The 288,358-nt window shown below is 40.8% G+C and overlaps 2 protein-coding genes and 1 pseudogene across 3 annotated transcripts; 2 read left to right on the forward strand and 1 right to left on the reverse strand.

Annotated features, from left to right (window-relative positions):
• The first annotated feature begins 10,897 nt into the window (after window positions 1–10,897).
• ACTR2 (actin related protein 2) lies at window positions 10,898–42,586 on the forward strand. The gene is made up of 9 exons (XM_016159841.2): window positions 10,898–11,070; window positions 17,383–17,493; window positions 22,902–23,117; window positions 26,135–26,207; window positions 29,125–29,261; window positions 30,638–30,787; window positions 33,166–33,311; window positions 36,758–36,890; window positions 39,922–42,586. The coding sequence occupies exons 1-9, from the start codon at window positions 11,023–11,025 to the stop codon at window positions 40,090–40,092; spliced, it is 1,185 nt and encodes a 394-aa protein (XP_016015327.1). The 5' UTR covers window positions 10,898–11,022; the 3' UTR covers window positions 40,093–42,586.
• Window positions 42,587–72,556: 29,970 nt separating this feature from the next.
• Window positions 72,557–177,208, reverse strand: SPRED2 (sprouty related EVH1 domain containing 2). 2 transcript variants are annotated; one of them, XM_016159827.2, is made up of 7 exons: window positions 177,045–177,208; window positions 176,468–176,590; window positions 103,107–103,284; window positions 95,259–95,427; window positions 93,073–93,137; window positions 77,845–77,994; window positions 72,557–75,776 (listed from the first exon to the last, which is right to left on the reverse strand). In XM_016159827.2, the coding sequence occupies exons 2-7, from the start codon at window positions 176,491–176,493 to the stop codon at window positions 75,111–75,113; spliced, it is 1,254 nt and encodes a 417-aa protein (XP_016015313.1). In that variant the 5' UTR covers window positions 176,494–176,590; window positions 177,045–177,208; the 3' UTR covers window positions 72,557–75,110. The 2 variants fall into 2 exon arrangements, with proteins under 2 accessions (XP_016015313.1, XP_016015312.1); XM_016159826.2 differs by lacking the exon at window positions 177,045–177,208 and having other exon boundaries at window positions 176,468–177,038.
• A 49,880-nt stretch (window positions 177,209–227,088) lies between these two features.
• LOC118605693 lies at window positions 227,089–227,204 on the forward strand (annotated as a pseudogene).
• The last annotated feature ends 61,154 nt before the right edge of the window (window positions 227,205–288,358 follow it).

Consider the following 288,358-nt stretch of genomic DNA (forward strand, 5'->3'; position numbering starts at 1 on the left):
GCCAAAGCAAGAGGCTGAGCCTATGCTTAATATTATTAGGTTTTATTTCAATTTCCCTGAACACATAGTTTTGTTTTAGACTTGTTTATTAGACTTCAAGGCCTGAAACAGATTGTGACAAAAGCTCATGCTGTTCCACACTTTGTTGTTGGGGGATTTAGCCAGAAATATCTCCCTTTTTAAGTTTTTATCAGAGATTTAAATCAATCACTGCCCCCACAAGCATAGTGTTTCTTTTCTTTTCAATAGCGAATTATTAACATGGTATTTTAATCACAATGTTGATGTAACAGAATATGTTATTTCAGTTAAAGATACGTAAAATCTGAATTTAATAAAATTTCATGCATTTTATCTAGATAATTTAAAATGATTTTTAAATTGAAATTTTGCTGTTTCGATCATTTTATTTCAGTGATGACAGATCACTCAGAAGCTCGTCACACATACTTTCCCTGCCTAAATCAAGTGAAAAGAGAAATTCAAACCTACTTGTTTATTTAAAATACTATTTAGGGGCACTTGACCCTTATTAAAAAGTCATCTGTTTATAGTCTGATTCTGAGAGCAATGACAGCCTCAGGCAACAATATGAATGAACGAATTTCACAAACAAAATGTTGAACAGAAGAAACTATACAAAAGAGTATATACTGTAATGATTCCATTTATATAAAGACAAAAATGGGCAAAATTAATCTATGTTGTTAGAAGCTGAACAATGTTTTCTTTTGGGGTAGAGAGGTGAGGCAGTGCTTTAGGGGAGGTGTGGGAGCATCTTCTGAGGTGCTTGTAATATTGTAATTCTTGACTTGGGTGTTGTTACAATCTGTGTTCACTTAAGTCTTGAGCTATGAAAGTACAATTTGTGTGCTTTTCTGCATGTGAATTATACCTCAAAATTTATTTTAAATTTTATACACATTTTTTAAATAATAATTTTTAATTACATGGTAAATACATGAAAACATTCCTTGTGTTAAAAAAAACCTGGAATATTTTAGTTAAGTTCTTTTTATCTCTTTCAAATCTTGTGCTTTCCCAAAAGGGTATCAATTTATCCTGTTTACATATATTTACATAACTAAGTAAGGACATATAGAAAATATATAGTATCATTGTGTGTATTTTAAGTCCCGTGTTCCTTTTAAAACTGTCTCCATTAATAGACTTTCTATTATTTCTTTCAATAATATAGGATATCAGTAATATCTTTCTCTAAGAAACCTCTAATAATCTTCACTAAAATGACATTATAAAATAAGCCCTATAGACATAAGTTTTATCATATATATGTAATATTAGGTATATGTTTACTTTTATACATGTTATATATGATATAATTTTATAGATCTATAATTTTTACATGAAGAAGTGGAATTACTGAGTCATCTAGTAACTCTCTTTGTTTAACCTTTTGAGGAACTGCCAACCTGCTTTGTAAAGCAGCTGTATCATCTTACATTCCCACCAGAATGTATGAGGGTTCCAATTTCTCTTCATCCTCATCAGGACTTATTATCTTGTTTTTTCGAATATAGCCATCCTAGTGAGTATGAAATGGTTTTGATTTGCATTTAACTGATGATTTCCTTGAAGCTAATGATGCTAAGCTTTTTGTGTGTGTGTTCACTTGCCATTTGCATATCTTCTTTGGATAAATGTCTATTCAGATCCTTTTCCCATTTTTAAATTAGGTTGCCCTTATCAAATTTTAAGAATTCTCCATATGTGATAAATACAAATCCTGTATCATATATAGGATTTGCAGATATTTTCTCCTATTCTATGCGTTATCTTTTTACTCATTTGGTGGTGTCTTTTGTAGCATGAGTGTTTTCAATTTTGGTGAAATTCAATTTATCTATTTTTTCTTTTGTTGCTAGGCTTTTGTGTCATATTTAAGAAACCATTACCTAATCCAAAGTCATGAAGACTTACCCCTATGTTTTCTTCTAAGGGATTTGCTCTTACCAGTACTAATTCAGCTGCACACAGCGGGCACCAGGGACTTACAGGGGGACATTGTCGGAGTGAGGGCCAAGGCAAGATTTACTATGTACAGAAGTGCTGGCAGTACCCATTGTTCCTTGTTGAGCCCTTCCCCCTCCTTATGCATGGACACAGCGCCACCACAGCCCAGACAACATCAAACTGGATAACAGAGGTCGCTCCACCCGGAGGATTCCCTGAAACTCTGCCTCCTCCAACTCAGGCCCCACCCAAGCCACATCGAGGTGTGTCCTCAGTGAGTCAGGTGCTCCTTGCTGAGCAGCACCTACACTCACACTGGAGGCAGTGGCCTTGGTTTCTGATGTGGCCTTTTGAGGCAACTATAAACACAGTATCTGTGGATTACTTGCTGAATCTTAACAGGTGGTCCTGGAGGGGCAGAGGCTTGGGCTAAATTTGGCCTGCAGCTGAACCCCTCTCAGGACTGTGCCACTGGACACCTACTTCATAAATCCACGCTAATAAATCAGAGAGACTTAGGAGCTTTGCTTAGTACATAAAAACAGACACGGAAAGGCAGCCAAAATGGGAAGACAAAGAAGCAGAAAACAAATGACAGAGCAGAACAGAGATCCAAAAATAATGGAGTCAAGTAATCTAACAGATGCAGAGTTCAAAACACTGTATAAAGATGCGCAATGAACTTTTGGGAAGTGTAGATAAATTCAGTGAGAACTTCAACAAAGAGATAAAAAACATAAAAATGAGAAATGGAAATTATAAAAGGGAACAAGTCTGAAATGAAGAACACATCATCTGAGATGAGAAGTATATTAAATGGAATAAACAAAGAAATAAACAAAGTGAATGAAGAAGAGGATCAAATGACCTGTCTAGAGGATGAAAAAACCAAGGACACTCAATCAGAATGGCAAGAAAAAGACGCCAAGACTATAAAAATAATTTAAGGAGCATATGGGACACTATTAAAGGTCAAAATATACATCTCAATGGTGTATCTGAAGAAAAGCAAGATGTCGAACAGCTATTTGAAGAAGTAATGGTGGAAAACTTCCCTAACCTGGTGAAAGAAATAGATATACAACCCCAGGAAGCTTAGAGAACCCCAAAAACCAGAGATCCAAAGAGGCCCACATCAAGACACATCATAATTAAAATGCCAAAGGTTAAAAAACAAAGAAAAAACATCTTAAAAGCAGCAAGAGAAAAGCAGAGAGTTACTTACAAGGGAACGCCCATAAGACTAGTAGCTGATTTCTCAGAAGAAACTATTCAGGACAGAAGACCCAGGATCTACAACCAAGAATACTTTATCCAGCAAAGCTATCATTTAGAGTAGAAGGACAGATAAAGAGCTTCTCAGACAAAAATAAGCTAAAGGAATTTATCATCATCAAGCCAGTATTATAGGAAATGTTGGAGGGACTTTTTAAAGAAGAAAAAACATGTATCAAAAACAGAAATAAAGGATGGTAATAACTATATTCCTATCAATTAGTACTTCAAATGGAAAAGAATTAAGTGCTCTAACTAAAAGATAGAATGGATGAATAGACAAGAAAACAAGACCCTTACAAATGCTGCCTATGAGAGACTCACTTCAGTTAAAAGACACACACAGACTAAAAGAGGAAGGAGATGGCAAAAGATGGAAAAAGTATTTAAATCAGACAGAGAAAGATAAACACTATATGATTTCAATTATTTGTGGAATCTAAGAAATAGAAAGAACAAACTAATCAAAAATTGACTCACAAATATAGTGGACAATTTGGTGACGGCCAGAGGGGAGAGGGATTGGGGTCTGTGAGAACAGGGCAAAGGGTTAAAGAAATACAAATTAGTAGTTGATGTATGGTCATGGGGATGGGGAGCGATAGTTTTATGAACTATGTAGATGTTTAACCAACGTACTGTATACTCAAAACTAATTAAAATAAATAAATTTTAAAAAAGAGTTTTGCTCTTAGGTTTAAATCTTTGATCCATTTTGAGTTAGTTTTTGATCTGGTAAAATGGGGAGAGGGAAAATTAACCTTTGAATGAGGCATATTGCAACTAAAATGACAACTAAAATTATAGCTGATACACACTTAAATGCCTATGAGATTTGTTTTTAAATTTTAAACATCATTTAACTAACTTAGTTCCAAAGCTATAATTCTTCTATACAGCTGCAGCAGCTAACTAGGTCAAAATCTATTAGCTTTGGAAATGAGAAATTGTGGGCCAGGCAAACTGTACTTGATTGTTTTCTGGTCCAATCAGACAATAATCATTGATGGCTGCTTAAACTATTAAGTGACAAGTTCATGGGGAACTCTGTAAGAGATCATCCAATAAAACCAAATCCACTGAATAATCTTAACATCACTAAACATGAGACACCCAGACATTATATTCCTTCAAATGTGTTAAATAAGACATATATATTACTGCTATGAAAAACTTTTGCCAAAATAATTGAACCTAAATCTAATCAAGCTTCTAGATCTAACTACAGGCTTACGAAAAATATAGAGGCTAGAGAAACAAGAAAAACAACACTTTGTAGATACAGTTTGTTCAGAATGTGGGAAATTCTAGAGGAGAAACAATAGTTTATTTTTAAAAATGGTACAAAAAGAGTAGTGTTATAGACTAAAACTATCTTAAGGGACATATTGACCAAATGCAATATGTGGACCTTGTTTAGATCCTGATTGAAATATAACAACTATAAGAGGACATTTTCGAGACAATTGGGGAATACTAAACATAGAGTATTAGGAAAAAAACAGAATTTATTAATTTTGTTGGCTGGAATAATGGTATCGTGATTATGTTTTTAAAATCTTTTAGAAGCACATACAGAAGTATTTAAAGGAGGAAGGGTACGATAACCTAAGATTTGCTTTAAAATCTCGAGCAAACAAGAACGGCAACAAAATTGTCTGAAGGGAAATAGATGAAAGAAAAACAGCAGAAAGCTGATGGCCACTAAAGTTAGGTAATGGGTTCCTGGGGTTTATTTTGCTATACTTTTATCTGTGTTTGAATATTTCCACAATAAAAATTAAAAATAGCAGGTAGAATATTACATTAAAAATAATCTAAGACTATTAAAGTATAAGACACACATAAATTCTTCAGAATTATTTTCCTCTAATCCTGAGGTATACTTATGTATACAGGGAATTTAAAAGCAAGCAAGAAGATAAATGAAGTTAAGAAATCGAATAGTAAAACGTTTCATTTAACAGTATTTATTCTCTTTCCAAACCCAAACATAGATATCAAATCACAAATCACAGATCCCTGCTTTTTTTTTCTTTTTTGCATAGCAATTGTACTCATCCTAGGCTAGATCTAAATCAGGATAATACCAATATTTATAGTATTGCAATATTTTCACTGAACATGGATTGAGTAGTATTGATATCAATGCAATGTTAACTTTATATTATCAGAAACAAAGAATATCCATGTAATACATCCTATCTATAGTACCATCAAATGTCATAAAATTATTTATAATTGTCATTTAAAATTTAATTAACCATGAGGAAATAATCATACAAATCAAGAATATATATGGGACATTTCTATAGCCAAATCATTTGAACAAAAAGTCAATGTCATGAAGAAAAAAAGATAGGAAGACTATTCTAGATTAAGAGATTAAAGAGGCATAACAACAAAAACAATATGTGGAAAAACAGCTATAAACACTTTGCAGTTTTTAGAGGAAAAACAGCTATAAACACTTTAGGAACACCTGAGGAAATATGAATATGTACTGGATATTAGGTGATATGGAATTATTGCTACTTTTTCTTAGATATGATAATGATATTATGGTTTTGTAAGACATTGCACTTATTCTCAGAATAAGCATGATAAAGGATTTAGGAGTGAAGTAACACAATGTCCGAAACACAAATGGATTAACTTGCTTCCAATGAACTTGATTTAACACTGCTAATGTAAACATTTATCTTAACAACATAAATGAGAATAACTTGGAAATGTTTAGATAATTGACAAGATAGAGAAGTACGTTTCAGGGATAAACATGAATCTTTTGACTTAGTGTCTTTTTAAAGAAAATAACTAAATAAATTATATGGATGTCCTCTTTCTGAATCTTTCAGGTACAGAATAAGACATACTATATGTGGTAGCACTATTGGTTTCTAAAATGAGTGAGCATCTTTAGAGTAAATCAAAGTTCTACTCAAAACATTCCCAAGGTGCCATTTTTTCATTAACTGAGAGACTGCAGATACTAACAACTGCATTTTAATTTAATTCGAGAAAATCTTTCTTACCTGTAAGTTTTGGAGAAAAAAAAATTTAATTATTTTTGTTATTTTACTTCAGTTACTAGTAGGCACTGTTTTTCTTCTCAGCTCAAGTGTAATACATAGCTATGAAGAGGGGTGCATTTTTTTTGGGCGGGGCGGTATTTTTACAGGCATAACCTCACTCCACTATCATGAAAACATATTGACCTTTTCCATTCAAGCACAGAGGCTAAATCAGGTTTAAGTGAAATGCTAGCATCTCCCTAGGAGACATCCCCCACTGGGATACCAATTGTGACTTTAGGTTTTCATGACAGATCTGGAAGTTTCCAAAAATCCTGAGGAAACAGAGCTTAGGCTTTAGAATCGGGCACACGTGTACCTAATTCCAGTTCTGATACATGATAGGTAAATTTGAGCAAGTAACTTAATTTTTAAAACAACATTGTTGAAGTTATAAGATATAACACACATGTATCAAATGTACAGTTTTATGATTTTTAGTAAATTTATACAGTTGTGCAACCATCATCAAAATCCAGTTTTGGAACATCATCCCATAAAGTACTTTCATGCCTGGCTCCCAGCCCCAGCAATCACCGATCTGCTTTCTGTATCTATAAATTTGCTTTTTTCCCAAAAATTTCATATAAATTGAATCATACAATACGCAGTCTTTTGTACCTGGTATAAATTTTTTAGGTTCATTCATGTTATAGCATGTATTGTTTCTTTTTTATTGCAAATACTATTCCATTACATGGATACATCACATAGTTTACTTATTCACTAATTGATGGACATTTGGAATGTTTCCGCTTTTAGCCTATTACAAATAATACTGCTATGAATATTTGTGCACACGTCTGTGGATATATGTTTTCATTTCTCTTGGGTATATAACTAGGAATGGAATTGCTAGGTATGATAATATTATGTTTAACTTTTTGAAAAACTGCCCAACTGTTTTTCAAAGTGGCTGCATCATTGTACATTCCCATCAGCAAAATATCAGAGTTCCAGTTTCTCCATATCTTTGTCAACATGTGTTATTTTGTCTTTTTGATTATGGCCATTCCAACGAGTATCGAGTGGTATCTTATTATGGTTTTAATTTGAATTTCTCTAATGATTAATGATGTTGAGCATCTTTTCATGTGCTATTTGCCATTCATAAATCTCCTTTGGTAAATGTCTATTTAAATATTTTGCCTACTTTAAAATTAGATATTTGCTCTTAATTTATTATGGATACAAGTCCTTCATTAGATATATGATTTACAAATATTTTCTCCTAGTCTGTAGTTCATCTTTTTGTTTTCTTAATACATGAATGAAAAGTATTAAAATTTAATTTTAAAAAGTTTTAAATTTCTATCGAGTCCAATTTATCAGCTTTTTTTCTTTTATGGATCAGGATTATGGTGTCATATCTAAGCAATCATTGCTTAACTTAATATCAAAAGATTTTTCTCCTGTGTTCTTCTGGAATTTAGAGAGTTTTAGCTCTTTTACATTTAGGTGTATAGTACTCGCTTTGGCAGCACATATACTAAAATTGGAACAGTTAGCTCTATCATACATTTGTATCAATTTTTGTGTATGGTGTGAGGTTAGTGTCAAAGTTCCTTTTTCCCACCCACGTGGATGTCCAATTGTCCCATCACTATTAGTTAAAAAGAATGCCCCTTCTCCATTGAATTGTTTTAGCACATTTGTTGAAAATCAATTGACCATAAATCTAAGAGTTTATTTCTGCTCTAACTAATCCGTTCCATTGATCTGTATGTCTATCCTTGCGCCAATACCACATTGTCTTCATCACTGTAGCTTTATAATAAGTCTTGAAATTAGGTAGTCGAAGCTCATTGCCTTTGTTTTTCTTTTTCAAAAGTGTTTTGGCTATTCTGGTCCTTTGCATTTCCATATAAATTTTAGGATCCAATGTCAATTTCTAAAAAAAAAAAAAAGCTTGCTGGGATTTTGATAGCAATTACATTGAACATGTAGATCAATTCAAAGAGAATTATCATTTTAACAATGAGTATTCAGTCCATGATCATGGTGTGTTTATTTATCTAGATCTTTGATTTCTCTCACAATGTTTTGCAGTTTTCAGCATATAGGTCTTGAATTACTCTATTAATTTACTCATATTTTCTGATGCCTTTGTGAATGGAATTATTGTCCTAATTTTATTTTCAAATTGTTCACTGATAGCATATATAAATATATCGTTTTTTTATGTAGATCTCAAACCTTATGACCTTGCTAGACTTAATTTTTTAAAGCTACCATTTTCTTGTGTGTAAAATGGAGATATTTGCCTAGCAAGGTTTTCGTGTGGAATGATATATATGTCATCTGAACGGAAAGCTAGAAATGAAGCCCCCCTCAAAAAATTCAATCACCTGAGTGTGGGGTCACAATATATTGAGGAAAGTGAAATAACCAGAATGTGCTTGGTATAAAACGCAGGAGAGAGTCACTAATAGTATTATATCCGAATTTGCATAATCAGGGGATTTTGTGGCATTTTCATTAGTATAATTAGTTAATAAGATGTTTGTTGATATTTTCTATCATCTGTATGTATAGTTTTATAATAAGAAAACAAAATACTATTTCTTAAAAAATAAAAATTAGTAATAAATTTAATTTCATAAAGAGGAAAAGTAAAAGAACATAGAAATGCTGGAGTTCAATTTGCTGAGTCCAATTAAATGTAGTTCCAGGAAAATTGCACAGTGCTGGGCACTGGGGCCACAAAAGTAAGATGTATAATTTAAGAACTAATGCACTGTTTAGAATGAGGTATCTCAATGACGATGGAAGCACATGTAGGGAAGACCTATTCCCCTGAGGCCACCTATCCATCTTAACCTTTCAAACTTCCAACTACAACTGTGGTAGCTTTACTTTGATCTACTTTATATATTGGGAGTCCCATATAAGATTAAAATTGAATGAGGTATTCTATGTTTTTATAAAGGTTTGAAAACCACCAGTCTAATAAAAGAACGAAGCAAAAACTGAGAGGTGGTCTAGTATTATAATATTGGATGGAGGGGAGAGGGTTCATGATCCAAGTTTTATTCTAATCATGTACATGTATAGCCATGAGAAAGGCACAATTCTAGTTCTCGCCTCTCAGAAATGATGGCATTTTTTTCTAGATGAATTTTAATATCATTCATTTAATGTTTGTTGTGTATAATAAGCACAATGTTACTCATATATCTGTGGTAAATTAATAGCAAATAAAGAGAGTAAAAAGCATCTTGAGGGTTATCAGCGAAGTTTTTACAGATGTGAAACTGAGTCTTAGAGCATGAGTAGATTTCTCCCCATTGATTAAAAAGAAAAAAGGTAGGGACATTAAAGATAGAGAGAACTAGATGTTTAAAAGGATGGAACAAATAAATAGTGAAACTACTAGAATGAAGAAATAAAATGGAGTAGCTATGGTCAAGCTGCTAAATTATTAACATTGAGTAGGCTGAGGCATGAGGAAATGATTCTATTCTTACCTTAACTAGCCTGGGGACTTACACTTTTAAATTCTTCAGTTGTGTGCCAATGCCCGGATGTACATTAATTCCATTGATAACCATCTGAACAAACTCAGGAAAGAATGTTCCATTATCTAGACCACTAGACACTTAGAAGATTACCATCTTGGATGAACCCAGAGGCTAAGTATGCATGACTGTTCTCAAAAATGTACTTTTTACTATCACAACTCTCAGCTTTTCTTTCTCCTTTGGAACACTCTTAACTTCTTGTGTTTTCAGTTTGCAAACCTTAAGATCCTAGAGTAATTCATTTACTTCTATCCAAAGCCTCCTGACTCTTTTGAGAGCTAGGGTTGACAACGACCACTGAAGGGACTCTTACTCCACCCACATAATTTTATCCCCAAGACCCACAAAAGTAGAGGTTATTGTGCCCAAAAGGTATGCCCAAATCACAAAACTCTTGAATGTCAGGGCTAGATTTGAAAGTGGGGTCGTCCGATTTCAAAGTCAAAGCTCTGGATTCAAATAGGTGCATACAATGAAGAGGTGTGATGCAACATAGGCAAAGTGTTGGGATGGAATTGGAGGTATTTGTATAGATGCATCATTTCAAATACGTGTGTGTGTTCATTCCACTTTCGATCCCTGAAAGTACCTAGAAGCAAGAGCACCCTAAGTTATGCTCAATGGTGAGATGCGTGGGGATTTCCAGGTTTGCTCCCCCTTCCGGTTAGCTTCTCCGCCACATTCCTCTGCCATCTCGCGACAAAACGGATGTCCTGCCTGCACCTTCTCTTTTAAAAGGTAAACTGCACCCTCAAATCCTGCGATGCTTTAGGGAGAAGAAGGCAGCGCCCACCAGGTTTACTGCCATAAATGCGCCGCGAAGAGCCAGAAACTAGACGCAGCACCCGAGTGGGGGGGTGACCGTGAGGGCGGAGCTGGAGCCGGAGCCGGAGCTGAGGGCGGAGCTGGAGCCGGAGCCGAAGCTGAGGGCGGGGCGTCAGCGCTCCTCCGTTTTTTATTGGAGACCACCGCTGCCAGTCTCGGCCTCCTTCCCATACCTACCTTTCCGGCTCAGGCCGTCAGTGAAATTGCGGGCGGCGGCGGGTGGTGACTTCCGGGCGGGGGAAGAGAGTTGAGCGCTAGGAGGGGCTGTGAAGGGAGAGGAGGAAGAGGAAAGGGCCGGGCGGTGGCGGCTGTAGGTTGTTCGGCGGCAGCGGCGGCTCTCTTCCGTGCGGACGATGGACAGCCAAGGCAGGAAGGTGGTGGTGTGCGACAACGGCACCGGGGTAAGCGCCCGCTGGGGAGGCCACAATGGCCATAGGCCCGGGTGGGGATGTGCGGAAGACGCGCGGGCCCCCCGGTCTGGGGCTTTACCTCTGGGCCCTCGGGCCGCCGGGGCGCAGGAGCCCGGTGCAGTCCTTTCCGCCTCCGCGGACGTGGGGAGTGAGCGGGCGGAGTCCAGCCTGTTCTCCCCGAGCCTGCCACCCCCTCAGCCCCGGGTCAGGGCGGCGGCGAGGCCAGCAGTGGATGGGGATGTCGCCTGCTGCCCGGCAGGGGCGGGCTTCGCGCCCTTGGCAGGGCAATTTGGCGAAAGGGTCCAGGGGGTAAAACACCGGATTTGTGTGTTCGAAAAGGGCTCCAATTCCCAGGAGTGCCAGTGTTTAAAAAAGGAGAAAGACCGAGAGGCCTTCCTCTTCCTGTATAGATACCGAACGGCAGGCAGGAAACGGCTTTAAAGAAAAAAAGGGAAGTGCTGTCAATGCAAGCTTCAGACCTTTCACAGTTTTGAGGGTTTTTTGTTTGTTTGTTTGTTTGTTTGTCTGTTTGTTTGAGGGGAGGGGAGGACCGATAGGCAACGCTTCATTTATACTTTCTGTTCTTCATGCTGGGAATTTGGCCTAGGTACAGCCCCTGGAAACCAGCGTGTTCCATTGAATGATCTTGGGTGTTCCATTGAATGATCTTGGGACATCTAGACCTCTTAATGCCCAGGTGTTAATTCTGACTTTGGGAGAAGTTAATCAATTTAGGCACCCCTCCCCTTTTTTCCTTAGGTGCAGATTACAAATAATTGTTAGTCTTTAAGAGTCTAAAATGCAAATAGTCGTACAAATCTAAGTAAGACCCTGATTTAGAAATTTGAAAGTTATTTCTTTCAAGTGCCCCCTCCTTTTAAAAAATGTATTTTGGGCCACCAAATCAGCAAAGCAAAAGACAAATGTTCCGTAGTGATCATTTTCTTCTACATTACAGTGATGTCTAACCATTTTGGAGTGGCATATTTTGTGACTTTTCTCCTCCTTCCATAACATGAATTAAAGCAAATTTTACTTTAAAACACTTCAGAAATGGAATTATTGAGAGGAGAAAAGAGTTAATGTTTACTGCCATAATACTTCCCTCGACTGGATTTGTTACAGACTTTTACAAGCAATAATTGTACTAGCTTTATAATTGGACTTGAGTAATAAGAGTGTAATGTAATGAGACATCCATGCAAAATGGGATACTCAAAAGAGGCAGATCTACTGCTATGGAACATGTCTAAGATTTACTCTTAAACTTTTAAAAATGATTCATTTATATTTGTGTTTTTTATTAAATATATTTATACATCCACAAACTTGTATGTGTATATGAAAGTTTTGGAGGGATACATAATAATGTGGATAGCAGTTACCTGTGAGAGTAGGGATAACAAAGTCATAGTGAGGGAGGATGACTTTGTCTCTTCCAAATTATTGGGAAAATGTCCTTTGTTTTTTAACAAAATATGTATTGTTAAACTATCTTTAAAGAAACTATAAACATTTGTTACTTTTAAAGTTAAAACTTAAAGGTGCTTTTAAAAAGATATTAGTCTTGGATTGATCTCTAAAGAAATTTAAACCTTAAAAATGGAATTTAAAATATTTTGTTGTGTGAATATGTTAGATATTCTCTTTAGATATCTGAGCCAGTTATATTTTAATGGATTCCTCCTTTTCGAATGGTAATGAACCCTGTATTTGTAATGAGTTTTGTGATATTCAGTTAGGATAAGAATGTTAACCCTGAGCACATTTTTGTGTTGTTATTTTATTAGTTTAGCTATTAGAAACCTGATTGTATATTATTGATTAGTCTTATTCTACTTCAATCTTGTTCCTTAAGACAGAAGGTCAGTTACTATGACAAATAAGAAAAGTGTAGTTGGTTCAAACAAAAATTTATGTATTTGGTGTTACATTTCTAATTTTTAAATTTTATTCAGATTTTGTATAGACAAAATCGACTTCAAATGAAGAAGCAGCTCTGATATAATACGTAGTCAGGAATACTGTGATATTTCTGAAAATTTAGAGGATTAGGAACCACTTAGATTCTATATTCTGTTTCATAATCATCTTCATTTTATTTAGGTACTTGAAGGTATGATTCCTTTACAATTAAATATTAAACAAGATATTCAAATTTAATTTCTAGAAACATGAGAATAGTTGTTACCTAAAGCGACTTGCCTCTTACACATTTTAAGTTTTACAATCATAGGCAATTTGAGAAGTTGATAATTTTTTTAACTCCCCCAGCAGGCCCTAAGTTGAGTGCTCTAAGAGTAGCTGAGTTCTTATGATCACACACACAGATGTTGGTTCTGCACCTCTTCCTCACAAACCCCCAACTAGACCAGTGTCTCATTAGGACAGCCTAGAGGAGGAAAATTCCAATAATGTATTTGCTTCATCCCTAATAGCTAACTGTTCAAACCTACCAACCAAAAATAGAGTGACTGAACATGGTCAGGTAGGTGAAAATCTGAAGATCTGCTTAGGTTTAGGTGCCTTTCAAGAGTTCTGCCCAGGCGCCTGATGTATATTCTTTTACCAAACTTGATTGATTTCATCAGCAATGAGCACCAACAATGAAGACAGCAGCCTGCAGTGTGACTGGTACAGTTTTTAGGGTCTTGTGATACAAAGTAGCATATAGTGCCAGGATAATTATATTTTATTTTTATTTATAATTCATGATTATGGCCTGCTTTATCAGGCTCATGCTAATAATATGTTGCATATAGGAGTGTTTGGAATAGAAATAAGCCAAAAACAAACTTGGTTTTACCCTGCAAAATGCTTTTGAATAAATATTTTGATGGTGTAAGATCATAATAATCACTGTGCAATTAATGTATCAGTACCTTCCAATAAAATTAATAAAGGAAAAATGTAAATACAGTATGTCCAAGTGAAGCTTTATATGTTTATTTTTGAGAGGAGATAGGTACTTTTAGAGCTAATGTAGACAGACTTTTTCTTTATTTTTGCTTGAAAGAACATTATGCTGTTCCTGTTCTTACCATTTGATGACTCAGTGGGAAGTAAGGGAGCTAGTTTAAACCACAGTGCTATGAAGAGGAAACTATATATGGTAAAATCTATTTCTTAAACACAGCCTTATTGTACACCATTAGAGAACTAAGTTGCCAAGTCTTAAAATTATTGGGGTGGGGGAGGAATTTCAAAGATTAAAATGATACCAGATGAGCAGTTTAGGAAAGAATATTTTCTTTGTATTTTATCACATCATGGTTTGGATTTTTTAAAATACTCTCTTTGCAAGAAAGGAAATGCCAGATTATCTATTATATTATTATAATATTATTGAGAAATAGGTTATTTTAATTATATTCTTGTTATTATAGCTATTAATGCTTTCACATTTGAAATAATGTGAAATAGTGCAGTTATTGCCATTTTGACCAAATATCTAATACCCTGTAGGAGTGCTAATAACACTGGATTACAATGCCAGCAAATCCTTCCAGTAAACTACTAAAACAGAATAAATAATTTCGTTAGCAAGTAAATGATAGCTTTAATTAGAATTAAAAGCAAATTTCTCTCTTTTTGTAAAGCACAGGAATACTAGGTTTACAATTGTTTCCGTAGTTTTGAGGTGGGAGGGGTCTCAGGTTTTCTCTTCTTACCTCAGGCACTTGGCAAATATTTTGTTCCTTAAAATACATTTATACATGAATTTTAAGATATGAACGACCCATCGGAACAATTAGAATCATAAAACATTGTGTGATATAATTTACAGATTTGTCATGTTATATGTTTCTGAATGTGTGGCTCAGAATGAGGGGGGAGGCATGTTAACCTTCCCCGCCTCCTCTCTGCTCTAGGACTTGACTTTTGCCCATCCCAGACTCTCCCTCCCACCTTAAACTTCTATTATAATTTCTCAAATTATATGTTTACATTTAGTATGCTGAAAACGACCCTTATAAACTTATCAATTCTTTTTTCAGTCATTCTGTAATTTTTCTTAACAGTTATACTCATATAAGTGAGCACTTTTAGCCTGAAGTAGCGACAATTTGGACCCATATAGTGTCCATATCTATTCATGACTTTGAGGTAAATTCGGAGAACTTAATAGCCACACGATATTTACTTTATATATATGAAATTAATGTGTAAATTATGACTAATGCTGATATTAGGCTCATGACCGTGATAGATTTTATTTATGTAGAAAAGGTCAGTATGGTTGGGATAATAATGAGATTCTCCACCCTTCCGTACCATTTCAGTTCTTATCAAGTGAACTGCATTTTGGCTTTAAGAACAAAAGAGTGCTTATGATTTAGAAGAGAAGAGTGAAAGGATTTTTCGCTTTTCATTTGAATATACTAGAAAATACTAGGCATATATTCTGTGATAATTGACTCTCTCAATCTTTCTGGGTCACATTGATAAATATTTTGAGAAGACATTGTAGAAAAATGAGCCAGCGTTTCTGAATTTTGTCTAACACCCTTTAACGTTGGGAGGTAGATTATAGTTCTTCATTATCAACCACTATTCAGATGGAGAGTTAGGTATGAGCAAATCGGTTATTATTGCATATGCCATCCTATCACATTAAATTCTGCCTTGAAAGGTAACCCAGTAAGAACTGTGTTTTAGTTTTGGAAATGGGTAGCTATACCTGAAAAATACCCAGTTCTTGATAGGTCAATGGTAAAGTGACCAGGACTAGGTTTTTTGGGTTTGGAAGAAAACATATCTGAATAATATGTTTTATGTAGGTTCGAAAATGTAAGCTTTAACTGAGAGGATAGGAATCCAGGTGGTATTGGGAATGTGAAACTTCCTAATTTCAGACAGATTTTTCATGAAAGTAGCTTTAATCTGCTTAGTCATGACTAACATTTTAAAAGCTCTATTTATAAAAGACTTGAAATTCACTTGAAATTATGGATAGCAGAATGTTCTAGGCTATTTATAATTAAATGTGGTTCATCAGCAGAATAAAAATTTTATGATTTAGTGGGTTAGTCAAAAGTCAGTGAATTTAAGATTGTTGCTAAATTTTACCACCATCAAACAAAACAACTCCTTGTACATAGTAGCTTTTTAGCGCTCTGTCAAGGGGTGGGTTAATAGTTTCTGCCCACATTTGTGTTATTACTGTCACAGGTCACATTCAGTTACTGTTTTCTCCTTTATTCTTCTAAGAGAATGTATGGTGCCTGGAGCCATGAACATCAGACTTATTCTCAATATTAAACATTCTCTATATTAAAACAATTAGAGTATAAGACTCTGAAATCAACAGCAAAACTTCCAATATTTATGGATCAGTTATTTAATATGCATTTACTATGTGCTAGACACTGTTCTAGGCACTTGGGATTCATCAGTAGACACAAAAATCCTTGCACAATGGGGCCGACATTGAATAAAGACTTGTTAAAGTGGAGGAGGGGAGATTGATTCCTTTCTTATATAGCTTCCTCCTCCCACTCTGAAATTTTTAATTGCCTTTTCCTTGCAATATCTGCTCTTAAAAATAAGACTAAACAGTCTATTTTACTGACATAGAAATTTAAAAAACCCTTGGTTCTATTTTTGGTTTTACTGTAGTTAAATTTCCTAGTATATCAGTTTTGTTAATCACAAAATGGAAGTAACAGAATCAGTGATATGCCTTCATTGGAGAAGTACACTATCTGAATATAAAATTATATTATCTGATATTACTAAATACGTTTATCTAAAAGTGTAAATAGTTGAAAATGCCTAATAAGTGTTTATTTTAATATGATGCTAGTCCAGATGCCCCTTGATTTTTGCCATTTGGAAAATGAGGTTCCTTAAGTGAATTGCCAGAGATGAATGAAAGTTTGCTTTAGCATTAAAGTTTTAGTTCTGTTTATTTTCTAACATTCCTTTTTAAAAAATACTTAGCATTTGTTGAGTGAATTTGTCTATTCCTCAAATACTTCTTGTGTGGCAGGATCTCTTTCGAGCATTGTGCTTCAGCGTAAACTGCTCAGCTTAGCTCCCTGCTCTCCTTTCCCTGCAGTGAGGGTACTTAGGCATTTAACTAAGCAGTTAACGAGTAAATAAACATGAACTCTGGCAGTAGGCAATGTCATAAAAGAAAAAAAAGGAGATATGATAGGTTGATGACTACTTTGGGTAATTTGAAAGCACTGAAAGTTTAAAATATTGTATAAATGCAAAGCAGTATTTTTCAGATCTTTTTTTTTTATATGGATACAATAAATACCTTGATACTAACTCACTTTTATTATTGTCTTTCAGTTTGTGAAGTGTGGATATGCAGGCTCTAACTTTCCAGAACACATCTTCCCAGCTTTGGTTGGAAGACCTATTATCAGATCAACCACCAAAGTGGGAAACATTGAAATCAAGGTAATATTTTATTTATTGATAAATGAGGATCAAAACCCATGAGAGGTTCTTTGAATTAAGTAATTTTAAAATAAGATGCCATAAAAAGCAAAGAAGGGCATAATTTCTTATATTTTTAATTTATAACAATACCTGAAGAAAGGCACAAAAACTGAAGTTAATTTCGTCTGACTTTAAGTACGGCTTGATGCCATTGCTCTGAATAGAGTAAAATACTTAATAAGACTTTTATATGAAAGCGAATGCTGTATTAATGACTTGAAGTCCTGTTACATAATATATTTTTTAAAAGAAATAAGCCTGGCATTTTTATGTTTTTCAGTTCCATATATTTGTCATTACGTATGTTAGTGTTCCTCTGAGACCTTAGACTTTTCCTTTCCTTGTCCTCATGGGCCAATCTCCTACTTTTTTATACAGCTAGTCAGGAAAACACAAGATATAATCTTATTGCTTCCTCTTTCCACTAATGCAATAACTTATTTCCATAATGTATGGGAGGAAGCTGTGCAAGTCTGTATTTGGCCTTGCATTATTTCTCTTACCCATAAAGAGAGAGAAAGAAAGGTTGTCATTGCCTATTCTCTATACTTAACATGAGGCACTCAGCGTTAAGGATAGATTTTTCTCCCATATTAAAGGGATTGGAAATCAAGTGGGAGTTCTGATATCGTAGAAGAAAAAAGAAACAGAACAAGAACTGTGGTCACCAATTGACTTAAATTCTTCAGGTGGCCTTGGGATCAGGTTATACAAAATGCTGTAGAGTTTAGGGGCTCTTTAACTGAATTATTTATGAACAAGCTAGCATTGTCGGTCCTAGCTGGATGGTCTTTGGTGAGACTTGAGAGAACTCTTAGATTATGAGTCATTGGAAATATGAGTTAAGGTATGAACCTCTTTGGGATGTTTAAGCTCTCTAGGAAGGTGGTAATAGGTAGAGATTTGCTACGACGTAGCTCTCTGCTTTTGGGATTAAAGAGTTGAGTTGCACAATGAATAAATACAAATTGAAATTTAGGTTCTATGTTAATTTTTGAAAGACTTAAAAAAGTGAAGTCTGGCCTCTGTTATGTTACAAACAAATGAGACCCAAAATATCAGAGTGTTTTTATTTTAGGGTCTTTTGGGAAATTTACGGGATTCCTTATTCTCTTTTTGTGGACTTTCATTCTGATTGAATTCAATCTTAAATGAACTTTGATTTAAAATTTAGTTAATAATAGTGATCAGGATAAATTTTTAATGGAGTCAGAAGTGTTTTTATTCAGTATCAGGCTTTTAAAGAAGAATGGCTTTATATACTTTATGGATATTAACATTTATGGATATTAATATCACATACAGCCATTTTTAGTCTCCAACACAGGCACGAATGATTACATATCTTTTAACTCTCACTTTCTTTTCAAGGCCAAGTAATAGAAGATGAAACTAAGCCAGTATACTAATGAGTTGCTTTTACTAAGCACTTCCCCAGTAGCATTGCTTGTATTGGTTTGTTGTTCTGTGTTCTGTAGGCTCAGTTCTGTTCAGTCTGCCTAATCCCTTAAGTCTTCAAGTTAAATTATTCTTCCAGTAGAAAACAGTAAAAGAGACCTGTGTCAAATATAACTTGACTGCTAAGGCTTAGAAAAACAATACTAAACTTAGCCTCTGCTTACCCAGCTAGATCTTTCCTGTTATCATTTATTTTCCTTAATTAAGGTTCTTAAATTCAGAAATGAATTAAAGAAACTTGATTTTTTGAAATTCCTATGCCTGGTAGATTGACTTATACCTTTTGTGTCTTGTTAGTAAAATATGGTGATAGACTAAAAAACTGGAAATTAAAATTGTTTAATGAGTTAACTTTTATTCAGGATTAATAACTGTCCATGTTAATTTGGCCCTAATTATTAACTCCATAAAATATAGTAGTACTGCATCTGACCTCGACCTAATTTGTCTCTATTGCTTATATGTTTAAAAATTTCAGTGAGGATTTTATTTAGGCCTTTTCTGACTCTTACTTCTACCTTCTCTCTCTTCACCTTTCTTGACCTGTTGAAGTAGAATAACAAAAAGATGGTAAGTGAGGTTACACACATGCTCTCTGTTTGTTTTCCACTTTTGCTTGGTGGGACAGTAGTTGTTGTTTTGTGTCCCTTTAGTATTGGGGAGGGGGGTAATTTCATATTTTAATTTTTAGTACTTTGATTTTTAACCTCTTTCATTGCTTCAGTTTGGTAGCAACTAATTAAGTCTGATACTTTCATGATTGCATACAATGGACCAAACTAGAACTGATACTAACATAGTTTTGAATTGTTTTCCTTGTGTTTTTCATAGATGAATGTTATAATTAAAATGGAATGCGGTGTGTATAATAGGAGAAACCAAGTGGCTTAGTATAGGATTTATGTGATCCAGAAAATTGAGGTGAAGGTGCTACTTTTAGATAAATTCACTTTATTGGCCCATGTTAAATTTAACATTGCCTATCATAGCCTTATGTATATTTGCATCCAGTACAGTATCACGTTTTTAATATAAAACTTTAATATGCAGATGAAATACAGATGGTAAAGGGAGGATTTCCTATACCATCCTTATTATTGAGCAGATTTTACAACATTATCTGAGGATAAATAAGAAAAACTGGAAAGTCTTGTAGGACTTTTCCATAAATAACAGATTTTAACTCCCTAAATAAATGTCATTGTGTGGCACGTTTTTCTTTTGAACTAGAAGCTTACAGGGTGCATCTCAGACAATTCACTCTTATTATATTTTTCAGTGATAGTCTTAAGTGCTAGGTTTTTTCAAGTTTGTATTTTTGTGTGTGTGTTATTTATTTGTAAGCAGTTTAACAAAGATGAATATCAGGCATTTCTAATTTAACCAGTAACAATAACTTTGTGGAGTTTTCTTTTAAATAAATGAAGACATTTAAAAGTGGAAATTCCTTTGTTTATCCTAAATAAAAGATCATGCCTTTGTCTTAAAATCCTAAGGCAGTTTTAAGAAGAGAGTGCACTTGCACAGAACAATGTAGGTTTAATTTAACATATTTTTATGGAATTTCCTTTTAGGAATTTAATTATGATTTTAAAGTGTGTTTGCTCTATTTTCCAGTTTGAGATAACAGTGTTTAAAATTATTCTTGGCACATACAATCTATACTGCTTACTTTTCTTAAAATATAAATGCCTTTGAAACAGCAACTCAGAACAGTTACTGTAATTTTTCATTCTTTCAGGTAATAGGTGATGGTTTAGGCTTGAGGTCCAGTGATGAGACGGGTGCTAGAAATCTAAGGCCTGATCTGATTGCTTATAACTTAGTTCTGAGGTACATAAAGCTCTTAGCATTTTTGGTTTTTAGAAGTCAGAATGTTCTAAGAAAGATGATATGTTTTAGGATTTTTTAAATTAAAATTTTAGATACAGATGGATTTAAGTAGCTTGAGATACACAAATTTTGCACTAACCTAATAAGTTAACACTTGTTTTCTTCCATTTTAAATATTCTCTTTGTTCAGAGGGATGGTAAGATACTCAATGCCAGACATTTTTTTCAGTTGGTCCTTTATAGTATGTATGTCCTAGACGTAGATACATGAGGCTTTTGTTTTTAGTTTAGTCAGACATCTCTAAGCCCCAATTCTTGCATGGAATAAAAAGTAAATATCCTGATGAAATTTGTTGAAATATATTTATGAATGTATATTGATTATATAAACCATCTAATCATCTAATCTATTACCTTGTACAACACAAAGAAAGATATATTCTAGAGGAAAGTAAGTAATAAAGCTGTGTATTAAAGTATATTTGTTAGTTGCCAAACTAATATATGCACTTGAAGTATAGCTATCCCCTTAAGCATTTTATTGAGACGTATCTACAATATACATCAAAGTTGAAAGAATTTTACAGTAAAACCCATCACATAGATTCTGACATTTTAATATTTACTATTCTGATATGTCACATATCTATCCATCAGTCTATCTTGTTTTTCGATGTATTTCAAAGTATCAGTATGCTTTTCCCTAAATAATTCACTGTATGCATGTCATTAACTAAAGTTCACAGACATAGATTTTGAGTTTTGCATTTTCCTTTCAGATAATTCTAAACAGTTAATATTTAAAATATTTGAGTATTAGTTATGGTAAATTAACTATAAAAAATTAGTTGCAACACAAGTTTTAGAGAATATTTTTAGCATCTGCTTTAACTTTGTTTTTCCTTTTTTGTTGTTGCTTCAGTGGATTTGCAGAAATCTGGTTCTTTTTTTAATAAGTCTTCACCTTGGTTTTACCTCTGATTGTTTTTTAAAAATTGTTACCTTTAAAAGTTTTCAACTCATATATATTGAAACCTCTGTTTTAAGACATTAATTTTGCTGTTTCTTTTAATTTTCCCATGTTTTAAACTGAAGGTATTGTGGCAGATAGTTTTTTCTGATGCTAGTTTTTAAAAATTCATCTGTTAACATAGAAATTAGGATTATTTAATATCTTGACTACATGATTTCTAAAGTTTAAATTCTAGGACATAATTAGCCTTATATATACAAAATTTGACTTTTCAAATGTAGGTCATCTTAAATATGCTCTCATTGGAGACGAGACTTGTGAGTATTCTGCTTCATGTGTAGTAGCATAGTTTTCAAGTCTTACACTTTAAGATAAAAATGTTGCTCATAAGATAATCTTACAGAATTGTTTCCCTGAGTCTTAATTTTTTGCATCTCTACAAATTTTTGTTCATTTTGGCGAGCTATATGTAGAAACTTAATTTCAGTTCTAATTCGGACATAGGTAGGTAGAGGTTTGTGAAATTTACAAGTTATATCGCACATATATGCATTATTGTAGAGCAATAAAAAATTCTATTTTTTTGCTTCTTTCGTCATGCTTTCATTTGCTTCTTTCATTATAATACTTACACCTGTCATTTTGATATTTACTACAAAGAAATGTGCTGCATGCATTGAGCCTTTTTCCACAAGTTTTTTTTCCCTGATGTGCTATTTCACATACCACAGGCTTTATTTTTTGAACATTTGAGCAAAAGAAACAGATGAAACCTCATACAAAACCCTCCAAAATATGAAAATGTGGGGTTTATTTGTGCTAATGCTCTTCTTTTGGAAACATGTATTAAAGGTAAGGTCAGTTTATTGATTTAAACCACATTGTACATAAAAATGTATTATTCATGATTAAACTTTGTGAGGCCTTGTTCTTGAAAGAAAAAATTTATTAACTTGTAGAATGAAGAACTTTTATCTGAAAGTACCATAAAGATTAAAATTAATTATTCCCAAATTTTCTGAAATATGGGAATATAATTTTCTAAAGGTATTTTATGCAAAAATTTGACTGGTCTAAAGCTTTGAATATTATAATTTTCTAGGATCTTATGGTTGGTGATGAGGCAAGTGAATTACGCTCAATGCTAGAAGTTAACTACCCTATGGAAAATGGCATAGTACGAAATTGGGATGACATGAAACACCTGTGGGACTATACATTTGGACCAGAGAAACTTAACATAGATACCAGAAATTGTAAAATCTTACTCACAGAGCCTCCTATGAACCCAACCAAAAACAGAGAGAAAATCGTAGAGGTAAGTTTTTAGATGGGATGTGCATATATGTGTTTCTGCCTTTTTTTCCTTTCTTTTATTTTACATTGTTGTTAAGGAAAAAGGGAATACAAAAAATTGTTTTCCCTCCAGTCCTATTTACTGAGCACCTAACTATATGCTAATCATTATTTATAAGTAGGTTATATCAGTATAGGAAATAAAATCCTGCTGCCATGAAGCTTACATTCTAGCAGGAAAAAAAAACAGACCAAAAAAAATGACTTAATTGAATGGTTAGAAGAAAATAGATGGTAAAGGGGAAAAAAAAGAGAAGGTTGAGGGGAGTGGAGAGTGGCTGAGGTTGCATTTGTACTCAGGGTGTGGCACTAGCCATCTGCGAAGGTGATGTTTAGACAAAGACAAAGCAAGGGAGTTAGCCCAGATATTTGAAGGAAGAGCATTCCAGGCAGAGAGGAGGCAGTGTCAGGGTCTCAAAATGAGTACAAGCCTGGCATGTTAAAGAGTCAAAAGGAAGCCAGAGTGAGAAATCAGCAGGAGATGAGGTTAAAGAAGTTAACAGGGCCAGATTATCTATAGGGTCTTGTAGGCTCTTACAGGAAATTGAACTTCCAATACAAAGAAGGGCTATTACAGGGAAGGGACATGCTCAGATTTAGGTTTCTGTGGTTTCTGTGTTGATAGTAAATCATAAAGAGGAAAGGATAGAACAGAGACCAATTTGGAGACTTTTTCTGCTATCTAGACAGAATATAATTATGGTTAAGATTAGGGGTAATAGCAGTGGAAATAATGAGAAGTGGCTAGATTGTGGATCTATTTTGAAGAATTTTCTGATGCATTTAGCTATGGGTAATGGAGAGTCAAGGGTGTCAGGATGACTCCAGAGATTTTGATTTGAGCAACTGCAGGATGGGTTGGTTACCATCCAAAATTGGTGGGAAAAGACTATGATAAGTAGAACAGATTGTGGGGGATGTAGATTAGGAGTTCAGTTGTGGACGTGTTAGGTCCTCATTAGACATCTAAGCAAAAATGTCATGTATATAGTTAATATACAAAATTAAGTTAAAGAGAAAAGTTTGAGACTGGGGATATAAACTTGATAGTCATCAGGATATAGGCAATATGACTCAGTAAAGAAGTAAAAGTGGGCAATGATGAGAAGGCTAGGGACCTGGGAGATAAGAGGAGCTATAGAAAGGAGACTGAAAAGGTTAATGAGGTAAGCAATTACAGAGAGCAAGAAGTCTACATTCTTAATCATCTAGATAAGTAACTTTTCATGGTTGTCTTTCATTTTGTTATATATGGTACAAACTTTAATACCTTTGTATTTTAGAAGGTTACTAGTTACGGCTTACTATAAGTATTTTGTTTTATTCTGTGACTATGTTTAGATCTTGATGGAAATTTTGGAAGGGGTTTGGAAGAGATTGTTGTTAGACAATGTTCTTAAAGTCTGGATTAAAACTCAATTTTTATATTAAGTGTTTTAAAAAATTGAGGTTATGGTTTTAGGTACAGAAATCTATATCATTCCTTATGGTTTGTATTGTATTTCTTTTTCTTCCTAGCCACCCCTAAAACTGAAAATGGGCTTGATTGTATTAGTTCATATTTCAAGTTTATTTTACACTTTCTGAGTTATATATAACCACTAATACCTTGTGATAAGTAGTCATTTATAATTGCCTTTTTAGCAACACCTTACAAAATCATAGTATAGAGATATTTTGCATTAAACCAAAAGATTCCTACACATGGAAACCTCTTTAGGAAAGCAGCATGGTGTCAGAATGAAAACCAAGTTTTCTTTCAGATAAAAAGTTGGGGAGATGACATTATATATACCTGGATGCTTCTTCTACTAACTATATGACCAGGACACGTAATTTTTTTTAACGTTCAAAAGACAAGAATTGGTCTCACTATGTTCTAAGGTCTGACTTTAATACTCTTTTTTACATGTGAATGCAAATTTGGCTGTGACTAATAATGCCCTACTTTAATCTCATTCAGAACGTTGTTTTAGAATTACAAATACTTATTAATGTTCTTATGAGTAAAAACAGATTCTAACAGATTTTCAAGTTGATAAATTCAAATACAACATCACTCTTCCATTTTCGTCCCTGTGGTGGGGGGGAAATGAAGGATGATGGAGTAGAATACTAGTTAGAGTAGCTAATTTTTAATTGATGAGTATATGTTTCAGAGTTGTAAATTTTAAATTCTCTGTAATTCTCATTGTGGTCACTTGTAAAATTTCAACATATCTTATATTCAGAGCAGTAATCAGCCTTGCCGGTGAAGGAGTGCTCACTATAGATAACAGAAAAAATCCCACAGGATGTCACTAGCCAACCTAGACTACAGGGAATGAGCATGGTCATGACCAGAGAGGGCACTAGGAAACTCTTCCCCCCAACCTAGTTCAGCTGGGAGGGGAGGGGAGCTGTGGCCTTGTCTCAAGTAGGGATGGCAGGCTTAGCAGCCAAGGTGTTCTATACCTGCCAACATTCAGGAATTGCTGCATTTTTGTCTTCCTGACCTACTATTTTACTACTACGACTTTTTTTTTTTTTAATTGTTAGAGATAGAGCTACAGTCTTGGCCCAAATTGGGGGAGAGGGATGGGAAGGTCAGCAGTTAAACGATGTCTGTAGTTTGTCTTTGAATTAAAAATTATTTCTCTTAAGGCAGTGGTCCCCAACCTTTTTAGCACCAGGGACCTACGTGCCTATGAAAGGCTTGTTCAAATGCAGAGAGCTGTTTTTCATTCTAATTAGCCATTAACTAAAACACTCAAATCTTTGTAGCCACTTATGGATTGCTTGGGGACTCAATATCTATCCAAAAATCTGTCCCTGAAATTGGAGATCTGTGACACAGGAGTTTAATAGCAGTAAGGAGAGCTGAAGAGAGTGGAGGATTGTTTTAGGTCTCTTGATTTTATTTTGAGCAAAAAGCATATAAATATTTAGAATATTAACTTCTAAATACTAATATTTTTTTCTTTCTTTTTGCATTTTCAGGTAATGTTTGAAACTTACCAGTTTTCTGGTGTGTACGTAGCCATCCAGGCAGTTCTGACTTTGTATGCTCAAGGTAAGTGAAGCTTAACTTTTAAAATAGTCAGTTCAGCAAACATTTATTAAATATGGTTTATGTCAAAGGACTTTACTAAGTTGTAAATTCCAGAAAAACATGGTATTTATATATTTATTCAGATATTTTCACCATTTCTAAAATTTGTCAAATACATACTTCTTACTTCCTAATTAAAAGGAGATTTCTCAGTTTTTAAAAAAGTAGTAGTTTCCCTCTTTTAGGCTATTTTGAAGTAAAATTTTTATGCAGTGGAAAATGGAAGTTGTCCTCAGAATTGGCAGAGTTTAAAAAAAAAAAAGATCCAAAAAGGTTAGTATAAAATTATGTTTGTCAAGTGCATTATCATTACAAAGAAGAAGGTAGACATTTTGGGGAGTACCTTTCTAATTTTTGAGGTATAGATTTAATGGAGGGGGCTACTATGTTTTCTTGGTACCACCATTAGTAACCGCCATCCTGTCTGTTGGGAATAAAATATTGGCCAAGTTGGGGAGAGCTCTTTATAGTCTAATAGTCTTATCGAGAACTTGTGGGGCTGTCCGATAAGTACCACAGAGTGTTAGACACTTGAACTGTAAAGATGACCTCAAGTCTACTGGGAAGAAGATACAGAAACAGATCATTTTGATTCAGCACATCAGAGGTTTATGAAGAGCGTCACACACCTGAACTAAGTCTCAAGCCTTAGTACTTAAGCAGTATGTGTGGCATAGTACTTAGAAAACAAACTTTAATATTAAAATGATCCATCTGATTCTACACATGGATTATTAAAAATCACCTTGTAAAAAATATATGTTGGGTTTTTGAACTGTCTTTAGTACTGCATATACATACTTAGAAAATACTTAGGGGGACTAATTTTTAGAGAAGCTTTGTTCATTCAAGTGTGGCATATGCCTTGGTGTAGAGGATATGGCAGTACATAAACTAGATGTGGTCTCCTTGCCCTTTAATGATTAGTCCAGCTATGGGTGATTTTTCCTTTGAAAAAAGAATCGAAAATCACTTGTTACTTTATAAGAAGTGCTTGTTTGCCTGTAAGCAATTTTTCATTAAAAAAAAATTTTTTTTTTTTTCAGAATTTATTTTAGAAAATACTTTGGAAAAAAAAGATGTAAAATTTTTTAATCTAAGCTTTGAAATTAATGATAATAGTTCCATTTAGGAAGAGAGGATGGGACAGTTCTGCCGAACTGTGAATTTTTGTTTGAATTGTGTTCAAATAAAATTGATCATATCAGCTTTTTCTACCAATATTTATAAATTTATTTGCCTCCGGCAAGAGGTACCCTCTCTTGATTCCTGATACTCAGTTGTTGAATCCTTAATTTGAGAAATTAATAGTCCAGTAATATTAATCAAAAGCAATCAAGCCAAAGTAATATTCTCCTGAACAAGGTTTCTGAAGCTACCAGTTAAAACAGGAAAAGCAGGAAGAAGCATTCAGAGCCATGGAAGGTCTTTGAATTAGAGAAATGACATGGTGATTTTGGAAGTGTGTCTGGCTGCGTGGTACAGATAGGATTGAGTGAAATAGATGGAATTAGAGGATTCGGGCTTGCAATTAGAATGGTCAGGGAAGGTAAAAAAAAAAAAGGTAAAAACTGGATTGAACCTTAAAGAATCTGTAGGAATTGAAGTGGAAAAAATAGATAATACAGTGACAAAAGGGTCAAGTATGTACAGGGAAAGGCCAGTATATAAGCTGGTGGGAGTGGTAGAAAATGAATTGAGTTTGGGTGGGAAGGGATGTTTGGAAAATAAATGCTTTAATTGATATTACTGGGAGTATTTTCAAATTGATGGGGAGTCCTCTTTTTTTTTTTTTTTTTTTTTTTTTGCAATGGAAAGTCTTGTCCGAAGGAATACAACATTAAAAGGCAATGTATGATTTTTATTGACGCTTACAGCATCAATCAGGGAAAGACACATCAACTTCAGAGGAGGTGGTTTGAATAAATGCATAAAAAGACAAATTACAGTTATTCTATAGTGCATGCAAGTTTGTATTAATAGAAAGAGGGAAAGGGTATATTCAGGGATGAGAAGATAATAAAATAATGCTTAAGCAAGTATAGATAATATAATTCTGATTAAAATTTTTTTTGGTTAAAAGCATTCCATTAGAAAATATCAGTTAAAGTTTTTTCGTTTGGGTTTGTTGTTGTTGTTTTACTGCTTGAATTAACCTTGGTGCAAAAGGCAAAACACTAACTTTTGCAGTTATTTGTATTTTTAAATAGCGCATATTGGAAATAAAGCAGGTTCTTTGTTCTTTTATTATAATAATTAATGTCAATTAGTTACTATATTCGATTGACATTGTCTTCTCGTTTCTGGTAAATAATCGAGGTGATTCTTTAGCTAGCCAAGATTAATTGTTCCCAGATTTCAAGCTGCCTACTATCAACAGGAAGTTTTCTAAAATAAAGTTTCAAATATGATATATGACAAAAATAATAAAGAACTAGATTATTTCAACAGGTTCACTATCAAGTTGTATAATACTTACCTTTCACAATGGTTTTCATAAGAGTTACCCATGATGTGTTAGAAAATTTTACTTTAAGGGAATTCAGAGATCGAGATTGAATTGGAAAGAAAAATAATTACACTGAGCTTTAAGAACATGTTGGTTTTTAGTCCTAGATCTCAGGGTCTGTTTCTTCTCTTCTTCTGAGGTAGCACATGATTGACCAAAAGTCTCACAAGAGACATGTGAGAGAACACCTGACTTCGGTGTCTATTCAATAGAAACACACTGCAAAATAAACAAATATAGAAGAAATGCTGGCTTCTAGACCATTCTGACTGGTGAAGTTTCTAGCTTGGTTTCTGTACTAAATGAAAATTGCTGGCTCTGATTTTTCTGATTTGGCTTTCCATTTAAAATCTCATGGTTCTTATACAGGTTTATTGACTGGAGTAGTGGTGGATTCTGGAGATGGTGTAACTCATATTTGCCCAGTGTATGAAGGCTTTTCTCTTCCTCACCTTACCAGGAGACTGGATATTGCTGGCAGGGATATTACCAGATATCTTATCAAGGTAAGCAAAAGAAAATGCCATAGAAATTAGATTTGGTAATTTGTGTTTACTGGCTTAACACAGAATAGAATGTATCATCTCAGGATTCTAGCAATTCTTCTGTACTGAGAAATGACCCCATATCCCATTATTCATCTAAAAATCCATTTGAGATTTACTTGCATGATCTCTATCTAGTATATTAATGAGAATTTGTTATTTTATTACATAATTATATTTGCTGTTCCCAAAGAAGAGGTAGAGAAATATTTCTTGTCATTACCAACAAAAAACCATGGTATTTGATTACCAGGGCCCAGATTTACCTGACTTTATTTAGCAGTTTTTGTGGAATACATCCAATTTTCACTGTTTACTATTTTCAAATGAACTATTATTAGTTATAATTTTCTTTAAAACACTGGTGAAGAAAGTATACGCAGCCACTATTTGGAGGTATGTGTATTTTTTTAATGTTAAAATAAGTTCAATGTATTGTCTACCAGAATTCTGTAGTTCGTATATCTCCTCTGGATCAGTGACACTCAACCAGGGACAATGCTGCCTTTTAGGGACATTTTGTAATATCTGGAGATATTTTTTTGGATGTTACAACTACAAGAATGCTACTTAACATCCTACAGTGAACAGCCCCCACAAAGAATTATAAGGTCCAAAATGTCACTGGTGCTGCTTTTGAGAACTCTGTTGGTAGGGTATGTCTATTCAACAAATTGAGTTGCATTAAGTCTTCACCTTGACATTGAGTTCCTTTAGTCTCATTTAGAGTAATAGTGAAATTAATTTAATTAGAGTTGTGATACACTTATTCTAGGCCAAAATTCTGTCTTAAAGTAACTATTAAAGGAATTTCTGATTATGTTCTTCAGAACATAAATACAGAGATTAGGGGATTTATTTTTTAGAGTTTTTACATGAAAAATTCAGTTGTGTTTATGATGGATAATTTTTTATTTTTCCTATCAGAAGACTTAGGAATATCATGAATATAGCACTGATTAAGCAAATTTCAGATTACAGGAGTCCAATACTAAAATAATATTTACAGGCTTTTGATTATTTATCAAAACTATCTAAACATTAATACTTAAATAGTACTCTTTAATACTCAAATAGTACTCTTGTTTTTCTAGCTTGTTCTACCCATTTATTTTTCATGAACTGTTAGTTCTGTAACTCTCTGAAACTTCTCTGTGAAACTGAAATATAAAACCCTTCGATGGCAAAGTACTGTCTCTGTTCCTGAAATATTTACTAAGACCTAAGAATCCACTGTCTATTTGTTATTGATTTGACATATCAGTGAACAATAGTAGCTTTGGCAGAGTTGGAGCCATTCAGATTAATTGTGAATTTACTGTTATTTTTTGAATCAGCTTCTTCTGTTGCGAGGATATGCCTTCAACCATTCTGCTGATTTTGAAACAGTTCGCATGATTAAAGAAAAATTGTGTTATGTGGGCTATAATATTGAGCAAGAGCAGAAACTGGCCTTAGAAACCACAGTATTAGTTGAATCTTACACAGTAAGTATTTCCAGTGTATGCGGTTTTAAAATTGGCAACCATGCAAGAATCATAAATTGCCTTTCTGCCTTACGATATAATTAGTTATGAGATGTTATTTTGAGATTCTAGTATCTGGAATTAAATTTTCAACATGTGTTTAATAGAATGTAAATATATATTTTGAAAATATTAAAATGGGGGTTACATTGTCAAATAAGTTTGAGAGTCAATTTTGCTTTACTGCAGGACTTCTCAGAGCCTTTGATGTGCATGACTATAAAGAGTATAGTATACCTGTTTCTCAACCTTATTTAACTACAGGAGTCAACATTTCATGGGACTGGTAGTGTTTTAAGAAATACCTTAGGAAGTGGTCATCATAGAGTAGTAGTGCTTTAAATATTCAGTAGGTGGCAGTCTTTCCTGACAGAGATGTCAGAAGACACATGTTAATGTAAAATTGTAGCTAATGAGGCTTGGAACCTTGTTATCGCTTACAACAAGGGAATTGGTCTACCTTAATTTTTAATATACTGCCATCTTAAGTCTATCATATTCATCTGGGTATTAAGTAGCTTCAGATCTTATCTTTGATCTAGTTACTACTCAAATTACATTGAATAATAGGTAGTAAAAGTAAGTATTCTTAAACCATTTGATTCATGTAAGCTCTGCATATCACAAATATGTGAGAAATAGTCATTTTAAAAATAATTACAAATTTTTATAAGTTATATTGTTTTATTTTTCAAAGATACTGATCCAAAGAGTCAATAATACAGTATTTTGCAATGTAACGATCTCCAGATTTGCCCTGGGGATTTTTTCCTGAAGCTTCTTGACACTTCCTCTAGATTTATAATTTTTCATATACCTGACTTGTTCTGAAGAAAGTAACATGTGGCAAAGGATGAGGGAACTAGAACTATAAGACATGTTTTATTAATGTCCTCCTTTCTGAGAGAATTTGAAGTAGGTTACAAAATTATATACAGCAATAGGAAGAAATCACAAACTGATGAGTAAGTGAAGAGAGATGAGGGATAAGGACAGATAAAGGGTAGGATAATATTTGATACAAAGGAATGAGAACCATGGTCGTAACAGTTCCTAAGGGTAGGTAGTTCCTAGGGTAGGTGGCCCCAATGTGGCCAAGTAGCCAGAGCATCAAGAGAAGTCACACCATCAGAGAGGCTGGAAGTGTGAGGTGCAGAGATTTTGCTAAAACTCACCAGACAGTTTTATTTTTTTAAAGGTAAATGTTCAGATCAGTATCTTTTTAAAAAATTTTTTTTTATTTTTTAAGAAATTTGATACAATTTATAAAAACAATTCCAGAGTTTTTGAAAAATATTGCTTTGTACATACCTTTGTAAACAGTTGACAGCAAACATGAAGTAAATGTTTTAAAGAACTTGTTTTGTGGGACTTTTGTCATATTGGAAGGTCGATTTTGGAATCTAAATATTATTATGATAAATAAATATACTGTTAGAAATGTTAATGTAAAACTAATTCTGGTATCTCATATAGAAATGTGTCCCATGCCAGCATGTATAAGTGTGCTCGTTACTTAGTTCAGTACAGCGAATTATGTGGTAGTTTAAAAGAGGGAGTTTTTCCTTAACACTTTCATTTAATTAAATATAAATATGATGTGACTTAAGAGTTTTCTGCACAGGGTCATATGGTAATGATATCTGAGCTGTTGTTTAAATCGTATTTGCTTAATTTAAAACTGTATTTATCTGTTATTTAAAATTTAATGGGACCTACTGAGTAGGATACAACAGAATTGCCTAATAAAAATAGTCTAGATCAGTGTTCCTTAAACTTTTTTTATCATAAAACATTTTTCAGATTGAATGATTTTATAGAAGTTTCACACGTGATGTAAAGAGTTTTGATGGCAAAATAATAAAGTTTCACAGAGTAATTGGTGAAAGAAATTATTTAAAATTTTTGATTGAATGTGTTTATGCTACATGGTAAAACTATCCATGAAATCACTAATATTTGTTAAAACAATAAGATAAGCAGCATTACCACCAGCAGTAATTCAGATGTAATCGTTGATCAGTGCTGCCTGTTTATGCTTGGCTGCACACATCAATGGAACATCAAGCTTTTATACATTAGTGAGCTCTCCAAGAAAGTCCCTATATTTTGGGTCATGGCATACCATTTTTAAAAGCAGAACAGAGTATGATAATGAAAACAATTACCAAGATTTATTTTACTCTTTTTTCTTTTTTTCAAAAATGTATTTTGAGAGAAATATGTTACTGATAATGATTTTGATTATAGAATAGATGTGTTTAAAAGTACTGTGTTCTAGAAAATGCCATAAATTTTTCAAATCTTTTACGGACTAATACCTTTTTCTTGGTCGCTAGCTCCCAGATGGCCGCATCATCAAAGTTGGAGGAGAGAGATTTGAAGCCCCAGAAGCTTTATTTCAGCCTCACTTGATCAACGTTGAGGGCGTGGGTGTTGCTGAATTGCTTTTTAACACAATCCAGGCCGCTGACATTGATACCAGGTATGTTAGAAATGGTGGTTTCAAAGTTTATTTATCATAAATAGATGAAATATGAATAGTTAGAATGACCAAGTTGTCTATTGTCTCACTCATGTTTTTGAATAGATAAGGCAAAATAATGTTGATGGGGTGGCACTGGATGTTCAACATATCATTGTGTCCCAAAAGCCACTTTAAACTTTTATTCTGAAACAATTTAAAACTTAAAGTTGCTAGTATAATAAAGAGAACTTGCATATACTCCTTATCTAGTTTCCCATTTTACTAATTTTAATGTTCTATGTTTTTGCTTTATCCTTTTTTTTCCAGCTATTTGAGTGTAGGTTGAGTGCATAAATCCTCCTTATTCTTTAATATTTACTTTGTACTTCCTAAAAATGAAGATAATCTTCTTTATAGCTACAACACAGTTATCAATATCAAGTTCAGGAGATTGTTTACCGATACATACTTTTATCTACCATCGTATTTCAGTTTCGTTCACTGTCCTAATAACGTCTTTTATGTGGTTATTTGTTCTCTCCAGTAAAGAGTCAAAATCCAGGATCATATGTCATGTTTAGTTGGCACGTCTGGCATGTCTCTTAGCCACCTTTTGTCTGCTGCCGTTCTTAGTCTCCATGACATCAATATATTTGTAGAGTGCGAGCCAATTATTTTAGGAAGTTTTTCACAATTTGGGTTTGAATGATTCTCATGATTAGATTCAGGTTATACATTTTTGGCTAAAACACATCTGTGGTATGTCCTCAGCGTCTCACATCCAGAGGTGATGTCTGTCTGTTCCTTATTGGTAATGTTAGCGTTAAGTTTCCTGTTTGCTTCACTGCATAGTTCTTCTATTTTTTCCTTTCCTAATTTGTAAGTAATTCGTGGGAAAATACTGAGGCAACGAAAGTCCCCTGACCCTCATCAAACCCTGCCCCCATCCATTTTAGCATCTACTGATGATTCTTGCCTAAATCCATTTTTATTGTGATGGTCGCAAAAATGCAATTTTCTAATTCTGTCACTTCTTTTATGTTGTTTATCTTGTTTATTATCAATGTGGATTCATGTTTATCTTGTTTATTATCAACGTGGATTCATGATTTTTTTTCCAGTGGATTATAATTTATTACCATATTTATTTTAAATGCTCTAAATTCCTGATATGGCCAATATGAGCTCCCTCAAGCATGAAGGAAATATCTGTATCCTTTTATGTATCTCCATCTTTTTGTTTTTTGAATAGGTAGAACATTAACAGTATAGTCAAAACTACATTAGAAAGCATACTTAGAAGCATTACCCTCCCTCTCTTTGTCTTCCACCCTCGTCCTCCCTCTTTATAGGTAAATGGTCTTACTAGTTTCAGGTTTATCCTTTCTGTGGTTCTTACTTCCTCTTACACAAAAGTTAATATAATATACTATAAAAACTCTTTTGCACTTTGGGTTTTGATTTTTTTGTTCGTGTTTTGTTGTTGTTGTTGTTGTTTTGCTTAATATATCCTGAACAATCCCATTCCATTTCCTAAGGATTGTCCTCATTCTTTTTTCCAGTTATATTCTTTTTTTCAGTGTATACATATCATGGTTTATTCAGTGAATCTAGTTATTTAGATAGATCTCAATGTTTGTGTTGACAAATACTGCTGCAATTAATAACCTTATGCATGCTGTATTTTTGTATTATTGGGCATGAATATTCTGAAAATATTTTTAGAGAGGGAGTTTTTCTGTTGAAGGATAAATGCATCTAGTTAGGTTATTGCTCCATTCCCCTCTAATGAGGTTACACATTTCTCAATGCCCCCCAATAATATGTGAGGACACCTGTGTCCCCACAGCTTAACAGAGTTTGTCAACTTTTTTACTTTTATGACAGTCTGATGAGTGAGAAATATCTCAATGTAGTTTTAATTTGCATCTCTTTCAAGAGCGAAGTTGAACATTTTTCTATGTTTAGGACCATTTTTATATCTTTCTGGTCATAGCTTTTATATCTTTCTGGTCATAGACCAGTTCATAGCTTTTGCCTGTTCTATAGAATTTTTATAATTTTTTTCCCTCAATTTTTAAAAGTTCTTTTTATACTAGCTCTGTGTTATCTGGTACAGATATTTTCTTCCAATTTACCATTTGTCTCTTGCTTATGGTATTTTTAGCCATACAAAAATATGTTTTTATTTAGTTGTACAGAAATACTTATGTAGTCTTTTTTATTACATATAGAGTTTCGTCATAATCAGAAAGTCCTCCTCTACACCCAGGTTGTCAAAGAATTCACTCAGAAGCATTTTGTAAAGCAAACTTGTTTGGTTAACCCTGAATTTAAATACCCGGCTAATTTTTTTCAGTGGCTGGGGAACAGGATAATAATGGAAATTAATAAAAGTAGCAATAGGCTTATTACAAGGTATAAATCTAATGAAAGATGATCAAAAATCTTATCTAGACTTCATAATTATGGTAAATTTTCATAATAGGAATGAGAGAGATGTTTTTTTTCTTCGATTCAATAATAAATAATAGCAAATAATTTTTAAAATTCCATTCCTGTTGGAGGTGATTAAAGTTTTGGCAAGTTCAGTGCTCTCTGCATAGACTTGACATTGGAAAGCAGCACAGCTCACATTTTGTTTGTTCTACATATTGAAAGCATACATGTAAATACAGGCTCGTGGGTACTTATCACATATAACCATATTTCAACTGCTTGGCTTATGCTACACTCAACGTGCATACTTCTGCAATTAACCACACTGTTCTTCCAGAAGCTAGGCTTACAGGAGCCTGAGCCATTGAGAATCTGGAAGTAAAAACCTGGAGGCCAGTTTGAATTAGGCCAAAATGGATGTGACTTAGCTCCTAAACTTTACTGTGAGAGAAGTTCTTCAAACCCTCACTCAGACTATATTACTTTTACTGCATATGCAGTTATTTTAGATATGATTGTCTGGTATAAGAAAAGCATGTGTAAGGAAGGAAGAGAACTGCTATAAGAAGCAAATACATCAGTCTAACGAGAAGTAATAGCAAAAGCTTCCAGGCCAAGGAACAAAAGGGAAAATTACAAAAGGCAAATGGAAAAATTGAAACAAACTGGAATCAAAGTACAATATGGTTAATTAGAGTAAACAAACATATCTTGGGGGCTACCGGGAAGCAATGTGATGACACAGTCCAAACACTAGAAGTTTGTAGCGTAAACTGTGGTCATTATTAAAAGACGCAATTACATTTGCAAGAAAGTGTGTCATGTGCTTTAGAAATATTTTTATCAAAATTATAACATTTTATATGTAAAGAGGGTTTGGTATTAAATAATGATAGTAATCACAAACGTTGAGCCTGGTGATTTACATGTAAAATTTTATTTAATTCCCCCCAGTAACCCCTTGAAGCTGACATAAATAACAGGAAGTCTGAAACTCCAAATGAATACCTATTGTGTCTTTCTAGATCTGAATTCTATAAGCACATTGTCCTTTCCGGAGGGTCTACTATGTACCCTGGGCTGCCGTCACGGTTGGAACGAGAACTTAAGCAGCTTTACTTAGAACGAGTTTTAAAGGGAGATGTGGAAAAACTTTCTGTAAGTATTAATCAACCGGTTTCCAACTGTTAACATACTTTTAAAACCTTATAAGCTAGCTTGAGAATCTTGACAACCACCAGAGGGCGCAAGAAGTCTTCCTGAACAAATTCCTAATGTATTTTATAGTCAAGTACAGCCTTCAAGAGATAAGAAAAGGTAAATGATTCAAGGTAAATAAATAGCTCTGTTCCAAAATGGTCAGACTGTGTGGTTATCTCTGCATTCATTGGATGGAGACAACTAGGTCCAGGGCTAAACATTCTGGCTCATCTGTAACAAACAGCCTAAAATTTTGGTACCTCTAGGAGCATGGGAAGGAACCTGCTACAGTATAGAGGGATAAATGCCCCACTTGGGGGTGGAGTTTTGTTTGTTTGTTTGTTTTTTAACTTATTTTTAGATATGTAATCAGCTTTTAGCGCTACTCTTAGACTGTCTCATATTTCTGATTCTAGGTTCTTTTCTGACTTTTTTGCATATATCTTATTTCCCCAATCAAATTGTAAAACATCATGTCTCTAATTCTTTTGTATCCCCGTTAACGATCATAACTTTTGAAAAGACTTTAAGTGATAGTTGTTGACGTGTAGAATTGAAAGAAAATTTTAAGCTAGCATGTAATAGTTGATGGTTGTTTGACATGGATTTTTTTTCTCCTACAAACTGGACTATGTGATATGTACTATATGCATTCAACCAAGAGTCATTTAATTCCAAATTAATCTCTGAGCTTTTTCTCACTGACTTTGATTAACTGTTTTGATAGTGAGATAACATATTACAGAGGACTGAACATATTAGAGACATTAATGTTACATCTCACGTGTGACTTAAATTGTTGAAATATGATTGAGTATGGATATATACATTAAATAAATTAATACTGAAAAGGAAGCATGTTGTCTAAGTACTTGGCTCGTTTGATTTTTATTGAGTTATACATATATTTAAAATCAGTTTCAGGTGGTCATTTAGTACTCAGGTATTTCTTGAACTCTTGGGTGCCAAATACTGGTCTAGGTGCTGGGACAAACAAAACAGCAGTGAACAGAAACCAAACCCTGCTTTTAGTTATGAAGGATACTTTGTCAGTAGTAATAAGCACCGTGAAGAGAGGTAAAGTGAGGTGGGGTAGAAGGTGGTGGTGGTTGGGGAAGTGCTGGGCTCCTTCGTGTTGTGTGGTCAGGGAAGGCCTCTCTAATGAGAAAACTTTTGAGCAGAGACCTCAGTGGAGTGAGGAGGAGAGAAAGGGAGTGAGCTAGCCATGTCACTGGGGGAAGAACCTTCTAGGCAGAAACAGCAAGTACAGAGGTCCAGAGTTGCTGGGAGCCCAGGTGCGGCTGGAGCAGAGTAAGCACTGGAGGGAGAATGCTGGGAAGGGAGGTCAGAACGGCAGGGCACAGGTCTTGTTCAGCCACAGTAAAGAGTTCGGCTTCACTTGTAGTGAAACAAAGCCTTGCAAGGATTTTGAGCAGACAAATGACAGGATCTGACTTGTTTTTAAAGGATCATTAAGTCTGGTATGGTGAATAGACTGTTGGGGGTGAGGGAGAAGAAAGGTGGATGTAGAAAGATGCATTCTGAGGGGAGGGAGGATGTGGTAGAGGCTTATAAAATAGAGGAGGGAAATGGTTGTGTTGGAGAGTGGAAGAAAGAGAAGAGACCCTGGGATTGCCAGGTAGCACTGAAGGGCTCAATTGAGGCGATAAAGTAAGATGCTGAGTTTCTCTCCTCTAGTGTTCAGTTGCTTTGAGGGCACATGCAAATAGAGAGTTGATCACCTGAGTTGGAGTTTTGCCAAGTGAGAGGGAGAGGACAGAGTCACTAAGGATAATGTCATGAAATGATGGAGAGAGCACACACACAAACGTGCAACAAGAGCAGGTATGACAATAACCTCAGGATCTATAGGTGACTTGAGCAGAGAGTAGAGGATGGAAAATAGCCTGATAGGAGTTTTAGAGGGGCTGTGGAGTTGTGAGGAGGGAGAAGCCTCAATGAAGACTAAGAGTTCCTGTTACCAAACCTTCAGAGTTAGGAAGGTACTGAGAGAGAGAGAAACAAAAACCAGCCGAGAAAGCTGCAAGGGCAGCAATGTCTTCGGGGGCTGGCCAGGCCTCCCTGAGAACACTGTGGCCAAATGATAGACCTGTGCCCAAGCTGGCTGTTTTGTAAGTACAGTTTTATTGGAACACAGCGAGGACCATTCTTTTACATGAAGTTACCTACTGTCACATATTGCCCGAGGTACCAGAGAGACCTGCAAAGGCCTAAGTATTTACTATCTGGCCCTTTATAGAAAAAGTTTGCCTGGCCCTAGCCTAAGAGCAAAACAGTAATTCAGAAAATTAAAACAGTCTGTTAACCTCCGAATTGATTAGTAAGTTACTAGTGTCTTTTTATGTCATATATTATCAGATCCTACAGTTCATTTATGTGACATAAAGACGGTTTAGTATGACAGTTACTTCGCGCCTCTTTGCAGGATTTTTGACACTGTAAATAAAACTGCTACATCATTTTAATGTTTCTTTTTCAGGTGTTGACTGACCATACAGACTGTTAGACAATGCTGGCTAGAGAGTATAAAACTTTTCCCACTTGTCTCTGTTTATTGTGTTCACTTTTTCCAATATTTCCATGATTTATTTTGATGATATTTGGTCTTTTTGATTTTGAGACTATTTCACTTGAAATTGATATAGTACAAAGTGAGCTTTGCTTATAAGAACTTAAATTTTACTGTGTTCCTTGGGACTGCAGTCATAGCAGTGTTGGGTACTAATAATAATGATGGGGGGACAGGTGTAAATCAGGTGTGTGCAGAGCACACTGGGGATGGATGTGTGATAGCCTAGCTATGAACTTTGGGCAAATTACAGAATGTCTCTGTACCTCAGATACCAAATCCTGCTATCCCACTTAAATCACAGGGCTTTGGGGAGAATTCAAGAGAACATACAGGTCATTTTTATAAAGCAGAAACTACTGTGCACATGTCACATTTTATCATCTCTTTCTCCTTCAGAAATTTAAAATCCGCATCGAAGACCCACCCCGCAGAAAGCACATGGTCTTCCTGGGTGGTGCAGTTCTAGCAGATATCATGAAAGACAAAGACAACTTCTGGATGACTCGACAAGAATACCAAGAAAAGGGTGTCCGTGTGCTGGAGAAACTTGGTGTAACTGTTCGATAAACTCCAAAGCTTGTACCCATCAAATCCCTAACGCTTTCTTTTCTTCTTTATTGCCAATCTTTGAACTCATTCAACTCCAGGACCTGCAAGAGGCTTCTCTGTGCCCTTTGACTGAAAAGATTGAGTTTTATTCTGGTGTCTTGGGAACCTTTAAATTTTTTGTTTAAGTGGGTAAATGTGACCGTTTAATTCAACTTCCTTACAAACACAACGAGAGGGCAAAGGGTCCCTGTCTGCTGCTTTGTTTCTTCAAGTAGGCATTTAGGTCATTCCTGTAGGCTTCGTATTTTCACTTTTCTGCTCGGATGCTGCTAGTTTTAGCACACTAGGTGGTATACCTTTATTAGCATAAGAAAAAAAAACTTTTTAACAGGAGCTTTTACGCATTATTGGGATTGGGACGGTAAAGGATGGGTGGGCAGCTGCAGAACCCTTTATGGCATTTCCTCTGTAGTGTGGCGCTTTCAGCAATTACTGGTACAGATTTAAGTACCTTAAAAGCTCTCTGGTATTAACATTTTAGGGAAATGTTAGGCTCTGAACTAAAGTGTTTTGGGTGGCTTTTTGCGTTGGGGTGAGGGGAGGTCTTTCGATTTTGAGTTTTTGATTTTTGAGCTTTTCTGCTCTGGGGTACTTAAGATGAACTTTATTTACAGTACTTGATTTTGGCAGGTTTCCTTCTACTTTTGGTCTACCTGGAACTGTTTCCATATGATATAAAAAACAAGGATAGTATTCCATTACCATGTGGCTTAGGGATTTGTTTTTTCAACCATGTTATCTGGGACTGGACTGCCTAGAATGGAAAAGTAACATTTAAAAAATGCATTTGGAAATCAAATTATAGATAAAAATGTGCTTAAGAGCTGATATTTTTTAAGTGCTTTTTTTTATACCAGAAGCATTAAGGTAACCCAGTGCCAAGTACCATTCTTGTAGATTACCCTTTTATGTATGACCACTGCTTACTTAATAAAAACAAGTACATACATAAAATTACTGGCGGTAGGTTGTAATTGTTGGGTAAGAAATATCATTGAAATATGGGACTTGTTGCCAGTTGGGTAATATTCATTAGTTTTTTTGTTCATTTGTTTTGATTTGAAACCCGGAAGTGGAGTAAAATTTGACTATTGAGAATGTTGGCCAAAAAAAAAAAAAAAAATCAAGATTTAAATTTGTATCTGTACTAAAAAAATTAATCATAACTAAATCTCAGTCATCTTATACTTGAAAGAAGTGTTGTCGGTAATTTGTAAATGTTAGCAGACTTTCCTGCCTGTGTCACAAAAATCATATTTATGAATCTTGTCGGAATTGTTTAGTATTTGAAAAATAACAAGTTGTACTCAAGCTTGAATCCTTTATAAATTTGAAAAATAAAGTAATAAATTGTATCATGCTAAGTACAAAATAGATTCTGGAAAAAAAAATGTTTTGGTTTTTTTTTTTTTCATTTCAAAACGTTCTTTAAAAGGAGAAGCGTTTTTGTAACTGAAATTGGAGAAATTGTTGGAAATTGTTTGCTTTCAAGTCTCTTCTGTGAGAAAAACCTAAAAATCAGTTTATATGAAACAAGCAGCAAAAGTAGGTTATGTTCAATTATGCAGCTTCTATTAATATTAAGTATTCTCTGTTTTACCTCAGTTTGAACAAATCAAAAGTTTGTGTGCATGCTGGACATGCTTCAGGACATGTGAATAGCGTGTGAATAACATCTAGATTTTAGGCACATGAGTGTCAGAGTCACTTTAGAATACAAAGTGACCTAAAACGTGTTCTTAAAAACCCCCCAACCTTTTGAGCACTGCACTTGCTAAAGGATATAAATGTAGGACCAGTACCTGCTAGCTGTTCATTTCAGGTAAATGGATTGACTCTTGGCCTTTGGTCATGATTCTAAAATATGGGGGTAGAAAACAGCAAAGAGTGGGATGGGCTCTTAAATAAAACAATGAAAGAGCATCTATCATTTGTCCCTTGAATGTGGAATTTGATTTTAATTTCATGATCTAGTAGCAAACGTGACATTAAAAGGGTATATTTATAGTATAATTTTAAAATTGCATTTTATAATTTTCCTATCCCAAGGTGAAATAATGCATTCAGTAATTTGGGGGTAGGGGAAGTATTGTGTTTAATTGGAGTTTTCTGGTTTGCATCCCTTAATTTTTTTTTGTTAATTTTAAAAGAGATCCTCATTTTCAGCTCTTGAAAACTTACTTAAATTTCCATAATGATTAAAATTTTTTCCTTTTAAAATTAGAATTGCCAGTGCTTTTATCTTTGAGAAGGATTTCTTAGAAATAGGTCCAACATTTAAACATTTTTCTTTAAAACGTGGTATTGGATGTTAATTTTACACAGTTCTGAGTACTGTTAACAATATCTGGAAAGTATTGAGAGATCATGAGAAAGTTAAACATTCTGAAATTTAACATGAGTACACTTCTTTTTAATTCCAAGAAAATAAAACCAGATTTTTCAAAGTAAATTTGAATTTTGTTTTTGTTTTCCTCTTAATAGTCGATCTCTTTGGTTTCATTTTCTTGCTAATGCAAGATGCATCAACAACTTTATGCTGGTTTTTAGGCCAAGTTCAGATCAGTGTTCTATTTTTTGACTCCCCCACCCCCCCCCAAAAAATACCCTCTTTATTTTTGGTATAGTTTTAAATACATTTAAAAAAAAAATAAAAGCAAATTACAGCTACAGCTCTATTAGAGATTTCTTTCCTGAAAAAGACTGTTTAGTTTCCCAGAAGATACACAGTGGCTTTCACAGGAGTATGAATGGTAGATAGACCTGTATGCAATATGCCTCTTTTCAAGGATATTTAAGCTCATCTGCAGACTTTTAGGCAATTATCTTTAATAGAACAACTAAAGAAGAATGAAAATTTCTTAACTGTTCCTTTCTTTTATGCTCGCCTTTGAGGATGGGGGCTGGGGAGTAAACTTGAGTGTTTTTGTTTTTCCTTCAGGAAGTTGGATGCTTGAACCTCATTGCTCCCTTCACGGCCAAATCCCACAGGCCTCCTGAGGTTCACCTCTGATGTCTTTTATTTAGTCTTCTCTTATTTGCCAGAAGTATAGGGTGACAGCTCCCTCCATATGTTACAGAGTAAGAAAATACTGGGAATTGCATAAAGTGGCATTGTGGGTGGAATGAAAGTTTTAATATTTTTCCTTTATCCACGAACTTTGACTGTGGTACAATCGAGTGCATTTATTAGATGTACTCATTTTAAAACCATCAAAGAAAGTATCCAACTAAAGTGAACCATTGAAGATTGATTTTAGCTCAGTATTTAATATGCTATCTAATCTTGGACTAATTAGCCAGCTGCCCACAGTACCTGGGGTATTTATAGGCGCATTTTTTCCTCCACCTCAAATTCTGTGATCTATTAAAAGATTGAAAATGCTACACCGAAGGTAAGTGGAGGAGGTGGGGGGAGCGACCTGGGAAAGCATATTCGTACCTATTACAAGTATCCCAATTTATATTATGTATAGATGTAAATATCTGAATAAGGGGAATCCATATGATTTCTGTCCTGGGCAGAAGAGAGTTTCTGTCCTGTCCCATATCCGCATTTAGTTCCTTCCACCCACTGGAGAAAAGTTGGAAAGGACTCAGCAAATAATTCCCTTGAACTAGAAGAATTAGTATTTTAACTATATTTGTGTTGACCATTTGAAAGGTTTGAGTTTGGAAACAGCAGAAACCAATCATAAGAATAATACAGTATAGTTTTCAAGTCCAAGGTAGACTCCTGAGAATGGTTCCTTTTGCCACTAGCATCAAGTTGAACTTACACCTGGCAGACCCTTTTTCAGCAAGATTAGTGAAAAGAAAACTTGTGAGCTCCTTTGCCCTTCCTTGAATAGCTGCTCGAAAAAGGGGGCCCCAACTCTCAAGAATAAGAATTCTATGCATACAAAAGATTATTATAAATATTTGAATTTTAATGTATTTTATATTTTGATATATTTGAGATTAATATCAAATAAAGGTGTACATTTTAAGTAAGTTATGAAATTCTGAAATTAAGACCAGCCACAATATTAATCTGTTAAATGAGTATTTTGACATGCAGGGGTTGGGATATATTTTAGACATAAAATATGCACAAGAAAATTGGAAGGCCTGTCTTACTTTAGGAAATCGAATCCAAAGATTTCCTGAGTGAGAATTTACTAACTGCTCTTATATTTTCATATTTCATGCCGACTTAGTATTTGAAGAGTAAAAAATTTGGGCCTTAACTGAGTGAGGCTCAAATGTCAAAAATAAGTTGATAATATATGACTATTTGATTTGAAACCTTCAATCTACCTACAAGTGTGTGTGTGTGTTTTCTTAGATCTACATTTGAAGGCTTCTGGCATTACATTTAAGAACTATTGAAAATGTAGGTTTGGAACCTGAAACTATGATGACTAAGTACAAGTCAAAGGACCTTGAAATTAGGGCATTTTGCTTGTTTTGTTTTTACTTAATGGTTTAGGTGGAATTTAAATGTTAAGTATCCTATAGGAAATGATGTGGCTAGAGTATAATTACCTAAATTTTTTGCTGCTTACGAGAGATCCACTTTTAAATTAAATGCATGGGGGTGACATTGGTTAATAAAATTATATAGGTTTCGAGAGTACAGTTCTATAATATGTCATCTGCATGTTGCATTGAGTACTCTAAAGTTTTTAAATAGATCATTTGCCCCTCAGTGTCTTTTTCAGTGTGAAGTCAGAATCACATGCAATGTTTTAAAAGTGCAGCTTACTGAGTCCTGTGCTGGACCTACAGAGTCTGACTCTCGGGCCTTAGGGTTTGCCTGTTTTCCAGCTGCGCTGAGGGCTCTGACCGCACCAAAGGTCTGGGTCCCCTGGTTCTTAGCGGGACAAGAAGGTTCAAAAGTATGACCACTCACCGGACCCACACATGTGTGCCCTTACCCTGCTTCTCCGAATACTCGTGGAGCTTTTAGCAAACAGGTTCAGATATGCAATGGGAACAAGCCTTGGAAACCAACTATGAGAAGTGTTGGTTGGCCAGTGTGCTCACCTCTACTCCACCCAAAACAAATCCTCAGTTCAGATGGATGATAATATCCTTAAAATGCAATATGTTCTAGAAAGGTTAAAACACCATCAGTCATTTATACATTTGTGAACTAAGAAAATCCAATGACTCAAACTGACACCTAGGGAAGATTAGCAGCTCTGAATGAAAGGAAGGTCTGCAAGTGTGACTTAAGAAGTCCATTGGGGAAAACAGACTAGAGGAAAAGTAGAGACGTTATTAGGGCAAGGTTACTTTTTAGAGACTTGTGTAGATGGGAGTTGGGTACTGGAAGTGGTTGCATAATCAAAGCAAACTGCTAATTTCAAAATCATTTTTAGAGATGTTTGCTCCTCACTTCTGACTTGCCTGGTTCCCAGCTCCCTGGGCTCCAGCTAGTACAGCTACAGTTCAGCCGCTGGATGGATTAAAGTGATTAGTCTGGCCAAGGAACCCACCTACCAGATGTAGCTTTACTTCTGAGAGGAAATACCTGTATTTCAAGTTCCGTGCAACTGACATACAAATGAACTTTTGGATGCAATGTAGAGACCACCTATATATTTTTCTTTCAGGTTTTTTTTTTTTTTTTTTTTTTTTTTTTTTTTTTAGTATAAATTCAGTTTACTCTGAAATTTGGAAGTCTGTGGAATTGTTAAAAATTTTAGTTGATAGAAGAGAGAAAAGCTTCACCCTGCATTTTTTCAGACATGGATAAGGATAAGGAGAGAGGAGGGCATGCTGCCAATATATATTTAAAATTAAGTGGCTGCAGGTAGGTACTTGAACAAGAAAAGTAACCGGCTGCAGGTGAGTATATGATCGAAATGAGAAAAACGAAGTAACCAGCTGCAGAGTAAGGAGGTAGTTAGCATTTCAGGGCAGGATTCCTCTCTAGGAAGGAGTTTGACGGATCTTCTGGGTGAGTAGGAAATAACTTTTATCTCCTGAACCTAAATCTACAGCCCATATAAGTAAGCTTTAGAATTATCTCTGGAGCAGGTGTAGTTGATGGTGGATGCATTTTCTTGCCGTTCGTTTGCCTGTATATCTCATTTCTACTGTTTTTACTGTGAAAGCTTAACTTTTCCGTTTCACTAGAGCACACAGCAAATATCCTTCAGCCCTTTAAGCACTGCACTACCTCTGTCGGCACTGTTAGTTGATATCGGTTATCAGATGTTTAGAAGACTTGTTTGCTCTGAATGTCCTGAAATTTCTTATGACTTAAAAACTGACTGAAAAAAATCTAACGGTGCCATAAAATAGAATGTTGTTCATAATGTAGGTTTTTTGGATATCAGCGTTTGCTATTTGCCTTTTCTCAAACACAGATGGAGGTGGTACTAGGAAAACTATCTTCTGACAGCTACTATTCTTTTAAAATGGTGTGACAGTTTTATGTTTACTTCTTTGGTCTTGGTTAATTCTACCAATCTCAGAAAAGAGTTGGCTGAAAGTGATCTTTTTTCCATTTGATATAACTCTTACGCTTTTTTTTTCTACTCATACCATTCAAAAGAAGCTAAAATTTGTGGCGTAAGCCAACAAAAATCCTCTTAGGTGCTTTAAAAACAATAAGGCTTCCTTGAGCTTTCTAAATGAAAGTTTTCTTTGTTTTGTTGCACTTGTGGGTCTTTTGAACATGTGAGGGAAAGGTTTATGTAATGAAATTCCCATGTTTTAAGAGTCTAAAGAGGTTTGGATTTCTGGCACTGGCTCCCACTCCCAACCCCACCATCCAATCATTGAGACTAGAGAACTTTCGAATATGTCCCAGATCATAAAAACTTGCTGTTCCCAAGTTCTCTGAAATGATAGCATAAAATGAGATACTAAAGAGCACCTTCAACTCTTAGAGGGCAAGATTTGCTTTGAGGTGACCTAAACCAAAGGGTAGCTCACTCCACTCTGATTTTATGCAAAAGCTGTGACCGAAGATAAAACTTTTCCCACTTAATTTCTGTACAGTTACTTTCAAGAATACATCCTGTTTTCTTCAGGCTCGGGCTTGTCTGCTAAAATAGTTAGTTGTGAGACAGGGAATGAATTGCATCTGCAAAGGCAGGACAAGTTTGGGAGAAGAGATAACCCCCCTCGCTTGACTCGCAGCTGCCCACCCCGCAAGGAGCAGAGCTTGCCAAGAATATCCACACTGATTTATGGAGGAGAAATGAGGAAGCCATCTACCCCCAGATATCCTGGATTTGTGACAATATTGCTGTAAACTATTTCCATTTAGACCACGAGAGAATTCTGAATCTCCCAGGTGTTCCCTCTCGCCCACCTTCACTCCCTTCCTCTCCTAGCGTTTCCAGGAGCCTCAGGCTAGGGGTTCTCAAACTTTGAGGTGCCTAAGAATCTCGTGGGAAGCTAATTAAAGTGTGGATACCTGGCTCCACTCCAGAAATTGAGGTGACACTCACGGGCTCTCTTGCACTTGGAAAAACATCAATCAGAAACAGGCAAATGTGTACATAATTAGGCTACAGACTAAATGATAAAAAGCTGAGTTTATTTTTCCAAAGGTTTCACTTAATTGGGGCTCCAGGTGGTCATCTGCCCACTCTCCCATCTTCTCCCCCCCCTTTTCTCTCCTTTTCCTTTCCCTCTCCTTAAATTGAGCCAACAGGAGTCATCAGGCCCTACATTAATTACAAGGAGTCATATGGACAGCGGTAACCACAACGATGACACAACAGAAAGCTGCGTTGGTCACTATTTATTGAGCACACGCTAAGTACCAGGCACCGTACCGTAAGCACCTTCCTAACATTCTCATATAATTCAAGTAGGAGTTATTGTCTTCACTTTAGAGAGAGAGAGAACAGACTGCAAAGGTAAGGTAACCCGAGCAAGGACTCAGAGCTAGGAAGTTGTAGAGGCAGAGTCGAACTCAAACCTCTCTCCGGCTCTACAACCTTACTCAGCCTTTGCTTCCACACCCTGCAGTGGTTCTGTGAGACGGTCATCTGATTCCAGTCTGTCTGTCTGTCTCTCGCAGAGCCTTCATCTTGACTCCACCCCTCACTCAGAGGCTTTGGGAAAAGCACTAGCCTTTTGTGTGCCTTAATTTAACTCTGGCAGATGAGTAGAGTGCCCCTAGCATGGAGTGGCTGACGTCCCAAGTGCCATTAGAGAAGAGCTTTGATATGAAGTACCTCCCAAGAGCTTGCTCTTCTGTTTATAGCAAACCTTTCCCAGGAAGAAAATTAAGTGGAAGCTCTGGGAATGAACAAATGAATGGCCTGTTGGCCACAGGCATTTAAATACGGAAGAGATTGTCACATTTTAGGATTTATCAAGTCTGAACTTTTTTGCCTAGCAGGTGTTCATTCTGGTCCCAAGGCTCTCAATTTAGATCAGAACTTGACAAATGACTCAATGGAGTTTTCAAAATCTCCACTCAGAACAGGAAGGCAAGAAATGGAAAGAATGTCAGTTATTAAGGTTGCAGTGGCCCTGGAGTCCAAATGGACCTTGGAAAGAACACTTGGGGAGGGAAAACACTTGAATGGCTTAAATCTGCTAAGAACTTGCCCTGCGTGGAATGCTCCGAGAGTGGCCAGGGTGGGAGCAAGTTCTCAAAGCGACTGTGATCAATGGGGGCAAACTAATGGCCGGCTGCAGAGGCCGAAACGTGTAAAAGGGCGTTGCTTTCTGGAAGATAGAAACTCTTGGCCCTATGCAGAGCAGCTGTGTCATTTAAGCAGCAGCTAAGTTCCTGATCTGAATTCAAGGATGTTTCCCAGGTCTCCACGCCCGGGAATAGCAGTGGCTGTTGTTTAAGATGGTCATTATTGCTCACATCCCGCTCTAGCCAGGAGCAGAGGGAGGAGCCTGGATCTGGGTCCCCTGTCGCTGCTGCAGGAGGACACAATTAGTGGTTAGCCTATCTCTAAAAGCCCTGGGGAGCAACGAGTAGGAAGGAAGGAAGTCGCGTAGGATAAACAAAACAAAGCAAAACCAAAAGAAGCCACAGAAAGTACTTCAGATGTGCAAGAATCTGTAATTCACATACTCATGGGGTAGTTGAGGGTTAGGACCTGGAGTGTTTTCACATGAAATGGGGATACCAAGAAAAAAGTCATTGGGTGGGTGTAGAGCCTGCCTCGGTCTAAAGAGGTCTTGGAAACATTCTTCTTATGTTTCTGGATGTTTATACACATCAAGACCGATACGTAAATTGTTTAAAAATATATCTAGCAGGTTTTACTGTAAGGTCATTCACATTGCCAATTTGCCTTTAGATTTCTGTGATAGAATTAAATAGTTTATGATTTTGTTGAAAATAATTCATCGCTTAAAAAAATGGTTTGAAAGAAATGAAGTTGCCTCTGGCAAACACTGTTTTAGAGTGAAAGGGCTGGCACCAGGTGACCTTCACAATTCACTGCTTTTATAATATTAAAAGATTCATAGGGATCAATACTATGTGCCCCACTTCAGAGATGGGGTTTTTTCAACATCTTAATGGCCCTTTCAATGGAACCGAACAAACACCTCTGAAAAGTAGGAGTGGTGGGCATTTTAACAGGCTGCTAAATTATCTCAATATCAAGTAGGCCAAGGATTACAAAGCCAGTTGGTATGCTGCCGTTGGAAGTGTCGGCCTTGTGCAGCTGTTCTGGTGAGGGGCTTGAGGGCTGGTTCGCAGGGGAGCCAAAGTTTTTGCAAGTTTTGTACATGTAAATGTGTTACATGAATTTGAAGATGATTTGTCAAGTTGAACTTGACAGTGAACCAAAAAAAAAAAAAACCAAAAAACCCCCCAAAATAACAAAACAACTCACGCCAGTGCTTCAGTTTGTGCAAAATAAGTATATTTTGAAATTTCATATGTATTAAATTTGTAGGAAACAAACCTGTGTTATAATCGTTTGACCAATAATGTTTACGTGTAAGGCCGGGGTCCCACTGTTTAAAAATCTCAAGCTGCATTTCCTAAATGAAATGGTGACAGGGGTGAAGAACATTCTTTATATAGAGTGGGCCTCAAAATTGGTCTGAAACCGGTGACATTTAAAATCACCCGTATTTGCATTAAAGTATCTGAGTTTTGAATTTGAAGAGGTTAAGGATTCTATGGGGTTCTAACCTGGATGAGAGCAGGCATGGGGTAATATATTTCTCCAAGGGAATTCTGTGAAACTCAAGCCCCAGAAAAGACACTTTAGAACCCAAGTGTACTCTGTGGTCCAGAGTCAGGGAAATGCTGCATAAATGTTCCTTGTAGCATTTTAAAGTCTCAGAGCTGTCCCTCAGGGAGGAAACCAAGTGGACTTTATCCAGTGCGAAGTCTCTCTTATTGCCGCCTTCCCCTCCCTCCCTCTATCCGGCCACCCACCACCTACTAATACTATGCAAAGCACATTCTGGAAAACCCTGGTCCTAGCCGGTGGCATGGACACACTAGCTGTGGCCAATTCCCACTTTTCTGTGCCCCTTTTCCTGATATGTAAACAATGGGTGTCAAGGTGATTAAAATAGTTGATTACTCACAGTGTCTTTTTCACTTTAGAACTAAGACTTAAGGGTTTTATAGATTTTTTTTTTTTTTTTTTGATATTAAGAGTAAGCCTTAGAATGCCAGGACTACAGCAGACGAGACGGTGACTACAAGGCAAACACAGTACACTAACAAACACAAAGAAAACCTAGAAACTAGGGATCCCCTCTGGTTTGACTGCTCCCATTGGTGCTGTATTAGTGGACGTTGGTCTTTGTGCTTGTGGCCACCAAGAATCTTTTGAACTCTCATCCCATCTTTAGGGGTTTCTCTACATTGTAAGGGCTGCCTCCCTGAGACAGAAGTCACTAAATCGCCCTCTCAGTCTTTCTTGCAGCGAAGCCTTTCCTGGCCAGGGGGCAGCAGAGGCCTGGGCTTTCGGGTGTAGGTGAGCAGGGCACCTGGTATCCAGGGCCCAGTGTCTGAGGTGTGGGCAGCAGAGGCTAGGTCCAGAAGAAGAGGTGGCAGGAGGCCTAGTTCTTGCGTGGACGGCCTCCAACTGGACCCTGTCCTTCCTAGTGCTTCTGTGAGCTTCCAGGCATCCCTTAGTCATTTCTGTTTAAATCATCCAGGGCAGGCTATGCTGCTTGCAGCTAAGTGCCTGACTAACATAGGTTCCTCCTGCCAAAAATGGCTAGGATGCAGTTCTGTCTTAATGAAACTGGCGGTTAGCAAGGAAGGACACTGGAAGTAGTTCCAAATGTCTCATTCAGTGATATAGTATATGTTTATTCTCTTAGATACCTGGGGTAAGAGCTGTATACCACACATAGCAGAGGCTGGCTCAATATTTGTCAAATTGAAGACAACTTTCTTGTTCAAGTGACAGGCCCCACTCAGTCCCCTCCATTTGGTAGAGTGAGAATCTGACTTCAGATTTTCATGGGAGCCGAAGATCAGAAGAAGAGCAGAAAACGTACTCAGCCATATCCTGGTGAGTTATTGTTTTCACTCAATGTGGTAAGAACACTAAAATCCTAAATAAAAATTTCAGGAAATATGGAAGAATTTATAAATAATTATGACAAGGCAAATTTGCAGTAGGGTTTTTCCCCACTTCTTAGAGAAACTGGGGGTAGAGTGGGAAGTGGGGTTGGAGAAGGATGAGAACTTTTTTGCGCCTTCTCTGAAATCAAGAAGTGTTAAAAACCAAGAAAGCCACACTGAAAAGTATTTTCCTTGATGTCAGGAAACTGTGGAATTATTTAACCAAATAAAAACAGATTTTTAATTCACTATCTGTTATGGGCTTAGCCCTCTGCTGGCTGCTATAAGGAAAATTGCAGTAATATTTACTTTTTCCGAACCACTTAAGAGTAGCTTGAGACATCCATGCCCCCTTATCTCTCCTGTCTCAGTGTGTCTTTCCTAAGAACAGGATATTCACATACATAGTCACAGTGCAGTTATCAAATTCAGAAGTTTAATACTGTTACAATAATTTTTCTGTTCTATGCTCCACATTCCAAGTTTGTCAACTGGCCCAATAGGGCCTCAAAGCATTTTTCCCAGCAGAGTGCAGAATCAAATCCAGCACCTCATATGACAGCTAGATGTCACACCTCTTTTGCTTTCTTTACTCTGGAGCAGTCCTCAGCCTTTCTTTTATGACATTGAAATGTTTGGAAAAACAGAGGTCAGTTATCTCATAAAATGTTCTGTAATTTGGGCTCCTCAGATGTTTCCTCTTGACCAGGTTCAGGTTATGTAGTGTCGGTCACGAGGCGTCAGTGATGCTGGGTGATGGCCATGTGCTTTAATTCATTTTGATCACCTGGTCAATGTGTGGTCAGGCTTCTCCACTGCCTAGTTACACTTTCTTCTTTCAACTAATGAGCAACCTACAGGGCCATAGAACCTGGCTTTTAAGGGACTGGGACATACCTCGTTAATGGAGGAGGCTGCAGAAGGCAGTGGTGAGAGCTGGCTTGAGTCTCAACTGTGCCATTCACCAGTCGTGTGACATTGGGCAAGATACCCAACCTCTCAGATCCACCTTTCCTCATCTGTAAAGTGGGATAATTCTCTTCCAGTGTTGTCGAGAGGATAAAGAAATACACAAGGTGCTGGGCGCATATGAGGCATTCCATAAATGTTAGGGCATTTCTCTTCTTCCACCTTTTCAAAGTTACTTTGAGGATAGTGTTCTGTTGATCTTATATTGTTTCCAATGCTATGAAGGGGCATTAAGGACAAGCAAGTCAACCAAAGCAACACTTATGGAAAGAGGCAGCAAAAACCAGGTGTATGATAGAGGCCCAGCGGGAAAGTGGCGTTCTCACTGGAAATGCCAGGAGCAGCCGGGGAAGTAGCAACACCACAGCCATCTTGAGGTCCATGGTCATGTTCAGCCTGAGAGTCAGCCTTAGGGAACATGACCATTGGGACACAGATCCTAACACTGGCCGGGACTCTAGGACTCCAGCGTTGTCATGCCAAGGACCTGGGGGTTTCCCCCTCCCCCGACCAGGGATACAGGGCAGGATCTGTTCTGCTGCCAGCCACTTGTGTGTCCCCGGGGAAAACTACCCATCTTCTCCATTTCCCCAACTGAAGAATGAGGGGTTTTGACCAAATCTGTAGCTCTCAGTCCAGGCTGGTCATTAGAATCAGTAGGGGAATTTTAAGAACATGCCACTTCCTAGGCCCATCCCCAGATGAATTAAATCGGAATCCAGACATTGGAATGTTTCAGAACTTCCCCAGGTGATTCTAATGTAAGTCAAATTTGAGAATCACAGGCCTAAACTATCCTAAATGTTCTTCCTAGCCTTATGTTTTATGAGTCCATGAATGGAATATTCTAAGGAACTAAATTTTCTGATGAACTTAGAATTCACTTCCAGAAATGTCTTCTTATTTCTATTCCTATTTTTGAAAACATTTCTAAAGTAAATAAGTCAAGATAATCTTGAAGGTCCTTTCAACCTTAATGTTTCTATGGCCACATGAGAAGGATATTCTGAGGAACTGGGGTTTTCTGGTAAATTAAGAATTTCACCAAAATTTATTTTTCATTTTTATTCCTATTTTGGAAAACCTCTGTATTGTACAATTTCCTATCTAGGGATAAAGGGACAGTAACTTCATAATATTAAGCCACAACATACCCTTTCTCTAGCCAGGGCAGACATTACTAATTGATGGTGGTACTGACCTGTGACTCTCCTTTAAAATCTTTCTCAATCCTAGTCAGCCATGACCAATCAATCAACACTTGAAATGAAACCTGTTTTCCATTCTGGCTATGGTGAATTTAGCTTGATATTTCTTTCATAATAGGGTGTCTTTCAGGGCCTCAACGGCAAAACTCTAAACAGCTCTTCATCTACCCCAACGTCAAGTGCATAGGACTATAGAACAAGGGGTGCGTTGAGTCTGGATAAACTTTTGGTATAAATGCATATAAATTTTTATGAAAGTACATTTTGCTGCCATTTACTTCTTTGACTTAACTTGAATACAGAGAAGCCAGTTCTGAGGACATAGTAAGGCAGAAGAGCCAGAGTTCCAATCCCGATTTTGCCAATAATGAGTTGGTCACTTTGGACAGGTTACCCAAATTCCCCTCTTCATGGCTCAGTTTTCTTCTCTATAAAATGTGGCTAGTAATACTATCTACCTAGTAGGGATTTTGTGAAGTTTGAATGAAATAACAGACAAACGTCCAGGGTTTGACACACAGGAACTCTCACCAAGTGCTACCTATTTACCTGGTTTATATCATTAATTAAAGGTTTTATTAAGTGAGCATAAATTCAAATGGCAAAGAAGTGTTAGAGGTGGTAGAGATAATAGAAATAGCTATGTGGTGCTGTGCTAGTGGGAGGGACTTATGAATCTGTCCATCTAAAGCGGGTGTTGTCAGTGTGGTGTTAGTGGCAGCTGCCCACATCTGGGGTGTGTTCATGTCCATCCAGGGAACTCAACAGGAGCTGTGGTGCCCCAGAAGGGGCATTTTGGAAATTGATGAGTGTGGTTTGGGGTTGACACCCCCACTGGCGTTTGGGGACAGAAAGAAAGCTAGGTGTCCTGCAATGTTTGGGATTGTCCCATACAACAAAGAATCGTCTCATGTCCCACATGACTTTTGAATGTTCCCCCAGATTAAACTCACATTTATGAATGTCAATCAGCAATACTGAGAACATAATAATTCTGAAAATAAGTTCTAAGAAGTTACCCCAAAAGCCTGGTAATTTAGAAGACTATTCCATAGAGAGAAACTTAAACGAAAAGATCTTGTCTGAAAATTAGTGATTTACTCATGTAGTGCAGGTTGCTGGCCCTAGGCGTTGAATGTCTTACTAAAGATTTTCCTGAAAAGGGTTTCAATGCGGTAGGGCAGTGACTGTGCATTGAAACCAACTGAACATATGTAAAAGATCTGAGATTTCTTTGAATAGATCTTGAACCAAATATAAATTAGCAGACTCATGAAATGCAAAGATCTCAGTGAATTTTATTCTCCACCACTTGGCCTCTTTCAGTCTATCTCCTCCCGGATACAGCCCCAAGTTCTTTTAGAGTACTTTAAGTGCTCTTATCACGAGGGCATTATCCCAGTTCATAAAGTAGGGAACATCCCTGAAGCCATACCTATAAATAAGTCCCAGCTCATTTAGGACTTTGGCTCTGTAGCTTGTCTTAGTATACAATCTCTATTTTAATTATGGTTATTTCCTTTCTCTCATATACAGATAAGTGTTTTCTGCTATTAGTCTAACACTAGCTTTTATCTTAATGTCCATCCTCACCCTTTCATTTTTCTGTTCTTGTCTAAACAGCTTCTGATCTTGTTGCTCCTCTTAAACCTGGACGCTTTCATTGTCAGTAGGTGCGGGCAGCTGGCTGCTTCATTCTATCCTACAGTGCAATCGTGCTTGAGCGTTTATATTTTGAAATACATGTTACTTGATGATACATTATCATCTTTTTATTTTTTCTTTGTTAGAGGAGTGGTTCTCAATCGTGGGCGGTAGCGGGGAACGGTGGCAGGAACGCTTGACGATATCCGGAGACATTTCTGGTGGTCATGTCTGGGCGCGGTGCTGCTGGCACGCAGAGGGTGGAGGTCTGAGATGCCGCCACAAGAGTTACGTGGCCCCATGTCAGTAGTTCTGAGGTTAAAAAATCCCATGTTAGAGTTATTTTTAATTTTTTAAAAATGGTATAGATAGCTTATACAATCTGTGAATTCTATTTGAGATATTAAAGAGAGTTTACAGAATATCTATAATACCAACAAGCAATAAACCACCGGCATAAAGCAGAATAACTGGAAGTAGCGTGGGAAGACATTGCATCCCCCGCTTCCATCTTAGCCCTTGAACTAATTATGTAAATAGAGAATGACTTTAGAGAAGTTTTCTGTCCCTTAATCTCATGTGGAAGACAAAGGTCAAATGTGGAGCTGTGGCATATCTAAACCACTGAGCATCCATCTTTCCAGCTGTATTTCTCAAACTCCTGTCACCAAGTATCCTCATTTCAAGTAATACTTGTTCAGCACCAGTGAATTCAATCTTCTCCCATCTCCGTTGAAGGTGAGTTTTTAGGTTAACACTCAGGAGGGTCTAAGTCACGCATAGGATTTGGAAGAGACACTTCCTTTCAGTCAGCACCCAGCTCTGGTCTCCATCACAGTCTCCAACCCAGAGGAACACAGCTGCAAGAAGGCAACAGGCCTTCCTCCCTGTGCCGCAAATAGCCTGAGAAAAGGGTCTTAGAATTATTTAAAGCCGTGGCACTTAGTGTGGCTAGTGTGTGAGAGAAGTGAGTTTGTATACAGTACCATTTAGCACATTCCTTCGCAGGATGCATTAGGAAGGCTTCACTCCAAATAGCGTTAAACAAATGGAATGGAACATTCCAGAGTCTGCAAAACAACACAGGGGCGAGCTAAGTTGGGAGGAGATTCTTCTCCCTGGTGCAGTAACTCGGCAGCACTGGACCCCAGCTGCACCGTTTATCATGCTGAGTGGCCTTGGACACAGCCTCATTCTTCACCCTGATAAACGCCTTCCCCATAAAAAGGATACGCAGCACCTAGCAGATTTCTGGCACACAAGACATGAAAGATGCATCATGAGCTGCTTTTGCTTAGTAAATCCACTCAAGACTGCAGAGTATAGGAGAAAGACCAGCCCCACTCACGTCAGAACTGGAGCTTGCTTTAAAGGAGTTACATCCACAGCAGCTTGGTTAGCAATGGGAAAAGGTTCGCAGGCAATATGCCCATCCTGAAGTTTGAGCCACCTAGGGCCTAGCTACTCAACTAGGGACCAGCTCTGGACCCTCAAACCATCTTAATAGGTACCCCTTGGTCATTACGAATGCTTGCTTTGTGCTGGATTATATATGCATGATCTAATTTTATTTTAACGATAATCCAAAATACAGGTGCTGTTGTTCTTTATAGGGGACAAGGAAAGTGAGGCCCAGGAGAGCAAAGGGACTTGCTCAGGCTCATGGTGGCAGGGGCCCTGGGGCCAAGGCAGAAGGGAGCACAGGCATGCATGGCTCTTACCTACTGCTTTTGCACTTGGGTAGGCCTCATCCCTTCCTTCTAGAGAAATCACTGCCAAAAGCGACTCACACACCTGTGGGAGGGGAGGCTTTGTGAGTCAGCTAGCCTTTCTTGGGGACTCCTAGCTCACAGGGCCTCATGCTGGCTCCTGCTTTCAGCCCAATGCCGGGCCCCCCAAGCCTTGGCGCCCGGCTACCACATCTGCTTGGTGGAGAAGTGGGTGGGGCCCAAAGAGCAGATTTATTGTGTCTCCAGCGCCTTGGGCTTCATCCCAGCCTCACAGAATTGGAGCCATGACAAGGATAAATGTGTTTGGCTCTGGCCTCAGTCCCTGAGGATTTATTTAGCACCTGCAGTAATAAAATAACACTGCTGCAGCGTGCAAGGCCATGCGCGGGCAAGCTGGAAGATGCAGAGGAGGCGTAGACGCTTGCTTGCTAGCCGCTTGCAATCTAGTTATTGAAAAGAAAGGGTTCCAGAGGATCTCTGAGACGGAGCAAGGTGGGGCACCTCTGAGATGAGGAACCCAAGAGGTTGAGTGCTCTGAGGTCACACAGAGAGGAGCCAAAGGACCACTGCAAATTCTGTGACACATGAGCTCTTTTTTTTCTTCTTAAACACATGTGGAACAATAAAATTTAAAAATAAAACTAAGCAAAAAAAAAACAAAAAGGAAAAAAACACCTCAAATCCCCCTGCCCAGAGATAGCCACCACTCCCCTTGCAGAGGACACTTCCCAGCTCTCTCTCTGTGCAGATGTACTTCCATGTGTCCACTGCGTGTGTCATTATATTACGGAGGTGGATCATGCACATACTGTTCAGGAAACGTGTCTCCTTTGCAATGCTCCTCATGAAAGGGTTCCCCAGTGCAGGAAAGAGAGGGTGCTTCCAGGAGGTTCTTCTCCCCTGCAGGCAGCCATGGGCTCCAGGAGGGAGGGAGCCCTCCCCTAAGGGCCTAGGCGAAGGTGCCACCCAGAGGGTAAAGGAGGAGCTTGGTGAGACGAGTGTGGTGGGACTTGGAGATGCTGAGGGGAGCCTGTTCTGGTCTGTAGCAGTGCGGTGGAGGCAGAATGTGGAAAGGGATGTCCATGGGGGCTTCCAGTAGAGATGGATGGAGCTGGCCAGTGTGACGTTGTAGAAAGGAGAGGCCCATCTCTGGGCGCTTTAGGTCAGTGGTCCCCTACCTTTTTGGCACCAGGGACCGGTGCTCCTTTGAGAATCTAACGCCTAATATGAGGTGGAGCTGAGGCGGCGATGGCTGCAAATACAGATGAAACTTGGCTTGCTCATCCACCTGCCGCTTGCCTCCTGCTGTGTGGCCCGGTTCCTAATAGGCCACGGACAGGTACCAGTTTGTGGCCTGGTGGTTGGGGACCCCTGCTCTAGGGGACCAAAGCACCTGACTTCCCCACAGCTTCCCACACACTTTAGAAGGCTCTTCAGCTGGGAAAAAAAGCATGAAATCAGTGTTTTCCAAACCATGACCCAAGGAATACCAATTCCAGAAAAGCATTCTCCAGCAAAAAGGTTAAAAAACATTTGAGAAAGTCACTCTATAGTCACAATGCACAGGAGGTCTTAACCCAGGTTTCCCAACGTGTTTTCTCAGAATGGTTCTTATCATCTGGAATTTCCCTCTTGCCCTGAGTTCAGTGATGTTGGGGAAGATGCAACAGTCACTGGGCTGAGAGTCTCCTCACCAAGGCGGCTTCTTTACGACCAGCGGGAAGCCCCTCGCCAGGCAGGTGCCAGGCACTCACAGCCTCCACAGGGCCCTAGAAAGGCGGAAGTCAGTGCTCTCAAGGTCTTCTCCAGCTCTAACTTTCTATTTCTGTTTCTGAAATTCATGCCAGTTGAATCTCACTTGAGAGAATTTCCAGGGAATGTGGTAGCCTAGGCAGTCAAATTTGTTGGTTCAATTCACTCATTTACTCAAGAAATATTTCTTGAGTTCCTACAATGTGCCAGATACTCTTCTTGGTACTGGGGTTCAGGAGTAAATATGAAAAAGATTTTTTTCCCTCTCATTTCTCTAATGAGGAAACAAGACTATAAGCAAATAACTGTATCATATGTCATCTAAGGGCTATGAGGAGAAATAAAGTAGCATAAGCAAAACGTGTGGGATAGGGAGATTGAGATGGGATGCAATTTTTGATAAAGTGAACTGGGAAGGCTTTTCTAAAGAGATGACATTTGAGCAGAGACCTGAAGGAAGGCAGGATGAAGCTCTGCAGAGATCTTAGCACAGAGCGTTTCGGGTGGCGAGAACAGCACGTGCAAAGGGCCTGCGGCAGGAACATGTTCGAGGGAACAAAAAGGCCAGTGTGGCTTATGGGAGTAAGAGGGGGAGATTATTGAGAGATGAGGTCAAAAAGATAGTGAAGGCCAGATCTTGTAGGACTGTGAGGGTCACTGTAAGAACTTTGGATTTTAATCAGAGCTAGACAGGAAGCCACTGGAAGGGCTGAGCAGGGGAGTGACATGTGATACAAGGGAGAATTTCTGCTTTCTAATGAGGGCGAGCAGTTTTCTAAATGGTAAGAACCCACTCTTTGCCTTTGAAAATAAGGCAACTTAGGAAAATCGAGTTTCCATTTCATAACTGAAGTTCTTACAAGACCTCAGGATTGGTCGTTCATTATTTACTTACTGAGCATCTACTGTGCCAGGTTCTGTGCTGGCACCAGGGATACAAATGTAGCAGTTGTGACTTTCACTTCCCGACTTTCGATACAAAAAACTCCCCACACTTTGTCCCTCTGATGGAATAGGGCTCCAAGCTTCCACTTGCCAGGGTGGCAAGGAGTTCATCTCAGTCATGTTTTAGGAGGCGATGTCCTTCCTTTCCTCTAAGGTTCCATATGAATTCAGTAACTCACAGCTGCCTGGGAGGAGGGTCTCTGGTTTCCAGTGTCATGGGTGCTACCAAGATGTGCATGGTCCAAGCATGGTAGTCTTTTCATAGGCGAGCAGCTCCATTCCCCTGCACCAACCAGAGCTTCCAAGGTCCTTCCCTTGGTTCCAGGATCACAGTTCCTAACAACTCAGTCTCCCTGGTATCTATTATCAGCAATCAGGTCATTAACGGATGTTGCATGGATGCTTAAGGCATAGCCACTTTTCCTTAAACCTTTGATAAATTTTGGTCTAACACACAAGAAAAACAGTGTTCATTGTGGTTGGTAAGGCTGGGCTCGGAGCAGTGGGATAGAGTCTAGAGATGTTTTCTTTATAAGGGATGAGCCAGAGGAGGCTACACAACCCATGTTCTTAAGTTGTTTTAGTTCAGTTTCTAATATGATTAATACAAAATTATTCACTCATTTTCAGTTTTGTGTAACAAGAAAAGGTGTACAACAGGCTGCTTCCATTCTTGTGAAAAATGCTAAATTTATTATGACCGTAGAACAGAAACAGCTCTATTTTTTTTTTTTTTTTTTTTGGAGGTTGAACTTTTGGGATCATCTAACCGATAAACCTGGTTTGGTCCTTTAGCCTTTTCAAGCTACTTGACCTCTCCAAGCCTCCTCTCTCTGTTTTGTAGTCCAGAGAATATAGTCCACTAGGAATAATAACCAATTGAATTTCATTTTTATTCTTATATTCTCCACCTTGCTCGTTCTCTAGTTACTCAAGGGAAATTTCTCTCTCCTTCTCTCTACTTTCTTCACTCTCTGCTCCTCCTTTCCCCGCTTTTTATTCATTTACCAGTTTATTATACGGGACACGATTAAGATATATATGAACAAGCAGCCAGATGAAAAACCCAGCGAGGTTTGGAGAGTCCCAAGGGTGGGAGTGGGCCCGGCATGTGCCACGTCCCCCGCATGTGGGTGCACTCACCAACTCAGAAGCTCCGGGTTTTATTTATTTATTTATTTTCCCAATCACTGAAAACTCTGGGTGATGGGAATCAGGCTGGGTAGGACAGCGCAGGGCCCCACAACCATGTCTGGACATCCCACTCTTTCTGGGAGGCCCCCTGGTCCCCTCTGTTCAGGAGGCAGGAGTGCCTCAGCAACCTGCTCACCCGGAGGTTTGTCTCCTCCTGTGGACAACGTTCAGGGTGGATGTCAGCTGGCAGCAGTCCTGCAGCGGTAACGAAGTTTAGGAAGTGCTTAGCTGAAAAGGGCATGGACCAGGTAATTGAATTGGTGTCAGACACATAATGGCTTCAAGAATTGTTTTCTCTCTCGCTTGGTAAGAAGAGCCCTTTCCTTCACATCCTCCGTAAAAGCTCAAGGAGAAAAGGATATTCACTCGGCTACATGTTAGCCGTGACTATCAAGTAGGAGTTTTGGGAAACCGTATTGAGAAGCGCACTTTTTAAGGAGGCTTTGGGGACTGTTAAGAGCAGGCTGGGCAGGGTACAGGAAGAGGCTACGAATGAGTGTTTTCCACAAGATGCTGCCAGGTGATAAAATATTAAAATCAATACCAACACTCTCTCTTCAAGGATCAGTCTTAATGATTCTGTCAAATATCTGGGCCCTGTGGTCAAATGGACAGTGAGCTTTGGGCTTCAACAAAAATAGCTTAATGGGTGCCATGAATGGATGCCAAGAATGCTTAATGGGTGCCGGGCCCTGTGCTAAACTCTGACACATTGTCTCATTTAATCCGCCCAACAATCCCAGGAGGGAGGCTCCATTATTATCTCCGTTTTACAGATGAAGAAACTGAGGCTTGCTCACGATCACAGTTATGTCGGCAGGAAATCTAGGAGTGGGATTCCAAGGCAGTAGTACTTCCTTTCTTTGCCTCTCTGATAAAAACTTAAAGGGAAACAATACCCACTCCCGTGTGGTAAAAGAGAGTGCAAAAGAGTTCACAGTGAAAACAAACTATTCCGCCAGACTCCAGTCCGGGTGCAGCCACCATTACCGTTTTTTTCTATTGCTGTCCGACGATACCGAATGCACGCCACACTGTCTGCACCTCGCTTCCTTCATTTACTACGTCTTAGAAGCCTTTAGAGCCAGGACAAAGAGAGCTTTTTAATGGCTGCATAGTGGTTCATAGTATGGATATATAGGAACTTAACCACTCCTTCCTTAGGGATATTTAGGACTTTCTAGATTTTTTTTTAACCTTTGTAGATTTTTGTCATCAGTAACAATGTTGCAATAAGCATCCTCAGGCAAATGGCTCTGCAAATGTGTGTGAGCAACACTGTGCCTTCAATCACAAAAACAAGGTGACGTCCTGGGACAGTTGGGTTCACTCACTAGGTTTCTGGCTCAGAGGTTGCAGTTCTATCATCTCCAGGGTGGGCATGGCTCCCAGAGGGCCATGCATGTTCTTGGCTTTGGGACATCTCATGCACACAACACTTCAGGTTTGGTAGCAAGACTCCAGCAGCACCCGGTGCCCCGGGGACGTATCTGACTGAAAACCAGAATGTGGACAGCAGAGGTTCCTCTCTCTAGCCACCATCTCATCACACCCTGCTTGGGGCAGTCAGGAACTGTAAAGCTCATCTGTTAAGCCTGCTGCCCCAGGCAGGTGGAGGCCCATCATGTCTGGCTCACCTAAGGAGGCCTGGGCTGAACTCCAGAGAGATGGAGCAGCTTGCTCAAGGTCACTCAAGAGACAGACGGTGGGGAGGGGGCTTCCGTCTCCTTGCATACTCCTCTCTCTCCTCTTGGCTAGAGAAGATCTGCTCAACAGAGCTTTGTCTTTTCTAAGGCTTGAGAAGATTACGAAGGCAATTCTGGGCCCGGGGGAGAGGATGCAGGATTGATTAGGGATTCCTGCCCGGAGCAAAGGGGTCAGGGTCATCCCCTCGGCCCCTTTTTGCCTTCCCTGCACTAGAGTGAAGCTGGCTTTTTGAAGTTGATGTTTCTTATGTAAGCTTCTGCTCTTTGTACCAGTCAGGACAGTCTTTGGCTTTAACAAACCCAGAATGAAATTGGCATAATACCAAGATTTATTTTTTCCTCATTCATCAATCTCTGACTCAGGCCATTCCCCATGTCGGCGTTCTCCTTCAGTGACTCAGTGACCCGATCTGCTTTCGGCTTGTGGCTTGTCCCAATGGGCGGCCTTCGTGATTGCCCTTGGGGAGGGGTGTAGTGCTGGGGAGGGGAGGGGAGCACGAGGGGGGGAATCGCACTCTCATTCTTGGATGCTTAAGTCATTTCCAGTCACAGTCCGCTGGCCGGAACTAGGCAGGTGGCCACACAGAATCGCAAGGGCCTGGGCAACGTGAGGGGGGAACGTGTCGTGTGGATAATCCCAAGTAGTGTCTCTGCCAAGCCCACAGGCTAGTGAGGCCAGGTGACTATGAGATGCGTTAAGCTGGGCAATGACCACAGGCCTGTGGGGGCTGTTGTTACTAATAATAGATTTGGGGACCAATATTAGCTTTTAGGTGCTACTCAGTTGCTAATTCATCTGTGGTGGGCTTTTATTTTTCTTAGCCATCTTATTGTTGAAAAAAAAACACAGAAAACCCCCACACAACAATTGTAGAGTTTAACCCTAGTAAATTATTATAAGGCAAACGCTCTTGAAACGGCCTCCCAAGGCAAGAAACAGGACTTATCTGTAGAGCTAATTGTTTCAATTTTTGGACTCAGAGTTCTATTTTGCCAAACTTGAGTCTAATGGAGCTTTGAAAAACTGAAGTTTTGGATTTCAGAGGTCTAATGCCCCCACTTTTCTACGAAGGGCTGTCTAATCTAGACAGTGAGCTTGCAATATGCCTGTGATGGAGGGAGCGAGGCAGTCCTCCCGTCTCACAGTGAATGTTAGGGAAGGAATGTGGGGTGCCTTGGGCAGGCCAGCCAGAAGCCAGGGGGAGCGCTGCCAGACTCTCCCCGTGTGCCCTCACTGTGCACTTGGTCCCTGGGTCAGCCTGCTTCTTGTGGTCCCGGTGCTCCAGGGAACACATCTGCCCAGAGAGGCCACCACACCCACCATGCGGCCCCTCCTTCAGGCCAAACTACAGCCTCGGGTCAGCCTGACCCTGGGGACTCCCAGCTCTGGGCAGAAGCCCCATCACCCCCTGCCAAGGTATGTGTCAGCCTCAGAGCAACACACCATTTTTTTGGAACTTGCAAAGGCAGAATCCTAGAAAGACTGTGTGTTCCTGGCCACCAGCCGTCCAACTTTGGCGGTGCTCGCCCCACCCCTGGGAGCCTGACACACCTGTTGGGAGACAGCACTGGGCGGGGCTCTCCCCTCTAGTCTGTCCACCCATGTTTCAAGGCTCAAATCAGACTCGGGAAAGCATGGCTTTTCTACCCTCCCCACATGCTGGTTCCCCTGCACCCAGGAAGCAGCTGACTAGTTCTTGATAGAAAAATGAGACTCTTCATAGTCAGGTGAGAGAAGAGGAAGCACACACCATGCTACCCGAATCTAGCCCAGACGTGACCCTTTCTGGGGCAGGGGCGAGGAACTTGGGCCTTCTCGCTCTCTCTCCAGAGCATTTGGAACAAACTCCCAAAATACCAGAGGCTGAGTACAAACCTCCTTTGCTGTCATCAAGAGGAATGATGAATCATGCAAAACAGGCAATTTCTCTCGTCCCAAAATACTGCATATATACTTACATTTAGTGTCATTTTACATGGCCAAGGTATTTTTGAAAAAATTCTTTTCTCTCTCTCTCTTTTTCTAAACCAAAAACACCAGCTGTAAAACCCACTGCTTCCTTCCTTGCCAAGTCTGCAGCGGTAGGAGGTGGCGGCGGCAGACAGCAGGGCCCCCTGTGCTCTGAGTCAGGCCTCCCTCTCTGTGGCTCATTGCCTGCAAAACAAACTTAAACGCTGGTGAATGGCACTTAGGGGCCCGCAAGCATGCAGGGAGGCCTGAAATATTTGCAGAGGCACATACTGTGTACGCAGAATGAAAGGCCACTATGTAAATATCGGGGCATCTGGGCCCCGGCAGGGTGAGGCAATTTCAAAGTGGCTTCTGCTTGTCGCATCAGGCCAGTGAGAGGAAGCAAAGACATTCATTCAACAGCGGCATAGAGGAACCACACCGCAACTTCCTGCACCCAGACTCAGAACGGGATCTTGGCCCTGGGTCTCATGTTTCTCCTTCTGGCCCTTTCTCCTTTGCTGCACAGGATGGTTTTGTGATGGCCTACAATGTCAGCTTTCAGGGCTGTGCAGGCATGATCAATTTTCTCTTTTGACAGGGAAAGGCTTTTTTTGGAAGACACTCAAGAGGCAACCATAGTTACTAATGGAGTATGGCAAGCATAGGACAGAGGTAGTTATTACCTAGGCTCAACAAAAGAAAAAATGTGGGATGGTTTTTGCATCAAGCCACAAATATTTATTTGACAAAATAGTCTGAGAGAAGAGATATGAAGAGAACTGGCTAAAATAATATAAAGTAACCCCAAAAGAGGAGAGTCAGAGCCCAGGACTCCCAGGTGAGAGCAGAAGCAGACCGGACACACCTGACACCCCTTATGCATTCCCTAAGATTCCCAGACAAGTCTCACATAGATGTGAAACTTGGCAACAGCTTTATGGCCAAAAAGATAAGGCCATCAGCCAAAATCCTGGGAGAATTTTCACAAACCACATTGTCCACTGGGATGCATTTAGAACATTCTTAGATTTTATGCCATTTGTGTTGCCTCCCACCCCACCCCTGCCGAGCCAGAACAGGACAGACAGCACCCCCCGGAAGGAAGGAAATGGTTTTGTTGTACTTGGTCCATTTGTCAGCAATGATCTTCCACCTGGACAGGCAGGAATAATATTCTAGGTGAGACAGTTTCATCTTCCTTTCCTACCTCTCTCCAAAGCAACAAAGACTGCAATTCCCAGCATACAGCACACTGAGAGGAAGGATGGCTGAAGGTGTGCTGTGCATCATCTTCAGATGTTTAATTGCTAGAGGAAGTATCAACCGTAGTAGGAGAGGGAACGTTGCTGGGAGTGGCTGCCCCAACCCAAAGTCTGCAAACTACATTTGATTCCCAGCCTAATCAGAGATCCCAAGAGCTGAGCAGGAGCAGCCACAAGCTGATACCCCAGATAATGTTCACCAGGCAAGAATATCTGAGCTAAGCAGACTCAGCTCCATGAGAGTAAGCTGCCAGCACCCAAGTGAGAGGCTAAGGACACTGGATTTACCTTGTCTGATGGCCAAGGCTGAGCCTGGATAGAGGACTCTCCATTCGATGGAAAAATACCAACAAAGGGCCAATGAAAGGATAGCAGAGCCTCAAGGGAAGAAAACTGCAAGAATATAGGGCCTCAGTGGAACTGGCTCAAGGAGGAGCCAGAAGGAAAACACAGGCTGACAGAAGAGGTACAAAGAGAGCTAGTTAGAATAAGAAAATATAAAGTAACCTAAAAAGAGAAGAGCCAGAGTCAAAGCTGCCTTTGAAGAGAATAAGAGCAAGATTGACTAAGAAACAGCCTGTTAATCAAAGAGAGGAAGAGGCCACAAACTTTTTGTTCTCAGGATCCCTTTATACTCTTAAAACTTATTGAGGACCCCAAAGAGCTTTAGTTCAAGCAGGTTATAGCTATCGATATGCTTGTATCAGAAATTGAAACAAATTTAAAATAAAAAATTCATTTAAAAGTAATGAACCCTTTGCATGTTAACATAACGTTTTTAATAAAAAGTATTTTCCAAATAAAAAAATTAAAAGATTTTGCCAATCTCTTTAATGTCCGCCTAATAGAAGATAGTTGTATTCTGATACCTGCTTTTTTTTTTTTTTTTTTTTGATATAATTGACATATTAGTTTCAGGTACAACATAATGATTAGATATTTGGATATCTTGCAAAATGATCGCCACAGGAAGTCTAGTTAATGTCTATCACCACACAGTTCCAAATTATTTTTCTTATGATGAGATATTCTAAGATCTATTTATTCTCTTAGCACCTTTCAAGTATACTACAGTATTATTAAGCAGAGTGCCCACGTGCTGTATTATATCCTCAGGACTTATTTTATAACTAGAAGTTTGCGGCTTTTGACCACTTCAGCCATTTTGCCTAGCCCCCACCCCTGCATCTGCCAACCATCAATGTGCTCTCTGTATCTATGACCTTGTTCTTTTTAGGTTCCATATAAGTGAGATCATATGGTATTTGTCTTTCTCTGCCTGACTTATTTCACTTAGCATAATGCCCTTGTGATCCATCCATGTCGTTGCAAATAGCAGGATTTCCTTTTTTCTCGTTCCTGAAATTCCACTGTACATATACATATCCCACAATTTCTTTACCCATTCATCCACTGATGAACACTTAGGTTGCTTCTATGTCTTACTTATTATAAATAGTGTTGTAATGAACATTGGGATGCATATATCTTTTAGAGTTAGTGTTATGCCAAGATGTGAAATTGCTACATCATATAGTAGTCCTATTTTTAATTTTCTGAGGATCCTCCATCCTGCTTTCCATAGTGGCTGCACCAGTTTACATTTCCATCCACAGTGCACAATGGTTCCCTTTTCTCTACATCCTCACCAATATTTGTTATTTCTTGCCCTTGGACAATAGTCGTTCTAACAGGTGTGATGTGACATTGCATTTTGGTTTTAGGTTTGTATTTTCTTGATCAGTGATTTCAAGCACCTTGTCATGTACCTATTGGCCACCTGTATGTCATCTTTTAAAAAAGCCTATTCATCCTCTGCCCATGTTTAAATTGGATTGTTTTTGTTACTGAGTTGTATGAGTTATTTATATGTTTTGGATATTAACCCCTTATCAGGGGTTACCTTTATCAGATATAAGATTTGCAAATATTTCTTCCCATTCAGTGGGTTGCCTCTTCATTTTGTTGATGTTTTCCTTTGCTGTGCAGAAGCGTTTTAGTTTGATGCAGCCCCATTTTTTTTTGTTGTTGCCTTTGCTTTTGGTGTCAAATCCAAAAAATCATCACTAAGACCAATGTCAAGGAGCTTACTGCTAATTTTCTTCTAGAAGTGTAAGGGTTTCAGATCTTACATTCAAGTATTTCATCTATTTTCATTTTTGTGTGTGGCCTAAGATGGTGGTCCAGTTTTATTCATTTGTGTGTCTTCTTCTTTTGCATCTGTCCAGTTTTCCTATACCATTTATAGAAGAGACTGTCCTTACCCTACTGTATATTCTTTGTTGTAAATTAATCGATCATAGATATGTGGGTTTACTTCTGGGTTCTCCATTGTGTTCCATTGATTTACTTGTTTTTAAGCCAATTCCAGGCTGTTCTGATTACGATAGCATTGTAATATAGTTTGAAATCAGAAAGTGTGATGCTTCCAGCTTTGTTCTTCTTTGCAAATGTTTTTTTGGCTATTCAGGATCTTTTGTGGTTCCACACAAATTTTAGATTATTCTATTTCTGTGAAAAATGTCATTGGAATTTGGTGAAGATCGCACTGAATTTATCGATTGCTTTGGGTAGTATGGCCATTTTAACAATATTAATTCTTCCAATCCATGAGCACAAAATATTTTTCTATTTGTGTCAATTTCTATAATCAGCATCTTATAGTTTTCATTGTATAGGCCTTCCACCTCTTTGGGTAAATTTATTCCTAGGTACTTTTTTCTTTTTGATATAATCGTAAATGATATTGTATTCTTAATTTCTCTGTTTGTCAATAGTGTAGATTATGTATTGATTTTTGTATCCTGCAACTCTACTGAATTTTTTTATTCTAACTTTTTTTTTGGAGGGGGTGGAGTCTTTAGTTTTCTATATATTTCATGTGATCTGGAAATAGTGTTTTGCATCTTCCTTTCCAAATCATATGCCTTTTATTTCTTGCCTAGTTGTTCTGGCTAGGACTTCTTTGCTTTGTTGATTAAACAGGGTGAGTGGGCATCTTTGCTTTGTTCCTGATTTTAGAGGAAAAATTTTCAGCTTTTCCCCACTGAATATGATGTTAACAGTGGACTTGTCATGTATGGCTTTTATTTTTTTGAGTAATGTTCCCTCTATACTCACTTTCTTGAGAATTTTTTTTTGTGTGTGTTTATCCTTCATTTTGTTAACATGGTGAATGACACCGATTTGTGCATGTTGAGCCATGCTTGCATCTCTGGAATAAATCATACTTGATTATGGTGTATGGTCCTTTTAATGTATCATCGAATTTGGTTTGCTAATATTTTATTGAAGTTTTGCATCTATGTTCATAGGGATGTTGGCCTATAATTTTCTTGTGGTGAGCTTGTCTGATTCTAGTATCAGTGTAATGTTGGTCTAGAATAATAAGTTTGGAAGTGTCCTCCTATTTTTGGTAAGAGTTTGAGAAATGTTTAGTAGAATTCACCAGTGAAGCCATAAGGACTTTGGTTTGCTGGGAGGTTTTTTGATTACTGATTCAGTCTTTTTACTTATAAGTCTGTTCAGATTTTCCCCTTTCTTCTTGATAAGTTATGTTTCTAGGAATTTATCCATTTCTTATAGGTTATTCAATTTGTTGGCACATAATTGTTCATGGTACTTTCACGATCCTTTGTATTTCTATGGTATCAATTGTAACATCTTTCATTTCTGATTTTGAGTCTTGGTGGTGAGTGTAGTTAAAGGTTTGTATATTTTATCTTTTCAAAAACCCAGCTATTAGTTTCATTGATCTTTATTGCCTTTTTGTTTTATTTGTTTCTTCTCTGATTTTTCTCCCCTTTCTTACACTAATTTGGGGTTGGTTTTATTCTTTGTCTAGTTTCTTGAGGTATAAAATTAGGTTGTTCATTTGAGATTTTATTTTTAGGCAAGGCAACCCTTGGTTGACCACACAGATTCCAAGGACCTTGTCAGCTTACAATCCATCATCATCATCATCATCATCATTATTATTATTATTATTATACCTATGGGACCTGGTCTTTCTAGGTGGTTTCCCATCCAAGTACTAACCGGGCCCGACCTTGCTTAGCTTCCGAGATCAGATGGGATTGGGCTTGTTCAGGGCATCATGGCCTAAGATGAGATCTTATTTCCTAATGTAGATATTTATCTCTATGAACTTAGAACTGTTTTTGCTACATCCCATAAGTTTTGGTATATTTCCATTTTCATTTATCGCAAAGTATTTTTTTTCTTCTTTGATCCATTGGTTGTGCAGTAGCATGTTGTTTAATATCCACATATTTGCTAATGTTCGTTTTCTTCTGATTTCTAGTTTCATACTCCTGTGGTTAGGAAACATGGTTTGATACTTCTATTTCCTTATATTTATTAAGACTTGTTTTGTGGCCTAACACATGACCTATCCTGGAAAATGTTCCATGTGTGCTTGACAAGAATATGTATTCTGTTGCTTTTGGATGGAATATTCTATATGTCTGTTAAGTCCGTCTAATGTGTCACTTAAGGCCACTATTTCCTTACTGATTTCCTCTCTGGATGACCTACCCATCAATGAAAGTGGGGCATTGAAATCCCCTGTTATTGTACTATTTCTCTCTAGGTGTTTGCTTTATATATTTAGGCGTCTCCATTGGGTGCATAATTATTTACTAGTGTTATATTATTCTCCTGGATTGATGCCTCCTCTGTCATTATGTAATGCCTTATCTCTTACTGGCTCCCGAGGACTCCAGCCCGCTTAGTGCATTTCTACAGCTCTCACTTGGGCCCTTAACGTATCTGGGAGGGTCAGCAAGGAATCCAAACCCAACTTAGAATTTAAAAGCGGTTAAGAAAAAGAAATCTCAACATATAGGTTATAGAGGCCTAAAAACTTATAATATGTCCACAATGGCTTCGGCCTCCTGTGCTTTAAGAGGTTGTCCTCGGAGGGAGGGATTAGTGGTTTGGAAGGACTTCCTGTGTACTGCAGTCTAACTACAGCTCATCATTTAACCTTTGCATTGTGTTGAGGGTAGGTGTTGTTCCACTCGTTATCCCTGAGAAAACTGAGGCTCAAAAAGATGGTCATTTGCTCAAGGGCAGACTGTCTAGTGACTTTGACCGAAGTAACGTTTGTCTATTCCCCCTTCCTTATCTGTTAATGTGGACATACAGCATCTACTCTGCAGAGGGTTAAAGGAGATGACGTGTGTAGTATGCCCAGCTGCTGGCTGAGCACGCAGGGCACCAAGGACGACGAGCTGTTCCTGAGGGGCCTGAAAGAACAGGGCTGACAGGGTAAAGCTCTTGACTGGTGTCTGCTCTTCAAGTTCTAAAACAGGGAGGGAGGCAAGTTATCAGTTTGAGGCCCAATAAGAACCTGGGCTCGGCAGTCACTGGAATTCAGGCCTGGTTCAGTCTTTGCCTCACATGACTGCATGTCATGTCACCTTAGTTAGTTTCTCTTTCTAAGCTTCAGTTCAACTGTAAACACAGAGTGGGAGGGATGTACCTATAGGGCCTTGAAGGTCCAAGGAGGTTTTATGGTTCTTTTCCCACGGCAGCTCTAGAGGTACCTTCCGAGTTCTCTTCTCTCTCTTTTTTTAAAAAATCAGAACAACTTAATCGAGATTGTCATCACAAATAAATGTATACACATTGTTTTGGCAAATATTGAATTCACAAATTCTATTTCAGAGCAATCCTATTATTCCTTTACTATAAATCTTGAAAAAATGTTTTACATTTGGTGTTTCTACTCCTCCATATTTACTGTTCACCCTACCATAATCTGGTTATTCACCCTCCTAATGAAACAGTTTTCATTAAGTTCTCTAGTAACCTCTTACCAATCCTTATGGCTTGTTTCTCCTCACGTTCTAACTTCCAGTATCTTCTGCTTTTCACCTTTGCCAGTGGCTTGGCAGTCGTTTCTTTGTGGAGGAGTTAAAATTAAGGTGAGGAACCCTTTTACACTTCTCTTTTTTAAAGGCTCAGTTCTCTAGAAAAGGAGTCGAAAATTTCCTCTCTGACTCTTAAGACCCCACATTTTATTTCCTCAGATGATTGTCACTGTACCTTTTTAGTATCCAGAGAACTCGTTTGGAAGACAAAGTGGGCCAAACGCCACTGAAATAGAACTGCTCTGAGGAGACCAAGGGTCTTGCAGTTTTAACAATTGTTTTGTGAGAAACTGTCTTCCAGATTCCACAAATACACACCCGAGGTTCAGCAGGAATTGGTGGAAAACAACTTGGAGGAAGTACAGCTGTTCCCTCAGAGAAGCACACACGGGGCAGCCAGGCCTAGGAAGAGGGGGTGTTCCCCTGGCGGTGACATACAGCATTCCTTTCACTTGAAGCATCTGAGCCGGAGGAGCTGCAGTCTCCCCTTGGGAATATGACATAACCATAGGCGGGAAGGGCCTCACAAAAACAGACCAGCGTCCACACATCCTTCTCCAAAGGAAACCCCTTCCCATCCTGTGTGTAAGAACTCCCATGTCTGAGGAGGCCCAAATTGGCCACCCCGTCTCCAGCCAGACAAATAGCCTGAAGTCAGCAATCTGATAGGATGTGTTTATATTTACATGGTACATTTTAAAGCAATGGCTACATTGGTCATACATATTAGAAACCATAAAAAAAAGTTAAGAACTAAAATGTACATCATACACTTGTATATATATTTTTTACACAGAGGTAAAAAGGGTTATAAAAAAATTAATACAACAGGGTGTTTAGTATACAGGTAAAGAATGAATTATGCTTCAGGCACTTTAATTTGTTAATGAGAGCAAACAGCTTAGGGGGGAGGGGGAAGCTTCCGAACAGACAATCTTTTGGTTAATGTTTTGTTACCACAGATACAAAAATAAAATCTGAATAATTTCTCTCAAATGATTGACGTCAGTATGGCAAAGCTGACTGGGAAAATACTGCACACTGTTCAGCTGCAGTGTAGCAATTAGAGACGTATTTACATAAATGTCCCCATGGCTGTCCCTGTGCCCTTAACCGCTGCCTTCACAAACCAAAAAGTATACGTGGAGCAAGATTCACTAGCATAACTCTCAAAGGGTAGAAAAGCACAAGGGGTGAAGGAAGATAGAAACAACTAAATACAGACAACAAACAAAAAGCAGCTGGAATATGTGTATTCTTATTGAAATAAATAGGGACACTTGAACTGAGGTCTAACAAAACATACATTAGTGTTGTGCTTTGTAGAGAGGAGACCTTGAGAAGGACCCTGAAGTAAAGCCTCAGGGTTGGGGTGGGGATGGGGGAAGATGGTCTCTCAACAACGCTGGGAGGCTGGATGAGGTTTTCTAGATGTTCTCCAAGGAGGGAGGCTGTCCTTTTTTCCCCCATCATCACATTGACAGCTCTCTGCTCTTTTTGCAGACCGCAAGGCCCAAACCAGTCACCCAACAAGTAAAAACGTTTACCAACAGGCTCTTAAGCACAGTGGGTATTTACACCAATGATCTGACTAAAGAAATGCGATGGGCTCTGAGACGAGCTGAAAACATTCCCATGAAGGTAAGCGTGGCTAGCATTTTCCCAATACGATTGGCAGACTGAAAAAAAGTCCCTTTCCTTGAAGACTGATGTCCTGTGTGCAATAAAGAAGGAATCGGGGAAGTGGGGAGAGAGGGATTAGGCCATGCCCCCAGCTGGCAGTTACCAGAGGATGATCACAGCAGGAAGAACAGCCAGTGTTGACAAGCCTGCCCTCTACGTTCTCCACGACGTTCTGATTGTACTATGCTAGGTACAGGTAACCACTCTTCACTTTCTTCTTTCTGCCCTAAAGATTTGGCTATTCCTTGCAACAGATTAGAAAAATATTCTTTTCCAGCTAATAGGAAGCCTCCTACGTGGCAAGGCGACAGGTAGACCCAGTCTGCTGACTTAGCCATCTGTGCACACAAAATGGCAAGTCTGGGTTTGGAGTTGCAGGAGAAAGACACTTAGGCATTGGAAGGGTTTATACATATGGCCTTGTTTTTCCCCAAGTATAAATGAAGAATCTGTTGATGTGAAATTGAATTTAAGATGAAAACACAAACCCACGAACAAAATGCAACCCACCACTCCAAATTTATGACATTTAAAACTTCCCCTGGTTAATAGAAAATAGCCAGTGTGTGTCGGGGAAGCTCCTGGTTTTATTTACCACACCTGTAGTGTTTCTCAACTAGAACTTGTTTGGAGATCACCGTAAAGAGAATATTTGGTTTGCAGAACAATGAGCAAAATTTCTTCATTAGCGTTTTCTTCCAATATTGCTAAATTTTTAGAAGTGGTGGAGACACAATTTTAAAAAATTCTACCTTAGGGGGTAACTGGAGAGGCTCAGAGAAACCTGAAATCCCCTTTCTAGCCCTGGCCCGAGAGAATGTGATGCAGTTTAAAGAATTTTCCTGATTCTCACAAGTTAATCTGAAGTTAAGGCTCAATTCTCAGTCATTTTACCAGTGCGTATTTTGCATTGTGAATAACTGACAGATTGGGAAGGGGGGAGGGCAGAAAATGATAATGGGCTCAAGATAGAAATTGTAGCTTACAAGGGAAATTTGGCTTTAGAAAAGTTAAAGCGATCTTGTTTCGTGGTAGAAGTTTGTTAACTAGCTCACCTCCTATATATAATAATTGCAGGTTACAATACTTCTGGTTGGGTTTCATCATTCTGACATCACATTTCTGCAGGAACCCAATGGTGCTGAGCAACAGGTAAGCTGAACCAAGAGAAATAGTCTTCTATGCTCTTGGGAAAACCAATTACAAAACCCACCAAAATCAGCAGTTCCGAGTGCAGGTGCCTTTGAACTGGAAGAGGTGGGGAGGAAAGGCAGGAAATCAACACAGGTATAAGACAGTTAGCTTGATTACAGATTGTTAATAATACACGAGAGTCTAGGCGGAGGTTCCTTTCTTGAGAACACTGTGCGTGTGTGGATGGATGGGTGGCCGGGGGAGTGCAGAGTCCACCAAGCAGGCTGCCCAGGCTGGAAGGGCGCTTCCAGGTCCCAGGGGGCAGGGGGGAAGATGAGAGTGTAGAAGACAAGTTCCCTGTGGCTGTGGCTGGAGGAGGGTAAGGGAGGGACACGGAGTCACACGGCCGCTTTGTGCTTCCCCCCGCAGCACCTGCACATCACCCCACAGTGGTAGCAGGCCCGAAGGGGCAGGTAACAGCACATACAGGGGGCCAAGAAAGACAAGGCAATAAGAGCCATCCACCGGAGGCAAAACTTCTCGTCGCTAGTGTCGCACGAGCACGGGTCTGTATAGTCGCCCTCGGGGTCCGACATACAGTGATAGAGCATGCTGTCCGCACACCACATACAGCTCACCCGGCGGATGCAAGTTCTCACGGCGTCGGGGGCGTCCTGGCAGCGGCCCCTCCGGTTCTCCTCGTGGTTGAACATGTCCCTGCAGTACTCACACCGGGAGCGCTCTCCGTTCTCCTTCCCCCGCCGGGACTTGCTCCGCGAGGGCTGGGTCTTGATCACACCGCCCCCGCGCCCTTTGGGGTCCTCGCCGAAGCCAAAGTCCGAGGAGTCCACGTAGGGGTAGTTGTAGTCGTGCTTGGGGACCTCGCCCTTGGCGAAGCGCACGTAGGAGTCTGCGTCCTCCGAGGGGTCCAGGTGCTTGCCCCTCACGGGCGCGTGCCGGTAGTCCTCGTAGCCCGTCATCCAGATCTTCTCCCGGGGGTTGATGCGCACGATCTCCTCGTCGTCGTCCGGGAAGCTCACCTGACGGTAGGGCCTTGGCATTGGCTGCCCGAGAGAAAGGAGACAGTATTTTACAGCAATGGGGTGGGGGGGGGGGCGGCGGCGGAGGGGGGATCCAATATGCACCTTTTGCCTTGACAGAGGCATTTTTTGAAGAAACTGATCCATCCTCTAAGTACTGAATATCCTGTGAGTCAAAGATATATTTCAAATAGTCCCCATTCATTCCTGGGTCAGGAAATCCATTTAATGGGCCGAGACCAGCTTTCCCCCTCTTTTTAAGTATTACTATTTATGTGGGGAAAGTGTGTACACTGTAAGACTATAGAGTCTGAATTTTCAGAAGCTGGACACACCCAGAGCAAGAAGGCAGAGGTCTCCCCTGGGACACTCCCCATCTCCCTTTCACTTACCGCCCAGCACTTAGGGTGATGGTGACCAATAGCTAGATTTCTCACAGATTAGTTTTGCCTGGTTTTGTACAGTACATTCTCTTTTGCAAGACAACTTTTTTTTTTCCCCTTAGTGAAATAGACCAACACTGGAGTCCACCGCATGTTATCAGGGTAAATACTTTTCATTATGTGTATACAGTGTGTGTCCTGGGTCACAATATAAAATGCATTTCTCACTGTGGATCATGTTCAAAAAAGCAAAAGGAGATACAAGGAACTATAGGGCACACAAGAACCTTGTAATCTGGGTGCAAAGACAAGACACCCAGATGAGAAAAGGGTAAAGTGCAGGTCCCCGAGGCCAACTGCCTGGGTTCAAGTCCTGCCAGGATCTCACCGATTTTGAGTGGCAGAGCTGGAATCCGACCGAGGCAGGCCAGCCAAAGAGCTAACCCTTCTGGCCTTAGACCCCAAACTGCATTCTCCATTAGGGTGAAGAGTCATCTCTGCAGGCAGCTCCTCTATAATTCACAACAGTGCCTCGTCCAGAGTGGCAGGTGTGCTAAATCAGTAGTTCCCAACTAGATTCAGGTAAGCTGGCTTCACACAGGACATCTTGGTTGTGGTAGAGATTTTCTACCTTAGAAATCTTTTAGGAATGAAAGCTTTTTAAGGGGAGAAGATAATGGCTCTGAGTGAACCCAGTGGAGTCAAATCTGGGTTGTGGAATTTAGCAAGTTACCAAGCATCAGACTCAGTTTCCCCAACTATCAGACTGTTGTGAGAACAAAGAATCTATGTAGTGTGTCAACAAGGAGCCTGTCACACAGGATGTGTTTGATACTTGTTGCCATTATCATCGTTACAGTAGTTAGAGAACTTTTACCCGGTAACTAGATTTACCCTTCACTTCCCACCAGACTGTGAACACCCTGAGGGCAGAGGCCAAATCTCACACACTTGGCCTTAATTCCCATCAGATTCTTGACATCAGAATTTCCTAGACTTTGGAAAATCACAATCCTACAAACAAATCTTGGAAGCTGGCACAGGCTTTGCTAACTTTCTTTTTGCAAAGTAAGGAGAATCAAAGACATGTCCCATCTATTGCCACCATAATGTGATTTTTAAAAAGAACATGTCTAATGCCAAAATATTAGGAAGCAATAAATAACTTTTAATAAAAAGTCATATAAATCTAACTCTGTGTTAACCATGCTCCTTTTTTCTTTTCAAAGCAGACTAACGGCCACATCACCCTACACGGGCATGAGTCCATGGCCCACAGTTTGGGAACCTGCTCTGCAAAACAGCCGCTTGGTAAATATTTGTTGAATTACTGAATTCCAGACTCCAGCTACATCTCCCCGAGCGAGCCTGGGCCTGCAGCCCGAGATTGCACGGTGCACGCGCCCTGTGCTTTCCCCCAAAGCCAGAGGAACACGGGAGGCATGACAGCACCCCACGAGCAGACTTGCATCTGAATCTTGTTCCACTAGGGACGCTATCTAAGCCTCAGCTTCCTCATCTATAAACTGGGCCAAGGACCTGCCCTGTGTGGCAGTTTGAGAGAATTAAAATGAGATAAAGCACAAGGTGTCTGGCACACAGAAGACTCTGAGTCAGGGTGAGCCGCCTGCACCACCTCCCATGCGAGATGGCACAAAGTGGAACGGAGGAGGCCTGGGCTCGGGGAGGGGAAGGAGACTGCCACTCACCTGTTCGAGGTGATAGTGGTCCGCAGAGTATGAGTCGTGGAGGTGGCCCAGGGTATAAATCCTCCGGGGCTCACAGGCTGTGGGAGAGGAGATTGTCCGAGTAGGTTGTTCCCTCTTCTGCGAGGAATTAGAAGAACTGTCTGTAGCTGTCTGTTTAGAGAGAGGTAACCGAGAGTTAATTAAAAAAATAAAAATAAAAACCAAACCCACACACCAAACCCTAACATGTGTCTATCCCCACTTGTGGCATCTTGCTGGACTTCCCGAAATCTTGAGTTTATCCTTGGCTGTGGAGGGTGGGAGGACCCCCAAAGGGCAAGATTGTCTACACATGATGTGGCCGGCTCAATAGGCAGGGAAACCCAGGGCCCAGCCCCTAAAAAGTTGGGTTTTCTCAAATGTGGGAGCAGCAACCAGGTTCTGGCTCACTACACCAGGCTTCCCGCTGTGTATCCCAGTTTGATCAAGTATGGTTGCCCCATTTGTAACCCTGGTTGTGAGGTACTCTGGCAAGCAAGCAGGGGAGATGTAAACAGGCAAAAACGAAACCCAAATGTTTGTATGTGGGGCCAATCCTGGCCTGAGAAAGACTCAGATAAAGATACCTTGGGGGTTGTTGTGGGTACTTGCTTTTCCAAGAAGAAATCTTTGGGTTGGAAGCAAATTTAGGATTTTACTTTATTTAATGAAGCAAGATGTACGACAGCACAGAGGGATGAAGGTCAACATCTGTGGGGGTGAGTACAGAACTGTTTTCCCAGTAGGGACACGTTCAGATTGGGGCCTCCATGACAGTGGCTTTTGGAAGGTGATCAGATATTGGGATGGACTGTAGCCAGAGCACAGGGGGCCCCACCACCTCCTAATATACCTACCACCTAGGTGCTTAATGTTTCCGCAGAAAACTCAATGAAAAGGGACACAAACACTCCTCCCGCACCCCCCTTTCCACAAACACAAAAGGCTTTGTTAAATGCAGCTGGCAACCATCTTTAAAACCTGGGCCCCTTACACTCCCCACCCCACCTTCCATCTCCACAGAGTCGCGACCCTCCATTCCCTCAACACATGAAAAGGTTTTTCTTGTTTCTAGGTATCTTATTTCTGGCAAATATGCGGAACTGCTGCTTGGCCGTTGCTTCTCACTTATATTCCTCTTATCTCACTTGCTTATTTATCTCTTGATTTTATGTCTTTTGTTAGTGCCATATGTCCTCTTGGGGGCCAGGCAAGGTTAAAACAAAGACTTATAAAAGCTATTTTTACCTCCTTCCCGTTTATAAAGTAATAAATGCTCAGAAAAGTGGTACTACAAGTATTTAGGAAAAAGAAAAGACACCATTGTGCAACACAACTATTGTTAATTTTTAAAACCTGGTGGACATGTGCAACTTCCCTTTGGGGACCGGACCTCTCCTGGATTTTTCTCTGGTTCAAGTGATGTGGGCTGATACCTGCTTCCAATCCTGCAACCACAGTGACTAATTCAGGTATGGACATATGGTCCTCTCAAGCAATATGAATTTTTGACAGGTAGAAAAGATTTTTTTTAAGGTGCTGTCTTTATCTCTGAAGTTAAGATCAAAGGGTCCCATAAGCCTGGAATCCTGGTGAAGGCACAGGGAAAGAACCTCCTGAAGATGAAGTGAAGTAAAACCAAGAAAAGAAGGTCCCCGCAGACGCCATACATTTCTGAATGTAGCCTGAACTCTGATCCACTCTAGGAAAGGATGTTTCAATGACCTGAGCCAGTTCCCTTCGGTAACCACTGAGATGTGTTGGGTTCATCACTTGGGTGCACTTTTCCCTCACTCTCGATCCCTTCCGGTGGCAGCGGTTCCACCGCATCACATTCCTGGCCTCTCTCTGGCCTTCACTCACCTCCACGAGTGGAGTGGAACTAGGCATGCAGTCTGCTACTTTACTCCTCTGCCTCTTGAAAGCCACCCAAAAGGCAAATAGCACATGCCGGCAACCATTCTCGGAACTGTGAAGTCCGCCTGGGGGTCAAGGGCCTGCCCCACCGTGGGGAGGCTGCAGCACTCCAGCGCCCCTGTGCCCGGCGGGCCAGGTCCTGGGATGTCGTCCACTGCCCACGGATGTAAGCCAAGACCACAGAGGGTCTCCTAACTTTTTTTTTCTCTTGGTTCAGAACTCGGATAGGGAAGAATTACTATTTACCCCTTAAATCCCAGTAACTAAGAGACTGAACTGATGCACAAGAATTTTTACTTTTTTCCAAATTCTACCTGTCCTCCAACTCTTACCCACTCCTTCCTTTTGTCCCTCTTTACCAAATGGTGGTTGTTGATCAGACAAAACAACAAACGCAAGAACTCTTAATAGTCTCCTGTGAGTATAGAGGATGTGCCAGGCCTCGGCTACAGGTGAGCATGGGTGCAAGTAAAATACTGTCTCCACTTTACACACAAGAAAATGTGGCAGGCACCTTCTGCAGAGCCGGGATAGAACGCAGCCCCTGGCCACCAAGCCCAGTGGGATTTCAACACCCCACATGCTGCTTCTCTGGTCAGGCGAGCCCATTCCAATGCCCACTCTGGAGGTGTTTTGTTGAGATCAACACAACTTTTCCAAGAAGGTACACCCTGCTTGACACAAAAGATGAGGAGACTGTGTCTCACAATACAAAGGTTTCTAAAGATCTCAATACTTTCTGAATAAGCAAGTAAGGGCCCTTGTGTGATTCAAACCTCAAGGGTTAAATTTTTATTCAACACCCACATGACGATTGTCTTTGAGGTTAGAAGCTACCCTGTGTACACCTGAAACTAATAAAATTGTCAACTAATTGAAAAAAAAAAGCTACCCTTGTGTGGAACATGGTAAGAAGCACTCATTTAATTATCAGAAACCAGTGAACACATCGTGGTCACCTCTGTGTTAGTCAGTTGTTCACCCTAATCCATCTCATGTCCGGGGTAAACAACGTGTAGAAAGTCGTTCTAAGAAATGCGGCATATACAGCTTGCCTAGTATTTCCGAACCAATCAAACAACATCCTCTGATGCACCCATCCAACCTCCCCAGCCCCGAACAGCCTTTCCATTGCACAGAGTCAAGTGCAAAGCTTCCTGGACATTGTCAGAGAATGTGAGACTGAGAAAAGCCTCTTAAGATCTCCAAAACTGATGGATTTGCACAAAGAAGAAAGCCAGAAAACTTTGAGGTGTGCCTACGGTACCTGGCCTCCTGCATGTCTGGCCCAGACCAGAGCCTTCCCTGCCAAACTGCTTTGTGTTGGTTTAGAATCTGGAAAGAACATGCAAGAGGCTCCACTGGAAGCGGAGGCTTATTTCAGATCTGTGCTTTCAGACAAATCTTGCAAAGTGGTGGTAAGTGTAACCTATAAACAAAAGGGCTATACATACTATCAGGGCATCTCCAAGAACAAAGAGGGGAAACACTTCCTACTCACGTTTACCTCTGACCGGCTCTCCCTAACTCTGCTCTTGGTTTCCACACAAGCTGGAGAAAAGCAGCCCCTGAGTTGTGCGTGCAAGCGCACACCCATTCAAACAAGGTTCGTGAACATCTCTCTGTTACTTGTGTGCACAAGCTAAAGACACCTACCAATCTGACAGTTTCACTTTCAATTTGGAAAGACTCTGGCTGTGTTTTAAACTCACCTTGCTCTCCAGAAGGTGTCTTAGAATTGGTGCAGGTTTGAACTAAAGAACAAAAGAAGTCTTCTGCAGCTACTCTGTGTTTGGGGACCTGAGGCTCCTAAGAGGGGTGACTTGGCAACAGGCTTCCCCGTGTCTGGAAAGAGCAGTCAGAGTGAGACTTCAGTGCTGCCCACCGGGGACAGCAAGGCTGGGCACTGCCATCAACTTGTGGGTGGTCTCCGGCTGTGTGATGCAGTAAGCGCAAATGTACCCTTCAAAACTTGCTTCTGGGTTTGGGTTTGACTGATGTAAAATCAGTGGCCCACAATTAAAAAGAAGTCTACGAAGTTTGCAACCTATTATGAGGCACTGAACAGCAAATGCAGTGGAGTATTGTAATGTTAAATAACAGGGTCTCAGTTCAGGCCAACTATTTGACTCATTCTCTACTAATTATAAGTTGTGTGATTGTGATTGTGGTCAACTTGACCTCTAACTCCAGTTTTCACATCTGCAAAATGGAGCTAAAATCATCCTCAGGGTTACTGCATAAATGAGATTAAATGGTCCCATTTTCCAAACTGTTACTGCTGATTACAGAAAAGGTACTGATTCTGTTGATCTTGTATCTGGTTGCCTTAAATCATTATAAAAGTTCAAATATTTTTTTATCCACTGACTCTGGATTTTTCTAAGTATATCATACTACTCACAAGAGATAGTCTGGTCTCTTTTCCAATATTTATACCTTCTTTTTCTCGTTGCGATTTTTGCCAGGGCTTCCAGCAAGACGTGAAAAAACAGAAATGATGATGGTGGCCTTGCTTGAGCTTGACCTTAATGGAACTTCTAATGCTTCTCTATCAGAATATATTTCTAGATAGCTGCAGTGATTATAAAGTAAAATTCCAAAAAGTTTCCTTGTATTCTAGATTGAGAAGGGTTTTTACCAAAAGCAATCAGATGTCACCAGATTTTTTTTTATATCTATTGACATAATTAGTCTTTTACCTTTGTTTTATTAATGTATGAATCAAATAGTTATCTTTTCCAATATAAAACACCTCTGCATGCCTAAGAGATACTCTAATGGGCTTTCATTAAATTTGGTTTACAAATATTTGATGTATTTTGTTAATATTTTACTTAGAAATGGTGCACGTAGATTCATCAGTGAGTCTGACTTCTGTTTTTCTCTACCTGAGCTGTCCTTGCCTAGTTTCACAGTGGGGTCAGACTAGTCTTGGATACTGAGCTAGGCAGCTTTCCACCTTTTTCTAAACTTTGGAACAATATAACATGGAGGCTGTGTTTCTCCACCTAATAAGCTTGGTCTCTCTGTGAGGAACAGACCTTTGATGACATTTTCAAATTTCTATGGTTACTGTAAAACTTCACATGACTGGTAACAAGCTCTGTGTGACCTGGCCCTAAAGCCCTCTAACAGGGAAGTAAGCTGAGTCAAGGCCTTGATAGGGAAGAAGAAGGTGAGGGAGGGGAGGTGGAAGCAAGAATCAGAGTGTACTGAGATGAAAGAGTGGGCACTGCCGACCTTAGAAACACAAAACAGGGCCTCCACCGGCCTGACCAAATCCATTCTGGTAGTACAAACACCCGTCCCTTCCCTGAAGGGTATTTGGGTTTGGGCTGGGGCTTTATGGGATGTGGGTACAGACACAGAAGGTGACGTGGGCGGGGGGACAAAGCCAGGTGGCCTTCCTGAGGAGGGGCATTCTAGATGACTGGGCAACCCAGACCAAGGCCCACAGGAAGAAAAACAGAGGCCCAGGTTCACCAGTGAACATCTGATAAACGTCTTCAAAAAGAGTAAGCTGCTAATGGTTGGGCTCTTCAGGCATAAGTTGTACTTCAGTATTCAGATATTGCCTAAAATTCTCCAGAATTTAACAAGTGAGAAGAAAACCAAAGAGTTTCAAGAGTTGATACTTTTCCTTGGAACAACTGACTCTAGTGTTGATATCTTGACAGTAAATCAAATTCTGAAGTACAGAAGACACGGGACCGAGGCTGTCTGGTTTGGTTAGGAATTGGTCTGAATGGAGAAATGAGATTGAAAGATGGATGCCTAATGCTACACCTGTGGCTGGCTCTTTCCGACTGTATGGGCATGTTTTGTAAACCATGCTTTCTTACTCTTGGAAACTTGACTATTCTTCCCTCTGTCCTACAGAAGTTCCTTGAGTTTACCTGGAGTTCTTGAAAAAGCACATGCATCTGTCCACATGCTCTAGGGCTGGGAATGAGCCTTCTCCACTTGGACAGCCAACCTCTTTGACTAAGAGAAGCTCAAAGAAGGAGGGAAAGAACCACGAGGCCAGACCAGCTGAGGAGACGGTTTGCTTAAATTAAGTTACCCATCCTGGAATGAAATCCTGGCTTCAGACCAAGGACTTTTTGGTGCATTCAGGGTGGGTCAGACTAAGCATGTCGAAGTGAAACAAATGTTTTTAGGATTTATATGCACCCCTTCAACTCCCCTGGGTTTTCCTGCTAAATCTTTTGTTTTCCCGCTAAATCTTTTGTTTTCCCAAAAGGAGGTGGGGTAGAGAACAAAGGTGGCAGCAGCTGGCAGACAGTGGCTATAGGAAAGAAAGGTGCCCAGGGCTGTTTTCAAGGACACTTGGAACTATGAAGGGACACTGGGTTTACAGTTTTCTGGAGTAGGACTCTTACCGGGTATATTGGTGAGACTATAAGAAGGCGGACAACTGTTAATTTTCTCCCTTTCAGGATGGAGACTAAAGGAACGAACCCCACCTCCAGAGGTGCAAGCAAACAAATACAGTCAGTTCATCATCCCTGTGTCCCAGGAACACACGAGCTGATAGAAGCAAGCACACAGTGCTCGGAGCCAAGCCCACTCAGCAGCCCGTTCAGGAGGACAGCAGGCCTACGTGTTTTCAGTAAGGCACAGGAAATAAAGAAGCCCGACCACATCATCCAGGAATCACACAGCACTGATAATCAAAAATAGCTCTAGATAGAAAGAATGGAAAACCCTGATGCCAGGCTCAGCCACATGTTTTAGACAAGCTGTTTAACTTCTTTGGACCTCAGTTTCCACTTGTGAAAAATAAGGGGGATGCACTAGATAATCTCCAAGGTCTGTCTGAGCTCTAACAATTTTACGTGTAATCCTTCTTTCCTCCTCCTAAGAATATTACAGGTCAAAGGGGTTTGACTAAGACTCTTGCTTTTTTATGATTCAATAGTCACAGGATGTATGTAAAAAATGCCTCAATACATACATACATACACACATACATACATACATACTAAATAAAGCCATTACCATACTCCCTCCAAAAACAACGACAACCAAAAAAACCCCCCCAAATCCCACAAGATTAATTCAGACGATTAAGTAGAATTTCTGTCCTGTGTAGATGCTGCTGCTATTTTGAGTTTTTGAAGATGGCTTACTAGTAGTTATGACCACAATTTGTATTATTTTTACTGCAGTCTACCACCAAAATAGATCTCAACAGCTGATGCAACCAAAGTAATATTCAATATTCTTCCTATCGCCAAGCTCCCCATTTTATTATTTTTAAAAAGTATGCACACACGCAGGCACTATATATAAATATATGTCATTTCTCTCTACCTCAGGCTGGAAGACTAGCCTGATCATATAAAATTCTGGGCTGCTGCTGCCTCCCAGGAGACAGTAATTGGATGGTTGAGCACCTCAAAGGCTCCTAGCTGAGTTGGTTTGAATGAACTGCTGTTTCTAACTCTTCAACAAAGCACACCTTTCCCTCAGTATCTATTAGACCTATTGGCCTGTGGTCAATCCTTTTTCCTTTGGTAAACAGGAAGTTGTCACCCATTGTTTCAACATGTCTTTGCTAACAGGTAGCACCAGCTGACTTGTCTTAAGGGCCTACATTGGTTCCAGGTTTCAAAGAGGCAAGCAGAGCAGGAAATCAGCCAGGCACCCACTCTTTTATGGCCCCAGCTAATAGGCAGTTTGGGTCTGAGAGGCAGCTTCTGGGCAGAAAGAGATAACTTTGTCCTACACTCTAAGGCATCACCTTCTCCGAGACCCTGAGGATAAACTGGGCATTCTTATGTTGAGAGAAAACAAAAACGAAATTCCCACACATGAAAAAAAATGTATGTTTCTAATTTTGGAAGTTAGATGAAATTTTGATATGAAAAGAAAGGATCCTGATAAGCCCACAGCTTAGCTTCACTGGAAGGGCTGAGGGTTGGGAGCAGGTAGGCCGGGTTTCGGGTAACACCGAACGTGTACTCTATATGAATTAGTAAAATGGAAATAATAGTATCCTACTAGCTACAGCTTAAAAAGATGAGGTATGTATAAATGAAGAAAGACATTGAGTGGGAGGGTAAGTAGAATGCCTTTCTTTGGCCTTCCTGAAATTGAGAGCATTTCAAAGCTTTTGTATAAGCCTTAGACAATTTAATTGCTTTAATTTAGCCACTGTTAAGGTACTGAATGTAGAATAAAAAGATCCTCCTCTTACTATGTAATGTGAGCTTGATAACTGTCATTTAGAAGATAAAGCATCTCCCATCCATCTTCTGAGACCTTCCATGCCACCCACGCAGTGCTGGGTCTCAGCCAGCAGCAGTTATGGGACACTACTCCCTGGTCAACCACAAGCATAAGGCTGCCCCTCCCAAGACTTTTTTGCCTTTCTTAATAAACCACCACAGATCAGTTTCATTAGTTAAACTTTACAGAATTTACACTTTCAACCAATTTCCCCTTTACTCACCCCCCCCACTTCACCCCACTTTATCCCAATCCCTTAATTCCAACAGGAGAGACAACAAAAACATTTTTGATCAGCTGATCTTCTAAAGGGAGAGTGGGGCTTTCACAAAGCAACTGGGGACCCTCCTACCTCCATTGAAGAGATGGCTGAGGTTTTAAACCAATGTCCTAGTTGAAAAGTCCACCACTTAAGGTGTTTCTTTTGTAATAAAGGGATTCTGGTATATTTGATATGTAAAATTTACTAAAACATACTGAATAAATATTTCCTTTTCTTAAGGCTCTCTGAAAGGCAACAAGCAGATTTGGGGTTTACATTCTGGGTGAACAGCGTGGAACCAAGCACAAGTCACTTCACCTCTCTGAGCCTTGGCGATCTTATCAGCAGAAATGCAGCGCCGATATGCACCTCAGTGTGGCTGAGGACCAAATTGAGTAAAATATGAGAGATGCAGGGCAGTGTCAGGGGCCACTCCACACCCCAGCTCCTTTCCTTCCCCTCCCTTGGGCCAGCAAATAAACTCGAAGGGAATATGTTCACCCTGAGAAGGCTTTGTGTTCAAAGGATCAATGATCACAGCTTACTAATTAATGGCAGATCCCAGTTTATAATCCAGGTCTCTCCCTCACTTCCAAACTCCATGACCCCAGGGGTCACACACTACTTTAGCTTTTGCAAACTCTTTCTTAGAAAGTCAATAAACAAACCTCATCTTATTAAAAAACTGGTAGACATGCATTCTCTTTTAATGTTTGTTGGAAATGGATTAGGTGGAAAACTCTCCAAAAATTGAAAAATTTTGTGGTATTCTGCACTCTTCTGCTTCTATATAACTGAGATCTTCAATATTGACAAAATTCAATGAATTTTTTTTCCTATTTAATCAAGAATGAAAATAAGTACAACTTGTAAAAATACTCAAAAGCTCATCTAGGACAAAAATTGCTTTGGTTTCAAGCACTTGCTCTAGCCATGCTTTAGAAAGCACCTGGGGTGGGTGGGAGGGGTCGGAGGTGTCAGTAACAACTGCTCTGAAGAGCCAGAAAGTAATAAAACACAGCTTGTAATAAACAGGATATTAAGGGTTTGAGCGTAGGGCAAGAGGAAAGACCAAGATTTCCAGTCTGGGTGAAACATGGCTAGAAGCTGCCGATGCTATAAAAGACATGACATTTTTTCCCATGTGAAGGAAGAGTGCCTACCTAAAGAAATAAAATATAATGGAACAAAGAAAACATAACCCCAAAACCAGTCTTTTCAACTGAGTTCTGGGAGAGAATTCAGAACCAAACAAAATGTTGTGACTGACTCTTCTCAGTTCTGCAAAGGACGGTACACAGTACCATTTCAAGTGCACAGGAGAGAAGTCGACTCATTATATTATAAGGAAAGATACCTTAAGGTGCAAGGGCTTAATTGGGAATAACTGATTGAGAAAGGCTGCCCAAATCCAGAAACAACCCTTAGATGGTAGTATAAACCTAGAAGGTGGGGGGAAAAAGTCAAAACCTTGTACATGTAGGATAGGCCTTCCTAAGGTCAAGTTTGGAGGTGCTGGGAGACCTCCAGGCTGTAACACTTGCTGAGGAGGCTCCAAGTCCATCACATGAAGGGGCCACACGGTCACACAGTCATCCTTTTACCTCTCCCCTTTCCAACTTGGGTCCAAGAGCACCTTACAATGTAACTCATATTTAGTGGCTGTTTAAAACATAGAACAGCTGAAATACCATAAATATAATTATTCATCAGAGGAAGAGAAAAATAAGCAGCAGTGAACTAGAAAGGTTGGGAGTGTTCACTGCTCCTCCACTATGAACTAGCTTTGTGATCTTAGGCAAGTCACCTGTCTGAGTTGATAAGAACTCGAAATCCCTTCCAATCCCAAGATCTATCATCGTAAGGAGTTGCTTTGTTTAGAGCTATCCTTGTCACCTAATGAGGCAAATAAATGTCCTGCTAATTCCTGTAAGTTACCCTACCTTTAATGTGCCATTATTTTCACAGTGAACATACTGCTTCCTAACACGAGGCAGAGAAAACAGTGGGAAGAAGAGCACCTAGAGCACTCTGTTGCTTTTCTTTAATCCCTTTAAATGCCCAGATGGGGGAATCGGGATAGCTGTAACTAAGCTGTCTCTCTCCATTCCTTCTCCCTTGACTCCTCATCCCCCTTCTGAGAATCCACCCGCCATTCTTTTTTTTTTTTTAATCAGTACATGTGCATATATCACTTAATACCTCAAATAGTCTCACCCTCCAGAGAAATAAATACATTTTCAACTCTTGTGGCTCTTCTTGTATTTCTCTCCAGTTTTTCAATCCCATATGTTTCTAGTATTTCCTGATTTGCAGATTTAGATATTTAAGGAGCTCTTATTATGGAAGATGAAGATCTGGCTATTTTATACACCTTCAAGTATCTTTCTATAAAGCAAATATTTCCCTAATCCCCCAGCTTTAGAGCCAGAATCCAGCCACTCAGCACAATGACAGCTGAAGCACCAACACTTGACCAGAGTCTAGGTTAGCCCGCTCCAGAAGTATGTATACACTGCAGCTGCATTCTCCCAAGATCACATTAAAATTATCCTTGTTTGTCTACGAAGATGCTAATAACAGTTTAAAATGATTTTAGAATTCTGTAGTCAAAAATAAACCACTGGGTTTAAATGGATCAAACCCTATAAAATAGGAATTTGGAAAATTATTTATTAAATGACTATAAAACCCAGATTCTCTTGAGTTCTATAACAGTTCATTTTCTCTACTCACTCTCTCCCCCCCAAAACCCTCTTCCTTGCAGGTTCTAAACCTTTTGGCCTCAGAGTCCTTACCTACAGGGACCTAGGAGGAAGTCAGTTCTAAGTTAGGGAGCAAAGCAGCTCAGCTTATCCACAGAGCTAAACCGTTCATATCTCATGTTTACATGGGCCTCCTCCACAAAGACAAAAGCACAACAGAGGGAACAGACTTGAGGTTCTTTCTATTCAGTCCTCTCAAGTCTCCTCTCCTCGGAAGTGAAAGAAATGAAAAGCTGTCCACCAGAGCCACCGAGAGTACGCTCTTAGCAATTTACAGAATGCTAATCTTTTTGTTGTTTTATATTCTTTGTATTACTCATCTTATAAATTTATACCAAATGGTTCAGGAATTCCCTCATACATCCATATTTAATGCTGGGCACACCCTTGCCACCTAGGTATTTGTGTTCACCTGCATCAATCATCAGAAGTGAGGTCTCCCATGGAGTAGGGAGCCATGAAAGGATTGGGCTGCGAGGGAGAAAGTTGATGGGAGGGCGAGAAGCATGAGCTGCCAAAAGCTTACAATGGGTAATAATGCTAGGAGCTCAGCTCCTAGTTATAGATTGAGCACAAAACACAGCTAGAAAAAGATAACACGAAGCTACTGAGAATCCCTCAAAATCTCCCACTTTTAAATGGTCCCGCAATAAAGCAAATTAATAAAATGTGACGACCTATGATTTTACACAGTACAGTAATCTTAACGCCGTTGACAGGTTCTGCAACTTTAAGCAAAACGACAGATAGTAAAACCGATTTTAACACAGGCTAATCGATATCCACAAGAGTTAAGTTCCTACAGCATCTCATCAATGTTATAATGAAATGCCACTATTTGAGGACCTGCCGTTACCTGGGGTTCAGATCACCCATTTATCGAACATTTATAGAGCAAAGCTTTATAGGGTTGCAGAGACTATAATAATAATAACTTGCTTCTAAATGGATAAAGATTCATTCATTCAGCAAATAAAATGTGAAAGCCAGAAAGGGAAAGGCTTTCAAGTGGTGAGAGGAAGAAATAACAACAGAGTGCTATAGAATTTTAAACAAGAGGGAACAATCAATTGATCAAGGGAGGAATATCAGAACACATGAATGGAAAAGCAAGCAGCTCAGACTAAGAAAGTCAGCAGAAGAGTTGCTAACCAGGACTCTCGGGTGGTGGTTCTGGCAGGAAAGATGGGGACCCATACCAGGCTGGTGGTAGTGAAATGGAAAGAAGCACAGGGACATGATGGAAACAAGTGTTGGCAACTGGCAACAGATGTATGGGCAGGGCAGGTGTGTATGCATGTGCACGCTAAGCAGGACATTCATCCTACTCTGAGGAAGTGCAACGTGGTTTTACCATCCTGAGAAGTCAGGTGGACAAGCTGGTTTGCGGGATAACCATAAGGGCTGGGAAGCGTTAGTAAGTCTATGCTCAGTGAGTACCTAACCAGATAACCACTCCACGGGGAGTTGGGAGTACACGTTCCTCTACTTCATTCCTCAATGTAGAATGTACACCAATATATTGTCCACAATGTCCTGTTTGGCCCCAGCCCCAGTAGCTGTAACAGAAGATACGCTCCTGATTCTCCAAGTTACACCCCTACAGGGGTTCCCATACATGTGCTGTTCTCTTAGGAAATTCTTATCATAAGATGGAAGAGGGTCTTATCACCACTTCTACTCTTTCTATAATAAATGAGTTTCAAGCTCTACACATCTGTCTTACCAATAAATATTTTAGACTGTAACAAACTGTGGGAAACAGTAAGACTATACAGGAGTTAATGCAGTTGCTCACTTCCTTGGCTCTAGCTTTCAGACGTCTTATTTACTGTCTTAGGACAGAAAGTCTAGTGACAGGGAGCTCATGAACAAATGGGAAACCTGGCACATAAGGCCCCGATGACCTGCTCATCCTGACATGGGATGTGTTCCTAACAGTTAATGGCCTAATAACTGGGCCTATCTTGGGGAAGGGAGATACTATTACTTACAGGCCCTTGTTGTAAACAAATGGAATGAAGGCAACTGATCATATGCATCAGGGCCTACACGGAATGCAAATAAGTGGAGCTCCTTCTCCACTGAGTTCCAAGTGTCTGGAAGCTAGCTGGAAGGCTGTTTCTACACTTCCTTCCAGGCAGTTGGCGTTACCCTAGAGCAGCATGTTGATCCCTGTGGATTAAAGGGCAAAACCAGGAGGGATGCTGGCTTCCATCACCCCTTTGCCTCTTGCCCTCTCCCTATTATATAAATCACTTCTGGCAGGTAGCTGGGAAGCAGCTGCGAATGACAGTTTTGCTCTGGAGCACAGGAAGCCACCTTTTAACCCGCCTGCTGTTGTTTGTCTCTCGAAACGTGACAAAGGAACAGATGTAAGCAACATGCCAACTGTTGAGAGGATCTGCTCGGAGCACTATAGGAAGCCTGTTCAGAGTCACATCACACCAGCCGCTCAGTGGAAGGACAACTGAGTTCATTTCCTGAAACCCCTATGCACGCTCTGTTCACATCAGGCTGGGATCCGCAATGCTCACGCAACTCACCATGCACATCCCAGCTTCTGCCTTTGCCCCTGTGGTTCCCAGCCTCAAAGCCACTTCCCGAACCTCGTTCCATTGCTACCAAAATCAAGTACGGCTTCACCTCCTAGTGGTCTTCTCTGACCCCTACACCCTTTCTTGTAAAGTACTCTGATTCAGTCTCTAAGTCTTTCATGGTCAATCTCATCTCTGTCCAAACCATCCTGTTATCTCTATGAGGGCTGGAGCCATGGTTTACATACCTCTATATTCCCAAAGGAGTGTTTTTCAAGTATGATGAGTCCCCTGGGAAGTAGGTTTAAAGGATTTCAACCAATATTTTAAAATATGAAATAAAAACTAGCTTATAAAAAGATACTCAGGACAACTGAGGAACTGGCAAACTATTAGATGATATGAGATTCCTATTTTTTTAGGTATAGTTATAATGTGCTTATGTAAGAGAATACCTTATTTTGAGGAGATGCACGCTGGACTATTTAGTGGTGACTTACTTTCAACTAGATTAGCAAAAAAATGTATGTGTGCATGTGTGTAGGTACACACACATACACAGAAAAAGCAAATGGGGCGAAATGTTACAACTGCTGAATGTAGGTGCAGAGTATCAAGTGTTTACTGAATTATTCTTTAAATTTTCCTGCGTGCTTGAAAAGGTTCACAATAAAAAGTGGAAGAGAATGAAGAAAAAAACCAATATGCAGAGCATGAAGTATGATCTGATTTCAGGTGTCTCTGGATGTGTGTGTGTTGTCCTAGCTTACAAGGTAAATAAATGCATTTCATATTGTAGGTCAAAGCCAAGAGTTTGATAGTGCTGCCCTATAGCTTCTCTCTGCACCAAACACACAGCAGGCATGCAATAAACTACTTGTTAATTAACTTCTAGAAGCCTAGGACTTAAATGAAGAAGCAAGCTGAGAAATCATTTTCTCTTCAGTTACATCCCATTAACTCAAGCTGTATCAAAATATTCAGGCCCTTTCCTGTCTTAGCACACTTGGGCCTAACCTCAACTCAGCCTGTAGGCCTTTCTTATCAGATGTTTAATTACTCAGCAGCAAGGCTAATTCTGGCTTGCTCCCTCGATGCCAGGGAGGGGGCTGTATTAATATTCTGGGTAGGGTGACCAGTTGTCCCCATTTGTCTGGTGTTTTGTAGGATGAGGGACTTAAGAGTACTAAAACTAGGACGGTCTTAAGCAAACCAGATAGCTGATCACCCTAAATCGGAGGGAAGACTGTGAGAGAAGCTGGGACAGGTCCAGGAGAGCAGACACTACCATACCATGTGGGGGATGGCACCACTGCAACATGAACACCAAAGGCAAACCCAGCACTGGCAAAATTGTGACAAGACGGAGATCTCACCAATGGCTTCTCAATAGCAATCGCACATGCCAAATTGTGAAGTGTCTTTCATATGCTTAAACAGAACCTCTCCCTGATTATTCACCAAGCTGCAAAGCAAAGCATTGGGAACTTACCGTAAAAACGTCATCATCGCCAAGCTCAGCTTCATTATGGATGGTGGAAGATGATGTGGTCGAGCCTAAAAAGACAAAAAATGTAATAAAAAGTGTTTCCAAAGAGGACAAGTCAAAAGCAATCATTTAAAAAGTGCATTGCAATAAAACCACATTCCATTCCTTTTGCATTTGGATCACTAGCAGAAACATGTTACTTGAGAATTAATGCTTTTATTTTATTCTACTTTGACACTTGCCAGGATGCTCCCAAAATTAACTTTGCCTTCTGTTATTTGCAAGTAACCCCTCCAAGTTCTGCACTGGCCACTATAGAACAAGCATGGAGGTAACATGATGAAGGGGAGAGCCTGTCCTGCTCTGAAGTGCATGCATCAAGACCACCCTCCAGCAGCAATGCCCCAGGTGGGGGTCGCAGTGCATAGTGGGAAAAGCACTGGTTGGAGAACCACCAGGTTAGACCTGCCACAGTCTCATTGTGTAAACTGGACTCAGCTTTCTGGTCTTATTATCTACCCAAGAAAGTATGTGACTATATAGCTGAATGGTTGCCTCCTATTCTGACATTCAGACACTACTCTAAAACCCAGATTGTGGGAGCCACCTTCTAAGATGATACCTGGGCATCAGTGAGTTTCTCCGTTTCTGCAGGCCAAAATTTAGACTCATGTCAGTAAACGCAGTTTACTCCTTCACGGAATGAATTTTGGGATCAATTTATTTACTTGTTCACCTCTTTCTTCATTCTGGTATGCAAACCAGTAGAATGTCTCCCTCTCCCCTAACAGTATCCAGTAATGCACCAACTCAGCTGGCACTGCTGATGGCCCAAAGGAAACACATAGTCAAATGTGCATAAGAGAAAGCTATCCCCAAAGGGAAATTTGTTCTCTGCCTTCTCCTTTTCTTGGTCAAGTCTTTAAAAATGTGCATTTAGAAGATATTCTGCTATTATATAAAATCGAAATTAAAAGAATTGCTCAGAAAGTGAAGAGAAATATCCAACGAAGAACTGCAGAAGGAAAAATAAGTCCCATAATACCCTTTGTGCGATTCCTATCGATCTTTCAAGATTTTTCTCTACCATTTGATTTATTCTAGTTCATTAAAGTTTAAGGCAGGTCTGATTAAAAAAAAAAAAAAACAGCTACGTAGAGTATATATAGAAGAAAAATCACAGGAATCAAATTTTGTGTGTACCTTCAGCAATTAAGTACATGGGCATACTACGAAGTTCTATCTGTAATACAGGAGCTATTTTCGCTCTAAACATTTAAAAGCTATGTTTAATAACAACATTTTAAACATTTGCAACTATGTCGGACCTATGTGTGAATGCTGGTTTTTATTATCTTTTTGGCTAATATATGGTTGTAGTCAACAGATTCATGTTCATGTTAGAATTGTCTTGCTCCTGATGTTAAGCAATTTTTCACTGAAGATTTGCTTTTCTCTCTTCCTCAAATTCACAATGAAGAAAATGACTTCTGATTACTGTTATTTCTTAAACAAATGAAACAAACTTTCTTTCTTCACAGGGTTGTGGCACCATTAACCCTCTGATTTGATAACTGAGTGTGTTAAAGTGGAGAACTTGTGTGTTTGCATCTGTGGGCTCTAGAAAAGCCCATGAAAATTGATCGCCTAAGAACCTACCAGCCAGGAACAAACGCAACATGTCTACTACCCAACCCAGCCCAGCACAGACTAAGGCCTAAACCAAACCAGGGCCCCAGGAATCACAGATCCCTTTCCTTTTCAGTGGCAGCTGTACACCTGGGCTCTGATTACAGGAGGGTAGGCCTGGAGCCTTCTGAGCCATTAGAATCCATTCTCTGCTTCTGAGCCAAAATATTGATCAGATCAAAGCCATTTCAATAGTCAGGGAAAGGTAAAATCCATCAAAATGTCCTTCACCTGGAAGTCCAGAACTTGTCTTCTCAGTGTCAAGTCTAAAAACCAGTTGGGACCACTCCTTGCTCTAAAACCCATAACCCTTTCCCCTATATACTGTCACTTTATAATTGCTCTCCTTGGATGTTCCTAAAGTTTTGGCGTCTACTGACCTGCTCCCCAACGCTCCTGCAAATAAACAACAAATATACGATGGTAGACGACTGGAATAAAAAGAACTCAGAACAGTCCCATTTGTTGTTCCATTAAAAATGCAGTGACAAATTCAATACCTTCTATAAGGTCTTCGATTGCTTTCCTCACTCCCCTGTCAAAGGCTCGAGCATCAGCAGGACTTTGGAAAGTAAGTCCAAACTTCCTATTGTCGACCTTCCAGTGATGAAAGGTTGGGTTGGCTTTGGTGTAGACCAAGTCCTTTCTTACATAGCATTCCAATACCACCTGAAGGATTGAAACACACAGGCTGGTTACTTGTGAAACAGTCACGACAGTGTCTGTTTACAAAAATCTAACGAGGAACCATCCATCATTGGTGGCAACTAGGAAAACTCTTTACCCTTGCCTTCATGTAGTTGTGAGTCTCCATCCTGAAAGGCTTTTGCTTGCCTCTGTGGACCATCCACCCTTTGTTGACTCCCTCATCTTACCCCTTTTTGTCTTTGTTGATCCCCACTGCACTGTGGTATTCCTTAACAACGCTCTTCATCTCACTCATTCCTCTTCTTCACCCCCTGACTGGGGGGCACTAAGCTGAGGTCCAGGTCTTGGGGCTTTGCTCTATTCCAGGTTTACTGTTAGAGACTTTCTACTAGTGGCTTTCAATTTTCCCTCCTCTGTCCTAATGGCTGTTTCCCAGTGAGATCAAATTCAATATACTGAAAAATTAACCCACTCTGAAATTTCTGCCATTAGTTCCTCTCCCAGCTTCCTCATATCTAGCAAAGCCAGCCTCTTTTTGTTCATTCTCACTGGCTCAAAACCTCTGTGGCAATCTTGCCTATTCTGCTTTCTCTATCCCCTGTATTATTAATCACCATGTCCATTTCATTTTTCCTTCAACATCTTTTATATCAACCCATTTCAGTTGCTACCACTCTGATCTGGGTCTCTATTAATTTTTTTTCTGGATTATTAGAACGATCTCCCAAGTTTCTAGCAATCCAGTCTCAGAGCTGCCTTTGACTAAGTTACAACTTGGAACAGATCATCTTAGACTCTCAGTCTTTTTATCTATAAAATGGAAATAACACCAGTAACCTGCGTTATCAATGAGAACATATATATGAATATGCTTTAAAAATAATGAATAATGAGAAACTGAACAGGGTCACACTCATTTTCTAGTATATTTGCTCTTTTATTTACTCTAATTCTTGTCACCTTCACAATTTAGTACTAGATTTCATATTATCTCTAACATTTTATGTGTATTTATTTTATTTCCAATTAGACTGTGAAAGATCAAGATGTATAACTCCCTCCGTGTCTAGCACAGTGCTATTGTTGATAAAGATACCAGAGTTTAATATTACAGCATAAAGCATGTAATCATATGAATGTAAATTCCATTCTTCACAAAAAAACCTAAAATATCGACAATATTTATTCCTATGGGCTGCAATATGCATACCAGAATAATTTTGCTGAGTGTTAATAGCTTTGATCTTGTTCTGGTAAAGCTCCGCATTTAACAAAATGAAGTCTTATTAATTTTAGATTAAGTGAAAGGCGAGAGTAAAAAAGGCCTGTCTAAATTAGTATAAATTCAAATTAGAGAATATCTTTAAATGAGTACAGGTTTCAAGGATACATCTAAGCAAACAGAAATTAAGTGCTGCCTACTAAATGCCCCCTAACTTATAAACAGATGAGAATAAAAGTCAAATTGCTATATCAAGTAGCAGTCCCAAGCAGTTAACTTTATTACATTGTATTGAAAGAGGACAACAGTCCCCTCACACAGTTCTATTTATGATTAAATTGCTTATTATGGCCATTTTCTCCTAAGAATAGTACAATGATTAAATGTCAGCCCAGCCCCATTCCGAATTGGGGAAATCCAAATAACCAAGGCTTTAACTAACAAATGTTATCTATTTTAGAATTTAATAGTCTCAATTCAAAGTCTCAAAATAAACTTTTTGTGAAAACAAAGACTTCCAGTTTCTCCATATTTTAGGGTGAAAAAAATTAAGTCTTTGGTTGACATTTTTCAAGTTTAAGATTATTTCAAAGGTATATTTCCTTAGAAGTGTAAATTTTTAGAAAAGTTCAGGCATATAAATTGATGGGGAGGGAATCAGATACCATCTGCGTGTCCTCTTAAACAAAATAGCATCTTTATATATCTAAGTTTAACGACAAAAATGAAAAAGTTCAGATGGTTTAATCTTCCTAACAGGTATAAACTTTCTAATGAAGTTTGGCATAACATGTATAAACCCTCTAATGAAATTTAGGCATTAACTTAAAACTTGAGAAAGCCTTTTAAAAATCTTTTTAAAATAAGATGCACCAGTAGAAAAAAGTGATCATATATTCTTGTTGAAGGCTTTTATCTACAGAATAAATACAAGTAGTAAAGGATTTAAGTAATTTAGTTGAATACAGGAAGTCTTCATTCTTACCCACCTCTCCCTCCTTGCCCTCAACACCTCTCCGCTTCCAGTGTTACCCACTGGTGGACACAATCCCAGTTCCCTTCCTGTGGCTGGAGTATGTAAGTTGTGTGTGTGGGACTAATTTATAGCCACACCTATAAGTTACTCTGTGCCTTGCCTTTTATTTTCCTTAAAAACATGTCTTAGTGATACAGGAAGGGAAAAGAACTCTCTTTAATGGCTTCATGATATTCCTCACTATAAATGTATTAGAATTATTCAGCCATTCTCCATACTAATTGGCATTTTTAGGTTATTTCTAATTGGTCACTTTTATAGACAATGCTGGAATGAATAGTCTTATACATGTCTTCAAAACCTGGTCTATGGGCTCTTGGGAGCCTTCCCTCTTCACTCCACCACCCCAGGCCCTTTCAGGGGGTCCAGGATGGCAAAAAAGGAACGGTGGGTAAAAGTGATCTGCTGTGGCACAAATCAAGGCAATGCAGTGGCATGAAACTGTTATAAAGTCACTGGACTCATCATGTCACATGGTCAAAGTAAAAAGTGCCAGTTTTACGTAAGATTGCCCTTGATGAAGCAGTTAAAAATTAAATCTTGACCCTTGAATACACATCTCTTACTTTGTGTGATGAAATGGGAAGTACATATAATTGGATTCTCATCTCTGCTTTTGCATTCAAGCTGTTATGATATCTTACTTTGGATGAAGTATATGAAGAAACTATGGCTTTGCACAAATGCATAGCTGGAAAAAGGAAGAGGATTTCTAATAGCCTTTTCACTTCTGCTGCATACAGAAGAATGACAATTGTCTCAAGGAAAAGCATTGTGCAATGGTTTCAGCTGTGAGTTGAAGTACCTGCTTTTCTCACGGATCACCAGGTTTTCTTGAAAGTACCACTGACAGATGTCCTACGGTTATTAAGACTTGTATATCTGGCAGACATTTTCTTGAATGTGAATACAGTAAGCCTGTCATTTCAAGAAAAACTGGAAGTATTTGTTGCTAATAATAAAATTTGAACTTTCAAGTGAAAGTTAGAACTGTGGACAGCTTCCCAATACTAAAAGACTTTTCTAATGAGAATAGTGGTGATATTAAGAAATGTGACTTTTCTGCTACTGTATAGTTGAATGTATTAATATTTGGAAGGTATGCTTAACTCAGTAAACCATTATTTGGTCAAGTGACCAATACATTATGTTACAAAATTAGAAATTTTGTAAATTAATTTACAAAATCAGTAAAAATTTTGAAGTAAAAGATAAACCATCAGTGGATCTTAATGTAACAGACTATGAAAAGTTCATTGATACGGCTTCAGATTCCATACTTATGAAACTACTACAAGCCAAGTTTTGCTATAGTATCAAAGAAATATATCTACAATAATCTGAAAAGGCTATTAAAATATTTCTCCCTTTTCCAACTACATATGTGTGTAAGATTGGACTTTCTTCATATACTTCAACCAAAATGACATATTGCACTAGATTGAAAGTGGGAGTAGACATTAGAATCCAGCTATTTTCTATTAAGCCAGATATAAATGAGATTTGCAAAACAAGTAAAACAATGCTACTTTTTTCACTATTTTCATTCTGGAAAATAGTTATATAGTTATTTGTCATAAAGAATGTCATTGATGCTAAAACACTATTATTTAAGATTTTTTAATTTTAGTTTTAATTTAGAATATGGTAAATATTAGTAGCTCTAATCCATAAAGACAAGAGCTTTTTGGGGTCCTCATTACATTTTTAGAGTATAAAGGGATCCTGAGACCAAAAATGTTTGAGAACCATTGTTGTCCATAAATCTGTGTGTATTTCTATAGAATAGGGTTTAGATGTAGAACAGCCAGGTAAAATGGAATGTACATTTAAAAGCAATATCCTGCCAAACTGCCTTTCAGAGAGCTTTGCCGGCTGGAACTCCTACCAAGTGTGTGTGCATGTGCTCACAGACTTGTACACGGGCAATGACTAGAATGATCGACCTTCTAGATTTTGTGGTTAATCTTCATCGGGTAGCTTCTGACAGCATTTGTTTCAGGAGTAAACTCCTCTAACCCATCTAAAATAAGACTCTACTCAAAAATTTTAAATTTACATATAATTGCTCAGAAAAACTTGATTGTCCCCAATTTACAAAATATCATCCAAATAACGACTTGTGAATGGATATCTGGAATACAGACTTTCTTATAGAAACAATGGAGTTATGTGCACAGATCTCAACACATAATTCATCTAACAACAAAAACTAAAGTGCTGAATTCTAGAACTGTTCTATATTGGAAAAACTACTGACAACATGGTTTTCATCAGAAAAAGCATTTCATGTCTTAGTTGGAACACTGGGAACTCTGATACCATACAACTACTGTATTCCTAAAACAATCTCCACTCTTTCTTCACAATTCCACCATTTAGAGGGGGGCTCCTTCAACAACCACGTCTTTACACAGCTCCCATGTGGGCTCATACTCTCCCATGGATTGAAGTGCTGCATTATTGAAGCCTGGGAGGCCAAAAAAGAAAAAAAGGAAAAAAGAAAAAAAAGAATCACCTTAGCTCCAGAGTGAGTGAGTATGTATATGAGTGTGTGTGTGTGTGCGTGTGTGCGCGTGCTGGGATAGGGTGGGGAAAGAGGTTTAACTACCTCTAAATATAGGAATCCAGAATGTTCCAGCATATGACATGCTGAAGGATGGAAAGATGGAGAAACACAACTGGATGTATGGTGTGTGATTTAAGTACTAGGATGTAAAAGTCCAGAAGTGTAGAGTCACAAGAGGGACCGACTGATGGAGAAATGTGATGGGGGAGAGGGTGTGGTACACAATCTTTTTGCAATAGCAACAAACAATAGACGCTGGTCCACAACTAGGACTGCCCTGTTACTATGTGGAGTTAATATGAAGGGACCAGGTTTTGACTTCACAGCGAAATAGTTCCCAATGGTGGCTCTGCTAAGAATTTGTGCTCTAGACAGAGGAAATGAATCACTGAGCACTGAGTTTCCCCACTACAGATTGGAGATAAAATAGCATCTTCCTTCCTAACTATGGTTATTTACATAAAAGAATTTAACTACGGTTATTTACATAAAGGGCCTTGAACAAAATGGTAAAAATGTACAATTTTTTTATACAAGTCAGTGGTAATACACAAATTTATAAATGTATTTATAAAATGAAGGAGCTGGATGAAACAATCTAAAGGCCATTTTAGGTTGACATATTCTATGACAAACCATAGAAATACCAGAAAAAAACAGATCTAAAAAGATATAACCATTCAGGTAAGATAATTTGGTAACACAAAAGTAATAAAAAGGGAAAAAGGCTAAATGCTTTCCTTTCATTTTTTTTTTTTTTTTTGTAGAAAAAGAACACCAACTAAAATAAAAAAGGCAAGCGGCAGGTTATAAAAACATTTGCAGCAAATGACAGATGTAGGTAAATATCCTTGTTAGACAAGAACATACATATGAAGGAGAAAAATAAGGCGCCAATAGGTAAATACGCAAAGGCGCATTAACAGATAATTTACCTATCACTGTTTACCAAACGGAAAAACAGTTGATCTTAGTAATCAACATTAAGGTACCACTGGTACTCTATAAAAATTGGTAAAGATGTAGAATATCTGACCCTCATTGTGTTAAAAGAAATCCTCATATATGGTGGTAGCAGCTCTTTGTATAAGCATCAAGAGTCATAAAAACAACGGAACATCAACTTGATACCAAAAACATGAGAAATTTCTTACGAGAATGTGGAGGCAAAATAAACGAGATACAACACTGTTTATGAGCTCTGATTATAGTCATGTAAAAATAAAACTATAGCGACAGAAAGAAATCTAACTATGGACCATAAGTTCACAAAGTAGTGTGTGTGTGTGTGTGTGTGTGTGTGTGTGTGTGTGTGTGTGTGTGCATGCGCACCTTACTGTTGAATTGCACACCTGAAACTTACTGGATTTTGTTAACCAATGTCACCATAATAAAAAAAATTAAAATAAAAATATGCACAAGGGGAAAAAACTACATAGAAGAGCTAAAGGTGGTTGTGCATATGTGACTTTGGCTCAGTTTTGGGATCAAAGTGACAGAGTATCAAATATTGGTTTCCGACTCTCAAGATTGGTCACCAAGAACAAGGAGTATTTGTGAATCTTAACTTCTTCACGTATAATTAATTATACAGGCTGCTGTGAGGATACAATGGTACAATCTAACTAAAAGGCTAGCACAGAGTAAATGCTAGATAAATGATGGTAGTTATTTTACTTTTTGTTGGCAATGCATTTACATTGCCTTTATTGTGAATATCTTATAAACTGGAATGTTTTAATTATTTGATCATTATGTAGAGAACTTTCTGAATAGACATACTTCTTAAAATGAGCTACATTCACCCTTTAAATTTTCACTCATTTCATTTTCAGAAATGAATCAAGTGTGAAAACAACATTTCTGTAAATCCATGTAATATTTATAAACTCTTCTATTTTGTAATTTTTAAAAACAATAAGTGGTTGTAAGAGAAGATTAAATTTGTACATTCAGCACATAAAACTCAACAGATGCCACCATATTAAGGGTCTCAAACCTAACAGTGACATAGTTCTGTAGTATCTTTATATTTTCTCTGGTGAGATCCTGTATAATCTTGAAAGTTTAAATCATTTAATGGCTTTCTACAATATAGTCCATGATCGAATAAAGATAAGAGCAATGTCCTTCGAGGTTCAAGGCCACCAATTAAAAGAAGATTTAAACATTCAATCTTCCTTCATTTCATGAATTGTTTCATAACAGAGAACTGGACATCCAAGTTCTTTTGTGCAACTGTTTGGACTTATCCAAGCCCAACCCCTGTGAGACCATGATTACTCTTCAAAGTGCATATATATTTTTTCAAAGTTCATATATTTAAGCATATAGAATTATTAAAGTGTAATATTGCTACTTTTGTTACTTTCTTTTTCCAAACATATTTTATTCACAGCTTTTGAAATAAAAGCTGGTATCTTTTAGATTAACATTTATTCAGAAATAACCAAATGTCAGATGATCCTTTCTTTGCATTTTACCTTTCACCAGCCAAACCTTGATGGCATGCTCCATGAATAAACCCTGTATTTTAAAAAAACTCTTGACTTCACAGATCACTATGATCTGATTCATAAGAACATACTTTTGTTCTGAATATCTTGTTACGGTGACAGAAAGATAGCTTAATTAATCAAAGATGCAAACGAGACAGCCAAATATACGATTTCTTAGCATCTGAGTTATATGGTGTGTGGTAAAAAGTGACCTTGCTGGAAAGCCGGGGTTACATTTTGCAATTTGGCACCAGTTCCAGAGTTATAACTTTTGAAGTCAGAGAAAGAAGGAAAAAATAACCTACAGGAAGAAGGCTATAACTTAATTTAAAGAAATCAGTCATTGCTGATTTAACATTCCATGTCTGCCATTACCAGTTTGTCTTTCTGTCGTTCCCCATGGATGAGAAAGCCGCTTCGTCCATTGCCTTCGGGGTGCATGACCTTACAGACCCCCACGCGACTGATCCCGCCTCCTTCCTGTGGGAACCAGCCCCCGCTGGAGTCATCTCTGGTCATAACCACAGCCTTGACACGCACAATATAGCTGTCACTAAAACGACAACAACAAGAACAATGGGGCATGACAACGGTCTGGTAGCTGCATGACATGTTGTTTCACAATGCAAGATGACCACCAGCCAGTATTTTCTGGACTTGTCAAAAGAAAATTTGTGCCTGGCAGCAACCTTAAAAGGTAACTAACCCATCTCAACTTCTAGGGAAAAAGCAACACTTAATATGAAAGTACATTTTTTAAAAGATGCCCAGTAATTAAAAAATATGTGTGAGTCTTTGAAGATGTATACAGGTATAACATTCTCCAATTTCTAGGTGGTATTAATAAAACGAATGAGCTGATCTCTATGGTTTGGTATCTATGAGTTAGGAAAGACAAACCTAGTAACTTAAGAGGAGATTACAGTTTCAATCCTTTAAACTTAGTTTACAGTGACTGAGTAAGGTTTAACATTTTATAAAGCTAATCATCTTCTGATTTGGCATAAGAACAGGAAAATCCACTTCCAAATTACAAGTTCACCATAATTTCACTGACATAGGTGAGAAAATATTTCAATTCAAATACCCTTTACACACATGTAGCCTTCTGTTTATGATTTTATTTTTTCCAGTCTAAATTTTAATTTCACAATAAGTTCTTTTGCACATTTGCCAAACATCCTCTTTCTCCTCCAGAGACCAACTCTTACTTCTTTTCATTCTTCATCACTTTGCGGGAAATTTACTTGGATTTTCAGCAAGGCCATTAAATTCTCACTTGCTGTTCTCTATCTCTGGATAAAATTTATTGTTTACTCATTCAAACAAACATTCCCGTCTTCTATACGTCAGACACTGTGCCAGATTCCAGGGAAACAAAGATGAAAAGTAACACAAAACTCCCTCTTTCCGTCCCCTAGGCCCCACACTCAGAGCCTGGCCACGCAGTCTGCTGGAGACCATTTAGACAGTCCCTCTGCCCCATTTACCCCCAAAGGCCAAGCCACCCAGGTTTTCCGGGACTCCCTGCAACTCACCCTCTACTGTGGCCTAATACCCCTCGTCCTTAGACTCAAGGTCCAGCATCCCTCTTACTTCCTCATCCCTTCCTCAGACTTTCCCTTTCACTATTGTTATGGTAAAATAGACATAATGTAAAATTTACTATTTTAGCCATTTTAAGTGTACTATTCCATGGCATTAAGTACATTTACACTGTTCTACAACCATCCCTACCATCCATTTCCAGAACTTGTTTCATTTTCCACACTGAAACTCCATTAAACACTCACTCTCCATTTTCCCCTCTCCCCAGCCCCTGGCAACCACTGCCTACTTTGTCTCTTACGGATCTGACTACTCCAGGTTCTTTAACTTTCTTAACCTCAATGCAGATGTGCTCTGGGCTGAGCCTCTGCGGCCCGCACTCATGAGGCTGCTTTCTTCCTCTCACACCCCTCCCCGCTGAGCCTAGATGAGGGATAGGGTATTCACCTCCACTGCAGGGTACTGGCCCTTTCCCCAGTTCCTCTGAAATGCACAAGTCTGACCATGCCCACTACCCTTCTTCAATCTTCCACAGACCACTGGGTCACTCTGCCCCATTCCTTGAGGACATTAGCAAGTGGGCTCACAGGACCTCCATCCCTCCACCATCATCCCTGTTATGGTTTTTTTTTTTTTTTTAATCTCATTATTTACACAGAGGATCCTACTAATTGAATTCTTTGGCCTCTCAGTTTCCAGAACTCTTCTGCTCCAGTGCTTTTGTCTTACACCCCGTTTCAGCCACCCATGCCAAGGTTACAACCTTGACTTTGTCATTATAACACGTGTAAAACCTTCATAATTTTAAGTATCCAGCTCTAGCCACCACCTCCCGATTGTGCAACTCTCTCTAGACTCCAGTAAGTCTTCATCTCAAAGGTGTTATGACCACATTTCCCCTGCCTATTCTCTACACCCTTCATGTTCTCACTTGATTCCCCACCCAACGTATGTTTCGTGGTCTATCATGACACTCACTTGTACAAAACTTTAACATGTTTCTTCTTCATTGTAATCGGTGAGACCTCAACTCTGGTGAAACCCTACCATCTACTTAATACTTAACTCCATGCTCCCAACTCAGGCTGTTTTTGAGAGGAAACAACCTCGGTCTATTTTGCTTATAGGTCTAGTTTTAAAGTCATAAACACTCACTTCATTGGGTCCTTAAATGCCACTCAGTATCCTGCTACATTTCCCCAAGGTTATTTAACATGTTCTTCTACTCCCTCTCTCTCAGGTGTTGGATGAGTTCGCTTTAATTTCACTGAGAAAATAGACACAATCAGAAGAGAGTTTGTTCCTGTGCCTACCAGCACGCCTCCTGCTCTGTACCAGTACTCTCTGCCTCTCCTTTTGTAACTGTGGATAAACCATCCATGATCCAAGCCAGGGCCAACAACTTACAACTTAAATACTCTCTGCGTACTAACAACGCTCAGTTCACATTTCTACCAGACCTCTTCCCTAAGCTTCAGATCAGTAAAACCAACTGCCTATGTGATTTCTCTGCTTGGGTGTCTAGTAGACACCTCAATCAGGTTGAACTCTCGATTCCCAGTACCTTTCTATCCTACTGGTTTTCTCCCTTCAAAACATATCCAGAATCCACTTTTACTACCTCAATCGACACTGCCCTGATCCCTGATGCCGTCACCTCTCAGACTATTGCAATAGCCTTGTGACTGGCCTCCTTACTTCCATGCTTGCCCAAATAAAACGCTGGAAAGGAATTCAGGTTGTGACACTCTAACAAACCTTCCAATAGATTCCTTATATTGCTCTGAGTCAAAGTCAAAAAATAGCGCTTATCTTACCACTCTCCTCCTTGCTCATTCCACTTCAGTCCCACTGTCCTTGATGGTCCTCCACAGTAAGCACACTCCCACCTCAGGGCCTTTGCACATGCTATTTCTTTCACTTAAAACACCTTTTTCCCACTCTTCTCCCCACATACCAACTAGGGTTATTCCCTTATTTCACTCAGGTCTCTGCTCAAGAAGTCTTCTCTGTCTACCCCTCTTAAACTTTCTCGCCCTTTGTCTTTCCACATACTACTGAATCAATATCTGCTGTATCTGTTTGCCCACTTTCCCCAACTAGAATGTAAACTCCATGAGAGCAGGGACTTTGCCCCTTTTGTCTCGGTATAGCCCTAGAGCATAGAGCTGTGTCTTATATGCAGTAGGCTGTGAAGTGATTGAGTTAAATACACAATATTTGTAAACAGGTTTTAAAAAATTATTTGTTGCTAATAGGATTCCTGAGAAAATACAGTGTTCAATATTCATTTGCTTATGAACCACAATAGTTTAACTGGAATAGGACAAAGATTTCTTTTTCATTAAACAAAAAAACTGAATTAAAAAAAAATCACATGGTTTCTATCAAAAATCCATTCATCTCAGAATTCAACATGCATATTCCTCTAGGTTATAGAGATTAAGAACATTTTCTAACATTTGTTTATATTAGTTACATAGAACCAACTTGAGAATATCCTTTTATCCCCCATCTTTTAGTCTAGAAAAACTAAGGGTCCTCAGGATATAGAATTTTCCAGTATGAAACACGGCTTTTTCAAATCTGTGAATGTACTACAGATTCATCCTAACAGGAAATGGCCAAGGTGAATAACTGAAACTCTACACACCTCTTGTTAAAACACGCTCTTACTTTTTTTGTTTTGCAGCTGCGTGCTGGTCTCCTTTCCTTTGCATGATTAAGTAAATATGAAAAAGGGAAGTTTGCATGACTTATGTTAGTGCCATCAACTTATTTCCAAAATGTATTCATTTATTAGAGACTTAAAAAAAAATACCTGCTTGGCTTCCGGACTGCAGGGGCTATTATTTTGGCCCTTGCTGTCGGTCTGCAGCACCCTTTTCCCTGCCTTGATTCCTCCTATGTCCCTTCACAGGGGGGACATGCTTTGGGGTTAGGGGGACAGAAACTCCGTCCCCACCCCCATCATCTCCTCTGGCCACATCTCCAACAGCCAGAATTAACTGAGGCATCTGGCTATTTAAAACAAGGCAGGGGGATAAAGTGCTGCAGTAAAAGCTGCGAAGGATGTCTGGATAACCCAGCTGCATGGCTGCATGCCAGCTGCTTCCTATCTGTGCTGTATTTACGTTACTCAGGCATTTCGCCCCACCCAGAACAGAAACGACAATGAACTCTACTACCAAAAGGTACAAAGAAGGAAAACTCCCTTCCCACCTTTCCTCCTCTCTTTCTGGAAAGAATTAAACATGTTTAAACCAGATGTGGGGTTGGTTGGGGGAGGGAGGCAAGGGTAGATTAGTTTTTTAATGTGCACAAGGAAAATTCTGCTGGTATGCTTTAGAGAATTCCCCAAAAATATTGTAAAAAATAACAACAAAAAATACTTCTGAAAGTTTCAACTGTAACCAGTATAACTGATTGGGCCTTGGTGAATTTCCAGACGTGGGTCCAAACACCAACGGACAAGAACCCTAGTGTCTGAATTTGAGCTAAACTGTGCCAAAGAATCGATGTCATTACAAATGGTGTCTAAACACTGCCACCAGAACGGTGCCATCTTCTTTAGGTACATTCTGGGTAAACCTGACTCTTACAAATTGGACTGGGGATATGCCATTTAAATGAGGTTTCTTTAAGGAGAAGCTTTGTGTTCCCAATATGTGGCTTTAATTCTAAAAACGGGACTTGCTGTGCTGTGATGGCTTCATATGCAGAAAGAATACGTTACATTTGAGGGCAGGATGGGGAGGCACAGAAAGAACGATTTCAAAGCTAGATTTTCATTGCATGGGAGGAACTGATTCCATGGTGGCACAGCAAGGTTTGGACCTCAGGCCTTAATGTCCTAAGTTCTCTTGAGATTCAAAGCAGGCCCTGTCTGGGACATATTACAGAAGTAAACAAAGGAATTGGAGGAAATGGTGCTGTGGCAGCACTGTGTCTATAAATAATATTCAGGGCCAGGGACAGGTCAGCAGTGCCTTGACCTCCTCAGTAGCTGAAGAAGCCTCTTTCTGAGCTTCAGTTTCTTCATTTGCAAAACAAACAAACAACATCGAAAAACAAACTGTGAAGAGAGGATGCATAAGATGTCTGAAGGTTAAAAGCAGTGATAGAGGTCAAGTGTCTGATACAGAGAAGTTTGGTTAAGCTGTAGCCATCATGATCATTTTTGTTAAAAGGCTGGCTTTGATTACAAAAACAGGTCCAGGCTCCCTGGCCACCGACTGCCTTTTTTAACTGTCAGAGAGCGGAGTGACATGGAGGCTGTCATGCCCTTGACAACAGGAAAATAGCCAAAACGGACCTGCAGCAATTATCAATGTAAGTCAGATTAATAAAGACCAGGCAGGAGCCTACATTTCAGGCACACCTGTAGAGGAAAATAATTCCATCTGTCATCTGTGAATGGGCCCTCTGCTCCTGACCCTTCCCCTCTGTTTCAGGGAGGGAGACTGGAACTTTTACATCCCCCATAAATACTTCCCGGCCCCCTCCTCATCTAGCCCTTATCTGATTACATGGCTCCTTTATCTGTACATTATGCTAAACATTACATTCACTTCCTCCCAGCCCTCTTTTCCACCCTTTTCCACTTTACTAGATCTTGAGGGGGGATTAGCTAAGATCCAGACTCTCAGGCTCCCTCTTCCACCCAGCCTGACCCCCAGCCGCCAGCTGAGCCACACAGAACCCCAAGTCCTCCAGGGGAGCCACACACACTGTTTATTGTAATCACACCCCCCGCCCACCCCCAGTCTACTTTGTGCCTAAGATTTCTAAAGGCTCTTTGATTTCATCGAATTATATGTATATGTGTGTATGATATATGTGCGTCTGAAATGTAAGTCTAGCCATCTTTTAAAAAAGAATCAACAAAATATTTCAGCAGAATCAAATGTGTTGAGAAAACAAAGATATCGGTCATATTCTATTTAAGTAAGTGGTGGTTCCCTGAATGGCTGTTTTATATTAAGTATCAACTACTTAGGAATTTTTTTTTTTAAGTGGACTGGCCTGGTTTTAGAAATTTATATATTCCAAACTTTATAGGCAAGGAAAGTTATACACTATGTAGTTTCTGAATGGTGGGAACATGATTTTCAGCTCTGTAAGGGCCACTGAAGGTAGAACACTTGCTCTGCCCGCTTAATTTAATGTCTATCAAAATGTGTCTGCTGCTTGTATTAGTTAGGTTGTTATGGAAAACGGTGGTAGGAAAACCCTAAAGATACTAGACCTGACAGGAGTCAGTTCTGGTGAGGGTACCAGCTTCCTCTCAAATGCTGATGGGAAGACACTGCAAAGCAGAGAAGAAATTTTCTGAACATGAAATTTGTTTCATAAAGAGGACTGGTTTGCATGAAAGAGTTGGGGAAGCTAAAAAGTAGGATAAGGTCTCTTTAAAAAAAAAAAAAAGGCCTCTATACAGTAACTTAACATCTGTGAAATCAGTCATGACCTACACTTGATGGAGAGTCATCTTGGAAACTGCCCTACCCCAGTAACTGCTAGGAAAAGAATCTGTGTACTTGCATAGGTCCTAAAGCTCACGGTGCCAAGACACTCTGCTAGTGACCAGATTTATCGAGAGGAAAGCAGCCTCAGCAATCCAACCTGCACTGTGTACCTGCCAGTCCGAGGTATTGCAGTTCATCTTGCCCATGCAGAGTAATTTCCCAGAAGATTATAACAGAGCTTTTATATGTGTTATCTTTATAATCTATTTAGGTATTTTTAAATGGTAATGAGCTTCCTGGAATGGAACCCCGATATATAAAATGTGGCACCCAAAAGGTGTTGGTGGCAGTGGGTTCTTGCCTTTCAATAACGGGATATAACCTTCATCCTACTTATACTGTGGGAGCCCTAGAGTGGGTGTGAATATGTTTTCCTCCTGTACTATGTGCTGGACTCAGAATCCGTGGAAATGCTTTAGGAATCCCCACTTTAGTCTTGCACCATAAGCAAGCAAGTTCTGCTATGCTGCAAGGTCATTAGAGCCCTCCATGTCCAAGTTCTACCCTGACCCAGAGGGGGAGCTAAGAAAGGGGCATGCCCGTTCTCATCCTCGCATGCCATGTTTAATATCAGCATCTCTGTTGTTGATGCTACCTAGCTACACTGGAGCATATAAATAGACCTATGCACCCACACACCATTTCTAGTGCACATTATTAGAAAGGGTCGCTTTCTCTATTATTGTGAAGGACACAGCCAACATGACTGATTTTTGAAATAGGAATGATTATTAAATGTAATAATTTAAAAATCATTCTTTAGAACCAATCTTAGCAAGTGAAAGTTTATAAGATAGAGCCTCTAGTATTTTTATGTTCCTACGGAAATTTTAACACACACAAAAAATGCTCCATTAGAAAAAATATCTATTGCAAACTCCTATTTTTTATAAGCTAGTGATTCTGTGATTCAAAATAAACACCTAGACCTTGTTTAACATACAGTGCTAAACTAGCATGATGTATGTTTCTAATACTTTCCTTTAAATTATAAGGCACTGTATAGAGAAACATTTTTTAATCTCCCAAGTGCTAACTTACACTTTCAGGTCACAAGAGACAGAGTGCATATATGTACTGACCATCCCCACAGTCTTTCACATGGGGCCAAGGCACCTGCTCACAGATATCTTTGGGAACAGATGCTCTTCAGGGCTGTCCCAAGTTGAGGGTACTGGGCAGTGTGCCATTCACCACTTCAAGGGTCCCTCTTTCTTTGCTGCTGTGCCCTACAGCCCACAATGGCCAAAGACAGGAAATGAAGAAAAGACACAAAGGAACAAAGAATGAGACTGGAAGTTAAACTCCTAAGCTTTACAGAGGCTTAAGGGGCCTTTGAGGCAACAGTTGAGGAAATACCAGAGGCAATTAGGGATCCTCTGAAATGGCTACAGCCTGGGAGGAGGAATGACCTAAGTTCTAAAATCTACAGCTGGCAGAGGCAAGCCAGAGTTTCTGGTGGCCCTGATCTCAGTGACAGCCCCAATTCTAGGGGCAAATCTTCACGGATTATGAACAGAAGGTGATGATGCCCACGACAGTGCCCGGGCATGCTGGAAATTACCTTTTTCTCGGCAAGGTTTACAAGTTATATTGGACTCATTCCACTCTGCAGTACTGGGTTTAACTGAAAATTTTAATTTAACCTCTAAGCTTTTATGGCCTGTAGTTTGAACAAGCATAAATCTTCCACAGGAAAAGAGTGATACAGTTGTATTCTACTTATATTACTCTCAATTTTTCTTTTGTAAAAATCTTTTTACAAAAATCTTTTGACTTAATATATCAAATGTCTTAAGGATGGAACTACAGTTTTTCTTTTTTTAAACTACCTTTCCTACCAACATTTAAATTCAGCACTTAAATTCAGAAACCATAATATAAATATAAAATACCCATGATGATTAATCACTTATAACTGGGGCACAATAGGGATAAAGGCATTGGGGCTGTTCTGCTAATGTATAACCTAAAACCATAACACTGGGTAGTTTTAGACGTGGGCAATGAAATGTTTGCTTAAGTAAATCTTAGCTTCAGCACCAAAAAGGCAATTTTAATTGTGTCTAGGACGGTTCCCACCCCGCCTCCCCCCCGCCCCCATGACTCTTGGGCAATCCTCCCTGTGTCAATATATTGTTCCTGAGCAAGTACCTCTTGAGGTGAGTAATACACCTGAGCCAGGAAGAGAAAGGCCCGGTGAGGTCAAGCCTGGAGACGGGCAGGGCAGGATTGGTAGTTTATTGTAGGAGATACACAATCAGTGAAGAAAGTAATCATTTTTCATGAAATTTGAAAACCATTTGTTCTAATTCCTACTAACAGCAGTAATCCTAATTCCCCCCCCCACCCCAGGGGTCCGGGGAACTAGAGATTCCTGAGCACATGCCCCTTAAATCCTAGGTAGGTTTCCTGGTCAATCACTTGGGACTTCTATATCCTTATCTGACAAGTATCTACAGTGCATAATTACCTGAAGAGTAGGCTGAAGAATACATTTTAAATTATGTTTGAGTCTTAAAACATTGGCTCCAGGAAATTAAACTAGCTCAAATTACCCTCCAACAAAGTAAATAAAATGTAATTAAAAACAAAATTAAAAAAAAAATTACAATTACATTGACTTCAACAAAAGTTTAAGTTTTTTGGAAAAGTTTTTTTTTAATCTAGTTATCAAATAATTCTCTGCATTAAAATATTAATTTTATCATAGCATTATACAGATTCTCTAAATGTTAACATGGATATTTTAAGATCAACTAAAACACTTTAGGAAATTATGGTTAACTCTTTATCACAATAGTTCATTAACATTCAAGGTATCTACAGGAGACTTCCAAGTTTTTGTCAACAAATCACCGAAACATAGACAATTTTGACATGAAGAAACTACTTCAGAAAAAAGAAATTTATTTTACTCAAACCAAAACAGAATGAATCTACTTCCTACAGACTGAAATGGTTCTGTCCAAAAGGGCTGAGTTTCAGGGTGATCACACGGTGTGAAGTGGGGACAAGAGAGTCCCGGGAAGGTAGAGGCCAAAGTCTGAATCCAGGTTTATGATTTTGTTCTTACTGTCTGCTGCTTTGCTGAGCCCAGAGCTCAGTGGAGTTCATAATTAATCAAGATCAAAGGATTACCAACTTAAAGCAAACAAAATAACCCACCCCTGAAGAACCCTGTCTTCTACTTTTTACTCTGAAAGCAATAATTTTGACTTTCCCTGTTTTTATATACCCTTCCAAAAATGGCATTTACAATCCACATTTAAACCCCAAAGGCCAGCTAATGGAAATGAAAGATTCCTAAACAAAATTAACTCTCACCATATTAAAGTATATATGTTAATAGAAAAATCAGTACTTCCAAACACAAATGGCAGGAGAGTTTGTTTAAAGGTAATAATCTTTAATTCAGGTCTTTAAATCACAGCCCTTGAACTTCTGTACCTTTTTCAGAATATCTTCATTTTCTTTCCCGCTGAATTGGAGAAAACAAAGGAAGAGCTTACTTAATGATCCACATGGTGAATGTTGAAGCAGAAGCATACCAGTGTCTGCAACTTACTTTGAAATGCATAAAAGTAACATGGTATCTTGGATGGAGGGTTAGATGGAGGGATAGGTACCTGTGTGATACAGCAATAATAGCAAAATGCTAGCAACAGGAGCTGGTGAGTATTGACTGTACGCTTCTTGCAACAACATTTTCTGAACAATTAAATACTTTCATAAGAAGAAACATTTATAGTGTGACATTCTAAACGAAGATCAACACTAAACCCTAGAAGATGATGATAATGGTATTGAAATCTGGTTACATCTCATGTGATCCAGGACACATTTCCCATTTTTTAACTGTGACCTGCCATCCCTTCTGAGCCCCAAAGCAAACCATGGTCAAAAGGGCAGGAAATTACTTTACCAAAGTATGTTAATACCAAATTCTAAACCTACAAAGTCCTTTATAAGCCAGCCCTTATTAAAACCTGTTCTCAAACAAAATGAGGTGATAGTTTTGCCCACAGGGAGAAAAGAAAGTCAGCATGTTGGGCTAGCAATAGGCTGACTGGATTTTAAGAGCCTCCCTACTTATATTCCTGACAGATCCACCGGACGTGGATGTCCTTTCAGCTGGCAAAAATTACCAATTCATTTAGTTCCTTTTCTTCTAGGATTCTGCCACCTCCTTCATCAGAGATGAAAAGCTTAACAAAGAAACAAATAAAGTACAGGTGACGCATTTGTTCTCCCTGCAGAATTCTAATCTCTTCATTTCCCAGGCAGTGACGGGAACAGAGGTAGGCCTGCAGGTGGAATTTAGGTCTTCAATTAGGACTAGTGATGAACTACCCGAACAAATCAGCTATACAACTTTTAAAGCTAGAATCGTAGAGACCATCTATTCTAGGTCCCTCACTTAGATGGAAGAATTAAAATTCAGACTGGAAGAGAGATTTGTTCAAGGTCACTGGCAATGGGGACAAATAAAGGCCTAAAATTCAGTCTCTTTAGTGTATGTCCTGCCGAAGCTAGCACTTAGTTTCTCTTTAAACTGTCCCCTCCCACGGCACTTCATTTTAAAGGTGGCCTGTGTTGTGGCAAGAGTCCCCATATATAAGCTAGGTGATTTAGAGGATATGAGAAGTCATTCTCTTAAAATTTACTGGATGGGCAACCAATTGTTAAAGAAATCATAAGGAGAAATTAAGAAGGTATCCGCAATAACACAGTCACATAAAAAAAAAAAAAAAGCTGGGGCTGGGAAGTTCTGCACAGCTCGGCAGTTTCGTACCAACAAAGGCCCCATTTTGGGATCCACCAGTGTAAGTTGTGTCATAAGTCACCAGACTTAAAATTCTATGGCATATCTCCTTCTCAGTACTGGCTGTGGCACCCCACACTCTGCTAGCCAGCCTCAACTTCATACATAAAATGAGGAGTAGGGGCCAGATGACCTTTGAAGGCCCTTTTTAAACTGTGTGTTAAAAACAAAACAAAAAAAACCCAACATGCCCTTAACGTCCTTTAGCTGTGCCAGAGGACTTAGCAAACTTAAGCCACCCAAATATTCTACAAAAGCAGACCAGAAAACTTTCAGCAGTAAAATACAACTGAAAACATCTTTTGAATAGAAAAAAAACCCCAAAACCACAAAGACCTGAAGCCATGACAAACGAACAGATATGTTCTCTCAGTCTAAGTGTCATTATGCAATTATGAAGTTACCAGGGGTGAAAATGGTCTATGAAAATATTTTGGGAAAAAAAAAAAGACCCAAGAAAATGATGAAAATTGAGTTTTGATAAATTTAATAAGGTCCTTTGAATAAAATAGGTACGATTTAGCCATCTAGCTGGATTTACGTACCCAGAAATGTGAGAGTCTCTTCAGCCACATGGAAAAAAAATCCCCAAGACATATTTATGGAACAAAAACAGGTAAAGAGAAGAGGGATCTTCCTTTTTTCTCCCAAATAGTTCACCCTAAATGCTGTATAAGTTGACTCAAGACAGCCACTCCAGTATATACCAATCTTCACTACATTGAGAGAAAAGGGAAAACTGTTAGGAAACGGTAATGAAGCAATTACTTGACTTAAAAAAAAGTGGGTAGAGACACTTATTTGCAGACCTGTGATAGAGCGACTCTGCGTTTCTAATTTGATGTTGGGTTTAGGCTGCTTCAATGTCACGAATGAGTTCAGGTCCAAAAGCTTTTTTGTAAATCAGTTGTTTGAAATTGGAATGTATTTTACCCACAGGAAATGCATAAAATGGTGAGCAGCAGGATTCCCAATCCAGACCATGAAAGCCTAATCAATTCCTAAAATACTTGAATCACAGATCTGTTCCTAAATGATTTTTCCTGCTCACTGACAGTCTCCTTAACAGAAGCTTCTTTTCCACCTCCAGGGAGAACAGCCAGTTCTAATCAGCTATGGCTAGGAGTTTTCCTACCTGGGTGTGGGGTCAGTAAGCAATAAAGAATTCTTCAACTCCCAATGTAGGCTTCATTTTGGGGTCCCTGAAATTTGGCACCTCTGGATCTTGAATAGTTCTAAAAAGAGTCAACCTGATGATGATCTCCTAATGAGGTTTAGGAATCTTTACACCTAAGCAAGCAAGTAAACCTAAACAAAGGCAATAATTTATGGCGATGGTACTGATGCTATCAGTTAGGAGCCCCAAGTAAGTGTTACTGAGGAAATTGTTCTATGGTGGCATCGACTAGTGGCGAGCAATTAGAAGGGCAGGAACAAGGCAAGGTTCAGGCTCACAGGATAATCAGGCAACAGTGGGTTCTTGACTAGTTCTTGACTACACAGAAGAACAGGATTTGACTTCCGAGGGCAATTTCCTTCTGAGTTATTACAAAACAGAGCTATCCACGTGGTATATGTGCTTCCATTAAGCGACTTCCCTGCCATAAGAACTGAACAGTAAGGAGAATGTGTTGGCCAACTAGCTACTAAGCTTGTTCTCAGTCTAACATGATATTCTCAAAATACTGTTTCATTTGTAGGAGAGTATCCTAGCTTGATTTCAAAGAAAGCTTCCAGGGAACACTAGAACTATCCCCACATAATGAGGCCTGCCAGCTTGCAGAAGGACTAGAAGCCATCTGATTTTAAGACTCCTGGTCTTCACAGATAATTGAGACCCTTGGGGGATGACTGAACTTGGGCTTTCCTGCCCATCACCAATACATGTGCACCACGGAGTCCAACCAAGCTTTAGGCTGCACATTCAACAGTGGCTAAAGATCACTGCCCACTGCTCAAGGCAGGACAACCAAGTAGCCACAGCCGACTTCTCCCACCAGAGAGTTTTACTGACCAGGTGGCAGTCTGTATGGCCAAACAGATGCAATTACACTACCCTGAAACCATGCTGTCACAGTAGGATGCCATCTGGCATTAGAAGAATAAAAGGGCCTTGTCTTATTGTCTGCTCAAGAGGAACACGGCCCATTTCACACTCACCACCAGTGTGGTCCGGCCACTTCTCAGGACTAAGTTCTCCTCTAGGAAAGTCATGATCCCCGAAGGTATCATAAATACTGAAAATTGCTACATACCTATTTCCTACAGTGAGTAACTTGGTGTATGGAAGCTCTTGTGTAAACTGAAAGGGCTAGATAAATACAATATGACATGACGGCACTTTTTCTCGTGTGTTTGAATATAGAGAATTACCCTTACATTTATTGAAAGTCGGCTCCTACTCAAAAGACAATTTCACATCCATGTTCAATAGCAAAGATGTGGAAACAACCTAAATAATCATTGAAGAATGAATGGATAAAGAGAATACATACAAGAGAATATTTTTCAGCTTTCAAAAAAGAGAGAAATCCTTTCATATGCTACAATATGGATGACCCCTCAGGACATTATGCTAACTGAAATAAGCCAGTCACAAAAAGAGAAAAAGATTTAAAAGATTTCACTTTTAAATTGTGCCATCTAAAATAGTCAAACTCACAGAAACAGAAAGTAGAATGAATGGTGGTTGTGAAGGGCAGGGGTACGGGGACATGGGAGTGTAATGGGTGTAGAGTTTCAGTTTTGCAAGATGAAAAGGTTCTAGAGATTTGTTCATGACAATGTGCACACAGCGGATGCTAATGTACTGTACACTGAAAAATGGTTAAGATGGCAAATTTTATGTTATGTGTTTTCTGCCACATGCACACACACACAAAACAACTTGAGAAAAAGGGGCCAAATAGGTATATTCAAGGACCCCAAATTCATAAAGTTTGGGCTTTGACAAAAGAACATTTCCACGGTCCTAAGAAGTAAATATTATCACTTTAAAATTCCACAAAACTCTTCCTGCTAAGAAATATTCCTCTACATTCTAAGAAACAATTTTAAAATTTGCAAGATCTTTTCAAGGTATCTATAAAAGGGAAGACCTTGTTAAATGTGTCCTAGGCTCTATTCTTTGGAATACAAGACAAATTGCATCTATGAAAAACAAATATTTCCTTTGTAATGGGTTTTACCAAGCTAAAAATGGCTTTTCTTACAAAATCATCTTAAAGAACATAAGTTAAGCATAATAGACTTTCTCCTAATTGTTAGCTCTAAAAATTGCCCTAACCCATAGCTAATTATATTCTAATAGAATGCTTATCATGTTTACATTATAGGCGACAGAATCCCTAAAAATATTTTTATGATTAGTCCCTTTTATTTTTTCTATTCTGACTTCAGTTTTAAGATTTAAAAAACAAATCACAAGGATTTTCTAGCAGTTCTATTTCTTCAACATGGGGGTCAGTAATGTTTTTTCATATTTCTCAAAGCAGGAAAAAGGGGCCGTTTTATTTTTCTTTGGAACAAGTTCCTGCCAGATTTTGCACATTGCAGTTCTTTGGCGATGTGATGAGAACACATGCCCACCCACAGACACTAATTTTGCTCTTCACCCTTCCCAAGCAGCCTTTATGACACATGCTGTCTGCACTCCATTTAATGGAATTCAAGAGGCCCAGTCAAATAGCAGGCCCCATGGGGTCAGAGCAACCCCTCTCTTCCACTGGATGGGTACAAGGAACGTGTGTTTAAAAGAAAACCACAAAAAAAGCCAACCCAGCTTGGACACCTCTAATCTGAAAATCTTTACAACTATGAATTAACACTGAAAGCTAAAAGTCATCTCTTGGGTTGAAATCTGGAAAAAGATATTATCTTGTTGTGGTTCCTTGCACACCGAGCTCCATGAAGATGATGCAGTTAACTCTCTGAGCTGCTCTCAGAGTGTGTGTAGCAAGGAAGGTACAGACTATCATGCCAGCCAAAAGCTCTTTCTAAGAGGGCTTAAGTGCCAGCCTGTTGCTGAAGCATTTGCTCTCTCTATGGTGGTCATTAGTCATGAAGGAACACTGGTGATTAAGAATCCAGCTGGAAATGGGCAAGGCTTCCTCAACTGTCTCACGTGTACCCTAAGACAATCTGGGCACAGATATCAATGCAAACAAGCTGTCAGCAAACATACCTGGAAGAATGCTTAGGACTAATAAAAGTCCATTCTGGTTTGACAAGAGACTGGTCATTTACCCCATTTATGTATCCTTAAGAGTGGGTTTATGCCCTAAGAAGGCTGTTCTGTACCTCTGGCCTTTCTGAGCTACACACAAAAGTCAATATTTCCAGATAATGTTACAAGATTTATCTATGAGTGCTATTAATCCCACCACCCACCGTGTAGGCAGAGTGTCCATAAACCCAGGATGTGGGGAGGACAGTGTAACAACAGAACAGTGAGCAATGGACAAGAGGCTACGGACAGGTCCAGCCCTCCCCAAGGGGGCTATAGTTATCATCACACATCCAGCAAGAACAGACTATGGACACACTAAACAGGTCTCTTTAAATACAAATAAGTATTTTTAAATGTTGATAGATAACCTAAGTGATTTTCCAGTAAACCTGTTTTTATTAAGTGGTTACTGAATTCATCATAGCTTTGTGTCATTAGAACGTAATTGCAATAGGTGCTAAAGAGACGGGGAAGGCCTTCAAACCTCAAAGGTTGGGAAAAACTATCCTTGATGCTTACTAATCTGTTTTACTAAATATCTTGGACTCTCTAAGCTTTGAGGATTCAAATGCTCTGCCTGCCACACCCCTCAAGGAAGAAGAGAAAAAAAAAAAATCCTTTGTCCAAGCTTGTGTTACTCTACTTGGCTCAGAAAACAAGGCCACCGAAACCATCAAATGAATTTTTGAGCAAGCCGGTTCTTTCTTGATATCCACCCAAGAAGAGTTAGTATGAAGAACCAAAAAAGAATAGCTAAAAGTTACTTTTACACAGAGCAATTTGTGGCTTCAGATTATAGACTCCGATAAATCTATGAATAAAAGAAAACCCAGGAGGAATCTATCGCCAATAACGATAAATCCCCGCTGAAGAGGGAGTTAAAGCAAGGACAGGGCTGGGCCTGGATCACAAGTATTTTTTTAATTTGACTCTATGCAGCACGTAGCTCTGAACATAGGCAACATCTCAGTCAACATCTATTGATTGCTTCCAAGATGAATAATACGAGACCCTTTGTATTGGCTGTGGCTCTGTATTCCTTTTCCCTCAAAAGGAAAAGAAGGAATGTAAAAACCATGTGGTCACTCTGGACTGATGGGTCATGGTGCTTAACAGCAAAGGGGCCTTTGAGGAGCCATGGCCCCAACCATAGGGGTGATTATCATTGCCGAATTGCAATGATCGATATGTCTTGAGAGCATAATGTAACCAAAGCTGAACAAAATCTATGCTGCCCTGAAGTAATCCAGACAGGATCTGAGATAGTCTCGACTACAGAAATCACAGGAAAGCAAGGCATTTTCACAGACCACATCAATAAACTGAGAACTGTAAAAGCCATGTTTTTATATACCTGCCTATAGTCATTTTCTGTAGGCTTCAAGGGAAAAAAAGATATAATGGAGCCTAATATTTCAGCAAAATCAGAGCAAATTAGCTATTCTGCCTTTAGTCCACACTATAAAGTCAGATTGTTTTTCTGATAACTTTTGACAAAGTAAACCCTGACTTGAGTGTGGTAGTCACCAAAGCTTCACTAGTTAACCTCATTTACTACATCACTAAAGTCATGCCTTATTTCAAGTTAACATTTTAAGTAGCTTTTCCTTTGCAACTTAAAAATGTTATTGAGAAGGGGGAAAAAAAGGACCCTGACTCTGAATCTGAAGTAGTTTTTAATATCACCAAATGTCATTAAATATGTACTATGTATGTATACACACACATATAAAAATAAGCACTACAGATGTGAGCAGGAAAATTCTTAGCAAAACCCCCACATATTTCAAATACTATTCTTCCTCATTACTGTCCTCTACCATAATTAGCAATGTTACAGCATAACAGGTGGCTTTCATTTATAGAATGCAAAATTAATGAAATTTGGAGATGGTCCTGTCTCCAAAAACAAATTGGCCATTCTAAAAAAAAAAAAAAAAAAAAAAAGCATACCCCTTAATCTATTAAACAAAAGAACCAAACAAACTCCCTTCATACTGACTTTCCATATTATCTGAATTTCTAAATGTATTTAATCAAGTAAATTTAATACATTTACTAACAATTTAAAATACAGATGGGCTTTGCAAGAAAGGGGAAGAGAAACAGACTGCCTATTTTTCCAGCTTGGTAACCCCAGATTTGTTTAATTCTGACTGAATGATACAGAATTTACCACCATAGATGGGGCTGCTTCACAAATACTAAACCTTAGGTGAAATTGTGAGCAGTTGTGTTATAGGTCCTGAGCCAGCCATTCTGGACAGACAGACCAGAAAAGCATAAATAGTAATGCTTCTGTCCCTAATAAATAGGAGACAAAAAGTATTTTTAAAAAATGAGACACTGAATGGACTGTCAACACACAGAGGAATGTTTAATATACTCAAATAAACAAGATATGTGCCTTAACTAGCCAGGCATTGTTTAAATTTAGTGAGCGAAGAAGGAGAGAGGGTCAGACAGGCGACACAGCCTACCAATTATGCAGAACAATCCCTCAGATCACGTGACAGCTATAATTAAATGTTGATACCAAACCCCCATTCCCCCTTCCCCTACCTAGAAAAAGTTAATGCATGAATTCAGTATGAGCAAATCATAATTTGTAAAAAAAAAAAAAAAAAAAATACTGAGTATTCACTCTGTAGGCTAATAAAGCTTTCTTGCATTAAATCACGTATCTTAAAGGGTAGGAAAAGCACAGGATTGAAAAACATCAAACATAACAAATATAATAGTTATAATTAAACCATTTTTCTTTAGCTCACCTCTGCTTAGTTCATTTTTTTTTTTAAGTTTTAAGCTAGCCCCCCAAAATGTACACCACCTCTGCAAGCTGTTACCCAGGCAGCATCTTTTAAACTCAGTACTTAATAAAGGGAATGAGTTTTAAGACAATCTCTATCTGAATATCTAAAGAGAAATTTGTTTTCAGAAAGAGGGATGAGTGGACAAGAATTGTGTCCATCAAAAGACCACGGTTACCTATGTGTCCTTGCACGTGGGCATACATACACAAACACACGCACTTCAGTTCTTTACATTAGAATATTTTTCCTCTCTTAAAAATTATTGAAAGCAAACACTGGAAAGGTTAAGCAGAAGGAGAAAATAAAGTTCATGTAAACAGTAAGCACATACCTGCTGGGCGGCGCCATTTCCTCTACATTGTAGAGCCCAAGTGCTAGGTATTAGCATTATTGCTACTATAAAGCTTCCGATAAAAATGGATCCTCTCTTGCGGACCTGAGAACCAGCTGGCTGCCTGAGAAGTGGTTTCCCCCATATATGATTCAGTCTCCTTGACAAATTACTGCATCGTGCTGGATGAGTCATCCGAGGGCTAGTCCGCATTTTATAGGCCTGTTGTGTCATTACTCACATCCAACATCCTGCTTCTCAAAAGTGGGAGCTGGAAGCCTGACAGCTGACAGATGCTTTTTCCAATTAAAATATTGTTTAAAAAAATTCCTGTAAGTTACAATTATCAATCATTAATAATACTATGAAACGCCCAGGAAGAAAATGGCACAGCTCAATACCTGAGGTTATGTAGTCTGTAGAACCACAAGTGCAAACTGTTGACCTGCCCTCATCCCCAGTCCAAATAATTTTGTTCTGAGTTGAGATCAAGGACACCCCTCTTTCAAGCTCTTAGTGAATCTGAATAGGCACGGCCTTCAATTCTTCTTCTGTAAGGTTACCACCTAGTTGCAGAAGCTTTGTAAAAACTACACATCAAAATTTTGGTCCCTGGATTAATTTTCTGAGGTGGGATAGTGGCATCATGTTAAGGGTTTTGGGAATTTGTTATGAAATATTTTAGCAAAAAAAGGTGGGGGTGAGGGATAAAGAAATGTGGCAAAATCTTAATAAATGTTGCATCTGTGTGGTAAGTATATAAGGACTGGCTGTATTGTTCTTTTGTATCTTTGAAACTTTTCATAATAAAATGTTTTTTTTTCAAAATAAAAGTATTTTCAGTCCCTCCAGTCTAATTTGAACCCAAACAAGGCACTTTTCTAGTTGGGTATGAACCTGCCATGCATGTGAGTGGGGCACCGTTTACACAGTGCAATCAAGTAGCCCTGAGGATGTGGGAACATCCAGCTTGAAGGTATGATATGTGTCCTAGGGCACTGTGAGGGCTGCACCCAACCCCACAAACAAATGCCTGATACCTTCTCCTCCCAAGATTGTCTGGTGGTTGTTCCTTTTACTTTCTTTGAGGACTCGAGCCCCAGCCTCATTCGTGAGCTCAATATTGACATAACCAGAAGGAGATAACTGTTTCCAGCTTCCTTATACGGTTCTGGAAATGCTCCACGAGAGGTTATGTAAGTCACATCCACAATCCCCTTACACCAACAAATCTCTTTGTAAGGTGGTACAGTGTTTGCACGACTCACTTCATGCTCAAACTAGGTTACTTCAAACTCATGAAGGAGGAAGAAAGCTTTGATTTCATGACCGGAAAAAAACTAGATATAGAAGTTCCAATATATGTTAAATGAAACCACTGTTGAAACTAGATGTCATTTAAAAAAAAAAAAATCTGTGTTGATATTATGTTGATGTGTTCTGAAAGCATGACAGCTTGCCGTAGGACACCTGAAATACAAAGGTCCCTCTAAAGCCGAGGTCCTCTGGACTGCTTCCTTTTGTTCTGAAACTAAAGGACAGGACGGTGTGTCAGGCCAAGGCTTCTGCCTCAGCCAAAAGCCAAGCCCAATTCTTGAAGGACACTGCCCAAGAGGACTGCAAACCAAGCTGCAAATGGTATGACAGTCCCTACACAACATCAAATGACAACCTCCCAAATTCAGACGGTTTTGGATGATGTATAGGCCTGAAGTGAAGCCTTCCTTGGTTCTGACAAATTCTTCCCTTTTAAGACTGCAAGCTACAGGCTTATCAAAATGTTCTCTGGCAATTTAACAAAAACCTTTTACACGCTTGCAAAGTATAATGTACCTACGTAATGCAACAGGTACAAATAGGGGAATTAAATTTCTAGTCTAGTTTGAGTTTCTTTACAGAAATTAAATATTTTCAGTCCCTACCATCTAGTTTGTACCCAAACAAGGCATTTTTCTAATTCAGGTATGAACCTGGCATACTTGTGAGTGGGGCACCATTTATACAGTGCAATCAAGTGGCCCTGTGGATATTTTCAGGAAATAAATACATAGTTCATAAAAAAAAAAAAAAGCAACGATGACGAAAGTAATAGCAACAATGTTCATGTACAAACATGCACACATATAAGGAATGAAAATAAGGTCAATGTGGTAAAATGTTAAATGGCGAAATGGGGACAGAGGAGCCCTTTGTACTATTCTTGCAACTTTTCCATAAGCTAAAATATTTCAAAATAAGCAAATACATAATTCCTGCTACTAAAAACACCCTTTTATGGTTTAATAACCACCACGGTTGTTGCTGCTGCTGCCATCACCCATTTACACAAAAAATACTGGACCATAAGGAAACTTACCAAAATATAAACATTGAGAAATGCCTCTGGGTTACGGTTTCTCAAAATGATATTCCTTACGAACAATTTTATAAAAGATTTTCCAAAAGCAAGACAAAAACCCCAAACATTTTGGGAAAAAAAAATATGCTATATCTTTGAGAATATTGTTTAAGTTTGTTTAGTCTTGCATTTCACAAATTTCTTTGACCACAGGAACCCCCATTTCTATTACTGTCCCAGCGAGCTAATGAAAACACTTTGGGAAATGTAGGTGATGAAGTACAGAAAACCTTTTTTTTTTTCTGATTTTTCACTCTAAGTTTTCTTCAGAATACACTTTACTTACTATCACAACAAAAGACATCCAAACTTGGTTTCTATTATCTTTAACAGACACTTATATTTGGTTGCCTTGCACACTATGACCACTGGTAGATCAGCAAACAAGTATTATGTGATTAATCAGTCCTCCTTGCCCACGCTGAAGTGGCCTATGCCACCATCAGTGGCAGCTAAGGAGCCTGCACCTGTGTGTACAACAAGTAGACAGCACATGCTGATGCTGGCTGTTCTGTTAAGAGGCAGACGGCTGTGGGCAAGGCCATCCTTGGGAGCAGCCGTGTACTCCAGGCCCAGCTCCACTTTACCATTTTCAGAGCACTAGGTCTTGGAACCTGGAAACCAGCCCGATATCTTTGGCCTCTGCTCTCCAGGCCAATCTCCTAGCACTGATCCTTGGGGGTTAAGCAAAAACGAGCCTGGAAGTACAGCAGAACATGGCTTCCAATTTCTTTTAACTTGTAAATAGATTCTTATTTTAAAAATTCTTGCCATGTATTAATTTGTACAAAGTTTTTTTTTTTAAAAAGCAATTATCTGTCTGTATGTTTTCTTGGGCTAAAGTCCAAATAATGGCTAATATGAAGATCTAAAAGCAAACGTGGATACCAATGATGGACTATAGGCTGTACTGTGTAATGAAAAAGAGCATGAGCCTGAAGTCAGGCTGTTTTGGTTTAAAACCTGGCCTGACCCTTATGTTATTTAACTTCTCTAAGCCTCTTTGTTTATAAAATGGGTACAATACTATTAATTACCTCAGATAATTGTTCTGGATGGGATAAAAGTTATTATTCACAGTATTTGGTATAGGGCCTGACCATGTACAGAGTACTCATTAACTCATGCAAATAGCAATAAGGACGTCTGTAAGTTTTATGAACTTAGACTGTCAGGAGTGGGTAAATTATGGCCAGCCACCACACCAGTATGTTTATATATCACCTATAGATGGTTTAGTTTAGAGCTACAAAGACAGAGTTGAGCGATTGCAACAGAAATCATATGGTCCCTAAAGCTGAAAATATTTACTATCAAGACCTTTATAGAAAAGTCTATAGACCACTGGTGATGAATATCTGGGTGGAGAAAGAACTAGTTCTTTTCCCTATAGAAGTTTTGGTCCCTTATTCTGCTTAATGTCTCAATTTAGAATCAGATACACAAACATTATTTATGGTGCTGTGGTCCACATAAGCTGCAGCTCATGCTTCCCTCACAACACAAAACATACACCACAGCACTGTCTCATGGTGAGAAATCTACAGAGCCTATAGCTATCTGCTGGTCTTTCTGCTTCCTTTCATTCCGACCTGCCCATTCGAGAGGATGACCTCCCCTATTTGAGTCCAGTGACTCCAGCTTTTGTGTGTGAGTCCATAGCTATGCCTCCCCTCCCCCAAGTCACATCTGTGCATTATGTTGAAACCACATGTGTCCCCAGAGCTTGAAGCAAGAGGTGAAAGATGATCTGGAAGAGACATTCATGAAACTGAGCAAACAGAAAATGAAGTATGCTTTCAAGAGGGCTGGACAGCCATGGGCAGGGTTAATATGGTGCGAGGGGCCTTCAGAAATGAGGGTTGCTACAACACCATCACTGCCAACAAGAGCCCAGAGTAATAAGACTGGGGGCCAACCCGGAAAAATGAACACGCCTCAAATGCAGGTCCCAAGACACGTCCCTGCATCCAACTGTGCTGCCTATTTTCTTTGGCAGGAAAACTTGTTTATTTGGGGAAAATGAACCCAACAGCATTAATGGATAATGCAGGTGAAGGGACTCTTGGGACTGTTCTCTGGGAGAGGAAATTTGAACAAAAGAAACCATTCTAACTGCCTTCAGTTAGTTTTCTCCCCCCCCCCAAAAAAAAAGTCTTAGCCAGCTGTTTGCACAGAGATTAAATCTGGATTTTACTTAGACATACAGTATCTTTTTGGTGGTCATTTGTTGTCTCACTGGCAAATATCTACATCTTCGCAAAGTCAAACCAATAGGAAATTGCCTGTTTAAAATAAAATACTAAAGTGAATGATGAGGGCTGGGCTCGTCAAGGAAGAGCAGGGAGGTAGATGATTTCTACTGTTACCTATGAGAGCAAGATTTCAGAAAGGTACAGAAATCTCATGTAAAGTCAAGTTAGTTAGTTTTCAGCCCATGTCCCCTTAAAGTGTAATGGGCTGGCATAGGGTTTGTAAAAGATCTCTCCAAAGCTCATGGTTAATTTGGGGATGCTCAGCTTGGCCAGAGTCAGAAGACCTGCACTGATTAAATGCACATGGGTTATTATGCTAAGCAGATTTTCAAAAAATAAATAAGAGATCCTATAATGTGAAGATCTTTCAGAGCTATGCTTGTAGATTGAACCAGGTTTCTTTAGACAAAGGCGAAGGGGAACTCACATTCACCAAGGAACCACTTGCGTGGGGTGCTCCGCATGGTTCTAGCAATGCACCCACAATTTTATTCCTGGCTTGTGTGGAGGAAAACTAGGTGGCTGAGTTATCAGGTTGATTTACTCGATAGTATGAATCCCTTAAGCACGGGATGCTAAACAAACAGGGCAGAACTGATAAAAGAGGAAGAAAGAATTCAAAATATACCAGAAATATGGGAAAGCTACTCTGGGAAATTATGGAAGGAGCCAAGAGTTTGATTAGCAAGGAAAAGAAAAGAGCATCCAGAGTTCTGGGTACAGGCTTACATTGTTTTATTGTGCTTTAATTTACGGCAATTTGCTTTACTGTGCTTCATAGGTATTGCGTTTTTGTTTTTTATAAAGAAATCAAAGACAAGACCTTCCACCAGCAAAAAGATGATGACTCATTTTACCGCGATTCTCGCTTTATTGTGGTGGTCTGGAACCAAAACTGCAATATCTCCGAGGACTGCCTATATATCATTGAGTTGGAGCCTGGATGGCCATTACAAGACCACTCTACCCTTCAAGCCGAGAGAGCAAACAGAGCCTGACCTTAGAGACTTGGGCTGCAGACAAAAACCAAACCTGGATCTAGGGGTGAAATTTTAAGTTCAGGGGATCAGTTTGCCTGGAGACCTGAAGTAGGAATATAGAGAGTCTCTACAGGGTGACCATTTAGTGTATTTACTATCTGTCAGGCTGAAAAGTGAGGTCTTTGTTTGAAGTCTGCTCAAGGTACATTCATATCATGAATATCACTGCACAGATTGAGCATGCTAGACCCAAATCTGCCATCAGCCTAGTGCAGCCCATTCTGCTGTTTCCCTAACTTCAAGCCAGAATTAGCCCTGAAGTTGCTCAAAGGCTGTATAATTCTGCGAATAGTCTTCGGAAGAGAAATCTATTATTCACCTTGATGTTGGTCACAAAAAAACTTATCCAAGACAACAGGCAAACCTCCTACGTGGAAGCTACCTCTGTTTGACAGATGGCCATGCAGATATCCAGCTGTGGATACAGAAATCCCTTCTGAGAAATCACAATACTCTTTAATCATTCACCTATGTAAACAGTGCACATTATTGGAGTTAGAAATCCTGCAAATTCATTCTGTTGGGAGGCAGTAACTTGGGCCTGGCTTTGTTGCTAGTTATATGACACTGGGCAGAGTCACTTATCTTCTTAGTGCCTCAATTTCCTTGTCTAGAAAATGTAGGGCTCAAACTAGTTCAGTCCCTGATGCTTCAAAATTCTGTAAGGAATGGACTGGCAACAGGTAAATGAGAAAACTGTTAATAATACAAGTAGACAGGAAAGAGAAAAGTGGAAAGAAAGCTGGGCAATGCTCGTGGATCAAGACCAGGAGACTGGGGGCAAAGCTATGCTCCTGACCTTGGATCTAAGAGGCCAGCTTAAAACTAACAATGGTTTAAAAGGATGCGGATCATACCCCAAAGCTAAAACTGGCTTTTCCTTACAATCATTAGTCAACAGTAGCAGCTAATGTCAACACTAGCCATGGTTGTATCATAGTCTCACAGGACTTTTATCCCAAAGACAGGAGACAGAAAAACGGGGTGCGGCACATCCTCTTCTGTCTTTGTGGCAATAAAGACCACGATTGCAGCATTTTGTTATGACTTGCATGCCACCTTTGCCATTGGACTCGAGATTCTCAAGAAAAAGTTTTCTTTATCCTTCTTTACTTTTGTAGCTCACCGTCCAGCTAATGGTAAACTCTTGGCAGACTGAGTTTCTTTTATTCATTCAACAAACACAGATTAACCTTTATTGACTTAAATCGGGGACGGAAATGAAGATTATATGAAGGGAGGAAATGAGAGAAAGGTAGTAGAAAACTTGTTAATGTGTATTTTTTCCTTCATTATAAAAAGTGATACGTTTATTATAGAATACTTAGGAAATGCGAAGAAAACCAGTTACTTGAAATGCCATGTAGGTTGTAGAATTAAACATTACAGGTATCTATAGTTCTCTGATGCATGCTTGCTAATTTAATATATTATTTGCCACTGTCTGAATCCCATTAAAAAATTGGGAAATATCCTATTTATTCATTTCTGATAAAAACAAAAAACCAAAACAAAAGGTAATATGTGTAGGGCTTAGCAAGATGTTTTTTCCCTTGTTTTAGTTCAGCACCACAGAGGAGCAAATAAGTAATTTATGAGTTTCACACCTTATGGACCTTAGATAGTAACTAAAAAAAATTAGAAGCACAGCCTAGAATTTTAAAATGAAGCTCAGAAATATCTAGTTTTAGACCAACCACACTCGACAGATGAGGAGACTCAGGCCAGTGGTCAAGTTTCTTACTTAAATTTAGTAGTAGGAGCCAGAACTGTGGCTAAGACTTTTGACTCCAAGTCCATTGTTCCTTACTAAGAATTAACTACGTAGCTAAAACCAAAATGACCTTTAAATTCTGTTACACGGTTAACTTTTGGTTTCTGAAAAGCATGATTCTAGAACAAGAAAAGTAAATGCTCAGGCGCCAGATTAAATAAATCATTGGAAGGGCAACCAAAGTCTCTCGTTACTCTGAACATCGTTTCTGACTTTGCTGTAAACATTTTAGTTCTATCAAAAATTTAAAAAATGGGCCAGTGAAGCTAAGTTAGGGCTCGTGGGTCAATAGATAACAAACTATCAGATAAGGCGTACAGATCACCGACTTTGGCGTCAACTTCCTCCCCTTGGTTCACCCGAAGGCACAGCTGGTGGGCATCTGACTTGCTTCAAGAATCTCCCCATCTCAGGAACCCCCGGAAGTGGTCATAGTAAAATTTGCAGGGAGACGGGAAGAAAAGGGATAATCCCAAGTACTTCACCAAGAAAAGAACCTTGCTCTGCATGGTAGTGCCTTACAGAGCAGTCTCATAGATGCACAATTAACCTTCCAAATTTACCTGCTCTGCAAGAGAAGGGAAGCAAGAGTCTGAGTCCATTTAAAGAGAGAAGAGGCTCTTCCTCGATAATCATCTGCTAGAGTTGGCTGAGATATGGGGACCCACTGTCTACGTGTCTCTCCTGGTTCCTTGCCATCCTTAATGTGACTTTAGCATTTAAAGATGCAGTACATGTTCATCTTTCAACATGAACTCTAAGTGCTAGCCAACTACCTCATTTGGTGTTCCACCATGAAAACAGTAATTCTTCCCAAGACTGGAGGAAGAGATGAAAAACTGTATGCTGGCCTCCAATAGAACTGTCAAGAGTAATTACAACCACATGAAATTTTCATCGTATGTACAGCCCTACTCAAAAGAGGAAGACACCTGTGGGAGAGATAACAAGTCCCTGATCACACCTCAATCTGGCCAGGACTCACCCCTAGAGCAGTACTCATTGTAGTCCTCATGCAATGACAAGAAGGGACTAAGAAAGGTTAGGCTTACCCATTCTCTTCTTAGTTGCCACTTAAATGGACAGCCTTCAAATTTCATTAAAGTATCAGATGGCTAAGAGGGAACAGTAGGGGGAACAGAAAATGAATGTGGGCTCCATCTATTTTATTGACTAAAAACCAAAGTGTAAGCTCCAAATACACAAACAAATAAAATATAAAAGGTACATTTGTGGCAGAACCAAGAATAGGTCCTGAGTGCCCTTGAATTTCGTCTTTCGGAAAACTTTAAAACATCGTCACTCCCACATGCTTTTTGTTTCAAGTCTTCCCAGAGATTCTCTTGTTCCTCTTTTCACTCAAGAGAGAGAAAATTGGTCCATGGATTTCATGTTTCCTGTGAGCCCTGGAGGAATTGTCCCCTATTCTAAGAATGTGCTAAATGTGAAGAGCAACTCTTAATATCAGAACACTCCAAGCTCCCAGGGTGGGATCTGTTCAGCTCAAAGGGATTTTGCTACCACTCAGAAACTGGAAATATATACAAACACACTATATGGTTCAATGGATGCCAACGGATAAGCAAAGGACTATATGAAGACAAGAATGGGAAGGGAAGCCATGCCTCCTACCATACATAGCTCCTCTCATCACACCACCTCCTCAGAAGACAGTAGCTAACTGCTGGAGGCAGTTAAATTTTAGATATCAGCTCAGTTCATATTTCAGGGTGAGGAAGGAGAAAAGCCCATGGACTTCAGAATAGAATGGAACAGAATAGAATCTGCTGCTGAGTAAAGTATCATGGAAATAATATGGCACACACTCCATGGGCTGGTCATAGGTTCACTGGTCCACCTCAATCAAAACAGATTCTGAGGTGTTTAATTAAGTACAGATAAGCAGTGGTCAGAAGTTTAAAAAACAGATCAACTGAGGCATGATAGGTGACCAATTTATCTGCACAATGTAGGTATAGATGCACTTATTCTTTTCAATTTAGTTAATTGTTCTAAATAGGTAATACATTCATGATTCATAATCGCAATATAAAAAGGTACACTCCCACCACAGCCCATCTGCCCTGTTCCTTCTCCAATCAACAAGTCAATCATTACCATCTTTTAAAAGTGTTGTGTCTATCTTTCTACAGTTTATGCAAATACAAATATGCATTCTCCTCTCACCCTCTGTCTCAACAAAAGTAGTATGTTATTCACATGTTCTGGACCTTGCTTTTTATCCCTCAGAGATCTTTCTATATTGGAATAGACAACTAATTCATTCCCTTTTCATATCTGTACAATATTCCACTCTGAGACTATAGCATGATTTACCTAACCAGTCCCTTATTATTGAGCATTTAGGTTTTTCCGAACCTTTTGCTATTGAAAACATTCCTGTGATACACAACTTTATATAGCCCAGTTGCCTTTATATATCAAGATACTTGTTTACCATCATCAGATAAAGAAGGAAGAAAACCTTGCAACTGCAAATCCATCTGAAATCAGGACAAAGCCCTTCTAAAGCAAAATTATGCTTTTTTGCTTTAGAGATTTTGATTTGGTATGATGCATATGGGGTAGGCACTTTAATAGATATTTGTGGAGGAGTGAGACAGAGTTGGATTATTTAGGTTTGCCATTCTCCATCCTTATCTTACTCCTGCTCACCTCCCAAAGTCTCCCAGCCCCATTCATCCTAGGGACCATCTAGGCATTGGCCCCTTTAAGAAAATCTGACAGCATTCTATCTCGCAGAGGAGGGACACAGTGCCAAAATGCTGACAATGAGGAGGCTGGTGCTACCTCACAGGGTGGAAAGTAACCCTCTCCTTGAGACCCTGGTCATTATCTGGACCTGGACCTAGAGGTCCAGCTGGAGGTGAAGTCACACAGACCACCTGTACCCCTAGGGAAGCAGGGCTGAGCTGCTATTGACTTGTCCTTCTGTCAGAGCACAAGTCCCATGTGAATCCCCAGAGGAAGCAGGCAAAGCAGGAACCCTTAGCAGAGTCCAGGGAGGAGCCCAATAGGCTGTTCCTGCCCTTCTCAACCACCGCTGCCAGCAAAGGAGAAGGAAATTCTAAGCTGTCTATAGAGCTGACTCATACTCTTTCATACGCACCCTGAAGGTTCTATTCTAAGTTTACCAAAGGGAACATGCCTTCAGGCAGAAGCAGAGCAGCACAGAAGTGTTGTGGCTGGGGACTCAACAAGCATTTCCTCCATGACAGTCAAGGTCTCACCAGAAGAGTTAAGGAAGATAAAGAGGAGAGACCATACACTGTAAATATCAGCAAGTCAAGTGCCATTCACACCTCTTTTCAGCCATGGAAATACATCATTACCTGAGTGTGTACACAATGTTGGCTTATACCCTGAGGTTAAAGTCAAACTACTAAAAATGAATACTTTTTGTAACCCTAATTGGAACAAACCAAATGTATAAAAAAAAAGCACTTTTGAGACAAACTGGAGAAAGCTGAACAAGGATTTGGTATTAGAAGAGATTAAAGAATTACTGTTAATTTTCTTAGGTGTGATAATGGTATTAACATTTTTTTTTTTAAGTTCTTTACTCTTAGAAATATATACTGAGTATTTATGGATGAAATAATGTCTGAGATTTGCTTTAAAATACCCCAGCCTACCTTCTCCCTCCAATAAAAAGTATGTGTGGTGGGGCAGAAAAAACATGAATGACTGCTGGGTGAAGAGTACATGGAGTCCGGCACGCTATTCTCTGTACCTTTGTGAAGTTTAGCACGTTTCATAATAAGGAAACAGGCTATTATAATAGCCATATGCCACTGAAAACTCACTACTGACAAGAACAGGCAGTTTGGCGTGGTATCTTGACCCAGACAATCAACGATGACAAAATGATCACACAAAAGCATGTCAACTCAGTAAGCAATTGCACCAAAAATTTTTTCATCTTGTCAACTAAGACACTGGTTCTTAAACTTGACTGCACACTAGAATCACCTGGGAGGGTGTGTGAGCGTGTACACATGTGCCTGTATGTATGCACACACACTTTTAATTGGTGTCTGATTTCAATGTTTGGGGGTGTATCCTGAATTTCTGGATTTTTCAAAGTTCCCCAGGTAATTTTAATGTATAGCAAAGTTTGAGAGTCAGTGCTCCAGGAACCCAATAGAGTGGTTCAGAAAAAAGTCAGGGGTAAGTGTGAGACTACCGGCAGCTAGACACTCTGCTCATGCCCATAACCCCCTAGACCTAATTATCTGTCTCTCCAGGGCCCCCAAGTCAGATCCAGGCCAAGCTTCCCTAAATTACCAGTGCAATCAAGGATGACAGTAGAGCTAGCTATAAGAAAAACTAGGGACTTAGCAAATAGATTAAAACCAGAAGTAGGCCTATTTTAAATTCAAATGGGAGAAGACTTGTTATCAGTAGCAGGACTGCATTCGTATCAAGCATTCCACTGACTGTTCTCTCTCACCCACCTGTGAGCATTAAGTGCCAATGTTCATCTTGCTGAGTCCAGCCTATGTTAGCTACAGAAAAGCTACTGTTTTTAGGAGCCTGAAGAGTCTTAGGTAGCTTAATTTGTCATAGCTGCTGGAGCTGTATGTTCTAGTGTTGGAGCCCTAACAGCTGGTCTTATTAAAGGCAAACAGCAACTGGCAAGCAGGAGCCCAAGCCTCACCTCACAAAAGGATCAGGGAAATTTTCCTGTGGCAGGTGGCAAATTCTGTCCACTTTCTTGTGGCTATGGGGTTAATGTTGGCGTTGCTCACGGTGCCTTGGGAGAGGTAGAGGGTTTACATCTGTTGAGGCCCTCCCTCTGTGTTAAAACCTGTGATCCTCCCTCACCACAACCCTGAAGTGTAATTGTGTTCCCATTTTATAGACAAGAGAAATGAGGCCCAGGCAATCCTAGTTATGACACCATAGACAACCAGGCAACAAAGGGCAGAGCTAGAGTTTGACCAAATTCCAAAGCCCCATGCCCTCTCCACAGCCACACCCTCCAAGATGAACATTAGGATATGCCAAACATGGCACTTGTCATCTCCACCTGTAGGAAATAATCCAAAGGTTGCTTGGTGTACCTATTAGTCATCAAGAGCCTGAAGATACAAAACCCTTGCACTTTCTTCTATCATTTGTCATGGGGACATGCATTCTTGCTCCACCCCCACTGAACCCTAGCTGATTGTTGCTTTCTAGCCACTCAGCAGTCCACGTGGAAGGAGTGCTTCCCACACGCCCAGCTGTAAAGGTTTGGCTGAGGACACCAACCTGAGGGCTCCTCCCTTTACACACACTCACACTTCTGGACTTGAATTCCGTGTATCACAAGGCGTAAACGGTCCTAGAATGCAAGTCAACATAGGTCCAAAGCCAGGTTTTGGTCTCTGCTCCTTGGATGCATGAAACCTTCTTTTGGTACTGGCCCCATCAGTAGCTACACAAACCCCGAACACAAAGCTAACTCAGTTGCCAGTGTTAATATAATACGTGCAGAAAATATTAATTTCTACCTTAAAAACAGAACCTTATAGGTCTTGGTCAATACTGCCCACTCACCCCCAAACCCTCGCCTCTAAAGCTTTTGCCCTGGGAGACTCTACCAGTGTTCCAAGGATGCTGTCCCACGTCAAAAGATGCCCGGAACCTTTCTTCTGAACCTGCCTTCACGGCTAGTGTTACAATAAATGAGCCAGACATTAAAATTAAAAAAAAAAAAATCCTTACTTTTTAGTTAAGCACCAGTATTTAACTGATAGTGACTCCATCACCAACGCTTATTCTTGTCTTAGTCATCAAACATAACTCTAATGAATTTAAGGCTATTTCTAAACTTAAAAATCTACCTTCACAATTTAAATACTTAATATCACCATGTTTTTTTCCTTCTGAAGAGTTCTAAAAAGGCTACTGAAAATGTTTCAAGCAAATGGTTGGGAGATCAAGTATGCATGGAGCCTTGTGAAGTGAGGTCATGGCTTTGAAAGATACGACAATCAAGTACAAAGGTACATACTCAGATACAAAGGGATATGTTCTGATATGTTTGCCTTAAAACAACAACAGACTCAGACCACATCATCACATCTTCTGGTACATTTTGCATATGACTATAATCCATCATGCAGCATGAAATGGCATTAATGATAATCATCATAAAATATCAGCTGACATTTACCTGATGTGCCAAGTACTCTACACCTATATGTGTCCTAAAATTCTCACAGCAATTCTGAAATGGGTACTGTGAATACCCCCATTTTACAGTCCAGAGAACAAAGAACCCAAGCTAGGAAGCCATTAAGAGGTAGAATCAAAAGAACGTTCTGACTCTTGAGCATATAGCTGTTAACCCTCTGCTGGTTTCCAAACCTCACCAGGTTAGCCGGCCACCTCTGGAGTTGCCCTGTCTGCACCAACACCACAGCGGCAGAGCACTTTAGAGAGGCAAGTGGAACATCTTTTGAAACAGCCCTGGACACCAGAACCACATAGAGAAAAGGTTCTGCAGCACAAAGAACTTTCGGGGTCACGTGAGAGGGTATCCTCTCGGCAAAGCTCAGAAGCGCCCACGGTTTTCCTCAACTCTTAGCTCGGCTGGTTCAGCAACCCAGAATTGAACCTTCCCCCAGTGTCATGTCCCAGACTGCACTAGGAGATGTGTCTATAATAAACATATGCGTGCGTAGAATGGAGGAATGCATACATGGGCTGGTCTGGGCCAGGTGGAGTGACACCCCATGCTTAAACACTGGTCTCTGCCGTTGCACAGCCCAAGCTGCACTCTCTGCCCCATCAATTTCTAGGTATGAGTTCATCTTGCTAACTGCAGCTTTTCCATCTGCAAAATAGAAAAACAATGGCACCTGCTCTGGGGTAGCTTGGAGTTTGTGATGCAAATTAATTGTACTTGTAATAAAGCACATCACATAGAGCAAGCATTTAAATGCTGGTTCTGGTGTCGATTATTCCAATGAAGGTGTGATATATACCATGGACAGCAGTGTGGAAACAATATGTCAAAATTACCAAGTGCTTCTGTGTGGGGCTGCTTTGCTACTGATGACAGACCACCACCCCCCACCCCCGCACCCCAGCACAGGTGCCCAAGCACAGAAATTTCACCATGTAATATCCTTTGGCAAAGGATAACTAAACAATCCAACAGGTTCTTCCTGGACCTCTGAAGTCAATGTGAAACTCCTCCTTGCAACTGGGAATTGTTTGGGGCTTTCAAACACCAGCGGAATTTCCCCCCTTTTTTTCCTGAAACGCCACCCCAACATCAGGAGGTAGGTTGTAGCTTTGTACTTCTGTACTTCTCAGAGCAGGAGTTTTCTTAGCTTCACATTCACCTCGTGTTTTTCCAAGATGTATTTATACTTGAGTAACCACTCCAGGAAGGGTGGGTGGGTGTGTGTGTGTGTGTGTGTGTGTCACACAACGGGACTAGTCTGAAAGAGTGGCTTCCCAGGCCTATCTGGTAGGTCCTGGGCTGGTAGCTACTTGCCTGATCTGGAGGCAGAAGAACAATCTAAACAGGAAAACAAAACAATAAGTCCCTCTGGACAACACAAACCATGCCTGCAAGGTCCCATGCTGACAGGAGAATTCTAGGTTTGAAAAAAAGGCTTCCAGAAAGGAGGCTGGTCTGCTAGGTAGGCTAAGAAAAAAATTAATCCAGGAGGGGTGCTTTTCAAACGATTTTTTAAAAATCCCTAATGCTGCTTATTAAGTTATTAACTCTTTGCCTAGAAGTAGGCATCCTACCCACTGCCCTAGGCAGTCTCCAGTTAGAGCTGGGTCACCTCCTCCAACCAGGCCACCTTGGAGAGGGGCCTCCCCCACTCTCCCTGACTCTGGGAAGGTATGGGCTTCAAAGCCACAAGTGGCAGCTGACCTCATGATATAGACTAGCAGCTCTGTCCTATAGAAATGTAATGTAAGCCCCATATGCATATGCTGATTTTTTTAGTAGTCACATCAAAAAACTAAAAACCAGGCAAAACGAATTTGAATATAGCTGACATAATCCAAAACATCTAAAACATTTTCGTGTCAACAAGTCATCAAAATGAAGGAGTTACTAATGAGATGTTTTACATTCTTTTTCTTCGTAATAAGGCTTCAAAATCTGACGTGTATATTACACTTTCAGCACATCTCAGCACACAGTAGCCTCATTTCAAGTGCACAACAGCCCAGGAGGCTAGTGGCTGAGGTACTGGATGGACAGTGAGGGTCTAGAGCAGCAGGCCAGGGTCTGGCGCAGTAATTCCCAATCCAGTCACCTGAGTTGCCAAGGAGGAGGAACACTGCCATCTGCAAAATATGACATCTCAGCCCCACCTCGGAAGGCCTCAGTAAAAGGCAGCTGGCTTTTCTCCAAGTTCCGCTGCGGCACAAGCAGCCACCCACGCAGCCAGTCCCCACGGCCTCTCTGCAAGAGTCATACCAGGAGGCTCACATTTAAAAAATAACCCACCAGAAAGCTAGCTTGAGATTTGTAAGCACAGAAAGTAGGAGACCCAAGAAAGTCTCCCAAAGGCAGGTAGACTCACTGGGCCAATGAGTAGAATGCCCTTTGTCTATTTGTCTATCAGGTCTGAACTTGGCCAAAGCTTCAAGGTGGCTTTTCCTTTTTTCTTTGTGCACAGTCATGAGTACCAAATATACTCTAATTCCCTCATCTGTGACAGAAAGAGGGAAGGTAGAGGCCCTATTTATAGTTGAAATATGTTTCAAGAACAAATTCTGGTCCAATGAGGGGTATTTTGAACTCTTCAAAGCATCAGAGACATTTCTGGAGCTATTATTCCCCGGTGGACATTCAGTAGGGCATTTAAAATTTCCTCAAATAGGGCCTTTTGCAGCTGTCACTTTATCTCCCTAGGACTCTGTCCAGAAAGAAGCCGCCTTTAACCTGAAGGAGGTGGCTGACAGTGCCCATCAAAACCCACTTCGGGTCACGCTTCATCATTACCTGAGCTTCCCACGTTTCTGGTTTAGCTTTACTTGCTCGGGTGTGTAACTGAAATCTCTCAAAGGAAAAGTCTGACACACCATTATGGAAAAGTTCTCTTATCATTTGGAGAAAATAATTTAGGGCTGGGTAGATAAACATGTACAGGAAATACTTCTATAGAGGTCTTGATCCTCTGAAGATTAATAACCCACGGAACTGGACACCAGCCTCAAACTCAGAGGAAATAGGCAAGTTATAAAAACAGGAAGAACAGGAAGTTTATTTTTGGATGAATATTTGTTCTAGTGAAGCTCTCGATACTGACAAAAACCTTGATCTGCAGGTCATTTGCTGCAGCTAAGCAGCTGCGGTGCATGTTTCCACAAGCTGTCCCACCAGAGACTTCCGGGTCTTTTTGTAAAGGGCCTCGCCCCACTCCTGCAAAACATCTGCCTGGCTGCCACTGGCTTGGGGACTCCTTTCTCCTGCATTTCTGTTGCTGAGTGGAATCTCCAGACCAGCTAGAAACCTCAGCCATCTTCGACCACCCTCTCTGCCTTTGTTCCCATTTGCTCAAAGCTGGCCCATCTCCGCCAAATGTGTCAACTGTAGCTCTATTCCAGCCTCAATCCACAGACTGCCCGCCTCCTCGGTCTCACCAGCCTCTCCAGTTTTCCTTCTATACCCCTGCCACCATACCTCTTATGGCTCCCCACTTTCTAGAATAAAGCCAGATTTTCTCCAGTTTGACTGACAGAGCTCTTCACAATCTGGCACAGCCCATCTTTATAGACCCACCTCCAATACACAGGACTGGCTACATGATCTGTAAGATTCAGTGCAAACTGGAAATAATTTATGGGGCCTTCTGTTCAAAAATTAATAAGTTTAAGATGGAACGGCAGAATATTAAACCAAGTGTGGGGCCCTTCTAAGCACGAGGCCCTGTGTGACTGCACAGGTTGCACACATACGAGGCAGTCCCCTTCCATACACCTCCCTCAGACAACCCCAGAAGGCAGCAGATGCTACCGCTAATGAGAATAACCCTTCTCACCTCTCCTCACTGGCACTGAAACTTATTTTACCCCTCAAAGAAGACTTTAAGACAAGGAAGTCAGCTCCCACCCTCTCACATGATCCATGCAGATGCCCCTTCCACCAAGCTCTTTGGTGCTGATTTACAGTATGGTTATTTATTTACCGGTCTCTACCCCACACCTTAAGCAGACCAAGAGTCCCAGGTCTCAGGTCCACTGCTTAGTCATTTTGGACCCTCCCCGCCTACCTTTCCAGAACAAAACTTGGTACACATTAGGTTAGCTATAAATTTCTACTGAATTGTCACTAGGAATACTGTTCTTCACCTTAACAGCCACTTACAAAGCTTCCTATGATCTTGCCAAGTGACCAGTTAAAGGCAGAATTAAAAATTCCCTTAAGACCTTGCTTTTCCATAAGAGAAGAAGCGCAGGCCCTGTGGAGACTGAATACACAAAGAATTTGAAGGCGTCTGAACAGGAACTTCCATTAACCGCCATTATGAAACCTGCTGGCCAGACACAAAGGCTGCACATGTTGACTTTGGCAGTGACTTCACAGGTGGCCCAGCTGGCACAGCAGTAGAACTCTCACCACTTTCCTGGCTGCTGCCAGCACCGTCTCCTTTCACCCTACTCCCTCTGACACGGGGTAAGCCGAACCCAGAGAGATGGTGCTCAATGTTTCACTGAATTCCCTACCACTGCCACTCGGAAGTAGGATAAAGACAAGAACCTTGGATTTTCTTACCTAGAAACTTTAAATGAGATCTTGTTTCCCTTGAAGTCCCTATTGAGCAAAGCAGCAGAAGGAGGCAGGAAGCAGAAGAGATGAATGATGATCACCGCTACTCCCTAAACGGGGACCTCCCGCTTTATTATTAAGAGAAAGAAAAACACTGGAAATCCCAAATAACTTCCTAAACATTCAGGCACGGTTGATTTTTCCAGCAATTGTCAACTGATTGTGCTCATGGGAGATGATGAGGCAAAGAGGGGGAACGATACTGTGTCGGAAAGCACAGGCTTTAGCTTAGTGATCTGTCTGATATAGGTCTTCATTGAATTTAGTCAAGGAACCTTTCTCCTGCAACAAACTATTCAATAACAACAACAGTGATACAGCAGCTAACATTCCCTGAGCCAGTACTCACTAGGTAAGGGCTGGATCAGTTATTCTCTATCACATTGCTTCTGGCATTGGGGACAGTCTGTACTTTTATTTACTGGATTACCTGCTTATAGTGTAGTAGCTCTATCTTAAGAATGGAAGGTCAACTCTGATTACCCAAGATCAGAACAGTGCTGCCAACCCAGGAAGGTCTTACTGTAATCATGAACTTGTCAAAAAATATATTATCTCCATCCATTCAGTATGGGCCCCATGTATGAGTGGAAGCAAAATTAAGTAGCAGGCTCTAGCAGTCTAAGTAAGGATATTTCATGTTTTTGCTTTTTAGCTGTCATTCTGTATGTTTCGGCAGGACCAGGCGTAAAAGCATCTTTTAAAACATCCACTTCAGAGACCCACTTTCCCTGCCATGTGTTACCCAGCAAGTATTTCCCATATATGACTCTTAAAGAGCTTTTTTGTAAATTGAAGGCTAGTTTTAATGTTACAGAAAAGTACTTTGCAAAGTATTCAATGAATACCTTAAACATCTAAAACCCTGGGGACCCTCCCATGGTGGCAGGGCGATTTTATGGGGAATACCCTAAATGCCTTGTGCGGTGTGGGTTATGTGGTAGTTACTCAATTGATGATGGTTGCCTCAGTGTTAGTCACAGAACACTGACAACAGATATTCCAAATGGCTGCCAGAACAATCTCCTCCTTAGTCTATATTTGCTGCCCTTGGTTGTTACTTTCTCTTTAAGAAATGTAGTCACTGTTCTCCAGCTATGACCCACTACAAAGGGATTATGAACACCCTCTAACAGAGGTCTCTAATTTTAACACCTAATAATTTATAACCCTGATTCAGTTAGTTTTTGCACAAAATAATGGTTAGCATACTCAGGTTTCAGTATACTTAACAAGAGCTACAGCTAAACATATCCAATTTTGATATCAATAAGTGCGAAATTCAAAATTTTCAAAACATGCTGCTAAATGCTTCAAAATTATTTTTGAGTAGGACCTATGTTGAAAAGGTTAGGTAATTGTGTAAATGTGAACTCCAAAGATACTATGGCATTTGGCTAAACAAAATCAGAAATATTAATCAATTCCGTACAGTACAGAAGGCATGTTTCCAACTTAGATCTAACAGTTTAGAATATTAACTAAAAATGCAAATTTTAACATATATATCATATTTTATAGATATGTGTGTGTGTGTGTGTGTGTGTGTGTGTGTGTGTGTGTGTGTAAAAAGGGAATTTAAAAACAACGAAGGCAAGAGACCAAATATCTAAAAGCCACCATGAGTTAGCAGTGAGGCTCTGATCTTAAGGACAACAGCAGGTTTAATATATTACATGGCCTAAAAACCAGGCCATTGCCTCACCCACAAGCTGTGTTCAGTTCCTTATTCTAATACAAAGTAAGTGGGGGAGAAGTTCAACCTGAGTGAATCTAGAGCTTATGAAATTCTGAATCTAAGCCCTCAAGGTAAGGATCGTGGGTCTCCCATTAGAGGCAGAGCCAAAGACTTATCATTCACCAACTAAAGGCTGGATAGGTGGATGAGGTAACACCTAGCTCAGGGTGCCATGTGGGCAGGCTGCCCCACCTGTCCCTGCCTGCCTGCCAGCTAAGGTCCCCACTCTTACTCCATCCTAGGCGGTGCTCCAATTAGTCAAAGCCCACAGGCTTGTGACTCCATTTTGGTGACTTCTTGAGCCCACAGAGTATGGGGAGGACCCTCATGAAGAGCTCTATTGTTTGCCTTGGTGAGGGTGATGGAAGAGAGCCTGGTCTCACATGGGTGTTTACCATGTGCTCTTAGGGGCTGTTATCCATGGAGCAATTCTTACCCCAAACACACGGACACACATTCCTGTTGTGTTCCTGATCACTTTCTAGGTATCCGAAGCAAAACCCAAAGCCTGAGCATCTGGTCCATCATTATAAATTTATGTATTATAATATTATATATTTAGATTATTATATTACTTATTTAATGATCGTTCTCAGTCTAGCTCCTACCCCACCCTCCCCCCATTCTCCTTGGCTGAGGGGTAAATTGCTCTCCTGGGCAGCCACCAATTCAGGCAGTATCATACCACAGGCAGTGTAGGTAAATCACCTAGGAGAGATGATCCTGGTTCAGTAGGGAGAGGGGAGATATTCTGCATTTCTAACAACTCCCCAGGGTGCTAGTCTTGGGGAGGGAGGTGTGGGTGGGCACCCAGGCTCTAGGAATTCTGCCTGGCCAGGCCTGTTTCCCCACGCCAGCTTCTCAGACCCCCATCCTTCTTCCTCTGAAGGATGAGACGCCCTTCGCTTCACAGCTCTCCCTTTTCAGGAATCCACCAGGGACTTCTCCCCTGTTCTCACCCCGGCAAATACCTCATCCTTCTTTTAGGGGAAAAAACCATACAATGATATATCAGCCTTTTTTTCTTTTTTAAAGGGAACATCTTGCCATAAGAAGGAGTCTTTCCTTTGAAAACTAAAAATTCTGACGACGCCCTGCTTTTACAATTGTGAAAGAATAATTTTGCTGCATTACTTCCCTCTTACCTCCCAAAAAAGTGTGTTAAGGTGGGGAATGGTGACTCAGACTTTTGAACTTTTTGGAAGAGATAAAAACACATGGAACCTAAAACTTTGTTTAATTCACCAATTAAAAGATTTCTAAAATTTGAAAGCATAAAACATTACCAGCCCTCCCTAACACATATCAAAAAAAAATGTAGATTTTGTGCCTCCACCTCATGGGAGGGGAATGTCAATGCCCTCTCATTGTTCAATTAATGTGACAAAACAAACAATTAACCAGAAACTCTGGCAAAGTTCTCAGCAAGGTACAAGTTCAGACAATAGCTGAAGGAATTTCTTCTTGGTACAGAAATGGAGTTGCTCTAACTTGAACACACAGATTTTGAAGGAGCTGGAAATTCTGCCAAAGTAAAACTGCATTATAAGAAAAAAAATTTTGAAATAGTTTTTAAAATCTGGAAAGTTAAGAAAGTTTGAAGAAATGTTTAAGTCAGATGAGCGAAAAGGATAAATACTGTTTGTGATCCACAACGATCTCAGAGATCACCCACTGCTAACAAAGCAGTGTGCAATCATGGGGGTCTTCGTAAAGCTAAGGATGGTTACCCTGATACACGTCACCCTCTCCCTGTGTTCGGACTCATGTTGAAATGTGCACAGTCCAGAACCTTCATGGAAGACTCCAATGCCCACAGACATGCCTGATGGTCTGGGCAGAGGAGCCAAAATCACTTTCAAAGAGGAGGATGGCTGATGAGCCAAATTCGGCAAAATAAAGGAAAAGGAGAAGTGTTTCCAGAAATAACCAAGCCTGCACCTGGACCCAGCCCTTTGCCACAAGATCATGTGGCAAAACTGAAAGAACTCTATCACCAGAGGCCAGTAACTCCACTATGGAAATCCCCACTCCAGGCTCCGGCTGGAGGAAGGTGTTTCCTCTGTTAGACGTCAATGGCAGATCTGGCCATGACGGGGCCTGCAGTGAAGCAGCGGTAAGTAGAGTGTGGCCAACTCAGTTTTCTGTGGGCAAGAACGACAAAATTGTCAAGAGGAGTAGCAACAGGAGTAGCTTGACTGGGGGACCTGCAGAGATGCAGGTGGTGGTTAACAGCCCAGAATCTGAATCCAGACTGCCTGAGTTCAAATGCAGAATCTTTCGAGAGCTGCGCGACCCTGCGCAATTGCTCGATCCCTCTGTGCCTCTGTACATGGAGATGTGAGAAAAGTACTTCCTTCATAGGGTTGTGATTTAAGAAGTGTTAAGCACCAGAAGCATTTCGAACAATACTGGCCACATGTAAGTGCTATTTAAAATTTTGCATATTTTCCCCTGTTTTCTAAAATAAGTCATATTAATTTTATCACCAGAAAACTGACTGCTTTATTCACACAGAGACCCCATCGGCTTGTCACTTGTCATTATCTTTGGCCCTTCCTGCTAAGTGGCACAAATTCATCCCAATATGTACACATATACACTAGAGTGACCAACTGTCCAGGGTAGGCTTTTCAGTGCTAAAACCAGGGCAGTGTTGGGCAACCTGGAACAGTTGGTCACCTTAATAAGAACATTAAAAACAAACAAACAAAAACAAGAGTCATGCCCAGAACTATGCAACTCAGAAATGACCCCAACCAGTGCCAACAGTCTGGTGGAGTTCCCCCTAGTATTTTTGCTATGCATGTTTTAGGCAAAATTTGGATGTTATGTAGGTACGTAGATAGCTCTGCATCCTGTTTTAACCCAATACTGTATTCTCCATATTATTAATAATTCTTTCAAAGTACCATTTTCTGAGGCTGTACACTATCTGGTCATTTGAATGTTCCCTGTGGCTTAATCACTACCACTCTCCTGGGCTCCATTAACGACATTCACATAACTTTAAACATGACTGCCCATAAAACGTGTTCTCATCTGATTACTGAAATTTCTTGAAGAGGATTAAGATGAACTTTTAAAAAAAGTAATAAATATTACCAAATTGCTTTCTAGAAAAGATACATTAAATTCTATTCTCAACAACAGTGTATGAAAAACGTCCCCTTCCCAAAGGCATATCAGCATTTAAAAACATTTTTCTACTTAATAAGAGTAAAAAATCCTATTGTTTCATTTGTATTACCGTAACAATTGGTGAATAACTGCTATAAAACTTCTATTATGTTTTCGTTACATTGCTTTTATAATTTGTGTGCTTAACTATTTTGTCTAATGTTTAGCAAACTATTTTCTCTTTTAAGCAGTTCGCTTGGCATTTTTTACGGTATGGTCTTTTTCTACTGGTTGTCTTAGTGTCTCTTTTTGTAATTTTCTGAACTCTTTACAGGTTTATATTAACTATATCACAATAAGGCAAGCTTTTTCTGCACATCTGTCTGTGGTATCGCACAAACAAAAGTTTGGAAATCTAACAGTGAGTTCCTCTGTAATTTTTACCATTTTATGTATGGACAATTCTTCCTTAAGAGATGAGTTAAATATCTACCTATGTGTTCTTCTAGCTTATTTTTTTTCAGGGTTTTCCTTTTGTTAATATTTATCTCATAATTTTGAACTAAAATGTGAGGTTCTACATCTGAAGGAAATCATAAAACCCACAATACAATGAAATGAAGAAACTTTCCAAAATTATATCCGCAGGGCATAAACTGGGGATCTGCATGAAACCTACTCTCAGTAATGAATCAGTTCATTAAAAAGCTGTACTTGACAACGAATAGGATTAATCAGAACTGTGCCAGGGACACCCAATCCTCTCCTCCTTCTCCAGGCCCTAGCCCTCTAAAATGCTGTTTTAGTAGATTGTTGGAAGTTGCGCGGAAAGGATGAGGGATGAAAGCAGAGAGACCAGTGAAAAATGAGAAAGGGGGACCGGTGGTCTGACAGGCTCTTCCAGCCCCATTCCTCAATGAGGAAGAGATTCTACCTGCCGCTAAACAGGAAAAAAAGAATTGTGAGGAGCCTGTCAAAACAGATCTACACCCTGCCTCCTTTTCCAAAGGCAAAAGATCATGGAACCAGCTATTTTTCTTATACAAAGTTATTGAGGCAGAGATAAAAACAAGGCATGTTATTCAAAATAATCCTGAGATTATTTTAGACACAGATGTGGTACTGTTGTGAGAAGCACCTCATGGAATGTGGCACCTCTCCCAACCTGCCCTTCCACATGGATCTGCAACCCCATCCCCTTTCCCAAATCCAGAGCTGAAGAGTACAGTTTTATTCAGTATTGATGTGTTGAATAATCAGACTTTTTCTTAATAATTAAAGGGAATTACCGGATATAAGATCTTTTTTTTTTTTTGGTGTCTCCTGGTCCGTGATCCCTTCTCCAAACAACCACCTCAAATATTTTCTTATATTAGGAAGCAATATGGACTACTCTTTTTAGAGAATTCATTCAATCAGTCAGCAGTCAGTATTGCCAATTGTCAGGCTACTCTTGAGAAAGAGTGGAAAGCCATGGTAAAATCAGAGATCCAGGTTCCAATCCCAGCTCTGGCACTTACCAGCTGGGGGATCTTGAATACTTACCATCTGAACTTGGGCTCCTCATCTCTAAAATGGGTTTAAAACCACACAAGTAAAAACTGTTGAGAAGTACTAAGAATGTATGAAAAGTGAGTACCCAGACAAGAAAATTATAAAATGTCAATCAATAGTGGCTGCTACTTGGGAAAAAAAGCTTTCCTGTGTCATATGCATCTGTGGATAAGACATTTTCTCATATGTAAATTTTTAAAGGTCCAGCAAAAAATTTAGATTCTCATCTCTCAGGTAGCTATTATGCTAGAAACAGACTCACCATCGTTCAACAACTAAGCAAGTCTACATCATTAGGTTCAGAAAGAATATTCTGCAGACAAATCCCTGCTTTCAAAATTCACAGGCGTCTGGCAAAGGGTGCTACTTTTAGAGGCCTGTCACAGACGGGGGTGGCTGCTGGCACCCTGCACAGGCCTCCCATCTGACGGAAACCAGGAGGCCGTTGTGAATGGACCGTGCAAGGGCTTAATGGACCTTCTATTTCAAAGCAGCCTCAATAAACACAAAGCCAATAATTAGCTCTGGGCCAGGTTTGGCTGGGGAATGCACTCTATCCGAAGGCTGATTTGTTATCATTGTATGCTTCATAGATCGAACAATCACCTGATCCAGAAGAACACACCTGAAGGGTCCAAGAGGTGCATAGTGACCAGGATTTGCCACATCTAGAAATTTCTCTCCATTACCAGCTCCTTCTTGATCTATGCTGCCCACTGGCTGCCCATCCAAGTCCCTTGCCTGATGTTCTTCATTCCATTCTACGTTCCTCTCCAGCCTGAGATCTAAGAGTTCAGTGTTACTCCATCTGTGGTCTCAGCTCCCCTGCCTCCACATTCTGCATTTACCAACTTCAACGTCCATCGCTAAGTCCACCCTCAGAGGCCTTTGCCTCATTTGTTGGCAGTACGTCCCAATCTGACTCTCAAGTCTTTCTGTGGTGTTAAAAAGTGACTTGTCACCCTATGCTTACCCTTCCCAGGGCTCTTCTCAACTGTACCCTACAAGATGGAAGTCAGAAACTTCTGCCATGTGGACTCTCACCCTTAGCTGCACCTCAACTCTCTCACATCCACTACTTCCTTTCCTCCCCTCCCCGCGTAACCATCTTCACTGGGCTCCTGCAGTGGCCTGACTGACTTCTGCCTCTGACCTCAAGTCCATCTCACACATCATATTCAATTCCTCTTCTAAAAGTCAATCTCTCTATATCTTTAATCAGATTCCTTATTGGTAGAAAGGGGCACTGATAGCACCTACCCGTAGGGCTGTTAGGAGGATTAAGTGACATTAGGGGTGTCAGGTTCCTGGAATAGTATCTGGCACATAGTGATGAACTCAAATATTTTGCCTTACAGTTGGAATCCGTGCTCTGGCCACAGCACAACCCATTAAAAACCTTCAATGGCTCCCTGCTGCTTACAGAGTAATTACCTCAGTATTCAAGGTTCTTTCTTCCATCTGCCCCAAATCACTTTTTTCTAAACCTCCCCTTTCAAACTACTCCATTTCTGTTCCAATATCTTTTGCTCTAGCTGATGCCTGCTCTGTTTCAGAAGCAGACAGTTTGAGATTTGGAATCAGACTGTCTTGGGTTCAGATCCCCATTCTTACCACTAATGAGCTTCCTTGGGCAAATTACTGAAAGGCTCCAAGCCTTAGTTTTCTTAGTAGGAAAGAAGTTGCTATGAGGATTAAATGGGATAACGAGGGTAACACAGCCAAGTGCCTGGGGTATAGTGAGAACTCAATACACACTGATTACTCTTTCTTCTAATTCCCCATCTGTCCTCTTGCTACATATAGCCCATGTGTTATATACCTCTGCCTAGAACACCTCCCTCTCTGCATAGCTAAGCCTGTCCTTCAAGGCTCAATTCAAATGGCACCTTCTCCATGAGGGTTAAGCTGAAACCCACTCATCTAATCTCCTTCCCCTTCTAAATACACAGCACCATTCTGCAGCACTTCATGGTAAAACCTCCCGTGTGCATGTCCTACTGCAAGATGTCCTGACAACATTTATGGACAGGTCCCATGTCTGATTCATCTTTGTGTTTTTCACACAGTCCTGAGTATGGCAGAAAGTCAGTAAATATTTGCTGAGTGAAAGAACAAATTTTTGGAAGAAAGGTAAGAGGGCGTTCCAAGCTTTGAAGACTAAGGACCCAGCACCACGGTGTAACTGAGCAACAGGACAGAGATGGATTTGTCCTGGGACAGACTGGAGAAGTAAAGAATGTTTTATTCCAAAGAAGCACTGGAGCCAAACTATACAAAGTGAAGTGAAGTCAGCCTCCTTCTGTCTACTCCAAGTGAAGCATGCCTTCCTCTCCAGAGCCAAGAGTGGCCGCCATTTTAAACAAATAAGTCATGCCGCCTCTGGGTGCAAACAGCCCTCAAAGCTTCAACCCTGAGAGGACTCTTGTATATCATATGCTTGAAAAATTAGATCTTTGATCCCAAGAGGCTATTCTAAACTTCTAACCAGGCCTGTCTGCTTAGCAGTTCACTCCTTAAAAGCATGTGTTGGTAGCAAGTACAGCTGCATTCTTAATCACTTACACCCCACAACCAACTAAAGATAGCATGAGGAGGTCTGCCATATGCCAAATTCTTCTTTTAAATAAGAACATAAGAACCGTTCATGCAAGAAAAATTTAGTCACGGCCATCAGAAAAAGAAAACAACTTGACTTTTCTGTTTTGAATGAAATACGGAAGTAGAAAAATTTTGATAAAGAAAAATGCATACTACATCTTGGCACCCTCATTTGCCACACATGTGTGATCTACACAGCCTGGCCTCTGAGACCCTCACCCTGATACTGATGATCCTGCAGATAAGCCAGGCCTGCCAGAAATAAGCCAATGACAGTACTAAACAAGAACCCAGCCCTCATCACCACAATCTTGAACTAATGAGCAGTATTAACTTTTCTCACTGGCAGCTCGAGTAGTGTGTGGCTTAGGACATATCTCTCTTTTCCCTTTTACCCAAACCCTATCAATCTATCACAGCAAAACTCAATTTCTTTGTCTTCTGTGAAGCTACTCTCAACTGCCTAAACAAAGATAATCTCCCCTCTTATCCCATCAAATTCCTATGTTTTGGGCACCTTTTTTTAGCCCTTTGCTCACAATAAAAGGTAACATGTAATTATATTTAATTCACAGACTCTGGCCTTTCTAACTAGATCGACAACTTCTCAAAGACAGCTAGGTTTTAGACATGTCACTTCTTTCAAAGCACCTGCCAGGGCTATTCTCAGCCTTGTAGAGGATATACAGGTGTGATTACTTTCCCCATAAGACCACTGCTGCACAATCCTTCTGGCATCAATTTTAGCTATTATCTACTGGTGTTCTCAAGTTTAGTTCTCATATCACCCTGGCTCTTCTACAATTCTCCTTCTCCCGCCATCTTAGTTATATATGACATTTTAATTAAATCAAGATTTGGTGATACACTTTATAGCTGACTTTGTAAAAGTCAATGGTCATATTTTTTTTTCTTTTAACTTTTTGTTTTATTCCTACAATAAAAATGACCTTTAAAAATTTTTGCTTGGTTGTCCGTGTATTACTATATCATCTACAAACTGAGCCAGTGCTAAAAAACATCCTCTCAATAGCATCAAGAGTGTTTTCTGTTGTTGTTGTTGTTTGTTTTTGTTTGTTTGTTTGTTTTGCTCTTAGTACCATTCCTTCTGGAACCATCCATCCTGTATCCCCATCTAGACTGGCTGTTCTCAGGATCTAAATGCGTGGCTACATTGCTGGGGCTTTTTCTCTTTGTTTGTTTTGTACTAGACCCTATTTCCTGGATTTCAAGGTGTTCTCTCTCTCTCTCTCTCTCTCTCTCTCTTTTCTCCCTTGCTGAAATGTTCTTTCACTCTTTTTGTGCAGTACTGCATCCGGAACTCCAGCCTTTGGGATTCTATAGCAGAAAGCTCCATTGATCCAACCCCACCTTTGCACCACCCACTCCAGCAGGCAGTCTGGTTTCAACTTTCTCTTCTCTGCTAAATCAGCATTCACACACTGGCATCTGATCTTGCAAAATTTGGTTGCTATCTCTCTGGAAGGTTTCTGGGTTTATACTGTTTTTATTCTTTACTGTCATTTTAGTAGAGTTTCAGGAGGAAGCAGAGATATACACACTTGTTCAGTTTACTATGTTTAACCAGAAGTCAAGGACTGAATGTTTACAAACAGAATTACAAGGTCAGTCACCATGTCTCATGCCATTTTTTTCCCTTCTAGCATCAAGTACAAAGACTTACAGTACACTAAAAGCTCAAGAAGTATTTGCCAATAATGGTGTGTTGATATTTTAACTAACTAAATGCTAACATTTAGACCACTCAGATTATAAAATATAAAACAATCAGAATATTAAAACATACAAACATCTGTTAATTTTTCTTAGGTAATTCTAAAGACACATGGGTGTCCTAGGAGCTCAAACATCTCCAGGAGGATCAGGTGCTCTACGCAAGCCTGTAGTTGCAGGATCTCACAATTCAACATATTCTGGATATTTCTTCTTTATAATACAACGAAGCAAAAAAAAAAAAAAAAACCCTTTAGAAATAAATTTATTTTACTATTTTACTTTTTGTTCAAATAGTAGTATATAAATACTGACAGTGGTAAAATGCTAAAGTTTTTGCATTCCAGATAAAGTCATTCATTTATTCAACAAATACTTATGATTCTACTATGTTCAGGTACTTTCCAGGCACTAGGAAACACTAGAGAAAAGACAAATGAGGTTCCTGCTTCACATACAGGGAGACAGACCATGAATATATAAATCAACAGTGGTAAGTCCTACACAGATTTAAAGTCAGGTGATGTAACAGGGTGGCTAGGGTCAGGGAAGTCAACTCAGGAGCTGACATTTAAACTCACATACCATTATCAAGAAGGAGTCAGTGACAGGAAGAGCAGAAGAGAATTTCAGTCAGAGGGAATGGCCAATACAAAGATCCTGAGACAAGAAAGAGCTTGTCTGGCATGTAGGAAAATGGTACCAGGCGAGCAGAATGTGTGATACAGGCCAAGGCAAGAATCCAGAGATTGGAAAACCAGGTCAGGAGTTTCCAACAGAAAACTGCTGGAAAGTTTTATGCAAGGAGAGACATGAAGCAATGTGGTTTCTCTGTAAAGATCATTTGGCTACTCTGAAGAAAATGTATTATACAGCGGCAAGAGTGAGGGAGGGTGCCAGAGGGCTATAGCAACGCTTCAGGTGACACTGTAGCAGCCCAATCAAGGGAGGGAACTGCTAAGAAAATAAAGGGCAATTGCATTTTCTTGTGGAGGAACAACAGACAACCTTGTTGATGGATCAGAGGCGGACAGGCAGTGTAGGAGAGTGGGAGCAAAGATATGAGATGTGAAATCTGGATAAATGTGTGAATGGTAATGTCATATGTCAAGACAAGGAAGGGTAGAAAAGTGTGCTGCCCACTTCAGGGGATCAGAAATTCTGTTTTGGACATTTAAGTTTAGATGCATGTTAGACGTCCATGTGGCGATGATGACACAAGTCTGGAGGTTCTGGGAATGGCCAGCTTGGATGGTGTGTAAAGCCATGGGACAAGATGCTACCCAGGCAGGCCTATACAGAGAGAAAGGAGGAGGAAGGGTTGAGCCCCTGGAGTGCTCTACTACCTATGCAGGTGAAGCCCTAGTGAACAAACGGTAATTCCTGTCAGAGTTCACTGTGCAATCACGGCACCTTAATACAAACTACAAGTTAAACTCGCACCTATATTATTTCCTGAATTACAGTAATGTAATTCCACAAAGCAGATGCAGCTGAAGAAATTCTGACAATTCAGAAATCAACAGGCATTGTACAGACATGCAAAGAATCATATTAAGGTTTCTATTTTGCAAGACTACATAAGGTTTGCTTTAGTATTAACCAAAAAAGGATTAGACAGTGATGAGCACATTTGGTCAAATTGAGTAATAGAAATGAATCTACCACGTTTGGGGCACTTTACATTTCTGCCAAAGAATTTATTGGCGTAATCCATACTTTTAGTCAATACTGAACCCAGTAACATCTGATTTACATCCAAAAGCCTAAATACATTCCCAAAAGCCAAATATAAAGCATCAGACTTTACTCAAGGTCCACACCGAATCCTGAAATGCCCAAGCTTCCAGGAGCAGCTATACTTGGCAGTACCGTATTAACCATGTGCAAACTGAACAACAGTCCTCCCAAGGAAACAACCATTTCCAGAAGGGACTCAGTAAAGAGAAGTCTACACTTAGAATAAGATATGCTAGACATCTTTTTAGAACGCACACTAAAGACAAACTGAAGTCTTGCTACTCCGAGCGTGGTCTGAAGAGCAGTAGCAGCAACAGCAGTAGCAGCATGGGAAAACTTAGAAATTCATGCCGTCAGTCCCCCCACCCCACATCTACTGAATGAGAACCTACAGTTTAGCAAGACCCCAGGTGGTTCACACGCCCGTCAGAGCCCTGGTCCAGGAACCTCGATCTCAGGGCACTTGCTCAGTACTGCACTAGTCAGAGGACAGTTAGGTGAATATAATAAACTCTTTACTCCAGAACCAGTAGCATAATCAGTTTTTGAAAAAGGAATGCTCAAGCTAATAATGTTCCCCTTAATTGTTTTAAGCCAACCATGTAAAATAAAGTTAATATATATAATATACTCACAAAGTTAGTCCCATACCTAAAATATATTTGTGAACTGCATGGTAACTAGGTATAAGCACAAGTATAAAAAACTGTGTTACCAAACCAAGTTGTTTTTAAAGTTTCTCTTTTCTCTTTATTGGACGGCCTAACAGTCTCAATAACGGCAATTTTCTTGGCAAGTTTTCTCAAGGAACACATATAATTTATTGCAGATATTCATTCATACTGTACCCCTATTCATTCATCGGCAGATACTGCTGGAGCCTCTATTATGCCAGGCACAGAAAGCAGCAGTGAACAAAACAGGCAAAGGCTCTGCCCTCCTGTTAACTAAACTCTACTGTCTGCAGACCTGGGGGGTCTCTGGAGAGCTGACACACACCCACCCCTCCCCGAGCTTTGGACACAATATCAGGAAGAAACCACATGATACAGGGTACAAGTTTTAAACCTACAAAATTGCATGTTCATTTCTTATAAATGCAGACACAGCTCCATCATCCCATGCACCACAATGCCAGCTTGGACATCACCTTTCTCCTCTGCCAAACAAATCCCTCCCTTCCTAACAACTGACCCAGGAAACCTTTCTTGGACCAACCTCGCTTAGCTCCAGATACCTGCTCCCTAAAAGACCTTTCATTCCCACTTTCCCTCTTGTCTTGTGGCTACCTTTGGTGCAGTACGATGCTATAAACGTGATTAGAAATAATGATAATGGCAGCTTGCTAGTACTTACCACGTGCTTTCTTCGGTGCCAGGCGTTCTCATGTAACTGTACCTACATCAGCCAATTCTCCAGGAAGGGAAAACTAAGGCTTCGAGTTTAAACCGCTCTAGATCACATGACTAACAAATTGCAGAATGAGAACTCCACTTGCTTTCTTATAGCATTTTTCAGCGTGGTGGAGAAAAGTAAGCAGCCAATGGAAAAATATTAGAGGACATCGGTTTCCAGGAGTTACTGAAATATCCTTTTCATCTTTCCTTTTATCATTCAAATAGCAGTTAACAAGGGCCTGTTGGTATAAATCATTCTCACTTTTCCCCCTTGCTTAGATCTTATTTTATTCTGACCCCAAATATTCCTAGCTAAAATGTTTAATGGTGAGGTGATTCTTTCCTTCTTTATCACAAATTTGTTATAAATGCAAAACAGCTGTGAAGGATTGTCCAGATGAGCAGGACGAAAACTCCCCAATTAAGTCCCACCACACACCTGAACTTAATGGGACTTCAACACCCCCAGAAGATTAATCAGCACCGCAGGCTCCCGAGAGCGCAGAGGCTACTTTGTGGGAGTGAGGCTGCGCTGCAATCTTCTTTTCTGTGATTACACCTCATTTTATAACAATGTTCAGACATTTGGTTTGAGCAAGTATAGTAATTACATTTCTCACTTTGAACTAATTTAAGCAGCTACATCTGAGCTCCTCCACAGTCCTCAGGCTCCTCTGCCCTCCTCCTCTTCCTCCTCCTCCTCCTACCCAGAGCACTTCTGTTTGAAGAGACCCAGGGCCTCTTCGCAGAGTGTCTGTCTCCTCTGCACTCTGTGCTATTACAAATGAATTCTTCAAGCCTGCTCTCCTGCAATGGCAGCCTGCCCCATCCCCACCCCCCTCCCGCTTCTTGGTCTTCATTTGGATGGTCCTGCAGGAAAACAACCAGGCCAATCAGGTGCTCCCATTTCCCAACCATCTAGCCTGGGTTTGGCTCCCAGGCCTGTGTCCTCACGGGTAAAATGGTGCTTTTTTGTGGCCTAGTTGTTGATGGACACAACTTGGAGCAGATATCGTTCCCCTGAGGTCAGAAGAGCAGGCACTCACTCCAAGGTAGGAGGTCCTCACAGGCCAGGCAAATGTCAGAGCCACAAACACCACCCCGGAGATAGAAAATTTCATAGCCTGTGCCCCCCAGAGTAAATGAGAAACCAGGATTTCCTAATCTCCACCCACGAACTTTCTAATCCTCCAACCTCCTTCTTGTAATTCCCTCTTTACAGTGATCAAGAATAATGAAATGTTTAAAAAAAGGAAGACCGGATTTGCCCCCTTCCACCTGCCCTCCTCCAAATCAAAGACCCCAGTTTTGCTAGGTGGGCCCCAATATTTTATCAGCCCATGTCTGTGTACACAAGTTTGTCTCCAAGATCACAAGGAGCTTTAAGAGAGACAGTAACAAGTGCCTAACAGGTTGAGGATATGAAGTTGGTCATTAAACTCTCTGCACGTCATTCCTGGGATGGTCTGACTTTTCATCTCTGGGGAGGATTTTTTTTTTAAGGGAGGGGAGAATGGAATGTGAGGGGCAGGTAGTAACACACTTCAGAATGTGTTATTTCACTTTCCTTCTGCTTGGCAAATGAGTCCTCCTTGCTGCAGGTGAGAGACAGGCCAGAAATAGTTAACATTGAGTTTTGCAGGGAGCAAACCGTTCCACTAGAACAGCCTGATAAAGGGAGCCGCCACTTCCTTAGAGATAAGATCCACCCTTCCTGAATGCTCAGTCCCACAAGTGAGGCAGGGCCATCCACTGACACCAGCTTGGGCTTCTGGTCCAAGTCACTGGACACTAATTACTTGAGGCAGTGGAAAGTTTAGTCTCTTTCTCAAATGGGGCATTCAGCTCTTTTATTCGTGGCTAAATGTCCCAGGACAGAAAGTTTCTAACCTCAGACCAATGTGAACGAACAATGAAAAAACTTCGAATCACAACAGGAACTTGAGATGGTGATACATGTGTGTGGTGCTGCTGGTGGTGAATACCTATGCCTGAATTCAAGAAAAACACGAGCAGTGAAAACCCATCAAATAACAATCTTTAGGGACATTTAAATTGTCCTCATCAAGTAAAAATTCAGTTGAGAGGGTTCTAATTTGTTAGGTGGCCACAGATGCAAAAGAACTAACTGCAGGTAAACCAGAGTTAGGTGAGTGGCATACAGTTTCTCTCTGCAAGGGGCGGGAGGACACTATTTAAGCAATTTTATGTTGAGTCTTTGAGTACAGTGGCTGTTACACACACCCTCATTCACATGCTTTGCAAATCTAGATTGGTGTCTGGTTTGCTGAAATCAAAATATCAACTTGGACTTATTCTCTATGGCTGAATCACTTTGTTCTTTTTACCTGCAAAGACATTGTATCCATTCATGTTTCACCTTGGGAATTCCCCAGAACTCCATTTTGAAGACAGTTCTCCCTTGGTTCTTGGGACTGTCTTAAAACACCATTAGCACAAAAAAAGTCAAAGGCACTCTAGTAATAATTTTACTTTCCAGAATAAACAACAACGAGAAAAATACATCAAAAGCTGGGCAAGGAAGCCAGAGGACTAAAGGGTCAGGAAAAAGAATTATCAAAATGCTCAGGACACAGCTCATGTGGAGGGCCATTTGCCACCAACCCAGGCCATGCCCCCTCTCCTCTCCTTTCTTATTACTCTTCTGTAGTCCCCTCTAGCCCCTTCAGTCACAAATCCTTAGTACAGTCTAAGAGAATCTCGGAATTCAATTAACAATGAGTGCTTGGCTCTAGATTCTCCACGCCCATTTTTACTTGGCTTAGACAGGATTTATCAGTTTGTTTTTAGCTCCAAAGATAGTTCCTCACAAAACCAGTCTCTTGGGCCCCTATCCTTTCTTGCTGGTTCCATTTCAAGCTGCTTATCAGAAGAGCAACCCTTCCCTTCTGTCTGGACCGCAGGCCCCCTCAACAAGGCTTTAAGTTGAAACTGCTTTCCAGGTGCCAGCAACAACCACCTGGCACATGTCAGCGCCTCAAACGTGCCAGACGCGCAGCAGGCACTTTCAGGTGTTGTGTCTAATTGAATCCTCGCAAGTCGCCTACTGGTTCCATTTGACAGACAAGAAAACTGAAGTTTAGGAAGAGAAATATGCAATAAAAAAGGGCAGAGTCTGAATCTGAAACCAGATTTGCCTGCCTCTGAGACTGTTTTGATGAAGCCATAGCAATTCCTATAGGAATTCCCTGTACAGATTCTTCTTCAGACTGGTCAGAGCGCCGAGCAAGTTGCTCCCACCAGAACCGGAGACCCCCCCTCCAATGCTTGTGTACAAGTTCTCAGTCTCCAGTCCCTGAAATCATCAGGTTTTGAAATTCTTCTTCAGCCTATTAATATCATCCTAACATCGGCTTTCATCATAACACTTACCCCTTAATCCATACTATACACAATTAACAGTGGAGATCTTGAAAATCATGAATACCATTCGCAAAACACCTCTTTATAGATCTATATATTTATGTACATACATTATCCAACTTAATACTCAGGAAAGCCCTGACAAGTCGGTATTATGGTCTTTCTTTTTAACATTTGAGGTCGCTGAGTCTTTGCAAGGTTCAGGTAATTTACCCGTGGTCACATGGCAAATAAGCAGCAGAGTGAAGTTCATACTCAGGTCTGTCTTGGTCTAGAGGTGCACTAATATGTAAGAAACAGCCACATGTGGCTAATGAACATGTGAAATACAACTGGTCTGGATGAGATGTCCTTAGTGTAAAATACGCGATGCATTTCAAAGGTGTAACACAAAAATAATGCAGAATATTTCATTAGTAATTTTTAATACTGATTACATGGTGAAATGATAATTTTTAGATATACTGAATTAAAAATATTTTACTTGTTTCTAATTAACTTTTTTAAAACAATGCTACCAAAACATTTAAAATTACTTATGCGGCTCACCTTGTATTTCTATTGGACAACACTGGTCTAAATCCTATGGCCTTTGTCTCCCTATAACTCAGTTCTTCCTAATTTACACCTGAAAAAGAACAAAACCACCCTGACAGCTTCATTTCCGATAACAAGAACTTCGTTTCCTGATAAAGTAGTTTAAGAATAATTTTAAATGAAAAAGTGTAACTCTGTGTGCTGATGCCAAAGATTCTACAGGTAGCCTACACAGGGCTATCCCTCTTCCCTGCCCACTCCGCCCAGATCTTTAGTATATTCATGACATCTGATTAAATCTCAGGCTGTCTTTTTTTTTTTTTTTTTTTTTACTCACTACCTGTACTCACCATCCCAATTCTTAACCTCACTAGCTAAAAATGGTTCCTAAATCAAGAGAACCTCTCTTTTTTTCTCCTGAGAATGAGGTGTTTATAGTGGGAAGTTGGGTTGAAAGATGTCATGCACAGGGTCTACAGTGAAACAGGAGGGAGCCTGTTACACTGCCATACCTTTCATTTGAGGAGTGGTTCTCAGTGCGGGGCATTAGGCTGGTGTGTGGCTGGCTCCTGGCTGGTGCAGGAAGACCTGAGGCTGTTTGCTTTAGGTGACTTCACTGTGGAAAACCTACCCACTGAGGCTCTTGACCTACAGCAACTGCCAACCTACGGGTTAGTTCTCTCTCAGGGTTTTCAACTTTATGTTACAACAATCATCATCAGTTGCAGCAGACACCCTTTTAAAAATTGCTTTCTACCTACCGGGTGCAGTGCTGAGCACGTGACCCACTTATCTCATTTAATCCCCAGCCGTTGTTGTTTGAGGAATTATTCACTGCAAATGAGGAAATCAGAGCTCAGGACCCAGGCAGTACTCATTCAACAGCAGGCTCTGAAAGCAACACCAAAGGAGAATGAGTCTCCCTTTCCCCAGCATTCCTATGATACCCCTGACGCTTGCAGAGAGGAGGGGATTAGGTCAGTTGCAAAAGTGCTAACACGGCATCATTTAATAGTTACTTATATTACATGTTTTTAAACAGCACTCCCACATGATGACATGACAAATGGCACTTTTACCTGCATGTTGCAACGGGCCACACAGGCATAGGTTATGTGAATTAACTGGCTTGAAGGGACTTGTAAAACTAAGCTACAACTGGGGACAAAAGTTACAGCTGGAATGTCGGCATGAACAGCTCACTTCCTTGCCTTAATTGGCTTCTATCTTGGTGTTAATTGACTTTGAGTTAAGTGCCTTTCATACAAATAGAGGAAAGCTGACCTTTGGAGGGCTGGTGACTTGTTGGGTAAATATGTCTTTATGGACTTCATAAAATGCAGATTGTGTAAACACATACTCAGGAACTATTAAAAGCACTGGGTGGCTGGAGTAAGGCACAAAGGTGGCCTTTAAGATTCCTAAGTACTCAGTTGTTGGACATTTAAGAAAAGAAACATCAAAGAGGTAATTACAATTTAGGAAGCAGATCTCAAACTCCAGCTTGCTGGCTGAGGAATCACCTGGGGAGCTTTTCAAACATGGATTCCCTGGGCTGCACACCCAGAGAGCCTGATCCAGGAGGTCTGGGTGGGCGGCAGACATGTATATTTTAACAAGCCTTCCTGACTACTGAGTAGGTGGCCCGGGACCAGCTTCAAGAAACAATGATTCCAGTGCTGTTATAAGGAGCTCATTCACCTTCTCATCTGGCTTTCTGCACCCCTACGAAAGAATACCATGTGGAGACTATAGGAAGACTGGGGTCCTTCACCTAGAGGTGGACCAACCATTCCTTTGGAGCAGGAGGAATGCCCTCTCTCCTCCTTACCCAGCTCATCAAGAGGCAACAGGATGCCCAAGTGCTCAGCCTGGCACCTTCTTTTTGCCCTTCCAAAGGGAGAGATGTCTGTTCCTCTAAAGCCCATAGTAGCTGATGGTAACTGATACACCCTTTAAAAGCAAAATTTAGGGAGCGAGCTTGGCATGAGTAGCATACATTATCCATGCAAACGACCTGGGGCCTTTACACTAACCACAGCCCCTAAGCCACCCTAAATGCCACAAAGTGAGGCAAATACCCACAGTATCTAAGATTAATTTGTGGCATCTAGAAAAAGACCTCCAGTTCTGGACTGGAGACACACATTTTAAGAGACACACGGTTGAATATGAACACTGATAAGGAGACCAGGATGATGTCTGACCTGAAGGAGAGAAGAGAGGGAGCACTGCCTTCAGGTATCAGCGGGGCAATCAGAACAACATGGAACTAACTGGTTATCGCTGCTGCGAACAGTGGTTCCACAGAACTCTGACAATCAGCCACAAAGGCTAGTCACTGGGCATGTGGGTTCCTTGTTGCAGAAGTGTCCAAACAGAAAGTTAAAGCCCATCTGGTATGGTAGAACAGAGCATACTTCTCAGCTCCCTGAACTGGTAAGATCTTCTGATCCTACGTTTCAATCTGTGAGGGTGGGAGACGGGGTGAGCTGTGTGCTTTCACATGAACGAATGTGCCCTCGACCACAAATAGCCCTGTCCCCAAAGCTTACCAGAGCGGTTTATTACAACACTTGTTTTTACTATTGGACACAGACATTGCCAAATTAAGTATCAAATGTAGTGACTTAAGTATTCCCAAGGCCAAACAGTTTATGAATGAGTACGGATTTTCAACAACCAAGAATGAGTTCTTATTGCTAAATTAGTGCATAGTTTCATTGAAAAATTCACAAAAGCTATGTAAGAAATTGCTAATATTCCCACTCTAGGGGTATGCTACCTCAGAAACATTAACAATCCAATTTACACCAACATGCTACTAGTAAAACTACTAAAAGAAGCCTTGAATCTTAAAAAAAACAGGGCCTACATTTTCAAAGAACAAGCTGTTTTCTCAGACATGCACTATAGCACATATTCATTCTCACGTGTTTGAATTAAATGATTCTTAATTTCATCTGCCAGATTATGAATCCTCTAAATGGAAGTTAGGGCCTACTTGCCTTTTTTTTTTTTTTTTTTAACATGTGTGTACAGTACACTTTGTTGCATCATGATCCCATATGGTTGTCGGACCTCAGAAGTCTCATTTTTGCTCTCCTTGAGAATTACTGAGGCTCTGTGGATATGAGTGCTTGTTCAAGGCCTTATCATTTGGTCACCAGTGAGTCAACCCTGGTGTGTGTTTGGAAAGGGTCCAGCACCCACACCACCCACACCCAAGACCTGCTCTGCTGTTAGCTCTACTGAGAAGCTATTCAGACCTCTAGGACTTTCTCCGAGGTTCTGACCCTTTGTCAAGACACATTAGTATAGAAAGAAACAAACATAGTCAACTGCAGGAATCTTTAGGAGATACACAACTTTTGGGCACTACTGGTCTAACCTCAAAGTCTATCTGCCTCGAACTTCTGTGAAGAGAGGTTTGCAGGGGACAGAGAGAGAAGGGAGCAAAAGAGACTAGGCGGGGATTGACAGGAAGCCAGAAATCTATAGATGATTTAGTAAAATAGAAGATTTGGCATCTGAGGTGCACAGGCCCAGGTTGTTGTATTCAAACTACAACTTTTCTGGAAAGAGGTCTCTGAGTTCTTATCAAGTCGTTAATGGACTCTGGAGCCCCATTTCTTTGGCTCAATTTTTTTAAAATTATGGTAAAATATACATAACATAAAATTTACCACCGTAACCATTATTAAATACATGGTTAAATGGCATTAAGTACATTCACATTGTTGTGCAAGACTGTGCCATGTTTTGTGTCCTTCGCATTTTCTCCCAAGATTTTAAAATAATTTTCCAGCCTTCCTCACATTTGCATGTGGTGCCATATTTCTGGGTGACAAGTAATAATCTTAAAACCTGGCATCGGTTTTTGTTAGAGACATCTGTTTTAAGTCAATGTATTTTCATTTCTAGGTAAAAGCATATGATTCTATAACTGTTTTCCTTCAAATTCAAGCAAATACCAGTCGTATATTAACAAAAGTTTTTCAAAAATCAAATGCAAGAACTAATTCTGTTCCCTGTAAAATAAATGGCCACACTCTACCAAAAAAGAAAAAAGAACAAAATAAAAAACATCTTTATATTTACTACTTTACCTATTAAAATAGCTAAATCCGTATCCTAAAGGCCTCTGTGTTACATCACCAAGGAAAACTTCTAGAAAAAAATAATTAATAGGGCTCTTGAAGTTTCAGCCAAACCTTTTAAAAAAATAATTAAAAAGTCATAATTTTGGATGACTGTAGGTGATTTTTTTGGTGTGCCTTAGAATTTTTGTTGTTGTTAAATAAAAGACTTCTTGGATCACCAATTCGAATTTATTTTTGTCTCTTACGATCTCACTTCACATTAACATCAATCTGCTACCTTCCTCCAGAAGCAATTATTCTCTAACTGGAATGAGATGGAACCTAGAGGAGAGTGCAGGAGGGAAGGACCAAGACTCCTCAGGACATCCTTGTTCACAGATATGGATGTGTGTGGCCTTTTGAACACCTTCTGATATGATGGACTAATCAGGATAACATTATATCAGTTTCAGGTGTAAAACATGATTCGATATCTGTATACATTATGAAATGACAACAAGTGTAGTTAACATCCATTCCCCAGGGGGACCTTTAAGAAGAGTAAATGCTCCCCGGTCAACGCCATCTCGATTGGTTACAACCCTCTTCCAAATCCTGATTAGTCTATGGTAGAGTGGCATCTCCGGGATTTTTGAAATACTGCCACAGCGGGTGGGGCAAATTTTTAATTCAATTGGTCCAGGGATGAAGAGAAGAGTGAAAGATGGAAGGGCATGGTATCCCAGGTAGCATCCCAAACCAACCTGGGATATGCTCCTGTTATACTGATAAATGTCCTTGTTAGCACAGTTGAGGGAGGGGTTCCATTTCAGGCTGAATGCCAGGGGCCCAAGGTGGAGCACACCTAATTTTCCTGGTCACTGTTGTACTGCTCGGTGTGGAACAAGAGGAATGTAGAACAAGAGGGATGTGGAAGGGAGGATCCACAGGTAAATCATTGATAAACAAACCACCCTGACCATCTAAATGATCCAGAAGTACCAGGACAAGGGGCCTGAAACTCCACAATGGAATCTTTAGGCTCACAGTCTGTGAGTAAGAAGGATGCCCAGCTGATAGGGATTCACAAGAGGAAACAAAAGGCAAGCAGTATGGAACCCCAAGAAAAGGAAATTTTTAAAAATACACGTTCCTGTCCTATAAAGCAGTATGAGTCTTGTTATCCCAAGAGGAGCCTTGACTGAGAACTATAGTTTCAAAGCAGGATTGGGAAATGGATCAAGTCTCTTGGTTTGGGAACTTTGCCACTCTTCCTCAAGCCTAGGTTTCTACATGTCTTTGGCCACAAAACTTAGTGTGATTTGTTACAATTATCCAGACTTTATCTGGAGTTAGCCTATGGGGCACTGGCCTTATAAAAACTTAAAGTAAAAGCTACCATAATAAATGTTCATTATACGACCAGCTGGTCAACTCTTCCCTTCCTCTCTTTGCTGTAATAGCACCTGTTGACTTAGAAGTGTACAGAGTTCTCACACAAATGTGCCAAAACCGCCACCCTTCCCACCCTGGCATCCTCCAACCTCCACCCCAGGAGACCTGCATATCAAATAGTACTTCCTGCTGTCTATGACCACACCACCTTGGCAGTTAACATCAAAAACAAACACATGGGGAGAACAGAAGGCGTTGAAGCTGGGGAGGAAGAACATGTACAGGTAATGTTTCATCAACTTTTTTTGCTGGTGCCCAGGTGCAAAAACCTGGGAATGTCACATGTATTTCAACTTTCATCTAAGGGCTCATCATCTCCACTCTCCCAGGATAGTGAGCTGAAGGAAGAGGCCTTCACCTACCTCCACTCCCTGCCCTCCTGTCCCTGAAACACAACACGTGGAAGCTGTACCTCAGGACCTCTACCTGCCATCTGCAGGGGAGACACACTGGGACAGTGTTTGGCAAGCTCCTCTATCTCAACCTTGGACAGAGGCTAACCAAGCCTAGCAATCTGTTCAATGTTGATAGTGCACCACGTTTATCTGAATTGAATAAGTTTCCACCATCTTTTTTCCATCTCCTGAGTGTTCAACAACTCAAGGGTAGCAACTGTCATTAATGGTTAACATAGCACCCCAAACAGGACTGAAAGCAAGGCCAGATGACATCTGCTTGCTGACATATCCCAAAACACCAACTGGCTGTGTCACCCCAGGTTTATCATTCAACCTCTCTGGATTGCAATGTGTACAAGAAGACAGCTGAGCTGATATTTTCCTAAGATTCTCTCCAGTTCTACAATATCAGGGTCGAGTTGCAACCATTTGATTCTATTGAGAAAGGGCAATTTCAATTGACCAGTGCTGCATTCCTGTAGAAGTAACAATACTGAAAACAAACAAAATTCCTCACTTGCATTATTTCAAGCTGCAAATTTCATCCATAAAGTTGAGTTGGTTGATTCTGTTCTGAATTTCACAGCCCCCTTGACCATCTTCTAATAAACATATAAACATAATGACAATCTCTTTGGAACAAAGGTTTCTAAAGCAATGCATTTCACTAAAGCCAGCAAGAAAAGTTCTGCCCAGACATGGGGCCACAGCTATTAGTGGCCTCTCTGACTCGTCTCACCTGTTCCCTACCCTCTAACTAGTTTGTATTTACCAATATATATCACTTTATTGTTTCTTTGCTTCAAAACCTTAAACGGCTCCATTCTATCTAGAGAAGCAAAGTCCAAATACCTACTTTGTGAGCCTGGCACATGCTAATTTAGCCTCAGTCTACGGAATCAGACAGAACTTTCTCTGAGCTTCCCCTTATCTCCCAATAAACCCAGAAGTGGGGTTTCCCTGCTTATGGAAGAAACCTTTGGCCACAAGATGCCTTCGCCCCAGCTTGTTTGACCCACCCTTCCCCAAAATACCACCATCCTTAGCTAAGTCCTGTAAAACTCAAGTCCCACCTTGTTGAAAGTGACTCCTTCCCTGGCTTGTATGGCAAGAGGCATTTCAATTTCTTTGTATTTGTTTCTATTTAAAATATATATGTTATATTAAGAATAAAAAAAATTAACATAAACTGACTTGCAATATTTGCTGAGTCCAGAGAAGAAACTCAGCATCTTGCCTGAGGTCCCACAGCAGATTAGTGGCAAAAAAGGGATGGAACCCTAAGTTTCCTAACTCCTGTAACTTACTACACACTGTAACTGGGTACCCATCTTCTTTGCTACTTGGTATCCACCAAGAGCTTCCAGGGTTGGGTGTATCTTCTTTTCCACAATAACGAGTTGTGCACTACACAACACAGGTGTTTGATAAAGGCTGACTATAAGAGGAGAGAGGGGAAGAACTGGAAGACAGAGAAGGCTCACTCCCCCAGCTCTCCCTCCTTTTAAGAAGACTCAGCTTGATGCCACGTCTCTAGGAGAGATGTCCTGACATATATTCAACTCCCTTCATCCACTTCCAACTAAACTTGTCCTGCTTTCCTTCAGACCTTCCAACTAATCCACTCGAGTAGGAATGCACCCTCTCATATGCCTCCCCTATAGAATGACCACACTTCTGTCCTCCCATCCTGAATGAGGGTCATAGAGGTGATTCCCAACTTCCTAAGTATAAATACTAAAAGGGAGAAAATTCAGGGTCTAGCCTCCCTCCCCGGGAATTAGAGCCATACTTTTTAATAACTATGAGTTGAAAAAAATATGGCCAACATCCACTGTGAATGCAGTAATATTTTAATGAGGTTATATTTTATCATTCCATAAACACAAAGAGTGATATATATATGGGTGACATTATACATTAGGTTCACAAACAACACCTGGAGTGCTTATGGGTTCCTAGTTATTTGCTTGGAAACTGCTGGGTGATGGCATCAGTTCAGGACTTCAGAGGGGTTATCTAAATGCTGGGGAGGGGCCTTAAGTCTCTTATAACCTTCCTCTGAAAGAAAAAAAATATGGCAGCCTAATAAAAATACAACCAGACAGGGTCTCCAGTCAGCTCATTATGGATTTCCTATTGCATTTACCTCTGTTGAAGTTATGACTAACACAGGCATTGGGATTTTTAGTACCTCTTTTTGCGGGGAACAAAGGGTCTCTCACTTTAGTGCTGTGGTCTATTCTTGGTTTTCCTAGCAATGCTGCCTCAAAAATGCCCCAATCCGATTCATATTCCAGTCTCTTCCCCATCTCTCACCAGGAATTATCTCTAAAGAGTAAGCACTGACAAGTGATGGATAATTTGCATTTTAACCCTATTCAAATTTGGGTAAATGGTTTAAATATGCATGCTAATATTCTATCATTATTCCAATTAAGGAAACTATTATGTTAAAGTGTTTAATCAGAAGAATTAGGGAGAACTCCAGACACCTAAAATTAACCTCTAATAGTCTTGACATTCATTTCATTTAAGTGCAATTTGCCAAGCTCTAAGCAACTCCCTGCTTAAGACTTCTGCCTAGGCACGTGGGGATTCCTGATAAGACCTAAAAGCAATTCATTTCCTAACTAGATTGCTGTCTAAAAGAATAAACTACAAGGGCTGCAATTTAAATACAATCAAATCCCCAAGCAGTTACATTCCAGAAGACTTAAACATCAAGATCTTGATTCCCAGGAACAACAATGCTATTTGCATCAGAAACAACACAACCACTTCCTCTTTCTCTGACCTTCTCTGTTTAATTACTTCCTGTGATTTCTTCTAGGGCTGAGCCTGCCTGCTTCCCAGGGCGGCAAGCTTTCCATACAAGACAGATTTCTCTGGAAGGTAGAGTGCCAGCTGATTGTCAGACATTACAAAGTGCAGGGACTCCTATTTCTTTTTAAGTGATGGAACTCTTGGGTCTCCTGGCATTCACCGAGAACTTTTTTTAAGCCATAAGAAAGGAAAAATTTCTCCCGGTACATTCCCACATAAAATCAAGCTATAACTCAAAGCTGGAAGTCCTGCCAGGGATAGGTAAGTGTAGGAGCATGATAATATCTGTCTATTGTCCAATGAGCCTCCTCAACAGATTCCAAATGCCAGGTATGCAAAGTCACCTTGGAAGACACAAACCTGGCAGCTGTGAGCGCACTATCACTACAAGGCCGTTGCTACTTAAAGTGTGGTCCATGGATCAGCAGCACAAGGAAGTTTGTTTGTTAAAATTGCAGAATCTCAGGCCTTACTGAATCAGAATCCTCATCTGACAAAATTCCCAAGTGATTTCATTCAAGTTTGATCTTCCTCGTGAAACAGCTGGGCTAAAATACAGGTCCAGGAGAATACTATGCTTCGTTAGCCATTCTGCTCAACATGCTTTCCATCAAGGATAAGGTGGCTAGTTCTCTTAACAAAAGAGGTATCCGTAAAGCTGCTCTTTATATCAATACAGAAAAGGCCACCTCAGTGGGTACTGCTTCCCTGCTCCACAGAGCCAAACAGGAATGCAAGGAAGAAATGTCACCTCAGTTTTGAGGTGTTTACAATATTCTAAATGAGTTCTAATTTCATTCACTCAACAGTAATGTAAATCAAGCTGTAGCAGAACACAATGTTTTTTTTTTAATACAAGAAAATGGAAGCTCTGTGAAGTTATGACATGTAATGCTGTTTTTCAGATATGGGATCTAAGTCAAAGGACCTGCGTTGAAAATAACAAATCTCGCTCTGTGACCTCAGATGAGATAGTTAACCTCTGAAACTTCCTCGCCTGTAGTTTGTGGATGCTTGATTGCTGGCCACATTCCATCCATGTGTAAGTGTGCAAGTGCATGTCCATACAAGATACACTCACCCTAAAAACTTGTAGAACATCTTAAGGGATTCTGGGAAGGGCATATGCTCCTTTCTGGATAAAGTTTCTCCTACCCTAAACCTGGGAATCCCAATGTTTGCAGCTCTAAGAGGAACGCTTGCAGGAAGGGGGGAAGGAAGGGAAAATAACTCTGGCAGTCAATCAGTCAATCAAGAGGCCGTCTTCATACCCATAAGGCACATGACCATACCTAGCACCCTGAGCATAAGCTCCCTGAGGGCAGAGATGCCCTCTGAGTCACAGCTCTCTTACTGTTTGGAAGATTAAGTGTCTGGTACATTAAGTGCAGTAAGTGAATGGCACTCAACAGCTAGTCACTCCCTTTCCTCAAGCCTCACACCCACTGTTATTTGTTTTATTTAATAAAATAAATTATACATGGCTTTGCGGTTAAGATCCAAGTATGTTCTAAAGTCAAGTTCTTTAGATTCAAAATATACCATACTCCTTTGACACCTATAATGTAGGATCTCCTAATGTTCCTTAGTGTAAGACAGCTAAGAATGGATGGTACTGGATGTGAACCTGGTTTACAAACAGCAGACTCCTGATCTGAAACTTGTACACACACAAATTAATGAGGCAAGAGGGCCAGCAGTAACACTGAGCCATGCATACCATCCTGGCAGAGCAGGCCTGTTTTAGAATTTTGAGCCTGAGAAAAATCAGATTTGATTTGACCTATTAAGTAAAGGAGAGGGATTTAATTACTATATTAAGACTATACTCACATTTATGTGGCTTTAAAAGGTCTGTAAAAATGAGTAAAATTATTGGGATGTTGATGATTAAATTAAAACTCTAGTCCAATATCCACTTTATTTCTTGGCTGCAAATATATGATGGAAACACCAATACAGCATGCAGGTAGACAAAACAGGTCATAAGCCAACATACTCCTAAGAGAACTCTCAGACCTACCCATCTCCATCAAGCCTATTAACTTTTGTTTCAGAAACAATTTGAATGCCATCGGTAATGCCAGTGGTCTATGCTAGACCACAGATAGGGATGACAAGAGAGCTAAGAATGCTACTATAGGTAAGTACACTGAGATTTAAGAGAGAAGGCAAGTTACCACGGCATAAAATCTCAAAAAGCATAGTCAACTAAGATCTCTAAGTAAAGGGGCCAATAGTCAACTGGGCAATACTGATATTATAGTACAAAAACTGAGCTTCTATTCTAGAGGGACCTACCAGGGCAGCCTTGGAAAGCCAAATAAAAAGCAGAACAAGACTTCTAGGCTCTGATTCTCCCAGAAATGCCCCTGAGCAAGTCACTTCAATTCACTTAGGCATAAAGTGAAAATTCCATTTCCTGACTCAAAAGGTTGCTGTGAAGCTACCACAGTTAATGGATATCCTCTGCCTTGTAAATTCTGAAAATAAATGACACCCTGCTACATGATGTGAGACCTACCAAAGGTGGATGAACGCCACTGAATTCTCAATTCATTAGGTACTGTGCTAAAATGCTTTACACTTCCACATTTTAACAGCCTATGAAGTGGACAGCAGCAATGAACTTCGATTATATTAAGTAATCAAAGTAACGGCTCTCTCAGTAGAGAGTAGGCGCAGGTGTCACCTCAAACTCCATGCTTCTTGCACTGCCACCATGGCAGCCTGCCCTTCATGGTAATTTTGAAAAAGCAACCTCAAAGTCTTTTTGGATGTAGCTACAATATGAATAACTAAGTTTTTATATAAGGTAAAATTATTTTTAAATCAATGACTATTTAACCAATCAATAAACATTTGCAGAAAGCCTACTATGGGCTCAGCGCTTTTCAGGCCATGAGTAATAAGGGTTAATAAGCTATTATTCCTACACTTAGAAGGGCAGATGGGCCGAACTGCTCTTAATGTTCACGGTTAGGGTGGGATCCAAATACGAAATAAACAGTGTTTATCTGAAAAATCAACACTGGAGTCAAGCCAAAGCAATACAAGAAGAAAAAGAAATGAGGAATAAATAATGAAAATAAAAGACAAAGATGTCATTACTAGATTAACTAGGAAAGGCAATTAAAAAACTTAACCTGATAATTAAGTTTTAAGCATTTATGAGTGGACCAGAGGTACTATATCTAAGAATGAAAACAACCAGATTTGAAAAATCATTCTTTCTGCACACGGAGGAGCCAAAGCCATACAGGTTGTTCTAATCTCTTCAATCACAAGTACTTAATGCTAAAGTCAAAATCCATTACTTCATCTTTTCACTCTAAGTGCAAGTAAACAGAAATTAAGCATAAATACCATAAACATGACTTGTTATCATGTGTGCAACATGTCACATGTGAACGAATATACTGTTGACAAAGATTACCTGAGAAATGACAGTTGTTCCTTAATTTAGCCAACTCATGCCAATTTCTATAAAGGACTTTACTAAGATCCTAGCCTGACTTCCTCTCCATGGCATGGGATACATGTCAAGCTTGGTAAACCATCCTTCATGCTTATCCAGGGCAAACACAAGAAAATGCATTTTGTTCCACACAGCATTGTATGCACCAATGCAAAATATTTTTTCTACTCTTGCGACTAAAAGCCCTAGAAAATGTCTTTAAAAATCAATGTTCTAGTCTTAAACATTGATTAAAAAGAAATCTTTACAAGAATAATCAAGTCTATCAATATGACTAAGTCCTTAAAAAAAAAAAGAAGAAAATCAGCCCAATTTAAGAGAAAACAAGCAAAACACACAAATGTACATACCAAAACTTCTTGCTCTGCTTCTACTATCACCTTGTTTGGTTTGGGAGGATTTTGCTGCTAAGAGTTTGTATTTGTGTTCATCCCAGTAACACAGGAACTATGCCAGCATTGGAGTTCATCAGCACAGCTGTCTCCAACTTCAAGTGTTAAGACTCCATCAGAACCCTGCAGCTACTGAAAATTGTTAATATTGTGATTTCTGCAGAGATTCTCCTGCAGAAGCAGAAACACAGGCCCTGGCCTACTGCTCTCGCCATCTTCTTCTTCCCAGATCCCACAACAGTGACTGGAATTTAAATGGTGCTGAGTTGTCAATCACAGATCACTACCACTAGATAGTTCCACATCCAATTTCCACAAACCACTCTAAGGGATTCATGTGAACAAGGGAATTTGTCAGAAGGAGGTTTCTACACACTCTAAATAACCAAATGCAACAATTGTAATTATTACATTAGTCAACAGGGACGAACAACATTTTAAAATAATTAAACCCATCTTTAATTAATAGACATTTACTTATTAGGCAACCCCAATGGTATTGGGCGAACAACCAGCAAACTAGGTAGTTGAGAGGTAACCCTGAATCTAAAAAGCTTATATCCTGGGAGACTCCCTGGGTAGAGGCCCACTCTAAATTGTGGAAACTGCCATACAGAGAGAGAGAGAGAGAGAGAGAGAGAGAGAGAGAGAGAGAGAGAGAGTGTGTGTGTGTATGTGTCCACGCGCGGGGTGGAGGAGATGCTAAAAAGAGTCCTCAGTTTGGACTTGGAGAGTGGTGAGAGGGGAAAGTCAGGAGGATCTCGTAAAAAAAAAAAAATGGATCTAAAATGGTTGCGGAGAAAGAGCAGAATTTCACTTTCTGAAAAAGGGAAGAAAGAAAGAATTCCAAAATAAAGAGCACAAGTAAGCAGGTTGAAGCAGAATGGTTTCGGTATTTATACTGATTCACTTTTTACATTTTATTGGTTAAAGAAACTGGAAAGCAGATGGCATCAGTTATAGCCAGAAAGAAGGTAACATCTGCTAATAAATACCCTTATGGAAACAAACCCAGCAGATGGAGGTTAGTTCAGGCCTACTATCTAACAAGATGTAAGGCCTTGCATAAGGCACTTAACTTTAGATGACTTTATGCAATTACAATAACAATGACAACCTGGTTTATAAACTTTTTAAGGTCTTTCCAATTTTTTTTTGTCCTGCTTTCTAGATTTTATGATAAATGAACCAAGATTCCAATTCTGCAAAGTCAACTCCATGTTTTCAACTTTTAAGGATTCTGCTCATGTAGAGAAGAAACACATCCCTTTAAGGCTAACAGAAAGAAAATAGGTCAATACTCGTATAAGGTCTAGTTTCCACAACTGTCATTTCAATGAATGTAGAGTAATACCTAACTCTGAAGTCACACTTCTCCTATTATCTTAAGGTATGGCAGAATTTTCAAACCCAAGTTTATTGAAATTCACTTTAATTCAGTATGTGCCTCATTGCATTTTCAGGGAAGATAAGGGAAGTGGAAAAAATTACGGCAGTGACAGATTGTCACCAATTCAGAATTAGGGACAGCATGACTGACAGAAACAGTGTGAGCTCTGAAGTCAGAATGACCAAGGCTGGCCACCCTCTCGCCTTCTGAGACAGTACCACACACCATGATTAAAAACATAATCCTTCCTGAGCCAGGTTGCTGGGGCACTCAAATCCCAGCTCCATCAGTTACTACAGATATGACCTTGGGAAGATTACTTAACCTGTCTGTACCTCAGTTTCCCCATTTATAAATTGGAGTAATAATACCATCTACCTCACACAATTGTTGAGAAGACTAAATGAAATAAAACGCTTAAAAAAAGTTTGCTGTCTTAGGTTAGTAACTTTACTTAAGTTTCCTCATCAGTTAAATGGGTTAACACCTCCTCAGGGTTATTTGAAAATTAAGAGGGTTACTTGAAAATTAATCAGCTGTAAAAAAAAAAAACCTACCTCAGTGTTCCCGAAAGAGCCATACTAGACATTTGTTTTATGCTTGGTACTAGACTGGAAGCTTTGTGTAAACTATCTCATTTAATTCTCACAGCAACTCCATGAAATCAGTAATATGTACTCCCATTTTATTCACTCAGGTATAACCTAGGTGAGATACATAAGTAACTTGCCTTACATCAGAAAGTGTGCAACTGGCTAACCCTTGAACCTTAAGTATATTTTACAAATGCATTTAACATGGGCTCTTTGATTGGCTCCTGGCTGAAAAACCCAGTTATAAAAGACATTTTTCAGATAATTGAGACTGAATGTTAAAGACATCTGGGAATTATTCCTAATTTTGTTAAGTTTGATGACGGTATTGTGGTTTCACCAGAGTAGTCTCATCGTTTGGGAAATAAGCTCAAGTATTTAGATATAAGAGTTCAATGTCTAATTTTTAATATTTAAACCTTTTTTTTTGAAATGGAAAACCTTTAAACATTAGGAATATAACTGCAGGTAAGCTGCAAATCCATTCTCTCAGCAAGATATATGTTGCAGAGAAGAATTGAGAGGGGCAAAATAAGAAGCTGAATGAAGGCCTTATGTCTCCGGGGTTATAGTTCACTTGAGGATTTCTTCATTTTGTCTGCAAATTTCCAAACCACTCATTGCCATGATCAAATGCTTTAAAGATATAGTGTGATTTTTAAAAAACTGTTTTCTCCTATGTACAAAAGACCTGATAGTCTGTTGGTGCTCATTACTTTTTAAATTATAAATATTTATAAAATTATAAATCTTAACATGCATTTCTATCTGGAGTGAGATTAAAGCATCAACATATTTTCTATATAGAAGCAGACAAGCTTTCCTGCATTAGCATATATTTATTAGAAAGGAGTTTTCAATTGACATGGAAAAGAACATTAGAAAACATTATTTTAATTAAGCACGATTTTACCAGTTGCAAGATTCTGATTTATTGTATTCTGATATGAAATCTAACAGATATTTAATAAAAACCTTAAAAACATGTGGACTATCAAGAAAATCTATTTTTCTTAGGCACAAATATAACTCCCCTAGGTCTCCAGTTTGATGTCACCAATTCTCTTTATAAGTAACATACCTTGCTTACTTCAAAAAGGTATCTGTGGGACCTCAGACATGAAACCATTAGAAAATAGAAGATCAAAATTCATATAGAGGAGTAGTAAACAAATCTACAAAAAATCTGGGCTAATATAGCTACTGAAATCAAGCAATAATTTTGGTTCTGAGCTTCCAGACAGAAGCAAAAAAAAAAAAAAAAAAAAAAAAGGCAATTACAGCAACCTCTGTAACTGAGAGAGAAACCTTCCTGGCTCCAACATTAAAAGGGAAATTTTTCAGATGGGTCATTACATAAGAACGTTGAACAATATATGGACAGTGTCCAAAAATGCCAGTTTACAGCCCATGCAGCCTGCTTTCTTACCAGGCATTTATTTCATGTCTCACGCCAAGGTCATTACAGTAAAAGTAATCCTGAGAAAGCCATTTGCACAGTGGGTAAAGGCGCCACAACTTTCTGGTTCTCTAAATGAAACTAGAATGTGTCCTCAAATATCCATTGTCTCAACAAGCTCTGACAGCACTGGGGGCAGCCGGTTCCATGCTGAACTGTTCTGAAAGCATGGAATGCAGACATTTATTTCTTGCTGGTGACCCCACCCCAACTCCTTTTCACTTAGGATACCAGATGAGGTAGAAGGCAAAGCTGACATGCTGCCAAGAAAAGAGGCCAGGTCAGTATTCACAAGGGATGGAACCAAGGAAGCCAACCTAAGGTGGTGGAACCAATCTTTGGGATTCTGAAGCTCACCATAGCAAGTGTCCCCTCCCTACTGCTACTGCCATTTGTGCATGCAGCGACAAACAAGAGCTCACAGGATTACCTGTTATTAATCAAGTCCTATAGGGGGCAAGGCCTAGCAGCATCTACCACCCTAACCTCATATTTCAGTGCAAGAAGCTAACTTTCTTTCATTTTCCCATTTCAAGAGAGTCTATATGAAGGCCAAGCAAAATAGAAGGACCGGCAGATGTGGTGGGACGGCCACGACACGCACACCAGGAAGGATCCTCTCTCGCTACGGGTGACTATGGGTTACTACAATCAAAGCTCCCTGGGGACCCACAGAAAGGAAATTCCCTTTTCCAAAGATCGGCCCTCCCAACCCTCGCTCCTATGCAGTCTGGCAACAGCGGACACCAAAGGATAAAGGGGCAATAAAAAAAAAAAAAAGCGAGCAGATTCTTAGAGTAGAGCACAGCATTGTCACCTGCTGCAAAAAAAAAGCTCTCTCAGTCACCCAAGCCCTGAGTCACTTCCCCTCTCTGCACCGAGTCTCAATGCTCTCGGAGGCAAAAGAACGGGGACCTCGGTAGCTGGCTACCCACAGTCCCCACCCTGCCACAAACACACGCCGGGCCCCCTCCAAAGGCTCGTCCCAGAGCTACCGAGAGGCTCTTTGCGCCCAAGCCGGCGCCGCTGCTACCTTTGCTAATGGCAGCTTTGAATGAAAAGAGCCGAGGCAAGCTCCGGATTTATGAATGTGCAGGGGAGGAGGGGAGGGCTATCATGTGACAATAAAGGAGAGTGTCTAATTCACAAAAAAAAAAAAAAAAAAGTGGCTGGTGGCAGGCAAAGCCGCTGATCAGCGGCTGTGGCCGCCGTGCAGTGACCGCTCGGACCCGAGGCCGACCACCTCAGGCGCCGGGCCCAAAGGCCGGGAGCCCCAGCCTCCGTTGCAACAGCGGTTGAAACCGCCCACGGCGGTGGGAAAAAACCAAACCCGACTACCCCACCGCGAGGCGGGTGGGAGCTGCACCTCGGCCTGAAGATAGAGAAGGACACGGGTCCCATGGGGGGTGGCGGGTCTGGTTGGGAGCCCCTTGGCCGGAGAGCCCCAAGCATTGTTTCCCCTCGGGCCTGCGAGCTGGGCACGCATGCTTGTGCACGCACACGCGCGCGCGTACACATACACTCACAAGCACTCACACGCACGCACACACACACACGCCCTCCCGCAGCGCGCTGCCCGCACGCTCCCGCCCGCCCGCGCCGCACACGCCTCGGATCCGCCCCCCCAAGCTGCTTCTACCCCGCGGGGCGCCTGTCCCGGGCCCACAAGCGCGTGCACACAGACTTGCACGCGCCGCGGGACCCGGAGGCGGCTCCAGCACGCTGGCTCGCGTAGGGACCTGAGCGCGAGCAGACCCCCGCGCAGCCGGCGCCCAGTCCTTCGCTCGCTCGGCCCTGTTTTTTATGAATGAAAATGTGGTATGCAAATGAGAGCGATTCAAGAAAACGAAATGGCGGAGCCTGGGCCCCAGAGGGCTTCCGAAGGAACTGCAGTGCGAGCGGTGGAGCGGGAGAGTCACAAAGTCACCAAGTAAAAATCCACCGACCCCAAGAAACCGGAGAGGGGGATGTCAGGTCTTCCGCTCAGGCCGCCTAGGATTTCGGGGTGGGGGTTTGTAACTCCCCGGAGAGAGAGCGGAGACTGCCCCGAGGTCACCCATGCGCCCTTGGCCCCCGCAGCGGCCACCAGCCCGCCGACCCCAGGCACGCCCCCGCCGACCCACAGCAGTTTTTGCCCCCTCCTCACTTCAATAAAAAGGGAAATATCTTGTCCTAAACCCCACGGGCCAGCGAGTCTCTGCACCCCACGCCAATTTTGCCCGAGAGTCCCCGCCTGCGTCCTCAGCCCCGGACCTCACGCTGCCCCCGCGAGGCACTCGTCCCACCCCGCGGCCAAACTTACTCGTCCGGGTGTGTTTCTTCGGTCATTTTCCTGTTCACCTAGACGCCTGTCCCGCGGCGAGCAGCTTTGCTCCCTTCATCTTCCTGTCCGCTCACCCCCCTTCTTCACATCTCCGGAGATCGCCTGATTTGGTTGGGGAGGGGGAACGGCTAGAGATGAAGGGGGCGCCGCAGAAGGCAGAAGGGGAAGCAGGGCGACCGGCGCGCGGGGTGGTTTGGGGAAAAGGGTGCAAGGCGAGCTGCGGGGGAAGGGAGGGCCGCAGCGCCGAGGGGCGAGGCGGGAGGGGGCTTCGGGGGCTCGTGAGCGGGCGGATGGGGAGAGGTTTGGTCTGGGGACGGCGGTGAGGGAGAGGAGAAAAACAAGCGCGCTGTGGAGCGGCGGGGAATGCTAAGAGGAGGAGAAGAGGGCTGGCCGCGGGTGGGGGCTCGGTCCGGGGTCGCCCCCAGGGAGGCCGGGCCAATCACGGTTCCGGGGAGCGGTCGGCGGCCGGGGGAGGTGCGCCTGAGAGGCGGTGCAGGGCGCCCCGTCCGAGCCCCATCTCTCGACTTCACCGATTTACTCCATATTGGATTCTCACCGCCGCCAACAGGAGGAGGAAGTAGGGCGGAAGCGATGACGTCTTCCCAGCGGCCAGAGGTGGTGGAGTGCAAAAAGCTTCCTACTTGCGACCGAAAAAAAAGAGAGAGAGAGGGAGAGGGAGGAGAAAAAAAAAAAAACTTTGCCCCGCCTACTGAGCATGCCCGGCTTCCTTCCCCTCCCTCGCTGCTGGCTTCCACTCCCGCGGGAGCCGCGGAACCGAGTTGTTTGCGCCGCGACTGTCTGGCTCCGGATCCTCTTCAGTCAGCGCTCCGGGTTTTAAGATGTCAGAGAGGAGGGAGGAGGCGGGAGCCGGGGACTCGCACACATCTGGCTCCCGTTTAGTTCCCTCCCTCCTACCAAACCCCTGGATTAAAAAATCGGGGATGAGGAGGGAGAGCAGAGACGGGGAGCTCAGGGGGAGAGCCGGAGGGGTGCTCAGGCTCGGAGGACCAATTACCCTCCACGGTGGTTTGGGATGGTGGGAGCGGCACAGGTGCCTTTGCCAAGGTTCAGAATGGTAGAGGCTTTTACCGACATGAATCTTGCGATCTTTTTTGTCTTGGTAGGGGAACGGGCATTTTAAAGGAATTTGTACATTAAAAAAAAAAAAAAAGTAAATCCAACAGCTCAGAAACATTTCAAATTCAGTAGAAACGATGGGATTTCTCGGGGTTAGCCTAAATATATATATTTTAAGTTACTCAGTAAATCTCATGTTGGTGGAGGATGGCCCTATCCCAGGCTTTTGAAGGCCATAGTTACTGGGCCAGAGGTTGCCAGTTCAGTGGGCGAACCAGTGAAATGGAGTGTCCCCCCTCTCCCTATCCATTGTCTAAATTATTTTTTCTGCCTTCACCTGAGACCATGGCCTGTGTGGGCCCATGCTCTTCAAAGCAGCACTGTCTGGGCAATGGGCAGGTCTAGCTTCCTAGGCATGCACCCTGCAAATTGCACAGGGATCTTTTCTTGGTTTGATGCTTTGCTGTTGCTGTCTTGAAATTCTTTATAGTGTTTGAACAAGGGGCTTCACTTTTCACTTTACAGTGGGTCCCAGTGGGGTCTCACTAGGGAGCAGTAGATACAGCCCCTGCCCCTTCCTGCTCTAGGAACACAAGTAGACTTTTCCATCCTCCTGATTGTGCTAAGAGACTACACAGAGATTTTAACTAAATAGCATCCACAGAATGAATTAAAATTAAATATATGCTTCAAATGTAGTACACCTAAATGCTGTGTGTGTGTGTGTGTGTGTGTGTGTGCGCGCGCGCGCATTTGGAGAGCCACAAGTGCTCCAAAGTTAGTAAGAGTTTCACCTTGAGTCAAAGAAACAGAAACTAGTGGTTTACCCTAGGCTTTGTGCTGAACAAAACCATAATCTTTGTTGACATGGATTGGGCCTGAGCCACCTTTGATGCTTGCTAAATGCTAGTTTTCTCCTAGCAGCCTGGAAACGCTGAGTGAAGCTTTTAGCAATTCTGTAGTTTCTTTATAAAACAAGGATAAGGAGACTAAGGTTATCTTTCTCATGTTTTTGAGGCCATTGAAAATCTATGAGAAAGCACTGAACAAAGCAAGATCTCATTGTTCACTAAATCCCCCATAAAGCTAAGGCTTCTACTCCTTTCTCACTTTTAAGTCATTGTTGCTTTTCTCCTGGAGGTGCAGAAGGATTCCTCTCAACCATTCCTGGACTTCTAGGAACATGGTGGACATTTGTTCATATAAAAATTTTCCACCCGATGGGCATCTCTGGCTCCACTCTCCAATTTCAGAGCACCCAAATGGCAAGGTAGTATGTGAGATGATTATTGATTTCTGTAGGTAGGCAAGCTGAATTGGTGTCTTTACCACTCATTCACCTAGCTCCCTTCTAATAGCAGTGAATGACTGTCCCAGCCCTCAGGCCTGTCATTCAGAGGAACAACAACAACAAAAACATTTAAGGTCCAGGATTCACTAGGTCTCTATTCAGATGCCTGGGTGCCAGACTCCAGCACATTTTTAGCGTTCTCCCAGCCTCAGGTTCAGTGTCTGTAGTGTTAGGATAATACACACGAATAGAGTTGCTTGGAAGGTTAAATGGCTGTACAGTGAAGATACTCTGTCAAGCATACAGCAAATAGGAAATTAATGGCAACCTTTTCTTCTCTCTAGCCAGCTGGATTATCAAATGCTTCCTCCTCCACTCCCAGTCCTTCGTGTTCTTCTCAGGAAAACTTTCCAGTTATCTTCTGCCTTGTTCATTACCCAAAAGGGGCCTTTTAGCAGAAATGCTCTTAACAGGTCACCTCTTGGTCCGCCGCATCTATTACTAACTGTATTTCTACTGCTCCATAGAATGGCGATATTGGGCAAATAACTCAAATATGTTTATTGATATGAATATCAGGGCGTTATCAAAGTCCACTGGATTGTTACCAGAATACGAAGCATCATAGATTTGGGGCTTTAATTTAATAACATTAATGAAAGAGCTAAATATCCACATCCCTGTTTCTCCCTGACAACCACTAAAACAGAGGGCAGACAGCTCTGAACACGATCAAATCAAGGGTGTCAACTCAGAGTGAGATCGTAGAGCTTCAAAAGTAATGTCGATTTGCTCACAACTTCACGCAAACCTAGTGCAATTCTCTGCAGGACGCTTACCTACCAGCCTCTCAATCCCGAGCCCAGGGTAGGGCAGCAACCCCACCCGGGTCCTTCCCGCCGGCCGCCGGCAAAACCCGGAGCGCAGAACCCGAGCGACCTTCGGTGGCCGCGGGACGGACATGCTCAGTAGACCCGCAGTAACTCCGACGCGGGCTGCGGCCCCCGCCCGCTCCAGCTCCGCACCGGGGCCAGGAGAGGCGGACTTTTTATCCTTCTCGGCAATCTGTTCTCTCTTTTGTGTCCTTCTCTCCCTTCGGCGTCCTCCCACTTCTCTCCCGTTGGGGTCTGGTAGGGCCAGAAGTGTAGCTCTCCCCTGGGTGGGGGTATCGGGTGGGATCCGACAAATCACTCACCTTTGCCCCGCCACCGGGGTACGTGGGGGGAGCTGATTTGGGGAGGACTCTACTGTACCCTAAGGTGTGTGAAGCCCCTCCACTGCTGTGGAGTCCCCGCTCCCCGCCCGGCGAGGAACGCGCAGCTGCGCGGGGGCCTGTCCTCATCTCACCCCCATTCTGCCCCTTTGGTATTTCTCAATGACCGGCGCTGGGAGGACACTTCCGACCCGGGAGGGAGCGGTTGTCATTAGCGCTCAGTTTATCAGTTCCTTCCGGTCTGCTGAGAGCCCAGCCCTGCGCGCTGCTGGGCCGAGCCTCGGGCTCTCTGGTGCGTTTATTACTACGTTTAAATAAGCAGTTGTGTATGCCAGTATGTGCCAGTGAGTTTGTAATCCAGTTGTCTCCCCCAAGACCCGCTGGCAGGAATGGAAACCCAAGCTCTCTTGCAATGAGGGGGATGATGCAAATTTAGAAACTGACCCGGCGCCCGGGAATGATGCCCCACCACCACCACCACCCGGCGCGCGTCTACCCAGTCGGGGCATGAATGGCTGTAGCCAGATTGCATAATCTGCGTGGTATAAATAGCTGGCGGGCGAGCCGCTGAAGCTCTCGCTTGTACCGTTATCGTGCAACACTTCAGCTCGGATGCAGTTCACTCGCAGGTCATTTTCTCTTTCAGCCGCAATGCTGGGATTTTAAACAGAGGAGATGAAAGGCTCTTGTCCCTGCCTCCCTCCTTCCTTGAGTTCATATATTATGAATGAGATGCCAACCTCGAGGCTTCCTGAGATGCTCCACTTCAGGTAGGAGAGGGGGTCAATGTCAAGGCAGTGGTCCACCAAAGCTTGTGTGTGTGCACGCGCTGGGGAGTGAGAGAGAACAGGAAATGATTGACAGGGCTGGGAAACCTTGTAGAGAAAAATGTAACCGCTTAGGGTTTGCCTCTGGAGTTTCAGTTTGCAACTCTACAAGCCTCAGCCAATTCAGGAGTGGGTTATGCAAAGGGGCTTTTGGCTGTGGCTGCTCTTTCTCCCACCGCGGGCCACAGCCTCTGTGCAAGTGCTGTTTCATTCAGAGGAGCTGGTTTCCTTCTCCCTCTAAGGCAGCTAACATCCTAGACTCCAAGAGCCCTGGGGACCTTGAAGGTTGGGAAGAAAAGCTAATATGACCCGTTTAGCATTCTTCAGTTCTAGAACTCTTAGAAGCCTCAGCTCTGTCCAAAGGTAAGGAAGTCTAAAAACCCATTCTTTCCAACTGTATTTCACAAATGTGTGGTCCTCTTAAAAATCAAAGTATGCAGAGGGTTTTTACCCCTTCTCTAAAACACCAAGTTTCAACTTAATATCTCAAAATAAAATTACCAGTTTTTCACAAATAGATGAAAGGTGTGTGAAAGGCTTATTCTTTTTCAAATTGGATGTCCATTCCTTCAATCTGCATTTAAAGTGCCAGGTACTCCATGGGGCAATGGGGAAACAAAGATGAATGAACCCAGGGTTCTGCCTTCTAGGGGTTGAGTCTGGTGGAGCAACGGGGCCTACAAAGAAAATGTTAGGGCAATGTGATAACTGCTCTAAAACATGGGGTAAACAGAAGAGAAAGAGATCAGGGAAAGGATGGCTGCCCAGAGGAAGGGGTGTTTGAGCCAAATCTTGGAGGGTGAGACTGATAATAGATAACTGCAAGTTCTCAGGAACAGCCCAGTGAACACAAAGGCCTTGAGGTGTGAAACTGTGGGGGAGGGGGAGTAACAGAAAGGCCATGGAAAAGGGTAGGAGCCAGGTCAAGGGGACCACACAGGCCACCCTAAAAGAGATTAGACTATTTTGAAATTATGGAACCTTTTGTAGCCAGTTCACGGTTGATCTTTGTCCAGTCCCAGTTCAGTGCAGTAGCCCCCATAGTTATGCAAATGTAGGGCAGATGGACATCCATTGTTCTGGGATTAAGGCACAAACCAGATTTACAAACTGATAGCCCCTAAGACAGATAAGACAAATTTTGTTTTGCTTGCTCTTTTTAAAAATTCTAGCTAACAGTTCAGATCAGAATATTTCATATGAAAATCAAGATCGTGGGCTCCTCCTGAAAAGCTCTGAAGATGTGGTGACTGTGAGTGCCAAGCTCCTGGTTGGTAACAATTGATTGTTGCCGAGTGGTAGCTGCCCTGTTTGTCAGGCTTCTGACTCCTATAGGCATTTGAGTTTTTGACCTCTGGCATAAAAGAATCTTTTGTGTCTGGATCAGGAGCCCACTCTGAGCCCCAGGCAGGTAGAGCTTGCCAGTGGGTACAACAGTTTTTATGAAGGGCCCTGGGCTTCTTAGAAAGGCACCAATTTCTAATCTCCTACCCCAAGATTTTACATTATAGTTACGCCAGGTGGGTTGGGTTAGAGTGGGCTCAGCTGCAGTCCAGTAGCAGGGAACAGTGAGGCCCCTAAAATAAAAACTAACACACACTTATTCTCAGCTCAGGCTCTGTTTCTAGGGAACTCAACCTAAGATAACTAGGCTCTCTGCCAATAGGGCAGCTGGGAGTTCAAGTGATCAACTGGAAAAATCACCAAATAGGATCATGTTTGTACCCCAAAGTTGTGGAGCAGCTTATACAAGTTATATAATCGAATACTTTAAGTAGGAATGCTAGACTCAGATTAACATTTTTAATAGATTACTTCAGGCATGGAGGATGGTTTGTAGGGAGCAAAGCGAAGGTCAGTTAGAAAGAATTTTTTTCTTCCATGACAGAAATTACAGTGCCTGACAAAGCACAGTGGCAATGGCCATGGAGAGGGAAAACCAATTCCAAAGACACAGACGGGGTAGAAATGACTTGGCTTTATGATCTATTAGATATGAGGATTAATGGAGAGGTCTGACTTGGGAAATTGGATGGATCTTAGTGTCTTTAATGTGATAGGGTAATAAGTGGGGAGGGGGAAAAGGGTTTAGTCACTCAGGATGGGGAGACGTAATAGAGAGTTGCCACCACTCAACTCTTGAGATTCACAAAGTAGGTCAGGGATTGAGGAATCTAGAGAAGCCAAAAATGAGAAGCAGAACCTAGAGATAGAGATGGAGAGACAGTGCCCTGAGGACATAATTTGAGCAACTGGATTCGATCTTGTCTGAAGTCTGAGGATGATCTAGACTTTTAAGGTCAGGTTGGACTTTTGTCATTTACACACGAAATAATTCTAGCTATCAAAATATAAAGCCTCATTTGAATAGTGAAAAAGATTGAGAGGAATTAACGAATGGAACATAAGGGGAATTTTAGAATGTGTGTTTGCAATTTAATAAAGGGACATCTGGGGTCAGTGCCAGGGAGTTTCATGGAGATTCTGATTTAATAGAGCAAACTTCTCCCAGGAAGTTACTTAACACATTATGAGCTATACCAATGTCTCTTTCACCTCAGTATCCCACAATCACCATCTTAGTTCACATCTTTAGCCCCCTTCTCACTCTTAACATCATGCCTCATTTTTATTATCTTTATTCCCCAGCCCCTTTCTTCTGTAAAGAACATAACTGATAAAGGAAGCTTAATAATATAAGAGAATCAAAGTTTCTCGAATTGGAAGAAAAAAAAAAAAGAATTGGAAGAATATAAGAGATCATGTGTTTGTGGTAACTGTGGCACCAAACAACCAAACATTTTACCCAAGTTTTTTTGGAACAGATAAAAAAAAGAGGAAAACAAAACTCAATAAGATATATTCCTTGTATCAGTTAGCCTTTGCTGTATAACAAACAAGTATAAAATTGTATGGCTTAAAACATTTTATCATTTCTCATCAGTTCTGGGCTGTCAGCCTGGTGGCTCTCCTGGCCTCTGCAGCTCAGCTGGGACTGGATGGTTTCTCACATATCTGGCAATTGGCAGGCTAATTGGTAGAGTAGGGCCTGAGCTGTGCTAGCTCATCTGTGACACATGATCTCTTATCTTCCAGCAGACCAGCCCAAATTAGATCACATGTTAGTTGCGGCAAGGTTCCCAGATCAGCAAGAGGGCAAACCTCAAAGTACATGCTTCTGCTTGCGTCACATTTGTTAATAACCCATTAGCCAAAGTGGTCACAGGCCAAAGGAGGGCCAAGAGCAATGGAGCAGTGAATAGACTCTCCTCCTTGCTGAGAAGAGTGGCAAAGTCACATGGAAAGGGATGCCCAATACAAGGATGAGAGGAATTTGTGACCGCTTTCACAATCTACCTTAGTCTCTAACCTAAATTTCACAATTAGAGAAGGATATTTATAATAATAATATACATTGATCGAGTATATTTAAGAAGTTTTACATGTATGTATATAAGTGCATAATAAGTATTTTAATGAAATATACTATAAATATATAGTATATGTATCATATATTTTTATATAAGTATCATATATTTACATATAGGGGTAGTATTGACAGAATTAACTTTAACCTTTACGGTCCCTGATTTATGGCCAAGTAACAAACTGCTTAATGCTTAGTAGATTTGTGCATGCTGTAAAACTCTTCACAATCAATTTAATGAATAAAGACAGTATGGAAATCCTGTCTTCGATGTACCTTACTTCTTGAAATAGGTATATGCCTAAAGAAATCTGGGTAATTAAAATGTTTGTAAACCAAAGCACATATAAAAAACAAAAAGGATAACTTAACTATTAAGGTTGCTGTATGTTGAATAATTTGGAAAAGCAAATAGTCATCCCTTAATTTGTTCATTATATTAACTAAGATTTTATACATAGCTTTGAGATTCGTTAAAGCAAGACTCCCTTGTTTACTTTTTGTTGGTGTCAGAGGTGGTGCTTATGGAAATGATAGAGGTGTTGAGAGAGGTGATGATGATGATGAGGGAGAGGTGGAGGTGTTGAGAGGTGATGATGAAGGTGGCAGTGGTGATAGTGGCAATGGTGGTGGAAATGATGGTGGGAGTGGTGGTGGTGGAGATGGTAGAAGGACCTTAAATAGAAACCAGTTTGCTACAAGAGTTTCCCTGAGAGTTTCCTCTCACCAGGTCCCAGACTGTACAGACAGCTGGGCAAATGTATTGAAGAAAGGAATAGAAAAACAATAAGAGGAAAAGTGGATAAAGTGTAGGAGGTGCCCTAAAGGCCAAACAATTTTTCATGGTGCCAGAAGGGGCAACCAAGTACTCTTTTTTTTTTCCCAAGTACTCTTCTTTAAGGCCTCCATTGGTTGTCACTTCCTCCAAGGATTCTTCTCTCACCTCTTCTCAGCTGGGCTAGATACTCCCCTCCATTACACTCTCTCCTTCCTCCATCCTTACCCTCTCTACATCTTTTGGAATTCTGTATCTTTCTATCTGTATTCTCTTCCCACTAGACTGTAAACTCACTGAGAATAGGGACCACATTTTATTCTCTGTTATTCAATCTAGAGTCATTGTGGCACGTAGTGGGTGCCCTGTAATATTTCCTCATTAAATGAATGGCAAATCACCGTGGCTTGCCTTCTTTCCTTCCCTCTAAAAGTACATTTAGCCCCATAGTATCAGAGGAAGTGCCCTTATGAATGACGTCTTGTGTTGTCATTGTCCCAGCTTGCTGGTATCAGATAAGGGCAGAGGAAGGTCCACCAGTTGAACAGTAATATAAAATCATGGAGTACTAGAATTCAAGAGTCGCCTGTTTTAAGAGGAGGAAATTGGGGCCCAGATAAGCCCAGTGACTCAACTAAACCACATAGATATGGTCACATCCAGAATCATAACTCAGGGACTCAAAGTTCAAATTCCATAACCAAGGTATCTTTGTTGGAATAATACCATCGCAGTGTGACCAATAAAATTCAGGGAGATGTCTGCTCAAGAAGTTATGGGGAAAATTTGAACCCTTGAAAAAAAAAGATGGGGTGAGAGGGAATGCCCCCCACCTTCCTACCTTTACACCTTCTTGTGTGAGGCAATGATGTGCAGTGCTACCAGGAGGGGAAATCCAAAAAAGTGAAAGAAAAACTGACCCAGAATCTTAGAATTGCTGAGCTACTGAATTAACCAGACTTGGAGACTTGGAATCCACCTACTTCTGAACTTCGTGTTATACGAAATAGTAAATATTTATTATTTAAGAGCTTTTTACCAGTGTCCTGTTACTTGTGGCCAAACTAAGTGATTTACACCACATTTATTTGTTGTATGCTCAGCACTCCCCGTTTTAAGTGAATTCCAGTGTTTCAATAAATAGCAGGTGTCTGGTTCATTTTCTCCCTTGTAGAAGAGGATCAGTAGAATCAACTTCTAGACATGTCTCTTTGAGATGTCAGCTGCTGACATTTGTAGGCTGAGAAATTTTTGTCGCTATTCATGTGACAAGTAAACGTTGGACAATTTACAAAAACATAAAAAAACCTCTAGCCTCTGTGCTTATGAGCACACATGTATGCTTATAACATATTGTGGTTAAAACTCAATGTTTTTGTTCCATTATTATTTGTTATTATAAAAGTAAACCCTGTTTATTGTACAAACATTTAAAATGCAAAAAAGTATAATGAAGAAAATATCTCCAGTCCCACTGCCCAGACATAGCTCCTGTTAATATTTTAAATGTGTGTCTTTATAGACCTTTTCTATTTAAAGTATACATTTAATAAAATGTTACATAGTGCATATTTTAGTAAAATAGGATCAAAGTAAAGATACTCTTTTATAGTGCCTTAAAAACCCTCAGCAATAAGGTGCTTGTGTTCTCCAGAAAGCGACCACGAGTTGATATTAATCTCTTTAGTCTTAATATATGTTTATATAGATATAAAAATAATTGAAACATGAAGAAATAGTTTCATACAAATTATTTTGATCTTCTGTGCCCTGCTATAACCCTTCTAAACTTCTACCTTAACATCTATGATAAATATTGAACCTATTTGCTCAATTAGCTTTCTTCACCAATGAGATCATAAATTCCTGGAGCGGATGGGAAGGCAATGACCAAATTAACTGAGTCCTATCTACACATATTTCTATCTATCGGAATGCACAGTGCATTCAAAATACTCAGTAAATATTTATGGAATAAACAGAAAATGTATGTATAATTTTTGTTTTGCAATTACAATAAATATTCTGTAGGCAGATTTACACGTTTGTATTGAAATTCTCATTTCAAACCAGCTAAGATCACACAATGATTAAGATCCCAAAAGAAACAAAGAAACATTACTTTATCATCATCAAATTCACCTTCATAAGTCTTTTAATGGTTCTGGACTTGAAGGTTCTGCCTGAAGTTCTGTCTGCTAGTTCTAGACTTAAATTCTAATCATTGAAGTTTTACCCACCACCAAACAGCTCAACGATAAATGGTAAATCCATCGGATACCTCAATATTTTAATAAACCAGGTATTTTTAGTTAGCAGATTTTAAAAATTCAAGTAACAGACCACATGTTTTCATCTTTATGTTGACACTGGCTGTCACATAGCTATACAATCTCTACTTCCTTGTCTCTTCTTCCTCATTTCCACTCTCTTCTAAAACCACGGTATACATGCAGCTCCTTGGTGAGGTCACTTCATCTTATTGCCAAATCTGATAGCCTTTCTTCAGTATTGATTTGTCACTTAACATAGCTGACCACTTCCACCTTCTGAAACTTCCTCCAGTGGCTTCCATGCCCCTAACTTCTGGTTCCTCTTTACCTATCTATTTATTCAGTTATTCAGCAAAATATCACTGAGTACCTGTGTTAAGTGTTATCATAAGGGTATGCAGTAATATTAACAAATCGGGCATCTATTGAGGGTTTATCAAGAACCAGGCAATGTTTTTAAATTTTTAAATTTTAACACTTTACATGTATGAGTTCAATCTCACCAGAGCAGAGGCTAGCAAACTTTTTCTTAAAAATAAATATTTTTGGCCCTTTGGTCTACATTGCAACCACTGTAGAATGGAAATGGCCATAGACAATATATAAATGAATGAGTGTGACTATAGTCCAATAAAACTTTACAAAACAGGTGGTGAAATTTGGACCTGTGGCTGTAATTTGCCAACCTCTGCTCCAAAAGTTCCGCCATGGCAGGAATTATTGTCTGTTTTGATATATGATAGTAAATATTTGATGAATGAGCACTCTCCTTTCAAAATAGGAACTATTCTAATTTTCATTTTACAAATAAGGAAACTGAAGCACAGAAGTTAAATAACTGGTCCAAGGTCACCAACCGGTAAGTGACAAATCCAAGACCTAAACCCACAGAGTCTGACATCAGAGTCTGCACTCTTAATTACCACACTCTGCAGTGAAGGTCATCCTCTAATCTCACAGGAGTCTGGAGAGGTTATTTTCATTGAATCTTGAAGAATGGAGAATTTACCCGGAAGAAGAGAGGAAGGAAAGGCTTTGCATTCTAGGAGGTGAAAACTTCAAGTATATCAAAACAGATGCCTGATACAAAATGGCATTATGAGCGAACTGGCGACAAAGGAAGACAGTGCCTTTTCAGTAATTCACACGTCTGGACACAGGGTTTGAGGTGGAAAGTGGTAGAGATGAGGCAAAAGAAGTATCCCAGGGGGCTTGTGTGACATGTAAATAAATTTGGATTTTAACTTGATGGCAGATGGACTACTGAAGTGTTTTGAGCATGACAAAGAATGACCATATTTGCATTAGGTCAATCTTTAAAGTTACGTTTTATTGTAAAGTTATATGACACATGCGTATGGTAGAACATTCAAAAGCTGCGAAGGTCTCCCTCCTGCCTGCCTCCAGCCATCTAGTTCCCTGTCGTAGAGGCATCCACTGTTTCCAGTTAGAAAGACAACTTTCACTTATGGTGAGAAGAATGGATTGGGTTGATGTGAACTGTCTGTCTTATTAGGTTAAATTAATTTAATTAGTAGGGTGGATGATAACGGAAAAGAGTTAAGAAAGATTGCTGTACACCTTTGCAAATAGTTCCTCTATTAAATCCTCTTCAAATGACTCAGGTTGACTGTGCATCTGTTTCTGACCAGTTGCCTAAATGATAATGGATAGTGAGGCTTGGATGGAGGATAATTATCGACACAGTACATAGTCATAGAGAAAGGGTATCATACCATCTCGGTAGTAAAAATGGACTGCTGGGATTATAATCCTGACTGCCATTTGCTAGCTTTGTGACCTTAATTTATCTGTGTCTCTGCAGAATGGAGGATAATAGTGGTACCTAACTCCTAGTGGTTGTGAGGATTTCCCTAGCTATTGTTCCAAGACTGAGATGAGAAGAGCTTCGAAGGAGGAGGGGGTTCTGCCAAAGGGTGGAAGAGAAAAGGTTTGGAAATAGAATTGAGGAATGTGGAGAATGTCAACAGCACTTCCCATGTCATGGGTTAGGGGGCATGGGAAAATTAGTCGCACCCTTTCTAGAATTCAGCAAAGGAAGAACGTTTCTTAGAGAATGCATTCACTTTGCAGTTAAGGCAAGGAAGGGAGCTAGGAGGTTAAAAGTGGGAAAAAGTTTATTTATAATTGAATGGAAGTTCCTGGGCACAGAAGAATGACCTGGGAAAGAAAAGGGGAAATCATAGAGAGAAAGCCCAGAGCAGGAAGGCAGACTGGAGACTACTGTAAGGGAGAAGAGACCTGGCTGGAGGCAGAGCCATCACGTAGGACAACTCAGGCTGAGAATGGAAGGGAGGGGGTGAGCAACTGCGGTCATATTCAGCCAGCTGCCTTTTTTTTTTTTTTTTTTGTAAAGTCCACCAGCTAAGAATGGTTTTTATATTTTTAAATGGTTTTTTAATTGAAAGTGAGAATAATATTTCACGATACATGAAAATGAGATAAAATTCAATGTCAATATCCATAAATAAAGTTTTATTGACTTATAGCCATGCTATAAGCTATGTCTATGGCAGCTTTCACACTACAGTGGTAGAGTTGAATAGTTACAACAAAGACTCAATGGCCCACACAGCTGAAAATATTTACTATTTGGTTCTTTGCAGAAAAAGTTTGTCGGCCACTGCTTTAGTACATCATTCATGGTCTACAGTATGAATGGTCCCCCCTGGAGTTGTGGAACTCAGGGGACCTGGCTCTAGGAGCACTCATTTTGAATGGTGATTGAGGATTACAGTGTGGAGAGGCATGGATGGAATTACATGGCCTCTAGGCTTTTTTCGAAATGTGGTGTGGGCACAAAGTTGTTTGGTTAGAACAAAGCCAGGCTGTCCGCCTGGATTCAAGCCACCAGCTCTGGGCTGTTGAGGAGCTGGGTGTGGTGGACACTGCGGGTTGCCCATATAATCTCCATTTCTCCTCTTGTTCTTTATTAACAGAGCCTGATTTTAGCAAGGTGGTAACGTGCCCTATTAAAAATAATCTCAAATAAGAAAAGTACTCAAAGAGTGATGGGGACAGGACAAAAGGAAACAGATGTCAGCTTACAGGGGCTCCTAATGGCCAATCTGTGACCATTTGAGCACCAAAATAAATTGACATTAGTGGACTATAATCCGTTGACTAGAATTAAGAATCTGTGAGTCCATACTGAAAGAAATAAATAAATGAAGGAGGAAGAAAAGTTCTCTCATGCTATGGAAAGCAAACTAATAGATTATAGAATGAATGACAGAATGATAAAATCACCATTTATAATCGCCCTGTTATTATTTCAGGCAAGAATCATCAATGGATGCTAAAACTGGTAGGTGAAAGTTTGATGAAAAACATCATATTTATATTGTCTCAGAGCATCTCCCACAGATTCTTATTAACTTTATTTCAAAGTGTAACATAGTAACTTTGTAGTATGGAAATCTGACCACTATCACCTTACCACTTTAAATAAGTGATCAGAGTTCATATCACTGGTAACAGGACAAATCAAAATTAAGAGCCTCCTCATATGATGCACTGGGGAGGATACTGCATCATTCCTACAGTGTTCCAGTTAGAAACCTCTAACCTAAAGTATAAGGAAACATCAGATAAATCCAAATAAGTGATGTTCTGCAAAGTAACTGGCCTATGGTCTTTAAAAACTGTCAATGACATGAAAGATCGAGATAGATTGAGGAACTTTCTAGATTAAAATAGACTAAAGCAACATAAGAGCAAAATGCATTGTGTGATCCTGGATTGATTACTGGACCAGAAATAATTTTTTCTTAATGATAAAAGACAGTAAGACAATTGACAAAAGCTGTAGATTAAATAATAGCATTGTATCAGTGTTAATATTCTGATTTTGATCAGTGTACTATGGTTACATAAGACAACATCCTTATTTTAGGAAGCGCACACTGAAGTATATAGGAGTAAAATGTGGACAGAGAGATAGAGAAAATGATAAAGTAAATATGGTAATTGTTAATATTTGGAGATTTCTGGTAAAGGGTATACAGAAATTCTTTGTATTATTTTTTGCAAGTTTTCTGTCACTTTTAAACTATTTTCAAACAAAAAGTTAACAAACAACCTTATCTCCCCCAGGGACCCATGCGGTGAGATATTCCTATCCCTAATCCTGGTCAATAAATTGTAGTTTTAGTCTAATGGATGGGGTTTCTCAAAACTCTATTGTTTTTTATGATAAAAATGAGAAATACTTGGCAAATGCCTTTTGCCCTTTGCCCTTCCCCTTCTTCCTTCTTGGAATGGGGGCTTAATGTCTGGGTGTGGGGCAGCCATTTTGACCTTGGGAAAAACAGGAACTGAAGTCTTGATGGCTCCATTAAGCCCTGCCTGGACTGCCCTCTGGGTAAGTTGATTAATCCACTGTACTCAGGTTTCTGTTATATGCAGCCAAATGCAATTCCAACTGAGCTAGTGTCTAAGCCTCCCAGTGGTGTTAGGGTTTGGAGTTGTGTAGCTTGACTCTTCAGACTTCCTCATGGGTGACTGCTTTCAAATGCCCCTTAAATGTTGATGTTCCCTACATTTGGATCCTCAACCTTCTCCTCTCTCTAAGGTCTCCTTGGGTTACCTCATCCACTCCTACTTACCCTTTAAACTCTGATAACGTAAATTACTATCTCTAGCTTAGAATTTTCTCCTGAATTAAAGACCACACATGCAGCTACCTACTGGAAACCTGTGCCTATAGTCCACTGTCAATCCAATAGTTACAAAGCTGAACTCTCCTTCAAGACACACACACACACACACACACACACACACACACACACACACACGCTCATGTTCTGTCTCTCTCTCTTTGTGTTTCTGTCTCTGTCTCTGTCTGTCTCTCTCCCTCCTTCCGACCACCATCCAACCTCTTTCCCAAGTCAGAAACTTGGAAGTCATCCTCTCCTCTTCCTACTTTCTCACCCCCTACAAGCAATTACTCATCCAGGTCTTGATGATTCTGTCTTCTAAAAAGTTTCTGAATCCATTTCCTCCTCTTCACTCTCATTATCTGGGTAGATGCCTCACCATCTCTCACTGGTATTTTTTCATTAACCTAAACAATCTCCCTATCTCTGTTCTCTGTTCCCCTAATATATATTGCTGCTCGTTATCTCTAAAATGTAAATATAATTGCCATACTTTTCTACTTTAAAAATTTCTGTCGCTTTTCAACTGCTTATGGTGATAGCTTTTCCCCTCCCAAATTCCTAATGTGGTGGGACAATGCCCACAGAATACACTTGGCTTCCCTTCAGTACCATGTCTCTATGACAGAAAGACTGTTGACTGCCTTGACTGGTTTGTTATATTCTTAAGAGGCAACTTCTCCTAGGTTCTAGTAAACTAGTGGTCTTTCCTTTCTTCAGTGTTCTCTTATTTGCAGCAAGTTGTACCTCACTTTATTCCATGTAAGATGACCTGCAGTGTTCTTTCATTTAAAGCAAAAATAGATTTTATATGTTGATTGAAATGAAGTGCAGTGGCCGCACTGTGCGCTAGTGAGGATTGAGCACTGCTTGAATCCAATGAACACTGTTCATTTAGATGATATTTCAGTTTGCATATGGTGGCCCAGGTAGGTGAGCTCGAGGGATGTTTATAACACAACTTGATTCCACACTGGGAGGCTCTTGTTGCACTGTTTGCTTTCGAGTTAAGCAAGCCTGGGTTTCTGGGACTGATTCCTCCATTTTTGAAACCAGGGCTTAGTTGGGATGGGTGATTGATAGTCAGCAACAGAACAGGAAACAAGGTTACCTAGCTTTGTAGGCACCAGCTATTAGCCTTGTCTTTTAACAACCTTCCCTGTTCTGTTCTTAGCAAAATACTTTTTTCTCCCCAAAACTCAGATCAAAAGGACCCATTTAAGCCTTCCCCCACCCAGGTAGAGTTAGACATTCCTCCTAGGAGCTCCTGTGATACTCACGCTATAATGCAATTATGTATTTGCATTTGGTTTCCAGCATCTAAAGGCAAATCTTACTTTTTTTTTTTTTTTAATGTTTCCCATGAGTGTGTAGTAGAACCTAACATGTGGAGAAGAATCAATAAGTGTCTGTTGACTGATCAAATATACGGATGATATCTACGTTCCAGGTGGAGCATAGCAGAAAGCCGAGACCTGGGTACTGTTTCATTTAGTTCTTCCAGTAAATAACTGTGGCCACAGTCTCTCAACAGTCCCTTCCCTTCATCAATGAAGTACAGATAATAACAGCACCTTAGAATAATAGTTTTGAAAATTAAAAGAGTTCCTGATCATATATTAATTCAATTGAGGGAAGGTACTAAGTACCCTTTATGAACCAGGAGCTGTGTTAGGTTCCAGGGGTATAATGTTGTTTTTTCTTTATAAAGCTTCCCAACTAGACAGAAAGACAGATAATTAAACAATTATCTACAATAAAATATAGTGAGAATTATTATTGGGGAAGAACAAATTACCATGAGAATACAGAACAGGACATAATCTAGTCTAGTGGTCAGGAAAGACCTCTCCAAATGGTGTAAAACAATTGTGAAGTACTCTACTCATGTCAGGTGGGATATTATTACTAGAGAGGAGACTGTCCTTGAGTTCACAAGAGGCAGACACCACACTGTGCAGAAGTAAGCCTTCCTAGAAAAGTGGAATGTTGAGCTGGACCCAACTTCCCTTGACACTGCTGACTGATGTTTATCAGGAGGGCATGCACTTTGCACAGTGTTTCCAGGATCAGGGATGGATTTGCCTTCATCAGTCCATGCTCCAACTTGCCTTGTGGCTCTAAGGAACTGAGGCCTCTGGTTAAAGAAGAATATAAACCACAGTGATAGGAAATGCCGAAGAGAAATCTGAGAAGCCAATCATGTAGATAAGGGAGCAATGTAACATTCTTGACTTCCGCCTTCAAACGCACCCAGAATCTGACTGCTGCTCATCACCTCCCCTGTAACTCTCTGGTCTAGGCCACCATTATCGGTCACTGTGACAACTATAAAAGCTTCCAAACTGATCAGTACCCTTGCCCTCTACAATCTGTCTCCACACATATTCAACTCTAAAATTTTTATTGCTACTTTGGGTACCTTAACTTGAAGAAGACCAGCTGTTTGCAAGGAGAGGGGGATTGGATGAAAGAGTTTGAAAGAAAGTGAAAGCTCACTTACAGGATGAGGAAACACAGGTAAGTGCTGTCTACCTGCCTCACACTGGGAATTTGTGGTAGGTAAGTAAGTACAAACAAGCCTTCCCCTGTTATTTTTGTATTAAAGTGTTTTTAGATAAGCCCCTGCTCTTTTGCCCTTTCCCAGACTCCCCTCCTCCACATTTCCTACGCATTCCCTGAGTTGTTTTCTGGCTGCAAACATCCCATCTCTTTGCCCCCTCATCTCCTTCCCAGGCTTTTCCTGACTCACCCTTCACAGTCGTCTCTCCCAGCAATGCACTAATATCCTCTTGCCTATCAAAGCCAGCTCCAAACAATCACCATAATGTACCAGACTGGGAGAAGGCACAGGGTGGGGGCACCCTGTTTGGGCAGCTCCTGAGTGTGCTGAACTTAAAGGCTGGACACTCAGTGTGGGTTTGCAGTGAGGACAGTTAACCTGACCTAGGCTTCATACAGGACTGCATCTTCCAAGGATGATTTATTTCAAATCTCGGTGTTTCTCAAATGCCAGCAGGGTAAGGAACTGAGGCACTATTTATTCCAACACCTTTATTTTTCTTCCTTCAATTTTCTGAAATATTTCAAACTTACAATAAACTTGTAAGTAAAAGCAATGAAATCCATGGATTCTTCATCTAGATTTACAGTTGTTAACATTTGCTTTCTGTCTACATCTCTCTCTTTTTCTCTCTTACACTTTCGAGATTATTTTTTCTATCTAGCCATCTCTCCGTTTGTCTATCTATACACACATACACACACACGCGATGAGCCTTTTGAAAGTAAATTGCAAACAACTTGATACTTCATCGTGCATCTCCTAAGAATAAGGACATTCTCCTACATAACACCATCTTATTATCACACCCACAAAATTTAATATGAACAAAATACCTAAAATATAGTCCAAATTTTTCCAATTTTCCAAAAACGTTTTTTAAACATCTCCATAACCACCACCACCACCCCTGCCCCCAATGCGATCAAAGATCAAGTGTTGCATTTTTGTATTTGGTTGCCATGTTCCTTTGGTTTCCTTTAATTTAGGACAATTCCCTCACCTGTTCTGTTTTTTTTTTTTTTTTAATCTTGTTTTGTCTCTCACATTTTGAAAGAGTCCAGGCCAGTTTTCCTATAGAATGGCTTTGATCTAGACTTGTCAGATTGTTCCCTTGTGATCAAACTCTGAGTAAACATTTTTTGGGCAAGAATATTACATTTTGTGTAGTGCCCATTGCAAGTCATCAGAAGGTATATAATGTCAGTTTGTCCCATTATTGGTGAAGCTCAGTTTCACTGCTTGGTTCAGGTGGTGTCCATCAGATTTGTCTCTTGTAAAGGTACTTTTTATCCTTTGTAAGTAATAAGAAATAAACGGGGTAATGCTTTGAGACTGGGAAATATTTTTTTACCCAACAATCTTATACTAAATGGTTTTATAATTTTTGATGATTTTTATTACATCAATGCTTTAACTCTAAATCCTAGAATCCTTTTCAATCTTTTGTTGAATGTTATAATCTTTTAGTATCATTATTATTTTTAATGCTCAAATAGTTCCAAATTTGGCCAGGAGATCCAATGTCTTTATCTTTTGATTATTTCTTTTACTTCTAAGATTACTATTCCAGGACAAACAGTTGTTTTCTGCTGCCCTTTTTTTGAATAGGGCTTGAAATTAGATTTCGAATGAGAAACTGGAAGAGCTAACGGAATGATATGTTCTGAGAAGTATAGCCATTTTAAGAATTTCTAGTGGTTTAAAACATGTTTTCACAGAATATGAATTAGGAAAAAAGAAGAAACTAATTTATTTAGTAGGAAAAGATGAAAAGATGAAGCCTTAGGTATCCCCCCAAAACACCATTTTTTAAAAATTAAGTTTATTGGGGTAACATTGGTTAATACAATTATATAATTTTCAGGTGCCAAAACACCATTTTTATTGCACCACAAAGTCAGCTGACATTAGAGAATATTTTGTGTTAAACAATGCCAAGCTTATGAGAGGCAATATGGTTCATCGAAACTGGGCTTTGTAATTAATTGTACAGCTGGGTTCAAACTCCAGGTCTGTCACAGCTGTGTGACTGTGGACACATTCACCTTTCTCACCTGTTTCCTCATATGTGCAATGGGAATACTGTTAACCACTCTAAAGATTTTGTAATGATTTTTTTTAAATGTAGTTTTAGTGCTTGTCATATATAGAAACTCAGGGCAAATCACTCCTTTCATAAGGGAAGTAGAGAAGGGAACTAGGTTGGGTTACATGAATGGTTTGTAGGAGCTAGGCAAATGTAAGCGAGTCAGCTGCGCCAAGGTTAAGACATTCTAAAACTACTTCCCTTGCTCATGTAAGCCTGTAGCAAATGCCTGTCACATACTGGCATGTAAGTTCCATAGATCAGGGATTTCCATCTGTTTTATTTACTGTTTTGTTTTTAGTGTCTAAAACATAGTAGGTGCACATTAGATATCTCTTGAATGAATGAATAAAAAAATGAGTGAATAAATGCAGCTTACCAGATGAAATAAAGACACCGTCTGCTTAACTCAAAAGTGTCAGCCTCTACTCTTCTCCCTCTATTCTAGAGTTGGCTTCTTCTGACATAAAGTGGTATATCAGTCAGCTACTGCTATTATGTTATCTAACAAATTATTCAGTTACTTGAAACAGTAATCCTTTATTTTTATGCTCACAGACCTACAAGTAGGCTTGACTGATCTAGGCCAGCCCTGGGTTCTGGGCTCCAAACTGCAGGTTGGATTCAATTGTGTTTCATGTGCCTCTCATCCTCTTTGGACCAGTGGTTACCTGAGGCAGGTGATCTGTTCCCTATGTCTCATTCTAGGGCCCAAGGTGTAGGGTATGAGTGTTGGTATAGGCATGAGCTCTTTAAGCTGAGTTGGCTTTTAGGTTTTCTCAACACCATAGCTATAGTATAGTCATTCTCCTGACAATTTCAATGGGTGATTTTTGGATCTGCTAGATACAAACATATACACACATCTCACGTTCCTTTCTTAAATACAAATGCAAATTTTCAGAAGCAGCACAAGCTACAAGGAATAAGAAAGTAGTTATGCACCTCTTAATGAACACTCTCTTACCTCCTGAAGTTTCTCTGAAAGGGACTTGTTCTCAGTTTTCAGGGGGTAAGAGCAGGGAGTGGTATATTCCTTAAATTGCAAAGTATAACTTCATGGTAGGATGAAGGAAAAACCCTTGTGATTACAACAGACCTTTACAGTTCTTCTTCAGCCCTCCGTTCAAACCCCTAACTCCCTCATGCTGTCCAACACCCTAATGTCTTAAGACAGATGACTTTACGCGTGGAGCCATCCAAGAGATCTTGCAACCTATCTCTGCATCCCTTACCAACCATATTTTCACATCACCACCCACCTTTGCTTTCTTCTCTTTTCCTGTCCAAGGCTAATCCTGCCATCTCTGCTAAAATCCCATTCAAGATTTCCATTGTACCAAATCACTCCCTTTCTCTCTTCTATTTTCAATTTCTTTCTCATCAAGTGCTTTTTTTCCCTGTGGCTATTTAAGTCTCTTCCATCTTAAAATAAAATCCTATTTTTGACCTTCTATTTCCCTCTAGATTCTGCCATACAGATTTGTCCACAGGAATCTAGCTAGAGGAGGTGAGAGGACTCCTACAGGAAATGGTGGCCCTTGGGAAATAAAGCTGCTTGAGAAAGGGGATGTTACATAATGAGGTAAATGTCTAATTGATGATGAAGGAAATGATCAACAAAGAATTATATTTAATAAGTGAACTCAGGAAGTTTCCTAGTTAATGTATAAAAATATAGCATTTGTCTATACTAGCAATAATCATCTAAAATGTAATTAGAATATAAGAGAGCATTCACTGTAGTCATCGAAACCATAAAGTATCTAGGAATTAGCTTAATCAAATGTTTTGGAATGAATTGCAATCCCTCAAAAAATTCATATGTCGAAGTCCTAAACCCCAATACGTCAGAATGTAACTATAGATGGAGATGGGGTCTTTAAAGAGGTTATTAAGTTGAAATGAGGTTGTTAGGATGGGCCCTAATCCAATATGACTGGTGTCCTTATAGGAAGAGGAAATTAGGACACAGACATGCACAGAGGGAAGACCGTGTGAAGACACAGGGAGAAGGCAGCCATTTACAAGCCCAGGAGAGAGGCTCCAGAATGAAACTGATCCTACAGACACCTTGATCTCAGACTTCTAGACTCTACAATTGTAAGAAAATGAATCCCTGTTGTTTAAACCACCCAGCCGGTGGTACTTTGTTATGGCAGCCCTAGCAAACTAATACAGCAAAAATACACAAACCTCTGTTGATAAAAAATTTTAAACTCTAAGCAAGGTTTTCCTTTTTTCCTTCTCTTCCCTCCCTTCCTTCCTGCACGATTTGGTGCTTAGCCATTAGATGGGGCAGAGCTGTGGTTGGTACATGGGAGACAGTGACAGTGTTAGGTGTCAGAGCTGATGTAGGTTAAGGGGTGTGTGTGTGTGTGTAGGGAAAGAGGGGTGGTGAGCTAACATGGAAGTCAGATTTCAGCCGAAATGGGAAGAGGAAAGTATCTGCCCAGGGAGCTGTGCTGGTATATTTCATTGTGCCAGAAATTAAGGAAGTGCTCATGGAATGCTGGGGACGTGTCAAGAGGACTCTCACCAAATGGATTCCCACTGCATGCTGTGGGGACAGTTTAAACATCATCATAATGATGATGATGATGGATTATAACCCTTTGACTAAAACAAAATATTTCAATACAGATATCAGTGAATAAGTCAATAAACTGAATAGGATATTTATATAGTTTCAAAATACCCCCAAATTCTCATTGATTCCAGAGGGGGAAGCAGTAACTTCCCAGAAGACTAGCATACTTAGACAGCCTGCTTCATAACCTGAATCTAATTTATCACTACAAACAAGGCAGATAGTTCTCCCTCTCTGTAAGCATGAGGCCACCTGGTGAGTGGGCACTTGGCTTAGACTTGGAGAACAAAGTAATCCTTTAGGAATCCCACTTTATCTATACCTGTGCTTGAAATACCATCGTTGATGAAATAACTAAGATTTACTGAGTACTTACTCTGTGCCAGGCACTGTTCTAAGTATTATTAGAGCACATGTATTAATTCATAGACTGCTAATCATCCTACGAGATATGGTTTTATTAAAATCAAACCCCTTTTTAGAGATAGGAAAACTAGGTACAGAAAGGTAAGGTAAATTGTCTAAGGTCTCTCACGGATACTAAGGGGCAGAAGCAGGATCTGAACCCAGACAGGCTGGCCTCAGGGCCCAGGGCCAGGTTTGATGACATTACAGTGTCCTCAGTGGTGATTAAACACTTCCTCGGAGATTTACTTCTCCAAACATCTTCTACTACTATCACTACTTCTTCTTCTTTTCCTTCTCTTTCTCCTTAAATACAGCTACCTACACTGATAAGCTGATAGGAAATCCATTTTCAATCATTCACACTGCCATGTAACTCACATTCTTAGGTGATTTCCTGTCTACTTGAGAGCAGATGCTCAAGACACAAGTCGGTTTGACATTGAGAAGGAAGCATTTTGCATACGGATTTAACATTTACTGAGCCTGGCCGGGATTTGACACGTGTTATTTATAGATGTGTCAAATGTCCCTGCAGGATAAGAATTATCCTCCTTTTATGTTTGAAGGGAAATGGGGGTCTCAAAGGTTGGAGCTGAGTCTGGTCCCTGTGCATTCCCAGTGGCTGCACAAGGCCCTGGGACACCTGTGGCTGGCTAAGACAGAAGGGTGTTCTGGAAGGGAACTAACTAAAAGGGTACTAAAGCCAAACATCCTAGTTCTGTGTAGCTCTGGGCCTAGAAAACACAGCTGGATTTATTCAGCAACAACAATTGGGACAAGCCAGTACCTCCCCACCTATCAGGGCTTTTGTGCCGTGGCTATAGAAGATCAGGATAAGGTAATGTGCTTCGTATTCTCAAATTAGTGCCATAGGCTACCTCAATCCTCCACCCACCCAGCAAGGACATTCTAGTGGTTGAGGACGGATTAAAAAGGACTGGAGCTAATTTATAACTTTAAAATTTGTCATTGCTTTTGTTATTTGCCTCTAGTCTTTCAAATACTAGTGTCCCAAATGCATCAGTTTATATGCATCTGGAATCTGAAATCTAAGGCCCACCACACCCTATATAGACCATTCTTTGCTCTGTGAATTAATTTTATCCACCGTGCATTTCAATTTAGTCTGGAATCGTCTTTGCTTGAGATTACCAGCTTTGGTTTTTTTCAGAGGCGTAAAGGGGTGACTCTGGCAGACTCAAGCTCTCTGATTTCAAGCTACAAATACGTGAACTGAAGTCATGGTCGATTCACACTTCTGGGTTTAAAACAGATATTATTTACGAACTAACTGCCTGACTGACAGAAGGACCCCAGTGGAAGCAGGTTGAGAGTAAACCAGACATTTTAGTACAGTTACCCCTTGGCCTAACTCTTCTTTCAGAAAATCTCTCTGTGGAAGGGAGGCTTCAACAGTGGGTCCCCATCCAGGCACTGAAAAGGCAACATACAGCCCTCCTTTTGTAGGCATCTCCCAAAATAACTCTCAACAGGATATGGCTCATTATATTAGTTCTGTAATTTTATTTTCTAAATGATGCTTGTCTCAAAGCTTGGCTAGGGGAGCTATAACTAAGATAAATTGAGGTTCAATGTTTCGTGACAATATTACCTTAGATTTACGCATGACTTTTTAAAAATATACAGTTTTTGAAAACCTGTAACACCAAATATTGGATCTTCTTCCATCTTGTCATTCATTTCCCACATTTGATATAAGTATCGATGCCTCTTTTTTGTCAGGCTCTTTTCTGGAGCTGGGAACGCACACCAGTGAGCAGATACCAACCAGCCTCTGATCTCAAGGAACTCAGGGCCCAGTGGGGAGATGGATGATAATCCAAGGATCTCACAAATTCACGCAGTTGCGAGATTTGTTAAGGAGGCCAGGGTCTGGTGCTCGGAGAGTGGGCATTGAAGCAATTTGAAATAGCTTGGGGGAGGGGAGTCAGCGAAAGAATGGATAAGTCAAGAGTGGGCACAGTCTGTGCAAATGCCCTGGACTGTTTTCAGTACCAAGGACTTAGCCAGTGAAGCTTAGCAAAGCCAGGCAGGGGACGGCAGTGGCAAGACTGGAGAAGCCAATGCCAGACCACATGGATTTTACAAAATTATATCCCAGGTCCACCCACAAAGATTCTGATTCAGTTGGAGGAAGGACTAGACATACGTATTTTTTAAAAGAGCCCGAGGTAAAGCAGCATCAGGGTTGGGAATCATTAGCTTAGGTTGTTTGATCCTTAATCTAAGGGCTATAGGAAACAACTCAATTTGTTGATAGCAGTGATGTCACGTTCGGACACACATCTTGTGTTCCTAGGATGCCTGCACATACACACATCCAGTGAAGCTTTCAAAAAGGAAGCCTTAAAAAAAGTATTTAAATAGCTTTCGACTTTACAAAAATGATTAAAAAAAAAAAAAAGATGACAAGATAGAGGCAACAATGGATGTGCATTTCCTCCCTAATGTTACTTAAGTATTTGCTAGAATCTCTGGCATTAGAAATTCTAATTCAAATAGCATGGTGCCAATTTAAATTTCAAGCCTTCAAATAATTTTCTATTTGTCCTCAGAAATCTCTCACCCTAAATCATGGAAGCTCCTCTCTTTAACATGAAAATCTTGTACTTACCTAGGCTCTTTATTTTTTAAAAAATGTCATAAACAGAGCACAGGTCACGGAAAGTGTTCTGATTTGAACACTTTGGTTGCAGTAGGGGATTTGTGATGTTAGAATCATGTGATACCTCTCCAAATAAATTGCCTTCCAAGTAAATTGGTTTGCTGGTCCTGAAAGTGTTTCCATAATAATATCTCATTAGACCCTCACAGTGATATTGGGAGGAAACTGAGGAACAAAGACATACATTAATGACTCCTTCAAGGTCAAACAGAAGTTAGTAGCCAAACCAGAACTAAGCCTCAGTTCTTCCTGACTTCTGCAGCTTCGTGGCCTTTTCCCCTCTCATGTAAAAACTGGGAAATGTGATCTCATAAATCAGGACTTTTCAGAAGATTTTGGTCATGGGATTATAATAATTGTAACATACTGTTCCCTTTTGTAGACTCTCCAGACATTAATTCAATCAATTACCTCACAACTCTACTTCAAGGTGAGAATTATTTCCATTTCACCTTTGTTCACCCAAGTTCGATATTTCCCCAATAACAGTGAGCTCCGTGAGGGGCAGGTTCCACGTCCATCTTATTCACAGACATACCCCCAACCTAATGCCTAGTGTAGGTAGGCAGTCACTAAAAATGTGCTGAGTTAATGAATAAATGACTAACTCGTATTGAAAATTCTTTAAGGATAAGAACTAGAACTCTTTAATTTGTCTCCATTTGTCTAATATCCCCGTATGTGGTCTCTGGAATCTAGTAAATTCTTAACTAGGTAGCTTGTTGAATTAGTCCAAACTTTATAAAGACTACGGATGTCATCATTTCTTCTACTCTTAAGGTGATCAACCATCATGGCTGGCTCAGGACTGTCCTGCGTTTAACACTAAAAATTTTTGCATCTAAGGAACCCCTTTAATCTCAAGAAGACCAGGCCAGCTGGTTACCCTAATTAGATACAGAACATACAATTTTCACCTGTAACAGTGTTCCTTTCAACCTAGTGGTTCTCAAAGTGTGATCCCCAGACCACTAGCATCAGCATCTCCTGGGAAACATTTGTAGGAAACAGGCAAATTTTCAGGCCGCTCCTTGGTCCTACTGAATCTAAAATTATGGAGGGGAAGGTGAGCCCAGCAATCCATATTTTAACAAGCTCTCTAGGTGACTCTGATGGCTGACAAAGTCAGAATCACTGTCTACCTGAACATCATTTGATCAAAACAGAAAGTAAAAAGAGACAGCCAAAGAGCAGACCACTGAAATAATCCCATTTGTGTCTTTCTTTGGCTTTAACTTTCTTTGATTACTTTAAATTCTCTATGTCTGGCTAAGCTCTCCTCCAAATGAAGTAGTAAAGAAGGCGGGAGTGAGTACCTCTTAACACATTTTGTGACTTCGAAACTTGGAAGACTTGGTTTACAATAAGCCAGTTTCTACTTTCAGTGGCAGTATCACTTATTCCTTACTGTGCATAATGGGTAGAGCAGATGAAAGAAATTATTTCAATATATGAGTGAGCAAGGATATGCCATACATAGATCCATGAAGAAGAAGACAGAAGTAATACTCAAAAAGAATGTCTTTTAGAAAGGGTATTTCACCATTATCTTTCTTGTTTAAACCACCGGATTCCCAGAGACACAAAAGACAGGGCCAAGCCTAATGCCCACCTTCATATCATCTGGTTATTCAAATTCCTGAAATATCAGTGAATCCTAGGAGAACGAATCAGGCATTTTGCCAGTGTCTGTAACATTGGACACTTTAAATAGGATTCTTAGTTACACAGATATCATAAAGTCTTTAGGGAGATAAGTAGAAAAAAAGGCACTGAAAGGTTTCTCCTTTTTGTAGATAAGGAAACTTGAGTGGCTAAGTGACTTCCTTGGATCTGAATTACTTTTTACAAGAGGCATCGGAACCAAGAAGGAAAGTCAGGAATCAAGGGCTTCTGCACAAAACTAAGGCCATTAGGGCTGGTAGGCATTCACCTTTAAAGACCTGAAAATGGTAAACCTTTCTGAATGACTGACCAGACAGGCAGAGTGATGGGGCCCAGCCATGGAACTCGCTGGATGGCTGTCAATGTTCCAAGTTCCATTTGTAGGTCTCCTCCTTCAAGGATTTTTTTTTTCTTTTTCTTTTCTTTATTTTTAAAAATTTTTTCCTAACATGGCTCCTAACTGCTTTGGTTGGCCCGAATAATGACATTCATCCACTGCTCTCTGGGGTGTTGCACCATGGAGGGGTAAAGACATGGACACCCTGCCAGAACATATACTTGTGAATATTGCCAGCCAAGATCAGTTTCTGACTCAGGAAGAAATGGTGTCCCAGGATCCTTTAAGATGCCAGCGTGTTTTTCTGGGTCAATGAATTACCCAAATAACCTTTCAAATCTATCTTCTTCCCCTGTCCTTTTTCTCACCATGTTGTGGCCCCATTAACTAGGGAGGAATGAAATATCCTCTCAAGTTGATCTCCAAATTTCAATAAACTAAAAGTAGTAATAGGAAACATAAGTAGTGCTTACTATGTGCCATGATCTCGTCAAAGTGCCTTACATATATTACTAACTCATTTAATCCTTACAATTGCCCAGTCAGGTGGGTACTATTACTATCCCCATTTTACAGATGATGAAACTGAGACTCAGAGAGGTTAGGTTACTTTCCCAGGACCATACAGCTAGCAAGCAATACAACTGAAATTTGGACCCATGTAATTTGATTCCAGACCTTGTGTTCTCAATCACATCCTCCTATTATTCCCTCTATAAAGGGTAAATTAAACTGACCTTCCAATACTCTCCACTACAAATATACCCTCAACATGTTATCACATTGACCACAGCAAACATTTCCTTCCATAGGACAGATATGGGTGATGTTACCTACTAATAATTAGAATGTGAGCTGCTTGAGGGCCTTTCTCTATCTTCCATGGAGACCTAGCACCTCACACATAGTAAACATTCCTTGAATGTTATGTAAAAGTATTTGGAAAACTGTGAAGGATTCTGAAATCCTTCTACAGATGATCATATATACCCATATCTTTATGTCAATCAGTACTACCTATAAAGTATCTTTATGTTTCCTTCTTACTCTCTTTCCATATATATATCACGCAGGTTTTGGATAGACATTCCTCAAGCCACAGAGCTTTATCAGCTCTTCCGCAGTCGCCTCTATGGCAGCTGCAGCAGGATATACCCAGCTGTAGTGCCTGGCTATTCTCAACTTGCTCATGCCTCAGCCCCCTCTGCTCTTCTTCCCTCCCGTTTCTCACCAAGTAGAACGCATTTCCACAACACCAGTTTGGCCTAGTCAGTGCTGTAAAAAAAAATATTTAAACACTTAAAAATGCTTTTCACTGGTTATCAAATGGTAAAGTCATTTAAAAGTAACACTGTTGTCACTATTTCATTAGTTGGCAATAATTTGAAATATGACCAACACAAAACCTTCATAGCATTAAAAAAGTGATTCTTTTATTAACATGATTTCTCGATAATGTTTTGAATGGAATTCGAGTATTTATAAAATTAATTTTATTGTAAAGATCCAAATCCAGTTTTTATGGTCTATGCAGCAATTTATAAATGGATCAACCCACTTGCGAATGGGCTAGATTTTTTGCAAGTGTCTGCTTTACCACATGAAAAAGTAGCAGATACATAACTCGCCTCACATTTGTATTTCTATTGTCCTGGATGATCATTTAGTCAACTGCCTCTTATATAAATATCAATGCCCTGATTGAAAACTCAGTTCTTAGTTCTCTGGCCACAGACCTTAGAATGAATTGGCCTCAGTGCTCTGAAGCTGTGGGAGCCGAGAAGGTAGATCTGAGGAGGATGGCTGGCAGCTCCAAGATCAGGCCTCATCTGCTCTGAGCAGCTTGCCCCATGGCCGCAGAGACAAGAATGCCACCTCCGTGAGGCCATGAGTCACTAAGAGATCTGTGGGAAATGGGACACAGCAGTAATCTGGAGAAAACAGAATAGGACAGATTGATAGGTCTGGAACCTTTAAGACTTAAAAGTGTCAGCTAGCAGACACCAGAGTCTTCTTAGCAAAAATGCTGATGTTATCCCCTAGTAGCCCAGGGCTTCCCAGGTATGATCTTAAGAATTCATCTCAGGGGGTGGCTCCACAGTGTAGTGGTTAACACATCTGCTTTACACGCAGGTCCTGGGTTCACATTTCAGGTGGGGCCACAGACCATATCCTGGGTGCCCCCGGGTGGGCCGGGCCCCCTGGGGGTGCGCACTGCGAGTGTGTGGGAGGAGACACCCTGCCTTCAGAGATCCAATTCTTAAGGGCCGATGGCAACATTCGTAGGTCAGGGGTGGAAAAAAAAAAAAGAACTCATCTCAGTTCAGGTGGGGCCACAGACCATATCCTGGGTGCCCCCGGGTGGGCCGGGCCCCCTGGGGGTGCGCACTGCGAGTGTGTGGGAGGAGACACCCTGCCTTCAGAGATCCAATTCTTAAGGGCCGATGGCAACATTCGTAGGTCAGGGGTGGAAAAAAAAAAAGAACTCATCTCAGTGGCATCTGTCCTGTTCAGACACTGCCTCTAATTTCCCCGTGCTCATCAACCACACATGGCCGGTGCTGCCTTCCGCCTTCCTGGTGTCTGCCTGCTTGCTTGGTGACAGCCCCTGTTATTGGTCAGCCCTGAGGGCTTCCACTGAGTTCTCCAGTCTTCTGCCTGTGCCTTTTACTCCAAGGCACACGTATGTGATATGTATATCATCATGATCTTATATTTATATAAGCTAATTTATGACAACCGCCAGCACTTGTATAGTGTTTATTCAGTGTCAGGCACATTTGTAAGCACCAAGTTGTGTTTCCTTTGAGTGATGTATCAGTCCTGGACAGCTTGTAAAACAGATTGCAGGGCCCCAACTCCAGAGTTTCTGATTCAATAGGTCTGAGGTGGGGCCTGAGAATTTGCGTGTCTAACAAGTGCAGATATTGCTGGTGCCACACTTTGAGAACCTCTCTTGTAGAGCATCAGATTACCCTCAGATGGACTCATTAGAAATGTTCCTGTACGATGTAGGATGGGCATTGGATAATATTTTATAACAGAAGAAAGGTGGAAAGGAACTCTTCATCATAGCTCCCTGTCCAGGGTGGATATTGATAGATTATATCACCCTAGAGCTGGGAAATCAGTTGGCTCTTATGAGCCTTTGCAGTTGGACTTCAGAATGGAGGTGGAGGAAAGGAAAAAGCATCTGCTATGTGCCAGGCATCGTACTGGGCACTTTGTCATCATAATCATCTCCTGGAGTCAACCGTCCAGTGCAAATGGTATTATTTTCTCATTTTGCAGATGAGGACACCATGGCAGAGGGTATACAGCAGAGCTCCCTAGTTGGTGTGCTGGAATGTGTTACATGCACTGAGTTATCTGTCCCATCAGCACCAGCAGTGCCAGGGTGGGGCCTGAGGTACCTGTAGCACCTTTCAGTCTCTTCCTGAAGAATCCCCTCACCCCCACCCCCAGCCCCATCAGTTTCCCACCATGGTGCCCTGGCTGCTGGACAGAACTTCAGTGATCTCAGATTCAGGGGCAGATACTGCTCTTCCATCCTCTGATACTCAGCTCTGGAGAGCAGGGATAGGACTCTGGGGCCCCATCTCCAGGGGTTCTTTGGGGGTGGCCAGCACTTGTATAGTGACCTCAGAGAGTCCCTGGAGATGGAAAGTTCTCAGGATTAAAGCTGAGGCTGAAGCATTACACTGGTAAAACCTCTTAGTCAATGTTGGAGAAAACAGACTCTGGTAAACAAAACAAAAAATCCCGGACCATACTTATGCACCATGATCTAGGATACAACTAAGAGAAAGAGGAGGAGCAAATAGGTCCTTCAGCCATCTCAACTCTACAGAGTTGCTGCTCAGCAAGCCTGGAAGGTTGCCAGACTTTGATCTTGGTGAACTATGGCAAAACCAGAGATTTATGAACCATATTTTAATAGTCTCTTGATTGGATGTTTGGAGTTCCCTATAATTTTCATTTCAGGCTACAAAGTTTGGTATCTGCACAAGGCCCAAATGCTACAGCCAGACTCCCGAAAAAGCAATGACTATAAATATTGGGGGAAAGCTTAAGTAACTCAATTGACTCTCAGTTATTGAAAGCATTGATTTTTTTTTTTTAATTGCACTTATGGTTTATGAGACCCAAAATAGCCTTAGACAATAGAGCACAGATCACATTATTAGTTCTTTAGGCAACCCTGACATATTTTGACCTCTAAAAGGGCCAATAATTACGTCAGTTAATATATTAGGAACTTCTAGTTCAAGCCAAAGGTTTCCATTGATATGACCACCAGACAACTGATGCTTCTATTTATTCCCACAGGAAGGTAACTTTCCAAGATTCTTATGTCTCTACAAAGGTTCTGGGGGGTATTCTACTTAAATCATCTATGTCTGAGGAGTTCTGCTGCCTCTCTTTTGTTCCGAATGTGACCTGTGATCTGCTGGAACCTTTTCACTTTCCCTAAGGACCAGCTCATGTTGGGGGAAAGGGAGGCATTTTTCCAGGGAGAGTAATCATTCCTCATGTTTGTAAAGTGCTGTGTAGTCTTCAGTGTTACAGAGAATATTACAAAGTCCTAGGTCGCTCCTGTTTTTATAAATGAAGAGTTGAGGTCAAGAGAGGTTAAGTGGCTATCCAAAATATCATAGCCAGAAAGCAACAGGACTAAGGATGACCAATCCAGGGTCCTCGCCAGAATACCAGGAGAATATATTTATGGGTAGGAGATCTAGGCTCCATGAGAAGTTCTCATTAAGTTTATCCAAGTATGTTACTTCTCTGCTATCATAATGTAGGGTCTAAAAAAAAATTAATACTTTTCCTCCTATCTTCTAAGTTCTTCTAATTGGGCTAATGATCAAATTAACAGATAGATTAACAGGAGAAAATCAAGTTTTTAATACATGGGGAATTCACGTTAGCATGAAAATTCCAAAAAAAGTGAGGCCACATTGGATATAAATGACATTTTTGGACAAAAGAGGACAGGGAAGGGGTATTAGATTTCAGAAGTGAGAATGGATGATGTATAGGTAGTTAAGGAAGAACAAAATACACAGGCAGGCAAAGTCTTGCTGGGCAACTCAGAAACACGGGCAGGCGGCAGGCGAGGGAAGAGGGAAGAGGTTGGAGGGGGGCGGGAACCTAGCTAACAGGCTTGGAGGGTCCCTGACCGATGCCAGGTGAAAGTTCTTAAGGTGATTAAGCCCCGGCTCCCTTCCTAAAGCAGGGTTTTCTGTAGGAATCTCTTGGGCAGGAAAGAGGGGCAGGGCCAAATGTTCCTTCTGAGTCTTGTTTCTCAATAAACAGTTTAAAATCAATATCCCCCAAAGCAGCTTCAAGGTGGCAAAACTTTGATTCTCTTTGATTCTCTTAGTCATATACAGGATTGGGGTGAGTAGACAAAGACACACTCAAATGAGAGTGTGCAAGAGGAGTCATAGCCCCAGGTCCTGTCCCTAGGCAGAGTCTAGGAGGCTATGGAAAGATGCCTCCTTCCCCATCTTTCTTTCAATTTTGAAACTAGGTCAAGACATTAAACCTAATGGAATCAACATAAAATAAATTAGTTCTTTCATTGGCCTAAGTAGTCCAGCTTAAGAAATATTTGAAAAGATGATACCAGAAAGACCAAGGTACGTATGCAATTAAATTTAAATAAAGATTGTGCCTGAAATGAATGACCTGGGTCTTTGAGGTAACACTTAGCTAAAGGGCAGCCACATGCACCAGATCTGGGAAAAGAGGGTTGCAAGAGCTGGAAGGCACTTGTTTTGACCCATATATGCGGGCCACAGGACTGGCACTGGGTACATAGATACACTCTAGAAAGAGTGGAGAGAATTTTATAGCCTCCCCTGACTTCATTCTGGAAAGGTTTACAGGACAAGTACTGTGTTCCAGCGGTGGGTATACAGATACAAAGCCTGCATGGCCCCACCTCTATAAGTTCCCAGTCCAGCAGAGAGATGAGCATGTTGGGGCTGGAAGGGAGGGGGAGCCCAGGGTTAGCTCAGTAGAGGTTGAAGGTAATTAGGGTTGCCTCCTGGGACTGGGCAGCTGTGATCTCATTATATCCGCAGCCAGCAAAGCTCAGTGAAGACATGGTCTCAGAGGGATCACCTCTAGTAGTGAACTGGTCCCTTTATGAATTCATTCTTCCCTGCAAATGGCTTTCGGTTTCCTACAGACAGTCAGCTGTATTGCAGGAATCAGTAGACTTTATCTCATACCCCTCCCATGCTCAGAAACCAAGACACTGCTTGAGGATTCACATTTTCACAGCCAAATGTCAATATACCTGGTCTGATATCTGAAGATGAATTTGAAATCAATGGTAATATTTTTTCCAACCTTGGAAGTGTGGTTTTAGGCATCGTTGCCTAAACGGTCTTGTTTAAAACAATCTCCATCTAAAATCTCTTTAAGAAGAAAAACATTTGACATTTATTGATCACTTTGTGACAGGTGCTGTATATGCATTAGCTCACTTACTCGTCCCAGCAACTCAATGGGTAGATCTTCTTACAGGCATACCAAGGAGATGCCGTTGGTTCGGTTCCAGACCACGGCAATAAAGCAAGCTGTAATCTTATTGCTGGTAGAGGGTCTTGACTTCAATTTGTAAAAAATGAGACATCTGTGAAGTGCAATAAAGCAAAGCACAATAAAACAAGTTATGCCTGTATTATCCCCAATTTACAGGTGAGTAACTGAGGCTGAGAGAGCAAATGATCAGCCCAGGATCATATGAGGGGGAAGTGGTTTATGGAGATATATCTGTAACTGCGGAGCCCAGGCCTTGTGTCCAGCTGCTTAATCACCACTTAAAATGGGTCTTTACTTGAAATAATGCAACATCCAAAGCAAGTAAATTCCTGGTTCAGGCATTTTTGGAGTGGTGGGAGGGGCTTCTCAATCTTAGAAAAGCGTGTAATATGAGGAAATTATGTTTACCATAATATTTATTATGTCTTTTATATCTTAAAGGACAATAATAAAGACTTATTATACAACCTTAATTAAGAGAGGACACTCAGCCAGAGTGTCCAAGGCGGGAGAAGCCACCTTAAATATCTCCATGTTGTCTGCAGCAGTGGATTGGAGAATAGCTTCCCCATCTATGAGGAGGGAGGGATGATAGCACCTACCCGTTAGGGATATTGTGAAGATTGAGCGATATAAGGCCCGCGAAGCTTTTAGCACCGTGCTCAGTGCGAAACCATAATTGATTACTCAAAGATTTACGGGGAAAGATAAATAATTTGACTAAGTAATCGAAAGTATTCTGTTATTAAAATAGATGGGCATGGATATGACTAGATTGAAAACTTTGCATATATTTTAAAAAATATACATCAAACTTCAAAGAAATTTGATGCCTATTATATGACCTCTTCAAGGCATACTGAAGAGACATCTATCTTTCTCCTATTTGGGGGGAAGATTTTAATGCAAATGGCTAAATTGCCAGGCTCTAAAGTCCTTTCCTGTTTGTTAAATGCCTGGAGCACTCGGAAAAGGGGCCAGTGTGACTTCTCTTGAAATGTAAATGAAGCCTTTTCGAGTTGGGCACCCAAAGTGGCCCCATTTCAAGTTTGTTTCCCCCCTCCCCCGCCACTCCCTTGTATCTACTGAAACTGGGGAAAGCTGTGGGGGAGGGTCTGTCTTTTAGATTACCATCGGTGTGAGGGATACTTTTTAAGAGTGACCAGATTGAGGAATGTTAGTAACTTCCTCTTCTGTGTTTGCTTATCTCCTTTCTGTCTCTGTATAGAGATTTGCAGTAAAGCCCATCTGACCCCTCTTGTGAAGGAGACTGACCTAATACTATTATTTCCTTTTGCAATTCTGAGGCCCAGAGAGTCTCTGCCATCCCTCACAATCATACAGAAAGTTAGGAAGTGACCTAGAGGTTCAAATGCACATCTTTCAATGTCTCTTCTTGTATACTTGCCATATTAGACCATTTGCTTCTCAACAAGGGCCCTTCTGGAAATCATAATTGGGAACTCTGGATGTAGAGCTAGACAGATCAGAGTTCAAATCCCAGCTCTACCTCTTACTCATTGTGCGACAGCGGAACATTTTATGACCTTAAAGCTTCAAAGAGCAAGCACAGGGCCTGGTAGAGAGCAAGACCACAGAAGATGTTAGCTTTTCATATTCTTTCTTAAAAATAATTCTGAGAAGTGTATGTGAGGATTTAAGGGGATGTAAATTGACCGTTTTTCAGGTCCACATTCAGGCAGTGATGGCTTTCTTGCCTCGTTGGGAAGCTGCATGAAACTGTCCTTATTTAGAACTATCCCCATGTAAAAAAAAGTGGAAGCGTTTCTGCAGCATAAGAGGTCCTGGTGAATACTTAGCAATAATACCTGGGCTGAGGAAGCAGAGGTCCTTGATATACCCTTAAAACCAGTGGAGGTGGCATATTCAGCAAGAAAAGGGAACTTGGCTGTGTGGCAATTTGGCAATTGGCTTTGTGCCCTGCTGAGTGAGATTTCCACCTTAAAGGGTGAACTACTGGAGCCAAAGCTGGTGTGGGGTTCCACACGCAGGTCATGCACTGAAGAATCAGTTTGTAGGAAAAATGTTTTACTTAGTGAATTTAAAGGAGCAGAACCTTGATCCTTGCTTACCGCTCTTGGAAAGGATGCCTGGCCCAGGAACCTGGGAGGAGGCTGTTAAACAGAAAAAAAGGAAGGTTGTTAAAGATGGCAAGGCAGCCATTACTCAGGACCAGTGTGATGGGTATAGGGGGCCACTACGGTGGGATGTCACAGTGGTGGAGAGAGACTGGGCTCAATTCCAAACACAGTGGGCAAGAGGGGACTTACAGCCAAGAAACGGGGTGGGGGTCAGTGGATGGAAAATTACTAAGAGGAAACATCAGCAGTGAGCCAGCGGCGGGGGGCGGTTTGGGCCAAACAAACCTAACAGGGTTCTTGCTGAAGGCAGGCCAGAGTGAGCGGAGACATCACCTGGGGAACCAATGGTGGAGGATGAGGAACCCAATCAGATATCCAGGGCGAGCAGATATCAAGGGTCAGGGTTCTGGTTAAAACCGGATTTTACGAGGAAGTACACATACTGGCCTAGGAAAAGGTTCAGAAAACTGACTAAACTGACTAAAATTTGGTCAAGCAAAGAATCTTTGTCAAGGCTGTAGCTCCGACATTCCCCAGCGCTGGCCAGCTGATGGGCTTCCTAGATTCCTCTAGTCTTTGTAAAGGAAGTCATTGGTATGGAAAAACCTTAGGACAGGTTTACAAACACCCGGATTTGGGTAGGGGAAGGGAAGCATCCTGTGCAATAAGGAGTCCTTGTTTTACTGAGAATTGGCAGGCCAGGAGTAAAGGGAACCCAGTGAAGAAAAAAAATCCATCTCTGAAGTAGGGGTCAGCATGCATCTGACCACAAGGCGTCTGGAACATGACTTGGGTTTCCTCAAGGAGGCTAAAAGCACTTCCTTTTCATTTTCTCCTCTGTTATAAAACCATCCAGGGGAAGAGGGAGGTTTTTCTGTCAGTCGTTAGCCGGGGAAGACTTTACAGAGATGGGCCTCTACCCCGAGAGGCCAAGCGCTCAGACTCAGGTGCGCTGAGGATAATGGCTCAGGGAGGCTGCCTTGCATCCCAGACAACCCCCGCTTTCCTCTAAACAGTGGGACAGAACGGGCAGAACCCCACCTGGTTCCAATCACATTTATTATCACAGAGATGAGTGATGAATTCTAGTTATAAGAAGTTGACTTGAGAGAATGCCTGGGACGGTTGCTCCCAGTTTAACTCTTTTCTGAAGAGCACAAACCTTACAGTCAGGACCAATGCAAGAATCACGCCCACTCCTCCCCCCTCCCCCTTTCCGGCCGGACTAGTCGGAGGAAGAAGTCTACAAAGCAGGATTATTTTTAGCCTTTGAGGCGAGGCTGATTCGCCCCTCCCCTCGCCCCTGCCTTTGAAATGCGGAGTCCTTTTCCCAGCTGGGCTAGGGAGCCGAGTTCTCCCCTACGTCCTGGAGCAAAGCGAGCTCAAAGCTGCTCCAGCCGTAAGACATCGGGGCCACGGTCCCGCAGTTGCCGCTGACCTGCCGGTGGGAAGGGTTTAGAGGAACTGAGTGCCGGCGCTTCTGGCTCTCATGATTTAACTCAGAGGCCCATTTGTTCAAGCAGCTTGGGCGGGATCCCGTAGAACCTTGAGAAGGGAGAGGGGAGAAAGAGGAAGGGCTGGCAGCGAAGCGTTATTACAAGGAAATACGGATTACTCAGGTAAACACAGAAATAATTTTTCTGTGTTGAAAAATGCTGCCACCACAGTTTTTGTTACTTAAAAAAGAAACGTGTCTTTAAAGAAATTGTCGAGAAGTATTTCTAACGCAAAAAAGTGCCGCCTACATTATTTGAACTCACGAGGGTGTGAACTCCTAATGTTCAGATTTAACATTTAGCCCTATTGAAGTCCTTTTTTTGTTGAATTTAAGGAATAAAGCATCACACATATCATTAAAATCTCTCTCGTGCTCTCCCCACTTCCCTACCCATCAGAGGGGCTGTGTATTTTCCCAGTCTATCGTAAGTAGCTTCGAAGCAGCAAGAGCCAGGGAGATTTGCAAATTTGCTACTACCAGAAAAACATTCATTTAACTTCTTCTGATGTCGTTATCTTCACTAGCACCGTTATCACCATTTCCAATTTAAAAAAGCTCCCCCGTTCACCACATTTGCAATAGGGTTCTGGGATGGGCGTGGAATGGCCTTAACGATACCAGTTGAGAAAACCAAGACCCCAAGAGGTGAGGTATCTGGATGTTTGTTGACAGTGTGCGCATAGAGGTGTGAAAACTGGGAAGGGGCAGTGTGACTGTCCCTAGAACCCCAGTGTCCCTGGCACACACCCTAGCACTGAGGAGGTTCTCTGTAAACGCTCCTTGCATGAGTGCCTCTGTTGATGAACAAATGAGCAGTCAAATCCTGCCCAGAGTGCGCTTATGGTTTGCACCCTGAACTTCATCTTAATCAATAAAAATCTGTTAGGAGGGGGTTCATCTTGTTACTTACTATGACGAATGGAACGTTTCACAAAACTTCCTAACTATAGGAAAGTCTGCTTGGGACCTTTAAGACAGTTTAGTTGGGCAGTAGGTTTTCATTTGTGTGCAAGAGAAAGAGCTAGAAAGAAAATTATTAAAACCTACATTCAAACAATGTTTAGCATAGTCCAAGAGAAATAGCTAGAAGCTTGTTGCTGTGGGATGGTATATCCTACTCATTTATCTAACATTTAATATATTCCAGGAAATAACGAATAAATCACAGCCCTACAGGAGCAGGGGAGAGTGAGCAGTCATATTCTTTCGCCTGTCATGGCATTTATGAGTTTACTGGCTCCACTGAGGGTCACAGCTGGTGGCTGCGGGAGAGATTAAAAAAAAACCCCAGATGGTTGCTAGATTTATCATGATCACATCGTAAGGTATATAAAATGTTGAATACCTGAATCTAATATAATGTCGTATGCCAATTATACTTTAATAATTAAAAAAAAAAAAAAAAAACCCAACCCAGAAACACTAGCTTATTTGTTGGGATCCAAAGCCAGGTTTCAGGGGCACCAAGTCTAACCCAGCCCAGACTGCTTCTTAGAGTTCTCAGGGGATGGCATAAATTTCTCGAGAGAAATCCAGGCTGGGCAGAGGACAGGTGGCAGGAGGCCTGGGGTGTGAGAGTGCAAGTCAGACCGATACCAAGATCACCTGGGGAGGGACTTCATGCTGTGATTCCTGTCTTGGTAGTCTTAATGAGATCTGATGCTGAGTGGGCATCACTCAGCATTACTCACTGAATTCTCAAAACAAGCCTGTGAAGTGGAAGCTATTAAACCCTCGTGTACAGATGAGGAAACCAAGGCCCTGAAATCTTTGTGTGTGTGTGTTCTTTTTTATTTATTTTTATTTTTAAAAATTTTTTAAGTTAAATTTATTCAGGTAACATTGGTTAATACAATTATATAATTTTCAGTTGTATATTATAATTTGACATCTCTATATTCTATTGTGTGATTACCACCCAAAGTCCAGTTTCCTTCAGCTACTATATATTTGATCCCCTTTACCCGCTTCACTCTCCCTCTACCCCTCTATATTTGACTCCCTTTACCCCATCTACCTCTCCCCTCCTTCCCACCCCCTACCCTCTGGTAACCACGAGTCCATTGTCCATGTCCCTGAGTCTGTTTGTTTGTCCTGTTCATTTGTTGCCTTTAAGTGATATCATGTGATTTTCAACTTTTTCTGTCTAGCTTATTTCACTTAGCAGGATTATCTTGAGGTCTATCTATATTGTCACAAATGGCAGTATTTCATCTCTTCTTATGGCCGAGTAACATTCCATTGTATATATGTACCACAGCTTCTTCTGCCAATCATCTATCGTAGGACACTTCAGTTGTTTCTATGTCCTGGCCACTGCATTTGCTCAGATTCCCCTGGAGCTCCGCAGTGTTCGGTCTCGGAGGGTATGAGGGGAGGGGCCCTCTGAGTTGGGGGTGGGAGGCTGCAGTTCAGCCTCGGTTTTGAAACCAGTAAAAATCAACTATTGTTTCTCTGTGGTTCCATCCTGCTTCTCTGCTTTCTGCCCCGATGACTGGGCCTTGCTGCCGGCTGTGTAGAAGTCCCGGCACTTCCAGGCAGGGTTGTTCCGGGAAGTCGCTGCTCCTTCTCTTCTCCTCCTCCTCCTGCAAGGAGCTCCGTCGACTGTGAGAGGCAGCTTTTTTATTTCTCCTAGTCCACCGCCCGACACTGGGGTTCTGACTTGTGGTAGTTCTTATGTGCAGATCCCACACTCAGATGTGCTGGTGTGCACTTTGGGTGTTTATTGTTCATTCTTAGATGTTCAGCTTATTGTTGTTTCAAGGGGAGAGATCTGAGGACATCTCTCACTCCCCCATGTTTCCATGTGTCTGAAATCTTAAGTAACGTGTCCAAGGTCACACATGAAAAGTCGTAGAGCTGGTTCCTTCCCAGGCCTGTGACTCCAAAGCTCATGTCTTTTTTATTTTATTTTATTTTATTTTATTTTATTTTATTTTATTTTATTTTATCTTATCTTATTTTATCTTATTTTATTTTATTTTTTTACATTAAGTTATAATTTACATACAGTAAAGTTTACCCTTTTTAGTGATGTACCATTCTATGAGCATTGACAAATGCATTCAGTTGTACAACTGCCACTACAGTCAATATGTAAAACAGTTCCATCACTCTCAAAAATCCCCTGATCCCCCTTTGTAGTCACTCTCCTTTTTCCACTCACCTGCAGCCCTGGACATCTGGTGATCCCTTTTCTGTCTGTTTTGTCTTTTCCAGAATGTCCTATAAACAGAATTGTACAGTCTTTGAGACTGCTTCTTTCACTTAGCAAAATGTATTTGCGATTCATTCTTCTTCTGTTGCTCCATACTTCTGGTGAGTACTATTACATTTGTGAATATACCATGGTACCATGGTTTGTTTCTATTCAAGTAGTTGACGGACATATGGGTGGTGCTCAGTTTGGGGAGATTATGTATAAAGGTGCATAAACATTTGTGTACAGGTTTTCATATGAATGTAAATTTTCTTTTCTCTTGGGTAAATACTTAGGAGTGAGATTGCATAGCTCATGCTTCTGACCAGGCTCTAAGATGCTATGGAAGTAGATAATCGGAACAGCCCTGGACATTGAGAAAAAAATATATATATATTTTTGATTCACACCTTTCCAAAAACTTGGAAATAATTTTTTTGTTCTAATCTTTACATTTTTAAAAAATATAGAACAAAATGCTATACTCATAACAGTCTTAAGCTTAAAATGTAGTTTTTGATCTGTAACAAGTACCAAAAACTAAGTACTATTTTTCTTTTTTTTTTTTAGCATTTGCAATCTCAGTTCTCATACCCTAAACAAAACTCTCCCTTTCCCCCCCACCACAACATGTACATTTCTGAGTGTTTCCTGTGTTACTTTGAAAGCCATAATGGTCAGACCCAGGCACTCAAACAGAAGAAGGTATAAATGAGGTTTCCCTTCCTCCTCTCTTTAGTCTGTTCTTTCCTCTCAGGTTTATTTTAACTCTGACCCCTTCTTCCCCATGTCCCTAGCCTCCTCTCACTACCCCATTCTTACCCATCACCTGCTTTGGAAGCGGATGCTGGCTTCTCAAATGGAAGCCTCCTTACCATATTTAGCTAAAATATCATTTGAATGGAGTGACATCAGTCAAACCACATTACCCACTTTGTGTCCTGATGTGTATATGTAAGAAGTGAGTGAAACATCCCACTTTTAATGAAACTATTCTTTCACAAGATGGGTTCTATTGAATGGACACAATGAAATAGAATTTGGTGAAAAGAATTCACCAGCCATGACTCCCCAGGGAGATAATTTTCTCCTCCTTCTTCTAGCTGGATGTATTGAGAACCTCTCTCAGAGTTAATGCCTGATTGGTTAAAATAGGGAGGTTCACATTCAACACAAACATAAGCAAAGGCCCAGGAAATGCTATGCCTACAGGGTCATTTTCAGAAGCCACATGATAGCTTTTGAGGTTCCTGGGTACCTTAGTCTGGGTTCTTCCCAAAACGGGACCTGATAGTAATGCTTATTTGTGAGCAGTCTATTTGAGAGTGAAACAGGGAAAGAGGAGAGCCAATAAAAGTATGAATTATTGAATTGGCTACCACTAGGCGGGACCTTTTGAGAAACTGTATGCAATGTATCTATCTCAGGAAAATTAGGGCTGGGGGAGAGGAAATGGGGAAGCATTTATCCTTCTGCTCTCGAGGGTCATCAACACACCTACACTTGCCTGGTTTGTGGCAGAGCATGGGGGAGGCCAGGGGCTTGATTCCCACAGAAGCCTGTTGGCTACACCATGATGCTCAAAAAAAAAAACGCTGATTTAGTGGGGCTTAAACTCTCTTGCTGAGTAAACAGCAAAGCTATTTGGAGTCTCCTGGGACTTGGATCCAGCCTTTGTCGTCCTATAGCCCTAGCTGTAAAACTCTAGTTGCTTGGAGTGAGCTGGAAAGAATGTCAACTGTGGAATTTCTATTTGGGAGAGGCCTGGGGGCAGCCATCTGGTTGGGACTTGGGGGTGGTCTTAAAGTTGTGCTTACATAACAGATATTGTTTTTACTTAGACTGTAGGTTTATTTGGGAGTGATTGGGATAGTGGGGGACTCTTAGCTCTGGACACAGCTACCAAGAGCTCTTTTGAACAAGTACTGCCCATGTAGCCCAGAGTCTTCGAGGCTTTCCATGCCTGGTCTCTTTATAAAACTGCGCAGAGTGCATGGCCGCGCTCTTTCCCTTTCTTGTCCAGTGTGCCAGTGTGGCCTGCCCACTCTGTCACGGGGGAGAAGGGTAAGGTGAGCAAAGAAGAAATCTTCCCAGCAGAGGAACTGTTAGTGAAGTCTCAATTGCCAAGCTCCCAGGGAAATATCTTCAACCCCCAAAGTTTGTGACTCCCAGGTTGCCGGTGGTGTGATCCAAGCACAACAGTGAGAGCTGGCGGTTACGCAGTGTCCTCTGGTGCCAAATTTTCACATGCGTCATCTTACTCAGCTCCTAGACCTGAAGGAGAGGTGACCTCTTTAGTATGTGACTTGTATACTTCTATACAGGTCTTGACTTGAAAAGCAGTTGTGAATTACCATGTATGTATCTATAATCCTCAGGGATTGTCTTAAACCTGGGGTTTGCTCCTGATAAACATCTCTTTTCCTCCTTAATTAGTTTTGACTTGAGGAAAGGGGCAGGGCAGGATGATGAAGAGAATACTCTGGAACTCCCTTGCTTTGTAGGGTTACTCTCACCTTTCCCTTTTCATTTTCCCTCCCTGTCCCCGCTTCTAGTTCCCAAATTGTCCTCACCCTTTAAGCCTCTCTTCTTCCAGGTTGTCTGTCCACTCCAGTTCCCAGGGGTCACTTTCTCCTCTGAAAATAATAGTGCTCTCCCGCTCAATTCACTTGACTGTGTATCATTTCTGCCCGAAGATAGTTCTGGTTTTACAGTTTATCTTTTCAGGTCCTTCTGCCTTATCTTTCTCCTCTTCCTATAGCCCCCTCCCACAACTTCCCCCAGTAGATCGTAAGGTCCTTGAGTTTGCTTTAAATCTCTTTGTAACTTCCACAGGGTCTAGTTGGGTGTCTTAGACACAGTAGGGATCAATAAATACTTTTTCAGAAAAAGGGACTCATGAAAATTTGGGGAAGGATACTCCGATGGCCTCTGTCTCCACTGGGTCTTGAACATGTTTGAAAAATTGGCTGGCCTTGAACGCTATTTCCAACATTTAAAGAATGAGCACTTTGTACCAATGCTTGTCGAGTTTTCTTGCTAGCATCTACCTTCCTTCCACAAATATTTATTGAATACCATTGTGATGGCTACCATCAATAGTATAGGCTTTAGAGAGAGACCACCTTTGTTCAAATCTCAGTTCTTCTTTGTTCAAATCCTGGCTGTGCGATATCGGACAAGTGACTTAAGCTCTCTGAGTTTCATTTTCCTCATTTGTAAAATGAGAATAATAACAGTGGTGGCCTCTAAGGCTTGCTGTGCATATATAATGTATATGGAACATTTGATGGAGACCAAATAGTAAGTGCTCAGAGGAATACAATTTGGTGTTTGTCCTTGAGCTTGCTATCCAACAGAGAAATACATACTAACATAACTGTGTGCCTTAAGTTGGGTGCCCAGAAGTTGACCAGGAGACATGATTTGAGTGTAAGTAGCTTATTTGAAAAGTGATTCTGAGAAGCATGGGGGAAGGCAGGGGGGAAGTGAGGCAATACAGGGTACTTTAATGAGCAGGTTGCCACTGTGGGCAACTGGGGCTCGATCCTGCTGGAACCTCTGGGAGATGGCAGAAAGTGAATCTCAGCAGCGTTGTCTCCCCTTCCCCTAGGGGCAAGGAGTTGGGTGTCTCTCATTGCTTGAGGGCTGTTCCCGAAGACTCACACTTTCAGCCTGCTCTTCTCAAGACAGTCAAAGAAAGCTCTCAGGCCAAGAATGAGGGGTGTCTGCAGAAGACAGTCCGGAGTAGGATCATGGCCCTCATTGGATAACGTGCTGGGGGACCAAAGTCAGGGCATAAACCAAAAAAACTTCTTATGAGTTACTCCTGTCATCTGTAATAGCTGGTGGAGAGAGATAATAAACCTTCTTAAAGTGGTCGAAGGGACGGTTTTAGGTATAGAGCAATTGCCTCCGAAGCTTCTGCGAAGAATTATTGTGAGGTGGTGACTCTCAGATCTCAGCCTCCACCATGCCCTTCCAGCACTGAAGGTGAGCTCCTGAAAGGCAGAGACTGCTGCCTGAGCTCCAGAGACAGGCTCAGCCCCATAACTGTGTCTCTAGGAGTTGCAGCCCTGCTGTGTTAGCAGTGCATGGCTGGGACAGGAAAGAGCAACCTTGTGGATTCAAGTATACTGATGCCTCTGGCACCTTCTCCTGCTTTTTAAACCTGAGATAGCAGAGCAAAGGGAAAAATATGCAAAAAGCACAGTAAATTAGGGAAAGGGCGTTACAGTTTTGCCTTTATTTGTTCTTCATTAGGTCTTTCTTTCCCTGCAGTGATTTTCTCCAGAATTTATAGTCGAAAGGAAATAGGGTTGTAAGTAGAGCTGGAGAGAATTCAAAAATAGTCCTTATTCCACAGAGAGTTTTAGATGACTGGGGGCTTATAGCAAGTCTAACTTGAAGGTATAGCCAGGGAGTGTGAAACAGGGTGACTTAAGGGGGCTTGTAGGACACCCATAAGTTTACAATTCCTGGCACTCCGTATTCACTCCTACATCTTATCTTTCCTGGTCCATTTCGAGCTGTAATGGTAATTTCATACCTGTGGTTTTGATTTTTTAAAATCTTTATCGTTGCCTCTATCAGAGTGTATACTGTGTTGAGTAGTGTGCTTCCAAAACTCATGTCCACCCGGAGCTTCGGAATGTGACCTCATTTGGAAATGGGGTCTTTGAAGATATAATTAGTCAAAACGAGGTCATAGGGGATTAGAGTGGGTCCTAAATCCAGTGTGTGACTAGTGTCCAGAAAGAAGAAGGAAGTTTGGACACAGATACACATGCGCAGGGAAGAAGCAGAGACTGGGGTGGTGAAACCGCACGGCAGGACAAGCCAGAGGTTGCTGGCTGCCGCTGGACGCCAGGAGGAGGCAAGGAAGGGATCTCCCTGGAGCTATCAGAGGGAGCATGGCCCTGCCTGCACCTGGATTTCTCACTTGTAGCCTCCAGAACTGTGGGACAATGCATGTCTGTTGTTTTAAGCCATCCAGTTTGTGGCGCTGTGTTATCGCAGCCTTAGGGAACTTATACAAGTATCAGCCACCTGAGGGCAGGGATAACGTCTTACTCACCTGTGCCTCCCTCAGTGTTTAGTTCGAAGCATGTTGGTTGACTCAAGAAGTTAAAGGTAACTTTTTGAAAAGCATTTATTACTGGAAGGTGTGGCCCTTTAGTGCTTGGCTGCTCTCATAGCTACAGAAATTAGGGGTTTAGGGCATGGGCAGTTGCCTCTTGGAAGGACCAGACAATACTAGGGAAGGGAGATACTTACGAGGGGGTTGAGAGTAGGCCAAAACTTCATCTACTTCTCAATATGGCTAGAGCTGGCCTGGTTACAGGGCCTTCACATCTGCTTATGTGGGTTCGAGAAGGCTTAGACACTTCTGGGAGTGGGCAAATCCTCAAGAATCCAAGGTCCTGACCGTGGATTCCTCCAGCTGGACTCTGGAGGATTGGGTGTCACCAGGGCTAGGGAAAAGAGGGTGGTGGTTTGGGGTTGAAGTTGACTTTAGCAAATAGCCCATTGTTCTCTCTCACCCTTCTGTGAAAGAGGATCAGAAGTTCACTGCATGGCTCTCAGGAAGTTCTTGGCAGCTCTGTTTACAATAATGAGATTTTTGGAAATGACCCAATGTCTGACAATAGATGATTGGTTAGATAAAGTATGGTTTAGCCAGACATTGGAATTCTATTCAACCATTAAAGATGATGTCATCGATGATTGTTTATTGACATGATAAAAGGCTATCCTATACGGAAGACATACACATAGATATGTATTACTTTCCATATGTGGTATGTGTATGACACATGTATGCAGGCATAGAAAAAGATCTACACAGAAATAAGACCAAGGTTTTAATAAGATTTTCTCTGGCCAGTGAGGTTATGGACAGTTTTTCCCTCTATGATGAGCATATATTTGTTTGTAATATAAAACTAAAGTTGTTTTTAGTTTTAAAAAATGCTCCTGTAGCATTATAGGTTGGACCATGAACGTCCTCCCTTCTTCTCCCCTGTGGGAACTTACTTTTCTGCATTTTTTTTTGCATAGGTTTGGGCGCTCTCTCTCTCAGAGAATCGGCAGAGAGCCATGACAGCAGCACAGAGAGAACCGCGTTGTCTGTGTACTTTGTGCCAGGCACTCGGTTAAGCTGTTGGTGAGAAGGATCTGTGGCTGACGGAGCACCTATTAGGTGCCAGGCACTTTGCTGAGAACTTTCTATACGTTCTCACCTTGAATTTAATGGACACAGCAACTCTTTGGATAAGTGCTAACATTTTTATGGTACAGATGAAAATTTAAAGTTTAGAGAGTGCTCAGTAGTTTAAGTAGCAAGATGGGAATTTAAATTCAGTTATCTCTGACTCTATCACCACTGCTACTACTGCTCTAACTTCTCCTCGACTCTACTAATACTAGTACTACTCTACTCTAACCACTACTACTACTGTACCTTAACTAGACTAACACGATGACTCTCCTCCTCCTCCCCTAACTCCTCCTCTTCCTCTACTCTATTAGCACGACTACTACTACCTTACTCTAACCACTACTACCCTACTTTTGCTGCTGCTACTACTACTACTACTATTGTATTCTTACTACTCTCTTCCTTCTCCTCTGCTCTACTCTAGTTACTAGTACTACTACTCTAATTATGGCTCCTTCTCCTCTGCTCCCTTCCTCCTCCTCCTCCTCCTCCTCCTCCTCCTTCTCTTCCTCCTCTTCTACGCTACCTTGAAGTCCAAAGTCGTTTAAATTATACAGTTCTCAGTTAACAATATATCATAGTTTACTTAACTATTTTTTATTTTGCACAACTGTCTATTTTAAGTATGTCTGTTATTATAAGGAGACACTGCATATAATAGCTGTTGCCTATCTTTTAAAAAATCTTACATATACATGTGCATTATGTATGTGTGTATGTGTGAGAAAGAAGACTGGAAGAAGATACACTAAACATTTAATAATAACTACACATGGGGACTGGAATTGAGCATAGGAGACATAGGGAAAATAACTTTAAAAAACTTAAGAAAATAGAATCGATTTTTTTAGAGCAGTTCTAGGTTAACGGGAAAACTGAGGGGAAGGCGCAGAGATTCCCATTATCCCCTCCCCAACACCTCCGGCCTCCCCACTATCAACGTGTTCTGCAAGAGTGGTACATTTGCTATTCGATGAACCTAAATTGACACATCGTTGTCACTCAGAATCCATAGTTCACATTTGGGTTCAGTTTTGGTGTACATTCCATGAGTCTTGACAAATGTATATCCACCATTATATTATCATACAGAACAGATGCACGGTCCTGAAAATCTTCTGTGCTCTCCCTATTCTCTCCTCACTTCTCACCACCACCCCTGGGAAACACTGATTTTTTTACTCTCGCCATAGTTTTGCCTTTTCCAGAATGTCATACAGTTGGAATCATGCAGTATATAGACTTTTCCAGTTGGCTTCTTTCACTTAGTAATATGCATTTAAGATTCCTCTATGTCTTTTCCTAGCTTGACAGTTCATTTATTTTTAGCATTGAATAATATTCCACTGTCTGGATGTACCACAGTTGATTTATCCATTCACCTGACGAAGGACGTCTTGGTTTGCTTCCAAGTTTTAAATAAAGCTGCTATAGACATCCATGTGCAGGTTTTGTGTGGACTTAAGTTTTCAACTCATTTGGGTAAATGCCAAGGGGCTCAATTGCTGGATCATATGGTAAGAGCATAGTTTTATAAGAACCGCTAAACTGTTTTCCAAAGCACTGTACCATTTTGCGTTCCCACCAGCAATGAAAGAGCTTGCGTTGCTTCAGATCCCTGACAACATTTGGTGCTGTTAGCATTTTGGATTTGGCCGTTCTAATAAGTGTGTAGTGGTATTGTATTATTTTAATTTACGATTTCCTAGTAACACACGATGTTTTCATATACTTATTTTCCACCTTCTTCGATTAGGTGTCCGTTCAGGTCTTCTGCCCATTTTTTCAAAATCAGGCTCTTTGTATATTTTGAATAATAGTCCTTTATTAGATATATCTTTTGTACATATTTTCTCCCAGTCCATAGCTTGTTTTCTCATTCTCTTGAAAATTTTTACTTTTTACTTCACATATTTTAGTATTGTTTGTTCCCTGCCCCTCAAAGGCTATTTGTGATATTTTTTTTTAAAAAAAAACATTACCATACAATGCATTCAGAAGCATATAAAGAAACTAGGATTTATCAATAATACACCTAGTGTTAGAAAGATTTCTAGGGAAAATGAAAGATTTCCCCTAACCAGAAACCCAGGTTCTGCCCTGCAAAGAGGAGAGAACAGTGAGCATGCTGAATATCTCCCATTGGAGGTAACAAATTTTTTAATAGCTCGTGTTCGGCTATCACCGTGTCATATATTCCAGAGTTTAATGCCTATATTATACATTTATATGTCTGATAGGGGCTTGGATAAATAGGCGAGTCTCTGCCTCCCTGAAAAAATATCCTAATGAATTGGATTTTCTTTGGCTAAAAGAAAAAACTGGAGCCAGCTAGAGAGGGCAAAGAGAAAGGTCAAAAATGATAGCATACTAGAGGCCAGAAAAAGCCATTTGGCAGAGGACAGACTTCTTTGGCTGATGGACTTCTGTGGCTCTTTTAGGAGGAAGCTCCGTATTTATGGTCAAAGGCCCTGGGTTCCAGACCAGCCCCACCATAAACAGACTGTGTGACTTGAACAAGGTGCCAAGCTTTTCTGAGCCACAGTTTCCCTATTTTGGAAAATGCAGATGATAATAATAGTGACTATCTTGAGGGGTTGCTATGAAAATTAAATGACGCTTCACTTTCGAAGTGCTTTGCAAAGAACGAATTGCTTGTCTGAACATGCTATCTGAGTATTCTTTGGGTATTTAGACACGTTGTTTGCATGTCTGCTGGTGCCAAGCACTGGGTGTATAAGGAACGCTAATGCTTGATACTTGCCCTCAAGAAACTGTCAGGCAATATGAAAAGCCAGATATGTGGAAGGATCATCCTATAACTGTTGTACTGGAACTTATACCAGATACTTGCCACTTAAAAATATAAGGCCATCTGTGTTGTTCATTATTACAAGAAGGTTCTCATCTTCCAAAGTAGATGGCAGGCTCCTTGATGGTAGGGTGTGGCTTTTTTTTTTTCTTTTTTTTTTTACCTCCCACCACAACTTATATAGTATTGAGTGAATACTATCTATTACCATATATAGAGGGCTCTCTCTGGACTAGACTCTGTGTTTAGATCTTTTAGATATATATTTAGATATATCTTATGTGGTCTTTAAAACAACCCTATGAGGACTGGTCTACGGCCATACGACTCTGAACAAGCCTGATGTCTGATCTCAAAAGCTAAGCAGGGTTGGGCCTCATTAGTACTTGGATGGGAGACCATCTAGGAAGACCAGGTGCTGTAGGCATAAATAATAATAAATAATAAAAGTAAATAAATCGAACAACTCTATGAGGGAAGTAATATTATAATTTCAATTCTACAATAGGGGAACTGAGCACAGAGCAGTTAAATAGCTTTTATGAGGTCTCTCAGCTATTGAGTGGTGGTGTCAGAATTTGAATCTTGATTTATCTGACTTCACAGCCCATATTTTTAAGGGCTGTGTTGAGAGCTCCAGAAATTTGTTGACTGGTTGCTAAACTCACTTCATGGTTTCAAGTAGAGAACAACTTAGTGTTGAGTTAAAGAGGAGGCATGAGGTGAAGTGTGAGGGACCCCAAAGAAGTGAGAGGGAGACTTTGGGCTCCTGTTGTGTCCCTGGGGGATGTTCTCATACTTGGGGACCACAAACATCTTCATCACCCTGCATCATGAGGACTAAGAATATTTTCTGGCTCTCATTTAATAGCAGCCAATTAAAGATCCCTGTGGGTTCCATACATGAGGATAGGTGAGTCAGGATGAGGACCCAGTGTGGTCATAGGGTGGCATATCAAGTAGAGGTCCAGGGGCCAGGTGGGTCTGGGGCTGAGGGTCATCTGGGGTGCTGCTTACACAAGGGCTGAGTGAAAAGAAGTGAAAACAGAATGTGGAAAGGGGAGATGCTGGGAGAAACAGGCAAATTGGGGGGGGGGGTGTTGTCAGTTGGAGCCTTGCATTAAAAGTTTCAGGTTTTCATTGTTCTTGCTCTTTTAAGTGAATGTAATTAGCTCTATCAGTCGGAACTGAACGGGAAACAGTGCCTGGAGAGGGATGGCCAAAGAGGGCTTAATAAAGGGGCTATTTCTGACTAAAAATCAAGGAGACCAGCATGGGATGGTGAAGCACCTTTGGGCTGGCAGCAGGGAGAAACGCTACCGTTCCTGGGCCGGAAGCAGCAAGGGGACAGCAGCAGACACTGGAATGCCCTGGGATCTTTAGCCCTTTGACGAGAGCTGTGGGAGAGCAACACAGCCACTGCCGACCTGCAGCGTGGCAGGAAGTGAACTGGGAATAAACACCCTGGCTTCTCTACCTTGCACCCCCTTATTTCCTGCCACTCATATAGGTTTCACCCAACCAGATGCCAGAGGGCAAGACAGCAAACTCATGCTATTTATAGCAGTCAGCAAGCTGAATGCAGAGAAGAAGATGGGTCTGATGGGGAGGGAGGGGGGCAAATGGAGACTGCCCGGTGCCTTTGTCCATGGAAGTGCTTGGAAGCTGCTTCTTAAACCGAGAGGCTACCAATAGGAAGTGAGGCAAGTTACAGAAAGATGCCTAGAGTAGGATGGTATGTTTCTCTCTCTCTCTCTCTCTCTCTTTCTCTCTCTCTCTCTTTCATACATACCCACCCACCCACCCATAAGTCTATTAAATGTCCCAAGTCTACCAGCTCTTCTAGTGTTGTGTATATGTATAAGTATAGTGTATATGTATAAAATCTGCAATGGTAACAGTGGTTAGCATTGAGGAGGTGGGAGGAGGCTCCAGATTGGGGTGGCAGTAAAAGGGGGCTTTAGTGTGGTTAACACTGTTGCTCCCCTAATGGCAGCCATTCCGCCCCAACTCCGTTTCTTCCATGCTAGCAATTCCAGTTTTGTTCAGATAGCACTGTGCTCAAGAAAAGTAGGTCCAGGTGTCAAATTGTGATTGATCTAAGCCGAGTATACTTACGCTACTCCCTTTGCCTGTGATTTATCTAGGGGTAGGCATGCGACCTAGTCCACTGGTGACTTGTAAGAAGTATTTTTTTCCTTTAGTAACAAAGAGTTCTGCCTCTCCTTTTCATTTCTGTGATGTTTGAAAATGTGATGCTTGGAACAATGGCAACCATCTTATGACCATGAGGGAAAGGCCCCCAAACTGTAGAGACAGCAGTCCAGCACCCTGACATCATCTCGCTGTTCCAAAGCAGAAATTTTCTTTCAACTTCTTGTTACCTGAGATATTTAGATGCCTCTATTGCATAAGCAATTGTTAGCTGAGGCATTTTGCTACAATTAAATACATCCTAACCAATACAGTAGCTTAATCTGAAATAGTTTAAGAATTTTCTCAGGAGACTTTAGTCCTGTGCTATTTGTATAATTAAACTTATTTCGTAAAGCCACCACAGGCACTCATACTTAGTCTGTAGAATTGACCTGGTCCACCTTCTGCTGGTTCACTGGGGCTCTCTCTACCTTTCAGGTCCTCGCTTGCCTTGTCTCAGGGTTACTTGCTGAGCTACTTGATTGATGACTCCGGTGGACAAGACTTTTGGAATATACCTCTATTCCTCTTTGGGCTTCTCCATCCCCTCCACCTCCTTGAGCTGGGGGACAGGACTCTCTGCAGAGAAGAGCCTGCCATTTGGTGACAAAAGAGGTCTGGGGAGACAGGAGAGGTATACCAGAGTGGGAGAGGCCTAGGAGTCTAGGCCTAAAGCCAAAGCAGGACTTCATCTAAGTGAGATTCCTTTGTTCTGCCCCTAGGCCTGGTGTGTGAAAATTATCAAGAAGCTCCTTCTAGGTTTATCCAAGGAAGTTTCACAGGTTCTGATTTCTGAGGATGTCTCTAAATCACTAGTACTCGCTGCCTCTGCTGAAGGTCCTGTAGAGTGGATTTGATCCCCATAGTGACAGAGGCTTGTGAAAATATCTTCAAGGAGAGAATAAGTGTCTTGGGCGGGTTTGCATTTGTGGAAGGTCACCCTGGAGGCCGGAAGACTTGTTGGGAGGTCCTGGTGATAGGCTGAGGGAGAGAAGCTGAGGTTTTAGTTGCAGCCCAAGATGGGATGCAGGGGAGGGAACGGGTGTTTGTTCCCCACTTTCTTTCACTGTGGGCGATGCTCTACTTACGGTGGCAAGTTTTCTGCATTCTTCAAAGCAAGGGCAGAAATCTTTGGGATGCTGTTTTCCAGGGTGCTTCAGGGAGCTCTCTCAGGGTTTTCTTTGTGGTATTTAGCAGTTCAGTTCCTGGTTAATCATTTCTTTGCAGCAGCTCAGTTGGGGGTTGGGAGACCAGGACTCTATTGTTCCTTTGCTACTCTGAGCTCTGCACCCCCACTGTGAGTGTTAGGTACCCCCTTCCTCCATCCTTCTCCACCTGCCCTCCTCTTGTTTACTCTTCCTTCCCAAATCTACAGAAGGCTGCATTCAGGTTCGCAGGAAAGGGATACCTGTTGTTAAAGACTCAGGTTGAGGGCGAGAAGGTGAGGATAAGGAAAAGCAAAACTTCTGCCTCCGATGCCTGGCTGTTTTATTATGCATGCTTCTCTCTTTCTCACTGTTTTTTGGAAAAGCTGAAAATAAGCTCTTTTGTAATACTGACTTGTAATTCACACTTTCCTGTTGAGTCCCTCAAACTGCAGCCACAGCCACTCAAAGAGGAGTTTGACGCAAGCTTTCTTCAGCAGGCGCTTACTTCCTAATTCAGAATGTTCCAATGCTGTTGATCTTGCTCCTTCTAAACCAGTCGAGGGGCCAAGTAGGGAATCTAGAAACCCCAAGCCAGAACTCACCACCAGCATCTCTACCACCAACTCGGGCTTTTGAAACTGCTGGTCCTCAGGACTGCTGTTCAACTCACTTTTTCAGGCAATGTTTGGAATCATTAAAAACCTCCCTTGGAAGAGATCATGGGAATGTGTTAATGCCAAGACCCTCATTCTCTAGGCCAGAGAAGTGACTTTCCTGCTTAAAATGACTAATTGGTCAGTGGGGGAACAGGGAATAGAACCCCAAAGTCTGGACTCCCAATCCTTTCCAATTAAGCTAGCCTTCGTTAATTTCTTGGGTTTTATTTCTTTCATTTAAGTTTTTATTATGGAAAAATTCGAACATAGACAAAAGTAGGGACGGGTATAATGAATACCCATGTACTCACCACTCCATTGCATCATTCTTGTTCTGACGTTCTTGTTTTATCTGTTCCCCTACCTCGCTCCTTTGCAACCAAATTTCATACCATTTTATCTGTTAATACAGCAGTATGTATCTCTAACAGAAAGCTTTAAAAATAAGGTTAACCACAGTACCATTATCACACTCAAAACATTAACAACTTAGTATTGTAATATCTAGCCTGCGCTTTATTTTCTCCGATTGTGTCACAAATGTCTCTTTGCAGCTTGTTTAAATCAGGATCCAAACATGGTCCACGCATTGCATTTGTTGATTTTTCAAAAAGGGCTTTTAAACTGTAATAGTCCCTCCTCTCGTACATCCCCCATGCCATATGTTTGTTAGAAAAACTGGGTTATCTGTCCTTTAGAACTTAACAGATTCTGAATTTGGCTGATCGTGTACTGCTGGCATCCTTTAACACATATCTCCATCCCATTTCTTGTAAATTAGTACTTAGATGTAAAGCAGTGGTTCTCAACTGGAGATTTACCCACTCCACAACCCATGACAATGTGTCGAGATATTTTTGATTGTCACAACTGGGTGGTGCTATTAACATCCATTGAGGAGAGGCTAGGGATGCTGCTAAACTTCCTATATACACAAAAAGAATTGTGTCCCAAGGCATGAATTTTTAGAAACCTGATGTTAAGGCTAATCAGGGATTCAGGAAGTGTGAACCTGACATCCATTATAAAGTTAGCCAAACAGATATTTGGAGAGTAAAAGAGAGCACTATTAATAGACATTAAACCGGGAATGTCTCTGGCAAACAGGGACATGTGGTCATCCTGTTCATTGGCTTTTCGAAAACTTTATTTAAATCTAATTGATTTTCTTTCAAGTTTCCCTCGGTTTTTATAAAAGTTACATGGGTACACAATTTAGAGTCACACAATTCTATCCTCGTTGCTACAGCAGTTCTCTTGTTCTGCCCCATTTTCTCTTCCCAAGAGGCAGCTAGTTTCTTTAACATTTATTTTTGCATTTCCTAATAATGGGCTTAAATTGCTACTTCTTGGGCAGTTAAATTTTGGGTATTTTCTAATGACGTCTCTCTAAAGAATATGGTCATCTCTCTATTTTCCAATAATGCTCCCCAGCCCACTGTTCAGTACCTTTTCTATCTCTTTATGTTCTCAGAATAAATGCTGATTTTTGTTGTCTACTCATATTTAAGATTAGTATATTAAAAAAGCCAGTTAGTTCTGATCTCACAAGTAGGGCTTGTTTACTGCAGCTTCACTGCAGGGTTATCTGGCTTTGCTGTTCCTTTAGGGAACTCCCAGTTTCAGAATGTTTAAGTCTTTCTTCTTGGGCCAGTAAGATTGCTCAGAGAGGGGTTTTGTCTGGAGGAGATAGGCCTGGTTGTCAGGGTTCCAGGAGCCATGTGGGCTGGAGGGCTGTGAGCCTCAGCACTTAGCCTGTGGACTTTCCTGTTTTTGTTCTAATTTTCTTGCCATCGGCGGTGCCTGCTGTCATCCAGTCCACAGATCCTCTGTTAGTTTCCTCCAGAGAATAAGCCCGAGTCTAATGGCAGGACAATGGAAAGGCGGTTGCCCAGTCGTGCAGAGTTGGGGAAGGAACCTGAGGATTAAGCTGCTGTTTATATTTAAAATGGCTTTATTGAGGTACAATTGACATAAAATAAATAGCACTTATTTTGCAATGTACAGTTAGATAAGTTTTGACATATGTATACATCTATGAAATCATCACCACAGTCAAGATAATGAACATATTAACTGTTCCCCAAAGTTTCCTCCTTATCCCCAGACAACTACCAATTTGCTGTCTGTCACTATAGATGAGTTCGCATTTTCTTTAATTTTACATAAACGGAATCGGTACATTATATGCACTTTTTGGGGGAGGGGTTCCGGCTTTTTTCAATCCATATGATTATTTTGAGATTCATCCTTGTCATTGAGGGTATCAATGGCTCATACCTTCTTATTGCTAAGCAGATCCATTGTAGTGATACATCACGATTTATTTATTCATTTGGACATTTGGATTGTTCCTAGTTTTTGGTCACTACGTTATGAACATTTATGTGGAAGTCGCGTAGGCATAGTTTTTAATTTTTCTTGGGGTTGACACCTCAGAGTGGAATGGCTGGATTATATGGTAGGTGCATTTTTAACTTTTAACGAAACTGCCATACTGTCTTCCAAAGTGATTGCACCATTTGACATTCCCACCAGCAATGGATGAGAAAATTCCAGTTGCTCAACATTCTGACTAACATGATTTGGTCAGTCATTTAAATTAGACATTCTAGCGAGTAGTGGTATCTCATTGTGGTTTTAATTTGCATTTCCTCATGGCTAATGATGTTGCACATCTTCATATGCTGTTTGCCATCTGTATATTGTCTTCAGTCAATTGTCTGTTTAAATCTTTTGCCCATTTAAATAATTTTATTTTATTTGCACAATATAGAGTTTCAAGATCTCTTTACATATTTGGATATGAATCCTTTGTCAAATATGTGACTTTTATATATTTACTCTCAGGCTTGTCTTTTTATTCTGTTAACAATGTCTTTCAAAGATCAAATGTTCATAATTTTGATAGAGTTCAATTTATCAATTTTTTTCTTTTATTGACTATGCTTTTGTTGTTATACCTAAGAAATCTTTGTTTCACCCAAAGCTGCAAAGATTTTCTACTATTTTCTTTTTTTTGGTTTTTGTTTGCAGTCTGTGATTCATTTTGAGTTAATTCTTTTCTGTGCGATATGAGGTATGAGTCAAAGTTCTGTTTTTTTGTTTATGGATGTCTAATTGTTCTAGCACCATTTATTAAACAGACTGTGCTTTCTCCATTAAATTGCTTTTGTACTTTTGTATCCTCTATTCTATTTTATTGTTCTAGTTGTCTATCTTGAATTCAGTGCTACACTGTTTTGATTATTGTGGCTTCACACTAAATCTTGAAGTTAGGTAGTATAAGTCCTTCATATTTCAAAGCTGAACTGGCTATTCTAGATATTTTGCATTCCCAAATGAATTATATAATCAGTTTGTCAATTTTAAGATACATTTATGTTTTAAGGTAGAAATTAACACTATAATATAAAATATAAGTGTATATATTACATATCTTATGCTTATGCTAAAAGCAAATGCGCTTTTCTTTTTCTAGTTTCTTAAGTTGGAAAGAAGCTGAGGTTGTTGATTTGAAACTTCTTTTTTATATTTCCTAAGTTAGGCATTTAGTGTTATAGATTTTCCTCTAAGTTCTGCTTTAATTATAAATACAAATTTCGATATACTGTGTTTTCATTTTCCTTCAGTTCAAAATGCTTGTTAATTTCTCTTTTGATTTCTTCTTTGATTCATGGGTTAGGAATTATGTTATTTAGTTTTTAAACATTTGGGATTTTCGAGATATATTTTTCTTATTGATTTCTATATTAATTTCCTTTTGGTCTCTGCATGACTTGAGTTTTTAAAATTTATTGAGACTTATTTTGTGGCCCAGAATATGGACTATTTTGGTAAGTGATCTGTGTGTACTAAAGAATGTCTGTTCTGCTAATCTTGGGTGGTGATAGGAGCTGAGGCAGTCTTCGAGCTCATCTTAATTTCCTGTCTCTCAGGGGTGGCCGTACTTTGTTGCCTGATAGCCAATGTCTTGAGGACAATTGTTTCAAATATTTTGTCTGTTTTATAAGGTGGGAAGATAAGCCTAATCCCTCCTGCTCCATCTTGACCAAAATGGAAGTCTCCTCAAGCTGCTTTTAATCTGGTTTTCAACCAATATTCCAGTTGGTCCTACTTTAAACTTCTACTTCAGAAGTACCTGGTTCTGACAATTCCTGAGCCTTTGCAGGGTTCTAAGATGTCAGTTGTATTGTTTCTTGACTTTCCTACTCCTGGCTCTAGAATCTAACAGATATTCTAGGAGAGTTATTAAAGCAGAACTGGGACTACACAGGGGCAATGAAATTGGACATTGGCAAGTCATGGCTGAGCTTGCCATTTCCTCATGAGGATACATTGCCTGGAACTGGGCCTCCAACTCAAATACCATCAAGCATCCTACAGAAAGGAAAAATGAAGGCAGAACACTGGTGCAAGACAACAGGAAGGGGCAGCCGATATAGCTCACCCTGCTGAGACTAGTCTGCCTCAGTCTCTTGTGGCCATGCAAGAAAGAAGGCCTAGTGTTATCAGATCTTCCCCTAACTCAGAGAAGCTGGAGAATTCAGAATTTCACGCAAAATTTCTATTTTTAAGAATCTTTACAACTAAGCCAAATTTTAAATCATGTTGTGGGTCTGAAGAGAAACCCACTAAGACCTGGATCTGCGTTGTTGGTCTGCCACTTTGGTACCTTTGGATTCTCATATCTGCTCTTCCTTTGCGTGTTCCTGCTCCACTATGCAGGCAACTTTGCTGCTTCCTCGTGTGTCTCTGCTCCCCAACTATTGGCTCACATGTGACCCTGGTTTGCCATGGTATCCACTCTCATTCCACATGACCTTTCAGTTCAAGTTCTTAGCTCCAGATCACTGACTCAGTGTTTCAATATTACAATTTCAGGTTCCCAGAAGAGAGACTCTGATTGTCTTGCTTTGGTCTTACCAGCTGTGGTTGCGGGAGGTCAAGTAGGGTCCTATTTACTGGCCTCTTGAGACCTGAGAGTGAGACAGTTCTTTATGCATAGTGAGGAAATGATTCTTTTCTATGGAAACCAACTGAATCATACAAGGGGAGACCTGGAAATGGCCTTAGAAAAATTTAGTCAAACTTCATCATATTACATATGAAGAAACTGGGACTTAGAGAAGTGAAAGGACTTCTTCAAAGTTCAAAGACTTTATTAGTTAGAAGTAGAGCTGAGTCTGGGATTTAGTTGTGTAGCCAAGTTTTCTTTATTTGATATTTCATGAGAGCAGGAAATCCATCAATATTCTTATTGCAATGCATGATACATGGTAGATATTCAGTGAATAGTTTTTGAATAAAAAGATGTACTGAGTTATTTTATATAATGTTAGCATACATTTTTTAAATATATATATATAAGTTAGGATAAGATTTAACTGCTTATAACAGAAAATCCTCAAAACAATGACTTTCATGTGAAAGAAGTCTGGAGCTAGGATGGACCTTTAGGATGCCAGCAACATCTCCATCTCCTTGTTTCTGCTTTGTCATCCTCAGTGCATAACTTCCATCTTTAAATTTGCCTTAGGGTACTGGAACTTCAGTCATATACTTGATTCTAAGATAGAAGAATACAGAATAGGTTTATGGCAAAAAGATTTCCTGGAAGTTCCACCCCCCTTTGCTTACATAGCTCTCATAGTTTGAAACTTGGACATGTGGCCACACTTGGTGCCAAGGGAGGCAAGGAAAAGGAAGTTGGATACATTGACTCCTTGACTAAATCTGGGTTTTGTTAAAGAAATAGGATGGAATGAATATTTGGTAGACAGCTAGCGATGTCTGCCAGCACTGAAGAGTTAATTGATTGAAATATGTTGCCTGAAGTTTCGATATGCACAATATCCAGAACAACATTCTGAAGGCCTTTAAAGATACTTATCAGAAGAGATGCAAACAGATAAAATACTGGTTTGGTTTTGATAACATTCTAATGTTCTGGTTCAATTGCTTTAGAAAACATTAGTTCAGTCATAGTTCGTAGTAGTTCAATAGGATTTTATTGGTTTTCATTGAAATCTTTTTGGGTGAGTCCACAATTTAAAGATAATATTTGGTTTCAGTTTAGTACTAAGTTTCATAAATTAGTGTGATCCCTTCCAATTTTTGGTTCATAGCTTGGGTCAACTCCAATTCCTGGCTATGATGTATCCACACTAGGAATTTTGCATTTATCATTTAGAAGAGCCGACATAGGCCAAATAACTGATTTACATTTAGACAGAAGTTTATTAATCCCGCTTTTCACATGCAGGAACTAGTAATTCTAATGACTTTGAATGATTCTAAAGTTATCCCTGTGATATGGCGAGGCTAAAGATCTCACTTATGATAGATATGCCAAAATTAACAAATTAACACATTTGTCTATTACTTCCTTGTTCTATCATATAAATACACCTAACTTAAAACTTCTCTGTTCTTTCTCATAAGTTTTACATTTCTAGGGTTTGAGATTTTTTTTTTTTACCATGTCAGCTCTAGAACACTACACTGGATTTTGTCTCCATGATGTCTTAGAAAGTACACTTAAAATTAGAGATTGTAAATTCAAATTATTTTTTTTTTCGTGGATACTAAGGAGATATTGTAAATTTCAGAAGCAGAACATGTGTTGGGAGTAATGATGCTTCTGTTAAAGGAAATCTAGCTAATCAAAGCCTTGGAGGAACTGTGGCTCAACATTGCTACACAGTATTAAATTTTAATGAGAAATGGGAGTTCTGAGTTCATATGAAGAATCCTGATCATTTACATATCATGCACTAATTTAAAAAATTAAAATCGATGAGTGGGTCACTACTGTGTAGGCCAAACAATACATGTCTGATTCTTGGGCTGTTGGTTTAAGTATCTGCTTTAAATACTCCATATTTCTTTATGTCCTTCTTGTTCTCTTCTATGCTTAACTTGATTCTGCACTTATTCTTTTGAAAGAAAATGTTGATAAAACATTTGAAAGTGGCTTTCTACTTTCGCTAGTATCATGATATTGCCTATGATTCAAAATATATTGCCTAAGAGTCAACCTGTATATTTCTTATTGTCTAGGAAAGAATAATTCAACCAGAAGATAATGATAATGAGGCAAGAAATTCATTTCTCTGGGTATGATCATATACTTCTTCTAGTCATTGGCCATCTCTATGAAATCCATCTGGTCACTTTGCACATATGACTATTGGTCATAAAGTAAAAAAGACAAGAGGATATAAACAATGCATTAAAATCCATCTCACATAATCAATCAAGTAACAGGTCTGCATGTTGATATGCTACTTATTTATTTTCCAAACCGCGTTCAGTGAGTGCCAACTATGTGCTAGGCCTCTTGTAGGATGGCAAGTGGAATGTGGAGTAGGGGCATGCCTTTTCTGGGCTTTACTTATTTTTTGTCAAGGGAATTAAGGAGAATTAAAGGAAAGGAGGCCTTTATCCTCTGGTCATGCTCTGTGAGGATGTGAGCCTTGAAACATCCAGCATACATCATTTCTTCATTAGGAGGAAGCTGGTCTGATAGCGTAAGGTAAGATGTGTTCTCTCTCCCCGGACACTGAACAGCGTTCTGACTTGTCTCCCTGACTTCACCCTTGTTCACCAACGAGGTCTGCTCTGAACACAGGAATTAAAGTGATCTTTAAAAACGAAAGTCAGATGTCACTCCTTGGCTCAAAACCCTGCTTTGGGTCCCTATCTCACGTAGAGTAAAAACCGAAGTTTTCACTATGGCTTATGGCTCACAAGTGACTTACCCTGTTTGCCTCTCTGTCCTCATCTCCTATAATAATCCACCTTACTCTAATCCAACTGCTTCTCCAAAATGCCTGGCAGGACTTTTGCACAGAAGTGTCCCCCAAAAATTTCCTGTAGATTTTTCAAGTCTAATACTCTCTACTCCAAATGCTCAAATCTTGTGTTCTCATTGAGGCTTGGTTTAATTGATTTGCACTCTGTAGCCACACCATCACTTCTCTTTCTTGTCTTTGATCTTGGCCCTGAGCGACTCCAACTCCATGGCCACTAGGACTGGTCTTTTAGAAGAAAGGACTTCGAGGGTGACTAGGATGAGTTGGGGAGTGGAGCTTTCTTGAAATGGCAAACTTAGCAATTTATCGGAGCCTTGCTTTTGTATGCTAATCTGACTCATTTTAGGTTGTTATTTTTCCCTGGCAATTATTTTTCACTCCAGAAATCCCCCAGATTTACTTACACAGAGTGACTTTCACGGAACATATCATCTCTTTATTTTTGGATCTGTTTTTTAAAAAACTACCAGCCCCCTCAAGCCTCCCAAAAAGCTGTGCTGGAAGCTGAGACACACATAGCCCAGGACCAAGCACCTACTATACCTCCAAAGACAAGGAAGGTCTAGAGGCCAGAAGCTTTCCTCCATTTTTCTTTCCTTCCTCCTTTCCTCCCTTCCTTCTTTGCTTAAAACCCTTCATTCTTAATTTGGTTGGCTATAGTCATTAACAGTTACTAAGCATCTGTTAGAAGTAAGAAATTTTATAAAGATTTATGAAGAGAGGATATGTGCTTAGAAAGATGTCTATAATTTACTTTTAAAATGTTTGACATAGACAGATAATCTTAAATTTGTGCTATTTGGTTTAAGCTCCAACTCCAAGGGCAGCAGCTCTTGCCAAGATCACAGAGTCCAAGGCCTGGCCTGCTTCATTCTAATTAGGAAGTTCAGGCAGCTACTACAAGCACTAATGATACCCTATCTTTCTCAATACCTTATGCGTCGCTAATTGGCATAGCGAATGTCAAAAAGGGGTTTTATTGGTGAAGGTGGTAGGTAGTAGCCTGCATAATGAAAGTGGGCTCTCAATTTGATGGAACTGAACATATTTGAGATGTACTAAATGGGCTAAAATATCAGAGCCTCTTGCAGGAAAAAGGTGGAAGAATCTAGCAAGGCTTGTAGGTAGCCTGCACCCTTAGATCAGGCAATAGACACTTGATCCCTAAATGGTCCCACATCCAGCCATTGGTTTAGGAGGATGTCTGGCGACCTAATGCTATCTGTGCAGGTAACAGAATATCATTTCTACAATCTTGTCTCGTCTGCCTCAGAGAAACCTTTCATATGAGGTGGTGGTCAAAGCATTACAAGATAGAAAGCTTCGACTTCATGGGACTCATGGAACAAGCTTTATAAACAGATTTGTGTTTGCTTGCTTATATGTCATCTTTTAGTAAATGTTTGTATATATGGCAGAATTTGGTTTGAGGTTTCCCATTAGCGTAAAGGAGAGCAGCTAATCCCCTCCCACCTCCAACTTCTTCAGTGGCTACTATTTCTACCCAAAATAACCAATGTTGTATATAACTAAGTTTTCAATAACTCCCTCCCCACAGAGAATTTGCATTTTCGCTAGAAAGATTAATGATCGGAGTAACAATTAGAAAAAAATTGCAACTCAAAAAAGAACCATACTTCATATAAAGCACACGTGGGAGTGTCAGGGGTGTCCTCCCACCCACCTTTTAATTGCTCCCTGGTAAAGATGTTAAAGCAGCTATTTTTTATTGATAATACAAGATTATAAAACTGAAAAAGCAAATGAAAAACAAAGACAATGCACGAGCAGGAACAGGAAGGCTTCAGAAGGAGCAGGAAAGAATAAACAGGGTATTCAGGTTTTTGTTTTTATTTTTGTCAGCTTTATTGTACTGAAGTATACTTTACATAAAATAAAATTCGCCAATCTCACATGCACAATTTGATGAATTTTGACAAATATATGTATATGTGGGTAACTGCTGTTATTATCAAGATATAGAACATGTTTATCAGCCCCAGAAGTTCCTTTCTCCCCCTTTGTAGCCAATTCTCTTCCTCAACTCTTGGCCCCTGATAACCACTGATCTGCTTCCATCACCATAGTTTTGACTTAATAAAAAAAATTATAAAAAAGAAATACAGTCTGTAGCCTTTTGAGCCTGGCTTTCATGTGGCATAATGTATCCAAGCTTCACCTATGTTGCAGGTGTATCACAGTCCATTCATTTTTATTGCTGAGTAGTATTCGATTGTATGCAGTAGTAGTCTATTATACGGATGTACCACAATTTGTTTGTTTCTTTGCCAGATGATGGGTATTTAGGTTCTTTCCAGTTATGATTATTATGAATAAAGTTGCTATGAGCATTCATGTATATATTTTTGTATGGACACATAGGCTTTCATTTCTCTTAGGTAAATATCTAGAATTGCTAGGTCACATGATGTATATTTAAGTTTATAAGAAACAACCATACTGTTTTTTTTTGTTTTTTAATATACACTGTTATTCGTGCTCACTCCCCACTTTATTACTCCAAGTTAGTAAAGATTTTTGCAGACTACTTCTTTTGGCTTTTTATTTTCAGGTTCATGGAATAAATCTAATAAATTATTGTCATTAATATTATTATCATGATTTTTTTGCATGCTTTAAATGTATGTGGATTTAATTTAAAAAATTAATAATAATTTTTTATTTTTCAGTTATAGTTGGCATACAAAACTGTATTAGTTTCAGGTGTATAATATAGTGATTAAACATCTATATAATGCACAAAGTGCTCACCCCGATAAATCTAGTGCCCCTCTGACACCATACATAGTTATTACAATATTATTGGCTATATTCCTTATGCTATACTTTCTATCTGCATGACTATTTTGTAACTACCAATCTGTATTTCTTAATCTCTTCCCCTTTTTCAGCGACCCCCCTAACCCCCTCCCATCTGGTAACCCTCAAAATGTTCTCCGTATCTATGAGTTTTTTTCTGCTTTTTGCTTATTTATTTTGTTCTTTAGATTCCACATATATTTGCAATCGTATGGTATCTGTCTTCTTCTATTTGACTTATTCACTCAGCATACTACCCTCTAGGTCCATTATGAAATATCTTTTTCTATCCCATTCCTTGTAGTCTATGTGTGTCTTTTAATCTGAAGTGAGTCTCTCGTAGCAGCATATGTAAGGGTCTTGTTTTCCTATCCATTCAGCCACCCTATCTTTTGATTGGAGCATTTAATTCTTTTTCATTTGAAGTACTCATTGAAAGATATATAGTTATTGCCATTCTTTATTTAGTCTTTTGATACATATTTTTTTCTTCTTCTTAAAGAAGTCCCTCCAACATTTCTTATAATACTGGCTTGGTGGCTACGAACTCCTTTAGCCTTTTCTTGTCTACGAAGCTCTTTATCTGTCCTTTGATTCTAAATGATAACTTTGCTGGGTAAAGTAATCTTGGTTGTAGGTCCTGGGTTTTCATCACTTTGAATATTTTGTGCCAAGCCATTCTGGTCTGTGAAGTTTCTGTTGAGAAATTAGCTGACGGTCTTATGGGCGTTCTTGTGTATGTAACTAATTGCTTTTCTCTTACTGCTTTTAAGATTCTCTCTTTGAATTTAACCTTTGACATTTTAATTATAATGTGTCTTGGTGTGGGCCTCTTTGGGTTCATCTTGTTTGAGGTTCTCTGAACTTCCTGGGGTTGTATGTCTATTTCCCTCGCCAAGTTAGGGAAGTTTTCCATCATGATTTCTTCAAATAGGTTTCAATTCCTTGCTCCTTTTCTTTTTTTTTCTGATACCCCTATTATGTGAATGCAGTTATGCTTGATATTGTCCCAGAGGCTTCTGAAACTACCTTCAGTTTTTTGGATTTTTTTCTTGTTGCTGTTCTGATTGGGTGTCCTCTGCTATCCCCTCCTCCATGTTGCTGATTCAATCTTCCATTTCATCCACTTTTTTGATTTCCTCTTCATCTCAGATATTATATCTTTCATTTCTGACTAGATCCCTATTATGTTCTCCATCTCCATTTTATGTTTTTTTTTTTTTTTTTTTAAATCTCTTTGTTAAAGTTTTCACTGAGTTCATCTACTCTTCTCCTGAGTTCCTTGAACATCCTTATAACCAGCGTTTTAAACTCTGCATCTGGTATATTGCTTGTCTCCATTTTGGTAAGTTCTTTTTCTGGAGTTTTGCTCTGTTCCTTCAAGTGGAACATGCTTCTTTGCCTCCCCATTTTGCTGCCTCCCTGTGTCTGTTTCTATGAATTAGGTAGAGTTCCTAAGTCTCCTGGTCTTAGTAGAGTGGCTTTATGTAGTAGATGTGCTGTGGGGTCCCTTGGCATAGACTTGAGAAGGGTCTAGCTGCAGGCCAAGTTCAGCTGTAGCCTGGGCACCTCCCGCATCACCCGGTAAGAGTTACCAAGCAAGCCACATATGGCTGCCAGCAGTGCTGGGCTTATAGGTGCCTCGAAGGGCCAAATCAACAACCAAGGCTGTCTGTCACTCGTGTAGGGCTAGGAGCTGCTCAGCAAGAGGTACAGGGTGCACCAAGGCCAGATGCTACTTCTTTGGATTTTGTAAGCCTTTGAGAAATTTTATGAAAGTTCATAGCAGGGGCCAAGACAGTCCATTTGTACGGAATAAATTACTGGAAACGGCTTGGGTGGGCCCATAAGCTGGGAGAGGCAGAGTCTCAGGGAATCCCCTGGGCAGAGCAACCAGAGTTATACAGGTTGATGGTGCCTGCATCTGCAGGCTGGGAGGGAGGAGAGCTCAATGTAGGAGCAATGGCTTCTGCCTTCACCTCTGACCTGGATCCAGCCGCCCCTCCAGTCCTTACTCTGAACCCCCACAGCTCAGTGCCTCCCTGTATGACCCTAGTGCCCCTCAAGCTGCTGCCCCAGTGCTGGAGCTCATAGAGAGGAAGTCCGTCAATGAGTAAGGCCGGGCATGGGCCCTTTTAGAGGAAGGTCTCTGCTTTCTGCAGCCTTCATCTCATTCAGCTGAAACCTCCGCTGCTTCTCACAGCCAGAGGTTGTGGGGACTTCTCTTTCTGGCACCAGAACCCTGGGCTGGGGGGTCCAGTGTGTGGCCGGGACCCTTCACTCCTCAGGTGGGGGAGGTGGCTCTGCCACCAAGATAACCGTTCCAATTCTTGATGGCTACATGTGGTTGGGAGACTAGGCCATTTCGTATCTTTGCCTCTCCTACCATTTCGAGGTGACCTATTATTTGAGGTGACCTAGTTGTAGGGCTTCTTTTCAGCCAGACTTTTGGCGACACGGTGTACTGGTTATTCTGTAGTTTCGTTATAATTTTGATGTGGTTCCTAGAGGAGGCGTGCACTGTCTCTACCTCATCGAATCCCCATAATGTTTTTTAAAGTATCTGTACTCCCACCAGATACTTTACTGAGAATTCAGTTACTCCACATCCTCACCAACATTTGGTACTGTCCATCTTTTTAATTTTAGCCCTTCTAATGGGTGTGTAGTGAAATCTCATTGTGGCTTAAATTTGCATTTCCCTAATGACTAATGATTGCCATATCTGCATGTTCTTTTTTAAAAATTTGTATATCTTTGTGAAATATTTGTTCAATTTTTTTGCCTTTTATTTTCTTCTTACTGAATTTTAGGAGTTCTTAATGTATCCTAGATACAAGCCTCTTGTTAGATATTTGTTTTGCAAATATTTTTTCCTAGTATGTGGTTTTCCTTCTTGATTCCTTAACTATGTTTATTTGTTTAGTTTCTGAACTGTCTTTTAAAGAGTGAAATTTTAGATTTTGATGAAGTTCAATTTATATATTTTTCCTTTTGTGTTCTATTTAAGAAATCTTTGCCTAACCCAAGGCCACCAAGATTTTCTTCTAAGTATTACCCTAGTAATTTTATAGTTTTATCCTTTGTATATGTCTGTGATCCAAATTATTTTACTTTTTTTTACATGGTATGAGGTAAGGGTTGGGATTTCTTTTTTTGCTTATGCATATTTTATTCTTCCTGCTCCTTTCATTGAATAACTATCTTTAACCCTATTGGAGCACCTTGACACCTTTAAAAAATCAGTTAGCTTGTTCTAGCAGTGAGATTGAAGCTCCTCTGCCAGTTTTACCAAAATTTATACCCTCCCTACCTATGCAAGGAAGGAAGGCAGAGGGAAGTAACAGTGTTGCATGCCCATTGTGGGCCAGATATTGTGCTAAGTGTTTTACATGTCTTTTCTCATTTAGCTCCACAATAACCTTGTGGGTAGGAATTATTATTTTGCAAAAGAGGACACTAACCTCTGAAAGGTTAGAAATCTTGTCCGCGGTCACGTAGTTGGGAAATGGAGAAGTTAAGATATTAAGTTTGTCTGATTCTAAAAACACTATGCTACTGCACCAATCTTATCCCAGGTACTCCCCAATGCTCACATTTGTTTGGGAGATTATTTGTTGATACCCAGTTTACTGAAATATTTTTAACATGAATCCTCCAACAATTACATAAACAGTATTCAACTGATCTTGTGATTACTTATTATTTTGTATGCCCTCAAACTCCCGTTTCTCTGGTTGTTGTCTCTTGTCCATCCCCCACATCTCCAGCCTCCTATTCCTTTATATACATATTCTTCCATGGCTTGGCTATCTTGATCTCAGATGGACACCTGATGGTTTGGAGCAATGATGTGTTCCCTGAAATTTTTAGCTAGAATGCAGATAGTCATGCTGTCACTTGTTGGTTGAGGGCTGCTGCTGATGGTAGTGGTGGGTGTAAATGATCTGCAAGAGCAAGCTCCAGCAGGCAGAGAAAGCCCTTAGGCAAAGAGATGCAGGTTGGCAGCTGGAAGTTGGGCAGCTGCCTGAAATGAAAGGGAGAAAGAAATGGGTGTGGCATCAACAGCTTCTGCTAGAGCACACTTATCACACCTTCCCTGTCTGCGTGCCTGTGTGAGGCACCACTTCCTCAATAAAAGTATCACATGGCAGTGATATATTTACATTAAGGCAGACCCAAATTAATTTGGGGTTTAAGATCAATGGAAGAAAAAACAAAGTCTTGGTCTAATTATTTCTAAAAGCCCATCTCTTCTGTTTGACTGTAAGGTTTTTGAGGACAGAAGCTGTGTCTTTATTTGATCACTGTTTTATCCTCAGATTCTAGCACAGTGCCTGGCACATAGCAGAAACTCAATGCGTTTTTATTGAATGAACTAGAAACAATGTAAGGTATTGCTAGATGTGTAAATTTGGGGAAAATCTGAATGTGTGCAACATCAAAATATGTATCTTTACAGCTCCAGAATGTCATTGTTAGGTTAAGAATATATTACTGTGTAACAAACAAGTTGATTTGCTTATCAAATTATTAATTCTATGTTTAGAGGTGTAACAACTTTGAAAAACATTGGAGGACTTTTTCTTTTTTAACTCAAAAAAGTCTAAGAAGTGGGGCGGGAGGGAGCTGGTTTTTCAGCTGTTTGTTTTCTTTCCCCTCCCAACTCTGAGGTTTCTATATGCTATTAAAACTGGGCCAAGAATCCCTGGCTTGGATTTTGTCTTTCCTTGGAAGCAGAAGTTCCTCCCTTAGGCACATTTCATGGAGAGGTATTTTTTGAAAGAAAGGCTGCTCAGTTTTCATTCACAAGAGAGGAGTATATTTTCAGAAGCTACTATGGGAGAGAGAGTATCTTTGTATTCACATGCAGAGACTTCAGTCTGTTTTTTTTTTTTTTTCACTTTTATTTTTTTAATTTTTCAATTACAGTTGACATTCAGCATTGTTATATATTAGTTTCAGATGTACAGCATAGAGGTTAGACATTTATATAATTTATAAAGTGGTCCCCCTGATTAGTCTAGTAGCCACCTGGCACTATACATAGTTATGACAATATTATTGACTATATTCCATAAGCTGTACTTTACATCCTTGTGACTATTTCATAACTACCAAATTATACTTTTTAATCTCTTCACCTTTTCACCCAGAACTCCAACCCTTCTCCCATCTGGCACCCATCAATTTGTCCTCTGTATCTATGAGTCTGTTTCTGTTTCGTTTGTTTATTTTATTCTTTGGATTCCATATATAAGTGAAATCATATGGTATTTGTCTTTCTATGTCTGACTTATTTCACTTAGCATGGTACCCTCGACGTCCCTCCAAGTTCTTGCTAATGGTGAGATTTCTTTTTTTACGGCCAAGTAATATTCCATTGTATATGTATTACAGCTTCTTTACCCAATCATCTATTAAAGGACACCTAGGTTGCTTCCATATCTTAGCTATTGGAAATAATACTGCCATGAACATGGGAGTACACTTATCTTTTCATATTAGTGTTTTTGATTTCTTCACGTAAATACCCAGAAGTGGAATTGCTGGGTCATAAGGTAATTCAATTTTTAATTTTTTGAAGAACCTTTGTACTATTTTCCATAGTGCTGCATGAATTTACAATCCCACCAACAGTGCAGAAGGATTCCCTTTTCTCCACAACTTCGCGAACACTTACTGTTCGTTGATTTAGTGATGATAGCCATTCTGACAGGTGCGATATAATATCTCCATGTGTTCCCCCTCCAGCTTTATTAAAGTATAATAGACAATTAGTTGTTCATATTTACATCGTACAATTCAATGAGTTTTTTTTTTTTCAATTTTAGTTGGCATACAGTGATATATTAGTTTTGATTGTACAGCATAGTGATCAGGTGATCACAAAGTGGTCACCTCACTAAATCAGGTACCCCTCTTCTTCCTTACATATTTTTTACAACATTGTTGACTATTTCCTTATGCTACGGTTTATATCTCCATTACTATTTTGCATATATCCATTTGTATTTCTTAATCCCTTTGCACTTTTTCACTGTCCGCCCCAACCTTCTCTCATCTAGTGGCCCTTAAAATATTCTCTGTATCTGTGAGTTTGCTTCCATTTTCGTTGTTGTTTATTTTGCTCTTTAGATTCCACACGCACATGAAATCATGCGGTATTTGTCTTTTTCTATCTGACTTACTTTATTCAGCGCAATACCCTCTAGGTCCATCAAGGCAATATGTAGGGGTCATGTTTTCTTATCTATTCAGTTTCCCTATCTTTTGACTGGAGCACTTAATTCTTTTCCATTTAAAGCACTTGTTGATAAATATGTAGTTATTACCATTCTTAAATCATGTTTTTGATACATGTTTTTTCTTCTTAAAGAAGTCCTTCCAACAATTCCTGTAATACTGGCTTGGTGTGGATGAATTTCTTTAGCTTATTTTTATCTGGGAAGCTCTTTATTTGTCCTTCGACTCTAAATGATGGCTTTTCTGGATAAAGTATTCTTGGTTGTAGATCCTGGGTTGTAGATCCTGAATATTTTGTGCCAAGCCCTTCTGTCCTGCAAAATTTCTTTTGGGAAATCAGCTGCCAGTCTTTTGGGAGCTACTTCAGTCTGGGGTTTTATGAGGAACCTCATTTATTTATTTCCTCTCTCCTTCCTTCTCTCCCTCCGTTCCTTCCTTCCTTTCGTCCTTCCTCCATTCCTTCCAGGCTAGTTTTCTCTGTTCTTTGAGTAAACATTTTATTGAATGGATTTTATAATGGGAAAATTTTTGTTGTTGTTGTTATTGAAAGGACGTCTCACGCAACTGGAATTCAATCAGGCTTGGGGAAAAACGTTCAGGAATTTAATTTCCTCAAACTGCACAGACACTTTACAACTCCTGTTTCATGTACTTTGAAATGTGGCATGTTCATATATGAAGCCACAGAGACAGTTAAACTAATTATTAAGTGAGATGTTCTAGGCAAGAAATGGGTTGGAACTAATATCAAAGCAGCCAACTGTAAATGGCCCCTCTTCTCCAATAAAAGGTAACACTGTTAATTAACCCCCTCCCTTCTATCTGGATACTACAAAAAAAGAAAAAAGAAAAAAACCCTTCTTTGTCCAATGGTTGGAATGATGATGTAGTCAGTGGAGGTAGGGAGATGTGTTTGAAATTAAAAAAAACAGATGTTTCATTTGGTGGATCAGAAGCTGACCAATAAAATATTGCAACATTTATATATGGTTATAGGTGCCACCACACATAATTATGTCTCATTTTTATTTATTTTTCGAGAGTGCACGGATTTCCTTTTCAGCTAAAAAACAGGACAGGACATTTTATTGATATCGAAGGGAAAGAGGGAGTAGTATGATAATGGAGTTGCTTTGTAGGAGGCAATCAAGATAGAGAGTTTGGTCCGTGACAACTGAGCATGGAACTGATCTCATTCAGGAATGAATACTGTCTGAAGATTTTGTCTAAGAAAACTCAATGCTATGTACCCCTTAATTATTTATAAACAAACACAATTAAGTCTTTAAACCTGAACATGTACACAAAAATTAAAATCTAGCATCAAGAGAGAAAGAGCATCATCTTCTTAATCTGTCCATTTAGGGCCCTCCCCAGTGGAACCCTAACCTTTCTTTTCCATACTTATTTACCACTCTTCTTTCACATGAAACCATCTCGGCAAACATGTTCTTCACACCCATGTATTAATTGAAAGATACTCCTAGTCCTGAACTTTAGAATGATATTGTACAGATGTTGTATTTTGATATGTTTGAATCTATGTGATATCATTGCTCTCGGTAAGTCAGCATATTCCTATTCTAATTTTATACACTGGTCTGTAATTGTTATTGAAGGGCTATGGAACAACCTGACTTTAAAAGGAAAGCGATGGATTAGACATTTACCTTACAAAGTGGTCACCGTGATAAGTCTAGTACCTGTCTGACACCATACATAGTTATTACAATATTATTGACTATATTCCCTATGCTGTGCTACATTACTGTGACTTATTTTATAACTGGCAGTTTGTACTTCTTAATCCTTTATCTTCCTTGCCCATCCCCCAGTATCCTCCCATTTAGCAACCTTCAATTTATTTTCTGTATCTATGAGTTTATTTCTGTTTTGTTTTGTTTGTTAACTTATTTTGTTTATTAGATTCTACACATAAGTGAAATCATATAGATTTGTCTTACTATGTCTGACTTGTTTCACTTAGCATAGTACCTTCTAGGTCCATCCATGGTGTTGCAAATGGAAAGATTTGATTCTTTTTTATGACTGAGTGACATTCCATTGTATATAGGTAGGTACCACATCTTCTTTAACCATTCATTTATCAATGGACACCTAGATTGCTTCCATATCTTGCTTATTGTGAATAATGCTGCAATGAACATAGGGTGCATATACCCTTTCAAATTAGTATTTTCAATTTCTTCGGCTAAATACCCAGAAGTGGAATTGCTGGGTCATATAGTAGTTCTATTTTTAATTTTTTGAGGACTCTCCATACTGTTTTCCATAGTGGCTGCACCAATTGTTGTACACCCAAAACTAATACGATATTGTATGTGAACGATAATTAGTAAGTAAATTAAAAATAAATAAATAGGACCTCAAAGGGGGAAAAAAAGAAAAATATGCAGATAGAAATAAAAAGAAATAAGACTTTTTAAAAAAGAGGTAAACAATGAAGATGAAGAAATGAGAAAAAGTGGTAGACAATATCCATTCTCTCATTTTTACATAGAAATAGAATTTCAGCCGAGCATAAGGCTGCCTAGCTGAAGACTACTGCAAGATCAGTCTGCCCTGCAGCTAGGATGTAGAATAGGTCCTGGCCGTGGAGGTCATGTCTCTAAAGGGAGCGAGCTTACCTTCTACTTCCCCCATCTTCTGTCCTGCCTCTAGTGACAGAAGCATGGGCATTACTATGAGACATCCGAGATCATGCAGATAAAGACTATGCCTATGGATGGCAGAGTAACAAAACAGAAAGTGCCTGGGTCCCAAACGTGGGCACCACAACGTCAGCCCTAGATCATTTGTATTCAAGCTGTTATGTAAAAGAGAAATTACATTCTGTCTTATTTAAACCATGATTTCTTTGGTTCTATATGAAAGGAGTCAATGCTGTATATTATTTAATATAGCACTGAAGAATTTCATTAAAACTTTCTAGCCAAGATGGTGAACTACAGATATTTTGCTTTGACTATTTGAACAGACCAAGTCCAAAATGCATTTTTCAAATGTTTCAGATTCTTATTCTATGTGAGAATACACTTATCAGTACTTGTGGGTACTAAACTGAACCCTGAGCTTAAGAAATTAAATGATCTCTGTAGAGCAATAAATATTAGATGAAAGTAGTTTAAGCAAGCTACTAGATTCTCAGGCCAATAGGACTTGACCGTAGCATGATTGAATGAGCTGATGCATCCTAGGAAAGAGTGGTCTTCAAAGCAGGACTGGCCAGCCATGGAATAGAAATGCCAGTGGTATCATCCTTGCTTTGTAAGAGAGAAGAATTTCACTAAGCTTTTTTAGAGTATTTCTGGCCTCAATAACACTGCAGAAATGGAAGAGAAAGAGATGGCTGATCTTCCTGGCAACATAGCTCTGGGTGAGCAACCTGCACCAGGCTCTTCTCCGACTGAGACCACTCCACTTTTAATTCATTGAATCCCATTGCTCCGATGCCCCGTTCTCCAAACCATCTTCTGCTGCAATTTAATTTCACACCTGCATCTCTTATCATAAATGTGCTGATTATAGTGATTGTGAGCATTTCTGGTCTTTGTGACATGGATGGCTCCTGACAAATATAGTAGTTGCAGATTAAGGTTTGGCTTCCCAAGTAACTGGTGTAGAAAGTGAATAATGCACAACATGCTGCCATGGGTGATTTGGGCCCATGTGGAGTTGTGTTTCTCTCTTAACTAAATATACTTGTATTCTGGTGTCTCCCTCAGGCTTAGGTACATTTAAGTAGAATGAAGCTATCTTTCAGCCCTGATAATCCTTCAGTGAATCTCTTTAATAGACGAAAAATCCACTGTGTGTTCCTGTCTTTATCTGCGAGGAATCTCTTGGATCAATGGCCAGTAACTGTTTTTAATGAGTGGAACATTCAATGGACGAGTCTACCCCATGCATGTTCCCTGAGTAATATTTAACCTTAGCACACTGGCTCTTACTCTATGCCTTTTTCTCCTTCTACTTACAACAGTGTACTGAGTGTAAGAATGCTTTCCAGACAGAGGAAAATCTCGATTATTCTCTAGTTTGAATGGGAAAGGTCAGTCTTTGCAAAGCGCGTATTCCTTCTGCCATGCAGCCCAGTGTGGGGAGGCTATGGTTATAACCCTGGGGGGACCTAGTTCTATACTGATCTGCTCTCTCTGCTGAAAGCCAGGGACAGTACCAGATTTGGTAAAGAATCATATTCTGGCTCTTCCAGAGAGTACTCTGTTTTTTGTCTATGTGGGTCTATTTTACATTGAGATAAAAATCTTAACATTTGTCCTTGATTTCTCACTCTAAATTTCAATTTTATATTATTTGTGGTTAATTTTGTTTAAAACTTTTCATTTCCTAAAGTAAATATAGTCAGTTTTATTTTGGAGACTAGAAAGCTATGTATTTTCAGCTTGAAATAAATTACAAAGGTGAGTTGAGATTTTGGTTTAATGAAAAGAGCAGATTTTCAGCTGTGTTCTCAATAAAGTACTTATTTTTCTGAGACTTAATTTTCTTACTGGTTAAAAGGAGATTTTTGCGAAGTTGTTGGGAAGATTAATACCATTTGTAAAGCACCAGCCAGGGCCCAGGGCAGATGACATCAACAGAGAAGGCCCTTCTTCATCTCCCTGTCTGATGGGAGTGCCCCAGAACAGCACACGGCTCAGTGCAGATAGACGGACACCTCGATTGTAAATTAGTAAGGGCCCCCATTTGCAGGTGACTGTCTAGGCTGGGCTGTGGGAATTGCTGGTGGCTGTGGCAGGAATGGGGCCTGAGAGCAGTGTGTGTGCGCGCGCGTGTGTGCGCGCGCACGCGCACGCAGGGGTACACATACGCGCACATGTGCTCGTGCCAAACTTTAGAGATTTTGAGGGAAGGCACATAATTTAGTTCTGTTCTCAGCTTGTTCTTGTACAGCATCCTTGTGGTATTAGAGACTTGGGTTCTGTGATGATAACTCAGCACAGTCCTCAGTGCTTTTAAAAGAGATGAAATGGGATCAATTGACAAGTCATAGCTGGGTGGAGGTAGGCAGGGGAATGATTACTTGTGCCAATAGTGGGAGAGATTCTGGGGAGATCCCCATGTCCCTAAATGTCCCTAAATGTTCCTGTGCTAATCTGAAATGCTTGAAACACTACAGATAGTTTTCCCTGTCTCTGGGGTCCTTCCTTCCTGCCTGCCTTCCTTTTTGTTTTAACCACACAACCCATTCACTCACCCTGGCTAACTTTCTTATGACATCTTTTGAGTCACTTTATCCTCTGGGCCTCTTAAAATTAGGTAATTATCTAATTAATCTCCTCCAGTGCCAACCAGCTCCACTATTCTGAGTGTATAAGATTGTTACCAACCCAGGTGCTGGCTCTGGTCGGGCATCTTCAGCAATCACAGGGTGCTAAGTGCCTGTCCTGTGGGTGGGGAAAAGGTTACACGGGATGCTGAAGACAAAATCGAGTCATTCTCAGGCAGGCCCTGGGCTCACCGCGAGGTCCCTTTAAGAGAAAGCTGCAAAGATAGTTCCCCATAGTTTGAGAAAGTGTCCTATTGACTTTAGAATCAAGCTGATGAAAGCAAAGCCATCATCTCTGTGATTATTCTATGAATCCTGCCAAACCCTAAGACCAAGGGGGTGAGAGAAGTAAGTGATAAAGCTCCTTTTTTATGTCTCTGTTGGTCTTAGGCAGTGTGGGAATTGGAGTCAGGTGTTCTGGTTTTGAGGCCCAGGCTTACCACTGAACTTGACATCTCTGCTTTTTACTTTATTTTTCTCTTAAGTGGGGCAAACCACACTTGCTATAGTTGAGTTCACAAACTCACTCATTGTTTAAATAAATATCTTTTGAGTACTGCTTATTATGTTCTGAGCGTTGTTCTCAGAAGTGAGGATGTGATGGCGAGTAAAATAGATAGGCTCTTGTGTTCCTATAATCAGTGGGGGAGAGGGAAAAGTAAACAAACAAGATACTTTTGGATTGTGATGACTGCCTCGTAGACACTATGGGTGTGACCATAGGTGAAGACAGTTTGCAGTCAAGTGAGCATTTGGGGCTCTGGGGCCCAGAGCTGCTCCTAATTACTGTTCTCGCTCTGTCTGGAAATTTCTTCTTCACTTTTGGACTAATTCACTGGAGCAGTGTAGGAGAAGCCACAGAGATGGTATCTCTTCATTTCTGGGATAATTCATTTCTTTTTGTGGCCCTTTTACTGAACTTCCCCATCTGTGTCTTGCTCTCTATCCTGGTAGCATGTCTCTCCAACACTTTGGTTTGGGGATGTGGAGCTTGTATTCTGGGGTCTTCTTAGGGGTGATGGGCCGTTGCCATAGCAACTACCCCACAGACTTAAGAGTCGGTTCCACCGGAGGTTCTCTTTGGCTCTTCAGACTATAGTCGATTCTTCTTTCTCCTCAAATATCAGAGCTGATCTTCTTCCCCTACTTCTCATCTTCAAGTTGGAGAAAGGCTTGACTTTCAAGGAAGTCAGGCCTACCCAGGTTTTGAGTGTTTGTGAGAAACAAAAGCAAGTGTCAACACAAAAGGGGTCTCCTTGCCAGGATAATGGAAGGTGTTTCGCAGCGCCTGTGAGAGAAGCTCTCCTTTACTCTTCCCCTCTCTGATTTTTCCAGACCTCCTGGGGGATTCACAGGGGGCTCTGGTGGCAAGTCCTCCCTCTGAGTTTGGTAGTATTAGTTTTCAGCTTTTGCTGCTGTTTGGATGCTGATGCTAGATTCAAAGGCCAGATTTATAAGGTCAGGAGAATCAAAGACAGTCAGTGACTCACACACTTTCATGTGTCTCAGCCTTTGCCTGTTGGCAATTTCTGGATCAACTTGTAACCACTTTCCTGGAGCCATTGCAGGTTAAGGAAAGGAGCTTAGCAAACAGGGAAGAGGTGGGCGGCCTGCCTGAGCCTGAACCCAAGCCCGGGCCTGTGATGTGGTCAGGTCGCTGTGCGCCCAGCTCTGCAGGCCTGCCAACCCTGGGCAGACAGGCCGGGGCACACACCGCAGGCGCCTGGGAGGGCTCCTGGGTCCCCTGCGGGGTGGGGCTGGCTGGGTCATCTGCTCTCAATGCTGCCATGGGGGTGTGCTCTGTGAGGTGGAGGCAACCAGGGAGGGAAAACAGCAGAGTGTTGGTAAAACTTCATGCCCACCTTTCCTGCTGGCAAAGATGGGCTTGCGTTCTGGCCTTTAATGATCTTTAGCAGATAGTTATGTTCACTTCTGTAATCCTCCTTCTCTAATCTTCAAACTGTAGGTTATCACCCATATGTGGAGTATGAAATCAATTTCGTGGATTACAAACAACATGGAAGAAGGTGAAAAGATATTATTGAATCAATGTTCTTTTTTTTTTTTTAATTGCAATATGTAATTGTGGTTGTGTATGAGAATGTATTTATTCTTAGGAGATGCATGCTGAATTATTGAGGGGCGAAGTATCATGATGTCTGTAATTTACCTGCAAATAGTTTAACCAAAAATTTTATCTGTGTGTGTGTGTGTGTGTGTGTGTGTGTGTGAGCATGTATTGAGAGAAAGATAAATACAGCAAAATGTTAACTATTGGTAGGTCTAGGTCACAGTTCTCAGTGGGAGTGATTTTTGTCCACCAGTGGACATTTGACAATGTCTGGAGATATTTTAGATTGTCGCGACTGGGTGTATGTGGGGGGTGCCAATGGCATCTAGTGGATGGAGGCTCGGGATGCTGCTAAATATCATACAATGCACTAGACAGCCCCCACAACAAAGAATTATCTGGCCCCTGATGTCAATATTGCTGAGGCTGAGAAACCCGGCTCTCAGCAAAGAGTGTTTTTATATCATTCTTTCAACTTTTCTGTAGGTTTGAAAGATTTCAAAAGCAAATAAATAAATGAAATGAAATAGACTAACGAAGAATCACAAGTCTCACAGTGTATCCCAAGTTGGATGCAGTTAAGGCAGTTATTGTTTGGTAAAACTTGTTTCGTGTCAGTCATATATTTGCATATGTGTTCCGTTCCTATGGAGAGTATGTTCAAACACTTGAAAAACACTGCTTAATCCATATCATTCTGGTTGCACTTGCTGTTGGGGAGATAGAGAAGCTTGTTAAACTACCCAAATCCAACTCTTCCACAATGTTATAAACTTAAGTTGTGTTTATCATGTGTCAGGCACTGTATTAGACAGTTTATGTGCATTATTTCATCTTCACGAGGACCCTTGTGAAGTGAGCATTATTCATATCCTCAATTTAAGATACACCGAGGCTCAGAGAAGTGGTTCAATGATACATAGTTAGATGGCTGAACAGAGACTTAGCTCTCTTGGACTCCAAAACCCAAACTTCATTAGCACACTGTTCTGTCTCTAATCATGTCAGCGCCTCCAGACGCAACACTGTTTGGTTGGGACGTGAGAGGGGCCGTGGTGTCCTGGAGGTAGAATGGGCATATCGGCAAGCAGCCAGGCCCTTTACTCTGTTCTAATTCACCTTCTGGAGTTGGCATGTGTCTGAGCACTGTTTTCAGCCCTAGAGAATGGTGGCGCTTACCTTGAAGTGATGAAAATTTGACCGGGGAGGAAAGAATCTTTAGGGCTGAATGGCAGAAAGGCAACAAGAGATCATGAAAATATTTAACTCAAATTTTAACCTGTGTCAACCCCAAAAACAGATTTCCAAAAAGCCCAGAGTACTGTGTCTGAAGGACAAAAATGAAGAGGTCACACCCCTCTTTCCACCTGACCAATTTCTAGAATGTAAATGAAGCTTCAAAGAGTTGATTGAGGCCCTTAATGGTAGCTCAACCCTTGTGATCAGATGCCAGCAGGCCCCAAAGTAAGTGTGAGTTCTCAGATCTTAAGGCAAGAGATGACCAAGTCTAGTTTCAAGAGGAAGAGCACAGACCTCCGGTCAAGATGCATTTGGCTAAAGGCCACACCCAGTTTCTAACTAGCTAGAAACCTTTGGTCATCTTCAGTTCTCCTATTCTCATTTCCTACTTTTACTTGATTAATTCTGATAATTTCTGTAAGTTGCCCTTCCTGTGTTGTAACTGTCACATCTCGACTCTGATCCCCATTGCATTTCATCTGGAGTCCAAGTCCTAGACTACTGCAGTCATCTGTATTCAGTCTGAGCCTCCTTCATTCATTGCCCATAAAGAAGCCTGAGTGGTCTTTTAAAAACATCTGTCTTAACTCTTCACTCTCTTACTCAAAAATCTCCAGTCCCCTTTCATTATTGAATAAAGTCCTCTTTTCATGGAATGGGATTCACCGCCTTTTAAAATCTGGTTTTCTCCTGTGTTTCCATGCCCACCTATCCCTTCCCACCATGTTTCCTATACTTCTACCTTGCAATTCCCTGGATCCGTCCTACTGTCTGTCAGATCCACACCTTTGTACATTCATCTCTCTCTACTCAGAGCGCTCCTCCCCACTTGTTCTGCCCGGCAAATTCCTACTGGATTTCATTGGATCTAAGACATGATTGATTGTGAGAACACCATTATTCATTATTTTCTACCAATTAAAAGAAAAAAAAATGGTGCAAATTAAATAATCTCATGTTTTTTTAATCACTTAGGATTTTTTATACTTATTAAAATAACTCTTTTAGACGTACATTTAAAAATCATATATAACTTGTGCATGCATAAAAAGAACCATGTAAGTGGAATAAAGTATTCTTAAAGTTTGTTTACATTGTCTGCCTTTCCTCTATGACATTTATTTTTCTTTTTGACCACTACAGTCAACATTTTTATTAGTGACTTGGATGAAGAGATATATTGATCAGCTATTTAGATGACACAAAGCTAAGAGGGATGGCTAATATATTAGATATATAAAAAAAAATCAAAGTGTAAACCATCTTAAGAAATAAGCATGATAGCCCTAAATTGAGGTAAAAGTTTAATAAGACAAAATGTAAAACTTCAAACAGTGACTCTCTAGGGTCTCTGTGTCGAAATTCCACATTTCTGGGAGTGATTATCATACTGATTCTCTGAGAAGGGGGCCACGGTAGAACAGGCAAATTGACTGACCTGTCAATTTCAGTCAGGCATCAACAAACAATCAGCAAACAAACAAAGGATAGCCAGATCAGTGGACAACATGACAGATAAAGATTGTAAGTGGCCACCTAGTAACATGTGAAACTAGGACAATATAAACATTTTACTGCTTCAATAGAAGTCAGGAGCTCCTTTATCCTTAATGTTACCTGCCCTAGTAAAATTAGGATACAGAAAAAAAAGAAAAAAAGAATTTAGGAGTCCCTGAGCTTGGTCATCACTCTGTTGATAATTCCTAGGGCAGTTTCCGTGGTAGGATTTTCCTTAGAGAGGTGTTGGCCATTTGGCCGTAGTTGATGCCTAGATGGCCAACTTTTCATAGCTTACAGAGCAGATGGAGGCTAACCACTGCTTGTGGACCTGATCAGACACTGGGGTCTGGCAGTGTGCCTTCCTATTTTTAGCACGTTTTAAAAATCAGGCTAAATAAAGGCCCCAGAGATTTGTCTCATACAGATCACTTCAAATAGAGTTCTGACCTTAGTAAACTTATTTTTTAGAAAAGATTTCATCTTTGGATATTTGGAAAACAAAGCAATTTGGTGTCCTCAGCTAGCGTGCGTTTTCACTTTTGCTCTTAGTTTTGCAGGATGCTCATGGCAGGTGGATGCACAAGCTGGAAGGAGGGAATGAGATGCTAGGTCTTCACTTGGCCGTAAGCATAGTCCAGAGGCAGGCTGTGTGGATTCCTTTAAGGGAACAGGAGAGTCTATCCTCTGCTTTGAGAAGGAAGACCTGTGATCAGTCCTTTGCAAGCCTGTTTTTTTTGTTGTTGTCACACTTGCTGCCCACTCCTCCAGGCTTTGGTCATTTGAGATGAGGTAAAAGGGTTTTTTTGAGGGCCACTCTGCCTTCAGCACCAGCTGGGGCCACTCTAGCAGGTGTGGGGGCTTCTATTGGTCCCCGCTGCTGTGGTCAACCCAGCATTTTAGGATTTCGTCCTAACATATAGCTGGCATCATTCTCTACCTCTCCTATTGCTATCTTGGGGGGTTAACAATGGTTAGCTTTTATTTTATTAATTTCACAACTTCCACTTTCACTTTTGAATCACCTGTATTTATAATACAGAAGGATCCTCAAACGTAGACAGTGTTTCCACAAAACTCTTGAAATGCTGATTGAGTTATCACAAGGTTTTGTGTGTGGATGGGAAAGAGACTTGTAGTGGGTTTTTTCCTGCCTATTTTTAAATTTATTGTTGTAAAATAGATATCACATAAAACAGACCATTTTAACCATTTATAAGTGTACAGTTCAGTGACTTTAAGTACATTTATATCATACTTACTATTGACACCATCCATCTCCGGAATGATTTTAATCTTCCCCAATTTTTTCCTGCACTTAAAAAAGATTGTGCTCTAATTCACACATCATAAGATTCACCCCCCTTTCAAGCGTACAATTCAGGGCTTTTTAGTTTACGCACAAGGTTGTGCAACCATCATCACTATCTAGTTGCTGAATATTTTTATCCTTGATTACTTTTTAATTCCTGTTTTCCACACAGCATTGTTCTCTGTGCCATCAGGTGCCTTGGTTGTGGGTGTTACATTCCTTAAGAGTGCTCCGTTATTGTCTCTGAAATTTCCATCCCAAGCTACTAATACCTGTACTGCAAGTTTCGATGATGACGTGCTCCTGATTGTGCTAAATGATGTCAGGCAATGACAGCTATGACACAATTACCCACCTACCTGGCCACCATAGATGGTGTGTGACACATACTAATTTAGAGTTGTTAGAGTTGTTAAAATGTGAAAAAGTGTGATCTTAGAATCAGTGAACTCAGGTATCTGCATCTCCTGTGACTCCCTCCCTCACTCAAGTCTCTGGGTGGCATCATTTGCACCATTCTGAACTTTATGGTGCTTTAGACAAAACCCCACTCTTCTCCCTATTGTATCCGCATTATCTGTACTTGTTTACATATTTTCTCCCTCCCTGGACCAGGAGCCCTTACATATAAAATGAATATTTCGTTAATATTTGGATCTTCTGCGTCTAAGATCGTGTGAAGAATAAAATAAGTGCAAATATATAAATACGAAACAGGAAGCAAGTAAGCTGAATTCTTTGGCTAGCAGGCTCAGAAAGTTGGCATTTTGTTTGCTCGTTTATTTGTTCACTTAAGTCCGGGGATCGGAAAACTGTGGCCCACAGCCCACTGGTTGTTTTTGTTAATAAAGTTTTATTGGAAAATGTTAATATGCATTTGTTTACATATCATTTTATGGCCACATTCACACAACAATGGCAGGGTTGAATAGTCTCTAACAGAGACTGACCATAAAGCCGAAATACTCTCAGGAGCTTTACAGGAAAAGTTTGCTGACCCCTAATCTAGTCTTCCACTTTAGCTAAAATTTAAAAAAATATCTTTTCAATTATGTTTAACAATACACATGTAGATAGAAAGAAACTATAATGATATAACAAAATTGTTTGTGATTTCCTATGGGGAATTTGATTTGGAGGAATTAGGGCAATGGAACACTTAATTTTTCTTTAATATGCTTTAATACTTTTTGAATTTTTAATGATAAGATTCTATTACTTTCATATTTAAAAAGACTTTTATTTTATTAAACTATTTTGTTATATGAAACTATTTTCATTACGTTAAAAGCAAATGACTTTTTAAATTACGAAAGCTATACATGTTTATTTAAAATATTTTAGAAAATACAGAGAAGCAAAAGGTAAATTAAAACCACCTATAAATATACTACCCAGACATTTTGGTGTATAATCTTCTAGTCTTTTGTCTGAGTATATCTAAGTGCATGTATATGTGTGTGTATGTGTATATATGTGTACATATATAATCTACTCATTATATTCTGTAAATTTTTAAAATTTAACAATATATTGTAAATATTTTTCTGGGTTCTTAAATTGTCATGTACCCCAAATTTTAAATAATTGCATAGAATTTGATTTGATGGAGATATATGATGATGAGTTTAACCAATTCCCTATTATATTATTTCCAGTATTTTATTCTTATAAACAAAGTTATGATGAACATTCTTGTAGAAAAATCTTTGCGATTACCATTATGACTTTTTTTATGATAAGTTAGTGTAAGCTGAATTGCTGGACGAATGTAGTGTACGTGAGCACTACAATTCTGATTACAATTTTGATTTTGATGTGTGTTTTCTAGTCCACATTAGGCAAATCTCTGACATCAGCCAAGTGTTTTACAATTGTTTTGCTATTTATAGAGTAAGCCGTCACAGGGTAAGGGCTCAGTGCTATAAGAAGGCTCCAACTTCAGATGCCAATCACAGGTCCAGGTTGTTACCTGTGCTTCTGACTGACTGGCTGAATCAGGGGTCCCCATGTCCCCTTCCTTGGGTTTAATTTGCTAGAGCAGCTCACAGAACTCAGAGAAATATTTACTTACTAGATAATCAGTTTCATATAAAAGTATAATTTAGGAGTAGCCAGACGGAAGAGATGCTTACGACGAAGTCAAGGAGCTACCATGCACTCCCACACTTCCACATGTTTGCTGACCCAGAAACTCTCTGAGCCGGGTCTTATGGAGCCTTCATTACATAGTCATAATTGGTTAAATTATCAGGCATTGGCAATTGAATTTAGTCTCCGGCTCCTCTTCCATCCTGGAGGGCGGGACTGAAAGTTCCAGCCTTCTAATCACAAGGTTGGTTCCCTGGCAACCAGCTCCAATCCTTAGGTGACCTAGGGCTTTCTAAAAGTCACCTCATTAACATAACAAAGGACACCTTTACCAGTCTCACCTCTTAGGAAATTCCAAGCATTTTAGCAGCTTCGTACTAGGAATGGATGAAGACCAAATTCATTATTAAAAATCCCAATATCACATATGCTTTTAAGTGGTTTTTTTCTTTTTTTGGGGGTGGGGGTTTACTTGTTGATAAAGTTGTGCTTATTTAAATTCTCACCAGTGGTGTCTGAGAATGCCTGCTTCCCAGAACCTTCAATTAGGTATTACCAAAATTAACAGCAGTACCTTTGCCACTTTCACTTTTGGTTTTTTCTTTTCTTAGCAGACAGATCTCCTCTCCCTATTGGCAGTTAAGCCTCAACATCTCACTGTAACATAGAGTCTTCACCTCACATTTCAGGACCGTATTACATTCTTAACTTCTAATACTTGGCAATGCTAGTCAACAGCATCAACACCAGTCGCTTCTGGATGAACAGGGTATGAATGCGTGTACGCCAGTTCTCCTGCTTAACTCAAATATTGGTGTTAAGTGGTGAGTCTGGTGGGATCACATGACCTGGCATTTACTAGATGGCACACTACAGAAAACCAAAATCTTTATCATGAGGGCGGGTGATTTCTCTCTTTCTGTCCTTGGCCAGCATTCTTTAAAGAGCAGCATAAACTTTCTGCCTCCACTCCCAATCCCATGAGGTTTTGCTGCAATCAAAAAGTGGGTTGGGAATTTCTAACTGCCTGATCCAGGGACTACTTTTGGGTCTTTTCCTCCTTCCTTCTCTTCAGCTTTTGATATTTGACTCTCCCTGGAAGGTGTCTTGTCCACAACTCTCATTTAGTTATTCATACCATTTCCTTTGCTAGCTCTTCTCTTAAACACCCTTTAAATATTGATATTCCTCAGCTTAGAGCCTTATTTCTTGTCTTTTTTGGTTCATGCTTTATGCTCACAACTCTGTAAAGCTATCTTCTGCAGACAATTTACCTAGTCTTTTTTGGCCACCTCAAAAGCAGCCTGTCCAAAATGCACCTCCCTGTCTCTCTGTCTGCTCCCCCTGAATAGCTCTCCCCGGCCAGCCCTGTACTCTCCTTCCCTTTCTCTTTGAACAGAATCACTGTCTACCAACTTCTCAACTTAGAAACCTCAGAGGCATTTTTTTTTTTCTGCTTTCTGCCTTGCCTGTCAATATCCAACATGTCATCAGACCCTGCTGGTTTTCCGTATGAATATTCATTTGTGAGGGCCATCTAGAACTGAAATACAACCTTCCTCATTCTTGAATGAATGGGGCAGTTTTCTGTCCCATTTCCTGCTTCCTGATTTTCCCAGGCAGATTCACCTTTCTGCTGCCGCCACAGCAATCCTCCTACAAAGCAAGTTGTGATTGAGTCTTTTCTCCATGAAAAGAATCTTTTAGTGACTTCTCATAGATGACAAAGGCCTTCCTAACCTGGCCACCACCTCCCTTTTATGGCTCACATCCTGCACTTCTTCCTGCCTAGCAGCCAGCCTCCGCTCCCAGCAGTAGGTCTGAGCTCACAATGTGACCTCTGCCCACGATGCCCTGACCTAGCCCCTGTGAACTCTCCCTCCCCTACCAGACCTCTGCTTTCCCAGCATTACTCACTTCCTGCTCTCTGGCCCTGGGCACCTTAGTCCTGTCGCTGGTAAAGCAGTTGTCATATTGTTATTCCAGTTAATCACACGCCTTCTCCGCCTCCCCTGCCAGAGGATGAGTTCATTGTGGACAGGACCTTGCCTTATTCGCTTCTGTCTCTCCAGGGCTTAGCACAATGCCAGGCACCGAGGGGTCACTTCATGAATGTTTGTTCCTCCTAAGACCTTGCCAAGTGTCCTTGGTAACTGATATTTAAAAAAGCAGTTAGACTCAGTGTTCTTAGTTTTATGCAACTATAACCAAGATAATATATCCATGATATATCTTCGTATGATCTAAATTTTTGCTGTCATTCAACAGAGACACATCTGCATTAGGAGATGGAGGCGTGCTCCCTGAGGTTAGTGTTTTTTGCAGTTCTATTATAAGTTCAGAAGCGGTGGGCCTTCTGAAAGTTATATGCTTGTTTTCGTCCCCAAACAGTAAGTCTAAAGGCAAATGAAAATGAAGACAACCCTAGTTACCAAACAAAGTGAGCCAACATTTGTAGCAACTCTCTCACCAAGTGCTTTGAGATTTTAGTTCCTTTCTACTAATTTAGAGAAAGGCATTTGCTTGCAGACTGTGCCTGGAGCTATCAGGTGGGGCCTGAGGGCGGCAGCAGTCACGCCTGGCAGCTGGCCAGCCTTGTTGAAAAGGGTTCTTTACCTCTCTAAGCCTTGGTGTCCTCATCTATAAAACGGAAACAAAGACCCTGAATTATAGGGCTGTTGTAAAGGTTAAGGCATGAGACACACACAGCACTGCTGGAACTTGGAGCATAGTAACCACTCAACAAAATGTGTGTACGCAGCTGCTGAGCTGTGCTCCCATTGCAGGATATAGAAGTGAGCCAGGAAGTTCCTGCTACATGCAGATTTAACCTTTGAGCAGGCTAGATAATATGACTGCTTTACTCTACCCCAAAGATGGTTTAATTGTGATTACCTGGAGAGGAGCAGACGTGAAGTGGTAGGTCAAGAGCAGGGAATGCCTTCGTTCTTTAAAATTCAGTGACCGGGGAAGAGGTTTTTAGTGTTCTGGGGATAGTGTTTGTGGGGTTCTCTGAAACCCCCTGAAACTCGATGGTCAGTTTCGTGCAAAAGTGCATTTTTCTGAGGAAAAAGGCCTTAGTTTTATCAGGTTCTCAGAGGGGTCTGTGACCTTCAAAGTGTTAAGAACCGCTGGCCTGGAGGCCTGCGAATCAGAGACATTTGAATATGTATTGCTTTTAATCTCCTGCAGCACAATAGAAAGAGCAGCAAGGGCAGAAGCCAGTCCTCCCCGAGACCCGCTGTCAGCCTGCAGCGCATCTCTGCACATTCAGGTGAAAACTGAGGGACCTTTAGCCAAGACCTTTAGCTGTGTAGAGTGATTTGGCTTTGTTATGACAGAGGCCCTTATTTCAGACCCTGTTCTACCAGGGCCTGTCAGTTCCCACACTTGGACAGGAGCTGTGCTGCCTGTGGGAGCCTCTGGAAAGACGATTCATGTGTGTGTGTGTGTGTGTGTGTGTGTGTGTGTGTGTGTGTGTGTGTATCTGGATCGGGGGTGGCAGATGTTTGCACCAGCTGCTAGGGGTGGGAGGTACAGTCTGTAATCTAGGAACCTTATAAAAGAGAGACACTCAGTGATCCTCATGTAAATGGAAGACAAACCTTGGCTTTATTAAGCTGGGGCTCTAACCAACTTCTAGTAAAGAGAGCCATTTGCTACAGACGGCTCACTAGCTCTTATAGCAGGTGCGGAGGAACCAAGATGACATCCCAGAGGCACATGTTCCGAGCATGACATCAGGCTTGTTGGTGGAGGCTTGTAGGTGGAGGTGCTACCAGGGCGACTTCTGCTCCCATCTTGTGCCGGGAGAAGCCTGTGCAGTGGGTCTCCCCCTCTGGCCTCCCAGGAGCATGCAGAATGCAGAAACACCCAGCCCCGAGTTCTCCTCACAGACGGAAGGACAGCATTGACTGGAAATTGGGTACGTTCAGTCTGCCTGACTCCTTGCTTCACTTTAATACACCGGGTTTAGTGGGATGGGATGTTGTCTGGGGCTCCTCCTTGGCTGAACAAGGGTCCTGATGGAAATGTGTTTACTCAGAAGCAGATAGACGCTTCCTTGGACAGGATCTCACCACTCTGTGCTGAGAGACAATTCTACTCTAAATGACTCAGCTTTCCCTGTGAGCGAATGGAAGTCCTTTATGTTCCTTGCTGAAGGAGAAAAATATGATGCTGTGAGATTTCAGCTCGAGTTTGTCTTCATGCATATTACATTCAGGTTTTTACAATGAGTGTTTGATTTGCTGTGGAGGAATATTTATTTCCAAATCCACCACATGCTTCTCAAGGCAGCCTCCACACAGATTTTAATTGCTAAACCCACTTATTCTGACTCAGTGTCTGCTTGGTAAAATGTCTAGAGATACAGAAAGTGGGGAGAAGCAAGCTGGGCCCAGATGCTTCCCTGTGACTAACAGAATGTCCACCCAAAGTTGGGAGATGAGCAGCCTGCTAGCGTGTCATAGGTGGGTGGGTTTCTCATAACTCTTATTTAAAGCTGTGCCCTATTGTACTAAAATTATAATTTATGAATAAGCATTGAATTAGAGTCGTTGGGCTGAGCTGACTCACTGCTGGTAACTGGGGCAGGGTCTAAGGGATTCTTCAAGTCACAGTCAGCTCAGGAGAGAAGAAAAACGCCCGATGGGGAACCTGCCCATTGCTTTCCCGAGTGTCATTTCTGCAGACAGTCTGGGTCACTGGTTTTCTCTCTTCCCATTTCCTCTAGGGAGTAGAGGAAGAAGAGGGTTGAAATGCTCCTCATGGGGTCATCCAGTGTATCTCAGTGGACATGCTTGAAAACCAGAGCTTTGGGCTTTGAGAGCACACACCCTGCATCTAATTCCTAGGACAGTCATTGAAGTGGGAGGTGGGGTAGGGGACACACAGAAATTTGGAAGGTGGTTTCAGGGCCGGATTTGGATGTAGCCTAAAATTCTCATTACTTTAAGTCACGGCTTTGAGGCCTGAGGAGGCATAGACGATCTTTTTAAGGCGGCATGGAAAGCCATTCTGTATTTCTGACAGGTGGGAGCAAGCTGGTTGCCTTGAGGTGAAGTTCAAGTGCTTAGTGAATTATAGCAGCTCTTGTAAACTGTTGTGCTATCTGGGGTATTTATGTCATAAGATGCTCCCCCTTGTGCCATCTTGGGTGTTTATGTCATATGATTGAATCCAATTGGTTCCTTTTAAGATGTTCCGGTGACAAATGAAGGAGGTGAGTGTGGGTGGGGAAACCATTGACATCTATTTTCATGAACAAATAATTTGAATTCACTAATTATATTTCATTAATCAACATTTTAAAAAACAGAGAATAAGGTTCTGAGGTGACAGATTTCATGAAGCACAATTTCCATAGAAACAAGGTAGAGAAATCCCAGAACATAGGGCCCTAAAAGAAGAATGGGGGTATTGTGATGACGTAAAGGCTGTAAGCCAGTGATTCCAAATGGCAGTGACATTGCCCCTGGGAACATTTGGCAATGGCTAGAGACAGGTTTGGTTGTCAGGGCAGAGAGGGGAGGTACCACTGGCTTCTAGTGCATAGAGGCCATGGATGCTGTTAAAGATCCTACAATACACAAGACAACCACAATAAAGAATTATCTGGTCCAAAATGTCAACAGCGCCACTCTTGAGAAATGCTGTTTGTAAATGGACCCAAAGCACAGAAATTGCAGGCATACATTTTGTTCTGCCTGTGAGCTGCCTTTTAGATTTTATGTGTAATGATCACCATACATTTTGGGAGCATTGTCTGTGTGCCAGACTCAGTGATTGGCTAAGTGGGAGGCTAAAAGATGACTAAGACCAGTTATGAAGAAAAGACAGAACCACTTAGGCTCCTGTTTCTCCTCTCCTAGGTAGAAAGCTCTCACGGAGAATGTTGCATCTCTTGGACTCTTATGGCATCAGCAATGGTGTCTAACATTTTTTCTCAACAAACGCCTCTGTCCAGTGGGGAGTGGGGGTGAGCAGGGCACACTTCCGCTGTGGGCCTGTGTTGATTTGGTCCTGGTGAGTTCAGCTGCCCCATGATGCTCTTCCAAAGGCTTTCTGGTTTTTCATGAGACAGAACCAGATGTGACTGAGTGTCTGCAGCTCATCCTCTTACTTAATAGTGATTATTCATGCTTGACTGCAGATTTCTGCTGAGGAGCACCCACATCTGGCTTTGGGAAGTCCTGCTCAGGGGATAGTTCTTACATGAAGGTGTTCTTGCAAGGGAGCTTTGGAGAAGTAGAAAATCATCTGGGTGGCTCACAATTCTATCCATCCAACCTCCCTCGATTGCGTGTTGAGCCACAAGAGCTCAGTGGATGCAAAGGTTTATTCTGCGGAAGGAATTCGAGCTTGAGGGAGATGGAGAAATCAGAAGACGGGCCTGCCCCAGCCTCTTCTAGCCCATCTAGGGATATGTCCCCATTTCTGCTCCCTTGGAACAAGAATGCTAGGGTAATTCCTTTGCTGACGGACTTACAGCATACTGTGTCTTTATTGTCATATGTTTATAGTCTTCATATTCTATGGTAAGGAGCCCAGGGGTGGTGAGGTGGTGAAAGGTGCTGCAGAATTATTGCAAGGGGTCTGTGACCTATGCAACATGCCTTGCCTGTAGGTCGAATATATAATATTTCACATATGTTTTCTTTTACTATTTTTCAAAATATATGTGAACACTGCTGTGATTGAAATGTAGGGATTAGGTGCCGAATCCAGAGTGAATTGTCATTCCTCTGCTTCTCCTGCCTCAGAGCACAGCCAGTTTTGAGTCTGTCCGCTAGCTTGCTTCCAATCCCTTTCCAATTCCACCTCTTCAATCAAGACCCTGGTCTTGTCAATTACTCCTTTATAATCTCACGTACGTTTCCTTTCTTCCTCCTCTTTGTTACCTAAGTCTGGTCCTTGCCACTCCACCACTCAAAGATGACCACTCAAAGCTTCCCACCTGGTCTGCCTCAGGTTCTATGCCATATTACCTAGCACACTGCCGCCAAGTAAGTCTTCCTATTGGTCCATGCATTTCCTTGGCTTAAAAATAGTTGGGATTTCCAGTCTTCTTGAGCACAAAACGAATCACCTCATCATTTCTATGCCCTAATGTTTAAAAAATAACTTAAAAAATAAGGTGTGTACCATCAAAATACCAATTAATTTGTAATTACCATGTAGTTATGTTATGTCCTTCAGAATAAAAGTACATATACATGCATGTGACAAATGGTATTATGGACTGCAATGCATAGACAGCTTTTCTCATTTTCCTCAGATTTCATATTTTTAAAGAACAGGCGTTCATCTTTTATTGGCTTTAAATAAATTGCACCAGGAAGGTCAGGAAATGCTGGTCGTTTTCCCGGCACCAGGCCTGTAATGGTTCCCCCTCACTTCGCTTGCATGAGGGGCGTGTGAAGCCGGGAGAAGCGAGTCCAAACAGGATCCACTTGCTCCCTCTTGTGGAGAGTGGCGAGAAAACATGCAGAAAGAAAAGTTCTATGTATTGGCAAACAACACTATTTTATTGAAACAGCCCCAAGAAACATGATCTGCAAAATATGTATGGTCTGAGACAGAGTTGTGTTTTTCTGTGTTTTTAAAAAAGGATTGGAAACCATTGGGGGCGGGGTGGGGATGAGGAATAAATCAAATTACTGGAATGTGCAGATAATTAAAATACCAAATTTTAGCTGACGGTTTCATGGTTTGCCCACAGTAAACTTTTCTGCCAGGGAAATTTACAAGGAACAAACTGGTTTGGGGACCTATGACCACCCCCCTTTCCCTTGTCATGGTGAAAAGAGTTGCAGAATGATTCAAAGCGGGCCATGAGGAAGGTTCCTGCTCCTGGCAGGGAGCCGGGCAGTTGCTTCTGCTCATGCAGCTGCGCTTGGGCCAGGCCTCAAGGGGTCTGAGTCCATCTGGGGGTTGACACAGAACACCGCATCTCTGGTTCCCTTCCTGTCATCTCTTTCTCCTGATGGTTAACCGGTCCTCCAGGCCTCTCAGCCTGGCTCTGGCTCACTCACTAGTCTACATGTTGGCCTTTCATGCCTTCCCCTTCTTCCAACTGGATATGGGGAGGTGAAAGACAGGGGCCGAGGGTAGGGATTACTCCTTTAGAAAGGGGTGGGAACAGAATGGGCAATGCGTATCACGTTTAATACAACCCATCGTGCATGAAATGCATCAAACATATGGCAGGGTCAGTCTCTAAGGTTGCACCATGCGGTCCTAATTTTGATGGGAGAGAAACAGCAGTGCTTAAAAGTCTGTGCTGGGAGTGCACTGCAGAAGTCCCTGCTAGGAACACTCCTCTTTGGTTGGCTGAATCTATCTTGCTTTTCTGGTCTTATCTTAGGCGTCATTTACTCCCAGAAGCTCTCCCAGAAGACACCCCAGGTTCCCCCTGGGGCCGTGTGATATGACTCTCCCATGTGCCCTTGGGACCCAGGGCCCACACCATTATTATTACCCAAATCACTCTGTACTTAGCCAGAATACTTGGCCATTGCTACTGGAGGCTTTCTGCCTGTGGCAGCAACTAACTGTCTTACTCCCCTTTGTTTCCCCAGGGCCTAGTGCCCTGCCTGGTGGATTGTCAGGGAGGGCCTCCCATATGGTACAATTTCTGAGCTGTGCCTTCGGGAATGAGTAGGGATCTTTCAGAGAGAGAGAGAGAGCATTCCAGAAAGAAGTGACAACATGAGCGTGGAGATGTGGGCAAGAGGGGCCCTGAGCTGTGCACTGTACCTCAGAGGTCCACTCTGGCCCTCGTTCAGCACCCCTTCTCCCACAAGGGTGAGGAAACTATGGGACAAGGGGATATGCTCATGTGAAGCTTGCACCTCTCAGACCATGCTCTGGGTTTTTCGAGCCCAGAATTCTCTGCTCAAGCGGCCCTGATTCTGCTTCCAGGGTCTGGGGTCCTCTCCAAGGTCAGTTATGCTGCTGATGCATAAACCTCCAGGCCCAAAAGGCAGCTGTTTGGGGCTGTATGGATGGAGCTTGGTGCCAGAAAAACCCATGTGTATATAGTGAAGTGGCAGGCCACAGGCTTGAGGGCCAAGGGCGGGCTTTCCCTACATGCCACATTCCCCAAGAAGTTTGAAAAAAGATTTTAAGCCACTAGAATGGCTATGATAAAAAAGATGGACAATAACAAGTGCCGGTGAGGGTCTGGAGAAATTAGAACCCTTGGCTACTGCTGGAGGAATGTAAAAGGGTACAGCTGCTTTGGAAAGTTAGAGTTACCATGTGACCCAGCAATTTCACTCCTAGGAATATACCTGAGAAAACTGAGAGCACATGTTCACACAAAAGCTTGTACATGATTGTTTATACCAGCATTATTCATAATAGCCAAAAGGAAGAAATAGCAGAAATGTCCATCAATTGATGAATGGGTAACGAAAATGTGCTATATCCATACAAAGGAATATTATGTAGCTATAAAAAGTAAGGAAGCACTTATGCATGCTACAACATGGATGCATCTTGAAAAACATTATGCTAGTGGCTGGTCACAGGGACCACATATCGTGTGATTCTATTAATATAAAATGTCCAGGATGGGCAAGTCCGCAGAGGCAGAAAGGTTAGTGGTTGCAAGGGGCCAGAGGGCGGGGAAAGGACAGAATGGGTAGCGACATTAATGGGTGTGGAGTTTCTGTTTGGGGTGATGGAATGTTTTGGAAATAGATAGTGGTGATGGTTGCACAACTCTGAGAACATGCTAAAAACCACTGAAATGTGCACTTTAGAATGGTGGATTTTACGATATGTGAATTATACTTCAATTTAGAAAGAATAAAACATTTATTAGACAGTTTGTTAATTTGATTTAAAATTTTTAATATTTAGGCACGTGGTACATGGGCCTCCATTTATACTCGTACTCTGAGGCCCTGAGATGTTACCGGGAGCCTGAACGTGGAGGTGTGAAGTAGCTGCAGGTGCTTTATAAACTTCAAGTTTCTCACCGAACTCGGAGCTTGACTTTCGGGGTCGAGAGTGGTAGGAAATGAAGCTGGAGCCTAGACAGGCCAGGTCGTGGAAGATTTACACGCCATGAGAAGGAGCTCGGATGTTATTGGGAGTTCTTGGTTGTAGGTAGGACTCCTAAATCTTACACCAGATTTTGCATTTTCGCATAAGCCACTCTGGCAGGTTTGAATGTGACAGTAGTGGGGAGCCAGAGAGATCAGGCAGCTATTGGGTTTTTGCCATAAACATCTTTGTCACAAACAATTTTGCTGCACAACTAATTGTCTATGGGGCAATTTTGCCATAAAAGACAAAATTGCAAAAAATAAAAGGGACATTTAAAAGGACACAATAAAACATGAAAAATTAATAACTAAATTAAAAAACCTTTATTGTAAAAAATAAAAATATATTATCTTACAAATCTTTCATGCATGGTAATATACATTTTTTTTCTTGTTTCATCTACTCATTCAACAAAGCATTATTTCTTTTTTGCTACAATTTTTATTAAAAGATTCAATGATCAATTCTTTAGTTGGAAACTAAAGAATTGATCATTGAAGGCTGTGGACTAGTAGCCACCTCTTTTATATTTGTCATAGCTAGGCGAACTTTTGGCTTTGATGGGTGGGAGGGATGACTGCTCACTGAAGGATTGCAAACTGACATGTGATGATTTTCTAGTGTAGTATACAGTCTGGCTTCACATGTAGCTTTGCAATCTGGCTTTATGCAGAGCTATCATTCACTATTTAAGACCACCATGTCTACTTGTCACTGTATAGACCATTATGAGGCCTAAGATTTACATATAAGACAAAAATGGGAGTAATTGCAAGAATTATGCAAAAGTGTAACCAAACTGAAGACTTGTTAAACTTGCATTAAGTTGGCCAATATAAACCAAACTGTCAACTAGTTATTTTATCTTTTATAGTAAGAGTGCTTTATGGATGATCAGTTGTGCAGTGAAAATGCTTGTGACAAAGATGTTTACGGCAAACATGTTTATATAAGGCAGTGAAAATACTGGGCACAGGCTGGTCCAGGAGAGAAGTGATACAGGCTGGGACTAAGGCGGCAACAGTTGCAATATGGCAGAGGGAGAAGGCAGGTAAGAGAAGTATTTAGCCTATAAACTCAGTGGGATTTGGAGATTAATTGGGCTTGCGAATATAGTGGGGTAAGAGTCGAGGGTGATTTATTACAGGAGATGGTGATGCCACCAACTGAGCAGATTTGGGGCATGCAGAGGAAGATGACCTGTGGAATTGGAAGTGTGACTGTGGAAATGGACAGTACGTGTTAGATAAGGAGAAGTCAGGCCTGGAGGCTGACCCGTAAGAGTCCTCAGCATATACAGCTCAGGCCCTGGAGTGGCTGAAATCTCGTGGTATTTGCGGGGAAGGATGAGAGTGGATGCCATGGGAAACACCAACATCATCTAGATCAGGAGAAGAGAGAAAGAGCAGAAACCACGGGAGGAGACTGGTCCCAGCAGGGCAATCGAGGAGGGTCAGGACGTAGCCTGGATTAAGCAGCAATGATGATGCATTACCTTTGCCAGCAATTTCAGTGGGTGGTGGGAGAGGCAGCCACTCCCAGGGGCTGAGGAATGAGTGCGAGGAGGCAGGAAGTGGAGGCAGGACGCAAAGGTGACCACTGCGGAGGTTGACTCTGAAGGTCAACAAGACAGGCTCAATGGAGGGCTTTTCTTAAGGGAGAAGAGGCAGTGGATAAGTCATTATCTTTTTTCTTTATTTGCTATTTTTAATGAAAATAAGTCACATGTAAGTCATAAAAAAACCGAATGCTATAGCAATGTATACAATGAAACATAAAATTCTGTACCTTTGATCTCAGGGCCCCTGTTCCCTGTCTCTAAAAGTTAACAATTATGATCGATTGGTTATGTGTCTTCCAGAAAAAAGAACTTCATACATATGGAATTCTTTGTCTTTAAAGACGAGAGACATTTGGCTGAGTTTAAATACTGATGCGAAAGGACCGTGTAGAGAACAAGGCGAAGACAGATGGAGCCCTGATGAGGGAGAACTGGTAGCGGGAAGCACTCCCAGGGGGCGGGAATGGGATCCAGAGGCAGAGGGAGTCTTGGCTGGGCGGGCGGGATGGCACTTTCTTTTGCTGAGAGCAGAGGGAGGGGCAGAGAACAGGGCTGGTGGATGGAGGAAGTGAGAGAGGTGAGAGGGCAGGAGCCATCCATGGTTTATACCTGCAGAGAAGGAGTCTTTGCAGGGTGGATGGCACAGATCTGGGCACAGCAATGTGTGTAGGCAGATGCAGTGGAGGTGACTGTCCTGGGGGCAGAGGAACTTTGAGCCTGGGGTGTTGGACGAGTCCTTCCTGGAGATGTCGAGAAACCCTTAAAATGATGGCAGGAGCCAAGGTCCTCACAGGAGGTAGGTGCGGCCTAGAAAGAGGTGGGCCAGCAGCGGTGGATGCTGGGGTGTTGGAGGAGCTTGGCTGAGGATGGGAGACTAATGTCTCGGTGGCAGCAGCCGCTGCGAACAGGGAGCCTATCCATGCCGTCTGCTTGCCCTTGCGTCTGAGGAGTGTGGGAAGCAGGAGGTGGACACATAGCCAGCAGGAGGGCTGAGAAGTAGTGGAGGCTGTGGATGTGGGAAAGGGTTCCAGGCTGTTCCAGATGCGGGAAAAGACCGAGGGAAATGGGGTGGCTGTCAGTGGCACAAGATACTTCCCAAACGACCTCGACTTGGGATGACGGTGCTTTCTTCCTAGGGGCACAGTGAATGATGTTACTTCAGTAGAGCTGAGCCGTGTCTTGGCTAGGAAGGAAGGACGGACTCCTAGGACCTAAAAAGGATGTTTTACTATCTCAAACGTATTTCCCTGTACCTTTTTTCTTGGATTTGCTTTCATTCAAGATATTAAAATTATTCTTGTGACTATAATAAACTCAACTAATCATACATTGAAATTCAGGGGTCAGTGTAAGTCTACACTTTAGCAAAGAGTACAGATCTGTGTCGTCCTTACGTCAGCTCGCAGCATCCTGTACTGCTTATCCACTGACCAGCGTGGGTGAGCCGCAAACACCCCCATGCTGTTCAGAGCAATGTTCATCTGACGCTTTACCTGCTCGCTCCTGATGAGGCCATCGTGTGCAGCTGTGCAGCTGTGCAGCCTGTGCACTGGTCCGTTCCGGGGAGCTCTGGTCCTCAGGCAACCATGCAAACGGAGCCCCCCAAAGTCATGCCCTGCCCCCACTCCCTCTGATCCTATTCCACCCTGACCTTTGACTCCTGGTTCCCTATCTTTTTCCTGACTCTGCCTCTACACACCTGGAATCAGCCCAGACTCCCTGGTAGAAATCTTGGCTTTCTCTCACGTCTTGGCTCTGAGTTTCCTGCTGGCACCTGGGCTCCAGCATTCCTCTGGAATGGTACTTACTCTGCCCCATTTGGCTGTTGGGCACTCAGACCTTAGAATGGTCCAAAGCCATGGCTGGGCCCCCAAGGTTTCAAGTAAGCCTGTGTAGGAGGCTTTTGATCAGCTTGAGTTTCAGGAAAAGTAACTGTGCTTAAAAGAAATGTGGGCTCAATCTAGTAAAAATTTAAAATCTCCTACAACATTGCTCCATTTCCTTTCCAGGTGACTGGAGCAGCACTGCGTAGTGGGAACGGCTGAGAGTCTGAGGTCGGGACTCCCAGGTTCTGCTTAGCTCCGACCTCCAGGTGTTAATCTTTCCCTCTTGGGTCTCAGTTCTCTCCTTGAGAGAAGAGATGCTCACCAGATGATTGCTGAAGGCCCATCCTGCCATAAGGCTTTATGTAAATATCCTTGTAACTAGTTTCCATCACCTTCTCCTCCATCAAACCCATGGTTGTTCCATCACTTTGTTTCAGAGACCTGATTGAGAAAGGGGGGTGGGGGTTGTTTAGGTTGAGAACACACCTTCCCAATAAGGGCAACCCCTCTGCTGTCCCCAGGCTCCCGACAGCACTGAACCTGGCCATCGACATTTGTAGTAGTCCCCGCCTCCACGGGCCTGCTGCTTCTCAAGGATCCCTGGTGAGCTGAGTTCATGCCTGAGGTTCACCATGGTTGGCCAAGACTGCCTTCCTTAGGCATGGCCTTGACACCTGCACGTGGCTCTTCCTGACCTGAGCGACAACGGTGCAGTCTGCCAATCTCAAAGCTAATGTTGTTATCAACAGACCAGCCCCCAAACCTCGTCTTCCTGGGTGGCAATGGCCTAGGCTCCTTCTGTGAAACCTTCTCTTATAGATCCCTCTGAGGTCCCCCGCAGCCTGTGTTCTTTGATCAGGGGGGCCCTGGCTACATGGCCTCTTTATGCCCCTGGGGTATATAGCCTGTACCCTTATGTATTAGGACAGAGCCGCACACCACTGCCTATGAGTTCTGAGAGATGACACACAAGTGACGTTGGCTGGAGTGTTAAAGTCACAGCCACAGCCAAGATGAATGGCCTGTGACGGCAGCCGCAGGTTGGGGAAGCAGCAGGAGTGGAGGACTGTGGGGGGCACATGCCCAGCTGCACAGGGGCAGCCATGACTCAGCTCTGCCCATACAGGGAACCCAGCAGAGCCAGAGAGCTGATTTCTCAAGAGAAGCGGTAGTCCGGATCCTTTTGAAAAGAGGTGAAAACTCTTGATCTTTAAATATTGACAACTATTTCAAATTTTAAAAATTATGTGTCGGTCAATGCCGTATAAGACAAAGCAAATGCATTTGTGAGTCACATTTACACTGTGGCCTCTGTAGCCAGCCCCTTTGGCAAGGGCTGCTTAGATGAAGAGCTTGCTGGCTACGACAGGCAGAACAACAGTCAGACAGACCGACAGACCGACAGACAGACAGACAGATGTAGACAGACCCTTTTGGGTCTTATTTCCCCTGGTTGCCCGATAGAAGGCTCATGTTCCCAGTGTGATCTGAGCCAGTGCTCTGGCTTAAAGCCTTAGGAACTAGTGCGTGGACTGGGCTATGGGGCCCCGAACTTGGTCAGAACTTGGTAGCCTTTGGTCACTGTGTCTGGGGTCAGTCCCAGCACAATGACATCTCCGGGTGTGCCAGCTTCCTCTTCTTTTTCTCAGGTTTTCCTTTGAGTTATTTTTTTCTGGTCCCCAGACTTCTGGCCTGTTTTCTATTTCTTCGTGAACAACTGATGATGGCAGCTGCCTGAAGATTTTCCTTTTCTTGGCTCCTGGCTTTATAGCAGAGAGCCCTCTAAGACCAGAAATCATTTAAGAAGTTAATGGCTTAGGGCTACTTTTGTGTATGGAAAGGGGACAGGGGCACACAGGATGCCACTCCCTGCAGTCCCTGCATTTGGTTAATGATGCACTTTACTGACATACAACATCCAGGCTTTCTCCCACAGGCTCCTCGCTCTCCGGGGACCCAGCCTCACCAGCTGCCACCTTGATGAGGGGGACCAAGGGGCCTGCTCTCAGACCTGGTTTAATGGCTCCTTCCCCGCACACACTTACCTCCTTCGGCCCTTGTGATGCTGTGTGGCACGATGAAACTTATTCCCTTTCCTTCTTGGATAGGTGGCCATGGGATTGTGCCCTTAGTGAACCCTGAGCATTCGAAGGTGTCCAGGCCACCATCTTTGGTGCAGTTCATTTGATGAGAAACTGGGGGAGTCGTGGGAAGGACAGGAAAGGAGGAAAATGGGGAATAAGAGCAGCAGAGAACGGTAAAAACTTTGCTTTTGTGATTTGTGACTTCTATGAAGCCTATTCGGCTTATGCTGAAACTCAGGAGAAAATTTCTCAGTGGAAGTTTTCCCAAGGTATATTTTATTTTCCATGAGAACCCTCAGTACATGCACATGTGTGTGAGCTGCTGGGAAGAAGTGTTTGGCTAGTTTTGGGTTTTATGAAAAACATTTGGTTTCTCCAGGTGCTCATTACAGGACGAAGCAGCTAGAAGTTCAAGTGCTCTTGCTGCATTGTTGGTGCTTTTGAACCAACGAGGGGAATCACTGATACAGGATTTTTGGGCAACGATTTAGACACATTCCTGCCAGGAGGAGCTTGGGGGAAATTTCTCTTTTGCATGGGATGTCCCCGAAGCGATTTTAGTTTATATTTGTTGCATGCTGCCCTCTGTTCTGAGAAAATGCCTCACCAAAGGGCTCAGGGCGACTTTCCTGGTAAGGCTGGAATTCCTTCCAGGGCTGCTGGGCAGAGGGCTTGGGCACTGTGGGAGGCTTTCTTTCCTTCCCCCAACAGGCAGGCAAGTTCCTTTCAGGTCTGGACAGGTGATTCCAATTAGGGTTTGAGACAGAGGGGAAGAAGGTCCTGAGCTTGGGGTCTTGGTTCTGGTCCTTTAAAGCTGTGTGGGTGTCAGGAGGTAGTGAAGAAGTGGTTTGGGATTTGTCGGTGGGCGCTCTTGCTCCTAGGGGTCCCCCTCTTGCTAGCCTTTCTTGGTTGTGCTCACAATGGCGTGGACTCCTGGGGAGGTCTCAAATGGTCTCTCTTCAAGAAAAATGCAAATTGAGATGTAGCAGATTGGTTTGGAAGACAGAGTCCTGGAGACTGAGTTGACTGCAGACACGATGCTAAGGCCTGCAACGTTCACGGCTCCCATCTGGCCTTGCAGATGCAGTGGGCTTGGCCTGTCTTCTGTGCGTGGCGTAGGTCGTGGCTCTGTAAAAGTGAGGGGGTGCAGGCAAGGGCAAGCTAGACTTCACGGTTTCACTGAATCTCTTCTTTTAAGTAACTTAAATGTAAATAGCCACATGCATCTAATGGATATGGTATCGGAAGATACAGTTCTAGAATCTCCTCTTGAGTAGCATTCAATGGACAGGAAAGATTTCATCAGACAAAAAACCGTGTGCAAGCGTGTTAATTGTCAAATGAAACATGCCTCCGAGGCAACCGTCATAACAACCCTACAGAGAGTCTCCAGAAGGCTCTCAAAGGATGACTTGGGGGGTGGAGTTTTAGACACCCTGACAGGCAGCTGCAGGCATTTTTAAAAAACATTCTGTGGTGGATGAGCACTTTCAGCAACCCTCACACTGCAGTCTTTAGCACACAGCTCTATCTGAGAGCAAAGAAAAAGCATTTGGGGGAAGGGATGGGAGTGGAGGGGAGAAAGGACATTTTCCTTTGTGTTTATACCCTCCACCATGGTTTGGAATTTTGACTCTGTGCACGAGCAACTTTAATCTAAACACATACATGCATAAAATTATAGATCTGCTTCTCTCAGGTCATTGCTGCATTCATACTGACATGGAAAAGTGCTTGGAATATTTTAGGTAAAGAAAAGCAGGTCATAGAATAATATGGTTCCTTTTTTTGAGGATGCACATATATGCAGTGAGGAAGTGTCTTGATGGATATGTTCTAAGTGTTGCTTTAGTAGCAGAGTTTTTGGTGCCTTTAAGCATTGTTTTTGTATTATTCTTTCCAGTTTTTTTTTTTCAATGAACATGTATTGCTTGTGTTGTAAAAACAATAATGAGAATGTAATTTAATACTGTACGATAACATTACTCTGTTCTCTTTCTCTCGGGCTTTTTTGTTTTTTATTTTTATTTTTTAACTCAAGTATCCTGGTTCAGGAAACAGGATTAAATAATTGATGAATATTTTATCAAGTGTGTGTAAACTATTTAGAAAACTTTTAATTAAAATTGAATTACAGGTGTGGGCTTTGGAAAGGAGACTTTAAAACAAAGCAGAACAAAACAACTATCTCTGCATCGTCACCCTGTGAGGGGTCTGTACAACTGGGGGATGGCTGGGAAACTATTCTTTTGCAGTTGATCAAATGGATCGATTTTGGTTTGGTTTTAATTTTTGGCATTTTGTCCCCTCAAAATTCATAGGTTAAAGCCATAGCCCCCAGTACTCAGAATGTGACTATATTTGGAGATAGGACCTTAAAAGAGATAATTAAGTTAAAGTAGGATCTTTAGGGTGGGTCCTAATCCAATGTGAGTGGTGTTCTCATAAGAGGAGATGGGGACACAGACAACGCAGACAGAGGGACAACCACGTGAGGACATAGTGAACAGATGGCTCTCTACAAGTCAAGGAGAGATGCTCAGAAGACACTAGCAACACTTTGATTTTGGATTTGCAGATTCCAGAATTATGAATAAATAAATTTGTTGTTTTAGCCACCTAGTCTGTGGTATTTTGTTATGACGGCCCTAGTAAACTAATACACTTGGGTTTTGTGTGACTTGTTTAATTCATGCCAAAGAGAAACACTGAGGAATATTTTTTGTTGGGCTTTCTCTTGGATCTCAACTTTGGCAAAAGAAAGCCTGTTTATGTGGGAATTGATGACTTGAGGACAGCTGCTCTTCAAACCTTTGGGGACAGCGACATCTAGTGGTCATTTATTTTATATACTTTCTGGTAGTTATCAGCCCCGTGGCACATTGCAATCACCTGCGTATATTTTAAAAAGCTCCCCACACACAAGCAGCACTCAGACAAATTATGTCAGAATCTCTGGGAGTGGAACCCAGGCATTCCTGGGTTGTATAAGTATGAGCTCATCGTGTGATACAGTTTCTCACAATATGAAGAAGTTTGTTAATTTCTGTACTTATGTATTGTCCCTCTGCCTCTAAAGAAGGCAGAGTTCACGAGGGAGGGGAGGAAGGGCCCCGCGTTGGTTCACTGTCGGGTACCCTGAACCTGGAACAGTGCTAGGTGGAGTCTGGACTGCTAATAGCTCTTTTAACATGAAAAAACAAGAAATATTCCATGTTAACTGTAAATACCATTTCCATGTGATGGAAAATAAGTCTCACTGAGAATTCAGAACATGGTACATTGGGCTCAGTTCAAGGGGACTTATGGAATATTATAGGAAGATATTTCTTGGCCTGTCATATAACATGTAGATTGATTTTTTGGATTTTTTTTTTTTTTTTACCACCTCTGATCCTAGGAGAGGATTTTCTGAGATTCAATTTAGCAATAAGTTCTCAATGTCTATTAAGTATTTTAGTTTAAAAGAAACTGTTAAATTTATATCTTTTCCCCTGTGTTCTTCTCCTTCATTATCTTTAGACTTAGAAGGTTCTCTATTATTTCAGAAAGCAGAAAGGCTAAATATACACTTAAAGATTTTCTAGTTTTTAAATTGTTTCTTTCTTATTTTTTATTGGCGTAACATATCTGGAATTAATTTTTTATATACAATAAATAGTAAGTATCTGGTTTAAGATTCTTGAATCCAAGAGCTGGTCTTGCTTACATAATTTTTGAATACACCATCCTTCTTCCTGTTTTGCGATGCTTTCTTTATCCTGAATTAAGTCCTTTTCTATGCCAATGTGGAAGATGTTAGATTGAGACTTTTTCTGGCAAAATGAGTGGGAGACAATTCTGCATTGCCCTCAAGGGAAACCTCTAGGAACTGGGTTCTTGACCTTCGGATGTCCTTAAAAAAATAGTGAGTGAGGAGAGAGGGAAAAGAACACAACTTGGTGAGGGGATTTCTTCGGAGAGGGCTGTTGCTGTGCTCTGGGCCCAACTTCCCTTCTTGGGAAAAGTGGGGGTGCTCTTTCTAACCTGGACTTGAGATTACTGAGGAGAACTTTGGAAAGTGATCTCCATGAGGGTGACACAGAAGGTCAGCGTCGAATGAAGGTGGCCTCCTACCTGGAAACCCTGCTGCTTTCGGCAGAGCCCACAGGGCACTGCTGCACATGTGCCCCAAGTTTGTGGGTCACAGATGTGTGAGTGTGCTTTAGAGACCAGATGGAGGCTGCTGGGCAAGAAGGAAGACATGGGACTATTATGTTTTAAAACATATTCGCTAATTTAGTACTTCCTTCAAGAGATGATGCTTAGTTCCCCTCTGCTTGAGTGTGGGCTGGACTTAGTGACTTGCTTCTAATGAATATAAATTTGGCAGAGTAAAATGGCGAGACTTCTAAGACTAGATCATGAGAAACATGATCCTACTTGCTTTCTCTCTTGGATTGCTATGTTGTGAGGGTGCTCAAGCAGCCTTCGGGTTGGGGGTGTCAGATAAAATGCAGGATGCTCAGTTAAGTTTGTATTTCAGAGAAACAATGAATACTTTTTAAATTTAAGTATATTCCAAGTAGTATCTAGTATAAGTATATCCCAAATACTTACTGGCATTCTTATTTTGGAGTTGAAGCTGTATTTGTGATTTATGATTGTCTCTGGCTTATGAGTTGACAAAAAACGAGTGGCATTTCCATCTGAGGAAAAGGGTGATACTTTTCTAAGTAAAATTTAAAGGGATGATGGGAGACAACAGTGATGCCATTTTGATTACTGCAGTCCAGGCATCTTGCTTGTTGCATTAGGACTGATTTGTGCATTATCCTGATTGTCAAGGCCCTTTCTTAAAATGCTCTCTGTCTTAATTTAGGTCTTTTTGTTGGTTGCCAATAAGAGAACTCTTCTCAAACTGGCTTAAACAGAGGAGAATTTGCTGTAAGGATGCACTGGTGGCTATAATAGTAGGCATTCGATATTTTTAAAATAAATGAATGTGTTGATTCAAGGATAGACATATAATATTAACTCAAGCCAGTCAGCGTGGAGTTCCCCCTGACCACAGTGATTGGGTAAGAAAGAAGACAGGGCTTAAGTTAGCCCAGTTAGCGTGGAGTCAGGCCCTTGTTCGGTGGCTGGGGGAGAAGAAACTGTTTTTCTTGTCATTAAGTGGCTGGAAGGTCCAGAACTGCTGTAGCCACTTTGATACCTTGAACAAAGCCAGACTTGAGATGATGCTGACCTAAGGGAGAGGGCTAGTGATGAAAAAAATGTAGAGAAACAGAGTCAGAGCCCAGGTCAAGCCACTCTTGAAGTCTGCCATACTCCTAAACTTTTCAGGTGCACTCGCGTTCCTTAACAGGGGACGATTTTGCTTCTGAAAGGACATTTGGTAATATCTGGAGACATGTCACTCGTCACAACTGGGTGGGTGCTGCTAGCGACTAGTGGATAGAGACCAGGGATACTGCTAAACATTCCACAGTACACAGTGCGGTCCCCTCCTACTGCGGCAAAGAATCATCTGGCCCCAAATATCTATAGTGATGAGGTTAAGAAACTCTGACCTAGAGATTTGGTTAGGTTCAAGTTTTTTTTTGGCAAGGATAGCTTGTAGGTGGCACTGTGTGTTTCCTATGACATCACATTAGGTTCTCTGAACTTTTGTACCTGCAGTCGCCCCTGCTCCAATGCTTACCCTTTTCTCATCGCTTGGCGAGTCCCCAAGCTCCGAGTTGAGGGTGCTGCCTTCCCCTTGTGCTCTCGCTATACCCAGTGCCCCTCACTATGGCATCGGGCTGGGACATTATGGGGTTTGTTGGTGTGTGTTTGTCCCCTACTGAGCTGAAGGCATCATGAAGAGGGGGACTCGGCCTGTCTTCTCTCACACAGCCAGTACCCCCGGGAAACAGTAGTTCCTGGTACATACTTGATACGTAAGTAATCAGTGAACGAACGAAAGACCCAACGCAGATATTTGAGCAATGCCTCTTTCTCCCTGGGCAGGAACTGGATTAACACAGGTGTATTTTCACAAGTCTCTTCCTTTTCACTTGTCATCAGTAAAATGTTATAGAAGATCTTCCATTATATGTACAATGGAATATTATTCATCCTTAAAAGGAAGGAAATCCTGTCACATGCTACAACATAGATAGGCCTTGAGGACATCATGCTAAATGAAATAAGTCAGTCACGAAAAGACAAATACTGTACGATGCCACCAATATGAGGTACCTAAGGTTGTCAAACTCTTAGAAGTAGAATGATGGTTACAGGAAGTTGGGGGAGGGGGCAAAAGGGCATTCAATGGGTGTAGAGTTTCAGTTTTGCAAGATAAAAAGGTGCTAGAGATCTGTTGCACAACAATGTATGTGTAGTTAATGCTAATGTACTGCACAACTTAAAAGTGGTTAAGATGGTAAATTTTGTGTATTTTTCAACATGATAAAGAAAAAAGGTAATTAATGGTAATTAAAAAAAGTTGTCCATGCAGGTTATACACCTTGAAAGTCCTAGCTGGATTTAGGAGGCAGGACTCAGGTGGCTTCTTTCATTATTTTGTGCTGATTTATAAGGATTTTGCCAGCTTGTTTCGGAGACTAACCTTGTTATCAACTTCCAGGGCATCCCAGTGAGTCACTCATGCTGTCTGAACCTCTGGCCCAGCGTGGCGCATGGCCAACCCTGGCTGCCAGTGCGTGTTTCTGTCTGCTGCCTTGCGGGGCTGACGGAGGAGGGCGCGTGGTTGCCCAGAGCCTGGATGCCTGGATCGTAACGTGGGATCCAGAATTTTGGTTCTTAGGCAGCAAGTGGACACCGAAACGGCAGGGGCCAAAGTTCCATTTAGTGATGTAAACGGTTGAGCGGAGCCTTTCCTCCTCCTTCTGCAGAGCCTCCTCCTTGTAAATTACGAGGCGCGGCGGCGGGGGACACACTCCTGCTCCTTAACACGGAGCTGTGTAGCTCGTGTATTCTTGCATTTGCCCATCCAAGCCACAGGCAAATGGCTTGTTTCAGCTCTGTGGGAGCCTTTGTCACTTCTCCTGCTTTCTCCCGCTTAGCTCTGAGTCTGTCTTTTACCTGGCCCTGCCAGCCAGTTAGCACCCTTGCTGAACAGAGGCCTGGGGCAGAAGGGGTCCCTCCACCCCTTCTCATTCCCATCTCTGGGAGCCAGACTGGAGAACAAAGGAAGGCAATGCCCTTCCTCCCTGTCTCCTTTCTTCCTTTCTTCTCTCTCCATGGGACTCTCCCTTTTGTGAAAAATCCATTTCAGAGCGGGCTGTAGAACATTTAGGAAGAATCGCTAAGCTCCCTCTCCTGCTTTATGCTCCCTGTTCCTGGGAGGACTCTGTTTGGGGCATTTATTTATTTATCTTTTTAGCAATGTCACTTTCTCACACTTTTTCTCTCTTATTTCATATTACTTCAAGAAAAATCAGCCTTGAAGATGGGATTATAAACTCAGGGGGAGAAAGACTTAAAAGGATCCTGAGAAGAGGAGGTGTTTGTTGTAAGAATAATTAGAAAACATATAAAAAGTAAAAAGAGAAAAATAAACACCAACCATAAAAATGTGGCACTCAGAGATATTCCAAGTTAAGCCTGGGTTTGCCAGAAAGAAGAGCGTGAGAGGAAGCAGGAGCGAGGACTGAGGGCTGGAGCAGGGAAGGGAGAGCCAAGAGAAGGATGCACCTTCCATCTGACCACTGCAATGGACAGCTGGGGGCTGGATCTATTTTGACTACTCAAGAGCCATCTGAGATACACATGAGAACATTTGTCCAGGAGAAGAAAGGGGAAACACTTATCTGCTGGCTGTCGCGCCCTCCACCCTCCATTTGCTCGGCGGGAGGTCACCTTACCCACACTTCTGGATCACACATGTAAGAACACCAAATGGGTGCATCCCTGAGGAAACAGGGAGAAAGGCCAGCGTGGGCCTGAGTTTGTGACCATAGGAACTAGCCTGAGTGGACTGAGAGGCAGGCGAGGCTGAGAGAATCTGTGGCATGTAAGAGGTGTCTGGCACATCGTTTTCGTGTATGAATATAACAACATATCCCACAGTTACTGTGAGCCAGGCATAGTGCAAAATATTTTACACAGATTATCTCATTTCGTCCTCCAGTAACCCTGGGAACACTATTATTATCCTCGTTTTAGAGATTCGAAAACTGAGGTTCAGAAAAGGTTAAGTTTACACAGATGACCCAGTAAAAACATGACAGATCCAGGATCCAAGTCCCACTCTTTGTTCATCTTTATAATTGGCACATGTCGATCATTCAGGCTTGCCCAGGATCCATCTGGTTTCAGGTTGGTTTGATGGACTCTCTGTTGCTCTCTCTGTTCAGCCTTCTTTGGTGTCAGCTGCATTTTAAGCCAGCCAACAACCCCAGAGTCATATGCTTCCCTGCCCAGGTCCAGGGAAATAAATATAGAAAGAGGTTTTCTCCAATATTCCAAGTCATCTCTTGGTTGTAGAATTGTTTATGAGCTGTGATCGGGAATGGGACTGGTAAATGGGCTTAAGATAGAGTCTACCCTGGAGCTATATAATGAGTGCAAGAGCAAAAGATCCTTGGAAATCTGGGCTCCGCAAAGAATGGATGCTGCGTGGGCATCCTTCTACCGTTTGGCTATTCTTTCTTTGAACTTTTAATTTTGATCAATCTACACCAGAATGGAAGGTACTGTTGGAAAGAACATTGAAGAGGTGGGGTGCTGGCCCGAACTCTTTCCTGGGACCCCCTAGTTGAACTTCCTACTCTCTGACATCCTGTAAGCCTGCTTCTCCAGCCCTCTGTCTAATCTAGAAACAATCCTCTCATCCCTGCTACTTATTATTTTGATAAAATTTCCTTTGCCTCAGTTCACCAGAGTGAACTGCTTTTCACACAGATACATGTAGGGGTCTCTGAGGGGACCCAATAACTTCCACCCTACTTTCCCACCTGGGGCCAGAACAATCAGAAATATGGCCAAGAGTACACAGAGGACAAGGCATCTTTATTGCTGATAAAGGAATAGAAAGATATAGCCAAGCAGGCACAGATGTCACTGGACTTGGTAAGACTCCTGGCCTAGTGTGCAGTGGAGACCCTGTGCTCATTACAACTAGAACACTCCTAGGAGTGAGAAGGGAAGAGCAACCCAAGTAGACCTTAGTTATTCTTCTCAGGCTTACCAACCAGATAAGTCACTCCTCTTCTCTGAGTTAAAGGGAATGGAGTGAGATACTTTATTGATAACCTCTCCTAAAGGAAACCTGTGGTAGAGAGGAGGTATTCTTTCCTAACAGATGTAATATCTTTTCAGTTACTTCTACCTGCCTGCCTATCCATCCATCCATCCATCCATCCGTCCATCCATCCATCCACCCACCCACCCACCCACCATCTCTCTCTCTCTCTTTCATCTGTCTGTCTGTGTCTGTCTATCTATCTATTATCTATCTATCTATCTATCTATCTATCTATCTATCTATCTATCATCTATCATCTCTTCACATCTATCTTATAATCTGTATCCTGTTTGTATCTCCTTTTCTTATCTAATAACATACATGACTAAATCAATAAATACATTATTACCACATTTCTCTGAGTAGCTACGTGGCATTTCATTATTTAACTTATCATAATTTATTAGGTAATTTTCTATTTTTGAATATTTAGATATTTTCCAATTTTTCATTATTATAGATGCCATTCATATCTTTGCCCACATTCCTCATGATTTCTTTAGAATATATTCATAGAAGTGAGATTGTTAGTGTTAGAATTGATCATTGAGTCAAAGGAATGCATATCTTAAGGTTTTTAATGTTCCCAAATTTCTTTGCAGAAACTGTGTTAAATTATATTTCTACCAGTAGTATGTAAGAAAGTCTCTGCCTGTTTTAAGTCTTATCTGATGAAAAAAACTTATTCTTTTCGTTTGCACTTCCTTGTTAATAAAGTTGAATATTACTTATATATTTATATCATTCATTTTTCTTCTTCTGTCTTTTACTTAGTTTCCTAGCGGTGTGTCTTCTTTAATTAAGTAAAGAGGTCTTCATAAGTTAAAGACATCAACCTATTGCTCATCAAATAGGTTGCAAGTATTTTTGCCATTTGAGCTGTATATTTTAATTTTATGTAATATCTTTAACCTAAAAAATTTAAAAATGTATGTATCAATTTTATCCTTCATGGTTTCTCATATTTGATATTGTGTCTGCAGGACCTATAGTTTTTTTGGGGGGAGGGGAAGATATCAGATCTCTGTAAAGCTCTAATTATGGGGCAATATGCTTTTTCTAAATACTTTGTACCTTTGCTCACCAAATAATTTATTTTTCAGAGCTTTTACAAACATTTGAATTTATCTTTGGCTGTGTGAAAGTATTCTTGAAATCCATAAGTTGGCACTGATTACAAGAACACTGTTTGCACAATTCTCCCTCTCAATTCTCTATATCCCCGATTCAAAGTTGATCATCCATTGAGGATGTGATAAGAAGTTTAAACATTAGTTCTTCAATGAGGTATTAACTCAAGTGTTTTGTACTCAGGCAGTTTATAAATTAATTTGTTCAACTACATAAGGCACTAGATTCCATGATCTCTGCTCAGGGGAGAATTGGGTAGCCAGATCCCAAGCTAGAAATTGCCAGGGCTTTCATGAAGTGATTTTCTCCTTTTTCAGACAATTATCAGCACAAATCACACAGAGATCAATGGGAACCAGGCAGTGAAAAGAGGGCAGGGGATGCTTTGCTGAGGCTAATGGTTTCAGAGAACTATAGCTATTAACCCCTGCGATCCCGTATATTAGTTACTACATTGTCACCCAGGCCTTCAAACTGGGTCCTGTGAAATATCCTTGAGATTCTGTTAGCTGCCCTTTAATTTCTATTATGTCTACAGGTTTCAGAGGTGGTTAGTGGATTCAGATTACCCTGTATGGTGTCTTTGTCCTACTCATTAAGTCCCAGAGATATGACCAGACAGCAGTCCTGGTGTACTTGAAGTCTTGAAGTTTCCTAAGGCAGAGGGAGTAGTTCCAAAAGAAGCCAGAAATGCTATTTTTCTTTTGGGGAGGGGGGTAGATCTCCAAATATTGAGCTCAGAGGGCTACTGTGGGTGGTCTACTTTTATATAAACCTTGCTTGCAAGCTTCCTTAGAGGAAGTTTGCATTTATTTGTATATTTATTTTTAAGGGAGTTGTGCTATTTCCAGGTTTTGATATAATGCACTTTATATCTTACATAAAAGGCCCCTCTGTGAAACTCTCAGGCTTGGCTCAGGGAAATCTAGGCTTTTCTTTTAATTGCTTAACAAAAAACACAGCTCTACTAAGTAAATCAGAGCCACAGAACTGAGGACTGTAAGGGGGTCTTCAGGGGTGTCTTGGGCAGCTCCGAGGGGGAGTGGGCAGATACCTACAAGAACCATGAGGCTCCAACCCCAGGTCGAGGCTAGAGTAAGACCTGGGCATTGCAGTGGGGGTGGTGGTGGGGGTGAATAATATGTATTATCTATAATATTTCATGCACATGTGTATGTGTGTGTTTTTTGGGTGAATGTTAGGGTAGTGGATGTCTACAGTATTCAGGGTATTAGATTTCTATTGCTGCTGTAACAGATGACCACAAATTTAGTAACTTAA

The sequence above is a fragment of the Rousettus aegyptiacus genome, unplaced genomic scaffold (genome assembly GCF_014176215.1).
Source record: "Rousettus aegyptiacus isolate mRouAeg1 unplaced genomic scaffold, mRouAeg1.p scaffold_m13_p_7, whole genome shotgun sequence".
Classification (NCBI taxonomy): Eukaryota; Metazoa; Chordata; class Mammalia; order Chiroptera; family Pteropodidae; genus Rousettus; species Rousettus aegyptiacus.

Bases quoted from the DNA above. Each gene is read 5' to 3' on its own strand.
- SPRED2 (XM_016159827.2), bottom strand. From the start codon at position 176,493: ATGACCGAAGAAACACACCCGGACGA. The intron at 103,285-176,467 runs GTAAGTTTGGCC...TTGTCGTTTTAG, and splicing joins GAAGAAACACACCCGGACGA to TGACAGCTATATTGTGCGTG. The intron at 95,428-103,106 runs GTAATGGCAGAC...TCAATCCTTCAG, and splicing joins AACGACAGAAAGACAAACTG to GTGGTATTGGAATGCTATGT.
- ACTR2 (XM_016159841.2), top strand. From the start codon at position 11,023: ATGGACAGCCAAGGCAGGAAGGTGGTGGTGTGCGACAACGGCACCGGG. The intron at 11,071-17,382 runs GTAAGCGCCCGC...ATTGTCTTTCAG, and splicing joins TGTGCGACAACGGCACCGGG to TTTGTGAAGTGTGGATATGC. The intron at 30,788-33,165 runs GTAAGTATTTCC...CTTGGTCGCTAG, and splicing joins TATTAGTTGAATCTTACACA to CTCCCAGATGGCCGCATCAT.